This window comes from Chionomys nivalis, chromosome 11 (assembly GCF_950005125.1).
Source record: "Chionomys nivalis chromosome 11, mChiNiv1.1, whole genome shotgun sequence".
Lineage (NCBI taxonomy): Eukaryota > Metazoa > Chordata > Mammalia > Rodentia > Cricetidae > Chionomys > Chionomys nivalis.
The window spans coordinates 19,550,316-19,834,759 of record NC_080096.1 but is presented as its reverse complement, the minus strand read 5'-3'; the positions used below and the strand labels follow the sequence as shown (position 1 = coordinate 19,834,759).

Here is a 284,444-nt window from a genome sequence, read left to right as displayed (position 1 = left end):
CCTGGTAGCATAAGGATGGGAGGTGTGTGACGTAGACTCCACTTGGTATTTGGCACTCCTGTGCCTTCACCCTAAACCTCGTCTAGGTCCTGTCACCCTAGCAGTTCCAGCCCCCACCCCCTGCCCCTTTCTCCGTGTCAGAAAGTAGACAGATCTCATGGAGTAGCAATAGCCTTCTGCAGCTGTCCTCAGGACTGGGAGCAATGACCTACCTCCCCACCATTCCTTACTCTCCTCCAGGTACAGCTCGGCCTGTTATCCTGACTTCCAAGATGTAGTTTAGGATAGGGGTCCTATCCCACCTCTGAAGTGCCTACCCTGGACTGGAAGCATCAGGGCCTCCAAGGAGGGAGTGGAACGGGCGTGCCCTGTGCGTCCTCACTCAACAGAAGTGTCCAGAACTCACCTGTGACCTGGTATCAAATCTGTAGCTAGTCCCATCTCTTGCCTACCCAGGCTACTCCCCCTGCAAACCCCAGCTTGAATAACTTCTGGGGTTGCCCTTCTAGACCCCATTTGGCAGCCAGAGGTCCCTGTAACACCCACCCCATTAACATAGCGATGCCTGTTTTGTTTTCGAGACAGTTTCTCTGTGTAGTCCTAGTTATCCTAGAACTCACTCTGTAGACCAGGCTGACCTGGAATTCAGATATCCGCCTCCGTCTGCCTCCTGAGTGCTGGCATTAAAGACATGTGCCACCACCGCCCAGCCTGTTTTCTATCTTTGAGCTCCTGGAAGGTAGAAAGCTGATTTGGTTCACCTGGGTTCCCCTGGTGGCCCAGTACGTGGCACATAATAAATGTTTGCTCAGTCAAAAGTTGAGAAAAGCCTGTCTCCTCATGCTCAACCCACACTGTAGACCATCTCCGCCTGGCTCTGACCTCAAGGAAATGCCACATACCTACCAAGTGCTGAAAGTGAGCACCTTTTGGCAGGCACCTCTCTTAAGCGAGGGGTTCTCCCAGGCGGCTTCCTTGGGGAGCTGCTGCGGAGGACCTTGAGGTATGCATGGACGGGGAACAGAACTGGGAGCCCTGGGCTCTCAATCTGGTGTGAGGTAGAGCATTGCTTGGTCTTGAAGAAGTCCCTCCCAAGGCTCCTCACTTTCCAGATGTCTCTGAGGGTTTATGGGGCCCTGTGAGTCTCTGCCACCTGACTCTTGCGGTCACTCAGTACACCTAGTGTAACTATTTGTTTTACAGGCTGGGTGGAGGCTCTGTGTATCTTGTTCACTGCTGTGTCCCCACCTCAGTGACAGACAACCAACCTAAGTGTCTGAAGGTTCTCTGTGGGGAGCAGGTGAGGTCCTGAGTGGACCATGTCACATACCCCCGTGCCTCAGGCCCATGGGAACAGCAAAGAGCCCAGTCTCAGAACACACATTAAAAAGCAGCTGGCCTTTAGCTAGAATCAGTATGCACCGAAACTTCAGGTGTGCTGTGCCGCTGCTTTAGAGCCCGAGGCTCACCCAAGCTCAGCATTTTTGGGTGCCTGTTTCTTTATTCCGGTTGCCAGTTAGGTCACTCCCTAACCCACGCAGGTTGAAGCAGTGCTCAATAAAATGTCCATTACCTAAAACCTATCATTATGTGTCAGGTAACCTATATATTTTATTTATTATCATCAAAGTAATAAAAAGTACAGCACTGGGCAGGCAAAAGCAGGGGAATTCTGTGAGTTTGAGGCCAGCCTGGTCTGTATAGTGAGAGCCTGTCTCAAAAACAAAAGATGGAGAGCGATTGCAAACTCCACCTGACACATGCACCTGCAAACACACAAACATATGCACACATTTGATGTGCAAGGCCCTGGACTCTATACGCATCCCCCACATTTAATCTGCTCAGTATTCCACAAGGTAGTTTCATTTGTTATGCCCGATGCTCAGATGAGGATAAACTGAAAGTTTGAGTCACTTTTCTAACTCCATGCAGCTTGAACGACTTTAGGTCGGAATCCACTATCTAATGCTCCGTCTCCCTGCTTTCTTTCTGTACACTGAGAGTGAGGACACTGCTAACTGAGGGGCACCAAAGGGGTTGTCACTGGCCCAGCACTCACACTGGTAGTATTCAGCTTGGCCACTCTTCAGCACGATAGCCAGCACCAATGTGAGCTGTGGTGTCGCCTCCAAGAAACTCTCAAAGAGCCGCAGCATGCTGATATCCAGAGACAGGAAGTCTGTATAGGCTATGTCACTCTCGGTTGGCAGCTCCTGCTGCAACAAGGACAGCCCCTGCTGCAGCCCGTGCAGGCACCTAGGCAGAACACACAAATAGATGCCCAGCGGGTCAGGTCAGTGTTCTGGAAGTCCCTCCATTTCCGACCACTGAGTGCATGGAGGTGGGCTTCAATCCTAGCTTGTCACTTATCTGCTATGGAACCTCAGGCAAACCACCTAACCTCGCAGAACCTGTTTCCTCATCCTTTAAGTTGGGGACATACAACCGCCATGCTTGCTGGTCAGGCATGGTCCCGAGTTTAACCCAATTAACCAAGGCCCCGTCTTAGAGATGGGAAATGGAATTGAAAAGCAAGCAAGGGGCCTGCGATGGCGTAGCAGTTCATTGCAGCCGCCGCACGAGGTGGTGCACCTCTAACTCCAGCTCCAGGGGATCGGATGCCCTCTCTGGCCTGTCCTTCACACCCATTCGGCTGTACTTGTACTCCCTCGGGCAAATCGTGAACATTCAAAGCCCCCGCCCCACTGCTGGAAGCTCAATATGCAGCTTTGCAAAGATCTGAGGGGAATTAATTCCACAACAGATTCTCCATCCAGTCACCCAAACCAACCCACACCATGAAGCCCTCCCTGCCTTCCATGGTGTGACCCTGACTCCTTGACTTTACTTTCTCCCGTCTCACCCAAGGGCTTATTCATGATTTAAAAAAAAAAGAAGTCACGGGCTGGAGAGATGGCTCAGCGGTTAAGAGCATTGCCTGCTCTTCCAAAGGTCCTGAGTTCAATTCCCAACAACCACATGGTGGCTCACAACCATCTGGAATGAGGTCTGGCGCCCTCTTCTGGCCTGCAGACTTACACACAGACAGAATATTGTATACATAATCAATCAATAAATAAATGTTAAAAGAAAAAAAAAACTCACCAGGCCAGCACTGTGCCAGGAACTGTCCTCACTTGTCACTTTTGGCTGAGCCTGGGTTCTGCCCAGTTCAGGAAAAAAAACACACAATCCACACATTTTCTGTGCCCAGCCCTGGCTGGCTACAGGGATACAATGAGTAAGGCAGGACCCATCTCTGCCTTCTTCATTCCCTGATGGGGAGGCAAATGTTCACAGAAAAGGACAAAATTAAGAAAGAAGGGGAAGGGGGCACTGTCCTGGAAGCTGCTGCCCGGGAAAGGCATGAATTGTGCCAGGACAATTTACGAACATGTGCCTTTATTCTGCTCAGAACACCAGTAGCAACTATTGCCAACCCAGCTAGACACCGAGTAAACTGAGACCAAAGAGGTCAGTGATCACTCAAGGGCCTAGTCACAATAAAAATATAAAAAAGTCACACAAGGTGGTCCACGTCTTTAAAGGCAGGTAGATCTGAGTTTGAAGCCAGCCTGGTCTACAACGCGAGTTCCAGGACAACCAGAGCTACGCAGAGCAACCCTGCCTCGAAAATAAATAAACAAACTAAATTAAAATTAAACTAATAAAAATTAAGAAACACTCTTCTCTTCGGGCCCACATTATTGCAGGGACTTTCTCACTAGACTTGGCTCTGACGGCTGTCAACCCACGTTCCTCTCCTCGGCGGGCCAGGGCACTCACCTGTACAGATAGCCGAGCTGTAGCACATGCAGCAGCGTCAGGAAACGACGCGAGGGCAGCGACTTGTGCAGCTCGGTGGGGTCGGCGGTCAGCCAGACCCAGCTAAAGAGCTGCAGCAGCAGCGAGGCGAGGCCCAGCAGCACCAGTACCAGCGCGGCCCACAGGTAACGGCCACCGAGCACGTACTGGACGACGGCCCACAGGTCGGCGGCCAAGTCCAGCAGGAAAGACAGGGTGCCCACCACGCCCACGACCACGTCCAAGAACAGAGGGGAGCGCAGCGAGACAGGCATGGCCCTCAAGCGAGCCTCGCAACCGCGGGCCTGCCTTCCAGCCCCCTGTCGTCGGGCAGGAAGGGGGCGGGGCAGTCGGGGAGGCGGGGCTGAGGGGCGGGACTTCCCCCTCTCGCCCTGCTCGGGGAGGAGCGAGACGCCCAGACTCCGCCCCCAGCCCACCCTGTCCAGAGCCGGGCTTCTGCTGACTTAGATTTTGGATTTGACGTTCAAGGAGGCGGGAATGGCCGCAAGACTAGAGCCCAGAGCCCCGACCACAGCTGCGATCCCTCACGGTTGCACTGTTGCGAAAACAAACCAGGAAACTTTTTATTTCTCTTAGGTAATATACCAGGAAACTTTTTAAAAAGTACCTAGGGGTTCTGCAGACCACGTGGGCACCCAGCTCAGCCCTTGATCGGGGACTATGTCTAGAGCACAGGATCTCCAGGTTCCTGGTGACTCATTTTACTGCAGCCATCAAATGCATGGAAGTTGATACATATGTATTAAAGGAAATAATGCACAAAGACACGTACCACGGGCATGTTTTGTGGATAAAATGTGAAACTTGAATGAAACGTGGTTCTTTGGGACCTCTCTGGTGAATCCAAATGTCCCATTCTAGTGTACTCTCCGCAGACAGGAGAGACTGATAGCGACGTTCATCCCTCCGTGGGGTGACGCTGCCCAATTTTACCGGGAGAAAGGAGAACCCAGTAAGAGGGTAGGTTGGCAGTGCCTACAGTCAAGGCACCACCGATATGGACAGCAGAGTCAGCATGAGCAGGAAACTGGGCACCAGCTTCGAGCCAAGGCCATGCAAGCAGGTAGCATAAGTGTTGAATGCCACTTGCTGCATGGCACACACATGCTCGGCGCGGCAGATGTCCCCGCAGGTCGAATGGTCATAGCTGACGGAGTTATAGATGTAATAACGTTGCAGCATGTGTTGGTCACTGGCGATGCGGGTCAGAGCCGTATGCATGGAGTCGGTGCCTGCATCCTGCACCTGGTAGGCCTCTGTCAGGCGGTATTCCAGCTCCCAGCGTGGGGTCCCTTGTGTATTCGCCTGACTCAGGTTCAAGAAGTAGGTCACCATGTCCTGGATTAGAGACACGGGGTATGTCAGTAATGACAAGTTGTTCCCTCCTACCCACAACCCAGCCTGTCCCCAGGCTCTTCAGAGCCATTATACCAGCCGCTGTTTGTTACTGAGCTCTCAGCCAGATGTGCCTGGCAGACCAGTGCTTGGTTCTGTGAGGCAACTCCACCTACACCCCTATTCTAAGGAGGTTGTTATGGTTTGAACCGGAAGCGTACACCACAGGCTCATTTTGAATGTTTGTTCTCCAACTGGAAGCACTATTGTGAGTGGCTGTAGAATTTTAGGAAGTAGACTCCAGCTGGCAGAAGCAGGCCTTTGAAGCCAGTTCTGGAGCCACCTCTGCTTCCTGCTCAGTGGCAATGAGGAGTCTCTCTGATTCAAGCCACAGGCCTTCCCTCCCAGGATGGAGTAAAACACTCTGAAACCATGATGTTGGTATCGTGAGCAGTCTTGCAAAAGCAACTTTACCTTCTCAGCGCATACAAGTATTCAGTGACAGGGGTGGGATTAGAACCCAGATTGCTTACCTCCCTATGCCTATGTTTCCTGTCCTGCCAAACTGGCAGGCACAGATCCTCACAGAAGCTCTGACGCTCGGTAAATCTTTACAAAATGAAGGGGAGCAGCCATGGTGGCAGCAGCAGGTGGGGTGTGTGCCTGGCTGGCAGAGGTTAGAGACCTGCGGCTGATAGGGATTTCACATTCAAACTAGACTCTCTAGGACTCGGCAGTGCCTTCAGAACCGGAACACACTTCCCCGTGAAATGTCTGGTTATTACAGACAGGTAATGGGTGGGAACTGAGTGTGCCAGGTACGTGATGTTATTGTACTAAGTCCTCTCTGAACTGTGACTGCCACTGTACAAAGAAAGCAATGGAGTGGCCATGCGGACAACAGGAATCCTCGGGCCTAGGGCCACCGAAATGGATCCCCAGAATCCACATGGAGAAAAGCAAGAACTTTGGTAAGTCATACACACACACACACACACACACACACACACACACACATAATTTTTTTTTCAGTCCTTAGAACAGAGCAGGGGAGATGGCTTAGTGCTTAAGAGTTTTTTAAATTTTATTTTAGTTTTAATTTTGAGAGGTAAACCACTGGGCAGTGGTGTGGGGCATATACACATGTATGCAGGTACCCACAGAGGCCAGAGGACGGTATCAGAGTGTCTGGGACCGGAGCAAGAGGCAGTTGTGAGCTGGCTGATGTGGGTGCCGGGAGCCAAACTCGAGCACATACTGTTAACCACTGAGCCATCCCTCCAACTCCCAAGGCCACTTTCTGCACAACTATGAGGAATTGAGTTTGTATCTTAGTGCACATGTGTGCACACACACACACTTGACAGGTCAGGTATGGAGGCTCACAGCTATAATCCCAGCACTCAGAAGAAGACTGAGGCAGAAAGATTGTATCAGGGCTGGAGAGATGGTTCAGGAGTTAAGAGCAGGGACTGCTCTTCCAGAGGACTGGGGTTCAATTCCCAGTACCCACAGCAGCTCACAACTGTTTATAATTCCAGTTCCAGGGAATCTGACAGCCTCACACAGACAGACATGCAGGAAAAAACACCAAAGCACATTAAATAAATGATTATAATAAAAAGAAGAAAGATTGCTTCAAGTATCTGTCAGCAAATCCTTGTTCCTCAGCCTCTGAAATGCCTGCAGGATCAGATACTTTTCAGCACCCTGAGCTGGGCCACCACCCTCAGGCAGCTGGTGTTTGGTTGGTTGGTTTTTGTTTTTTTGTTTTGCTTTGTTTTATGGTTTTTAGAGACAGGGTTTCTCTATGTATCTCTGGCAGTCCGGGAACTCACTCTGTAGACCAGGCTGGCCTCGAACTCACAGAGATTTGTCGGCCTCTGCCTCCTAAGTGCTGGCATTAAAGGTGTGTGCTACCACCGCCCTCTGGCAGCTGGTATTTTTACTTCCTTACTGTGCTTGTGTCTTGGTCACAGCAGTCTGTTCTTTGCTCAGCAGACAGAGTGATTCTGGGAACGGTGAATCAGAGCAGTTCATACTTCTGTCCCCAGCTCTGTAAATCCAGAGTGCTCTCCATAACCTGGATGTGGCCCGGTGCTTTCCACTTTCCCCTTGTGCTCTCAGGGTCACCCATTCTCCATGGTCTTCCCCTAAAACACCAAGTCCCTTTCCACCCCAGGGCATTTGCCTTGCTGTTCCCTCCATCTTCTTTACAAACCCAGCCGGCTTCCTCAGTTTACACAGAACTCAAAAGCCTTCTTACTTCCCTTGTCCCATCTCTGTAACACAGTCAGCCCACACGCTCCAGAACTGTCAGTCCCTTTACCCTCCCTCCCATCTCTGTCCCTCCCACCCTCTTTCTTTCTTCAGTGTTGGAAGCCAAGCCTAGTGTCTCCTCCACCTTAAGCAAGCACTTTGCCACTGAGCTGTGGCCATTCTCCCCTTCCCTACCCCCCTTTGGAGACAGGATCTTCTTGCTTTGTTATTGTTTATCTAGTCTTGAATTCACTATGTAGTCCAGGCTGGCTTTAAATTTCAGTCCTGTGCCCCAGCCTCCCAAGTGCCTGAGATTACAGTCCTGTGCCAGCAGACCCAGCTACTACCCTGCCTTTCCTGTTGCCCATGTTTAATTTTATTTATTTGTTTACTGTGGTCCTCCTGTAGGAATTTTGGCGAAGGAAAGCAGTTACTCTGTTGTTGTGTTTGTGTCCCGAGCTTTGAACAGGCCTGGCATGCGGCAGGTGTTTAGAACATTTTGCTAAATGAATGAAGCAGTATTTCTTTGTCAATTCAACAATTCCAAAGCCGGGCGGTGGTGGCGCACGCCTTTAATCCCAGCACTTGGGAGGCAGAGGCAGGCGGATCTCTGTGAGTTCGAGACCAGCCTGGTCTACAAGAGCTAGTTCCAGGACAGGCTCCAAAACCACAGAGAAGGGGCTGGAGAGATGGCTCAGTGGTTAAGAGCACTGGCTGCTCTTCCAGAGGTTCTGAGTTCAATTCCCAGCAACCACATGGTGGCTCACAACCATCTGTAATGAGGTCTGGCACCCTCTTCTGACATTCGGGCATACATGGAGGCAGAATCTTGTATACATAATAAATAAATAAATATATCTAAAAAAAAAAAAAAACACAGAGAAACCCTGTCTCGAAAAACCAAAAAAAAAAAACAATTCCAGCACATCTTAGAAGGGAAAGAAGTACTCATGGTGTTAGGGGCTGGGTCCTAGTTGGTGTAAGGTCAGGGGCAATGGGCTCGAGCCCAGACTGTGGAAAGTCTTCCATACCAGCCTAAAGAGAGGCGATTTTAACTTAAGATCTGTAAGTAGCAGCGAGGCAATATGAAGTCAGTACTTTAGGAAGACGAATCCCTCCCGAGTGCGGCAGGAGGAAGAGAACAGTGATCCGGTACAAAGACTTGGGGGAAGAATTGACCTGAGTAGGTGGTAGCTGGCTCCAAAGTTTAACCAGTGTTCCCTTCCAAGGTTCAGCAGTGAGTAGGTAGCAGGAGGGTTAACTAAGGGTTAGGAAAGGCGGTGACACACTCAGGTGCCCACCCCTGGCCCCAGCAGACCCATGCTCCTAACCTGCAGCTTCAGTGTGACTCGATCATACTCAAAAACACGGATGCCCGGATTGTTGGCTCCGTTGACCACTCCAGGTAATGTGGTCTTCCACGGCGTGACTCCAGGCGTGAGGAACATGACGCTTATGGGGGCACCTTCGGGGAAAAAGACAACAGGCTGAAAGGGACTCTGGGAAGAGGAAAGTGGCAAGGGGCCACTTCCTCGAGACGGAGTGAGTACCTGCATCGTCATAGAACATTCGGAAGCTGTCGGTATGGTGGTGCCCAAAGAACTGCCCCGCTATGACACGGTGGTGCTTCTGGACCACCCTTAGGTACTCCTCGTTGAAGCTCTCTCGGAACCAGGCCTTGTCCTGGGTCTTCTCAAAGAACCCTGGGGGCACGTGGCCAATAATGTAGACCTGCAAGGAAAAGGTACTGGGATCAGAGATGCTCTCTCCATTTCCACCTTCGGGAAGCTGCCCATGTCCTCGAGGCAGGTGGACCTCCCTCTGAATGGAACCCCAAAGCACCTCTTCCACAAACCCTTCCTGGTCCTTCGATGGGTGCTCTTGTCATCTCAGAACTGGGGCTGAGCCTCCCTGGCTGTGTGAGAACACTACGTGGTCACGTGCATTTGTGTTTGATGTTCCCCAAGTCACCTGGGCACTTGATCACCAGTACAGAAATGTAGAATGAAGTAGAATTCAGAGCATGTCCTTAGTTAGGAGTGGTGGCGTGCACCTTTAATCTAACCCCAGCACTCGAGAGGCAGAGGCAGCAGGATCTCCGGGAGTTCAAGGCCAGCCTGGTCTACAGAGTGAGAACGTGAACTGTCTTAAAAAGGTAATGTGTGTGAATGAGCTTTGGCGTCAAACTGCAGCTTGGCCACCAGCCAAATGTCATCTCCCCAAGCTTCAAGTTCCTCATTTAGAAGAGTATTCACCTCGGGGAGTGAACTGGCTGGCTTTATGTCTACTTGATACAAGCTATAGAGTCATCAGAGAAGAAGGAGCCTCAGCTGAGGAAAAGCCCCCACAAGATCTAGCTGTAAGGCATTTTCTCATTTAGTTATTAATGGGGAGGGCCCAGCCCATGGTGGTGGTGTCATCTCTGGAGATGGTGGTCCTGGGTTCTATGAGAACTCAGGCTCAGCAAGCCAGGGGAAACAAGTCAGTAAGCAGCTCCCGGTCATGGCCTCTGCATCAGCTCCTGCCTCCAGGATCCTATCCTGTGTGAGTTCCTGCCCTGGCTTCCTTCAGTGATGGACTACAATGTGGAGGTTTAAGCCAAATAAAACCTTTCCTCCCCAACTTGCTCTTCCGTCATGGTGTTCTGTTGCAGCAATAGTAAACCCTGACTAAGACATGGAGTTGCTATGAGATTAAAGGAAGGGTCCGTCTAAAGCACAGCTGTTGCCTGCGGCTGGCATGATGAGCTCCCATCAACAGCAGCCACGAAGTCCTCCTGGGGTGTGCTGGGTGATGCTTCGACCCAGACATGAGCTACTGCGCCAGCCCCTGAGTAGCTGCTGGACACACCTAACATCCGGGCACTTCCTTGGGTATACAGTGTGCACTACTGTGCGTGTGGCAGCATGGAAAGACATCTGAACTCGGAGCAAGGAGCCTGAGGTTCTAGGCTTGGCTCCATTGCTTGTTGTATGATGAGACCGTCACGGCTTCTTGAGGCCCTAAGTGTCTTCACGTGCAGTGGGGTTTCAGGTTCTCAACTCACAAGGCTGCTATGGTTGGAAGAAGCCTCCTCTGGGCTAAGGCTGATACAGGACCCTCTGGGATGCCCGGTGGGAGGGCACAGGAAGAAGCAGGAGTGCTTACCATCTCCCCGTCCCGGGATGCATTGCTCAGCACATCTCCCAGCCACTGGAATTGCTGGCTGGGGTCGGCCATGCCGGCTGTCTGCTCGTTGCTGCTGTAGTACAGATTGGTGTTGAGGACTACAACTCGCCCTGCCCTGCTGGGACCCGGCAACTTCTCAGAATAGAAGGCACCTAGGATGTCACAGCCAGGGATAGCCTGAGGCGGGGGCCTCCGACACCCTGCACCTCACTTTCTGACCTCTTTCCCTTGCACCATCCCTTCCCATAGGAGAGGCATCAAGGGGTGAGATGAAAGATTCTGGAGCTGAGTTCTAATCCTGACTCTATCATTCATTAGCTGTGCAACTTGGCACCTCTGTCTGCGCTCTCAGTATGCCTCATCTGGATAAAGGGCCAACCATGATGCGTAGTCTCTATCCAGATAGGGTTTGACCAACGAGGAGTCCCAGCGGAAGGAGACCAAGGTAAGAGAAGAAAAGTAGGGTCACGGACATTTGGGCTGACAATCTCAACGGAGTGATGTGGCCCCGAGGAACATCTGTCAATGCTCAGAGACACACTTGATGGTCACACTGGAGATGATATCCAGTAGACAGTGTCCAGAGTCAGAGTCACTGCTAAACACCGCACTATTGTGGACCAGAACAGAGAAGGAGTTGCCAGAGAAGGAGCCAGGCCCCCACAGACCTGTAGGTCCCAGGTTCAAGTAAGCCCAAGCTAAATAAAGTTCCTGGAGCTGTCCTAGGAGGCTCCAGCAGGGAGGATAGTGCCTGACACTTGCTGGCTCACGATCTTCTTTGCTGCTCTGATTAGTAGCTCTGGGCCTTGGAATCTGCCCTGGATCCTGTTCTCAACTCCCTTACCAAGCTGTGTGACCTCTGTCTCAGTCTCTTCCTCTGTAAAATGGGGACAAAAATCTGTATCTATTTCAGGGCTTGTTGTGAAAACAAAATTGGAGCAGATCCCACCCGACATAGTTTGTGCCCCTATGGTAACAAGCGTCATTTATACCCTCCTTGAAGACAGCGAAGGATTCGTTGTTAAACCAGGGTCTCCACAGTTCTGCCACCTGATTGTAGATGCTGTTGCTCTCAGCTGGGAACTGGTTTTTAGGGTGAAAGTCATGATTTCCCAGAGCGGCATAGACTTTGGTATCTGAGAGAAAAAGAAGAACTATTAAGAAAATATGTAAGAGTGGTCAGCCCTCTGCAGCAGCCACTGGCCCTCAAAGCCAAAGGGGAAGAGAGATAACACGGGTGAGGAGGGACAGAGATAGGCAGAAAACCACACGAGAGCCGGGCGGTGGTGGCGCACGCCTTTAATCCCAGCACTCGGGAAGCAGAGGCAGGCGGATCTCTGTGAGTTCGAGACCAGCCTGGTCTACAAGAGCTAGTTCCAGGACAGGCTCCAAAACCACAGAGAAACCCTGTCTCGAAGAAAAAAAAAAAGAAGAAGAAGAAAACCACACGAGATAGCATCAGGCTGAGCTTCACTGAGGACTGGGAAGGAAGAGTTGTGAGCTGCCTGGTCCCATTTCCTAGCAGGGAATACCCTGCTCAGAGAGGAGGTCCCTCGGTGGGTAGCAGGGAGAAGCAATTCCTCGTGGTGACCAGTTCCTGTGTTCTTGTCAACTACAGATCATCTTATTCTGGGAGGAGGTGTGTGTGGCTCACCTCAAGAGGCCTTAGAATTTTCACTCGTCCACATAAGTCAACAAATATTCCACGGCACACTTGCCACACGCCCGCCTGGAGCTGGACCCAGGTCCTCAGATCCAGAAGCAGTGCGGTGCAGTAGAAAGGGAATAATTAGGTCTGCTTTGGCTGCCTGCTGTGGGAAGGATAAGAAAGGCTAGGGGCGGGTATGGGGAAATCCCTCCTTGGGGGGGGGCTGTGGATGAGACTAAGATGTTTAGGGGAGCCCAGCAGGCTGCCTCTTTATAAACAGCCTCATGATGGAATTTTATGTGTTAGTGGTGGTAGTGGAGGCTTGGGGTTTTTGTTTTTTGTTTTGCTTTGTTTTTTCTTTCCTTGAGACACATTCTCACTGTGAAGTCCAGGCTGACTTTGAACTCTGGATCCTCCTGCCTCCACCTGAGCGCTAGAATTACAGACCCGCTCAGATCCTCAAGCTCCATTCTGCTTTCAGTCAGTCTCCGCGTCAGGCATGCAGTAGGCGCTTCATAAATATTCAACAGTGAACAACAACAAAGTCTTGGAAAAAGCCAGGCACAGTGATACACACTTAATCCCAGCACTCGGGAGGCAGAGGCAGACAAATCTCTGTGAGTTCGAGGCCAGACTGGTCTACAAAGTGAGTTCCAGGACAGTCAGAGTTACACGGTGAGGCCCAGTCTCAAACAAGACCCCATTTGAACTGAGCCTTGGGGCAGAAGCTTCTAATTCCAGCTGCTCAGGAGGCTGAGGTGAGAGGACTGCAAATTCAAGTCCTCCGGACTACAGACGAGTTCAAGGCCAACCTGTTGAACTTAGCAAAACCTGGCTTCAAAACGGGCTAGGGCATAGTCCTTGGTAGAGCACCTGTCTCGCCTCACAAGCAAAGGGCCCTAGGTTTGGTCCCAGTACCTCAGAAGGAGGCAGACCCACCTGAGAAAAAATATAACCCCCATCACGTGCCTATGAGAAAGGAAAGAATCGCTAACACTGCTCACAGCTACAGTGGGCTAGGTCCCATGTAAGTGAAGGCTGCGTGAAGGTGCGTGAATAAATATTGTTTATTCATTGAGCGTTCCCACTTTCCTAGTAATTATCTGTTTGTCGACGACGTGAACAACCAGGCTATCTTATCTCATCCTCAAACCCGTGGGACAGGCATCATAACTTCCCCTTTTCACAGGAAGAAACCAGGTGCTGGGTGAGCTCGCCTGGCTTATGGAAGAGGAAAATGTGGGGCCTGTTTTGTCGCTCTTTTCCTGGTCTTGCCTTGTACGCCTACGTTCTCAACCTCTCTCCCGAGAGAGGCAAGCCCGATGTGCAACACGAAGGTAGGAAACACAAGGGGAATCAAACTACAGAAGCAAACAGCCCCAGGTGAGCCCTTCCTTCTCTCCACCCCCACCCGACCCCTTCTGCTTCCTTCTGCAGGGCCCGTGCTTGGCAGGAAGCCACTCCACCACTGACCACATTCCTGGCCCCAGCTCCTTTGCAGTGAATTCTTTGAACTCTCTGTGATGCAGCTCACACCTCCAGAATGAGGCCTGTTCTGCTTGGCCCGTGTTTTAATTCTCTCTCACATCTTCCCGTATGGTCTCATTTTAGCATCTCTCAAAATGGGGCATGCCTTCCTCCCATGGCTGTGAGAAAGCACTGTGTCCATCTTTATCGGGCAGCACCTTTGGCTTTTTTTTTCATAGCCATATATCGAATGATTCCCCTTACAGCCAGTGGTATCTTCAACATTGGCAGTTGTAACATATGAGACACAGACTACAAAATCTGTAGTTTTTACACGTGTGTTAAATCATGGTCAATGAAGAGTTTCCTGGTTTTGTTTTTGTGTGTATGTGGTGTTTGCATGTACACGTGTGTGTGGGGGTGCACCCGCCCATGTGGGTGTGGATGGAGGCCTAGGGTGGACAGTGAAATGTCTTCCCAGCCACTTCTCTGCCTTATTTTTGAACTTTCTCATTGCCATCATGGCTATAGGGGCTAACCGGCAAGCCCCCACGCTCTGTCTCTCTGTCCCCCAAGTACTGACCCCAGCGTATGCTGCTGACCCCAGCTTTAATGTCTGTGTAGGGGATCCAAACAGACTGGGGTCTTTATGTCTGAGTGTTTTATATCACCCAGCCCCAGTGAAATACTTTCTTACCCATTATTCCATTTTATTCTGTGTGGACCAGAGGAGAGAGGCTCAGGATTGGGTATGAGCCTGAATCCCGCACTAGAAAGTGACTTCCGAGGTATCAATCCCTAACTGCATTGGGGGTAATAATACCCAGAGCTGGGGGTGGGGTAGATAGCCCATTTGGACTCTCAGTAGCGACCTCTGCTGAAAGATGAACAAGCCTATCGTCATGGAACATGCTGGGCTGAGTTAGATAAGCTGGGCAGAGCCAGGTGTCCCTGCAAACTTTGGTTTATGTCCAGGGAGGAGACTAGGGGAGGAAGAGCAGTGCTCAGATGGGGCCCACACTTGCCTCGTGACCTTGACCAGCTGACTTGATGCCAAGACTCGCATTCCTCATTAGGAGAACTAAGTGGTAACAGCTCCGATCTGTGCTTGGCATGACAGCGCACGTGCTAAAGCCTGCCGAGACCTTAGAGCGGGTCCCGGCACTTAGCACGTGATGTATACAGCTGTTGTTTAGTTTATCATGATTCTGTATGTAGATGGGGGGGCTGAATATGACCTTTAGAAGGAGCAGAAGGAGACAGGGGTAGGCACTTTCTCAGGCTCCCAGTTGGCAGCCTGTTTTGCATGGCCCATTTAAAACCATCTGCAAGGGCCAATAGGTGAGAGACTCAGGCCCTTTTCCCTGTCCTGTACCTCTGGGTTGCTCTCTCCCCGTCCACTCTGCCTGGCTTGACAGGCTTAGGAAGCACTGAGCAAGCAGCATCTCCTAGAGGCCTGAGAGCCAGACGGTCCGCAGACAGCTGATGCCAACGCTAGCATCAGGGCAGGATACAAAGGCCACGTGTGAGCCCGCATGAGCTTGCCCAGGGAGGCTGTGGACACTGGTAGCTGTGAGTCTGGCATCAGACAGAGAAGGGTGCAAGATGGAGCAGTGGCCGGCAACTACTTTAGTGGCCACCCGTGTCTCCACAGGCCAGTGACTGGGAAGGCTGTGCGAAAGGTGAGAAATGCTTGCTGTTGAGTGCCTGAAACCTGGAGCGTGGCCACTACTGTGAAGGTCTGGACTCCAGCCCTCCTGCTGCTGTGTCCCATGCCAGGAGCCACCAGGGGATCAGGGGATACTGACAACCAAACAGTGAGTCCTACCTGGAAAAACTTCCCTGATGAGGTTAGTCAGGCGTTCCACAATTGCCACCACAGCTGCCTCCCCTAGCTGCTCATTGGGGACGTGCGGTGTGTCATCCCTGTTAAACACCAGTGAGACAGTGAGACAGAAAGGGACAGCAGTGCGCCCTGCCCCCACATGACCAAGGAAAGGCAAGCTGGAACACAGTCGAACAGGACAAAAGAATCAATAACAGGGCTGGAGAGATGGCTCAGAGGTTAAGAGCATTGCCTGCTCTTCCAAAGGTCCTGAGTTCAATTCCCAGCAACCACATGGTGGATTACAACCATCTGTAATGAGGTCTGGTGCCCTCTTCTGGCCTTCAGGCAAACACACAGACAGAATATTGTATACATAATAAATATTAAAAAAAAAAAAAGAATCAATAACAGCGGGTACCTAATCGTAGTCACACATACTAAAAAAAAACATCTGCTTTCTACACGTTCTCTTCCAAGAAACTACAGCTGTCTCAGAGATGCGTTTCTAACTGAAGAGCCAAGAAGAAGCCCGGAAATCATCCCATCCGATGCCATTCAGCTTTGTAAGATCCGAGAAGCTTCTAGAAAAATGCTGTACCTGGGGAAGGATCATGGATTTCCCAGGGTCTCCCAGAGGGACTGTGTGTTTCAGAGTGTTGCAGTTTTTTAAAAATATTTTATTTAACTTTACTGTATGTGCACTGGTGTGACGGAGTCAGATCCCCTGGAACTGGGGTTACCAGACAGTTGTGAGCTCCCATGTGGGTGTGTGGGAACCTCACCCCTTATTCTCAAAGGGGGAAGAAGAAATTTCCTAGCAGAATGCTTTCTCAGGAAGATAGTGACCTTCCCCTCTCCCACCCAGGAGATTCCGAGCACAAGGTCACTTAGCTCAGCCCAGCCAGCCACCTGGAACAGGCTGATAAAGATGGCCTAACTCAGAAATAGTGGCCTTGCTCTAAGAACAAGGAGAAAGCTGACTTAACAGAATGGGAGGGAGCAAAAGTCCTTGTACCCATGCCAAAGCATCTTCAAAGATTCTCTTTGTAGTCATGCCTTTAAAAGCTTACCCCACAGAGGAGATACAACTCCTCTCTACCTTGTTGTAATGGGGATGGAGATGAGTTCCAAACATGTTTGTATTATGCTGATTAAACCTTGCTTATTACAGTCTGGGCCTCTCTGGTGGTCTCTCTCTGGGGGTCATAATCTGGGCACAACAGGTGCTGGGAATTGAACCTGGGTCCTCTGGAAGAGCGGCCAGTGCTCTTTAATCACTGAGCCATCTCTTCAATCCCAGAGTGATAGTTTTTTGTTTTTTTGTTTTTTTTTTTGGTTTTTCGAGACAGGGTTTCTCTGTGGTTTTGGAGCCTGTCCTGGAACTAGCTCTTGTAGACCAGGCTGGTCTCGAACTCACAGAGATCCGCCTGCCTCTGCCTCCCGAGTGCTGGGATTAAAGGCGTGCGCCACCACCGCCCGGCCAGAGTGATAGTTTTTAAGGGCCTCTCCTCACAAGTATCAGAGTCTGCCTCTTGCAGCAAGACTCCTGGAAGGAGTTTATCGATTCTGAGGCCCAAGTAACAGAGGACTGTCCAGGCCCTCCTGCGACGCTGCCGCATTCCTTAAGTGTCCTTCCTCTGCCCCTACACAGGGTCCATGGGGTGGTCACCCCCACATCATAGTGAGGGACAGTCAAGAATATTATGGATTTTGGGCTGGAGAGATAACTCACAGGTTCAGAGCACTGGCTGCTCTTCCAGAGCTCCGGAGTTCAATTCTCAGCAACCACACGGTGGCTCACAACCATCTGTAATGAAGTCTGATGCCCTCTTCTGGCATGGAGGTGCAAATGCAGGAGAAACATTATATACATAATAAATCTTAAAAATATATATTATGGATTTCATTCCACTTCAAGAAGTGTCCACTGCGCTGACACTGGAAGAGGGAGCACCACTTCCTGTAGGAAGTCCTTCTCCATCCTGCCACGTTGGGTCAGGTGCCTTGTATAGTTCCCACACCCCCGCAGGTGGCCCTCTCTCTGGTTCCTGGCTCTGCAGTCTCAGTTCCCCCATGTCTGCCCTAGAACAGAACACGTGACAGGCTGATCAGCCAAGCTCTCTGAATCCTGGAGGTTCAGCTGAGATGAGGAGTTGAAAGGACAGAGGAGGCAGAGGGCCCGGCTTGCATGCGACTGTTCTTACCCTGTCCAGAAAATGAAGTCTGGCTTTGGCTCTATCTCCTTCATGGCGTAGATGGAAGAGTTGACAAGGACCCAAGGAGAATCACAGAGGTAGTCACCCCAGGGGCCGGCGTTTGGCACAGGCTGGGAGCCAGCTGAGGGGCACACCTGGAGGGGGTCTTTGGATGCGGTATAGTTGGGGTCCAAATGCAAATCAGAGATGTGCCAGAACCTCCCTGTGGGAAAAGAGAACCTCCCTTAGTGCTCCTCCCTCGGCTGGATGAGGAAGAAGCCCCGAGGTGAAACACAGACCCCTCGGGACACCAGGTTTCAGAGCCCCACTCTGCCCAGCAGAGAACAGGTTCATCCTCTGGCCCATCTGTGACCTTCTGGTGAGGTTCATACCATTCCCTTTCCCAGTACCCAGAGCAGCTGCGCGAGGGCTGGGGCCATGTGATCCTCCGGAGCTGAGCGGTGGCAGCTGACAAGCAGAGGGGAGGACAGTGGGTTAAACATTCAGGCTCCGGACCCACCTAGGAGATGCGAGGCCTTGGGCAAGCTGAGTCACTAGATCTGGACCCTGGCATCTGACCCAGGGGAGAAGGCTGACGTGCAAAAGAGTTGGGAGAGCTAGCAAACCCTGGGGAGTAAGTGTGGACATGAGAGAGGATTGGAGCAGAGGCAGAGAGGGTTAAGTCTGCCGGAGCTCCTCACATGGGCGGCACGCCATGGTGCGGATTTGGGCATCAGCACACTGCCCAGTAGCGTGCTTGTCGAAGTGGTTGCCTGGATTTTGCTCCAAACCAAGGGAAGTTGGTGTAATACAGAGAAAGGAAATAGAAGAAGCAGATGGGGGAGAGTGCGGAGCTGCCATGACCAGTTTCTCTAAGGCAGGACAGGCTTTGAACCCACGATCGGCCTGTGTCAGCCTCCCAGGGGCTAGGGCTACAGGTATGCGCAGCACACTCAGCTCTCGGGGACAGCATATGGGAAGTAGGTCCAGCCCCTGCGCTCAATCCTGTGTTTCTGGCTGAGATAAAAGAGAAACCCCAGGGATTGCCTCACCCTCCACCGCGCTATTTCCTCCTCTGCTTCCTCAAACTCAGAACTGTCAACATTAGCCACAGGAAGCTGGGCCGAGGGTGGGACCAGGACATGAACAGGACACCAAAACAGCCCCAGACTCTCATTCCTAAACCTTTCCTCCCCGGCACTCTTGAGAGCTTGCCTCCCTCTCTTGACCTATGCTTGATTTGGGGAAAGGACCTGAAATTTGCTTATGCCAAGGTATAAATGACTGATTGAGCAAATCATTACCGCTCCCACGTACAGCTGCCCTGCCCACAGCCCTGGGAAGTTTGGATTACTCTTCTCCACTTTCTTGATAAGAAAGCAAAGGTTCAGAGGTCAACAGGCCTGAGACCATGTGGCCAGTGGCAGGAGTCCTATATCTCAGACTCTCTAGAGTCTAGGGAACCTGGTGTCTGTTTTAGATGGGTGTCTTGCTTGACAGTATATGCCTGAATTTTAATTGCCTTACCCAAATGGAGTCTTCGTTTGTACTAGGAGAAGGGATTTAACCTTTCCACACAGATTTCAACCCCTAATAGATTTGAAATTATTCCTGCAGAAACAAAACCCCAAGCCAGAGTAAAGGAATTATGCCCACCATTCTAATCAGCAGGTGGACGAGCTAGAGAGCTTCCCAAGCATCTGCTGGCTCACGCATGTGGCCATGTTTCAGGTACCGCTCTCCAGCCTTGTGCAAATAGATGAACATCTGTCTGATATCCCTAAAGATCCCAGCAGAAGCTACTGTCCTGGCTCAAGGAGGGGCTTTCTCAATCAACCACAGGCACCAGCCAGCTGGTCTCTCTGATATTGGCCACAGTGGGTATTTCTTCAGACCACAAAGTTCTGGCTGGTGACGAGGCGAGGCCAGTTGTCAGATTCTAGTAAAAATGAAACTGTGCCCAGCCTCCCTAGCATTTCTGAGTAGGGTGTGGTGTATGTGTGTGTGGCTGGGAATCAAACTCAGGGCCTAGCGCACGCCAGGCAAATGCTACACTGCTGAGCCATTCCCCTCGCCTTCCCCCACTGCCTTGTTTTGCGAAAACTCTACTTGGTTCTCAGAATGACCTCAGACTCCTTGAGTTCAGGTGAGCCTCCCATTCAGCCTCCCAAGTAGCTGATACAGCAGGTCGGTATCACCACAAAGTGCTTCAAGGAAGGATGCTTTATTTTGGCGGGGGGCAGGGGAGGACGTATTGAGACAGGGTTCTATATGTAGCCCTAGCTGTCCTGAAACTCACTCTGTAGACCTGGCTGGCCTCGAACTCATGGATATCCGCCTGCCTCTGCCTCCCGAGTGCTGAGACTAAAGGTGTGCACCACCACGCCCAGCTGTCATCACCATCTTGATTCCCCCTGCCTGAGCACTCAAGGGTTAGGATTATACAAGCTGCAATAACCAGCCAAACTTAATATCTTATTTCTTTAATAAAATTATTTCTATTACTTATTTATTTTGTTTATGTGTGTGCGCATGTGTGCACATGCCACAGTGCATGGGTAGAGGTCAAAGGTCAACTCTCAAGAGTCTCCTTTCAGTATGTGGATCTCAGGGATCGACCTCTGGCCCTCAGACTCAGAGGCAAATGCCTTTTAACCCACTGAGTCATCTCATCTGCCCCTTATTTACGTGTCTGTGTGCGTGTGCACACGTACATGACAGAGGGTATGGAGAGGCCACAGGACAACTTGCAGAAATCAAGACTCTCCTTTTTACCATGTGAGGCCCAGACTCCCCTCAGGTCATCGGGCTTGACAGTGAGAGCATTTGCCCTCTGAGTCATCTCACTGGTTCCCGGTCAGCTTGTCTAGTACTTTACCATGCATAGGCAAGGCCTCCCTTAGCTATCACATTGAAGAATTGTAAGCTTATACTTTAGTCGTTTCTTTGTATGTGCTTGCGTGACTTCATGTCTACCACATGCATGCAGGAACCCATTGAGACCAGAAGAGGGAGCCAAATCCCCTGGAACTGGAGTTACAAGTGGTTGTGAGCTGCTATATGGGTGCTGGGAATGAAACCCAGGTCTTCTGCAAGAGCAGCAAGTGCTCTTAACCACGGAGCCATCTCTCTCTGCCACCTACCTATCACATTCAACCTCCCCTCTACTATGACCCCATGTTAAGGTCATGAAAGAGGCTCGTGGTCGCACAGGTTTCCAAAGGCAAGACTCAGGACTCAGATTTTCAGGCTCGAAGCAGGAGGTTGTTTTTGAAAGGGGATAAGAGACATTTGGAATTGGGGAGGGGAGGTTGTTTATGAAGCCAGACTCATCCATACAGGCAATGGTGACTTGGACCAGAAACGTCCCTCAGTTTCCTTACTGGTAAAGCAAGAATGAGAATGCCCAGAGAGAAGGGGTGCAGAGGAAAGTTCTCTCCTGCAAAGCCCAGCCAGGAGTAGGTGTGGGAGAAGGGGCTAAGACACCAGCCTTACACACGGTTGATGGTGGCTCACACTTTTAATCCCAGCACTCAGGGAGGCAGGGGCAGGCAGATCTCTGTGAGTTCAAGGCCAGCCTGGTCTACCAAGTTCCAAGACAGCCAGAGAAACCCTGTCTCGAAAAACAAAACAAAAACAAAAAATAAAAAAGGTACCAGTGCCACACGGCCTCTGAAAGTAGACCTTCCCCTTCCCTCCTATTCCCTCTCCTCAGGCCTATTTCCTGCATTGAACACGTTCTCTGAGAGCCCTCTGCAATCCTAGCTGCTCTCTGATTCCACAGCCTGTCTGTCATCATGTGTAAACCACAGCACAAAGCGCACTGGCCCAACTTCACTCCTTTGCTCTTGGTACTCTGCAATAATCTAACGTGCTTCATGGGTCGTAAGATGGCCCAGCAGGTAGATACTTGCTGCTAACCCTGCAAAACCTGAGTTTGATCCTGGAGATGCACAAGGCGGAGGGAGAGAACTGACTTGTGCAAGTTGCCCTCTGGCCTCCACATGTGCATCCTGACACAGCTCAACTGTGCACGCACACACAGACACACACACACACACACACAAAATAAATCTATTTTTTTTCTCAAGACAGGTTCTTACTATGTAGCTCTGGCTGTCCTGGAACTCACTCCGTAGACCAGGCTGGCCTCAAACTCACAGAGATCTGCCTGTCTCTGCCTCCCTGAGTGCTGGGATTAAAAATGTGCTTAAGTACTTCAATTGTAATTCCTTCTCTAAAAACTAAGACGTAGGGTCCTCTGCTAAAACAAACATTTCCTGTTCCTGTTCTAACTATACAACCACCCCTCAAAACTGCTCCCCAGTTAGGTGTATCCATCCTGTCTTATAGGTGAGGAAGCTACCATGCTCCTCGGCCAGTGCTAATCAGTCCTCCCTCAGCCCTGATGCAGCCTTCAGGGACATCCCCCGATTTTGCTCATTCACAGGGGTGAGACTTGCCCTTCTGTGTCATCTGATGCAGGGGGATGAGTGGAGTGCTGCACCAGCTGCGTGGGAGGAAAAGGAGCTACATGCTGGTGTCGTGACGGATAGCACCCCAGGTCTTGACTAGGAATGGTGGAACCCACAGGAAGGCCCTGAAAACACTTGCAGGTGCCATGGAATTCTTTTGACAAGGTTTCTCTGTGCAGCCCTGGCTGTCCTGGAACTCCCTCTTGTGGATAAATTCCAGACTAATATGGTTTGATGGACCACGATCTCCCAAGAGGTCACCGTGAACACCCCTCAAAAAATTGCTTCACCCAATAAACAGCAGGAAGCAGTTTGGAGAAAACTACACCCATATTCCCAAATATTGTTTATAAGTGTTTGCTTACATACAAAGAGGGATATGCTATACATATGAATAATTTGCATTGGTATGGATCTTGGCTTATTGTTATAACTTTTTTTTTTTTTTTTTTTTTTTTTTGGTTTTCCGAGACAGGGTTTCTCTGTAGCTTTGGAGCCGGTCCTGGAACTCCCTTTGTAGACCAGGCTGGCCTTGAACTCACAGAGATCCGCCTGCGTCTGCCTTCCGAGTGCTTGGATTAAAGGCGTGCGCCACAGCTTATTGTTACAAATTTAAGGTCAATTTTTTTTTTTAACATTTATTTTTATTTTATTTAATACTTATTTATTATGTATACAGAGCATTCCTTCCATGTATGCCTACAGGCCAGAAGAGGGCACCAGACCCCATTACAGATGGTTGTGAGCCACCATATGGTTGCTGGGAATTGAACTCAGGACCTTTGGAAGAGCAGACAATGCTCTTAACCTCTGAGCCATCTCTCCAGCCCCCTAAGGTCAATTTTGTTATACTATGTATATGTATTTCTGATCTTGGTTAAGGTATTGTGTGTGCATCTCATTTAAAAATGTAAAGTATAATTAAAAATATAGGTTAATAGATAATCATCAGTAATAGTCAAGCTTATAGTCATGTTAGTTAGGTTTTCTAGATATGTAATTTAATTAGATAAGTATTCTTCAAATTTTTCAGAGACCTTCAGAATAAGGCATTTAATTGTTTAAGAATTTAGGAATGGGGCTGGAGAGATGGCTCAGTGGTTAAGAGCACTGGTTGCTCTTCCAGAGGTCCTGAGTTCAATTCCCAGCAACCACATGGTGGCTCACAACCATCTGTAATGAGATCTGGCACCCTCTTCTGATGTGTGGGCATACATGGAGGCAGAATGTTGTATACTTAATAAATAAATCTTAAAAAAAAAAAAAGAATTTAGGACTAGGGGCTGGAGAGATGGCTCAGCGGTTAAGAGCAGCGGCTTCTCTTCCAGAGGTCCTGAGTTCAATTCCCAGTAACCATATGGTGGTTCACAACCATCCATGATGAGATCTGGTGCCCTCTTCTGGCCTGCAGGCAGACATGCAGGCAGAACACTGAATACATAATAAATAAACAAACAAACAAATAAATAAATAAATAAATGTTTTTAAAAAAGAATTTAGGACTTTTCATGACAGTGAGATACATCTTCTCCTGGCAGCATCAATTACTTTAAGAGGAAGATGGGCATCTAAGAGGCTCCTTATGGAGTTGGTTAGCCATTTGGCAAGAAACTGCTCTTTCCTGGACTGTTTGATGGTATATTGGGTGAACTAGACACGCAGGACCTGCAGAGAAATGACTGCTAAACTTGCCTAAAGGTGAGACAATCCTTTGGGGTTCCTGGTTCATGAAAGAGTCGGCTAGACATTATGCAGGACACAGAAGAAAGTGACTGACAAACTGCCAATACAAGCCGAACTGTCTTTGAAACTTCCTGCTTCATGGAAAAGTCTGCTGGAATACTATGGGCCTGTAGGCTAAAGATGGATGCCCCAATGGTACAGAAGAACTTTGGGAGATTGTCCAGGCAGCGAGATGTCTCTGTCAATTCTAGAGTTTTGGAAGTTGCTTACAATGCAATTCCTGTTTACTTAGGTAATAAGTCTTTGATGGAGTTGAAGAATAGACAATAATAATATAATTTTCCTTAGTTATGATAAAAGATAAATAGATATAACTAATTCTGCTTAATAACTGTTATATGTAATTTTACTACGTTAAAGTCGAAATCTTCCTTTTTATTTAAAAGAAAAAGGGAGGTGATGTTGGAGGTGTGTGCCATGAATACCATTGGTTGATAAAGAAACTGTTTTGGCCCTATAGCAGAGCTATAGGGGAACAGAGTTAGGCAAAGAAAACTAAACTGAATGCTGGAAGAAAGGAGGTGGAATCAGAGAGAAGCCATGTAGTCCTGCTGGAGACAGACGCCAAAACTTTAGCCCTTTTCCCCTTAGTGGGCTATTTCTGCAGAGCTTCACATTATAAATAGAACACAGGGCCAGGTGGGGGTGGCACACACCTTTAATCCTAGCACTTGGGAGGCAGAGGCAGGCGGATCTCTATGAGTTAGAGGCCAGCCTGATCTACAGAGCAACCCTGTCTCAAGATAGATAGATAGATAGATAGATAGATAGATAGATAGATAGATAGATAGATAGACAGACAGATAGATCAAACACAGCTGGACAGCCTGGGTTTTTGTCCAAGCTCACTAGCCGTGTGACCTTGGGGTAGTCACTTCTCTGACGTTTTTTTCTGTGTAAAATGGGGTTGAAAACATGTCACAAGCTAAGTTGTTGGGAAAGTATTATGCCAAACAAAACAAAAACCATGTGTTCAGGGACTGGAGAGATGGCACAGTGATTAAGAACCCTGGCTGCTCTCATAGAGGACCCTGGTGTAACTCCAAACACCGACAGGGTTGCTCACAACTGTCTTTAACTCCAGCATCAGGTCATCTGATGCCCTCTTCTGGCCTCCACACGGTGGTGGTAGTGGGGAGGCACACGTGTGGTACACAGGCATGCATGCAAGCAACACCCATGCACACAAAACCACTGCATTTCTTCAGCACCGACTGGCACTGCTTTCCTACTCAGCCTGCCTCGGTTTCTGAGAGGTAACTCAACAAGCAGAACTCTCAGCTGGTGGCACACGCTTTAATCCCAGCATTCACGAGACAGAGGCATGTGGATCTCTTTGGAGTAAAAAGTCCAAAGCCAGGCTGATCTACCTGGCAAGTTCCAGGTCAGCTAGGGAGACACAGTGAGACCCTACCTCAAAACAAGACAAAACAGAAGCCTTCAGGGTCACCCTGGAATACTGCGTGCACACATTTTTCTTGCTCACACTGGGTTTTCTCCCTGGCTGTTGCTTCTTCCAAGCTGAGGGACTGTTTATTCCTCGAAGACCTGAATTTCCTTTTCTGTCTTTATTCCTGGCCCCTACATTCGCCCAGGGTTCAGAGACCGACTTCCCGCCGGTGTTTTCGTTTTTTATGTTTTATTTACGCTTATCTATGGGGCCGGCGCACACCGAAGACGACTTTTGGGAATAGAGTCCTCTCCTCCAGCCATGTGGGTCTGGGGAACTGAACTGCGTTTGTCAGTCTTGCTGGCAAGCACCTTTGCCCGGTGAGCCATCTCAGCAGCCCTTAGCCAATGTTTTCGTTTGTGTCTCTGAGTTCCAGGGATGGCCCGCAGTGCCTTGCGCATTCAGACAATCACTGTACCACAGAGCTACACCGGAGCCTCCAATCTGAAGTGTCCTGATGGAGTTAGGGCTTTCCAGTCACCAGCTTCCTCTCAGTGGCTGGCTCTCATAAAGACCCTAAGTCAAGTCAGCGCCCCACTGGCAAAGTCAATGTCACTATTCTGCCCCTGACAGGCTGCTGCTCCGGTTTAAAGTCCGACGGCTCAAGGAGCATTTTTTCTTTTCTTTTCTTTTCTCCTCTCTTTGAAACAGTGTTTCAAGTAACCTAGACTTCCCTTAAACTCTTATCTACCAGCTGAGCTAACACCACACAATAACCTTGCCGGCTGTCTAAGTCTCTTCACTTTAACCTCTAAGCTGCCTTACCATTTTTGGCCTTGTTCTATGAGCCATTCCCAGCAGCCCAGACCCCACCCACAGTTCCTACCTAGTAGGAAACAAAGAGCAGGTTTTCCCCGCAGCCCTACCTAGTTCAGCCCCTGCTGTTCCCCAGGAGGCCAGGAGTATCAGCCACGGGAGAAGCGCCATCCTCCGGACCGGTCCGCTATGGCTCCAGGTGCGTCCGCGCCGCAGGCTCCCAACAACTCGCGGCCAGCCACGTGTCTGAGCAGAACTTCCCGTCTGGCTGTTACCTGTGTTCCAAGTTATCCCAGGCGGCTGACTGCTCTTGCTTTTCCTCCTTTGCCCAGCAGGGCGTGAGCTTGATTGGAGGAGAGATGTACCAGTTAAGCCTGGAGGGAGGGCCTATACGTCTCTGTGGAAACCACATCTATGTTGCAAGATGCTCCGTTTGAGTCTCCCGGCTTTTCGAGAGAAATACAGAAGTACTGGGGGCAAAATGATACGATATTTTCGATTTACTCTTAAAATTATCTGGTAGAATTGGAAGCATTTCCGTTCAGGTAGTCTCCTTAATTTCCAGAAAAGACATGGCAAGTCCCATCTGACCTGACTCATTGTCCTCTCCTTGAAGAACAGCAACAGGAATGAATTCATTGGCTGACTTTGGCTGCCGGAGGACTTTAAATGCTAGCTAGAGAAACGTGAATACGAGAACCTAAACGTAAGCCAAATGTGGTAGTGGTCACCTCTGGTCCCAGCACACTTGATGGCTGGAGGGTTAGCAGGTCAAGGCCAACCACAGCTGCTGATGACTCTGAGGCCAGTCTGACTTTATAACCAACAACACTTAGAGGTCTTCATTGATCATACCGGGAGCTGGGAACTACCAGAAATTGGGCAACGGGGGTGGGGGGTGTGGGGAGGGGGTGTGTGTGGTATTGTCCCCTGCACCTGCCCTTAGGAGGCTGAGGGCTGGACCACCGGAGCAAGGTAACCTGAGAAGCTGGAGGAAGGATGTGACTCAGGGAAGAGGATGAGAAGCTTCTGGGAGGCGACGACAGAAGCTTAACCCCCTTTGGGTTTTCTGTTTTGTTTTGATTATTTTTCCTTGTCATTAGTGGTGGTTTGGGTTTTGTCCTTTTTGTGGTTTATTTATTGATCTTTTGTTTTGTTGTTCCTGTTCTTTGCACCAGGATGAAACCAAGATCCTCACTCACTCAAGCAAGACAAACTCTTGGTCCCACAGCCTCACAGTCCCACCGCCACAGTCAAGCAGCTTGACCTCGGCGAGCAAAGGAGAAAACAGGTTGTGTGCATGTGTGGGGAGGGATGTTAGTGAGGGGGAGGAGCAATGTGTGCCTAGGAGGTGGCATTGCAAGGGAGCTGTGGTGACTGGGGATCTAACAGACTTGGGGCCTGAGGCTGGGAAAGCAGGCAGGGCCAGGCTGTGCTCAGATGTTTGAGCTGAGAGCTTTGGAGAGCCAGGAAGAGAATCAGAGGCAAAACTGGGGCTAGAGACAAGGCTTGGCAGTTAAGAGCACTGGCTGCTTTTGAGAGGACTCAGGTTTGGTTTCTGTCAACAACATGGAGGCTCACGACTGGCTCTAACTCCAGCTCCAGGGAGGGTATCCAGTGCCTGCTCTAGCCTCTGAAGGTACCAAACACACACACAATGCACACCCACACAAGAAGGAAAAACATTCATACACATGATAAATAAAAACAAATCTTTAAGAAAAAAAGGCAGCTGGGCGGTGGTGGCGCACGCCTTTAATCCCAGCACTCGGGAGGCAGAGGCAGGCGGATCTCTGTGAGTTCGAGACCAGCCTGGTCTACAAGAGCTAGTTCCAGGACAGGCTCCAAAACCACAGAGAAACCCTGTCTCGAAAAAAAACCAAAAAAAAAAAAAAAGAAAAGAAAAAAAGGCAGTGCAGTCTGCATCTCAGAACAATGAATACGGTGAGAAAAGCAGAGTCTGAGGCAGAAGCGCTGTCTTCATTCACTTTCTGTTGCTAAACCAGAAGCTCTGAGACTGGGCAGCTTGTAAAGAACAGAAATGTATGGGCTCACAGTCCTAGAAGCTAGGAAGGGTAAAGTCAAGGTGCTCGCGGGTTGTGGGGTCCCTGCAGGTGTCACGGCCTGCAGAGAAACAAACCGCAAAACCACTACTCCCCGGGGGAGGGGAGGGTAGTAAGAACGAAAACTCAGTATAGACTTGGTCAGTCAGACTCGATCAAAACTTCCAGAGAGTCTGATCCCATGGATTAATTTCCTCACATTTCAACACAGCAAAACTTAGGTGGGAAAAGTGTCCACATGACAATTCTCATAACAAAGCTTCAGAGATGGCTACATCAAAATTCCCTTGCAAAATACCGCTGTAGCAAAGTACCTGAGACCTTATCATAGGAATGAGTTCTACCGGGCGGTGGTGGCACATGCGCTAATGCTGTTAATCCCAGCACTGGGGAGGCAGCAGCAGAAAGATCTTTGTAAGTTCGAGGTCAGCCTGGCCTACAGAGTGAGTTCCAGGACAGCCAGGACTACACAGAGAAACCCTGTCTCAAAAAACAAACAAGGAAAAGAATGAGTTCTATTTACTGGGGAACAGTGCTCAGGGCCAAGACCTAGAGAGGAAGGATTTCTTTTTTTTTTTTTTTTTAAGATTTATTTATTTATTATGTATACAACATTCCTTCCGTGTATGCTTGCATTTCAGAAGAGGGCACCAGATCTCATTATAGATGGCTGTGAGCCACCATGTGGTTGCTGGGAATTGAACTCGGGACCTCTGGAAGAGCAGTCAGTGCTCTTAACCTCTGAGCCACCCCTCCAGCCCAAGAGGAAGGATTTCTAATGAGCATAATGATGCTCATAAGGACGGATGGGGTCTACTGATAGAGGACAAAGTGCACGGGGTCTCATTCATATGGATGAGTTCTAGTCACTGAGAGACAAAGTCTGGAATTAGAGCCTAAACAATTCTCGGAGTTTGGGGGACATCCAGGTGAAGGTTGGCTCCCAATAGAATAGCAACCTCCTTCACCCCAGCATCCCAGGTGACCAGGCATCCTTCTTTTCTCCTTTGAAGAAAGCAGCCCCACGTGTTTAACAATTCTGGTTTCTCCAGTGCTTACTCTAGGCTGTGCTTCTAATACTCATGTGTCTGTTGTCTTCTGTACAAGATGGCGCTTTGTTTGCCGGTTCCTCATAGAGCAAAGGTGCTGATCTGACCTCTGGATAAGGGCAAAACCCTCACTTGGCCTCTTCCAAAAAGTCCAGGTTTTCTCTAGGTAGTAGCACAGTCTTAAACTGTAAGCAGTTAACTGGGTTCAGGAAATATTGGATGATGAGCCTGGCGTGGTGGCTAGCACACTAAAAGGATAGAAACTTAGAGAGGGGGTACCTTCAGCAGGCCCTGCCAAGTTAGGCCCCCAAGAAAACACACCACACACAACAGAGTCAGTGCAAGATGTTTGTTGGGAGGGGTGGGGAAGTAAAAGAGCAAAATGCCATCTGGGAATGGGGACATGAGAGAGGCAGACAGACCAGAAAGCAAGACAAACAAGAGCAAGAGGAGAGGACTAGGCCAGATGGACACTTTTAAAGCTGTGCATGTCACACAGCTGATGGTGAGAGGCACCTGGCGGCAGGCGATGATGTAACTAAGTGAGGTGACCATTCGGCTGAGGCAGGCTGGTGCTGTGTAGGGTGCTAACAGACACACATTCAGTCCCAGCACTCAGGAGGCAGAAGTGGGTGTCGCACAAATTCTAATTGGTCTTAATAAAATCTGGAGTCAGATATTAGGGGGTGAAAGCTGAGAGATCGCTTTGCAGTGCAGCCGGCCACTAGAGAGACCTTTTTAAAAATAGGTTGTTCTAGGCCAGCTGGCCGGGGTCTGAAAAAGCATGGGACAAAACCGGTCTCGCTGAACATAACGGACAATGAGGACTACTGAGAACTGAAGAACAATGGCAATGGGTTCTTGATCCTTTTGCACGTAATGGCTTTGTGGGAGCCCAGGTAGTTTGGATGCTCACCTTAATAGACCTGGATGGAGGTGGGTGGTCCTTGGACCTCCCACAGGGCAGGGAAACCTGCTTGCTCTTTGGGCTGAGGAGGGAGGAAGACTTGATTGGGGGAGGGGGGGAATGGGAGGTGGTGGCGGGGAAGAGGCAGAAATCTTTAATAATTTAATTAATTAATTAATTAATAAAAAAAAGAAGAAAAAAGTTAAAAAAAAAATAGGTTGTTCTAGCTGGGCGGTGGTGGCGCACGCCTTTAATCCCAGCACTCGGGAGGCAGAGGCAGGCGGATCTCTGTGAGTTCGAGACCAGCCTGGTCTACAAGAGCTAGTTCCAGGACAGGCTCCAAAACCACAGAGAAACCCTGTCTCGAAAAACCAAAAAAAAAAAAAAAGAAAAAAAGAAAAAAAAATAGGTTGTTCAGTTTAATTTATTTATTTTTGATTTTATGGGAGACAACAGTTTAAAGACTTTGAACTTTTATATACTACTTATTTCGTTTTATGTGCATTGGTGTGAGGGTGCCAGATCCCCTGGAACTGGAGTTACAGGCAGCTTTGAGCTGCCATGTGGAACCTGCGTCCCTCTGTAAGAATAGCCAGTGTTCTTAACCACTGAGTCATCTCTCCAGCCCCTAGGGAGACCTTTTACCTCTACTGAATCCTCAGACCAAAAGGATGATTCTGTCCTCAGACTGCCTGCTCAGACTGCCTGCTCAGACTGCCTGCTCAGACTGCCTGCTTCAGATTGCTCCCTGAGACTACAACTGTCTCCACCGAACCTCAGACTGCATCAGAACTCGTCTCCTCCTGCCTTATATTCTTCTCTCCCCTTCCTGTCTCCACCTCCCTAGTGCTGGGATTAAAGGCATGGGACTCCCAAGTACTAGGATTAAAGGTGTGAGTCACCACTGCCTGGCCTCTAGTGGCTTAGCTCTGCACTCTGATCTTTAGGAAAGCTTTATTTGTTAAAACACAAACAAAATATCACTACAGGCAGGTGGATCTCTATGAGTTCGAGGCCAGCCTGGTTTACAGAGTGAGTTCTAGGATAGTCAGGGCTATGAAGAGAAACTCTGTCTCAAACATGCACACGCACACACACACACACTAAACAAAAAACCATATTTATTTATTATATTTATTGATTATATATTTATAATATTATATAGACAGACAGGTAGATAGAAAAAACCAACAACCCCCTGGGGAGTTCAAAGCTATTCAAGGCTAGTTTCTTCAACATAGAGAGTTTGAAGCCAGCCTGGGCTACAGGAGCTCAGGTCAAAGCAAGGCACAGAATGTAGCTCAGATTGCTTGTCTAACTTGCACAAGGCCCTGGGTACCATCCTTAGCACTGAACATGCAATAAAGAAAGGACAGGAGGCGGGCAGAGGAAAACGACCTTTGTCCCTCGGAATGGTACAAACCTGTCCTGTGAGCAGAGTACCAGCAGGGTTAAATTCTGTCCCCGTTCAGAACCCTGAGTCACCCAGAGGAAGCTGGTATCAGAATAACTACCAAGTCTGAATTTTCTGCCAGGAAAGGAAAGGAGGAGCAGAGCTCAGAGACTGACCCGGACTGAGGGCTGTTGACCTGACCGCAGTCAAGCAACGTGACTGCCCTTTGCATCGGAAGTGATAGAAGGTGTCTAAGGATGCTGAGGTCAGTGCAGAAGGTGACCATGGGACCAGGGACCAAGGAGCGTTGACCATCACTCCAGCCCCCCTTCCCTAAGGTTTTATGTGATTAAGGAAAGGGTGTCATCATCCCAAACAGACACAGGAAGGGCTCAGAATGGCTGTAGGGGAGCAGGGTTTCTGCCCCACCTCAGTGGTAATGGTTTTTCCTGGGCTGGAACCAGCTTTGTCTATGTCTGTGCTGCACTGACCAGAAAGGTAAGTGGATAAAAATCCAAGTGGTTAGGACTTTGCTTTGTTAAGTATGAAACAGCCTTATGATAGAAGACTGGCCTGTACCTTTAGGCCTGGTCCCATAGCCAAGCCAGGCCACACCTCCAGGCAGCCCTCTTTGGGACAGAGAGTTAGGAAGCAGTCCATGCTGTGACTTCATGGCTCTCCTCCATGCCCCCTGTCACGTGAGCTATTCTCAACTAAATGATATGAAACATCCCGGCACCCCTAAAAGGTTTTTAAAAATCAGACCTTTCGGGCCGGGCGGTGGTGGCGCACGCCTTTAATCCCAGCACTTGGGAGGCAGAGGCAGGCGGATCTCTGTGAGTTCGAGACCAGCCTGGTCTACAAGAGCTAGTTCCAGGACAGGCTCCAAAACCACAGAGAAACCCTGTCTCAAAAAACCAAAAAAAAAAAAAAAAAAAAAAAAAAAAAAAAAAATCAGACCTTTCTTTTGTTCTGGGGATCAGTCTGAGACCTTTCAGGGGTTTGGTCTGAAGACGAGTGCTCCCTCTGAAGAGCCTCCTCTGCCCCCAGTCTCTCTAATGGTGTCTCTCTTTCATCCTCAGTCTTTGTTTTTTCCTTTCTGAGACAGGGTTTCTCTGTGTAGCTCTGACTACCCTGGAACTCACTCTGTAGACCAGGCTGGCCTTGAACTCACAGAGCTTGACCTGCCTCTGCCTCTTGAGTACTGGGATTAAAGTCATGCACCACCACTGCCCAGCTTATTCTCACCCTTGGTGTTAGGAAGCCTGCCCTTCCTTAAGGTCGCAGCATGCTTAGATTTCCAGATATCGTGTTGTTCCTGTCTAGCGCTCTGCATCCCGTCTCCCAGCATCACAGCCTTGGGTCCTTTCATTGATGAAGTTCTTCTGAGGGGAGCTGTGTGTCAGCTTTGCCTTGAGACCAAGCTCTTGCTGCCGTTTCCCCCCCTTTTTTTAGCACACACCCTCTTCAAATGACCCCCAGGTACGTGTGTGACTCTTAACAACTGTAATTTTCACAACCCCCGTCACTCTACAGAGAAAACAAGCATGCTTTGGGTAAACTGACAAGAGTCAGATACAGCGGTTTGTGCCTATGATCCCAGCATCGGGGAGGCCAAGGCAAAGGGACAGATGTAGACTGAGAGATAGCCTGGGCTAAAATGCTGATTTCCAGACTGACTTCTAGTAGGGCATGAGCCTGCCTCAAGAAAAAAAGCATCAGCATCAGCTAAGCACTCTCCAGGGTCATTTCCCACCCTTTTTTGCAGCCGCAGAAACTTTACACGTAGACAGCAAACACTTGGTGGCAGCGTCCTTGTGGGAGTGGGTACAAGGCAGCCCTCTAGTGCCAGTGATCTTTGACCCCGTAACCTCTGAGCCTCTGGGAGTCCAGCCTGCAATTATGGTAGATCTAGGGTTCAAGTCCACCGAGAACTTAGTCCAAGAAGGTGAGGAATGAAGTTGCTGAGAGAGGATCTTTAAGAGCTGATATCTGGCCCAGGCAGGCTAACACCCTTCTGTGCTCATCCGGGAAGCTCCACAGCCACTCACTCATTTACCAAATATTCAGTAAGCCGGAAGCAATAAGGAACAGCTGTTAGTTTAGAGCGAGAAGGAGGGAGACTCACAGGGCCACATATAAAATTGTAACTGGTTGATGCTGCTCTCAGGATCTTGAACTTTTCCTCTAGGTCACGGGGAAGAGACACAAAAGATCTTAGAGCACAGCAGTGAAAAGGTCATAAAATGATTGTTAGGGCCGGGCGGTGGTGGCGCACGCCTTTAATCCCAGCACTTGGGAGGCAGAGGCAGGCGGATCTCTGTGAGTTCGAGACCAGCCTGGTCTACAAGAGCTAGGTCCAGGACAGGCTCCAAAACCACAGAGAACCCTGTCTCGAAAAAAAAAAAAACAAAAAAAAAAAAAAACAAAAAAACAAAAAAATGATTGTTAGGGAGATTGCAGAAATGGCCCCACAATTGAGAGCATTGGCTGTTCTTCCAGTTTTAGTGTTTGGGGACTTTTCTCCGACTCTAGATTGGGGGACAAACGGTCTCTTCCTCTGGCTTTGCTCCCATTTTCAGCTTGTGTTTCTTTTCCTGGGTTGGGGCTTGGAGTGTAGCCATTTGGTGTCTGTGTGAGGGCTACGGATCAGGGATTTTCTGGGGCCTGGGTCTCTTAGGAGTACCTTTGTGTGAGTTCTATTTTTCTTTTTAGACAGATTCAATCTAGCGTGGCCCAGAGTGGCCTTGAGTCCTTGGATTAAAGGTGTGTGCCACCACTCCCTGGCCTCTAGTGGCTTAGCTCTGCACTCTGATCTTCAGACAAGCTTTATTTATTAAAACACAAACTATCACTTTAGGGGGATTGATCCCAGGACCTCATATGATTCTGAAGGCACCTGAACTCATGCATATACCCACAAAGGGTGATGTGGGATTCCCCTATGTCTGCTATGAATATGTTTTATTAGCATTGGTTAATAAAGAAGCTGCTGGGGGGGGGGGAGGCTGGAGAGATGGCTCAGCGGTTAAGAGCATTGCCTGCTCTTCCAAAGGTTCTGAGTTTAATTACCATAACCGCATGGTGGCTCACAACCATCTGTAATGAGATCTGGTGCCCTCTTCTGGCCTGCAGGCATACATGCAGACAGAATACTGAGAATATTGTATACATAATAAATAAATAAATCTTAAAAAAAGAAAGAAAGAAGCTGCTTGAGCCTATAACAATGCAGAAGAGAGCAAGGCGGGAATTCCAATCAGAGGTAGAGGGAAAAATCGGCAGAGTCAGACACCATGTAGCCACAGAAGGAGAAAGATGCTAGCTGCCAGCCAGAACCTTACCAGTAAACCATGAACCTCATGGACAAATACAAAATAATAGAAATAGGTTAATTTAAAATGTAAGAGTTAGCTAGGAATACGCTAGAGTCATTGGCCAAGCAGTGTTCCAATTAATATAATTTCTGTGTAATTATTTTGTGTCTGGGCAACCGGGAATAAACAAGCAGCCTCCTCCTGCAAGTTTCTCTTGTAGGTTTTAGACCAAGGTGTACGAATCATAAGATGAATAGTTAAGTCATGGGGAACAATGATTGCTGATTAGATTGGGAAGGAGACAGAGCTGGGGAGAAAAGGCAGGGCATCTTTGGATCTTCTCAAATGTGGCCACTGGAGGGCTGGAGAGAACTGCTTGCTCTTCCAAAGGTCCTGAGTTCAATTCTCAGCAACCACATGGTGGCTCACAACCATCTGTAATGAGATCTGGCGCCCTTTTCTGGCCTGCAGGCATACATGCAAGCAGAACACTGTATACACAATAAATAAATACATCTTTTTAAAAAATATGTGGCCACTGTTAGTATCCTGGCACCCCTTGGGGACTTGGACACACTCACCCTCTGAGTATGGCAAGCAGATCCTAATTTGTACAAAGGTGCAAAGGTCACTTTAAGAGACAAGCTCTGTCCAATACAGATCTCTCTCTTCCCTCCAAAGCAAGCAGGTCTCAGCTTCTCTCACCCTCTCCCCTCCTCTTGCTCTTTTCTCTCTCTCTCTCTCCTCCCTGTCTGTCCCTGTCCCTCCCATTTTCTCTTCCCTTCCCATTCCCTTTATTTCAAATAAACATCACACCCAAGCTCTCTCTGCGTGGCGTATTCTGCCACCAACCATGGTTCTCACCTGATCCATCAAGGTCCCAACTCAGGCCATATCTAAACAGCCACAAGATTTCTTTCATTTTTTTTTCTCTCTCTCTTTTCTTTCTTTCTTTCTTTCTTTCTTTCTTTCTTTCTTTCTTTCTTTCTTTCTTTCTTTCTTTTTCTTTCTTTCCTTTTTTCCAAGATAGGGTTTCTCTGTATAACCCTGACTGTCCTGGAACTCACTCAGAGATCCGCCTGCCTCTGCCTCCCAAGTGCTGGGATCATAGGTGTGCACCACTGCCACCCAGCCTTTAAAACACACTTCTGTATGATGTGTGTGCATGTGCGCACGCAGAGGATAACTTTTGGAAGCTGTGAGGGACCAGACAGACTCCATTTTAACATTAGAAGCTATCTTATTACAAAGTCAAAATAAATGCATTCCTGATTTTCGTAAAACTTAAATTTTACCAGGTCTTGACCGATTTTCTGGAATTTGATGTGTTCCATACCCTATATCCTGATAAGTTGTTCTGCCAAATAATTTTGGAATGTTCAGCCAAGTTCCCACATAACCAAAATTCCTCTGAAAGCTCCCTACTCTTGCAGTTTTGGGGGCTATATAAACCTCACCTTCTCCTTCGTTCGATGCTATTTTCTCAAACCCCTTTTTAGGGAGATATCCCTGTATAACAGAAAATAATACTTGTTTAATCTTGCTGGCCTCCATGAGGTTTCTTACAGGTTCAATGGAGATGATCATGTGGTTCTACAATAAAGGTTTCATTTTATTTATTGATTGTTTTTTCGAGACAGGGTTTCTCTGTAGGACAGTCCTGTCCTGGAACTCATTCTGTAGACCAGACTGGCCCCGAATTCACTGAGATCCACCTGCCTCTGCCTCCTGAGTGCTGGGATTAAAGGTGTGTGCCCCACCTTACTTAAAATCCCAGCTTACTTAAAATTTTTGACCCAGGGTTTCACTGTGTAGCCCTGCCTATCGTGGAGTTCACTACTCAGAACAGGCTGAACTTGAACCCATAGCGATCCTCTCGCTCCAACTTCCTGAGAGCTGAGGTTAAATCGCCGCACGTGGCGAATTTCATATCTTATAGAAAATAAGCAAGTCCAGGAGGTCCTGTGAGGCTGGTACTACGAGTCTCGGAGGTGTGCAAATGGCGTGTCACAACGGAGCGCCGAGGTCAAAAGCATGGCTTTCTCCGCGGCATCTAAAACTCAGCTTCGCCTGGAAACTGGCAGTTTGGCGGGAATACAAGGTTAAAGAACATAGGAAGTGACGTAAGCCGTCGCGTACTTGACAAGATAGTGTTTATACGCCCCGGAATTAGTGTTTGATTGGTTGGCATCTTGAAATACTGGCCTATCAGTGTTGCCCTCAGTAAAGATGGCCGCTTAGGCTTCCATCCCTTTTCGGGGCAGTGCGTTTTTCCTGAAGCATGACCCTGATACCGGAAAATACGGAAGAGTCGTGAGTCCTGATTGGCTGAAACGAGACTGTGTCTTGAGCGCTGATTGGCTCGCTCTTCGCGGGAAGGAGTTTGTGGCGCCAGTGTAGAGTAGATACAACGCCGCCACGCCGGAGCGGCGGACAGTCCGGTGGTCGCCGAGCCCCCTGACCAGCGTGTCTTGGTTCTCCTTCTCGGGAAAACCGCGACCAGGATGTGGAATAGTAATGGCGGCCGTGCGGGGAGCTGCGCGTGGTGGGGGGCCAGGACCGCGGCAAGAGACCCGGGGGTGGGGCTCGGGGGTCGGGGAAGGCGGTCGTTGTGGCCGCGGTGGGGGACGCGGCGGGAGGGAGGCGGCGGCTCGGCGCGCCGACGCTAATGACTGTCGTTCGCTAGCAGGCGGCTTCGACAGCTTCGGCGGCTCCAGCTATGGCGGAGCGGGCGGCTACACGCAGTCCCCCGGCGGCTTCGGCTCGCCCACGGCGTCGCAGGCCGAGAAGAAGTCGGTAGGTGGAGAGGCCGCCCCGTGGTCCTTCACTTCCTCCCGGTCTCGGGGACGGACGGTCTTCTGTCGGGGCGGATTGGCGCGCTCACACTTGTCTGCCCGGCCCTGCCACTCGGAAGGACGCTTTAGCAGCTAAATGACCCTGTCGTCCACCCAGGGGTCACGGTTGGGGCCACCAAATCCCCGTTTGGCAAGAGTCCCCTATGTTCTCGACAGCTTTTGGGTTCTTCCCTGTTGCTCGCTAACAGGAAGAACAAGAGGTCTTTAATCTGCTGTGCTTTCTTGCCTTGTACGTATTCCTTGTATGAGACCGAGAGTTTGGGGAGTTGATTGTTTTGAGGTAGGCTCACAGTGATGCTTTGACTGTCCTGGAACTCACAGATCCCCCTGCCTCTGACTCTGGTGCTGGGATCAAAGGCGGGTGCCACCAGGCTCGTTCTAACTATTTGCCCTTTAACTGAAGTTTTTTTTTTTTTTTTTTTTTTTTTTTTTAATTTTAGTTTTGAGGTGGGGGTGTAACTTCTGCCCGGGCTGGCTTTGAACCTATAGGGCTGGGGTGATCTTCCTGCCCTTCTGCCTCAGCTTCCCAGATGCCTGGAAAACATCCAGTCTTTATGTTTCTGTTGCTTGAAATTGCCAGCAAACTTTTGTTTGTTTGTTTGGGATCCCAAAAGGGCATTCATTTCATTCTGTAATGTGTCAGGATGAGGTTTGTTATTACATTAGTGCTTCTGCTAAGTTAGAAGTGATGTCGGGTTGAAAACATGTCATTTGTGATTGCTATTTTTTTTTTTTTTTTTTTTTTTGAGACAAGTTTTCACTAACTAGCGGTGGGTGGCCTGGAACGTCCTGTATGGACCATGAATTTGTGGCGATCCTATGACCTCTGTCTCCTGAGTGCTGGGATTACAGGTGTATGCCATTACGCTCAATCACTATTTTTTAAATTTGCTTATATATTTTTTCTGCAGTTCAAACTGGCTTTGTACTCTCTAGGTAGCTGATGGCCTGCCTGCTCTTCCCAGGTGTTGAGAATCCACACTGTAGTTCTGTGGATTCTCGGGGCTTCGTGCATGCTAGAGCACGCTACTTCCTGAGCCGCATCTCCAGGTCCTCTCCCTTCCATGTCTCTGTCTTCCTTCTGGCCGTATTAGAAAAATGCTACACCACTGGGGTCAATCTTACATTTTTATTTACTTGCTTGCGTTTTTACTTATCTATTATTTTGGAGGGACTGGAAAGATAGTTCAGTGATTAAAGGCACTGGCTGCTCTTCCAGGGAACCTGGGTTTGATTTTGACATTGTTTTAGCCTCCTCAAGACGTTAGACTTGCACATGTGGGCAAACACCATACATTGTATTCGCCGTCCAAGTGATTGGAAGTGTAGGCATGTGATACCACTCAGGTCACTTCACACCAGTGATGGGCAGAACGACAGTTACATCATTGCGTGTACACCTTTCTTTAATCTCAGAACTTGGGAGGCAGAGGCAGGTGGAGCTCTTGAGTTTGAGGCCAGCCTGGTCTATACAGAAACCCTATCTCAAAAAATGTTACATTGCTGGTAGCCTGCTCCGAGAGGTGATTTGAGTGCCTTCATTAAATGCTCTTTTGCCCCTTCTCCCTTACTCTGCTGCTCTTTCCTTTAAAGATGGACAGCATGGATAATCTCACCCTGTTTCTACAGAGACTGACATCTGTTTTATCAGGAAACCTAGGGCATCACCTAAGTTCTATTTCTGTTTGTCATTTCTCGGGCCTTTTCACAAAACTCTGTCACCTCGGTGATACCCTGAATAGCTTGCTATATCTGGGATGTGCTTCTTCTGCCCCCACCCCCAGCCCCCAAGGTTTCTGTAGCCTGGAACTCACTCTGTAGACCAGACTGGCCTTGAACTCTTCAAAGTTTGTTCTGAAGGTAGGCTATCCTATGTTGTCCTGCCTCTAATCTGACCTTTTCTTTGTGAGCCCATAGTATACAAACATCTCTACACCTGGAGTTCTGGCGTCAGATCAGAATGGATTTGATTTAAAAGTGGCACTACTTTGAATCTTAGCACTTCAGAGGCAGGGGAATTAAATGCAGTATTTGTTAATATTTTGATCTTGATCCCTGAGGTAAGGAGACTTTAAGTTTTGGAAGTTCAGTGTTGTATACTCAAAGTGCTTGGCACTTAGCAAATATTAACTGAACGTTGTTATCACCAAGGCTGACTTTACGTATTTTTCTCCTTTTCAGAGAGCCCGGGTCCAGCACATAGTGCCCTGTACCATATCTCAGCTGCTATCTGCTACCCTGACTGATGAAGTGTTCAAGATTGGGAATGTGGAGATTTCACAGGTATTTTACATTGTGTGGAAGAAACACTTAGTGTTGAGAAGGTAAGGGGTTGGAAAGATGTCCAAGCATGAGGACCAGAGATCACATCCCAGTATCTGTGTAGAAAGCCATGCTGTTACTTTTGTGCCTCTCGCTATAGAACTGTGGGGTCAGAAAAGAGGCTCCCTGGGACATGCTGGCTCCAGGTACTGGCTCCAGGTTCAGTAAGAGGCCTGTCTCTGGGGAAGAGAGCCAGCAGTGCTAGACCTAAGCACTCATCCTTGGCAGTCACTGCACAGCTGTCTGCTCACTTGTACGTGCACCACACTCCCGTGCATTCACACAAGGAAAAAGAAGAGTTGGGCGGTGGTGCACACCTTTAGTCGCAGAACTCAGGATGCAGAGGCAGGGGGATCTCTGAGTTGGAGGCCAGCCTGATCTACAAAGCGAGTTCCAGGATAGCAAGAGCTGTTACACAGAGAAACTTGTCTCAAAAAACCAACAACAGCAACAGAAAGAAAAAGAAATAACACTTGCTAAATTTAAAAGTATATAGCCAGTGAGTGATTAAAAGTGCTTGCGTTCTTTGCAGTCTGATGACCTCAGTCAGTCTTCAGATCCTGCATTGGAAAAACATCCTCTGACATCTGTATCGTGTCACACGTAACCCAATAGTAAAAACTATATTTTTTCTAAAAGGTATTTTTTGCTTTTTTGAGACAGGGTTTCATCTGTGTAACAGCCCTGGCTGTCCTGGAACTCAACTTTGTAGACCAGGCTGGCCTCCAGCTTCCCTAGTGCCGGGATTAAAGACATGAATTACCACACTTAATGCAGCCTCTCCCCCCAATTTATTTTTTTAAGGATGTGTTTGTTTATTTTCTTTGCATGTATATCAGAAGAGGGTGCTATAACTTATTACAGATGGTTGTGAACTCGGGACCTCTGGAAGAGCAACAGCTCTTAACCCCTGAGCTATCTTTGCATGGTCCTCAGCCAGCTTTTCTTATATTATCCCGTCTATCTTTTGCCTTTGGGTTTTTACCTTTTATTATTTTTGTGTGTCTTTTCTTTCCTTATTCTATGTCTGGCTGTGTAGCTGGGTGGCTGGCCTTCTTTCCTACCCCTTGACCTTTTCTTCCCAGATTTCTCCAATCTGTCCTCTGCCGGCCCTGCCTAGCCTTTCTCCCGCCTTGACTGTTCAGCTCTATTAGGCCGATCAGGTGTAACACAATTCACAAGAGCTAAACAAATGCAACGTGAGGTAATGCACTACATCTTTGTATAATTAAATAAATGTTCTACATGATATGCAAATGTAACACGTCTTAATATTCTATAACAAGCCTTGATCACTCTTAGGTAAATAAATAAGAATAAGTAAACTTTTGTACTGGGCACGGCGCCTCACACCTGTAAGCTCAGCACTCAAGAGCAGGCAGGACATTTGCCACAAATGTGAGGCCAGCCAGGTCCTTCAAACAAGTTCAGGGCTACATAGTGAGACTATCTCCATTTTTTTTTTCCTAATTGTATTTATATGTACATCTTGCTTTGGCTTCCAGAACAATCAAACCTGCTTGTTTTCTTTTTCTAATGTAGGTCACGATTGTGGGAATAATCAGAAACGCAGAGAAAGCTCCCACCAATATTGTTTACAAAGTAGATGACATGACTGCCGCGCCCATGGATGTTCGCCAGTGGGTGGACACAGATGTGAGTCTTATCTCGCACTAAGTGGGGCTCCTGAGACTTTGGATCTTCAGCTCTTTCAGTTTAACCTTTTGAAGGATTTTCTTAGTGTGAAAATACATTAGCAAGACACTGACGGTAAAAAAAAAAAATCCCCAAAATGAGAACTTAATAGATTTGACCATAAAAATTTAAAACCACCTAAAATACTGTGAAAGATTTAAAGGCAAGTGACAGAAGACAGTTGAAAGTAAATTCTCTGAGAAAAAAAAAATTCTCTTGGTTATCACTGTCCCCGACATCTAGAACAGTGCCTGTCACAGTGGGCCCTCAATAAATACTGTTTAAATGAATGGGAAGCATGCTGGGACTATTGAAACAGTTTAGTAAAAAGCTCTGCAAACTAAAACAAGTAGGTACACCTTGGAAAAATGAGCAAAGAAAGATACACAGGCCATTTATAATAAAAGACCAGATAGAAATGCAGTAATGATACAGGTCAGACTTAGTTATATTGGAAATGAGTGACAGTTTCTAATTTGGGTGAGAGTAGCCCTGGCCTAGTGTTTGTGACATGTAGAAAATAATCATTTCTTGACTGGCCATTTTTTCTAGCAAGGAAATGGCTACGGTATAATTGTGATAATATGAGTATGAACTGGTGTACTTTACCAAAGCTCACCCTGTACTGAAATCTTCAGTTAAGGGGGGTGGGTGTGGAGAGATGGCGCAGAGGTTAAGAGCACTGGGGATGCTTTTCCAGAGGGCCTGAGTTCAATTCCCAGCAACCACGTGGTGGCTCGCAATTATCTGTAATGAGATATGGTGCCCTCTTCTGGCATGCAGGTAGAGCACTATATACATGATAAATAAATTAAAAGAAAAAAAACTTGGCTGGGAATGGTGATACAAGCCTCTACTTCCAGCACTTGGGAGGCAGGGGGCGTGGACTCTGAGTTCAAGGCCAGGCTGATCCTACAGAGCTAGTTTAGGACAGCTGTGGCTACACAAAGAAACCTCTTTGTCTCGAAAAACCAAAAAAGGTGGGGGAAGGGTTGACCTCCAAATCCACTTCCAGGGATTTACATTAAGGGAACAGAGATGTGTACTAAGATCTAGTTGAAGTGTATTGACCAGGTAATTGTAATGACTCAGCAGTTGAGAACATTGGTTGCTCTTCCAAAGGACCTGAGTTCAATTCCCAGAATCCACACGGCAGCTCACAGCTATCTGTAACTCCAGTTCTAGTAGATTTGACACTCTTCTCTGGCCTCCATTGCCATCAAAAACAGACGTACTCGTATACCCATAACCCAGAAAATTAAGGGGGGAAAAGTATTGACCAAGGACCGGTAAGATGGCTCAGCAAGCCACATGATAGAAAAGGAAACCTACTTCCACATGTCTTCTGACCTAAGGCACATATGCATGCATATACATACACACAAATGATTAAAACCTGTTGACCAGCCTTTTGCTTTGGCTCATACCTCTTATACTCCAATAAGTAAGCTAAATTCCAATAACTAAGCTGTAAGTTCTAGGCCATTCTGTGTTACGTAGTTCCAGGACACCTGCACTACATTTAAAGGACCCAGTCACACTCACCTTGATTAAACAGTAACAAAAGGACTGGAAGTTCTGTCTTCCGTACCAAACAAGCTGGGCATGGCGGCATAGGCCTGTGTTCTAGAACTTGGAAGATAGAGACAAGATCAGAAGTTGAAAGTCATCCTTGGTTATGTATTAAGTTTGAAGACAAACCTGTGTTACGTGAGGCCCTATTAAAAAATTAAAAGTAGCCATGCGACAGTGGTGCACATCTTTTTCCTAGCACTTGGGAGGCATAGACAGGCTGATATCTGAGTTTGAGGCCAGTCTGGTCTACAGAGCAAGTTCCAGGACAGACTCCAAAGCTATAGAGAAGCTCTGTTGCAAAACAAAATAAAAAATTAAAAGTAATTTTAAAACAATAATCATATGTTTATATTTTTATCTGCTAGGATGCCAGTGGTGAGAACACAGTGGTTCCTCCAGAAACGTACGTGAAAGTGGCTGGCCACCTCAGGTCTTTCCAGGTAAAGTCAAATGGTAGCTTTGGAGGTTGGGGTATGACTTAGATGAAGACCTGAGTTTGCATCCTTATAACCAAAGTAAAGCCAGAGTCACAAGACTTGGTAATGCACACCTGTAACCTGGAGGGGGGCCCGGAGACAGTTTGTGGAAAGCTCACAGACAGGCTGGCTTGACAGAATAGAGCCTGTCTTAAGGTAGAAGGCTAGACCAACACTCAAGATTGTCTTCTAATTTCCACATGTGAGCTGTGGCATGTAAATGTCTGTAGATACACGAATATACCCATCTTTAGATTTTAAAAAAATGGGGTTTAAGATGTTTTCACGAAGCAGGGCACTGTGGCACAGACCCTTAAACCCCAGCACTTGGAAAGTAGACGCAAGCAGATTCAAGGCCATCTTGGTCCTAGATAGTGAGTTCCAGTGTTAATAGTAAGACCTGGCCTCAAAAAAAAAAAAAAAGACTTTACTGCCAGGTGGTGGTAACAATCTTTAATCCCAGCACTCAGGAGGCAGAGGCAGTCAGGTCTCTGAGTTCAAGGCCAGCATGTTCCTCAGAGTGAGTTCCAGGACAGCTAGGACTGTTAAACACAGAGAAACCCTGTCTCAAAAAAGCGGGGGGGGGGGGGGAGACTTTTTATTTATTTTTTCTTTTTGGTTTTTCGAGACAGGGTTTCTCTGTGGCTTTGGAGCCTGTCCTGGAACTAGCTCTTGTAGACCAGGCTGGTCTCGAACTCACAGAGATTCACCTGCCTCTGCCTCCCAAGTACTGGGATTTAAGTGTATAACAGACGTTTTCCCAAAACTTTCAGTTTTTCAAATATAATCAAGGAAAAAGCCAGTGGCTTGCCCAGAAAGTTAGTTGACTATTTTTGTCTTTTGCTTGCATTTTCCTCTTTAATAGAACAAAAAGAGCCTGGTGGCCTTTAAGATCATTCCCCTGGAAGACATGAATGAGTTCACTGCACATATTCTGGAGGTGGTCAATGCACATATGATACTCAGCAAATCTAACAACCAGGTAAGAGCTGCAATCAACTTTTTCCCTTTTTTGGGAAAGCAAACTTTTAAGATTTATATTTATTTATATGTGCTTATGTAAACGTATGTGGTGTGTGAGGGTACCTTCAGAGGCCAGAAGAGAATGTGGGATCCCCTAGAAGTAGGGTTGTAAGCAAATGTGTGCCACCTGACAATCGGGTCCTCTGGAAGAGCCTTTTCTCCAGTCCCATGGATGGCTATTCTGTTCTGGCTTTTATTTTGTTGACATTTAGAATATTGAAACACCACAACCATCACCACCACCATAACCTCCCCCCCCAAAAAAAAAAAAAAAAAAAAAAAACATTTCTTAGGTCCTCAGGACATTTTCTTCCTGAGCTTTGCCAATTTTTTTTTTTTTTTTTGGTTTTTCGAGACAGGGTTTCTCTGTGGCTTTGGAGCCTGTCCTGGAACTAGCTCTTGTAGACCAGGCTGGTCTCGAACTCACAGAGATTCACTTGCCTCTGCCTCCCAAGTGCGCCACCACCGCCCGGCCCCAATTTTATTTTTTTTAAGTCTAAATGAAACACTAATGAGTGTTCTTCAGAGTTTCGTGTTCTTTCTCATCCAGTACCAAGAAGGCTGATTGAAAATTCCCAAGCCAGGCAACATTTTGCTTCTAGGCTGTAAATTATAAAAGCACCTCAACAGTGGACATTTAATGATCGTTTGTTGACAGGGGAATCTGCTAATGCTTTAAACCTTACAGGATAGATTTGCCCCTGTCATTCAGGACAGTAGATGAACACTTACAGAGTGTACCGTTCATCAGGCACTGCGGAGATGAAGGCACGTGTATTAGGAAAAGCAGTTGCTATTACAGTTGGGGATGGGTCAAAAGCTGAAGCCAAGTGATTGGCTAGTTGTCTCTTGGTTATGGTGCTTAAGGACATGAATTTGACCCCAAGAACTGTAGGGGAAGAGCAGAACATGGACTAATGAAGTGGCTTGGTGGGTAAAGGCAAATGGCCAACCTGTTTGATCCCTGCACCCACATGATTAAAGGAGAGAACTGTTCTCTGCGTTCCACATACGTGTCGTGGCATGCATTCGTATATATACCACATACACACATAGTTTTTTGTTTTTTTTTTTAAGTTTGTCTGTTTAGCAGGACATGGTGGCATGTGCTTGTAATCCCAATGCTGAGAGGCAAAAACAGGAGGGTGTCTGGGAGCTTAATGGCCAACCAGCCTAGCCTACTTGTCAAGTTCTAGCCAGTGAGAGACCCTACTCAAAAGTGAGGAATGGCGGTCAAGGTGTCCTCTGGCCTCTAGATACACACGCTAAAAGCCAAGAAGGAAGCAAATGACTAACGTGGCTTGGTCAGTGCAGTGTAGCACAGCATGGTGACAGACACGGGCCTGTCATCCTAGCATGTGAGAAGTTGATCCAGGTGGATCTCAAATGAGTGAGAGGTGAGTATGTGCTGTGTAGACTGGGGGAGAAACAGCTGGAAAAGTACAGCTTTTGACTGCTTACTAGCTGTTAAGTCCCGCGTTCTTGGTCTGAGTGTATTGTATCATTTTTATAGGCAGAAAGAGCCACTTCAAGTTTCCAAGTAAGAAGGACATGATTAGAGGGGCTTGTGGGTTGTGGTAATGGAAGGATTGATTAGAGTTGTGAGGAGTGAGGGGGGGTCTATCTGATGGTAGAAATTAATAATTATGCAAAGAGAAAGACTGGAGACTCAAAGATGGATTAGTTCTGCTAATGGGGCTGCTACTTGAGGTGAATTATAATGACAAGCGGCCTTAGAGAGGAAGGAAAGAATTTAATCCATAAATCTCTGATAACCTAGGTGGCTACCTGTAGTGAAGATTTGTGGCCCAGAAAAGGATCTGGGGTGGAATCCTGAGGGGATTTTGTTAGCCTGTGGAGATAAGACAAGTGAATGGTACTGGGAAGGTACAGTCTGAGTGCGAAGCCTGGTAGAGATACATTTGAAGGGAGTGGTCAGCACTGCTGCTGCTGAGAGGTCAGGTGCTGTGAAGACTGAAGGACTTGAGCCGACGTCATTGCTGGCTTTGGTAGGATTCCATTCAGAGGAGTATTTGAGTTAATCCCAGTAGTGGTAGGCAGAGGAAGGAGTTACTAAAAAGAGGATGGAGCAACTGCCCTTTTTCTTCATGGTGTTGCGAATTGAAACCACAGCCTTCTCCACATTAGGCAAGGCCTCTGGCAGGGATCTGCACCTGCAGGCAAGCCTGTGTTCTTTTGTCTTCCCATGGTGTTTCATAATAAATGCTTGCTTGAGTGGTTCCCAGTGAAATCATTATAGCTTGAGCATGAACTCACAAAGCCAGAAGTATCCTTTTCAGGGGAGAGGGGACATGTGCTTCAAGACTTTCATCTCTGCGTTTTCCTTGTTACAGCCCATATAAACAGTTGCTAGGAAAACTGATTAAATTGTTTCTTGCTGTTTATTAGCAAGTTATTTGAAGTAGATTTTACTTGGTGCCTTTTCTAATGTTCTAAACTTGTTCTTAATTCAGCTCTCAGCTGGGAGACCATCTATCAGCAACTCAGGAATGGGTGAGCCAGGAAACTTCAGTGGGAATAACTTCATGCCAGCAAATGGCCTCACTGTGGTCCAAAACCAGGTAAGATGCCTGTTTCTCATGTAAAACACAGACCTATATTTTGTTACTTCCTAAATGATATAAGTTATCTTGGTGCCTATTTCATACCAACCCCTCTTAATGCATGTGCGTGAGTGTGCGTGAGTGCACATGGCCTGATACTGGTGGAGGCTTCAAACCCAGGTTCGCTGCAAGTGATCCTCCTGAGCCATCCCTCTAGCCCCTCCTTTTGCTTCTCTAGGGACTCGGGTTAACTTAAATAAACTGATCCAGAGCAGTTGCTAAAGTCTTTATTTGAACTGTTAGGTACTGAATTTGATCAAGGCTTGCCCAAGACCAGAAGGATTGAATTTTCAGGATCTCAGAAATCAGCTCCAGCACATGCCTGTAGCCTCAATCAAGTAAGTATTGTTGTCTATGACCTAGAGGTCCAGAGTTGTAACTGTCTCTGTTCACAGTTCCCTGATAATGAGAAGTCGGTGTAAAAGATGATCGGTGGTGCTCACCTGTGATCTCTGCACTTGGAGGGTACAAGCGGGAGGATCAGGAGTTCAGAGCCAACCTGGACTCTGTGAGACACACAGCAAAAGAAAAAAGGGAAGTTGACCAGCTGTGCAGAGATTTCAGAAGGACTCGCAGGTGGCACTGTTGCGCCGCCTGCTGATTTGTTCTGATTGGAAGGCATTGGGCAGTCCTTACACCTTTGACCTGATTTCTGTTTAGGCACCAGACGCCTGATTCCATTGCAGTGAACTGAGATGGACTATCTAAGTAGATGGTACTCACGTGTCTTGAGTTCAAGGCCAGCCTGGTCTATATAGCAAGTTCCAGGACAACCATGATTGCTTAAAGAGACCCTGTCTCAAAACGAAACATAAGCCCATTTAATAATTGTAGGCTTTACTGGTACGCGCCTTTACTCTCAGCACTCAGGAGGCATGGGAAGTGGATCTCTGTGAGTTTGAGGCTAACCTGATCTACAGACCAAATTCCAGGACAGCCAGAAATGTTTATTACACAGAGAAACCCTGTCCTGGGGGTGTGGTGTGGTGGTAGGTCTAGATAGAAAAGAAATGCCCAGGTCAGTTTCCCATCCCTGTGCTGTAAAGTGATAGATAGTGCCCGTCTCAGAGCACTGGTGGTGCGGTCCAGGATCACTGTCTGTGATGCCCTGAGGATTTGGAGGACTCACACTCTGAGTACTCTTCCTTTTCTGCTTCTCTGCTGCTGCCCACAGGCAGAGCAAAAAGCATTTCAGTATGGGATTCTGGGGTCTGAATCCAGGGAAGGGAGCCTCAAGACCCTGTGTACAGTAGGGATTTTATGTGCAGACTGAATATGGCTTCGGGTTCTTGTGTGGGCTAAAAACTTGAGACCAGGATCTGAGGCAGCGCTGGTAGCCCTTGTCTGCATGGATAATCTCAGTCCTGGGGTTTAATTGACTTCTCTGTAAAAGACTTCCATGAACAAAATTAATAATTCTTAATTAAGATAAGAAATGCAAAAACAAGTGATGTTTTCTGAAGCATGAGTAATAAAAACTCAAGAGACAGCCAGGCGGTGGTGGCGCACGCCTTTAATCCCAGCACTTGGGAGGCAGAGGTAGGCGGATCTCTGTGAGTTCGAGACCAGCCTGGTCTACAAGAGCTAGTTCCAGGACAGGCTCCAAAGCCACAGAGAAACCCTGTCTCGAAAAAGCAAAAAAAAAAAAAAAAAACTCAAGAGACAGATATTGGGGTTCAACATGAAGACCAGAAAAGCAAAACAACCAGCCACTGTCTCTTACCTCAATGTCAGTCAGAAGATGGCGATCTTGCCTCCGGGAATCTCAAACTGAGGTTCTCTAGAGCTAGGAGTAAGAGCGTGTACCACTACTGCTGTTTTTTTACAGCAAGCTAGTGTGACTGCTGGGATTAAAGGTGTGTGTCATTGCCTGGCCAGCGTGACTGTTTTACTTTCCTGGTCCTCAGGCAAGCTTTATTTATTAAAATACAAATGAAATGCCTCTACAGTTTGCTTGTTGAGCTATATTCAAAAGGCGCTGGTTTTAATGTGGGGGCTCTCCTTTTTTTTTCCTTCTAGGCAAGCAGTGGATTTTCTATGCAATGAGGGGCACATTTATTCTACTGTGGATGATGATCACTTTAAATCTACAGACGCAGAGTAACTGGAGCTCATTGGGTACCTGAACTATTTCCAGCTGGACCTGTTTCTCTATCATCTGTTGTCTGCAGCTCTGCAGTTTTGGCCAGTGGCTTCTAGGACAGAAGTTTCACAGAGAAGGTCTCGTCTGATGTCCTCGTGAAACTTCCTGCTGTTCTGTTTTGTTGTTTGATGTTTAGAGGCTCAAAAGGAGATAGACAGTTGAGAAGGAAGTAAACCAGGGTGGGATTTCTTAACAGAAATTCCAGGTAAGCTAGTCAGGACTCCAGGCTGGATGGGCGGGATTGAAAGAGAAACACAACCCAGAGAGCAGGGCAGAACTACATCATGCTTGGGAGCTTCTGTTCTTGAAAGGCTTCCTGTTGAGGTGATGAATGATACTAGGGCCAGAGGCTATAAAAAGAACCCACTACCTTCTGCCTATTTTTGCTTCCCACTTTGGGTCTATCGTGTTACTTTCAAAATTGCACTTTCCTTCCCCTTGTCTTGCCCACAGCTGAAAGTAGGTTTAAGTGAGCATGAGGTTCTAGCGAGGCGGCCTCACCAGAGGGCAGAGAGGAAGAGATGTTACTGCATTGTTTGTAATATAAATGTCCATATGTTTAATAAAACAGTTTGATTGTAATAGCTTTTGAGATGTTGCTGTTTTTTCACATTGACTTACTGTGGAAGTCAGGACAACTTGCTGGAGTTTGTTTTCTCTTCCTACAGCGTACAGAGTCAGTCAGCTTCCGCTGTGTATCAGGGATCCAATGCAGATCGCCAGACTTATTTTCTCAGGGGTTTCTTGTAGATGGGCAAAGTATGTGGCCTTGCCATGAAGGATTGTGAATAGGCCTTGGGCTAGAGTTACAGCTGACAGTAGTGGAACACTTGCCTGCTATCCACAAGGCTGGCTCAGCCCATGGCAGCACTGAAGAATGGGACCCCTAAAGTTGGTGCTGACAGTGTGTGGTCGTGTACTGAGTTAGCTGCTGTAAAACTTCACGAAAGCTCTTCTTGTAGTAGAGACTGAGCTCACAGAGGTCAAAGGTAAATGATGTGGATGGAACTAACTGGGGATGGAGTTCATAATGTGGAGCACTGCTAAATGAGCTCTCAGCCTGGTTGCTGAGAGTAAACCTCTGGCTGTTTGCTAGATGGCGCTTCCCTCTGGAGAGCCACGCCTGTAGGTAAAGGCCAGCTAAGCCGAACAAGAAAAAACAAAACATGTTCCAGTGTGGGGTGTATGTTAGGATACTTTCACATAGTTCCAATTTCTTTGTTTACCAGGGTGGGTCTTTCCATAGAATTCAAATGACAACTTAGCAATTGAATGGCTTGTTTCAGGAGGCAGATGGGTCTCTTGAGTTCTGAGGCCAGTTTGGTCTACATACCAGGTCCTAGGCAGCCAGGACTACATAGTGAGAACTGACCTCAAAGAGGACGGGTTAGGGAGACAGAAGGCTCAGGAATAAAGAGCACCTGCTGTTTTTCCATGGGGGCCTGAGTTCAGTTCCAAGCACCTGTGTCAGGCAGCTCACAACTGTCTTAATTCCAGTTCTAGGGGATCCAGTGCCTCTGGCACCTGCATTTGCTTGTGTGCACATGTGTGCATGCACACACATACACGTCAATGTGTTTATTAGATCCCAAACTTGGTTAGGTACTAGCAATAGGAGAGATGAACATCAGGAGGCTTGCAGTGGATTGCCCTGACTCCTGGTCATTTGATGGCTCTCAGTGATCACATGATTACTAAGCACTGGGAGTCTGAGGCAGAGCACAGACAGGAGAGTGCTATAGAATTCCAGCCTCCGGAATGTTGCGCTGTATAGGTAGAAGAGCTTGTGTTTGGGAGTCCAATACAAGGTATTCAGTACATTGGAACGCCAATATGACCCATGCTCTTAGAAACTACCAGTGTCGCCGGGTGGTGGTGGCGCACGCCTTTAATCCCAGCACTCGGGAGGCAGAGGCAGGCGGATCTCTGTGAGTTCGAGACCAGCCTGGTCTACAAGAGCTAGTTCCAGGACAGGCTCCAAAACCACAGAGAAACCCTGTCTCGAAAAACCCAAAAAAAAGAGAAACTACCAGTGTCAGTTGTTCAACCTCTCAGGAAAAATTTTAGAACTGCAGGTGGGAAATGGGGCGTCATGAAAATAACATTTTAGGGGCTGGAGAGATGGCTCAGTGGTTAAGAGCATTGCCTGCTTTTCCAAAGGTCCTGAGTTCAATTCCCAGCAACCACATGGTGGCTCACAACCATCTGTAATGAGGTCTGGTGCCCTCTTCTGGCCTGCAGACATACACACAGACAGAATATTGTATACATAATAAATAAATAAATATTTAAAAAAAGAAAGAAAGAAAAATAACATTTTACTAAGCTTAACTAGAGAAAGGCCAATCTAAGAATTAGTATTTAATGTGGATTAATGGTTTCATTTTAGTGCAGTTAATGGGGCTGGTGAGATGGCTCAGAGGATAAGAGCACTGACTGCTCTTCCAGAGGTCCCGAGTTCAATTCCCAGCATCCATATGGTGGCTCACAACCATCTGTAATGAGATCTGGTGTCCTCTTCTGGCCCACAGGGATACATGTAGGCAGAATATTGTATATATAATAAATAAAATTAAAAATATGTAGTTGGGAGAAACTTCACTGAGCCATCTCTCTGGTCCCTCTATCTTTGAAAAGTAGCTCTCTTAGTTCCACTAACAGATTTTTATTTATTTATTTATTTATTTATTTATTTATTTATTATGTATACAATATTCTGTGTGTATGTCTGCAGGCCAGAAGAGGGCACCAGACCTCCCTACAGATGGTTGTGGGCCACCATGTGGTTGCTGGGAATTGAACTCAGGACCTCTGGAAGAGCAGGCAGTGCTCTTAACCACTGAGCCATCTCTCCAGCCCCCACTAACAGATTTTGATAACTTAAGTTCTACCTAAGATTTTGTTCTTGGAAGCAAATTATCATATTTATTTGAACAAGCCCATTTACCATGTGCTGATCATGAGCTGGAATCTATAAACATGAGAATATTGTCTGTCCCCAGACACAGAGCCTGGACACAGATGTGGCACAGCAGACAAAGGAGGTGGCAAACACTGGGTGGGGCAATGATGACTTGAGTTCCCTTTACCAGAAGGCAGAGAGTGCTGAAGCTGGTGGCTTTTGATTCTTCTCTGAGCCTAGTTGTGGAACAACTGTTGAGCACAGGAGTGAACAGAACTTAAATGGCTTCTCTGAACATCAAAACTCTAAGACTGAGAACTTCACATGCAACCTCTGGGACCAGGCAGAGGCAGGAATCTGGAACTCAATGGTGATCATGTAATTGGACGTTTCCTGTCCCAACTGCCCAGTCCCAAAGAAACACACAGAAGCTTATATGAAAGCCGGGTGGTGGTGGCACATGCCTTTAATCCCAGCACTCGGGAGGCAGAGGCAGGTGGATCTCTGGGAGTTCGAGGCCAGCCTGGTCTACAAGAGCTAGTTCCGGGACGGGCACCAAAGCTACAGAGAAACCCTGTCTTGAAAAACAAAAACAAAAACAAAAACAAAACAAAAAAAAGAAGCTTATATGAATTATAAATGCTTGGCCAATAGTTCAGGCTTATTACTAACTAGCTCTTACATTTTAAGTAAACCCATATTCCTTATTTACACTCTGCCATATGGCAGTACCTTCATTAGCATGGGACTTTCATCTGCTCCCTCTGTGTCTGGCTGGTGACACCTGACTCTGCCCTTCTCCCATCATCCTTAGTTGCCCCACCTATACTTTCTGCCTGGCTACTGGCCAATCAGCATTTTATTAATCAATGAGAGCAATGCATATTTAGGGTGTACAGAAGGATTGATTATTCCACAGCAAGGCGGGAATAGTGTCTGTCCCATTTCAAATCCATGCCCATCTGAGTGAGTCTGCCCCAGGTCTCCAAAGAGTTAGCTGGTATCCCAGCTTCCTGTGCAGCAGTGGCTGGGAAGTGTGGTTTCCCCAGCACTTCGATGACTTTCTGAAAGGGCTCAAATTTCTTCATAGTCGTGGTCATCCATATCTGGGTCAGGAAGGGGAGGTGGCATGGTAGGATATTTGCCAAGCATGCTCGGGGATTTGGGTTTCATGCCCAGCGCTGAAGAAGAAAAGAAAGTCTGGGTTATTCAGAATCTTTGTCTTTAGGCAGGTTCCTTCCCCTCTTCAGCTTCCTCAGGAAAGGGCTTAGCCTAACTCTACAGCCTAGACACCACTGTTCATTTTCCTTGAACCCTGCTGTCATTTTGTTTTGCCGTCCCTGTTTGTCATAGGAGGACACTATCTGGGACAGGACTCATTGCTAGGGTGTGGAGTCTAGGAAGAAAGACCAGAGGCCTTCCTACCTGAGCCACTCCATACAAGCTTGGCTCTCTCTCAAACTAGGACCACAATAGGGTCCCCTGGCAGAGCCAGCAGAGGCGGGAGAGGAGCTTGATGGGCCAAAGGACTCACCTGAATTCTTTGTTTGCGTTTTGGACTTAAGGTCTTTCTTGTGGACAGGAATCTTGCTGTACAGATTTGACTTGTCCTTGGGGAGGTCTTCCAAGGTCTTTGCCTTGGGTTCAGACTGTGGGTAGGATTGCCGTCGTTCTATAACTTGAGACTGAGCAGGAAAACAAGACAAAAACAATCCAAAAAAACTAGAAATCAGAAAGGGTCCAAGAATCAGCAGTCAAGCCCATGAGATGGAGTTTCCTGACAGTGCCACGGGCTCTGGCCACTGGCTCTGCTTTGCTGAGCCTGGCTTCTCATGGACAGGATCGCCTCGTGAGAATCCTCAGGACTTATCTTTTTAACCTCCACCGCCACATGACTACATGATAATAAATTCAGGCTTCCTGAGGTCTCAAAACAGTATGCTTGTTGAGTTCACAAAGCATGCTTTGGATAGGTCACTCAGGCAGAGAGTCAGGGCCAGTTCAAACCCAGCCCTGTCATCTTCCTAGCTCTATGAGCTCGGGTGGCTTGCCTGTTACCTCAGCTGTAAAGAGAATGTTGAGGGGTGTACAGGGGAGGGGTACTGTGAGAACAGGTGCAGTCAGCTACCAAGTAAATATGCTATAGACAAACAGGAAATGGTTATCGCAAGGGCTTGTGGGTGAAGTCTTCCTGGGTTTACCACTAAGAAAGGTGCTCAGAGGGGTGGCGTGAGCCTGCATCCCCAGTCTTCCATCTTTGATTCCCCTTGGTTCATTCAACAGTGTCTACCAGCCTTGGAGATACGGAACTTCGGCTCTCTGCCCCCTCTACCCTGCCCAGCTCTCTTTAGGCAGAGAGACTACAGTACAGTGGGCTGGAAAATGACATGTCTCCAAGCTATGGACACAGCAGGAAGGTGACAAAGAGAACGGAGCCAGCTATCCCCAAGCCTGAAGGAGGAGTAATGATAACGGCCTTGGGTCTAGTATAGGTCTAGTTTGGGTCACCTCAACTCTGTGGCCCATACTAGACCCATGGTCAACCCAGAGCCCTTCTTCTGTGGTTGGAGTTGGGAGTACAAAGTGGTGGTGGGAGGTTGGCCCAGGAAGGCCAGCCAGACTGATTTCCAGACCGGAATCAATTCATGAAGGACCCTGATGCCATGTGGAACCACTGAAGGTTTCAACACTGTGACCATCAGGCAACCAGAGAAAGATTTAGGATCTATGCTGGTTAGTTTTGGCTGTCAATTTGACACAACCTAGAATTACCTGGGAAGAGAGTCTTGATGAGGAATTATCTAGATCACGTTGGCCCGTGGGTATGTTCTATGGGGGATTTTCTTGACTACCCACCAGGGTTAGACAACAAAGTCCACTGTGGGTGACACCATTCCCTATGTTGGACTCTAAACTGTATGAAAAAGAAAGCAAGAAAGCTAGCAGGCCATATGCATGCATTGGATTCTTTCCCTCTTGACTGGACATGGTATGGCCAGCTGTCTCAAGCCCGGCTCTGTGACGTCCCTGCAGTGAAAGGCTATCGCCTAGAATTGTGAACTAAAACCTTACCCCTCTAAGTTACTTTTGGTTCAGGCATTTGATCACAGCCACAGAAAACAAGCAAGGACAGGAGCCATCCTAAGAGCTATTGAAAAAAGATGATGCTCTACTTGGGAGTGGTGCAAGGTGACAGGGAAAGGACCAGGAACTCAGGGCCAGAATGTCCAACCTCGGGGGCATGTCTCAACCCTCATTTTTGCAATCATAAAATACTGATAATAAGACCAACTCCAGGATTATGAGGCCTGACTGGGAATAACTGGTACAAAGAATAGAACTTAATGAGCTGCAAGTTCAGTACATTTGAAGAGAATCACGGCAGGCAGAAAGCAAGGAAGGGACCCAGGGTGAGCACCACAGCCACCCCCCTTTAGGGTCTGTGCTTACCGTCACGTCGTCCTCCTGGCAGCTCTGTATGCTCTGCTTCTGCTCACTCATACCCTTGCTCTTTGGGGGCCTGGGTGGGGGAGCTTGGCTCTTAGAGGCTGGCAGCTTCCGGAGACGGTAGTAGAAGGCTTCTGATAGTTCCTCCACCCTAGTGACAGAAAGTGGCCTAGCCACCTGGCCTGGCTGCCCCTCAACCTCCGCCACGGTCAGGTCCAGCCACCGGGGAGGGATTTCAAAGCACATTTCTGGCTGGGAGTCCAGGCCTACCACCAAAAAGGGTTCTGTGAGCTTCTCTTCCAGCCGCAGGCCGGGGAAGGAGACCAGAGGGTCAGTGGGGTGCCGGGCGTCCTTGGCCACCACCTTGACCTCACAGGGCAAGGAGAACTGGGCGGTGAGATCCGCCAGGCTGTAGCGCCGCCCATCATTCACCTCCTCCACGAAGCCACCAGAGAGGTAGAGGGGTAGCAGAATCTGTTCTCTGTGCTCCATCTCCTCTTCCTCCAAGTCCTCCTCTTCCTCCCCGACTTCCTCACTCAGTCGCTGGCATATCAAGACATCTATGTCCTGACCCTGGGTTCCACAGACCTGGCCTTGCCTCAGCACCTCCAGCCGATCGCCCACAGCCAGGAAAGAAAATTCAGGATTCTCCTCTTCGTTCCCATCACAGTCTTTTGTGGCCACCACCCGGAGGGGTTGGCCTGGCTGGAGAGCCCCCAAAATGTCATAGGCCGTGAGGAATTCCCTTGGCCTCCGCCTCAGCTTGCCCTGGTAGGCCCCAGAGAGAATAAAGTATCTGGGAACCTTTCGGCTCTTGCTTGAGGCCACAACCTGCCAGGCTGGTGAGGCCGGCCCATAGATGTAGAGCCTCTGGCCTTTGCGTAGGGAGCCCACCCACGGACTGAGGAAGATGGGTGGGCCCTCAGGAACCTCCAGGATCTCTGTGGACATGGGATAGGGGCCTTCCTGGGCCAGGACCTCGCTCAGCAGCAGTGGCTTGATGAAGTGGATGTTCTGGGAGGAGGCGGTGACATCCTCCACCTCCACCTCCAGGGTGGATGGGATCTTGACGAGGGTGCGGCGCACTGCGGGGAGAAGGGCAGGCGGTTCAGGGGTGCAGCATAGCATCCTGTGTTGGCTTCCACCCCAGCTTTGAGTCCTGTTTCATCATTTCTTTCCCACAATCACTTTCCTACTATACTAGATTTTTTGTTTTGTTTTGTTTTTTGAGATAATCTCTTTTCAATTTCTTTTTATTTCTTTTTTTTTTTTTTGGTTTTTCGAGACAGGGTTTCTCTGGTTTTGGAGCCTGTCCTGGAACTAGCTCTTGTAGACTAGGCTGGTCTCGAACTCACAGAGATCCGCCTACCTCTGCCTCCCAAGTGCTGGGATTAAAGGCGTGCGCCACCACCGCCCGGCTGGTGACGCCACTTTAACCAGGGCTGGCACAGTTTCTTGGGAATTTTATGACTTTGCTGGGCTGCATCCACCCCTTAGTAGGTCCTGTCTAAAATGGAGTTCTTTCTCAAACTGGAGTTTGTTCTGCTCCTTCATCTACCAGTCAAACGGATGTGTATGAGTGTGTGACTGTGTGTGTGTGTGACTGTGTGTGTGTGAGTGTGTGATTGTATGTGTGCGTGTGCGCGCGCGCGACTGTGTGAGTGTGAGTGCGTGCATGTGTGTGAGTGTGTGTGCGTGTGTGAGTGTGTATGTGTGTGATTGTGTGTGTGTGCGTGTGTGTGTGTGCCGAAGGGAACATGGAGGTCAGAGGACAATTTTCACAGCAAATTCTTTTATGCACTGAGCTACCTTGCTGCCCCCTTTTAATTAGTCAGTTGTTTCGTTTTTCAGTTTTGAGACAGCACCTCCGCAGCGCTGGCTAGTGTGGAGCCTAATGTTGGCCGACCCTGTACAGCATGTGGGGCCTTGGGTGTGTTTATCCTATTTTCTGTCTCTTCTTATACCACATTTCCCATCTCGTTGGGCATCTGTATTCTGTGACATGGCGGACATTGGATGAGCCAGCGGGAGCCCCCAGACTGTGCACAGAGTTGGCGGTAACTTTGCACTGTGCAGCTCCCCGCCATTCCGCTCCCCACTGCCCAGGGAACTCACTGTGCATCACGGCTTGCAACATATACTGGGGCCTCAGGATCACAGAGCGCCAGGGTAGGCTGGGGCAGGTAAACATGAGGTCCTTCATAGCTGGGTCCTGCAGGATTTGGAGCAGGGTTTGTGGGGCACCAGGCTTGCATCTGCAGAAGGGTCCCTTCTGGGAAAGGGGCAGATAGAGGATGACCTCCTGGGTCTTTGAGTCCTGGACACAGCGTGCATAGCGGGTCCCATGGTGTACTTCCACAGCCTCAAGCCTGAAGAGTTGGTCCACAGGCACCACTCCGGCCTCGGTGACAATTCTTTCAGTTGATTTGAAGTAAATGGGCCACAGTGTGGGGCTCGGGGGCACAGCAGAGGTGAGCTCCTCCAGGGTCCTGTAGCTCTGCAGGCTGCTGAGTGTACTGAAGAGGCCTACAGGAGTCAGCAGAGAGGGGAAGAATGGGGAGATGGGCAGGCCATGGCTGGGGCAGGCTCTGCAGGCAACCCAGCCAGCATCCCTCCTGGGGCTGAATCTGGACATCTAGACCAAAAGTCTGTGGATGGAGGCTGGAGGACAGTGTGTGAATAGATAATCAGGAACAGGAATGACACACAGATGTCACGAGAGACACAGAAGAGAGTAAGGACACATTCTCTAACACACACACACACACACACCTCCCTTGCCTCCCACTTTTCCGACCTCTCTCTGTCTCCAACTTGGCCAACCTATCCCTTTTCCCTCCAGACACCTCCCCTGTAGCTGCAAGCCCACACATCCGGTCTGCCTCCCCATCCCGAGGCATCACCATTGTCTCTTTCCCCCAAATTAGAGCCCCAGGAGCTACCGGTCCAGCTGCTCTCTGACACCCACCCCTCAGTTAGTCTGCCAGGACCACCCACCACTCCTGCGGTCCCCAGACATCCTGCCACCAGGCTGGTACATCACCCGACTTCTGGGAACAGCTGTTTTCTGTCCCAGTCTCACCACCCAAATCTAATTAAGAAAATATCACGGAGTCTGGACTGAATGACATGCTACAGGAATACTGGTCCTGGACACGGATGTAGTTCCGTGACCGAGTGCTTGCTTAGCATGTGAGAGGCCCTGAGCTAAACCCCAGTGCTAAAAATATGTGTTGGCCTGGATTCTTAAAGCATGCCTTTAATGCCTGTTCTCAGGAGGCAGAAGCCGGTGGATCTCTGTGAGTTCAAGACCAGCCTGGTCTACATAGCCAATAGCTAGGATGACATAGTGAGACCCTGTCTCAAAAAAAATGACCATATAGCCTAGTGTGGTGGCGCACACCTTTAATTCCAGCACTCAGGAGGCAGAGGCAGGCGGATCTCTGTGAGTTCAAGGCCAGCCTGGTCTACAGAGTGAGTTCCAGGACAGTCAGGGCTATACAGAGAGACCCTGTCTCAAAAAGTAAAGTAAAATAAAATAAAATAGAAAGAAAGGGAAAGGAAAGGAAGGAAGGAAAAGAAAGAAAGATAGAAAGAGAAAGAAAGAAAATAGAAAGAAAGAAAGTAGAAAGAAAATAGAAAGAAAGAGCCCTCAAACCACAGGAGAGTCATCATTTGAATCTCTGCGAAGCCCTAGGCTCCTCAGCACTTTCATAAGAGAAAGTGTGTCGGTCAGTCCAACCCAGAGGATCCACTTCTGCCCACCTCCCGCCACTGCTGTAAGCGTGTGTGTACGTGCCTGTGTGTGTCTTCAGGATGCACCTGCTCAGTGCCAGCCCCTCCTCTACTCTATATATACGCGTGTGACCTCCCCACATCAAGTCCAAGGGCTCATAATAGAGAAGGAAGCTGAGGCCAGTGGCATCATGGTTTCCACCCAGGCTGCTCCCAGCCACAGACAGCACACCTCCTGTTCCATTACAATGAACCCCTTGGGAATTACTTTTTCTGCTTGCTTGGCTGACTTGCTTGCTTTTGAGGCAGGGTCTCATGGATCTCAGGCTGGCCTTGAAATTCAGAGATTTTTACTTTTTAAAAAAAAAAATGAAAAAAGGGTACATTTGGGGCTGGAGAGACGACTCAGAGGTTAAGAGCACTGGCTGCTTTTCCAGAGGTCCTGTATTCAATTCCCAGCAACTACATTTGTGGCTACAACCATCTGTAATGAGATCTGGCGCCCTCTTCTGGCGGGCGGGCATACATGGAGGCAGAATGTTGAATACAAAATAAATCTCTCTCTCTCTCTCTCTCTCTCTCTCTCTCTCTCTCTCTCTCTCTCTCTCTCTCTCTCTCTCTCTCTCTCTCTTTTGGTTTTTCGAGACAGGGTTTCTCTGTGGCTTTGGAGCCTGTCCTGGAACTAGCTCTGTAGACCAGGCTGGTCTCGAACTCACAGAGATCCGCCTGCCGCTGCCTCCCGAGTGCTGGGATTAAAGGCGTGCACCACCATCGCCCGGCTTTTTTTTTTTTTTTTTAAGGGTACATTTAAGCCTTTAGTCCCAACACTCAGGAGGCAAAGGGAGGTAGATCACTGTGACTTTGAGGCCAGTCTGATCTACGTGGGAGTTCCAGGCCAACCAGGGTTATGCAGTGAGACTTTGTCTCAAAACAAATGAAATAAAGAAACCACCTGTACCTCGTATATGTATGCACGCGTGTGCACGCTACAGCACCTGTGTGGAGGTCCGACGAGGCCTCCTCGTAGGAGACACTCTCTCCTCCTACCAGGCAGGTTCCGGGAATTGAACTCGAATCACCAGTCTTGGCAGCAAGCGTCGGCTGCTGATCGTCTCCCAGGCATGACACCTCCTTCTGCTCCTCCGCTGTCTAAATTCTGGGATTACAGGCATGTGCCACCATACCACAGCTGGTTTACATAGTGCTGGGATAGGACCCAGGACTTCATGTACCACGTCTCGTGCATCCTACACTGACTCGATATGTAGCTAAGGTTGGCCTCGAACTCCTGCTGGGCAACCTCTGCCTCCCCTGTGCTAGAATCCAGGCCTGTGCCGCCACACCTGTTTCCCTTGGGATTTCTTAGGCACCGAATGGTCACATGCCACACTCCCTTATCAGGGGACCACCTCTTGCTCCTGGATTTGCAGATCTTGGAGGCCAGCCCCCAGCCCCCCCCCGCCCTGAGTTGGTGCCTGCTTCATGGACCCTTACCCTCTCTCCCTGCCACCCCAGAAGGGCCTGGCTCATCCTGAGTCTACACACCCAGCTCCCCAGAGGGCCTGGCACACATTGATGTCGGTTGATATCTGATGAAGATGTGTGAGCAAACAGAGACCAAACCCTGGAGGTCTGGACGCAGACGTGATGAGAAGAGGGCAGGGCCGTGCCAGGCGCAGGGCACCCTCAAGGATGCCCCCTGAATGCGTCCCTGGCCTTGCAGCTATGGAACAACAGACACGCCATTCTGCTATGCAAAGCCAGAGGGGCGGAAATGCTGGGTGTGGCAAACCCACCCACAAGTGGCTGAAGAAAGGCCTAGTGGATGCCAGGGCAGGTGAGGAGGCAGAGGTGCATGCCTTACCTGAGAAGTTGGGGTTGAGCTCCAAGGCCTGACCCGTCTCTGAGTTTTCACAGACCACCTTCTGGAGGTGAACATGGGTGACCTTGATCAGGTCCCCTGTGGAGAGGCAACACTCATTCCCAGAAAGCTCATAGACAGAACCTGTGGGGACACAGACTTGGTTTATATTTCTGGCCAAGGATGAGCCCTGGGTGGTGTGTGACCTGTTCCTTAAACTCTGCTTGGTTGTTCCTACTGCCTTGAGTGTCTCTCTCTCTCTCTCTTTCAAAGTTCTGGGGACTGAACCCGGGGTTCCATGCATACATAAGTACTCTACCCCCAACTGCAGTCTCAGTTTTCTTCCTTGTCTTTCCCTGCTAAAGGGCACCTGGCTCAGCAGGCCATCCTCAGACAGCTTACCCCGTCTACATGGGCCATGGGAGGCAGCCCTCATGGTACCCGCCCTTTCTCCCAATTCAAGCCTCCTAATGTGAGTGTGATCAGCGCTGGTCCATTTTCAACATCACTGCAGCCTCTGAGGGTGTGTTCTACCACTGAAGCAGTAAACAACCCTGTGAACCCCAACGCCCTTTGACAGTTACAAAATCAGGCTCAGGGTAGCGAGGCCCTAGGTAGATACAGAGGGCCAGGTGGGTACCTCGTTCTTCCAGCACGATGCTTTCGACTTCAGATGAGTGAGTTGCATGCTTGCTTGCTTTAATTAATTATTAATTAATTAATTTATTTATTTATTATGGAAACAGGCTCTCCCGTAGCTCATGTTTGCCTGGAACTCTCTATATCAAGGATGACGTGGAACTTTTGACCCTCCTGCCTCTGCCTCCCGAGTATTTGAAGGACAGGTGGTGTGCCACCATGCCAAGTTCTTCGCAGCACTAGGAATCAAATCAAGGGGTTCACGCACAATAGGTGAGCGCCCTACCGACTGAGCCATGTCCCCAGCCCAGATGAACTGCTTTCAACCTTTTGGTTTGTTTCAGTCACGTTCATCTTGAGTACATTCCACAGCATGGGTGTAGAAATCAGGGCCACTCTTGGGAGCCAGTTCTCTCTTTCCACCATGCGAGAGCAGCAGATTGAATTCAGGCTGGTAGGGCTGGCAGTGACCACCCCCGCCCCCCACACCAGCCAGCTCACCAGCCCAGTGAGTTCCTCTTAGAGAACAATGAAGAGGCTGAGGTTCTGAGCACCTCCAAGTTCAGCAGCCCACTTGCCTGATGCAAAGGTTTAACGCCCTGGAGAACACTGTAGGATGGAAGATACACCCGAAAGCGCTCACAGAGCAGCATGTGCAGGGTCCCCATCCACCTGGCAGGCCATGGGAAACTACGGGTGCCAAGGCCTTGAGGCCACCTGACAGCCCTTCTCCCAGGACAGCCCCAGCAGGGCTGCTCACATGGCCGTGAGAAGCTGGTGCGAACCTCACCAAAACGCCCTCAGCAAAACACCCACAGCTGTCACAACGTCAGGGCGTGGACCTTCCGGCAGAGGACACTATATATACCTGGTCCTGCGTTAGCTGCGGAGTTATATATACCTGGCGCTACATGAACCGCTGCTGATGCTTCACTGCCCTGAAGATGCATGACTGCCCTTAGGGGAACAGGGGCCAGCAACTTCCCTCAGCTACATAAATAGTGAGAGAGCAGTTTCTCTTTCCTAAAAATGACGGCTCAGAGAAGGGGTGTCAGCTCCTCCAAATGGTCCGTAAAGAGGAAGACCAAGAACTTGGCTAAATAGGGAGTTCTAGGCCAGCGTGGGGTACAGGAAACCCTCGCTCAAAAATATCAAAAAGGGGCCAGCAAGAGATTGGCAGGAAAAGACTTTCATCCCCAAGTCCCACATGGTGGAAGAGAATTGACTCCCGAAAGTTGCCCTCTGACCTTCACAAGCAAACTGCGGCATGCACATGCTCCTTACACACAATAAATACATAAATAAATGAGAAAACATGTTCCCAAGGTCTGCTGTGACAAAATCCGTCTGTAGCCACACCATTCAGGAAACTTAAGCAGGAGAAGTCTGAGTTACACAGGAAGAGCTTGTCTTAAACCAGAACAAGGACGAAGACTGTTAGCTCGTGCTAGATACCGCCTACGATATACAACTGGGTTCCATGTCCAACATCACGGGAACGTGGAATTGGGAGGGAAGGGCAGCAGTAGAACCTGGGGTGTTACGTCCAGGTATTTACCTCCAAACCTGGGATTCCTAACCACGTGGTCGGCTCCTCCACCACACTACCCTGCCCTGCCCCTGCGGCCATCTACCGACCATGTAATCTTGCTTATGTACCCACGACCTGTGACATGTCTCCAGTCACATCACCCCAACTTGTGTCACTTGCCACCACTTCCCAGGGCAGACCAAATGAGGAAACTCAAGTATTGTGTCAGAGGTGAGTAAAGGACACTGGGAGGATGTTCCGGGTTGGGGAAAGGACAAACAGACCCCAGACGACAGCTTCAGGACCCATCAGATTCCAGGGGACCTGAGGGACCCACTGTGAAGTCTACAATCCACTTGGCCATCAGAACACTTTGCTGGCAGCTGCTGTGGCAGACCCAGGTCCCCTCACTCTGGAGAGCAGAATGAAGTAGGCTTGTTCTACCTGCATCCCGGCATCCCCTCCACTCTCTGCTCTGTCTCCCTCTTTTCACTGAGGGCTACGGTTCCTCCCTCCACAGAACAGCCAAGCAAGTCTCTGTCCAGGGCATCCCTTCTCCTCCTCCCACTACCCAAGTGGTCAGTCCCCGGCCACTTGCTGTTTTGAGCCATAACTGGTGACTGTGTCCCTGACATGCCCGTCTCTTCTCTGCTGTGAACTAGGAAAGTTGTGGGCAAGAAGCAGGTGTGCAAGGCAAAGCAGGAAGGCTTCCTGGAGGAAGGACCATTCAAGCTGAGAAATAAAATTATCCGACCATCGAGTGGGCAGAGGGCCAGAGAGACAGAAGGCTAGGAGCGCAGAGCCCACTGGGAGGGCTGATCTGGTGCTTATAGGAACTGGGATGTGTCTCAATGGTTGGAGCTCAGAGCACAGGGTTGATCCCTGCAGAAAGGGAGAGAAGATGAGAAAAGGGGGAAAGGGGGGGAAGGAGAGAGAAGAAAAAGGAGCAACAGCAAGTCAGGTATGGCAATTGCATTCAGAGGCAAAAGGATCCCTGCAAGTTTGAGGCCAGCTTGGGATATGACACAAAATCTCCTCTCTCTCTCTCTCTCTCTCTCTCTCTCTCTCAAAAAATAAAAAGTAAAAATAAAGTTAAAAATTAAAAAAGCAAGTCTGGCAGTCTAGCATAGTGGATCAGTGATCTCTATTTACTTATTTATCTATCGTTATAATTGTTCTTGTTGTTTGAGACAGAATTTCCTAGGTTGTTCAGGTTGTCCTTGCCTCGCTGCCACCCAGTTCCTGCGCTACCTCACCCACGGGACAAAAACCGAGGTGCAGGGAGATGGTTTTTGGTGTGAACTCATAAAGCTTGGGCAAGAGGCAGCGTCGGAATTCAAACCCCAACTTCCTCAGGGTCTCACTCTGTACCAGACTGACCTGGAACTCACTAGACAGGCCAGTAGTCTCAAACTCGTGCCAATTCTCCTGACTCAGCTCCTCAGTGTTGGGATTACAGACATGATCCACCATGCCTGGCTGCTTTCCCCCAGGGCCCGTTTACCCTCAAAGTAGACTCCGGAGCAGACCCGCAGCACGCGCGGAAGGGAGGCGGGGTCCAGGCGGCTCGCGAAGTCCTGCAGGGGCACCGGCACCGGCTCCATGGTCGTAGGGCTGGCGCTCAGACGAGACCGCAGCTCGCAGTGGAAAGCCCGGAGGCCACGCCCAGCATAGGCCACGCCCCTGCGGCCACGCCCCGCAAGCCTTGTTTGTAGTTGCCCAGCTGTGTTCACTAACACAGCCCTGGGAATTCTTAGGTAAGGACTTAATCCCCTTGACGTTGCTCCTCATCCCTAAAATTGAATCCTTTCTTAGTTAAAGTTTCTACTGTTGTGATAAAACGCCATGACCAAAAGCCACTTGGAGAGGACAGGGTTGATTTCAGTTTACAGATCTGGGATCGCACTCCATCAGGAGCTGCAACTCTGGCCGGAGGCTGAGATTGATACAGAGACCATAAAGGAACACAATATACTGGCCTGCTTGCTTCTAATGGCTTCCTCAGCTCACTCTCTCTTTCCTCTCTCCCTCCGTCCCCCTCTTTTTGAGTCAGGGTTTCTCTGTCATGGAACTCACTCTGTAGACCAGGCTGGCCCTGAACTCACAGAGCAGAACTTACCTCCTCTGTATCCAGAGCGCCTAGATTAAAGGTGAGCGCCACCATCAGCTCAACTTGCTTTCTTATGCATCTCAGGACCACCTGCCTGGGGTCCCCACTACCCCCACCCTACAGCCTGGACTCACCCACGTCAATCATAAGTCCAAACAATGCACCACAAACAGGCAATCTGATGGAGGTGTGTCCTCAAGTGAGGATTCTAGGTAACTCTAGCTTGGGTCAAGTTGACAAAAAAATCACCCCGACAATCCCTACTTTGGTCTCATGGTGCATATCTAAATTCAAGACTTGATAATTTGATACCCAGAAGACTTAGGTGTGTGTGTGTGTGTGTGTGCGCGCGCGCGCGTGTGTGGTGTGGTGTGAGTGTGTGTGGTATGGTGTGATGTGGTGAGGTATATGTGTGTGCTGTGGTGTGTGGGTGTAGTGTGTGGTATGTATGTGGTATGTCCGTGTGTGTGTGGTATGTGCATATGTATGGTGTGTGCATGTATGTGGTATGATGTGTGTTTGCGTAATGTTTGTGTGATATAGTATGAGTGTGGGTGGGGTGTGTGTGTGTGTGGTGTGTGTGCATGTGTGTGTCTGTGTGTGGTGTGGTGTCTGTGTAGTGTAGTATGTCGGTGTGGTGTGTGTGTGCTGTGGTATGTGCATGCATGTGTGTGTGTGTCTCCCGAAGCACAAATTGTACTCAAACTTACTCTGTAACTGAGGATGACCTGAACTTCGGCTCTTCCTGCCTCTATATCCCAGTGTGTGTAGTCACCACGCTCACTTTGTTGGGTACTAAAGCTCAAAGCCCAGGCTTCTTGCCTTTGAGACAAGCAGTCTACCAAGTGAGCTGCATCCTCTACCTTGTTTTGGGTTGTTAGGCAGGTTTCATGTAGCCCAGGCTGACCTTGAGCTCACTGTGTACCCAAGAATGGCTCCTTTGAGCACCTGCCGCTCTTGCTGCCTCCTCCTCCCCGGTTCTGGGATAACAGGTGGATAAAAACAGTCCCAGCTGTGATGCGCCCAGATCTCTCCCCCACCGCACACCGAGTCCAAACAGGGTGCTGCAGCACCTCGTGTAGTTTGTGGTGTCGCAGGAGGGGTACACTCTTACGCTTGGGTCTGAGGAAGAAGATATATAGCCCTGCCCACCCTGGGTAGCCTGCAGTCCTCTGCCTGGACCCTTCTAGTGATACAGAGCTGAAACCTACCTCCCTAGGACACCCATAGCCTCAGCACTTGGGAGGACAGGAGCGCAGGTCATCCTGGGTTACAAAGCTCAAAGCCGGTATAGACAGACAACACGAGACCCTATGTCAAAAACGAAACAAGACACAATTTCTCCTAACACCCACCTCCTGTTTTAGGAAATAAGATGGGATGGGAACTGACTTCCCTGTGGTTGAAAATGTGCAAATGGAGAAACAGAAGAGCTCATGCAGCTTCTGGAAGCCCTGGCGGTGAGAGGCTAGCTACTGTCTCTTAACTGTTTTCCATAATGGCTTGGATCTTTTCATATTAACAGGCAGATACTGTGAAAAGCCTCTCAACAAAGATCATGGTGGTGGGGAGGATCATCAGGAAAGGATGGAGGAAGGAAGGGTCGAGGAGGAGAGGTGGAATGGGAAGATGAGAGGAGTGCGGGGAGAGGAGGGGGGAGAGGGAGGGAGGGGATGAGGGGAAGAGAGGAGAGGACAGGAGGAAAGGAAGGGAGGGGGACAGAAGGAGAGCAGGGGAGGAGAGGGGGAGGGGAAGGGGAAAAGAAGAGAGGGGGAGGAGAGAGTGAAGGGGAGGGAAGGAGGAGAAGAGGACAGGAGAGAGGAGAGGAGGAGGTCACAGAAAGGAAGAGGGAGGGAGGCTCCTGCAGGTTGAGGGAGGCTTTAGAGGATGGTGACACTGAGGACCACGGGACTCCTGGAGGCTTTTCTTACCTCTTCTGTTTTTAGATTCTTTTTATTTTTTATTTCTTTTTTTTTTATCATTTTGTATTTTGTTTTATTATTTTTGAGATGGAGTTTGTAGCTCAGGCTGTTCTGAACCATGATGAGCCACGATCTCCTGCCTCAGTCTTCCAAGTGTTAGTATTACAGGTATGTAACTACCACATTCAGCTTTACTTTAAAAAAAAAAAATTCATAGGCTAGAATGATGGCCCAGTGGTTAAAAGCACTAGCTTCTCTTCCAGAGGACCCAGGTTCAGGTCCAAGCAGCCACATGGCAGTTTACACCTGTCAGTAATTCTAGTTCCAGGGGTTCAGACATGCATGCACCTATGCACATAAAATAAAAATAAATTCTTTTTTTTTTTAAAACATTTTTTTTAATATTTATTTATTATGTGTTCAATATTCTGTCTGTGTGTATGTCAGCAGCCAGAAGAGGGCACCAGACCTCATTACAGATGGTTGTGAGCCACCATGTGGTTGCTGGGAATTGAACTCAGGACCTTTGGAAGAGCAGGCAATGCTCTTAACCACTGAGCCATCTCTCCAGCCCAAATAAATTCTATCTAGATTTACTTATATTATTTTATGTATTTTGCCATCATGCGTGGCTTGTGCCAGGTGTGTGTCTGGTGCCCACAGAGGTCAGAAGAGGGTGTCAGATCCCCTGGAACTGGAGTCACAGGCAATTGTGAGCCACCATGTAGGAGCTAAGAGCCCAACCTGGGTCCTCTGTAAGAACAGCAAGTGCTCTTAACCACTGAGCCATCTTTCCAGCACTCCCTCCCACTGTTTGTACAAAAGCAGAAGCAGGCTTTGTTAGTAATTACCACAGAAAAACGAGAAAGAGAAGTGAGAGAAAGCCCCAAGAATGAGAGATTTCCAGGTTTAAAGAATTCTTCTTGGGGGGCTGGAGAGATGGCTCAGTGGTAAGAGTGGTAAGGTCCTGAGTTCAATTCCCGGCAATCACATGGTGGCTCACAACCATCTGTAATGAGGTCTGGTGCCCTCTTCTGGCCTGCAGGCATACACAGAATACTGAGAATATTGTATACATAATAAGTAAATAAATTTAAAAAAAAAAAAAGAATTCTTCTTGGAGAGCTGGAGAGATGGCTCAGCGGTTAAGAGCACTGACTGCTCTTCCAGAGGAACCGGACTCAGTTCCCAGCACCTACATTGCAGCTCACAACTGTCTGTAACTCCAGTCCCAGGGGATCTGGCATCAACTTTGCAGACAAAACAGCAATGCACATGAAATATGTTTTAATCTCTAAATGCTGGAATTAATGTTTTGTGCTACCATGCAGTGGTGGCACACTCCTTTAATCCTAGCACTTGGGAAGCAAAGGCAGGTGGATCTCTATAAATTCGAGGCCAGCCTGGTCTACAGAGCTAGTTCCAGGACAGCTAGGGCTGTTACACAGAGAAACCCTGTTTTGGAGGGAGGGGAATAAAATAAAATAAAATAAAATAACGTCTTATGCCACCACTGCCAGGCTAAGACACTGTCTCTCAAAACAAACACAAAGTTCTTTTTGAGGTTCTTGGAATTAAACCCAGAGTTTGGGCCAGGTGGTGGTAGAGTATGCCTTTAAACCCAGTACTTGGGAGGCAGAGTCAGGCAGATCTTTGTGAGTTCAAGGCCAGCCTGGTCTACAAGAGTTAGTTCCAGGACAGGCACCAAAGCAACCCAGAGAAACCCTGTCTCAAAAAAGAAAATGAAAACAAACAAACAAAAAACAAGAACAAACAAACCAACCCAGAGTCTCACACATAGCAGCGAAGCTGGGATATGGTTCGGAGGTGGAATGCTCGCTCGCTTAGCATGAATGAGATCTTGAGTCTGCTCTCCAGTACTCCAAAAAGAAAGAACAAAAGCTGCAGGTAAGTCACCATCGAGTCTACTTGCTTTTTGCCCGTTTAAAAAAGCACCGTGATTCGAGGCTGGAGAGACGGCTCAGCAGTTAAGTGTGTGTATACAGTTCTTGGACAGAGGAAGCAATTTCTGTCCCCAGCACCCATGCTAATGCCTCAGAATTGTCTGTGACTCCAACTCCAGGGAGCCTGACACTCTCTTCTGACCAATACACTCGTGTGCAAGTACACATGTGCACGCACACACACTCACAGACCCATACACATATGCGTGATTTAGAAATGACTCCTTTTGGATACTACCAGTGTCAGAAGCATAAAGAACACTTTCGCCGGTGAAGGGTGGCCATGATGGATCACTCCCTGCACACCAACCGCCTTTCCTATCGCCATCCTAGGAGATTCCCTGACTTTCCTCAGTCTTCACGTTTCGCTGCTATCTGAAGAAACTCTGCTCTTTTGCAAAATGTCCTTTTGTTAATCAGCCACCGTAATGATGGTAAATAGCAGTTGGGTATTTGAGCTGAGAGGGCCAGGCAGGCACTCCTCAGGACTGGGGGCGGGGCCTGGACCCGGGCGGGCGGGAGGGGGGCAGAGCTGGAACTCAAAGCGAAACTCTGACTCCTCTGGGTCTGAGAAAGTGGGTAAGAGTGCAGAGGGATCTTCTTTTCCTTCCCTGTTTTGGTGGTACCTAGATGGAGCCCAGAGCTCTGTACCCTCACCAGTCCAGAGGCCCCCTAGCACCTGTCATCCCCTGACTGGAACAGGATGAAGCCACAACCCTGCTCGCTATGGCAGATGCTTCTGTCAGGAAGAGACTGCACCCCTGCAGGCTGCCAGTACCCGACAGGGGCTTCATTCAGGGAAAGGGGTCAAATTTCATTTCTCTACCAACCCCAAACCTTCCTGTCATTTCTGAGGTTCAGGGAGGCAGCTGTGGCTTGTGGAACTCTCACCCCTTATTCTCAAAGGGGCGAGAAGAAATCTCCTAGCAGAATGCTTTCCCAGGAAGATAGTGGCCTTCCCCTCCCCCACCAGGGAGATTCCAAGCACAAGGTCACTTAGCTCAGCCCAGCCAGCTGCCTGGTGCAGGCTGAAGATGGCCTAACTCAGGAACAAGAAAAAAGCTGGCCAGGCGGTGGTGGCGCATGCCTGGTCTACAGAGTGAGTTCTAGGACAGGCTCCAAAGCTACAGAGAAACCCTGTCTCAAAAAACCAAAAAAATAAGTAATCAAGTAAATAACAACTTTTGAGGTTGAAAAGAAGATTCTGTGAGAAAAACCCTTGTTATTAGGCAAGCCTGGAAACCTGGGTATAGTCCCTGGAGCCCACATAAGGCGGAAGGTGAGAATGAACTCTACGAAGTTGTCCTCTGACCTCCACATGCCGTCATAACAAATAAAGATTGCTATTTGTTTGTAAAGATACCTCCTGAGCGAGCGAGTGGCAGCACACACCTTTAATCTCAGCCTCCTGAAGGCTGGGGAAGGTGTGTTTGTTCAAGTCAGTCTGGGCTGCAGAGTAAAAACCCAATTTAAAACAACAGCCGGGCAGTGGTGGCACACACCTTTAATCCCAGCACTCAGGAGGCAGAGGCAGGTGGATCTCTGTGAGTTCGAGGCCAGCCTGGTCTACAAAGTGAGTTCCAGGACAACCAGGGCTACACAGAGAAACCATGCCTGGGAAAAACCACAGAAACAGATAACAACAAAGAACTGACTCAGCAATTCCCTCTGAGTAGATGCCCAAAAGAATTGAGAACAGGGACCTGTGGAGATGGTTCAGTGATGGAAGAGCATTTGCTGCTCTTGCAGGGTGTAAGGGTCTGAGAATTTCTGTGGAAGACCCCAGACTCAGATAGTAGTCAAAGACAAAGAGCATTTATCCCAGCGTCCGGGGTCACCCGCAGGTTCTTTTAAACATAGCTAGGGAGTTGGAGGAATGGTGATGCCAATTCTAACGTGACTGGTTAAACAGGCAGCAGTTACATTAACACATTTTTAATTTTTGTTTTTCCATATTTGGGCATACTTGGGCAAGTCCGGACCTGTTCCAGGAGGGTGACGAGAACTGTCCTTTTTCACTCATTGCTTTGAGAGAGCATGGGGCTGACTCAGGCCTTGCCTGTGCTCTCTCCCTTGTCCTGGTTGTTGGGGTTTGTTGATTAATAGCCCTTTGTTTGTGAAAGTGAAATGTAGACCCCACTTGTAAAATGGAGGAAGTTTAGACAACCCTCAGAGAACCTGGTTTCAGATCCCAGCACCCACATCAGCACCCACATGGTGATTCCCAGTTCTAGGAGATCTGATGTCCTCATCCGGTACCAGGAACATATATGGTACAGTTTCATACAGTACAACACAAACATACAGGCAAAACACCGTGCACAGAATAATCGAATAAATAAATCTAAAACAAAAGAACAGAAAGAGTTGCTTTATACACCACGTTCACAGTAGCCAGAGGGAGGAGTCACGTGATGGTGGATGAGCCAATTACAAAATATAGACTTTACATAAGGGGGGGGGGAATCAAATCTGTTAAAAGGGGGACATGGGCTGTAGCCACAGATAACTAGCGTGGGACTCCACTCATGTGGAACCTCCCGTGGTCAGAGTCACAGAAACAGAAGGCAGGGTTAAGATAAGCAGAGGCTGAGGCTGTAATGGGGTGGAGCCCTGCTCAATGAGGAAGAATTTCAGTTGCGCAAGACCAGAAAGTTCTAGAGATGTATTGCATGAATATGAATAGTTTTATACTTCCCTGTTGCAGGGAATAGTTTAGCTGGGGTGTTTTGAAGCCCTGAGTTTACTCTTCAGCTCTGAAAAAAAAATTGTAAATTTTGTTATGCATATTTTGCCATACTATTTATTTATTTAATTATTTTTGCAACCTAAAAGTATTTAATAAAACTATATAAAAGTCTGGGGAAGGCCTGGTGTGGTGGTCATATCTTTAATCTCAGCACTCAGGAGACAGAAATTGAAGGCAACTCTGTCTACACCACCTTGTCTACACCACCTGTCTACACCACCTGTCTACACCACCTGTCTACACCACCTGTCTACACTACTTCATCTACACACGGCCCGTTCCAGGTTAGTCAGCTAGGGTTACATAGTGAAACAGAGCCTCAAGAAACAAACAAAAAGAAAAGAAAAGAAAAGAAAAGAAAAAAGAAAAGATGTGACCCGTGCTGCTCAGTGGTTAAGAGCACTAAGTGGTTAAAAGTGATTGAGCATTTGCTTTGCTGAGGACTCGGGTTCAGTTCCCAGCACTCACCGTGGGTGGTTCACAACTGCTCAGAACTCCAGCCCCGGGGATCTGGTGCCCTCTTCTGGTCTCTGTAGCTACCTGACATGTGTGCATACATACACACACTTTTGTAAAATCTCTTTTCACCTTTATTTTATGTGTATGGGTCTTTTGCCTGTGTGTTGTTTGTGCACCATGTGCTTGCAGTACCTTTGGAGGCCAGAAGAGGGTGTTGGATCCTGGGACAGGAGTTACATATGGTTGTGGTTTTTTGGGGGTTTTTGTTTTTCTCAAGACAGGGTTTCTCTGTGTAGCCCTGGCTGTCCTGGAACTTGCTCTGTAGAACAGACTGTTCTCTAACTCAGATCTGCCTGCCTCTGCCTCCCGAGTGCTGGGATTAAAGGTGTGCATTATCATGTTCAGTGTTTTTTTGTTCTTTTTAAATGGGCAGAGGTTGTTGAAGAGATGATCCTTCAGTTAAGAGCGCTTTTGCTTTTTGCAGAGGCCCCAGGTTTGCCTCCTAGCATATGGTGACTCACAGCTACATTTAACCTCATGCCGGCCCCTTGGGTGGATTGTCTCCTGGGGTAGTCTGCTCTCCCCTCTCTGCCCTTCTGTCAGCCTTGAAACAGTTGCTGAGTGATCAACACCACTAAACACCTAAAAGCAGTTCGGGTGACCTCTAAACGGGACTAACAGACCACTGGGCCGCCCCACTCATGCTCTTCCTGCCACTCCAGACGATGTTTTAGAACTGAAACAGCTGCACTGAGACCTTCTAGGCTTCAGTTAACCTCTGTGTCTCAACAACCCTCCAAAGGACTTCAGAGGACGCTGGGATCAGTGTCAGCTCCCGGACAGCTACAGTGCGGGATCGGTGTCCTCCACAGACGCCGCTGCTTCCACACCAACCAACCCCAGCTGGTTCAAGATGGAGCCTGGAGACCAGGACCACCAAAGAGTCAACCACAAGCCTCCTCCTGTGTATGGGCTTCTGGTTCCTCCCCTGGATTGCTCTTTCCTCATTGTTATCCCCATACTTACATCTATAAATGGCTTACTTATTGAACGTCACCCTATACCCAAACAAAATATTCCATGCGAACTCTCCTTGGGCTGGCAAGACAGCTTAGTGGATAAGGTTTGCCAACCTGAGTTTGATTCCTGGGTCCTTACATGGAAAAAGGAGGGTGCAGATTCCTGCAATTTGTCTTCCGCACGCATGTTGTATCTTCCATGTGCACACATGCACAAAATAAATGTCAGAAAGTTTCTGTGTATATAAATGTGTGCACCTCATTATGCCTTGTGCCCAAAGAGTCTAGAAAACCCCATGGGACCCGAGTTACAGATGGTTGTAAGCCACGATGCTTTAAATCGAACCCAGAACCTCTGAAAGAGTAACCAATGCTCTTAACCACTGAACCATCTCTCCAGTCCTTAAATTCTTTTTAGGACAGGCGTGGTAGCACACATCTTTAATCTCAGCATTTGGGAGGCAGAGGCAGGTGGATCTCTGAGTTGTTGCCTGGGCTACAGAGTGAGTTCCAGGACAGACTCCAAAAATATACAGAGAAACCCTGTCTCAAAAAAACAAACGAACAACAACAACAAAAAAATTCTTTTTAAAGAAATAGCTTCCTTGCAGGTATGTACCTATGGTCCAAGTGCTTGCAAAGATTGCTTGAATTCAAATTTTTTCTTTGATTTATGTTATCAGCTTGGCATTGTGGCAAACACCTTTAGTCCCAGCACTCAGGAGGCAGAGGCAGGTGGATCTCTTCACCGGTTTGAAGCCAGGCTAGGCTACATAACAAGTTCCAGGACAGTCAGAGTTATGTAGAGAGATCCCAACTCAAAACAAAACAAAACGCCAGGCGGTGGTGGCGCACGCCTTTAATCCCAGCACTTAGGAGGCAGAGGCAGGCGGATCTCTGTGCGTTCGAGACCAGCCTGGTCTACAGAGCTAGTTCCAGGACAGGCTCCAAAACCACAGAGAAACCCTGTCTCGAAAAACCAAAAAAAAAACCAAAAAAACAAAAAAACAAAACAACCAACCAGCCAAATCAACAACATTGTTTAGTGTGTGTGTGTGTGTTTTTGGGTATGTGCATGTAAGTACAGGGGCTCACAGAAGCTAAAGGTTTTTTTTGTTTGTTTTGTTTTTTTTCATCTGTAATTGCAGGCTGCTTGATTTAGATGCTGGGAACCAAACTTAAATCCTCTGCAAGAACAGTATAGGGGGGCCGGAGAGATGGCTCAGTGGTTAAGAGCATTGCCTGCTCTTCCAAAGGTCCTGAGTTCAATTCCTGGCAACCACATGGTGGCTCACAACCATCTGTAATGACGTCTGGTGCCCTCTTGTGGCCTGCAGACACACGGACAGACAGAATATTGTATAAATAATAAAGAAAGAAAGAAAGAAAGAAAGAAAGAAAGAAAGAAAGAAAGAAAGAAAGAAAGAAAGAAAGAAAGAACAGTATAGGGTCTTAACATTGACTCATGGCTCCAGTCCCAAATCTAGAAACTTGAGGCCAGCCTGCGCATCAGATTGAGATAATGTCTGAAAAAAACAAAAACAAAAACAAAAAGTCTCCTTAATTAGAATATGAAGTTCCTATTTCTTGCTCTCACTCAGAGGCGGGGGTAGGGTGGGAGGATTTTGGAGAAGCAAAGGAAAAGGAAATGCCCTCCCAGCTCTTCTGGAAAGGTGATCTCCAGGCGGTCTAGGTGCCCTGTTTTCCCCGGGAATTCACACCAGCCCTAACTGGTCACCTTTCCATCCTCTCAGACCTGATTTAAGCATCACATTCTGCCTTCCACCAGCACATACCCCTTTTTGGCCCTGTGCAGTATGACCCCTCTCCCAGGGTCTCCACAGTCAGCTGCGGCTTCGCTTCCCGCTCTTCTGTAAGCTCCTGAGGCCTGGACTCTTTGCTTTACTCTTAGACCTGCAGAGCCAGGTGTTTTCTGAGTACTGGGGAGAAGATTCTGGAATGTAAGGTCTGTCACTCCTACATCCTGCACCACTCTGTCCCCTGAGGCTTGAGTGTGACTCTCTTGAGGGCAGAGTGATGTTACTTGGGGCATCTAGAGCCCGAGTGCCTGTCCTGTCTCCACCCAACTATAGTTGGAGACTTTTCTCTGTCCTGTCCTACTGGTACCCACAGCTGCTTATCAAATAATCATACAGAGGCATAACTGTTATATAATTATAATTGTTTGGCCGGTGTCTCTGTGGAACCCTCACCCCTTATTCTCAAAGGGGCGAGAAGAAATTTCCTATCAGAATGTTTTCCCAGGAAGATAGTGGCCTTCTCCTCTCTCACCTAGGAGATTCCGAGCACAAGGTCACTTAGCTCAGCCCAGCCAGCCACCTGGTACAGGCCGATAAAGATGGCCTAACTCAAGAACAGTGGCCTTGGGACTGGAGAGATGGCTCAGTGGTTGAGAGCATTGCGGGCTCTTCCTAAGGTCCTGAGTCCAATTCCCAGCAACCACATGGTGGCTCACAACCATCTGTAATGAGATCTGATGCCCTTTTCTGGCCTGCAGGCATACACGCAGACAGAATATTGTATACATAATAAATAAATATATATATATATATATATATATATATATTTTTTTTTTTTTTTTTTGGGTTTTCGAGACAGGGTTTCTCTGTGGTTTTGGAGCCTGTCCTGGAACTAGCTCTTGTAGACCAGGCTGGTCTCGAACTCACAGAGATCCGCCTGCCTCTGCCTCCCAAGTGCTGGGATTAAAGGCGTGCGTGCGCCACCACCGCCCGGCTAAATAAATAAATATTAAAAAAAAAAAAAGAACAGTGGCCTTGCTCTAAGAACAAGGAAAAAGCTAACATAACAGAATGAGAGGGAGCAAAAGTCCTTGCACCCGCACCAAAGCAGCCTCAAAGATTCTCTTTATAGTTATGCCTTAAAAAAGCTTACCCCACAGAGGAGATACAACTCCTCTCTCTACCTCACTACAACGGGGATGGAGATGAGTTCCAAACATGTTTGTATTATGCTGATTAAACCTTTCTTATTACAGTCTGGGCCTCTCTGGTGGTCTCTCTCTCTCTCTCTGGGGGTCGTAATCTGGGCACAACAGTCTCAGGCTTATTGCTGGCTAGCTCTTACATTTAATTAACTCATTTCTAATCATCTGTGTGTCATCATGTGACTTCATGACGTTATCTGTTCTCTAATTCATCTAGAGAACTAGTTCATGCTCCGGTGCTTCTTCCCAGGCCCTGCCCCTCTTCACCTCTATCTCTGCTTGGATTTCCTGCCTAGCTATATTCTGCCCTGCCATAGGCCCAAGCAGCTTTATTTATCAACCAATAAAAGCAACATATACTCATAGCATACAGAAGGACATCCCACAACACCCAGCCCTTCCCCAGGGTTCCAAGTAAAGCTTAGGTTTAGGGACAGCCGCTGTTTCCTCTCGGCCTCAGTTTCCCCAGCAGCAAACAAGAAGGACTGAAGCTGAAAATCAAGGCCCCTTTCTTCCTGTCCTTTAGGAACTCCCAGTATCCGCGAAGGTGCAGCAAAACCCCCCAAAGGAGGCCACTCCATGAGTGGGAAGTTCAGAGCTGCCAGGGGCAGAGAAAGGAGCAAAAAAGAAAAAAGGTATGGGAATCCTTGCCAGTTGAAAGGGAACAGGCTGCGATGGGAGAACCTGTGCAGAGGAACCGCCTGGAAGTTAGAGTAGAGTGGGAGCTTTGCAGGCCACAAGAGCCAGGAGGCTAGCGTGGGAGCGCCGATATGTTACAGGTAGGCACTAGTAGGTGTGTTCCCCATTTGCCCGAGTTAGGGGAAGACAGAGGAAGTGGTGGTTCTTTCTGACAGACAGACGTTGAAGAATGGCTGGTGTAAGATTTGTCTTTCGACAGTAGCCATCGTCTACCCTGCCAGCATCCACCCTGAGCTGATCCAGACTGTCATGCCAGTGGGACTGTCATTTTGAGGTTTAGGGGAGAGCACTTTATTTTTTATTTTTTTTTAAATATTTATTTATTATGTATACAATATTCTTTCTGTGTGTATGCCTGAAGGCCTGAAGAGGGCACCAGACCTCATTATAGATGAGGTTGTGAGCCACCATGTGGTTGCTGGGAATTGAACTCAGGACCTTTGGAAGAGCAGACAATGCTCTTAACCACTGAGCCATCTCTCCAGCCCCCGGGGAGAGCACTTTAGACAACACCCAGTACCAGGGTCCAGCTCAGATGTCCTCTCTTCCTCACAGGAGGGTCTGTACCAATCAGCTTAAGCCTGAGGACCACACACATTTGAACCTTCCCTTAGTGGCTCATTTTATTCCTAGCAATTCTTAGAAATCCTGCTTGACAGGATATGATAACCTGGAAGAGGCCACACAGGATTCAGCAGGTTCTAGATGCGCCTGGGTGTATGAAAGCCCCTGGCCAAGTTCCCCTTTCCTGCAACTCTTCTCTATTTCCTGACTACTCTTACTTCCCCCAAAGGCTCAAGTTTTGTCGAAACCAACCTTAGTTTGTCTGTTTGTCCTTCAGCATGTCCAGGGTCACTGGGATCATGAGACCCTGTGGATGGCGCAGGTGAAAGGCCTCCTGTTATCGCCAAAGGAAACTCCAATTCCCTAAACTCCAAAAGGCAGTCTAGTGAGCTCAACCTGAACTGTAGGACAATTTCTGGCAGTTAGATAAAAGCCAGCATTCCTCAGGAACTTATGAAACTGATTCCCGTCCACCAAAAGGACTCATTTCCCTTACCTCTGGCAGAGGGACATATGGCTACCTGGTGGTACCTATCAGCATATCAGAGCCTATGCTGGCTTCCAGGTTCCCTCAGTATCAGTATCAAAAATACCTGTTACACATTGTGAAGTCCATGCTGGCATCCTAACCCTCCTCACCTCCTTCCATTTGGAGGCCCCAGCGAGATCAAGGCCCAAACCCAAACTTAGAAATTCGGAAGATACAGAGGCAGGCGGATCTCTGTGAGTTCGAGACCAGCCTGGTTTACAAGAGCTAGTTCCAGGACAGGCTCCAAAGCCACAGAGAAACCCTGTCTCGAAAAACCAAAAAAATAAAAAATAAAAAAAATAAAAAAAAAGAAATTCGGAAGATAGCTCTTTCCCATCTTGCAAGATGGCGGGTGAAAAAGCCAAGAAACCTGATACAAAAGAGAAGAAACCTGCAGCCAAGAAGGGTGGCGGTGATGCCCCTGCCGCTGGTGCAGCCAAAAAGGGTAACCCTAAGGCTAAAAAGCTCAAGAAAGGGAAGCCCCATTGCAGCCGAAATCCAGTCCTTGTTAGTGGAATTGGCAGGTACTCCCGATCTGCTATGTATCCCAGAAAGGCCATGTACAAAAGGAAATACACAGCTGCAAAAACCAAGGTTGAAAAGAAGAAGAAAAAGGAAAAGGTCCTTGCCACTGTCACAAAACCAGTTGGTGGTGACAAGAATGGTGGTACCCGGGTGGTTAAGCTTCGAAAAATGCCCAGGAATTATCCTACCGAAGATGTGCCTCAGAAGCTGCTGAGCCATGGCGAAAAGCCCTTCAGTCAGCACGTGAGACGCCTGCGCGCCAGCATCGCTCCTGGGACTGTCCTCAGCATCCTTACTGGGCGCCACAGGGGCAAGAGAGTGGTTTTCCTGAAGCAACTGGGCAGTGGTTTACTGCTTGTGACAGGACCTTGCCCTCAACAGAATTCCTTTGAGAAGAACACATCAGAAGTTTGTCATAGCCACCTCTACAAAAGTTGATATCAGCACGGTTAAAATCCCCAAACACCTGACTGATGCTTACTTCAAGAAAAAGCAGCTGCGTAAGCCCAGGCATCAGGAGGGCGAGATCTTTGACACAGAGAAGGAGAAATACGAGATTACAGAGCAGCGCAAGGCTGATCAGAAAGCGGTGGACTCGCAGATTCTGCCAAAGATCAAAGCTGTTCCTCAGCTGCAGGGCTACCTGCGCTCTCAGTTCTCTCTGACGAACGGGATGTATTCTCAGAAACTGGTTTTCTAAATTGCTGACGACCTAATTAAACAGCTTTATGTGTCAAAAAAAAAAAAAAAGCCGGGCGGTGGTGGCGCACGCCTTTAATCCCAGCACTCAGGAGGCAGAGGCAGGCGGATCTCTGTGAGTTCAAGGCCAGCCTGGTCTACAGAGCTAGTTCCAGGACAGGCTCCAAAGCTACAGAGAAACCCTGTCTCGAAAAACCAAAAACCAAAACAAACCAAAACAAAAAACCAAAAAAAAAAAAACCAAAAACAAACAAACAAACAAAACATAAGAAAGAAAGAAAGAAAGAAAGAAAGAAAGAAAGAAAGAAAGAAAGAAAGAAAGAAAGAAAGAAAGAAAGAAAGAAGAAATTAGGAAGCTGGGCCCTTCTCTCTGGTCCCCCAGGACTGAACAGCTGCTCTCCAGGTATGCTCACCTTGAAGACATCCTAAGGCCCTGAGCATGCCTTTGATTCAGTAGAGGGAAACAGTGAGTTCCTTTTTTCTCTCTTTTTATGGAGGCCTCCTTTGGTAAGTTATAAAAACTTTTTGTTGTTGGTTTTTTGTTTTGTTTTGGTTTTTGAGACAGGCTTTCTCTGTGCCACTTTGGAGACTATCCTGGAACTCGCTCTGTAGATCAGGCTGACCTTGACTCACAGAAATCCCCCTGCCTCTGCCTCCCTGTGCTGTGATTAAAGCTGTGTGCGCCATCACTGGCCAGCTGAAACTTTAAACTCTTTCTGTGATGTCTGGTTCTGTGGGATCCCATTCTGAGAATGTGGTGATGGAGGTCTGACAAGCTCCAACATTCCTCCATCCAGAGCAACAAGAAAGATATCTCAAGGCCCATCTGGTTATTTCTGGTTATTTGGAAATTCAGCCAGAGCCACCAGTACTTTTCCTGACCCATGTTTAGACCCTGGTGATGCTGGGAGCCAGGAAATTGGAGAGGCCCTGCACCCGAGCATCCATTGGTAGGGTTTCAATGCCTAGGCTGTACAACAGGGCCAAGAAGCCATGAGGACTGTGTGTTCTGTGATACCAGGGGCCAAGGGACTGGATAGGTCCAACACAGAACATGGGGCATTACCTGGATCTGAGACCGAAGTCTGAGAGGCCCAGCCTAACTCAACTGGGGAAGCCAAACACTTAGGAAGCCTCTGGTGGGTTCCGAATGCCTGGGTTGTGCAAGGAAGCAGTTGAGAAAAAGTCTCCTATGGGTTTTTTTGTTTGTTTGTTTGTTTGTTTGTTTTTTGGTTTTTCAAGACAGGGTTTCTCTGTGGCTTCGGAGCCTGTCCTGGAACTAGCTCTTGTAGACCAGGCTGGTCTCGAACTCACAGAGATCTACCTGCCTCTGCCTCCCAAGTGCTGGGATTAAAGGCGTGCGCCACCACCGCCTGGCCTCTCCTATGGGTTTTTTGTTTTGTTTTTGCTTTTTTTTTAATAAAATTTTTAAATATTTATTTATTTATTATGTATACAATATTCTGTCTGTATGTCTGCAGGCCAGAAGAGGGCACCAGACCTCATTCCAGATGGTTGTGAGCCACCATGTGGTTGCCGGGAATTGAACTCAGGACCTTTGGAAGAGCAGGCAATGCTCTTAGCCCCTGAGCCACCTCTCCAGCCCTGTTTTTGCTTTTTTGAGACAGGATTTCTCTGTGTAACCTTGGCTGTCCTGGAACTCACAGAAATCTGCCTGCCTCTGCCTCCTAGTGCTGGGATTAAAGGCGTGTGTCACCACTCTCCTGCTCTTATTTGTTTTAAAAAAAAAAAAAAAAAAAAAAAAAAAAACTTCTTTGGTCAAACTGGTGAACCTCTGAATGACCTCAAATGTTGTCATTGTTCCTGTTCCTTTGGTTTCATTTTCAATGTCTTAGTCTCTGGTATGTGCTGTGTTCTGACTTTTGGGTTCGTGTTTGCTATCTTCTTTCCTTGTAGGAAGCAGTTACAGAGGAGAATATGGCATTTCCTTATTCTCAGGAAGAGCTGGGCTATTAGATCAGAAGGAAACGCCCTGGTAAAGGGGACAAATGGCTGCCTCTAGTACCTATTGGTGTGATGAGATTATATGACCTTAAAAGTTTTGTTCTTTCCATGCTAATCAAATGGACATAATTTATAAACAGGCCATGCATCTTTTGATGAACTGTGACCTTTGTCCACCTCTGCCCCTCAGATAAAGAATGCTAAGACCTTATCAAAGATTTGACAGGGACACAAAAGTCAAGCAGGGAAATGATGCACCAGCCTGCCCCCAGTTTAGGTTTAAAGGCCATCTTATAGTAAAGACAAAACAGGCTCATTCCTGTTTATGATTAAACCTTTGTTTCTCAAGGATTGCACTATGTCCCACCTGAACTACAAATGGCTCTGTACTGCCTGGCTCGGAGAACAGCAACCATGTCTTTGTTTCAAAAGTTGTTATACCCATCTCACAACCCTACTTTTATCTCAAAAGGTTGCTAGGACTACTTGTTGCTATGGCTACCTTGTTCTGACCACATTGCAATCACGCCTTTGTTTCAGAAGATCGTTATGATTAACACGTTCTGTTTATGTTCTGCTCCTGTAACTCCTCCTGGTTTATCTGCCAAATCACCAATTTGGAAACCCCCTACCCCTGAGCTATAAAAACCTTGTCTTCCTCATGTTGAAGGCTGACCTCTCGAATCCCGCCTTAGGGAGAAGCAGCCCGTGTACATGAAAAAAATTGCTTTAATTGCTTGCTGTAATTAATTTGGCCATGATGGTTTGGCTGCTGGTTTTTCTTCTTCCATTATTGGGATTAACACTCTCCCCTAACCTTGCAGCTCACAGGCTTCTCTCGCCGGCTATTCATTCTCCTTATAACCCTGCCATTCTCCTGTGTTCACCCACTCTGTGCTCTGCTCTGGCTTCACTGTTTTCTCTATGCTATTCTCCCTGCTGCCGCAGATAGCCCTGGCCATGGCAGTCTGTTGGCCACATTCAGTCTCTTTCTTTCTTCCTTTCCTCCTTTCTTTTTTCTCCCTTTCTTCCTTCCTTTTTTCCCTCCCTCCCTCCCTCCCTCCCTCTTTCTTTCTTTCTTTCTTTCTTTCTTTCTTTCTTTCTTTTTTTTTTTTTTGGTTTTTCGAGACAGAGTTTCTCTGTGTAACCTTGGCTGTCCTGGAACTCACTCTGTAGAACAGGCTGGCCTCGAACTCACAGAGATCCTCTTGCCTCTGCCTCTCAAGTGCTGGGGATTAAAGGTACGTGCCACCAACCACCCAGCCAGTCTATTTCTTTCTCTCTCTGCTCTGGACTCTTCTAGATGCCTCTGTCTGTTCTCTAGCTCATAACTATAACAAAAATCTTTCCCTTAAACCTACCAAGGAGCGTTCATGTTGTCAGTGTGTAAGCTGTTATACACTATCAAGCTGGACTCTGGCTGCTCTTTCTGGCTGGGAGGAAGGGTAGTTCGCAGCTGCCTGTTGATGATGTAGGACCTAAGGACCAACAGAAGGGGAAGGAGAAGGAGAATCCCTCCACCCCGGCAGGTCTTGTTTAGTACCCAAAGTGTAGTTCCCGGGGAAACAGTTGTCACAATAGACAGGACAGTTTCAGTGTGGAAGGTCACTCAGGGCTTTTCTGCTGCAGCCTGAGGACCAGAGAAGGCTGGTTAGAAGAAGTACCAGGACAGCAGCAGAGGGTGCGGGGGCAGCCAGTGGTAGGCAGAGTGTGGTCTTTGTCTTAAGAAGTTTGGGGGTGAGCCCCATTTTGACTCAAGTGAGAGACAGTGGGAAGCACATGAAGTTTTAAACAGACTTTGGTCCTGTGAGGACAGTGGCTCGGCAAGCAGAGAGGGGCAGGATGGAGGCTGGGAAAGTGGTCAGAGGCACCACAGAGGACCAACTTGGGGGTGGGGCAGATGGGAGAGGCATTGGGGAGGGAGGAAGCCCTGGGTCTGAGTTAGGGGCTCACCTCCTGTCCAGGCTGCCTTGGTCTGAGGGCAGGATGCTTGGGGCTGTTGTGACAGACACTTCTGCCTGCTTTGCCTACCCACAGTGCCCCTCTCTACAGCCCTGATGTGAGCATGTGACAGTGACCAGTGTCTTGGGCTCCCATTGGTGACTATTCATTGCGGGTCCACTTCTGTGCATCAAAGAGTAACGGGGTCTGAATCATCCAGAGGACCTGGATTTCCGGAGTGGTCACCATCTGCTCTGTGCCTCCGCCCACTTTTGGCTCTCTTAACAAGCCCGGGACAGAGATATTCCAGGAGACAAGTGAGCCTGGGAAGAGGGAGTGGCTTGAGCCTGGGAGCTGTAGGAGACAACCATTGACCCACACAGCCAGAGAGCAGAGATGCAACTGGTGTATAGTGGGGAGTCATGTGATGGAGGGGTGAGGGGTGGGCTTGGGGACAAAGACTCTCCTTGTCCCTGAACCCTGAGCCTCTGGCTGTGACTTCACTTTACGCCAGTCAGGGTCCACCTCTCCCTTAGTTTTAGCTTCTCTGTGCCCATCTGCAAGCCTGTGTCTCCAGCCTGACATTGGACTCCTGGTCTATGCACCTCAATCTCAGCACCCTCTCTACAGGCTGCTCTTTAGGTACTCTCCTCTGAGTGAATGGCACCTCTGAACCCAGTGTCTGGACCAGTGACCCCATGTCAGCTCTGAACACAGTGTCTGGACCAGTGACCTGCATGTCAGCTCTGAACACAGTGTCTGGACCAGTGACCCCATGTCAGCTCTGAACACAGTGTCTGGACCAGTGACCCCATGTCATCTCTGAACACACAGTGTCTGGACCAGTGACCCCCATGTCATCTCTGAACAGTGTCTGGCCCCACATGCCCTGGACTCTCCTCCGCCAATAAGAGCTAGCCAATAAGAGGTTAAAACTAATGGGCCAAGCAGTGTTTAAAAGAATACAGTTTCCGTGTAATCGTTTCAGGTATAAGGCTAGCTGGGTGGCGGGACGCAGCCCCGCTGCTCCTCACACTACAGTTGCAGAGGCCGGAAGTGCCAGATCCCCTAAGATGTAGTCATAGGCAGTTGTGAGCTGCCTGGTATGAATGATGAAAATCAAATTCAGATCTCTTGACTGCTGAATCATCTCTCCAGCCCTCTTCTCCTGAGGTTTTGACACAGTTTCTCCCTGAACTAGGCCTCGCTGTTTGAGCTGCGCCCCGAGATCTACCTGTCTACATCACGAGGCATTGGGACCATAACTGTGTATTACCACCCCTGGATTTTGGCATGGGCGCTGGGGATTTGAACTCAGGTCCTTGTGCCTGTATGGTAAGCACTTTACCCACTAGTCCACTTCCTAGCTCAAGGCACATGTTATGAATTCTGGAATAGTTTCTTGCTTCCCTGGGCCGTAAGCTCATGGGCACTTTTCACACTTGCGCCTGGACAATCTCTAACTGCTCTTTACGTCCCAGCCTCAGCTGGAGTCAGCAGCATGCCTGGAGTCCCACTTACTTAGAGGTCATTTGAAACCAGGTGTTTGAAGCCCGTTTAGGTAATACAATAAAACTGTACCTACGAAATAACAAACCCCAGCCGTGAATGGCAGTCTTTCTCCAAGGAAGCCGTCTTCACAACCAGGCTAGTTGTGAGGTATTCACCAGAGACGAATGCTTGAACATGGGTTTAAATCAGTAGAAAGAGTGTGGCGCACGCCTTTAACCCCAGCACATGGGAGGCAGAGGCAGGTGGGTCTCCATGAGTTGGAGGCCAGCCTGATCTACATAGTAAGTTCCAGGACAGCTGGGGCTACACAGAAATCCTGTCTCAGAAAACAAAAAAAGAAAGAGTTTATTAGCTGGCTGCCAACTACACTGGGTGTTCAGGGTTCCAGTGTGGCTCTGAGCTTCTCTCAGGGTGAGCTTTAAAGCACAAAAACCATGTCCTGAGTTGACATCCTTCAGTTAACAAGAACAGCTAGTCAGAAGCAGTGCTACAAAAGCCAAAAAGCAAGGTTAGTACATTTAGAGACGTTCCCAGAACTGAGTCTGGTGGATTAGGTGTTTATTTTCACTTTTATTTATTTATTTATTTATTTATTTATTTATTTATTTATTTATTTTTGGTTTTTTTGAGACAGGGTTTCTCTGTGGTTTTGGAGTCTGTCCTGGAACTAGCTCTTGTAGACCAGGCTGGTCTCGAACTCACAGAGATCCGCCTGCCTCTGCCTCCCAAGTGCTGGGATTAAAGGCGTGCGCCACCACCGCCCGGCTCTTATTTTCACTTTTAGCAGGTGGTGCTGTCTACGTGTTGAGTTTGCTTGGATGGCACTTCCATTATGGAGCCAGCTGTGCTAAGGTCTCAGGGCCTACTAAGGTCTGGGGCCTGTTACACTGCCAAATGGTTTCTCTTCAGCTGGAGACATCTCATGCGGGTGCCTGGAGATGGGGGCTGCTTCTCTCTATGACTCTTGGAGTCAGGAAGGGCCACCTTGACATAGCCACAGGGCACAGGATGGAGCTTGGCTTTGAGTGTTGGAGAGCTAGCTGGATCCAGATAACCACAGGAGGGTGAATGGGAGGGAGAAACAGGAGACAGGGAGGTGACAGGAGAAGTCACTGAGGTAGATGAGAGACCTTCAGAGCACTTTCAGCAGAGACCCGACCATGACCGACTGAGGTCACAGTGAGACTAGAGCAGATGCCCTAGGGAATGGAGAAAAGTCCAGGAGGGCACAGTGGGGCAGAGGAGCGGGCAGGAACCGAGGCAGCACTGAGGCATAGTCACGCTATTTCTGCTTTGTTTTCCTACACTGTCAGAATAATACTGTCCCCTGTGGTTTGTTTGTTTTTCTTTCTTTTTTAGAATTTATTTATTTATTATGTGTACAACATTCTGCTTCCCTCACACCAGAAGAGGGCACCAGATCTCATTACAGATGGTTGTGAGCCACCATGTGGTTGCTGGGAATTGAACTCAGGATCTCTGGAAGAGCAGTCAGTGCTCTTAACCTCTGAGCCATCTCTCCAGCCCCCGGTTTGTTTATTTGTCAAGACAGGGTTTCTCTGTGTAGCCCTGGCTGTTCCAAAACTCACCCAGGCTGTCCTCAAACTTAGAGATCCTCCTGCCTCTGCCTGCCTCCTGAGGGATTTTAAGCATGTGCCACCACTGCTCATTCCCCCCTTTTTTTTTTTTTTTTTTTTTTGAGACAGGGTTTCATGTAGCCCAGGCTGGCCTTGAACATGTTTTTTTTTTTTTTGGTTTTTCGAGACAGGGTTTCTCTGTAGCTTTGGAGCCTGTCCTGGAACTCCCTTTGTAGACCAGGCTGGCCTCGAACTCACAGAGATCCGCCTGACTCTGCCTCCCGAGTGCTGGGATTAAAGGCGTGCGCCACCACCGCCCGGCCTTGAACATGTTTTATAGCCCAGGATGGCTTTGAACTCCTGAATCTCCTACCCTCATCCCCCAAATGCTAGCATTAAAGGTGCATGCTGCCATTCCCACTTTATGTGGTGTCGGGAAATGGAGCTTCATACCTACTAGACAACCTCTCTGGCAACTGGCCTACATTTCCAGGCTCCCAAGGACAGCGATGCCGCCGTGAGTGTGACCAGAAGAGAGGCGGGCGAGCAGGACATCAGCATTACCAGATGTCAACGGCAAACAGGGGTGGACAGGATCCACAGAGCTGCAGCAGGGGAAGGTGTGGCGAGGAAATGGCGAGAGCTTCTTCTGAAGGCCATTTCTCAGATCTTACCGGCCCTCCTGTCAGTAGCCTTGTCCCCAGCGAAAGACATCCCCAACCCATGCCTGGCTTAAGTGTGGATTCAGTACTTGGAGCTTCATCTACCACCAAAAGGCCCAGAGATAGAGACAGGGACAGGCAATTGGTAAGGAAAAGAATCAGAAAAGGGGCTGGAGAGATGGTTCAGCAGTTAAGAGCACTTCCGCTCTTCTGAAGGATGTGTGTGGTTCCCAAGGTTCACTTTAGGTCAGCTCATAACTCCAGCTCCAAGGAATCGATGGCCCTCTTCTGCCGGTACTGCACACAGGTGCAGCGCCTTTTCATTTGTATTTTAATAAAGCTTGCCTGAAAATCAGAAAAGTAAAACAGCCACACTGGCCAGTCTTAAGACCAGGCAACAACAACACACACCTTTAATCCCAGTAGCCACACTAGTTTGCCATAGAAACCAGGCGGTGGTGTGCGCCTTTAATCCCAGAACTAAAGAGGATTATAAAACGGGAGGAGATAGCGTCATCTGAGATCCCTCATTCTGAGATTCCTGGAGGCAGAATCATCATTTCGAATTGGGGTAGAGGTAAGAGCCAGGGGCTGGCTGTTTTACTTTTCTTTTTTTTAAAATAATTATTTTATTTTTAGATTTATTTATTATATATAGTATTCTGCCCATATGTATCCCTGCAGGCCAGAAGAAGGCACCAGATCTCATTATAGATGGTTGTGAGCCACCATGTGGTTGCTGGGAATTGAACTCAGGACCTCTGGAAGAGCAGCCAGTGCTCTTAACTGCTGAGCCATCTCTCCAGCCCCGTTTTGCTTTTCTGGCCTTCAGGTTGAACCCCAATATTTCTGTCTCTGGGTTTTTATTAATCGTGCTTCATTCCTCCACTATACTCATAATTAAAACTCTAATCTTTCTTAGAAATTTGGAAGGGAACAAAATTCTGAGTCTGCCCCGTCCTGGGAACAGGGAGGGGGTGGCAGCAGCCAGGAACGGCCCTGTGTTGTGGTACCTCCTCGGTCTGTGTGCACTACTAAGCTTCGTGGTTTCCATCTGGAAAGTGGACACGCTGCCATCCTCCTCCTCCTCCTGAGCCAAGAACGTGCTCGGCAGGGTGTGCAACAATGAGTCCCCTTTGTCCCTATGTCCCTGCCCACCCCGCATGGAGGAACCTCACTGCTCGCAGAACAGTTCCAAGGGTGAACACAGGGCCCCTCCTGGTGGTGAAAGCAGGTACTGCATCCCTTCCCATCCGCTGCACCCTACCACTGCTTCTGCAGAGTGAAGTGGTCCTTCCTCCACTTCTTGATGACGGCAAATGTATCCCTCTTTGGAAGGTTTCGCAACTCTCTCTACTTTGTCCCCTCCCCCTTTGCCAGATAGAATTCGAAATAATCTCAAAATTTGGATTTCTGCCTGCATTTTCTAGACAGACAGACATGGGAGATCTAGAACATCTATCTGCCTGTCCCCTACTTGGGAAACTCGCAGAGGCCAGGACCAGTCTCACCTGTTTCCAGGGCGCTACTCTAGCTCTAGTCAGGCCCCACCTCAACTCTCCCCAAGGATGCTCTCCTGGGTGAGGAGATACGTGTACATCTTCTTCTGGATTTTCCAAAATATGAATTAAAAATTTTTGAGACTAGATCTCACTAGCTTCGGGGGACCTAGAGCACATATTATGTAGAGGAGCTGACCTTGAGTTTTTTAAGAGTTCTGCCTCCCAGGTCTGGCCTTAATGTTTTTGTATTTGTGTGTGTGTGTATATTTGTGTGTGTGTGTGCACATGTGCCCATGTGTGCCAAATGCTTTTAGCTCCGTATGCATGTGGAGGCCGGAGGACAACTGTGTGCAGTGGCTTTTGGGATGAACTCACACACAAAGCTTGGAAGGAAGTGCCTTTACCCAGTGAGCCATCTCCAGGGTCTTTTGTCTTATACGGGGTTTCTCTGGGCAGCCCTGGCTATTCTTGAACTCATTCTGTAGATCAGGCTGCACCTTGAACTCAAACTCAGAGATTCACGTGCCTCTGTCTCCCAAGGGCTGGGATTAAAGGTGTGTGGCACCACCGTCTGTTTTGTTTTTAAGGAAGTCTTGCTGTGTAGCCCAGGTTGGCCTGGAACTTGAAATCCTCCTCTATCATACAGGTGTGAACAACCATTTACAGGTGAATTTTTTAAGTGTGTGTGTGTGTGTATGAACTCTTTTCAGTGCTTTCAAATTCCCCAACAAGTTTCTTGTTTGATGGCTTTCTTACAGTGATTTCTCCACCTGGAAAACCTTGGTCCACACTTCTGGGTGTCACCTCCACCCTATCTCACCCCAAGGCACTTTGACCACCTAGGTCTTTCTTGATGAGGGCCCACTGACCTCATGTAGTCCTCTATCAAAGTCCTCCCATTTAGACAGTGCAGCAGTGTGGCCATTTCTTTCAAGGTCTCACCTTTCCCAGGCTAGGCCTTAAACTCATTATGAAGCTGACAGTAGCCTGGAACTCATGATCCTCCTGCCTCCACTTCGCAAGTACTGGAATTACAGGCATGAACCATTACACACAACTGCTTTGTTCAGTACCTTTTGTGGATGTGTACACCCTATGTGTGTATCCTTGTGGATGTGTGCACCCGTGTGTGTATCCCTGTGGATGTGTGCACCCCTGTGTGTGTATCTCTGTGGATGTGTGCACCCCTGTGTATCCCCGTGGATGTGTGCACCCCTGTGTGTGTATCCCTGTGGATGTGTGCACCCCTGTGTGTGTATCCCTGTGGATGCGTGCACCCGTGTGTGTATCCCTGTGCACCCCTGTGCACCCGTGTGTGTATCCCTGTGGATGTGTGCACCCCTGTGTGTGTATCCCTGTGGATGTGTGCACCCCTGTGTGTGTATCCCTGTGGATGTGTGCACCCCTGTGTGTGTATCCCTGTGGATGTGTGCACCCGTGTGTGTATCCCTGTGGATGTGTGCACCCCTGTGTGTTTCCCTGTGGATGTGTGCACCTGTGTGTGTGTATCCCTGTGGATGTGTGCACCCGTGTATCCCTGTGTACCCTATGTGTGTCCGTGTGGATGTGTGCAGTGTTGACCTTGAGTCAGCTCCCTGAGGCAATCTCACTAACCCTCGAAGTTTTGGATTTGGCTAGACTGGCTAGCTAATGAATCTGGGGATCTGTCTCTGGCCCCCACATCCCTGTCCCCATGTTAGGGGTTATATACCTATGCCATGAAGTGTGGTTCTTGGGGTGCTAGGGACTTGAACTCAGGCTCATGTACTTATGTGCCATGCACTTTACCGAGACACCCCCTATTTTGTTGCTTCTGTTGAGACGGTGGGTTTCTCTGTGTAGTCCTATTCTGGAACTTGCTCTACAGACCAGGCCTCGAACTCTAGAATCCCACAGCTTCTGCCTCCTGAGTTCCAGGATTAAAGGTGTATGCTACCACTTCCTCTACTGGACATTTTAAAACTTCAAAACAGGAGAAACTGAGACACCAGCAGGCATAATGGAGTGATGACAGACAACTTAGATCCATCCATCCCTTCGTGTCCCTTGTCCAGGCAGCCATGTAAACCTGTGCTTGGAATTTCACAGACAACTTACCTCTGAGCCCAACTCTCCTTAGGAGAGAAAGCCCCACAGCATGCAGGAAGGGCCTCAGGGGATGACTAGTCATTAGACTCTGAAAAGTATCACGAGATGAGGACTCACCTGCACAGACTGGAGACATCTGCCTTCTGCACTATGGTTTCATCTATCTCTACTCCTTCGTGGCTGCTTCTGCTGTAAGCTCAATCCTCTTAACCGGGGGTTATGTTGCTGAGGTTTGAGTTGCCCAGGCAGGCCCTGAACTCATTTCGCAGCCACGGATGACTCTGAGTCCCTGGTCCTACCGTCCTTGCTTCCCAAATGCTGAGTTAACCTGTGTGACTGGAATTTGGTCCCTTCCTAGAAAGCCCTGTCTCTGCAGTGAAGGAGACTCCAGGACACAGGACACACCAGCCTTAAGCTTTGCCCACACCCCTTGCTTGGAAGTACCTGTTCTATGTTCTGACCAAGGGCAGCAGGCACCTCTTCAACCCTGAACCCTTGGGTCTCAGTCTGGGGGTTACAATCTCTAATGAGAATTTTCACATTCTTTGGGGGCTACTTTTATTTGTGGTAATTACAGGGGGCAGAGCACCAACTCCCAGGACAACAGTCATGCCGCCTGACAAGTGTCTCCCGGCAACAAGACTCAAGACCACCCAAATGACAAAAGTTACATTTAATTTACAATGTAATAAAGGTTACAGGTAAAAAGCTACACTTAAAGCAGAAAAGGCCCTATTACACAAATGTACAAATCTGTACAAAGCTCATACAATGGTTCCTACCTTGTCTCCTGTTAGCCAGGTCTAGCCTGGAGCTCTGAATAACCAGAACGCTCCACTTGGGAAGGGGGATTTCAGGGGGGAGCCTCCAAACCAAGAGCTGGGCACTGTCCTCCTGATCCAAACCTGGCCCTTGCAAAGTACAGTCTTTTCCTGTTCATCGTGAGCCACCCTAACTGGTCATATTCTTAAGAAACTGCCTCATGGCACACACAAAAGTTGATGTCACAGGAGGGCAGCACAGGAACTAAATGCCAACTAGCAAGTGGAGTGTTCCTAGTGGACAAGGAAAACAGGTCAAGTCCAACAATACCGTAAAAACCCATAAACCTGTGCCCATGACACTGGCCACAGACAAAGGGAACTCAATGGTCTCACTCCAGCAGGAAGGACAGAGGAGAAAGGCCTAACTACTGGACCTCAAAACCATGGACCTAAGAGAACACTTGAGTTTACACCTTGGTTTAATAAATGAACAATGCCAACCAACCTGGGATCCATGGCAACCATTTTGCTACCTGGGACTCACGGGGGAAATGAATTTAAATGAGGCTACCGCCTCCTCCACAGCTCTGGATTCCACCTGGCCGTGTGTGCTGAAAACGGCCCTAGGTGGAGGTGGAGGGAGAGCACCAGGGCAGTCTGCTTAGGGCCTGGGGAGCCTTTCTCCACACTTCCGTGTTCTGACTCAGGTCTCTAACTGGCACTTCAGCCCCACCCCTAGTCTCAATATTACGAATTAGGGGCCCAGGAGACTTTCTGAAAGACGATACCGCACACACAGAAAGTTTCCTCCCTAGTTCATTAGCCCCTTTGCCAGCCTCCACCCATCCCACCCATCCCACCCGCTCCATAGCCAAAAATATCAAATCAGTAAGGAAGGTGTGGGCTTCTTGCCAGGCCAAGCCTCCTTTGCGTATTTCTTCTTCTTGGGTTCGTTTACAGCTTCAGGGTTATAGACTGCAGGGTTTGGTGTGGGGTTTATGGTCACTGCTGACGGCACAACAGGAGTCAAGTCCACATCAGGGGCGAGGTTCGGGTATGGCATGGGCAAGCCACCGATGAGTGCTGTCCCATGGATGCCATGAGGTTGGGAGCCTGTTTCATTATGTGTGGGGGGCAGGCCCCCGTATAGTCCTCCACTGAAGGCAAAGTTCTGTATGCGCCTGCTTCCTGTCTCCTCCAGGCCCAGGGAGCCAGAGCCCTCCATCCGTTTCTTCTGTAGTTTGTCATAGGAGAGGGTAAAAACAGAAAGGAGATATGAGGTGAAGCCCTAATTTCTTTCCATTCTAGCCTTAGAAAGCTAACACTTGGGGAAAGTTCCACTTTGTGGTCCATTGTTCCTGAACTCTCTCTCAGGGTCTGATGCCAGCTAAGCAATGGCTCTTTTTATGTCTTTTGAGACAAGTGTCTCTCTTACACAGTCCTGGAACATTTTTTTTTTGGGGGGGGGGGGACAGGGTTTCTCTGTGTAGCTTTGACTGTCCTAGAACTCACTCTGGAGACCAGGCTAGCCTCAAACTTAAGAGATCCACCTGCCTCTGCCTTCCAAGTGCTGAAATTAAATGCGTGCATCACCACTACCAGCTAACAATGCCATACAGCAATGCTTGGTTGTCCAAATCAAGCTGAGAGAGAGGACACTGCTGTGTTACCAAAGCCACCTTTACCTTCAGCTCTAGGGAACCCCACACCTGCGACTTCCAAGGGTGCACACCCACTAATGTGCACATTCCCACACAGATACATACACACAACTCACAATAAAATGAGCAAATGACCACCTCGTTTTGGTTTTTCAACAAAGGGTTTCTCTGTGTAGTCTTGGCTCCCCTGGAACTCACTTTATAAAACAAGCTGGCCTCAAACTCACAGAGATCCACCTGCCTCTGCCTCCCACGTGCCAGGGTTAAAAGTGTGTACTACCAGAATTGACTAGGACCATTCTTTATTTGAAGGGCAAAACCCATCCTCTCTTAGGTTGATGTTAAGTAAGAAATTAAAGTGATAATTCGCTTATTTTGGGGACAGGGGACATAAGAAGTGCTACAGAGGCTCACTGTTACCATATAGCAGAGCCTGTTCACAGTCACCCTGCTAATCAGTTCTAACTCCAACTAGGGCTGGTTTACTTCTCCTCAGGCAACGTGGTCTCTGCACCAAGGAAGACACCATGTTCACTCAACTGGCACCATGTACTTACTATATATAGCTTTGAACTTCTGGACTAAAGCAATCCTCCTGCCTCAGCCTTCTAACTAGATGGGAACAACAAGCATTCACCACCCAGTTAGGTGCCCCCTTTTTTCTTTTGTTTGTTTGCTTTGTTTTTACAAGACAGGGTTTCTCTGTGTAGCTCTAGCTGTCTTGGAACTCATTCTAGACCAGGTTGGCTGCAAACTTAAGAAATCTAGCTGGTTAATCCCAGCACTTGGGAGGCAGAGGCAGGCGGATCTCTGTGAGTTCGAGACCAGCCTGGTCTACAAGAGCTAGTTCCAGGACAGGCTCCAAAACCACAGAGAAACCCTGTCTCGAAAAACCCAAAAAAAAAAAAAAAAAAAAAAAAAAAAGAAATCTAGCTGGGCGGTGGTGGCGCACGCCTTTAATCCCAGCACTTGGGAGGTAGAGGCAGGTGGATCTCTGTGAGTTCGAGACCAGCCTGGTCTACAAGAGCTAGTTCCAGGACAGGCTCCAAAACCACAGAGAAACCCTGTCTCGAAAAACCAAAAAAAAAAAAAAAAAGAAATCTAGCTGGGCGGTGGTGGCACACACCTTTAATCCCAGCACTCGGGAGGCAGAGGCAGGTGGATCTCATTGAGTTTGAGACCAGCCTGGTCTACAAGAGCTAGTTCCAGGACAGGCTCCAAAGCTACAGAGAAACCCTGTCTCGAAGAAAAACCAAAAAAAAAAAAAAAAGAAAAAAAGAAAAAAAGAAATCTACCCGCCTACATTTTGAGTGCTGGGATTAAAGGTGCGCACCATCACACCTGCCTGGCCTTGGGTGCCCAATTTTTAAATAGTTCAAGGGTAATCAAATTTGTGTCAAGAATGTGTGTGGTTCACTAGGGACCTAGAGCCAAGGGGAGAAGACTAGTTTTAAAGGGTTGGGGAGCACCCTATCTCAAATGAGGTGGTGGTCAAACACTCACATCTGGGTGTCAAAACTCAAACTACAAATACAAACTGTTGGAATAACAGACACGCATGCATTACACCACAGTAACACCGACACAGAGGCACCTGCTGGCTTTGTATGGTAACAGAGCATACGGAAAGATGGAGAGAGGAGCTCAGGAGAGTGGCAGGGTTACAGCATCCTGCAGAGAACGCTGCATACTCTACCCTATCACACTGCACCACTTATGTGAAACAGTTGCCCTGTCCAGGACTCTTGCTTGTTGTACCTAAAAATTTATTTATTAAGCCAGGTGGTGGTAGCAGCACACCTTTACTCCCAGCACTCAGGAGGTAGAGTTCCAGGACAACCAGGGCTGCAGAGAAACCCTGTCTCGTATCCCCTCCCCACATAAAGTGCACATGTGTACGTTTGTCACAATACACGTGTGGGAGCAGAGGACACCCTGCAGGAGCCAGTCCTCTCCTACCCTGTGGACACTGGGGTTTGAACTCAGGTCAGCAGGCTCGGTGTCAAGGACCTTTATCCACAGGCTATCTTGTCAGCTGTTTTGATAAAGAACCTAAATGGAGCCAGGCTGGTGTTGAATTTGATTATGCAGTTGAGATAACTATGAACTTTTTATTTTATTTATTTATTTATTTATTAAATATTTATTATGTATACAATATTCTGTCTGTGTGTATGCCTGCAGGCCAGAAGAGGGCACCAGACCTCATTACAGATGGTTGTGAGCCACCATATGGTTGCTGGGAATTGAACTCAGGACCTTTGGAAGAGCAGGCAATGCTCTTAACCGCTGAGCCATCTCTCCAGCCCAACTTTTAACTTTTTAAAAAAGTTTTCAAGACAAGGTTTCTCTGTATAGACCAGGCTGTCCTTGAACTCAGAGATCCACCTGCCTCTGCCTCCTGAGTGTTGGAATTAAAGGCACGTGTTGTTATTGTCCAGCGACTTTGAACTCTTGCTCATCCTGCCTCCACTTCCCAAGCTCTGCAATGATAGGCACCATCAAGTCCCATTCCTAGAGTTTTGCTATTATTAACTTAAAGATGAAGCAGGAACTCTGACATAACTTGTCAATTTACTTTAATGTAAATGGGTTCCACAAGTGTGGATTTAAAAAACTACATGGAAGACATTTGGGGAAAAGAAATCATCTCTCCTGGGAATATGTAGTCTTTTTTCCCTTTTTGGCTCATTATTACTCATACAATAAAGTGTAACAACAATTTATTTTTGTACTGCTGGATTGAGCCTAAATGCTCTACCATTATGCTATTCCTCTAGTCTAGCCTAACAGCTCTTACCATGTAGTACGTATTAAGAGCAATTTAGCTAGACGGTGGTAGTGCACGTCTTTAATCTCAACACTCAGGAGGCAGAGGCAGGCAGATCTCACTGAGTTTGAGGCCAGCCTGGTCTACAGAGTGAGTTCCAGGACAGGGTATGAAAAACCCTGTCTCGAAAACAGAGTAACTTAGATATTTAAAGTGTGAAGAGCTGGGAACGGTGCCAGTCAGAGCTCCACCCTCAGCACCAGAGCATGCAGAGAAGAAGTGTGTAGGAACCAGCAGATAACACATTTTCTGTACCTGATTTGGGCACCTGTGGATGCGGGCACCTGGCTGAGAGTGTGAGTAGTCTAGGGGTCAAAGACAACTGCCTTCTAAAGACTGAACAGCTCAAGCCTCCTTCAGCAATGCTGACAGCTTCTTGCCAGCACTTTGGGCACCTATGTAGCAGGTATTTTGCAGGGCAAGGGGCAATGTGTATTCTTTAGGCAGTTCTACCACCAACGAGCTCAACATGCTGAGAATGAGGGCATTTTGGTAAGCTCTACCTCTCCATTCCTAAACACACTGATCTGCAAACCTAACCTGAGATCTAGACAGGGTCCTCAATTTGTGCCACTCCTGTGCATAACGTAAGGTCGTGGCTGGGGTTGAAGAGAGAGCTCAGTAGCTATGAGCACCTGTTGCTTTTGAAAAGGACCCAGGTTCAATTTCCAGCACCAACATGACAGCTCAAATCATCCGGAACAACAGTTCCAAGGGACCAGACAGTCAGTCTCTTCTGACATCTGAAGGCATCAGGCACACACATCATACAATACATACAAATTCATGTAGGCAAACATTTATATACATAAAAACAGTAAATATATAAATCTTTAAACCACATCAATGTTTCTCTTTCACCTTGAGCAAGCAGAGAAGACAAAAGGAAGGTAGAGCCACCTGCCTGCTGAGGGAAGATGACTACCCTCCCAGAGAAAACTGTTCGCACACTATTCTGGCTGGCCACCTCAAGTCCTTGTAGGGGGACTCCAGGATTTCTGAGACACAGGGTGAGGGTCTCCCTGAAAATGGGAGGAGGAGGGCTGGAGAGATGGCTTAGCAACTGAGAGCACTGGCTGCTCTTGTTGAGGGCCCAGGTTCAGTTCCCAGCATTAATATAACAGCTCACAACTGTCTTTAACTCTAGTTCCAGGGAATCCAATGCTCCCTCAGGCTTTCTAGGGCACCAGGCATGCATGTGGTATATATAAAAGAAAAATAGAGGTTTTTTTTTTGTTTGGTTGGTTTTTTTTTTGGTTTTTCGAGACAGGGTTTCTCTATGGTTTTGGAGCCTGTCCTGAAACTAGTTCTTGTAGACCAGGCTGGTCTCGAACTCACAGAGATCCGCCTGCCTCTGCCTCCCGAGTGCTGGGATTAAAGGCGTGCGCCACCACCGCCCGGCCAGAGATTTTTTTTAAAGGGAGAGTAGCACCAGATGTTTTAAAATTACACAGATAAGCAATCATCTATATAGGACAGTCCCTCCCCCCTTTTCTCTTCCTTTTTTTTTGGGGGGGGGGGTATTGTTGTAGTGCTGGGGACCAGTCAGGACTCTGCTAAGTACATGTATACAACAGAGTTCCATCCTGAAGGTGGTTCTGAGCCCAGACTATCTAGTATTTAAAACACTCTCAATAGGTGTTTCCTACCTTGACTGGGACCACTGCAGTCTGCACCATGTTTCGGAAGCGACCGACAGAGGGATCCACATCCTCTGCAAAAGGATATGAGAGCAGGGTTGGAAGAGAAAAGGATTCTGTACACCAAACCATCAGCTTGTTCAAACGGGAAAATACAGCTAAGCTAATACTAAGTACTAACACATTAAGCACGCTAATACTAACGTGTTAAGTCTTCCCAACACCCCATGAGGCAGGGACTGCTAAACCACCTTGAGTAGGTAAGAAACAGACCAAGGTTTGGAAGAGACAATGCACTAGGCCGGTCCGGTTGCCCGAGACGGGAGGGGCCAGGACTTGAATCCAAGCAACCAGAACCAGGCCTGTGTGATGCACTGTCTTCCCAGAAGTTTTTTTCTTTCCTTTTCTATATATTTCTCTTTTGAGGGCAGATAAAACAGCAGACCATTTTAGTAAAAAATGTAATGACAAGTGGCCATAACCACGTATGCTGCCATGTCTGTTCACCAGCAAAGAAACAGGTTTAGGAGTTCCCAACTCTCACTAGAGGGTCTGAGCAGCCTGTCAAAGCAGTTCTTTTTCTTGGCTTAAGACATACCCCACTACCCTACAGAGCTTCTGGACTCACTCAAGAGAGGTACGGAACCCACTTTCAGTCACTCTTTAGCCTCAAGCACTGGCTACCACACAGAGAAGAGTATGGTACTACCCTGCCTTTGAAGAATTCATAGTACCAAACCACAGGCTACAACACATCACAGATGGATCTCTCTGAGTTCAAGGCTGGCCTACATACACTTCCAAGCCAGCTGGGGCTACATAGTGATACCCCGTCTGAAAATGGAAAACTCTGGATTTTCAGTTTTGTATAAGTGTGGATAAGTGTATGAGTGCATGTGTTCATGGAGTACAGAAGACAACGTCAGATCCCTGGAGCTGGAGACACAGGTGGTTTGGAGTTGCCAAAAAATAGGTGCTACGAATGGAACCTGGGTCCTCTGCTGAGTCATCGCTCCAGCCCCAACACCAAAGTGTCAAGTACTCTCCAAGCAGAGAGGTGGCTGGGCTGCTCCACAATGAATATAAAGGTCGCATCACCAAAGGCTAAGTGAGTAGAAGAAAGCACATAAAAACTTTAAGCCACCATCAGCTTAATATCATCACAGAAAAGGAGTGCTGTTTCTCAGGTGCCGTCACCTTAACCCTTTAACACATGACATTAAGTCAGGCACTGTGGCACACACACTCAGAAAGCAGACGCAGGAGAAATCAGCAATTCAGCACTGAGTTTGGTTACATGAGATTCTGTCAGGGGCGTGAAACGAGAAATAGTTCAGTCAAAATTAAGATCACTGGCTAGAGCACCCAGACTGCATTCCTAGCACCTACATGGCGATTCATAACATAGTCCAGCTGCACAGTCCTTTCCCTGGCTACTGCAGGCATGCATGTGGTACAGACACATTTGCTGGCAAAACACCCATACACATATATAAATTAACATATACATTAAATATATAAATAAAAAGCTATCCCAATCCAAATTAAAATAAAGAAAACAAGGGAACTGGAGGGATGGCTCAGTGATTTAAGAACATTTGCTGCTGGGCTGAGAGATGGGTCAGAGGTTAAGAGCACTGCCTGCTCTTCCAGAAGTTCTGAGTTCAATTCCCAGCACCCACATGGTGGCTCACAAGCATCTGTAATGAGATCTGGTGCCCTCTTCTGGTCTGGTGGCATACATGCAGACTGTATACATAATAAATAAATCTTAAAAAAAAAAAAAATACAAATGGTCTTTAAAAAAAAAAAAAAAGCCGGGTGGTGGTGGCGCACACCTTTAATCCCAGCACTTGGGAGGCAGAGGCAGGCAGATCTCTGTGAGTTCGAGGCCAGCCTGGTCTACAAAGGGAGTTCCAGGACAGGCTCCAAAGCTACAGAGAAACCCTGTCTCAAAAACAAAACAAAAAAAAGAATATTTGCTGCTCTTGAAGAGGATACGGGTTCATTTCCTAGTACCTACATCAGGTAGCTCACAACCACTTTAACTCAAATTCCAGGAGATCCAATGCCCTCTTCTGGCTTCTGCAGGTACACGGCACACATACAGCACATCTGTGTGCATATATATATGTACACATGCGTGAGAGTGCACACATACGCACACACCAAAGCCAAAACCCTGCCATGGTGGTATGTGAGCTAAGTAGCCTAGATTAATCAGTTTCTAGGTTGGTGAGAACAAACTCCTCGGGGCTGGAGAGATGCCTCAGTAAGCAGGTAAGCACTATGATGCCTTGCCTAACTAACACACTGCGTGGTAAGGCTCCATGGTGCTGATTTCTGACTTCTTTTCTCAAGCTAGCCTAGAACATACAGCACTTTGGTTTCCGTCCCTGGACTGAAAACTATGAGGACCCCTGTGCAAGCTTCTCAGATTGGACATCTAGTCTGCCTGAGCATTTCCTTTAACACCACTGCTCTGGGAAGGATCCACTCCATGCACTATCAACACATACCTGCCACTGGACAGATGCCCCAGATTCGTCACACGTCCCCCTCTCCTAAAGGCTTTTCATTTAAGCACCTATGTATGCATTAATGTATGTATCTCTCTGTGTGCATAAGTGTGTGTCTATGGAAGTCTTTTCTTCTAATACAGAGATTCTGGTGACCAAACTCAAATGCAAATGCCTTTACCTGGCAAGCTATTTTACAGACGTAGGATTTCTTTTAATTGTTTTTATGGTTTTTTTTTGTTTGCTTGTTTTTTTCTAAACTAGCTTTGGAGCCTGTCCTGGAACTCACTCTGTAGACCAGGCTGGACTTGAGCTCACAGAGATCCGCATGCTGCCTGGTTGTCTTTCTAAACATAACCCACAGGCTCTGGTTTTGTCCTGCTGGAGCTGGGCTTCCCTTTGTTCCCTTATAGCCCCAGCATCCAGAGGATTCTACAAATGACTGAGAACCAGGACTGCACAAGGGTGACGGTCCTAACCTGCTCTTACTGCAATTCTAAATTGCACTTGATTAGTCCCAATATACCTTGAACCCAGGCTGTTCTAATTGAAGGAAAACCCCCTAAGTCACTGGTCATTCCTGGCCCCACACCCCACCATGGGCTGTCAGTGGAACAGAGGTCCCATTTAAATAACTGATATTTTGAACTTGAATGTAGAACTTGTAAGTCATTCTCTCAGCACCTGAACACACTATGCATGTGCTGCCACTCGGTGCCACCCACCTATCAGTCACCTGAAATGCAACAAATGCTCAAAAAATGAGCAGTGACCCAACAAACTGGCAAACTTAGGAGTCTGTGGTGGTCTGAATAAAAATTGTTCCCCATAGGCCCACAGGGAGTGGCACTATTAGGAAGTGTGGCCTTGTTGGAGTAGGGGTCACTAGGGGGTGGGCTCTAAAAAGCTCAAGCCTGGTCAGTGTGTCACTGTCATTTCCTGCTGCTTATGGTGAAGATGTAGAACTCTCAGCTACCTCTCCAGCACCCACCATGTCTGCCTGCATTCTTGGCATGCTTCCTGCTATGGCTGTAAGGGAGGAAGCCTCTGAACTGTAAGCCAGCCCCAGTTAAATGTTTTCCTTTATAAGGGTTGCCCTGCCATGGTGTCTCTCTGCACAGCAAAAGAATCCTAAGGCAGCACCCTTCCCTACAAACTGATGCTCTCACCTTGCTGTCATCTCCACAAAGACTGTAGGGGACAGAGAGGAGTTTCTAATGGAAGTCATGGTGGCAAGATGGCACTCCAACCTTAGAGCTACCAAACCCATTCAGAACCGGAGACAAGAATGCTGTTTTGAGTGAAGGTACCAAAAGCCATACCTCACTTAAACCTTCATGTACCATGACATACTGGGTGAGTAGAGTATGAGCTTGTTTATATACTATACAGTTCATAGCCGATCCTTTAGCCCCGTCTTTTACATGGTAACTAGATAATGCCTGAATGTCCAGAGTACTGCGCTAGTGAACTGTAGAGACCATCTCTCCTCAGTAGAGCACCTTCTAGCTAATTTCAGTCAGGAACATCCCCAATGGCCCATAGACTGTGCTTGCTACTGAGACCTTAACCTTTCCATCAAAAGAAACTAGGGGGCTGCTGGAGAGATGGCTCAGCAGTTAAGAGGTTGGCTGGTTACTCTTTCCAAAGGACCTGGGTTCAATTCCCAATTCCCAGAACTCACATGGCCGCTCATAACTGCCTATAACTTCAATTTCAGGGAATACGACACCTTCACACAGACATACATGCAGGCAAATCATGAATGCACATGAAATAAAATAATTACTAAACAAAGAAATTAGAGAGCACTCTTACCTGGGTTGATGATCTCATCATCTTCACTGAAAGTCACCCGTGAGTTCTTCCTCTTCCTCTTTGGTCTCTGAATGTCCAGATTTCCCTCCTCAATAGTGAGAGTTGAAATCCGTTTGTTGTGGGCAGTGTTGAACTCTGTCAGGTTCTAAGCCAAGGTTCACACAGGAAAGGCTAGAATTAGCACATAGGGAGTTTTGCAGAGAAAATACTAAATAAAAGGCGATAAAGCATCTGGGGCTGCCACTGACCTCCCAAGGCCAGCAAGACTGCCTTCTGCTCTCAGAGGATTCACACTGTCCTAATTACAACTATTAATAGAGAACACGGAACATCCTCACTGACCATGGGAGAGTGCCATTTAAACGGGGGGGAAAGGCTGTGATGGTACAGGGTGCCTCTGAAATGAGGTATGGTGGTTTACTTTCCTGGTCTTGACGGAGCGCTACCATGACTTCATGCCAAGAATTAAAAGAAATTTCCTTGGGAGGAATACTAAGATTTATTTTAAAGTAAACAGAGAAAAAAGACAACTAAACCTCAGTAGCTTCTTCTTTACAATCACGCTCCTCTTCTGTGTGTGTGGTGGGGGACAGGGACACAGAAAGACAAGATCTATATATTCTAGGTTGTTCTCAAACTTCAAACAATCCTCCTGCCTCACCTCTGTGTGATGAAGTGCTGAAATCACAAGAATGAGTCATCATACCTGACTTTCTTCGTTAAAATTCTTAAGAACACTGGCAGTGCATTTAATTTTTGGCATTAACATCTTGCCAGTCTTCTTCCTGCAACTGGCCTCAGCTCTACTGACAATTACCTGTCCATCGATCTCATGACTAATTTGACCTTAGCACTGCTTCCTGCTTCTTTTCACTTCACTGGACTTACTCTAACCTGTACTGCAGCCTGAGGTATTTCAAAAATTCACAGAGGACCTAACACACTGAACTGAAAGACAGAAACACACAAGAGCCTGGAGGGGAACAGACAAGAGTGACTAGCAAGCACCAAGGCCCCAAGATATGAGGCTACTTCATAAGAAAATGACTTCTCCATTGTTATTTCCCACTGTTTTTCTTCTGGAAGCTGGGAAGCTTCTGTAATGTATAGGAACAGTAAATGTACAGGGCCGGTTAAAACAGTATTTGTACCAGGCAGTGGTGGCGCACACCTTTAATCCCAGCACTCGGGAGACAGAGACAGGCGGATCTCTGTGAGTTCGAGGCCAGCCTGGTCTACAAGAGCTAGTTCCAGGACAGACTCCAAAGCTACAGAGAAACCCTGTCTCGAAAAACCAAAACCAACCAAACAAAAAAACCCCATGTGAACAGGCAAAACACACCACTATAGTAACAGACACAAGAAATCACAAATTCCTGGGGTCAGTCTCTTGAAAACAGGCTGGAGATACAGATGGTTGCAGAGTGCTTAGCATGCACCCGGCCCCGAGCTTAATCCCCAGCACCAAAATAAAGTGAAAGATTGAAAGAAGAAAATTTTTATCACTTTGAAATTAAATTTTATAAAATGCTTGGCCATATAGGCATCCTTAACTATAAAAACAAAAATAGCCTCATCTTTAATTTTTTAAATTTATTTTATTGTTTATCTTTATTTTATGTATGTGGATGTTTTACCTGTATGCATGTCTATGCACCACATGCGTGCCCACAACTCTGCAACTGGAGTTACAGATGTTGTTAGACACCATGTGGGTGCTGAGAATCAACCAGGATCCTCTGGAACAATAAACAGCCTGTGAACTTAACCACTGAGCCATCTCTCCAGTCCAAAAGCAATCTAGTTCTTAAAGATTCCTGAGCTGTCTGGTCAGTACAAAAAGGGCCAAATGAACGCAAGTGTTGGCTTTGCTGAGCTAGTGTTGTTCAACAGAACTCTCTGTGATGACAGAGATTACAGTCTTCCATGTGTATACAACGTGTGTTTGTGTGTACATTCAAGGACTTCCCACGGATAGCAAAATATGCAGATTCTCAGGGGTCTACGAAGGCTCCCACAAACTTTCTACCAACTCTAGATCATACTTAATGAGACCCTTCAACTTTGTATAAAGTTATGTTGTTTACAGACTCATGACAGAGTTGACTGAATTCTAAACATGTTACCCAAAGGTATGTGAAGACAGAATACATGAAATGTGGTTAGCAACTACTGCACTGGACAATGTAGCTCTATGCAGGCATAAGAACAGAGAAAGCAGGGGCTGCAGATATAGCTAAGCAATTAAGAGCACTGTCTACTCTTCCAGAAGGCCTGTGTTGGATTCCTAGCACTCACATGGTAGCTCACATGGTAGCTCTGTAATTCCAGTTCCCGGGGAGCCAACTCCATATTCTGAACTCAGTGGTATGAACATGTGCAGGGAACCTGGCCACAGCTGGTCAAAAGCACTGTCAAGGGCTCACGACCACACTGAAAGAACCTCCTGCTACTGTCATTCTGAATTAGGAAGAATGGCTACACACTGCAAAAACAAGGGTCCCAAAGACAAAAAATAACAAGGAATTACATCAAGCTCGGTCTCCTCTTCTGGAAGTCCCAGCAAGCCCTTGAGCTCATCATCCTCTCCACCCATCTTCTCGTCTCCTTTAACAGCTGATGGCAACGTCTGAGGCTTCTCTCGCAGAGTGTATGCCCTTGTGGATGCACCAAATGAGACCGTGGAGTCAATGGGAATCTGTTGAGGCTTGTGAGGTTCCAACCGAATGTGACCCAAGAAAGTGCCATGAGCTGGGAATAACCACATCAGAAACGTAAGGAGAGAAGGAAAAAGCAGCTAGTGTTCTCAAAGGAAAGCATCATCTTTGACTTTCTTAGGAAGTCAGCCCACCACTGACCTACCACCTGGGTACTTTTTTTTTTTTTAAGTTTATTTCTTTTTATTTTATATGTGTTGGTGATTTGCCTGTGTGTATGTCTATGTGAGGGTGTTCTGTCCCCTGGAACTAGAGTTACAGACACTTGGTAGCTGTCATGTGGGTGGTGGGAATTGAATCCACATCCTCTGGAAGAAAAGCCAGGGCTCTTAATTGCTGAGCCATCTCTCCAGCCCCCAGCCCTTGGTTTTTGAGACAGGGTCTCACTATGTAGTTAGGGCTGGGTTTCAACTTACTATGTAGTCAGTTTGGACTCAAGTGAATTATGTCAACCAAACTGACTTTGAATTCATAATTCTCCTGCCTCATCGAGTGCTGGGAACATAGACATGTGCCACTATGACTGCAGAAAGAAAACCTTTTCAAGATGAAAAAGTCATTGGGTTCACTCCATCCTGTCCTGGGTTAGGAAGCTCTGACTCTCTTCAGTGGATCTCTCACACACCTTTAAATCTGTTCATCTCCACAACGAACACCACTGCCTGGTCTCTGATGCCAGAAAGGCTGGCTCCATTCTGGGTCCAATCTAGCAGAAGCCATGCTCAAGGCACGAGGCAAGCACTGGTGTGATCTGCCCTCTCTGGCTACAACTCTAAGAACATGAAAACTGGTGGCATCGTGAGCTTTCCCCCAGCACAGGAGAGGAGCCAAATCCTACCAGAGTCTGAATTTTTCCATGGCAGCACTCTACATGCTATGAAATGGAAAGAAAAGATAAGGCCGGGCGGTGGTGGCGCACGCCTTTAATCCCAGCACTTGGGAGGCAGAGGCAGGCGGATCTCTGTGAGTTCGAGACCAGCCTGGTCTACAAGAGCTAGTTCCAGGACGGGCTCCAAAACCACAGAGAAACCCTGTCTCGAAAAACCAAAAAAAAAAAAAAAAAAAAAAAAAAGAAAAGATAAGTACTTCTAAGACAAAGCTCATGGAGTCCTTATGTAAGGAGACTGGGGAGATGTTTGTCTGTGGGTGCTCGGGTCAATCTGATGAGCAGAGAAGTACAACTTTGCACATGTTATTCTATTTATCATGGCAAACAAGCAGACTTTAGCAGTCTACATCATCCAGTCTCAACTGCATCTCTGTAGACTATTTAAAGCAAAGCTTAAAATCTTATTAATTACAGTATAATTATGAAATTAAAATTGTTTTAATTCAGTTAAAGCAAAGTATACCTGGGATAAAGAACCTATTGTAAATAATAAAGGTTGCTCAAAACAAGTATTTTGTAAACATACTACACTGCTGCATACCAGTGACATTATTCATGATTTCAGCTTCAACTGATCAGAATTCACCATAGTCTCACAAGTACTTGAACATCAATATTCTGAGTTCCTTCATGCCATTTTTATTTTCTCCACTATCTTTTCTCCTTAGTCAATGATTTAAAAAAAAAAAAAAATAAGAGAATCTCAAAAATAAAGAAGAGCTGGTTTTAAAAAAAATGTTTCCCAGCCCAAGACCTGGAACAGCATTTCAGTCCCCATAGGGAGTGGGGAAGGGGCGAGCACTTACTGCTATTGAGATCTATCAAGAAAACTCTCTTCAGGTGCTTGTGGTAAACCAGGGCCGCGTGGACTCGAGAGCAAGACTGGTGATCGATGGTGAAGTCACACAAATCAGGGTTTCTCCCAAATAAGTAATATTTCTTCTCATCAATAATCAGTTTCTAAATAAATATGAAATTGCATTATTACTTCCGTCTTACTGCAACTAAGTTTAGCAGAAACTTCCAAACATCTAAGTGAAGTGTCTTGAATAGGTAAAACTTCCAGCAGTTGAGAAAAGCATCTCCCATTGTTAATTCTAGGGTCTCATAAGATCAGTGCAGGGGCTTTCCCACACAAGCTTCTGACCATCATAAGATCCAAACTGGGAACATCTTCCACAGGCACACGCGCTCCAAACTGGCCAGCATGCATTCTTCTCTCTCTTTTAGCTAATATAAAAACATACTGACTAGGCAGTGGTGGCACACACCTTTAATCCCATCATTTGGGAGGCAGAGGCAGTGAGACTGAGGCTAGTCTGATCTACAAAGAGTTTCAGGACAGCTAGGACAGTTACAGAGAGATTCTCTGTCTTGAAAACCAAACCAAACCAAACCAAAAAAACCCAAAATAAAACACCCAAAGGTTCAGTGGTTAAGAGTACTGGTTGTTCTTCCAGAGAATCTGGGTTCAATTCTCAGCACCCACATGGCAGCCTACAACCGCCTGTAACTCCAGGGGATCCCACATCTTCACAAAGACACTTGCAGGCAAAAGACCATTGCACGAAAAATAAAAATAAATAAGTCATTAAAAAAAAAAAAAAACAACCAGAAAACATATTATTCCATTAGTTCATTCTGGCCCCCGGGGACATTATTCACCCACCGATTGCCACTGAAATTCCAAACGATAGGCTTCTTCCCCAAGGTAAGGGACTCATTCAAGTTCAGCAAAAATGTCTTCAGGGCAGGACTGCCAGCTGAAGAATAGGGATCTGGGCTTTTGAGCAGCAAAAATGTCTTTAAATACTTCTTTCAAGTCAGTGGCACAAACTTACCTCAAGAATGTTCTATGAGCCAGGCGGTGGTGGCACATACCATTAATCCCAGTACTCAAGAGCAGAGGCAGGTGGATCTCTGTGAGTTCAAGGGCAGCCTGATCAACTGAGTGAGTTTCAGGACAGCTAAAGGTACAGAGAAAGCCTGTCTCGAACCCTGCACCCCTATGCTTTCTGTACAGGCCCACCTCTTGCACTCAAAGCGTTTACTAGGCTAAGACTTTTTGACGGAGGATTACATTTCATCTTGCCAGACACAATTCTCCACAGTATAGAACTGGTATGAAAACAAAACAAACAAAAACTGTTCTTAATTCTATTAGATGTAAGTGGTCTCTCCCTGTGAGATAAGAATTCTTGTATCCATCTTCTTTTTCAAATGTAACTCTGGGGACTGAAGAGATGGCTCAGTGATTAAGAGTAGTGACCGCTCTTCCAGAGGTGATGTGGGATTTCCCTCTGTATGCTGTGATTACCAATAATGAATAAAGAAACTGCTTTGGACCTATAGCAGGGCAGAAATTAGCTACGTGGGGGGAAAAAAAAAACTAAGCTGAATGCTGGGAGAAAGAAGGGCAGAATCAGAGAAGCCCCCTGCCCCCACAGACAGACACTGGGAACTTTACCTGGTAAGCCACAGCCACATGGCAATATACAGATTAATAGAAATGGGTTAAATTAATATAAGAGTTAGTCAATAAGAAGCTAGAGCTAATGGGCCAAGCAGTGATTTAATTAATACAGTTTCTGTGTGATTATTTCTGGTCTAGGCTAGCTGGGTGGCCAGGAACCAACAAGCAACCTTTCTTCAACACAGAGGACCTAGGTTCAATTCCCAGCAACCACATGGCAGCTCATAGCTGGCTCTAACTCCAGTTCCAGAGGACCCAACACCCTCACAAAGGCATACATGCAGTTAAAACACTAATGCTCATAAAATAAAAATAAGTCTCTATATAGACTAGGCTAGCCTCAGACTCAGAGAGATCTCCTTGCCTTTATCTCCTAAGAATTGGGATTAAAGGTTTAAGACACCATACGTTGCTAAAACAAGAATTTTACTAAGGGCCAGAGTGATAGCTGAATGTCTTTAACACCAGCACTCAGGAAGCAGACAGGGGAGATCTCAAGAGTTGGAGGCCAGCCTGGACTATATAGTAAGCTCCAGTACAGCCAAGGTCATTATATAGTAAAACCCTGTTTCAAAGGAGTAGAAATAAATAGGGTTGAAAAGATGACACAGGGGTTAAGAACACTGGCTGCTTTTACAGAAGACCCAGATTTGGATGCCCAGAACCCACATGATGGCTCCTAACTCTTAACTCCACTTCCAGGGAACGTGACTTCTGGCCTCCACAGGCATCAGGCACGCACACAATGCACATAAATGTAGGCAAAATACTCACATACATACAGCACAAATACCTTTTCCCTTAAAAAAAGATAGTTTGATCAGTAAATGAGTCGGAAGGGCAGAAAAAGGAAGTGCATCCTCTGAGCTGAATCACACTCTACGGAAAGTTCAACTACTGTTGCAACTACAGTCGCAGAATGAAGGGCACAGGAATTACTATTGATGCATTCTTATTTCTAGCCTGACATTAGTGGTCTAGTAATCTAGAATGAGCACTGGATGACCATCATTTAATATGCTGTCTTTTTCATTTAAATACAAGGTCTCATTACGTTCTGAAGCATTCCACCCTATATTCCTAAAATCTCCGAGATGCCAGGAATGGTAATACCTATTACCTTAAAACTTCAAGCCAGGCAATGTGGGGTACACTTTTAATCCCAGCACCTGGGAGGCAGAGACAGGGGGATCCCCAAGTATGAGGCCAGCCTGGTCTACAGAGTTAGTTCTAGGTTAGTCAGGGCCACACAGAGAAACCCTGTATCAGAAAACAAAAAGAACTTCAGAGGTTAAGGCAAGTTCAAGGTCAGCCTAGGCCCTATTCTCATTCTCTCTCTCTCCACCCCCACAACAAAACAAACCTGAGAAAAGCCAGCAGAAAAGCTTAGAAGAGATGCACAGTGAAGTAGAAAGCCAGAAACCAAGATTATCTATTCACCCTTGACTAAGCCCTTGAACTCACAGTAGGTAATGACCCAGGAAGGGGTCTCACCATTCAGGACATATACATTACTGTCCCCACATCTCACGCAAAAAAGACTTCTGGCATCGTTAGCAGCAACAACTGCTATGCTCTCACCTGTTATATGTTTTATAACGTATGATTGGTGACGACAATCCCCTAGGGTTGACATCCTTTCCATTCTAGAGATGCAATATTGAGACATACCAACCCCCTTACATTTAAAAAAATAAGATAAAATAAAATAAAGAAGCTGGAGAGACAGCTCAGTGATTAAGAGCACTGGCTGCTCTTCCAGAGGACTGGGGTTCAATTCCCAGCACCTACAGGGCAGCTCACAGCTGTCAGTAACTCCAGCGTCCAATACCCTCATACAGGCATACATGCAGGCAAAACACCAATGAAATAAAAAATATACAATAAAAAATAAATTATTAAAAGTAAAATAAATAAAATTCAAATCTACTTAATTTTACAGTTTATTATTTTTTCTTTCCTTTTTAAAAAAAACAAGATTTCATATATTCCAGGCTGGCCTCAAACTTGCTATATAATTCAGAATGATCTTGGGTTGGAGAGATGGCTCAGTGGTTAAGAGCATTGCCTGCTCTTCCAAAGGTCCTGAGTTCAATTCCTGGCAACCACATGGTGGCTCACAACCATCTGTAATGAGGTCTGGTGCCCTCTTCTGGCCTGCAGACATACACACAGACAGAATATTGTATACATAATAAATAAATATATTTAAAAAAATTCAGAATGATCTTGAACTTCTGACCCTCCTGCATCTACCTCCTAGGTGCTAAGATTACATACATATACCACAAACCCACTTAAATTTGAGCATTTAAAAATGCCAGCCATGGTGGTAAATGCCTTCATTTCTAGGTAGAGGCAAGTCTCTGCGAGTTTCAGGCCAGAGCTACATAGTGGAACCCACCCTAAAGAAAGGTTATTTTTACTTTATGAGTTTGTGTGCAACATATGTCATGTGTGCAGGTGGAAGCCAGAAGAGGGCATTCATCCCTTAGATACAGATAGATTTATAGGTGGTTGCAAGCTGCCCAACCTTAATATAAGGAATTGAACTCAAGTCCTTTGAAACGACAGAGATCTCAATGGCTTGAGCCACCTCTCCAGATCCCAGTTTGAGCATTTAAAACCTAACCTCTACATTATATAATTTCCTTAATCCATTAGTATTAAAGTATAAACCAGCTATGAATGTTTTAAGAGTAAATAAAGCTGGGAGGAAGGCAGAGAGGCAAGCGGATCCTTGTGAGTTCAAGGCCAAGCCTGGTCTACAGAATGAGTTCCAGGACAGCTAGGGCTACACAGAGAAACCCTGTCTCAAAAATTTTCTTTTTCTTTAACCAGTTACTCAGTTTTTCCCAAGCTTAGCTTATGATTCAGTCAATTCAATCTTAGATCTGTGGGTCACCTCTGGACAATTCCACCCAGCAGTGCCCACATGCTGCTGCTACTATGGGGCCCCAGATTTGGTAATGGCCAGCTTGACAATCAGTCACCCCACTGCTACATTTTAAAACACAGATTAAAGTGCGTTGTGATCGTAACCCCAGTGGAGCATGATTAATAAAAACCCAGAGACAGAAATATTGGGGTTCAACCTGAAGGTCAGAAAAGCAAAACAGCCAGCCCCTGGCTCTTACCTTTACTTCAGTCCGAAAATGGCAATCCTGCCTCCAGGAATCTCAGAATGAGACTGTGTGAGAGCTGTCTCCTCCCATCCTCTCTAGTGCTGGGATTAAAGGCTTGCACCACTACCACAGGGTTTCTATGGCATGTTAGTATGGCTACTGGGATTAAAGGTGTGTGCCACCACTACCTGGTCTGTAAGGCTGACCAGTGCAGCTGTTTTATTCTCTGCATTTCAGGCAAGCTTTATTTATTAAAATACAAATGAAACATCACTACATCCCAGCATTAAGAAAGTAGAGGCAGGAGGATCACAAGAAATCAAAGGTCAGCCTGGTCTACATAGTGAGTTCCAGGAAAGTCATGGGGTAACTCCTGGGACTTTGACTCAAAACCACATACACGCTGCCCCCTCCAGAAAAAAAGTTACTATTAAGACAATGGAAGCCTGGTATAGTGGCTCCTGCCTAAACTCCCTGCGCTTTGGAGGCTGAGACAGGAGGACTACTATAGATTCAAGGTCTGCCTGGGCTACATAGTAAGTTCTAGGACTGCCTAAAAGACCCTATCTCAAAATGGTGATTGAGGAATGCACTCATTATTCAGAGGCAGAGGCAGAACTCTGTGAGTGTGAGGCTAGCCTGATCTACATAGTGAGTTACAAATGTAATGGAGAGTTCTGAAACTTTAACACCGTCTTCTAAGGTAGCATTTATGAAGGCCGAATCTCACTGTATTTCTCACTCATATTTTTATGTATGAAGATTGTGTCCTCATTAACTTGTCTGCTAATAAACCAGTGTTCACAGTGGGTTACAAGCAATGATTCTAGGCTGCAAAAGACATTAGAGATTGAGCTGGGGGGGGTTCTCATATTACAGGCACACATTCACAATCAATAGCATACCAACCACAGAAATGTTAAAAGGGAATATTAATAAAAAACACTTCTTATAATTAAGAAAGTATGTTAAAAAGTGACTCAATCATGCAATGCTCTTGCTGTAATTTTTGCCTAGCTATGGCTGACCACTATCCAGATGTGCCTCTGAGTTATAACTCAGAGTGTGTCTTTACACACTGGGCCTAAAAGACTCATGGCTTTTACTTTAATATCGCACTTCTTCAACCCAACTATCACGATATATCACAAGCCTTGAAACAAGACTAGGATATAGATAGCTCGGTTAGTATCAAGTGCTGATCAAATCTAAATCCTTAAAATAAATACACCTAGGCTAAGGGGTACAGCTGAGCAGTAGAACACTAGCCCAGAATGCACGAGACCCTTGTTTCATCACTAACTAGCTTGGCAAAATAAATAAATACACACACACACACACACACACACACACACACACACACACACACACCCCTCAGGCCTATTCTTTTAATTGCTACCTATGGATTATAATTTCACAATAGTGTGGAACTCAGCACATGTAGAACTGAAAGATAAGAACAATACCAGCAGATGGAGACCAATAATCATAGGGTGTTGAATAAGGTAAAGGCGCTTTGAAAGACTTATTTATTATGTAAATAGTGTTCTGCCTGCATGTATGTCTGCATGCGTGAATTGGGCACCTTATCTAGCTACAGATGGTTGTGAACCACCGTGTGGACTTCTGGAAGAACCTCTGACGGTTAACCTCTGACCATCCCTCCAGTCCCTTGCATGCTTATTCTTATTGCAAACTAAAGATTTACTGAGTTTTAGTAACAAAATAAATCTTATCTTTTAATTTATTATTATTTCTCTGTTTCTGTGTATACTGCAGGAAACAGGCAGTGTAGGAGGTCAGAGGATAACTCTGTGTGGCTGGTTCTTTTCTTCCACATTTAGATGAGTTCCAGGGATCCAACTCCAGCCGCTGGGCTTGTATAGCAAGCCTTTTACATGTTGAGACAGCTCTCCAGCACACAAAGCAGATTTCTATGTCTTCAAATTTCACACTAGTCTACATAGCAACAAAATTTTTTCCTATGGAACCACCTGGAGTAAAAGAGGTTTCCAGATATTTTTAATTAAACTAGTTCCTAGAATATCTATTTGAGATGCCCCCTTCCATGAAAGATCTTTTCCATAAAAGAACTCAAAGGGGCTGTAGGAAACAGGCCATTTCTCCTGTTATGCCACCCACCCCACTCCTAAGACTCCTCACTTTTCAAGCTAGCATCTGTATGTTTATTATATACACCAAGAAAAAAAGAATTACATTTAGAGCTGGGCGGTGGTGGCACATGCCTTTAATCACAGCACTTGGGAGGCAGAGGCAGGTGGAACTCTGTGAGTTCGAGCCAACCTGGTCTACGAGAGCTAGTTCCAGGACAGGCTCCAAAGCTACAGAGAAACCCTGCCTGGGGAGGGCGGGGGGGAGAATTACTTTTAATAACAGAGTTTTGAAACTAATGTCTAATTATGAAACCAGTGGACTTACCTCTCTTTCTTGGTACATAACTATATATGTTAACACAATAAGCCTGATATGATGACTCACACAATCCCAGCACTTGGGAGACTGGGGTAGGACTGACTACCTAAGACTCTGAAACTGGCCAGGTTACACAGTGAGTTCCAGGCCAGTATGGGCTATAGGAGTGGAACTTTATCTCAAATACTGAAGAATAACATCCTAGTCCTTGAGAAGCAGAGGCAGGTGGATCTCTGTAAGTTCCAGGTCATCCAGGGCTACATAGTGAGGTCTTGTCTCAACACCAATAAAACAACAAAACCCTAATACAACCTAACAGCTAATCATTGCACTTTAGAGTTTGGTGTGATAGAGACTCTAAAAAACCTGTGCAGAAGCTGTAATTCCAACAAAAATTTCCTTTATAGTGTTTAACTATAATTTTATTTATGTGTCTGTGTGTATATGTGTGTGTAGAGAAAGAGAGATTGATTCTGTCGCTCTCGTTTTTTTTACCAGTCAGGGACCCAATGTATAGTCCTTCAACTCCCAGAGACCTGCTTCTTTTGCCTCCCGAGTGCGGAGATTAAAGGTTTCTGCCAGCGTACTTTGTTTCTACCCTTAGTTTTAAACGAACAGATTTCAGTTCCATTTCATTTTCTTTTTTGACAAGTGCCCTACCTAACCATACCATCCCAAAGGAACTAACCCTTAATCTCATAGAAGCAGCTTCAATTTTAAACTCAATTTATATCATAAATTTCCTCAGTTATTGTAAACTATGTATCCCAGTTTGTCTGGGCCCCGTAGGCCCATGGCCTGTTAAAAGCTATCTCCATTTGCAAGGTGAGAGAAATAATGAAACACTGAGTGTCGTGGGAGAGGAGAGTGTTGAGTGCTGGAGGCGGGGTCTAAAAAGGTTGTTCAAACGTTAGACAGCCACTCTATTACAGACACACTCCCAGTCCCATGAGCTTTTAACAGGGGGACCAAAGAACAAACCAAAAAAAAAAAAAAAAAAAAAAAAAAAGCAAACAAACAAACCAAGCTGGTGTGGTGGCACACACTTTTAATCATAGCACTGGGCGGCGGGGACAGGCAAATCTCTGTGAGTTCAAGGCCAGCCTGGTCTACATAGGGAGCTCCAGGATAGCCAGGACTACAGAAAGACCCTATCTTAAAACAAACAAAAAACCTTAAAAAACAAAAACAAAGAAGAAAATAGCATTGCTGAAAACAAGCAAAGGAGAAGGGTGGGAAAGTGAGTCACTGGTGAAAACTTCTAGAACGGGGGTGTATCTCAATACCTCGATTAGCTTGTCTCCTTTCACTACATCCAGATGCAAGCCAGGTGGGGGCTTGCCTGCCCTGGAAAAGAAGAGGAAAAAGAAGCATTTTTCAGGATGAGTCCATAAATGCCTTTTACAGTCCCTACCCCATTCAACATCGTGGCTTTCCTGCCAGCCTATAATTAGCTCGTGTTCGAACAGAAGTGTCACGTACTTCACTGTGAGATCTTCTTTCTACCTTTGACACTTTCTTCCCAAGTGATTCAATTGTTCCAGAGGAGATTTTGGTGGATATGAATTTAGAGCAGATCCCCTCCCCCAAAAAAAAATCGCTGCATTTTAACACTGGCTATGCACTTCAGAGAGAAAGCAGCTCAGGGTATAAGTATGTTTCTTCACCTAGAGAGGTTTCTTCTTTTTGCTTGTTTTTTTGAGGCAGGGTCTCATATATCCCAGGCCAGCCTCAAACCCTAGTGGGTTTGTATCTGAGAATGACCTTGACCATCTGAGCCTCCTACCTTCACCTTCTCTGTGCTGGGATTAGGGCATACACCACTATGCCTGGTTTAACCTGGGGTTTTACTCTAAGATTTACTACTCCTGACAGAACATGAAGACAGAGTACACCAGGTGTTTTGCTGGGTACAGAAGCACACATCTGAATTCCCATCAGGAGGATCACTCTAAGTTCAAGGCCATCCTAGTTTATATAGCAAGTTCCAGACCAGCCAGGATCTTGCCCCCAAATAAACAAATGTTAAACCAACCAAACAATAATAAAAATTAATTTGGGGACTGATCGATATTAGTCTCACCACAAAACTAAGCAGAATCTATTGCCCCACGAACTCTTGAGACCAAATCTGATGTGTAATTGGGAACTAGGGCAAATCAAACTCATGCCCCCTAAATCAAGTATCTTGAACAGGTCTTTCTACAAAAACACAATTAACCAAACTTTTCTCTATACTTCGCTTTATCATCCAAAGGGGATGTGTGCATGTCAAGTCACCTGACAATTAATGACAGGTGATCTCAAAGAGTCTCTTTCTATTTGGCTGGCCCAAATTTGAAATCAGTGCAGCCAAGGATCAGTGTGGATAAAGAATTTGTAGGCTGAAGCAAATGGATTCTTTTTTTTTTTCAAAGCTTAAAGAAATCCAGAAAACAGCCAAACATTCATTTGCTTCCAGGGCCCTTACAATTGCACAGAAGAAACATACCGTGTCTGTCTAATTGAAGATTCCACAGTCATCTCACGGTTCTGCTCCAACATTTTATGGCACTAGCTGAAAGGGCAGTGCATTGGACAAAAGCCCATTTTGTTCGAGAAACAGGTTACAATGAACGTTAAAGCCAAAATGTATTTTCTGGATATCCTATGATGTGCGTGACTCGGGCCTAGGAGCTGAGAAGGACGCGTGGGTTTTGCCCTTGAAGGTCTCAATGTAACAGAAGACCGACAAGTAACATGTTAACAACCGCGAGGAGCCGCAACAGCAGAAAGGGCTCTAACTCGGAGGCATCCTCGTGCAAAGCAATGCGTATTTATCCATCCTGCACCCTACTCAAAGCTTAAACCACCTTACTACTCCTATCAACTTCCCGAGGGATGAAAAGGATGTATTCCAGCAACTCCTGGTGGTGTCTTTTGTACCGAGCTTCGTGCTGGTCTGGTCACCGAGAACAAGGGGATAGTTCCGCGCCATCCCTGCCCTCGGGGAACTCCCAGTCCGCGGGAGGAGGGTCAGCACCGCCTTGAGGATGCAGCAGCCACGGAGGGATGCAGCACCAGGTCGGGCCCGGGTAGGGAAGCCTGCTCGTGCGCGCCCGGGACGTTCACCACGGGGCCCAGGTATGATGCTCCCGGAGAGCACCAGGCTCTCAATGAGGAGTTGGGGCAAGTTAGGGGCCAAGGCCTGAAGCACCTCGGCGAGCGGCTGATCTCCCAAGGGCTGCCTCAAGTGAACGCCTTCGAGCCCCCCAACCTCGGGCTTCTTCGAAGCCTGGGCCCCGGTTCCTCCACACGTCGCCCGGCCACTCGCAGCGGACAGTTTTCCCTCAATCATTCCAGGCTCCTTTGGAGCCGTTCGTTTCGTCTCAGAAAAAAAAAAGAAAGAAACAAAAAAAAAAAAAACCCAACCTCCCTTCCTGCCCCGGTTAGCCCACGCCAGGCCGCTCCATCCCCAGCAGCACAGGCACTCACCAAGTCGGGCAGTCGAACAGCGGGAGGCTGGAGCCGGAGTTCGCGGCTGCCGCCATCTTGCGTCTCCCCCTCCCATTTGGCGGGCCCGAAGCACGCCGGGAAACTGGGAGGCCGAAAGGGAAGAGGCGGCCTCCCAGCAGCCTGTGCGCACGCACGCACGCACGCACTCACGCACAACGCAAGCGCGCTCTCGGGGGCGCCTCTGGTGGTGATTTTTATTTTGAAGTGTGCGCCCTGTGCTGTGTTCTCTTTGGTCTCTGGGTCTGAAGCGGCTTGTCAGTTTCCCGCCCGCTTCTCCCCCAAAAGCTCTTGAGCTCTGTAATCTGCATTAACTCCCAGCACCCAGCCTTTCGCGCTTCCAAAAGCTAGAGATAAGCAAGTGATCGCTAGAGAGAGAAGTGATTGCTCATTCCGTTTTTGTTCCAGTCCTCCTCCGGAAAGCTGCATCCGAAAGCCGCATCCTTACTCATTTGTCCTTTCTCATCCAAGTCCGGAGTGTTATAGCTCAATGGTAAGAATGCTCAACATGCACGAAAGAGGTCACTGGTTCATTCTCCAGCACCAGTAGTTTCTGAGGCTTGAGGGCATCATTAGGTTACTAGGAGTCTGTCAGAGATCATGTAGGCTGTTTATGAAAACTTTGGACAAACTGCAGCCAGTCGCAGTCCCAAACAGGAGAAGGCGTTCAAAGTTTCACTGGGCATAGGTCAAATGGTTAATAAAAGCCACTTAGGATTTTTCTACTTGGGTCATAGTGACTATACTGTACAAGGAAGCATTAGTGTTGCCATCTTCCTCTAAGCCCCTGCCTTGCTGTTTGTAATGGCTTTGTCTTTTGAGTGCTAACGGAAAGTATATATTTCATATGACCGTCTCACATGGTATTCCCAATATTCAAGATGCATTGATTCCAGGAGAGGCTGAGTGCGCTATCCAGCTTCACGCTAAAACAAGGATGGGATTCAAACCTGAGTCTACATAAAGTCAAAGGCCAGGCTGTCACTATTCTCATGGGTTCCTCACAGACATACATTGCTAGTATGCAGCTGATGTCCCTTTTACACTTCCGCAGAAACCTGGCATGATGACCTGGCAGTTTTCTTCTTTAGGAAACAAATTGTGGAAGGGTGTGGTAGCACATGTCTGGAGCTACAGACAATTATGATCTGCCATGTTGGTGCTAGGAACCCAAACCTGGGTTGAATGCAAGATCAACAAGTACTCTTACCTGTGGAGACATCTCTCCAAGCTCTACAAAATAAAACACTTCTGAATGTGGTTAGCTCAGTGGCCGGGTGCTTGACCAGCTTGTGCAAGGCATCCAGAGCACCACAGACGTATACAAAGATACTTTTGTCTGACAATTTGTGTGAGCTTTTGGGTTCTGAATCTCCTTTCAACATGAGGTAGTGTTGAGGTCATTTCTAGCTATCAGCAACTGAACAAAAATCTTAGCTAACGTTCAACTTCCAACTTCTTAACCTGAGTGTGGTCTATCTACTGTCATTCACAAGAAACCTAAGAGGTGTGTTCTTAGCCTTATGATTCTGAACTGCACTGTCATGTCCCCATCCCTGACACAGCTTCAGGTGTCAGCACTTTACAGTTAACAAGGCCCTTGCAAAGCAAAACGCTCTTTGTTTGGGTGTCAGTGGTGTCAGGGTAGACCAGCAAACTGGGGACAGCAATACAGCTAACCTTATCAAGCAGCTCCAGGGGATCCAATACCCTCTTCTGGCCTTCATTTGTACACACACATGTGGCGTACACAGACACAAACATCCACATAAATAAAATCTTGAAACATCTTTGGTATAATCAAATGCAGACAACAAAAAGTTGTGTGGCTAGACATTATAGGCAGGAAGCTTCCTTAGCAGGTGACAGAGAAAAAGGGCACGAGATGTTGTGAAGGAAACGATGCCAATTTCAGTGGAAGCAACCAGTTCTCCAGGTGTGCCTGAGGGCAAGCACTCTGAAGCAGTGGTGAGCAGGACAGTTCCTCTCCGCGGTGCACAGGCTATATGAACTGTTTAAGGGTGGTTTGAAGTGTGAGCACTCAAGATGACCACCCTTACAAGCAGTCTGATCATGGGCAGGTTAACTTTGTCTCAGCTTCTTGAGTCATTAAGAGTGCACACGGGTTGGGACAATGGCTCAGCAGATAAATGTGTTTGCTTCCAACCTTGACAACCCAAGCTCAGTTCCTAGAATCGCATAGGGGGAAGAGAGAACAGACACCTGCAAGTTGTTCTCTGACTCTTACAGGTGTTCTGAGAAAGGCCATACCTTTACCAAATAAAGTAATAAAAAAATTTTGGGGAGGTCTAGCAATGGCTCAGCCACAAAGAGCAATTGTTGCTCATGAAGAAGACCTGGGTTTGATTCCCAGCACCTACACTGCAGGTCATAATCATTTGGAACTCCAATTCAAGGAGATCCAACTGCCTCTTCTAAAACTCCCCAGCACCAGGCATGTAGTACATAGACAAGCATGTGGGTAAATTCCCATAAACATAAAATAAAAACAAATAAAAAAACCCAAAAGGGCTCAATAAATCTCCCAGATGGCTTTATAAATATAATACATTAAGTATAAAAGAATCCAGCATAGTAGTTTGCTGGCACTAAAGACTCAAATATGAATGACATCCACATGCAAAGCACTTTAAGCCTTTAAATTCCTGTATCAGGTCCATTCCTGCCTTGGACCTTGTGGGGAATGTCTATTTTTATTTTGCCAATTGAAACAAGTGAGTTACAAACGAACCTGCCATCTAACATCACCTTTTCCTGCTAGCACTTGGGGCTGAACTCGGGGCTTTACATATGTTGAACAAGCTCTCTGCCACTGGGCTGCAGTCAAAGCTCCATCTTCTCATTTTAATGATATTTAAATACCCCCTTTTAAAAATTGGTTTTGTAGCAGAGAGGCTTCAATCCAGAACCCAGGCCCTAGTGCATGACATGTATGAAGTCCCAGGTTTTTTCCCCAGTATCACCAAAACATGTGCATGGTGGTTGAAGAGATAGTTCCGTCAGTAAAGCACTTGCCTTGCAAGCCTGAGGACCTAAGTTTTTAGGTCCTCAAAACCCAGGTAAAAAGCCAGAATTGCTAATTTCAGGGGTGGAGCATAGGAAGCAGAGACAGGCAAATCCATGCGAGTTCATTCGTCAGCTAGTCTCACCTACTTCACAAAATAAGTTTGCAAGAGACCCTGTCTCAAACAAAAGATGACAGACGCCTGAGGAACATCACTCAAGCTTCTCCCACGGTCCCTACAGGTATGTACATAACTCTACATACATGCACATACACACATGCACATGCACTTCCCTCCCACACATGAAACATTTGGAAAGGACATTTTTTATATACAATTAAAATATGAAACCAAACCTCACCAAACCGTTAATCTCATTTCTCCATATTTGGTTTTCCGAGACAGGGTTTCTCTGTAGTTTTGGAGCCTGTCCTGGAACTAGCTCTGTAGACCAGGCTGGCCTCGAGCTCACAGAGATCCGTCTGCCTCTGCCTCTTGAGTGCTGGATTAAAGGCGTGCGCCACCACCGCCCGGCTCTTCACGGGTCTCTAACCATAGTCCACCTCTAACTCTTGCGTCATCACCAGTCTACTCCTCTTGCCACAGCAGACTTCCCAGCGAGCGTCTATCTGCTAAGCTGTTCTGCCAGTTCACAAATTTATTTTTTCCTTTCTTGCTTTTAGACATGACCTCAGTATGTTGACCAGGCTGGCCTCAAACCTAAGAGATCACCCGTCTCTAGCTCACAAGTGCTGTGATTAATACCATCTTAAGTTTATTCTTTAAAAAGTAAATGCTCAGCCGGGTGGTGGTGGCGCACGCCTTTAATCCCAGCACTTGGGAGGCAGAGGCAGGCGGATCTCTGTGAGTTCGAGACCAGCCTGGTCTACAAGAGCTAGTTCCAGGACAGGCTCCAAAACCACAGAGAAACCCTGTCTCGAAAAAAAAAAAAAAAAGTAAATGCTCAATCAGAGAGAGGGCTCAGTGGCAGTTTGCAGAGGACCAGAATTTGGTTCCTAGCACCCACATGGTGGCTCGCAACAGTCTATAACTCCAGTTCCAGGGGATCTGATGCCCTCTTCTGACCTCCTTGGGCACCCGACACACATAAGGTACACAGACACACATGTAAATCAAACATTCATACACACATACCAAAAACAAAACAAAACAAAAAAACCTTCTAAATTCTACCCTAGCTAGATGGAGATTTTAAAGTAATTGTACCCTGTGATGCTAGGAAGTAATATTGGAAAGAACCCTTTGGAGGCGAGGGCTGTACTATTCATGTCTGGAAACACAGGATAGAAAGCAGGTGATGCCCATCCCTAGGACGCAGGATAGACTGGGATGCGACTTGAGCTGTATAGTCTGCACTAAGTGACCAAAAGCAGAAGCTTCGTTCCCACGACTAGGGCAGTTTCTGAAGGGAAAATAAAAGACAAACAAAATAGTGGAATGCGAGGGGCTCAGTGATTTATTTTGCACAGACTGAATGGTAATTTAGCTTCTTTTCCTTCCTTAAAAAAACAAAACACACACATACACACACACACTGACAAAACAAAAACAAAAGCAGGGTCTTTCTATGTAGCCCTGCTGTATTGGCCAGCATGGCCTTGAATTCATGGCCATCCATCTGCCTCTGTGTCCTAGCATTCATTTCCTATATTACCATGCCTGCCTGGTAACTTCACTTTGATGTCTCTGCCCAATGATACATAGCAATACAAGTTTATCACAGACTGCACACTGAGTGGTTGGCACTCTCCAAAGTCTTATGTGCATGTGGGTATGCACACATGGACACATATGCCTGCACCCCTGCTCTGAAAGCACCAGTCTAATATTTATCAAATTCTTATTGTGAAACATTACCAATGGGTGGCCAGAATACTTTTATTTACTCCATGTAGCACTAAGAGACTACTAGAGGGGCTGAAAAGTTGGCTCAGCAGTTAAGTGTGTTTTCTGCTTACGCAGAGAATCAAGGTTCAGTTCCTAGCACCCATATGGTGGCTCACAATCGTCTGTAACATCAGTTCCAGAGATCTGACCCTTGCTCTAAACTCTAAGGGTACCAGCATGCACATGGTACACAGCCATACATGCAGGCAAAACATTCATATACATAAGATAACATTTATTTTTCTTTTTAAGAAAGTGTCAGACAGAGTACCCAGCAATCCTAGAACATTCCAATTTCAATACAGGAAGCTGAATAGGAAGTGCAAAATGGAAAGGAATACAGGAATAAATCTATAAATTGTATGTTTAGACTATACATCTGTTGTCTTAGGGATTTTAGAGTAAAAAAGAAGACTGGACTGATCACTCAGTCCCCACCCAAGCCCACATCCAGTGCTTTGAATTGGCCTACCCCAACATCTACCCCATCTATGACCTGTTGAAACTCGTGAAGAGACTTGTCCTGTGGAACCATAGCCACAGGATCTCCATGACTCTGGGCAACGGCAGGATATCTGAGAGGACTTTAGGTGGGGGTCCAGTGTTGATGGTGTACCAAAAGCCAGAGGGCTTGAACCAGACCAACAACTCATTACAATGAACATTTGCAAGTAAAGCTGTTTGGACAAAAGGGTCAATAGCATGCCACATCACAGCTCTTGATGCCACTAAGATGAACAAAGATGGAGAGACAGGAAAGACAGAGGAGTGAAGTATTTTATTGTTGCTGTTTGTTTTGAATTTATTTTATCTTTTAATTTTCTTTTGGGTGGGGGACACTGTAAGTGTGACGAGTAGATATGTAGGGAATAGGAAAGGAGTGGGTTTGGGGGGTGTTGTAAAATTCCCAAAGAATCAATAAATAATTACGTTTTTTAAAAAAAGAGCAGTTGAGAAAACATGGGGCTTATGGGCTAAGCGATGTGTCTAAATACCGTCAGCAAGTTACTGGTGGGGAATTCTTTCCCGCCCCACTCTAGTTTTGGACTTGCAAACAATGGTTCTCTCCCTGGCTACACACAGTATACATGTGGAGCTTTAACAGATTCCTGTGTCTAGGAAATATACCAAACTAATGAAAGCAGAATCTCTGGGAGGGGGACCACAGCTTCGCCACCCTTTAACCATGGTGCCTCCAGAGATCATCAGGCACAAAGCAGGATTCTAGGAACAGGTTTATTAGAGCTTCTTGACAACTGCCACAAACTCTAGAGCAAGTTCCTATTTGTTCCCATGGCCATCATGATAACCATCACTCAGTAGATGACACGGTATTGTGGAATTACAGCCATTTCATTGTTCCCAATAGTTTGCCACAAGAGATCTCTTTTTTTATTTTTTGGGCTGTCACAAATGATGTATCCAAGACCAGACTTGAGAACAGGGGCTTCTCTGCAGCTGCCATGTGGGTCACTGGTTATGCAGACAGCAGTCTTCTCTTCCTCTCCCTCTCTTTCTTACACAGAGCCTGATCTCAAACCTTCTAGGTACCCCAGCCTGGCCTTGAACTCATAACCTTCCTGTCTTGTCCCCTCGGGTTCTTGGATTAGAAGTATGTGCAAACCACAGTTTGTTCTCTGTCCTGGTTTTCAAAGAAAGGCAGCAATGCCTGTTCCACTGCTGAGCCAATCCTTACCTGTTCTCTGGTCTCTTGCTGGGCTGTGTTCTCATGGCAGCATATTACCTACATCATTAGGACGTTAACTCAAAAAATAACTACAAACGCTTTTAAATGTTTATTTGTATGAAGTAGGCAGGATGGTGCAAAAGTGCAAAGAAACTTACGCATTTGGGCCCTTATTTCCCTACTGGTCACATTAGTGTAGTAACATTAAGAGGAATAGAGGAAATGAACATAAATATACCGACAGTAGCCAAGTCCTCCAATGCACTGAAGGATGAGCTGACGTTTTCAGCCTCGATTCACATTTATCTGAATGCCTAAACCAATTACACTCTCTCTACTGTTCTAGGCCTGTGAAAAAGGGCAGTGGACAACATTTATATTTCAAGACAGCAACCTTTTATTAAAACTGTTTTTGTCTAAAACTATGCAGAGTTTGATCTCTTGTTCATAAATTAGGCTAAGTCTAACATAACTAAACCAGTATTATTTACAAAAATGAACCTTTTCTTTGCTTTATCAGTAGGTTCACAGACCTAAGTTTTAAACCCCACTTTAGTCTGAATTTTAAAATCTTGCCATCAAAGCCAGGTAACCCTTACCAGGCTTGGGTCAGTCTCTGACAGCAGCATTTATCACTCACCGGAATGTAAGCCACAAGTGAACGACAGGACAGAGTCATTCCAAACAATTCCCATCGGCTGCCAAAATCATGCTGTGCCTAATTCTCCCTTTCTGTGCAGACAGGCGGAAGAGGGCCAGACTGCTTATAACAGTGTTAATGAAACGAATCTTTTTACAACTGGAGTGGGTGACTTAGTGTGCAGGAATGAACTCTGTAAATGACACCAGCAGACAATGAAGTCAATTTAACTTAAACCCAGACTTTCATCCGCGCCCTGGCAATGGGCCCACTCTGACAGACAGGATCTTTCCATTTCATCTGCAGTCACAGGTGCAGGGTTCTTATTCCCCAGTTACACATAGTGCCAAAATCTTGCAAAACAGAGATCAGATCCCCCCGGAAACTCAAATCAAAATGTTAAATAAAAATTGCTGGCATATTGTACGGTTTCTCAGATCTCAATAGGCTAGCTCCAGAAGGAAATTTATCTCAAGATGCTCATAAAAAGGTAAAATTTGTATATGTACAAAAAAAAAACAATATTATAAGACTGTAGTGTCACCTGTCAAAAAGAACATCCACAATGGAACTGTCAATAAACACTTGGGGTACAGGGCAATCAAAATACAAGAGAAAGGAAACGACACATAGTTAATTCCTTATCTGAGAAATCAATAGGATGTATGTATAAATTGATAAATACTGTCTCCATGGGTCACTAATTCCAAGGACTAGTTAGTAGTTAGTTTCTAGCTAAATTATCACAGGACACTCTGGTTCACGCTCTCTTCTGTGGTCAGTTTGTTCTGGCAAGATTCCCTCGAGCACTTGCTCTTGAAAACAACTCAGCAGGAGAAGGCTCTGAGGCAAGCACACCTCACTTAGAAGCAAACCAGATAACCACTCCCAAGACTGTAAGAATTACTGACAGGACAAGCACGAGGATACACATCTTCTTGCGAGATTTTTTCTGAGGAAAGAAATATTTAAAGACACTCATGAAACAAGGAAAAATTTTTATACCTAAGATTCCAAGAGTGCATCGCAATCTGCCTCCTTGAATTCATAATAACATTTTCCTATTTCCCTGCTGGGACTGAACCCAGGTCCTTGTACACACTAGGTATGTACGTGCTCTTCTACCGAGCCACATCCCCAGCCTATAATTAACTCTTACCATGCACAAATGTGCAAACATCTTCCAAACCCCAAGCCATCAGTTCTCAGCAGTAGTACAAGTTAAATTGTTCGCACACACAATTTCGTAGAGGAGCTACACCCTATTCTCGGTGTCATTGCTGATCTGCCTTGTCTCTCACTGGCTAGCTTGCTCCTAGATCCCCCTCTACCATCCATGGCTGGAATTACAAGGGTCTGAGGATTTGAAAGTCAGGACCACTGAGCCTTCTCCCTAGGCCCTGAGTATTATAATAACTACTTTACACCTATCACAAATAGTATGTTCACTGTAAAACATACAGGCAGTAGAAAAAAAGATTTTTTTTTCTTTAGATAAGACTGTTAACATGATTCTATTTCTTTCTGTTCTCTGGTGTTTTGTTTGTTTTTGAGATAGGGTCTTACTATGTAGGCTTGGCTGGCTGGAGCTCTCTCTACAAGCTATGTTAGCTTAATCTACAGAGATCTACTGCCTCTGCCTCTTGATGCTGGGTTAAAGGCTTGTGTTCCTTCTGCTTGCTCATCCATGCACACTGTTGGTTTGTTATAACTGGATCATACCATACGTTTGAAGTTTTTCTCATTTAACATTTAGCACAAACTCTCCTTTTCTGCTATAGCCTCACTAACCTCTCTTAATTCCCACATAACACAACACTGAGTAGAAGTGATTACTCAATTACTGCTGTAAACTAAAGTTATCGCTTTTCAAGGAAATATTATTACAAAACACAACTTCCTCAAGCATATTAACAGATAAAATACAGCTGCCCCAGAATAGTCCAGGAATACAGAAATGACTAAAATGCAAGCTACTTTTAAAGAGCCATGCAACGCCAGATGAGAGAGAATAAGGACTTCCTTTTCCATAACTAAAACCTGAGTTGCAGACTCCGAGAAAGAGCTGGGTGCAGTGTCACATGACTTTAACCGCAGCACTTGGGAAGCTGAAGCAGGAGGATCTCTGCAAGTTCCAGGCCAGTCAGGACTACACAGTGAGACCCTAACTCATAAAACAAACAAGCAAACAAAAAACCCAAAATGATTCATGAAGTCCTAAAGACGGAAGAATCCCCTTCATGGTTAAGCCTGTTTACAAAGAGCTGCCGCAGTTGATTCTAAGCCATCCATGCTCGGAGTCAGCAGTCAGCGTAAGGTGTCTCTGAAGCTCCACTTTCCCTGTAGCTCTTACTCCCCCAACAACAGCCCAGATGTTTACGATATAAGATTAGCATCATGCTAGATTTAGGCATCAAGCTAACTCATGAGACTGATTTTGCATTCACACAACTTCTGTATAAGTTATTCAAGCTTTGATAGTGTTGGTGCAAAGATAAATACTAAAAATGGGACTGGGGCTGCAAATTATGACTGCCTGCCTCCAGCTTAAACCCAGGCAAAGGGCTGCAACTGCCTGCAGTGTGTCAACACAGCCTAGTTGTTCAGTGAGTCTACAGCACAGAGGGACTTTCTTGGGTATTGACTTTTACCTGATAATAAGCAGCTCTTTGCAGCTGATCAGTGGCTCTTTCCACATGCACCTCTGAGCTTTCCACATTGGCTTCTATGCTATCTGTAAAAAATACAGTGCACATTTCAGCACATTCAGAAATTTCAATACTGCAAACAAAACAATTCCCTTCTTTTTTTAAATGTATGCAGGTGTTTTATCTGCATGTGCTGTGTGCATGTCTGGAGCCTGGAAGAGGGCCTGAACCCCTTAGAACTGAACTTACAGATGAGCGTGAGCTGCTGTGTGGGTGCTGGGCACAAACCTGAGTCCTCTGGCAGAGCAGCTACTGCTCTTAGCTGCTGCGCCGTCTCTCCAGCCCCTCGGAATAGATTTTGATGCCAAGATCTTAGTTTCATCGCTACCACCCAATCATGAAATTAAAATTTACTTCTTTTCATTTACTTTTTTGAGATAGGCTCTCATGTAGCCTAAGATGGCCTCAACAGTCTCAGCAATATGTCACGCAGCTGGCGCTGGCCTTGAAGTCCTGACCCTCCACCTGAGTGCTGAGGTTACATGTAACTTGATAAGAGAACATCCCCATTCTTCATAAATACTGAAATATTTAATAGCAAGAGGTTACTAAGAATGTGATTCACCTATACAGCGTTCAAGAAAAAAAGCCTTCTATGTGGGTAGGAGAACATGCACACACACATTTATGCATCTCTACACATGGCTGGGGGTAGGGGGACATGCACACACACACATTTATGCATCTCTACACATGGCTGGGGGACATCACTAAGGAAGTGGAGCAAAATGCTATTAACCAAGCCGGGCGGTGGTGGCGCACGCCTTTAATCCCAGCACTTGGGAGGCAGAGGCAGGCGGATCTCTATGAGTTCGAGACCAGCCTGGTCTATAAGAGCTAGTTCCAGGACAGGCTCCAAAACCACAGAGAAACCCTGTCTCGAAAAACCAAAAAAAAAAAAAAAAAAAAAAAAAATGCTATTAACCAGGAAAATTCTGGGTAGGGATATAAAAGATTTCTTGTATTATTTTTATTTTGCAGCTTTTGTAAACTTGAGATTATGTCCACATTAAAAAGCTTTTAAAAGTTACTAACCCCGCTGGGTGGTGGTGCACACCTTTAATCCCAGCACTCGGGAGGCAGAGGCAGGTAGATCTTTGTGAGTTTGAGGCTAGCCTGCTCTACAGAGTGAGTTCCAGGACAGGCTCCAAAGTTACAGAGAAACTCTGCCTCAAAAGTTGCTAACCCCATAATCCTGCAAGAGTTTGGAGCTAAAAGCTGGGGTGCTGACAGATCTTTGACCTCTACAGTTAACTCTATAAGAAAATGAATTCAGTAACCTTAAAAAAGAGAGAGAGAGAGATTACTAAATTTTAAGTCCATAGGTGACCCATCTTATTGACCTTTGTACTCACCCCAAGGTTAGAGGTATTAATTAGTACGTACCTATCAGGTCACCTTGGTCATGGATCATCATGGCTAAATCTTTAAATATCTGATTGACATCCAAAATGTCAGCCTAAGGAAGACAAAAAAAAAAAAAAATTAACTCACATTAAGCAACATGCTAGAAGATTTCTTTCCTTTCCTTCCCTAAAGATTAACGTATCAATGTGTTTTACAGCTTTCCTACTAACAGAAAACTCTATTGCTGCTTAATACTATAGAACAGATGGCATGAGACCCACCCATCCAGCAATATTAATTGCACACGTTACCTGAGAACTAGTAAGATCCTACACTGGGTCAAGCCTAACTGGAGTGCTGAAGTGGACACAATCTCAGTGTGACAGCTCTGCGCGGAGCACGCCAATGTCATGGCCACTAGGGCTTTGGACTAGAGAACTCAAATGGCTTCTATAGGACTGTGCTGCCTGGGGAACATGTGGAAGACAAACAGTCCAGGAGCTGGTTTCCCGCAGGGCTGACGCTGGGTCTATGTGAGGAACTACAGGATGTCATTTAGATGGTGGCGAACGGCTGGTAAGGTGACAGGACGACATCGTTTGCAGGCCTGCTGTTCTGACTGAGAGTCTAATGGCAAGTCAGCTTGGTGGTCTACACTGCACACTTTCCCTGGCTGTGCTGGAAATAAGATTCTCCAGTCAGGTTTTTGCTTACTCACAGGTAATAAGCCATGGCCTGCCACACGTCAGACAGAAGAGCAATGGATTAGCCTGTTAAGAGTATGCTAACTGCGATGGTTTGAATAAGCACTGTCCCAGTTGGTGGACTATTTGGGAAGGATTAGGAGGTGTTTCACTGGGGGGTGACCTTTGAAGTTCCAAAAGTCCACACCAGGCCCAGTCTCGCTCTCTCTTTGCCTCCAACTCGTGGATCAGATGTAAGCGCTCAGCTGCTGCCACAACGCCATGCCTCCCTGCCTATTGCCATACTCCCGCCATGATGCTTATCGACTCACCATTTGACACTGTAAGCAAGCACCAATTAAATGCTTTCTTTTAGGGCCTGGAGAGAAAGATCAGCAGTAAAGAGCACTTGCTCCTGCAGAGGACCCAGGTTCAGTTCCCAGCACACACATGGCAGCTCACAACCACCCAGAACTCTAATCCCGGGGATCTGACCTCTTCTTCTGATCCCTAAGAGCACTCATAAACATAAAAAGTAAACTAAATTTTAAAAATTTAAAAGTTTAAACCACATCTCCTAATCCTTCCTACACATTCCAACAACAGACAATACGCTTTCAAACCACCACTCCTTAGGAGCATACCTTTAACAGCATTTAAGAAAAATATTTTTATATGTTGCCTTGATCATGATGGAGTTCAAGGATTCAAGAGAGTTCTACAGAACTCTCCTCAACACCACATCAAAAATGGCTCCAACTGTGACCCACTGAAGTGACAAGAGCTATACTTGGAACTGGAATTCATCCTCTTTCCTTCCTTCCTTCCTTCCTTCCTTCCTTCCTTCCTTCCTTCCTTCCTTCCTTCCTCCCTCCCTCCCTCCCTCCCTCCCTCCCTCCCTCCCTCCCTCCCTCCTTCCCTCTCTCCTCCCGCACTGGTGTTTTGCCTGCATGCATGTATGAGGGTGTCAGGTACACTGGAACTGGAGTTACAGACAGTTGTAAGCTGCCATGTAGGTGCTGGGAATTGAATTTGGGTCCTCTGGAAAAACGATCAGTGTTTGTAACCACTGAGCCATCTCTTCAGCCTCAGAATTGGACTCCATAATGTAAAAAAACAGAGCAAGAGCTTTGGCCCGCCTTTCTGCTGGGCCATTCAGACCACAGGAAGGAGTGTCCCACAGAACCCTGGTTAACCGAAAGACTGCTGCAGAGACGGGGAAAGTTCCAGGAAGTGACACAGTATTGTCTGCCTTGCTGTTTTCTATGTATGTGTCTCTCTTGGAGACCATGCACGAAGTGAAGTTTGAGGAAGCATCAAGTGCTCCTGAGAGCCCAGGCCAGCAGCACACAGCAGTAGTTCAATTTTGATAATATAAAGTACACAAAGACTCAATCCAGCTCTTTTCATACTAATCCAGCAAAAAATCTCCAAACATCTGCAGATACTCAAGCCAAACAAAAGCCACACCCTGCCTCTTACCTCCAGTTGCCGAATCGCCGTCTCCCTCTCTTTAATAAGTTCCAGGTCTTGTTCAGTGATGGCTGCCTCATCCTCCTGGCTCTGCATCTGGTTCCACTCCTCATGGCTACAGAGAGACAAGTACTCTAGTTGGTTCCTTCTCTCTAAGGTACGAGGAAACATAACTACATCTCTGCTGACAGCAGGACCTAGACAGACATTACCCAGGAGCCAACTCTTCTGCTAGCAATGCAAAATCCCTGAGGGCCATATTTCCTCTCCAGAGACAAGGATGCGATACAAAATAAAATAAAATTGCCACAGAATTATGGAGGATAGGCCTCCTTGCCTTTCCCACTTAGGGGCATTTTTTGCAGTCTTGCTAGGACTTACTAGATGAGGGAAGTATCCAGAGGTTTAAACTCGAAGTGCACTGACCTAGCTCTCCAGGGCACGCCCAGAGCACAAGCTGTGTCCAGGGGCAGTAAATTAATGGAGGAAAAGTGGAAGACAGTAGACTCTGCCATCAAACAGGGTTTCGGCAACTCACCTGTGAGGAGCACATCTGGCTCCTAGGAAGTTCCTTGAAACTCTTTTAGGACAGACTCTGCTTCACAGAAAACCAAACTAAAGGCTAATAGAAATGTTTGCAACTTGATTTTTTCAGGTACTTAGAAGAAAAGTATGCTACTTATTAAAAATTACTTGGAAAATTCAATATTATATAGTTTCTGACTCTTTAAAAAGTATCATTATGGTCTGGAGAGATGACTCAGTGGTTAAGAGCCCCGGCTGCTCTTCCAGAGGACATAGGTTCAATTCCCAGCACTCACATGGCAGCTCACAAATGTCTGTAAAAGTAACTACACTTCCAAGAGATCCAACGCTCTCATGCACAATACATACAGACAAAACACCAAGGCACATAAAATAAAAATAAAATAAGTTTTAAAAAATCATTATATGTATAGGCTGTGTGTGGTGGTACATGCCTTCAATTCCAGAACTCAGGAGGTAGAGACAGGAGGATCTCCTTGATTTAAGGGCCAGCCTGGTTTGCAAAGCGAGCTTCAGGTCAGTCAGGGCTACACACAGTAACCTGTCCCCAAAAATCGGGGGGATTACATAGACTCACTATGTAGACCATAGTCTTGAACCCAGAGACCTGCCTGTCTTGGCCTCCCCAGGGGCATGTGCCACCATGCCCAGTACATTTGTTTTAATTTGTGCTTGCGCATGCATGTACAAGCCAGTGGAGGTCAGGGGACAATCTCTAGGACTCAGTTCTTTCCTTCTACCATGAGACATCCAGGCTGCCAGCCTTGGCAGCATGTGCATTTGCCCACTGAGCCATCTTTCTAGCCCTTGTGCATTTTTTCAACAATACGGATAAATCATACTTCACCTATATAATATATAAAGCCTGTTCTTCACCCACAGTGTAGTGGGAGAGATTAATACATATGTGACAAGCCACTTCAGTTCCAAATTAACGGATATGGTATACATAGTGAGTTCCTATGTAATCCTTTTCCCTATTTTTGGAGACAGATCACTATATAGCCCTGGCTAGCCTGAAGCTTACTTCAGGTACTCCAAGGAAGCCAGGAGAGGGCAAGAGTTCTCCTGGCACTGATGGTTGCAAAGAGTTGTGAGCCACCATGTAGGTTCCAGGGATTGAACCCCAGTGTTCTGGAAGACAGCCAGTGCTCTTAACTGCTCAGCTGTCTCTGCAGCTCCAATATTCAGCTGTTTTTTACTTTACTTTTTTTTTGTCTGCATGTATGTATGTATACCATGTGCGTACACGCGGGTAGCTAGAAGATAGCATTGGGCCGGGCAGTGGTGGCGCACGCCTTTAATCCCAGCACTCGGGAGGCAGAGGCAGGCGGATCTCTGGGAGTTCGAGGCCTGTCTGGTCTACAAGAGCTAGTTCCAGGAATTAAAAAAAAAAGAAGATAGCATTGGATCCCCTGGAACTGGACTACAGACAGTTGTCAGCCTCTATATGAGTACTGGGAACTAAACCCTGGTCCTCTGTTCTTAACCGCTGAGTGGTCTCTCTAACTCTTATCTATTTACTCATTTACTTACTTGAGTGTCAAGCGCTGTAGTGTAGGCTATCCTCCAACTCTCTTGGTCCTCCTGCCTCATCCCTAAAGTGCTGGGGTTATAGGAATACATTACTGTACCTGGCTCAACTCCCTGACTTTTTTTTTTTAGGCAGAAGAGGGCACCAGATCTCATTACAGGTGGTTGTGAGCCACCATGTGGTTGCTGGGAATTGAACTCAGGGCCTCTGAAAGAGCAGCCAGAGCTCTTAACTGCTGAGCCATCTCTCCAGCCCCTCCCTGACCTTTTTAACTTTTTAATTTAATTTAATTTTGAGACAGGGTCTCACTGTGTAACCCTAGCTGTCCTGGAACTCACTCTGTAGACCAGGCTGGCCTCAAACTCACAGAGATCCGCGTGCCTCTGCCTCCTAAATGCTGGGATTAAAGGTGTTATGCGCCATTATGCGCAGCTCTGATTATTTTAAAAAGTGAAAACAGTCACAAAGAGGCCGGAGAGAGATGGCTCAACTGTCAAGAGCACTGGTTGCTTGTGTTGAGGACCAGGTTTGACTCAGCACCTACATGGTAGCTCACAACCATCTGAAACTCCAGTTCCAAGGAATCTGAAGCTCTCTTCTGGCCTCTATAGTTACCAGGCATTCACAAGGTGCATAAAATTACATGCAAGCGATAGCCCCATAAACATAAGAAAATGATAATAATAATAGGTACAAAGGTGTGGACTGGCAGTAACTACCCAGCAGGCTGGATGAATGATTCTTTACCTGTCAAATGAGACGAGCTGCTCTTCTCTTTGCCTGTCTTCCGCCTAGAAAGCAGATGGCATTATTGCTGCTGTTATCCAAAACCATGCCAGAGACACACAAAACACGGGGAGCCTTAGCTATACGACCAAAGAGTGACATCCCTCCACTCTAACAGCATCTATAAGATAACAAAGGACTCTGAAAATCTGTCGGGTCTTGAGTAGGAAATGGATGCATGCAAGTCTGCCTCAGTGCAGACCCATGGACAAAGCATTCTGCTGGTGACTCTCATTTGGTACAGAATGAAAAGGGCCAGTGGTTGGAAAGGGAAAACACCTGGGGGAGACTCTGGGCTTGCAACGGCCTTCTCTTGGGAATGAACTCACAGAAAGACGAGATCCAGCTCTTGCTCGAGCGATACTTTCTTTCTCCTTCTCAGACACCCTTCTCTGCACGGCCTGGAAATTGTTCAAGGCTGACGAGAAGTCATTCATGAGACGCTCCTTCTGAAGTCTCTGCTGGCGCTGAAGAAATCAAGCAAGAACTTGAAATTTCAAACAAACTTGGAATCACTTGGTTTTAATACCCATGAAAAACACAATTATACATCTAAGAGATTTCAAAGTATAAAAATTATTACAAAATAGGCTCTTCCTTAAGTTAGTAAACTTGCTTCTTCCTAACCCAAATCCCGGGTTAACCCTATGGACCGGGTCAAAGCACACTGATGAACCTGAGAACAGGTGTCATTGATCTCGTAACTTAAAAGGAACTGCAGTTTGGAATACTTGTTGCCTGGAGAATCTAAAGGCCTTTGCGCTCAGACTGGACTAAAGGGACTATTTTTGTGAAACTCTACTCCTTTATACTGAGTTACTAGCTTTCCTGGAAACCATCGCTATTTTCTTTTACAGCTTTTCTTTCTGAGTTTCAAATTTTTCAAGAACTTAAAAACCACCTCATTTACCCTCAGGCGACCTTCACTAAGCGTACTTATATCTCTCAAAATGTACAAATAAAGAGGCCTGGCTGGGCTAGACCTGGACAGGGAACAGCGTCCCAGTCTTGCCCCACGGTACAAGGACACAGAAAGTCGTGGCAGTGACACGGTGCTGGGGTTAAAGGTGTGCACCCGCGAGCCTGACTTAAATAATATATTTTTATGGTTTTTTTTTTTTTTTTTTGGTTTTTCGAGACAGGATTTCTCTGTGGCATTGGAGCCTGTCCTGGAACTAGCTCTTGTAGACCAGGCAATAATATATTTTTAAAATAGCTTATTTTCCCACATCATAATGGTAGAAAATAGCAAAACTTTTTTTTTTTTTTTTTTTTTTTTTAAAAGGTAGTTTGGTTGGATCCAAAGCTGTATAAATAAGAGAAGCTAAGACTGGAAAAGCAGGAAAGACTAACTAGTCAGTTCCAAATGTCAACCAAGTGCATTCAGGAGTCACCTCTAAGGAACAGAGCAATGGCAACTGAGCAGGGAACACAACCTATTAACTTGGAGAAATTAGACTGTGATGACAGCTGGAATAGGAAGAATAAAAAACTTACTGCAACAATCTAGGTTTAATGGGTAGGAGGATATAATGGCAGTAACTGGATCACAAAGAGGAATTTAAGAAACATTATGACTTAGTATCTAGAGATGGAGGAAGAGGGGTAAAATCAAGAATGACTCAGATTTCAAACCTGAGAAAGCGATGGCAACACTTGAAAGCAAGTTTAGGTGAGGATTTTTTTCTTCTTTCTGGGATTTTAATCTTTGCATTAAAAACAGTATAACCAGCACAGTGGCCCACACCTTTAACCCCAGCACTTGGGAGGCAGAGACAGGTGAACCTCTGTGAGTGCAAGGCCAGTCTGGTCTACAAAGTGAATTCCAGGTCAACCAGAGTTACATAGTGAGACTTTGTCTCAAACAAACAAACAAACAAACAAACAAACAAACAAACAAGTGTCCCACCCCACCCCCAAAATTCTGTGAGCTGTAATCCCAGTACTCAGGAGACACAGGTGGGAGGACTGCTGTAAGAAGGGACGGAATATCACCCCCAGCCTTACCACCTAAAATTACTGAAGCCAGGGATGATGGTGCATGCCTTTGATCCCAGCACTCAGGAGGAAAAGGCAAGAGGATCTCTGTGAGTTCAAGGCCAGCCTGGTCTACACAATGAGTACTCAGGACTACACAGAGAGACCAATAAACAAACAAACAAATAAAAACTCACTGGGTCAAACACAGAGCCTTATACATACCAAGCAAGCACCCTACCACTAAGTTACCCTCAGTGCCAAAACACTATTTTTAAGATATATCATAAATACCTTCTGCTTTACTATACTCTATAATTATAAACTTTATTATTACATACATTTTATGAACTTGTTTTTAGTACATTTTATGTAAACATTAGTTCTACTGTTGCCAGTTTTAAATCATTATAAATAAAGCTAAAGTGAGTCCCATTGTAATGGTAATTTATACTTGACTCTAAAACTGACACATGGGGGCTGGAGAGATGGCTCAGTGGTTAAGAGCATTGCCTGCTCTTCCAATGGTCCTAGCCGGGCGGTGGTGGCACACGCCTTTAATCCCAGCACTTGGGAGGCAGAGGTAGGTGGATCTCTGGGAGTTCGAGGCCAGCCTGGTCTACAAGAGCTAGTTCCAGAACAGGCACCAAAGCTACAGAGAAACCCTGTCTCGAAAAACCAAAAAAAACAAAAAACAAAAAAAAAACAAAGGTCCTGAGTTCAATTCCCAGCAACCAGGTGGTGGCTCACAACCATCTGTAATAAGGTCTGGTGCCCTCTTCTGGCCTTCGGCATACACACAGACAGAATATTGTATACATAATAAATAATAAGTAAATATTTTTTAAAAAAAACTGACACATCTTTTTCCTCTTCAGAATTTTTTTCCCTTAGGGATTAGATCAAAAGGCACATTTTTTTTTCTTCCTGTGCTAGGGATAGAACCAAAGACCATGCACATGCCAGCTAAGTGCTCCACCACTGAGCTATATGCACCCAGTCCTTGCGTGTAAACTATTTCTATGATGATAGGTAGAGCCAATCAACTCATCTGCTAGGTTTGAATGAGGAATTCAGAAGACCACTATCACCACACTTTACAGGGAGGAAGTATATTCAAGAGGAGATGCCAAGGGTTGGAGATACAGCTCAGTGGTTGATCAGATATCTAGTATACACAAGGCTTTGGATTCCATTCCCAGTACCACAAATAAGTTGGAGACAACAGAAGAGGTATTGGCAACAACAGCTGGCAATACAATCAAATGCCTGAAGGCTTTGGAGCTAAATTTGGGGAACTATCTGGGTGCCACAATTACAAAAGGTAGTACTGAAGTCTGTAAGTGAGGCTCCTGAGGAAGACCGAACGGGGTGAAGAAATCAGGGTCAACAGCAGAACTCTGGAGTGTGCCAGCTTCGAGGATGGAACAGTGAAGAAGGCTGAAACTCATCGTGGGCACCATTAGAGTTGGGGGACAGAACTAAAGAGTATCATGGAAGAGCAGGTTTCAGAAGAGACAGGGTGAGAGAGAGGACCAGAGAAAACAAAAAAGCCAGGTGCTCTTAGAAGCCAGCAATGGGGAGGCAGAGATGAAGGATTGCCACAAATTTTAGAGCAAATGGGCTACAAAGTGAAATACTGACTTGAAAGAAGGGAGTTCAAAAACAAAAAACAAAACAAAACAAACCCAAACCAGGAGCTGACCACTGATAGAAAGTGGGTATATGGGCTAGCATATAGGACACTGGGGAAAAGATGAGTGATGGGGCCGAGCCAGAGTAGATATGTAAAAGACAAAGAGAAGTCAGCACAACAGGAGAGAAATGGAATTGTATTTCACTGAGGAGAGCATGTTTGCAGCTCTATTTTGTATTCTTAATGATTCAGGCTAATGGAAGGGAGTAACAGCATTCATAATCCAAAACTATATTTGTCTTTGGCTCTGGAACACATTAGCTGAAGTTTTTGGTAGCAGACCTAACTTTCTATTTATATATATTTTTTAAATATTTATTTATTTATTATGTATACAATATTCTGTCTGTGTGTATGCCTGCTGGCCAGAAGAGGGCACCAGACCCATTACAGATGGCTGTGAGCCACCATGTGGTTGCTGGGAATTGAACTCAGGACCTTTGCAAGAACAGGCAATGCTCTTAACCACTGAGCTATCCCTCCAGCCCTTCTATTTATATTTTTCTGGAGTACTTATAATACTCTGACTGCACTAAGCCTTGAGTACTTATAATACTCCGCCTGCACTAAGCCTTCAGACTCCTTTTGCATTACTATGAAAGCGATCAGCGCTGGCAGATTTGTACTTCTTCAGTGCACAGCTGGAGAAGGAAAGGGATGATTTGGAAGCAAGCTGGAGAAGCTGGAAGGAAGGGAGACAGGCCTATCATTGAAGTATAAGTAAACAGAGATGACCAGAAGACATTTGTGTGATATTTTCATTGTGTTCTGACTAATAAAGCTTTCTTGGAGTCAGAGGGCAGAGCCAGTCACTACTTAACCATAGAGGTTTGGAGGACTGAAGGTAGATAGCATGTAGGAAGTGGTAAGGTGGGGCTGAGAAAAAAATCTCAGCCTTTTTGGATGGAGAAACTGAAGAAGTAGAAGCAACTGGGCTGCTCCCCGGCTTCTCTAATCTTTCAGGTTTTTACCCCAATTTCTGACTCCTGATTTTTTATTGATAAGATTAATTAGATTTATGCTTCAGACACTCACTAGGATGCCCCAGTAATGCTGGGGATCAAACCCAAGGCTACACACAGGCACTGTATGCAAGCACTCAACTACAGAACATCTCCAGCAGAATAGAGAATTCTTCCCCGAGCATTCCTTTATCCTGAGACCTATGGGTGATGTTTGGTGAGATACAGAAGTAACTGCAAAATCTGAAAGATGCTTAATTAGAAATATAGATACGAGACACAAAACAAACTAAGGACCCTGCAAGCGTAGCTGATACCAAACCCCAGGGAGATGCAAACACTGAGATTCTTCTTTGGCAAAATACATTGTAGTATGTTATCAATAACAGCAGTAGCCGGGCGGTGGTGGCGCACGCTTTTAATCCCAGCACTTGGGAGGCAGAGGTAGGCGGATCTCTGTGAGTTCGAGACCAGCCTGGTCTACAAGAGCTAGTTCCAGGACAGGCTCCAAAGCCACAGAGAAACCCTGTCTCGAAAAACCAAAAAAAAAAAAAAAAAAAAAAAAAAAAAAAAAAAAAAACAGCAGTAGCCAGCACACACTAAGGACATGCTGAATGCCAGGCACCCTGCTACACCTCATACATACATTATTGCCACAAGAGTCATGCTGCCTCTCTGTACAGGTAGTGTAGTAGCTTTAATGGTCATTGTTACACAACCTATAATTACTTGGAAAAAGAGTCTCAATGAGGGATTGTTTGCACTGGGTTGGCTGTCAGCATGTCTATGGGAGACTAGTGCAGGAGGATCCAGCCCACTGTAGGCAGCACCATTCCCCAGGCAGGAGATCATGAACTGTGTAATAGCGGTGAAACGGAGCTGAGCGCAGCATGCGGGAAAGAACAAGCACGCATGCACTCATTTCTCTCTCCTCTGACCGTGGATGAGATGCGGCTAGCTGCTTCAGGCAAGCTTCCTCTAGGCTGCTTTTTGTTGTAGTATTCTATCACGTCAACAGAAAAGAAACTATGGCATGCGGTAAGGAAATCACGGTTCAAAACAAAAGCCCTTCCAGCTTTTGTTCCACACACTACTACTCTATCGGAGCAAAGTCCTTTTCTATCAACAAACAAAACAGAAAATACCAACCTGCTCTGACGCAGACAAGGGTAGGGGCAAGGACCCTAATTCCTTCAGCAACTCATTTGTCTCCTTGGCGAGCTGATTTGTGGAGTGCTGCAACTGTTGCCTGAGAGAGAAAAGACAGGAGTCAGGGTGCCGTAGCTTCCTGAGAGCTCTGTCTACTACTATTCCTTTGCTCGGGGCCCCCAGGGAAGGAGCGAAGGGCCATTCAAACAGGTGCTTCAATGCCTGTGCTCACAAACCCACTTCAAGGCCTTCCCCATTACTGAAGCAGTTCCACTGAGCAGAAAGATGCTCAATGATACCTGCTGGAGGAAGCACAGATAAGGAATCTCAGCGTTCGGGTGTGAAAAGTGTGACAGTATTCTGATACAAACATAGGAGTAATCACTACCTACACCCAAACCTAACGGCTTTAACACACTAAGCTCACTTAAAATCCCCACTGATTTCTCAGGAGCTCTGCATCGTCAGTACCTACACAGTCCACGGACTAGGGCTACCGGTTAGATGAAACATGCACCTAGAAAAAAATTCCAAAGATCTATTTCCAAGCTCTTGCTTAAAAGCTGATTCTTTTGCAGGTTTATCCTTAGATTCCCTCCCTTGTTATGCCTGACTTTCTAGCTCTTCCCTCCAAAACATAGCCCTATGCCATTTAGAGCACTTGCCTCTTGTGCAAGATACTGGGCTCAATCTCTAGCACCATAAAAAGTAACAACCAAAAACCACCCAGAGAGAAGCTGGGTGCTGGGCACAGTGGCCTTCACCACTAGTCCTAGCTCCTCTGAGGCAGGTACAGGAGGAACATTTCAGTCCAACAGTTTGAGGCCAGCCTCTGCAACATAGTGGGATGGGGGGATGGATGGAAGGAAAAAGAAATTCAAGAGGGAAGAACATGAAATGTAAAAGTGATACTATAGAAATAAAAAATAAATAAAAAGTTCTTCCCATCATCTGGCCATTCCTATGAAGGTTTTAAGAGGTGACAGAGAAGCCGGGTGGTGGTGGCGCGCGCCTTTAATCCCAGCACTCGGGAGGCAGAGGCAGGCGGATCTCTGTGAGTTCGAGACCAGCCTGGTCTACAAGAGCTAGTTCCAGGACAGGCTCCAAAACCACAGAGAAACCCTGTCTCGAAAAACCAAAAAAAAAAAAAAAGAGAGGTGACAGAGAAGCCACATGCTATAGTCTACACTCATGTTGAAATCCTAGCCTCCAGTGATGATATTAGGAGGTAGGACTAGAAAGGGATGAGCTTGTATGGGCCTTTCGTGAACGGATTAATGCCTCCTACGAGGCACCAGAGAACTGCCGGCCTTATCACTTCCACCAAGTGAGGACATAATGAGAAAGCATTAGTCGCCTAGCACAGGGCACACTCATTTAATCCCAGCACTCAGGTGGCAGAGGCAGGTGGATCTCCAGGACACTAGCCTGATCTACACAGTAAGTTCTTGATCTACACAGTAAGTTCCTGATCTACACAGTAAGTTCCTGATCTACACAGTAAGTTCCTGATCTACACAGTAAGTTCCTGATCTACACAGTAAGTTCCTGATCTACACAGTAAGTTCCTGATCTACACAGTAAGTTCCTGATCTACACAGTAAGTTCCTGATCTACACAGTAAGTTCCTGATCTACACAGTAAGTTCCTGATCTACACAGTAAGTTCCTGATCTACACAGTAAGTTCCTGATCTACACAGTAAGTTCCTGATCTACACAGTAAGTTCCTGATCTACACAGTAAGTTCCTGATCTACACAGTAAGTTCCTGATCTACACAGGGCAGCTGGGGCTAATAGCGAGACCATTTCAAAAGGATAACAAAACTAAATGTTATCTGTGAAAAAGAGGGCCCTCATTAGACACCGTATCTGCCAGAGTCTTGATCTTCAACCCCTCAGCCTGGAGAACTATGAGAGAAACAAATTTTGCTTGTTTCTGAACTATTTTGTCTATGATCTATTACTGTAGCAGCCTTACTGACTAGGCCAGCACATCATCTTTTTCAGTGCAAGCAGACATCTAGGATTAGAAAACAAGAGAGACAACAGAAGGAGTCCATCAGAAGCCAGACCGTCCCAGAAACACTAGCATATGCAGACATGTCACCTCTCCCTAGAATAGCATCCTGTGATAGCAGTCACTCACTCCCTCACCTCATAACATCGAGAGGAAACAAACAAGGCTGCTCAGCAGACTTTAAAGAGTCTGGTGATGCGCTCCTTTAATCCCAGCACTAAGGAGGCAAAGGGAGGCGGATCTCTGTTGAGTTTGAGGCTAGTCTGAGATCTTGTCTTGGGGGGAGTGCGAGGGGCATGTATGCATCTGTGTGTGTATGTGTGTGTGTATATATATATACTTGTACACACATGCACATATATACATATATATACACACACACATGCACACACACACATATACAAGAATGCCAGAACTTTAAAAAAAATAACATTTTATTTGTTTATTGTGTGTGTGCATGTGCATGTGTGCATGTGCACGTGGGTACAGGTGTGCCAAGATGCATGTGGGACACGATGACATTAGAAAACAACTCTCCAGAGTTAAAGAGTTCTCCTTCCACTATGTAAGTAACAATCAAACTCAGATCCCAGGCTTGATGGCAAGCTCTTTTCTTTACTTGCTGAACCATCCTGTTGGCCCTAAAGAATAAAAGTTTTACTTTATTATTTTATATGGGTGACTTGCCTGCATGTATACCCCTGTACTACAAGCAAGCAGTGCCCACAGAGGCCAGAAGAGAGAGCTGGATCCTGTGGAAATGAAGCTATAGACAGTTGTCAGCCACAATGTCAGTGCTGGGAACTGAACCCTGTCCTCTGAAAGAGCAACCAGTGTTCTTAACCACGGAGCCATCTCTCCAGCTCCAAGACTAGAAGCAAACATAAAGTCAAGAAAAATGTGATTTTTAAAGAATCCAGTTTCCCCACCAGACCATTTCTTTTCTCTTGCATGGTTCCTCGCCATCACTGAGAATGAACTTGTTTCATTAGAGCTGGAAATCACCTAGACTGAAATCGTCAGGAGTCTTGTGTCAACAGGAGGGTCATCAACACAGGGACACGATGTGGCTCCTTGAAACAACTCAAGAGTGGAGGACTTCCTTCTCTAACTCCCTAAGTAACTCTGCGAACTGACCAAGGGGAGAAAAGACGCAGTTCAAGGCAGGAGAAATCTGGATCCATTCATACACTTTGGTCCCCTCTTCCAGACTCAACCATTACCACCTGACCCACTGCCTCCTATTCTGACCTCACAGACCTGAAGTGGGCAGACACTATGTCCTCAAAGGCCTGCACAAAACTCAGGCTTGTTGGGAAACTACTCACAAATTTTCCTGGAGCTTGCTTGAGTCTTGCTTAGTTCCAAGTTGGCTCATCAAATTCTTTATCTGAGCAGCTAGAAAGAAGGGAGGAAATTTTTTTTAAAAAAATAAACACATTCATCATGAGCATCCTACTTCTCAGAGCACTGGTCGCCCCATAGCCCACATGCACGCAACTAACAGGAACCAGGTTAAGACCAGAACCCTGACAGACACGATCCTCCAGAGTGCTTCCCAGGAGCACCCTTCTCCTCCTGAGTATGACACTAAGCAGAGGTGGTTTGGTTTGTTGTCTCCAAAGAACTGATCAATTCTTCTCAATGTCCCATGACACTAAATGTTCAACCCCCTTAGGACTGGGAAAGCAGTGGATTGGAAGTGCATGTACCCAAAGCCCGGGGTTCCATCCCAGTAGCACAAGAAAGAGAAGGAAACACTCACTACCTCTGAAAGAGCCTCAGAGCTACAGCAATCTGCAACGCCTTCTGACTTGTTTTTTTGAGACAGTCTCAAACTGCAGCCTAGGCTGGCCGCAAGCTTTCTATCTTCCTGCCTTAACAGCCTATGAGTCAGACTCCTGATGATTTTGTCTAGTTGGATTTCCAACCATAAATAAAGAAAAATGATTTGCAGTAATCCAAAGGGATCATGAGGTAGAGAATACATGGTCTGGTGGGAGGACTCCTGATTCTTTTTTTTTTTCAAAAATCACATTTTTCTTGACATTCCAAGTGTGAGTCACTACAGCAGCCTGCAACAAGCAATTTTAATCCATGGGGCTGGGGATGCAGTTTACTTGGTAGGGAGCTTGTCTAACTTGTATGAAGTCCTGGGTTCAATCCTCAGCACCGCATTTAAAAAAAAAAAAAAAAAAAAAAAAACCAAGCCAAGAGTGGTGCATGACTTTAAGTTCAGAGGTACCCAAGGGTATGTAGGAAGTTCAAAGCCAGTCTGGAATACATCAGATCCTGTCTCAAAAACAACAACAATGAAAATGTATCTAACAATACAAACTAGCTTTTAAAAAAAAACAGAAAATGTTTCTAAGAAAGACAATGAACGTTTATTTTAGCAGCAGGTGAACACTTATTAAGTTCTTCTAGTGTCAATACTTGATCAAGTTGTGTACACACCCTCTAACTTCTATAGCAATGGTCTGAAATAGATATACAAGGCAGGCAATACACATATCTTATCTGTGCACACACAGTAAGTGACACTGTAAATTATTCAATCCCAGACACATAGACTCCAATGGAGAGCATTCTTTCCTAGATGGCATCACAGTCAAATACACAGTTTTGCTCAGCCCCTTCCTTTTCCTAGGTATCTGGTAGCCTGGGAATGCTCATGTTTTAATCCTCCACATCCAATCTCCTGACCTGGCCCAGGCCTAGCAAGAGGGCCTGTGTCAGTACTGGTCTGCAGAAACCTTACTGTTCCTGTCCCTCACTATTCTCTGCAAGAGACAGAGCCCTTGATTTCTTCTTGCCTTGCTTTCTATTTTCTTTCTTTGGTTGTCACGGAAGGTCAGGGAAGATTTACTAAGTTGGAGGATAGTTGCATGTTGTGTGTGTATGTGTAGTGTGTGTGTCTGTCTGTCTCCTTGGGAACCCAGGACCTTGCACATGCTAACTCACGCTATCTAAAGAACAGAACTTATTAACTGACTACTCTTGTTGGTTCATGTGAAGTAGTGTTTACAACTAATTTTGTTTGGTTGGTTTTTCAAGACGGTTTCTCTGGTAGCTCTGGCTATCCTGGAATTCATTCTGTATACCAGGCTGCCTTGAACTCGAGATTCACCTGCCTCTGCCTCCTAAATGTCGGGATTAAAGGCATGCACTACCACGCCAGCTGGTGTTTACAATTGATTGATCACAGATGCCTGGGACGGAACTTACGCAAATTAATAGAAATGGGATAATTTAAAATATAAGAATTTTCCGGGAGCCGGGCGGTGGTGGCGCACGCCTTTAATCCTAGCACTCGGGAGGCAGAGGCAGGCGGATCTCTGTGAGTTCGAGGCCAGCCTGGTCTACAAGAGCTAGTTCCAGGACAGACTCCAAAACCACAGAGAAACCCTGTCTCGAAACCCCTCCCCCCCAAAAAAAGAATTATCCAGAAATATGCTTAAGCTATTGACCTAACAGTATTGCAAATAATATGGTTTCTGAGTGATTATTTCAGGTCCAGGAGGCTGGGAAGGAACGAGCACCCTCTGCCAACAAACGCTCAAAAGTAGACAACCACTGACTTGTTCATCCAGAGGACAGCACCTACTCCACACTGTCCTATACCCCAGACAGCACTTACTTCAGGAAGTTTAAGTTCTCAAGGGTGGATAAAAAACACACATCAGGAGGTGAGATTCCTACCAAAACAAATAAATTCTAGTGAAGGGGAAGGAGTAGGCAAGGGGAAGTCACTCACACCTGCTGGCCGGATAAGCAGACAATGACCACAGATCTAAAAAAAAAAAAAAAAAAAAAAAAAAAAAAAATGCAAGAGGAAGCAAGACACCTATGGAGAAAAGGTATTCCAGGCAAAGAGAGTAACTAGGGCAAAGTCCTCAAAACAAGAGCCAGTGGTGTGATATGGCCAGAGCTGAGTGAGCAAGAGATAAAAGTGTTCGCCAAAGAGGTAGTGGGAAGCCAGGTTATGGAGGACCTTGTGCAATTATGATGAGATTTTAATTAAATGGCAAGCCCCTGATGGGTTATAAACAGCATGCCGTAACCAGAATGCAAATGCAGGGCTGGTTCCGATGGCTGTACGCTTTGAGTCACACAGAGTGGCTCTCAAAGAGCTGACTCCTAAAGGAAACAGAATGCAGTCACACAGGGTTGGTCTGGATTTTCTAGGGTTCCACTTTGCCCTACCCTGCTTATCTGACAGTGCCCTAACCTAACTCCAGATAGGCTGGTGTCCTTGCTCTAACCTGCTCCCCTCCCCAGTGCCCTCCCATTTCCGGGACTATGCCTCTGTCCTCACTGGAGACAGCAGAGTACCAGGCCCTCGGTGGGTACAAGCGAGTCGGTCACTTCCCTTCAAATTTATGGCATTCACATTAAGATGGAAGATGTGAATTAAGGTAAATCAGGACTAAGGAGACTTGGCCAATAACCAGATGTGGAGAACTTGGCATGGTGCTTTGTTCTGCTGGCCCTTTCTCACCACTTCAGGTTATATCCAGATTTAACTAATTTTTATTACTTACTATGTGTGTAGAGTTTCACTTTTTCTCATTAAATCTTATAGTTTGCTCTACTTAGCTAAGACTGGCTTCCATACATAACTGAGGACGACTTTGAACTTCTGATCTTCCTGTCTCCACGTGGAATGCTGGGTCCTCACGGGCATGGGCCACCATGTCCAAGTTTTTGTGTTGCCAAAGATTAAACCTGAGGACCTGCGTATATGGGGCAAGTACTGTGCCAGCTGAGTTACACCCTCAACCCTCCCATTAGACATTGCTACTATTGATGACTAAATAATCTCCAAAGTCAGCAGCAGTGAAACAGCTTTAGTCCCAGAAGGATGGTGGATAACCATGGAATTTGTCTGCAACCCAAATATGTGGCTCAGAGATGGAGTACCTGTGCTTTGCTTATTCGAGAGTTTCTCTGTGTAACCTTGGCTGTCCTAGAACTCACTCTGTAGACCAGGTTAGCCTTGAACTCCGAGATCCACCTGCCTCTGCCTTCCAAGTGCTGGGATTAAAGGTATGCGAGACCACCCAGCCCTGTGACTTTCTCAGTCTTGTCAAATGCAAGGTACAAGCTGGGCATATTAGCACAAGCTTAATCTCAGGAGGCAGTGTGTTGGAAGGTGAGCCTGGTCTACAGAATGAGTTCCAGGCCAGCCAAGGTCACACAATCAAGACTGTCTCAGAAAAACAAATAAGTAAATAAAACTAAACAAAAAGTGGAGCAGCTGAGCACGGCGCACACACTTGTGCTGTGAGAGCCAGCACTCAGAGGGTGGGGAGGAGCTGAACCTCAAGGCCAATTTGGACTACAGAGTGAGATTCTGTTTAGAAAGCCGCTGCCGGACAGAGGTGCCGCACACCCTTAACCCTAGCACTCCATAGGCAGAGGCAGACAGATCTCTGAGTTCAAGGCTAGTCTCACCTACTATGCAGTTCCAGGGCAGCTAGGGCTACACGGAGAAAGTGGGGGAGGGGTAAACTGAGAATATCTAAAAGTGTATCAAAGTATGTAACTAGGTTTTCATTACTTATCAAAACATTAAATACTTTTAAGGAAGCTGTGGAGATTTCACAGACTCTGGAAAAAGCCAATAACTAGTTGCTTTCTGTGTACTTTCAGATGACATAGAACTTTTCTTCCCATCTAGACTTTTCTGATTTCCTTTGTTGAAATCATCTGGACTTCCAAGTTAAGAAGTTTGGGGAAGGAGGGCTGGGAACTTGGGAGTCACTTGCTTAGTAAGCACCGGAATGAATGTAAGCCTTCGTTGGCTCTGTCTGTATTTCTGAACACTAAGATATCTTCCTACAAGTTTCCATCCAGACGCATCAGATGTCCTAAAATCCAAACCATGATGGTGACAGGGTCTTCCACTTCCCAGACCAGGCAGAGTTGTTCTTGCAGACTGCCCTCTGTGAGCACAGCATGAGGAACCGTGACTAGTGACTAGTGACCACTGGTCCACATAGTTGACACCCAAGAGCTGCAGCCCTCCCAAAACTTAAAGCACAAAACAGGAATGTTTACACATACATTTATTTTCATTTAAGTGTGCTTAAAATATCAAAATGATACATTTTGAAAGTATTTTTAATCAAAATGAATTCAATCTAAAAGAATCCTTTGTCCATTTGGTTAACATGAACAATCCTTTTCTTTGAAAACTTTAAAAAATTTTTTTATGTAAATGGGTATTTCGCCTGCATGTATGTCTGCACATCACGTGTGCTTGGTGCCTGAGGAAGCCAGAAGAGGGCATCAGTCTCCTTGAACTGAAGTCCAGGGTCAGCCACCATGTGAGCTGTGGAAATTGAGCCCACGTCCTCTAGAAGGGCAGCAAGTGCTCTTATGCCCTGAGCTAACTCTCGAGACATGAGCACTCCTTTTCTAAGAACTCTAGCAAATGAAAGTTTTGTTTTGGGGGGAGGTGGGGTGAGCAGAATGGTGTGGGAATGTCTGGGTCAGAGGACAACCTTGGGTGTCATTCCTCAGGGGCCACAAACCTTGGCTGGCCCTTGATCTCAAAGGCTCCATCTGCCTCGGTCTCCCTGGCACTTGAAGTAGCACATCTGGGTTCTGGAGACCAAACAGAGACGTTGAAATAAGCTAGCTCTTTACCCCTCTGTGAGATGTTACTTCTAGGAATGTGGTTCAGTGGTCGGATGCTTCCCTGCCATGCACTTGTATAGCCTTGAGCTCAGTCCCCAGCACATGAAGTAGGTAGACATTTATAACATTTATAATATGATTTTGCATGTGTAGACTGGCTGGGAGTGAGCCAAGGATCTTACTGGCTGGGCATGTGCTCTACCACTGAGCTACACACCCAGCCTTTGTTAAAATACTATGGATAAGGGTTGGATTGATGGCTCAGTAGGATATAGCATTTGCTGCTCTTCAGAGGACCCAAGCTCAGTTCTCAGCACCTACATGGCAGCTCACAGCTGTCTATAACTCCAGTTATAGGCACCCAGTACCCTGCCCTTCTTGGTCTCTTTAGGCACCAGGCGTGCACATAGCACACACACATACAGACAAATGCTCATACACGTAAAATAAATAAATAAAAAATACTTTAGATAAAGACAATTAGTACCTCCTATGAAATGTTACCTAATACTAGAAACTATGTTTATGCCAAATATAAAGGCATACCCTTCTGTTTTGTGTAAACATTTTATAATTTTATAACAACGCCCAGGTCTAGCATGGTAACACAAGTCTGTCATCCCAACACTTGGGACACAAAGCAGAAGGATCAGTTAAAGGTCAATCTCAGATATCTATACAGTTTTGGGGAAAAAGAAACCACTAGACCTTAACCTCTCCTATCTCTGACTTCTCATTTTTAAAAGTGTGCCCTGGCAAAAATTCTTTAAGAAACAAGGGCTGGAGAGATGGCTCAGAGGTTAAGAGCACTGACTGCTCTTCCAGAAGACCCAGGTTCAATTCCCAGGACCCACATGGCAGCTCAGACCTGTCTGAAACTCCAGGGTCTAACACCCTCACACAAAATATACATTCAGGCAAAACAATGATACGAATAATAACTAATTTTAAAAAAAGAAACAAGGGCTGGAGAGATGGCTCAGTCGTTAAAGGCTAGGCTCACAACCAAAAATATAAAAAAAGAAACAAAAAAGAATATGAAGTAAATCAATTTATATTATCGCTAACATCAACACCAAGAATTATTCTAATTTGAATACTCCTGATGTATTTTTTAGCAGATATCAGCAGAATCTAAATGTCCCCATGAACCACAATCCAAATCTATTTAATCATATTGAAAGCAACTTCCCATCATAGATGGGACAAAATTTCTTTTTTTTTTTTTTTTTTTTTTTTTTTCGAGACAGGGTTTCTCTGTAGCTTTGGTGCCTGTTCCGGAACTAGCTCTTGTAGACCAGGCTGGCCTCGAACTCCCAGAGATCCGCCTGCCTTTGCCTCCCGAGTGCTGGGATTAAAGGCGTGCGCCACCACCGCCCAGTGACAAAATTCTTATTTGAGACAATTTAATGTTCTAAATCAATATACTAAAAAATATTCAGCTGTTAAAGACTAGGCTCACAACCAAAAAATAAAAAAAATAATAAAAAACTCAGAAGATGGAGAGATGACTCAACAGTTACGAGCATTTGTTTTTGGGTTTTCTTGTTATGTTTTTTTGTTTTGTTTTGTTTAGTTTTTCAAAACAGGGTTTCTCTGTAGCTTTTGGGGCCTGTCCTGGAACTTATTCTGTAGACCAGGTTGGCCTCAAACTCACAGAGATCCACCTACCTCTGCCTCCCAAGTGCTGGGATAAAAAGTGTAAGCCATCACTGCAGGGCACATCTGTTGTTCTTGCAGAGGACCTGGATTAGATTCCTAGCACACATGTAAGCTTATAACCATCTGTAACTCTGATTCCAGGGGACCCTGACTCCCCTCTTCTAACCTATGAGTCATACACACAGGTGAACACTCATAAATAAACATATTAAATGAAAAAAACATTACTTATACTACAACATAAAACAAGGCCAGGTGTGATGTCACAAGTGTTTAATCCCAGCACTCAAGAGGCAGAGGCAGGCAGAACTCTATCCAGACCAACCAAGAAACATAGTGAAATCCTGTTTCATTTTTAAAAATAAATAAATAGAAAATAAAACAAAAGAAATCCACAAACTCAAAACCTATGAAAAGGCTTTTGTACTGGTTATGACAGTGAAGCCAACTCAGGCTCTATGCACAAAATGAGGCTTATCCTCTGACGTCACAGAGGCAGTAAAAACTACCTATCACACCAACACACACATTTATTAGGACTGAGCTACACCCTCAACCCTCCTTATAGAGAAAGGGTCTTTAAAAATGGAACAAGTTATTTATTCTCAGACGAGCTACAAACTCCTGATCCTCCAGCCTCAGCTCCTTGAAGGCTGAGATTTACCTTTTACAGAAACAGCTTGTCATGAGCGGTGGCGCACCTACAATTTTAGCACTTGAGAGGCAGAGACAAGAAAATCAGAGGTTAAAGGCTAGCCTAGGCTACACGAGACCTTGTATCACCGCTACCCCACACAAACCAACCAACCAACCAAAAATCCAGTCACTAAACTAAACAGTAAATCTCTGAGGGGTGAGTGGAGAACTACGGTTGGAATGTAAAATGAAATTATAAATAAATAAATAAATAAATAGGAAGAAAGTAAACATCTAAACTAAACTAAAAATTAGTACTGACAGCTACAGGCATAATATTCCATTTCATTAAGGAATGACATGTTGTTAAGACTTCCTCTTGTTTGTAAGATAGGCTCTTGATATGTAGTCCTGCATAGCCTGGAACTAGCTCTGTAGCCCAGGCTGGCCTTGAAACTCAATGTGGTGATCCTCCGGACTCTGCCCCTCAAGTGACAGAACTGCACGTGTGGACCACTACGTCCAGCAAGACTGCCAATGTCTGATTCTTGGTTCCGCCACTCCCTAGCTGAGTGGTCGAGAGGAAATGACCACAGTCTTCAGTCCCTGCTTTCTCCACCAAGAGAAGCTTCATGTGGCTGATGTGGGGTGAGATAACAGAGGCTAACTTTAGAATACTGATTGGCACATAAAAACACTCAACTAAGGATTGCTATTAATATCAAACTCAAGACCAAGAAAAATGTACTTAGCAATGATAAAAATCAATTAAGTACATATTGAATGCCAACACACCCACTGCTGAGCCAGGCACTGTCTACAGAGAAATGTATAATGCATGGTCCTTCATCCCACAGAAGTAGTATTGCTCTAGTGACAAGGTCAAAAAGCTTGGCTTAGTTAAGGAATACAGACTACAAGTAGATATTAAACTGTGAGGGAAAACTGCTTGTTATGTTTAAGGAAAAGGAACCAAATGACAACAAACATATTAGTATTCACTAGGTGGAGAGCAGGTACTGTTTGTCATCTTGAGACAGGGTCTCATGTAGCCAGACTGCACTCACACTTGCTAAGCAGCTGAGGTTGGCCTTGAACTCCTGACTCCAAGGGTGAGGATTACAGATGCCCACTTTGTAGGAGACACTGGTTTAGTACTTTACATGGTTATCTCAGTCAGTCCTCAAACCCCATGAAATAAATAAGACCATGAGTGAGGAAACCACTTACAAAAGTGGTAAGAAGCCAAGGGAAAATCCAAACTTAGTTCACAACATTTAAATACTCAAGGGTTTCTTAGTTTTTCAGTAAACAAAACAGAGCCTGACATGGTGGCACACCCCTTTATTCCCACCACTTGGGAACAGATCTCTGAGTTCCAGGCCAGCCAGAGTTACATACCCTGCCTCAAAAAAAAAAAAAAAAAAAAAAAAAAAGGGTCAGGCAGTCAGGCCCCGTGCCTTTAATCCTAGCACTCAGGAGGCAGAGGCAGGTCAATCTCTGAGTTTAAGGCCAGCCTGTTCCACAGAGCAGGTACCAGGACAACCAGGGCTACAAAAAGAAATTGTCTTGAAAAAAACAAAACAAAACAAAACAAAAAAGCATGTCAGAGTTGAGGTCGGTGCCTCTATCTATAATCCTCGTGCTCAGGAAGCTGACGCTGGAAGACGTCCAGGAGAATGGCAGGAGCTACAAAGTGACAGGCGACCTCTAATAATAACAATGACTTGTTTTTACAATTTCTCTTTTTAATATTTAACTATATGATTATTCTCCTACATGTATGACTGTGTACCATCTGTGTGCTTGGTGGCTGTGGGCGCTGGGAACTGGACCCGGGCCCTCTATAAGAACAACAAGTGCTCTTAACCAATGAGGCATCTTTCCAGCCCCGATTTTAATAATTTTCTTTAAAAAGTTTAGGCATGCATAAATAAATAAATAGATAATAAACAAACAAAAAAACAAATAAGTAAAGTTCAGGCTGAGTGTAGTGGTGCATGACTTTAGTCCCAGCACTGGGGAGTGTCTGTGAGTTCCAGGCCAGCCTGATCTACACAGACATTAACTTAAAACAAATAAATAAAAGAAATCAGCCACATAAGGAAAGAAATGCTGTTCTTCGAGAGTTGACTGTAAAGCTCTTTGGGTTTTTTCCTACCTTTGCCTCAGAAACATCTGTCTTGACCCTTCAGAGGAGGTGGAGTCAGGATTCTCCCCCTACACCCAGCATGTACTGTAGACCTGCCCGTGCTGGGCGGCCATCCTGAGCTGCACCTTTATCCCCCCATGCAGGCTGTCCTGTTTTAGGCTGATGTGCTCCACAACCCCAAACTCAAATCTGTGGTTGAACAGTTCAGAAAAAGAGGAACAGCCACTCTCAGGTTTCCATGCATGGGCAAGTGGGTATGTGCCTTTGAGCGCCCATTCTCAGAGAGTGCTTGGGTGTGTTGACCGTGACTTTCACCTACATTCAGGAAGCTTCAAGATTCTTTGTGGCCCGATCCCTGCCTACCTCTCTGACTTCTTTTCTTACTTTGCTCCCTCTCTTTAACCCAGCCACACCTGCCTCCTTGCTAGTCTTTGTCACATCAAAGTCCTTGGATTTGCCCTCAGCACACACTGCTCACAGCGCCCCCTCCAATGTGGCATCTGCTCACGCCAACATCGTCTCCTCAGAGGCCGTCCTCACCAGCTTACCACCCATCCCTTCTCCCTTCTCCGCTCTTTCTTTCCTCCAAGCACCTGCTACTACTCGATATTATTTATATGCACACACACGGATGCACGCAAGCATCCACACAGCACCGGCAGCACCTCACTCTCTGCTCCATCGCCAATCAACAGCAGCACTCAAAGAATGCTTGCTGGGCCCTGAATGAACGAACCCATCATATGTTTCCGACTGCGGCAATTAGTAGAAAAATAGAATGAATAAGTCATGTTTCCTACCTCAAACAATCTAACACTCTAGCAGGGAAGAGGAACATATTACAAGAAAAGAATCCACAGCTTCAGGGTGCACACACACAACACACACACAATCTGCTGTGCAATTTTTAACCTTTCTCAGTCCGTTTCCTAACCCATAGGCTAGGGATATTTGTAATTATTTCGCAGGATTGTCATGAATTAAGATATCATATGTATCTTCCGGGTGGTAGTGACACATGCCTTTCATCTCAGCACTCAGGAGGCAGAGGAAGGCAAATCTCTGAGTTCAAGGCCAGCCTGGTCTGCAGAGTGAGTTCCAGAACAGCTAGGGTTACTCAGAGAAACTCCGTCTTGAAAAAAAAAGAAAAAAAAAAGATATCACATGCAAAGTACTTTTCATGCTGACTAGTACACTACGTACTTAAACAGTAGCTAGTAACATATTAATTGTTGACTGTAATGATCCCCTTGAGTCCAATGCCTAATCAACAGCTAAATCAGTGTCTACCACACCATTTCTATTCCCCTCCCCCCCACACACACACCTTTTTTTGTTGTTTGGTTTTTTTTTTTGTTTTTTTTTTTTTTGTTTTTTTTTTTGGTTTTTCGAGACAGGGTTTCTCTGTGGTTTTGGAGCCTGTCCTGGAACTAGCTCTTGTAGACCAGGCTGGTCTCGAACTCACAGAGATCCGCCTGCCTCTGCCTCCCAAGTGCTGGGATTAAAGGCGTGCGCCACCACCGCCCGGCTGTTGTTTGGTTTTAAGACTTACTCTATAGCTCAGGCTGGCCTTGAACTCAGGGAAACCATCTTGCCTCAGCTTCCTAAGAGCTGGGATTACAGGCCTGACTCATCACACCTAAGTTTTGGCTTTTCCCTGTTCCCCCTTCCCTCTCTCCCTTTTTCCTTTTGAAAAGGGTCTCACTATGTGGCCCAGGCTTGTCTTGAACTCACACGATACAGTTTAGATGTGCCTCTAAGTCATGGCAATCCTCCTGTCTCACCCTCTCAAATGCTATAAGTATGTACCACTATGCACAGCTTCAAATCTAATTTAAGTAAACACAAATTTGCTGTTAAAAGAATCTATGCCAGGGCTGGAGAGATGGCTCAGAGGTTAAGAGCACTGACTGTTCTTTCACAGGTCCTGAGTTCAATTCCCAGCAACCACATGGTGGCTCACAACCATCTGTAATGAGATCTGGCGCCCTCCTCTGGCATGTGGGCATACATGGAGGGAGAATGTTGTATGCATAATAAATAAATCTTAAAAAAAAAAAAAGAATCTATGCCAGTTCCTATGCCTACTACTCAGTTCAATACTCAAATACAGAATATTCCACAGAAAGACATTTAAATTAGGTTTAGTCTTTATGAGAAAACTTCAGTTTTGAAACAAATTTTCTTTCTTTTTTTTCTTTTTTTGATTTGTTTTTTGTTTGTTTTTCAAGACAAGGTTTCTCTGTGAAGCCCCGGCTGACCTGCAACTCACTCTGTAGACCAGGCTGGCTTTGAACTCAGATCTGCTTGCCTCTGCCTCCTGAGTGTTGAGATTAAAGGGTATACCCACTACCACCTGGCACAAAATTTTCTTTGACAGTTTTTTATTTATTCTTATTGTTTGTACGCTATATGGAACATACATACAAACTAATGGAAACACACACATTGTGCATGTAAGGGAAGAGTGTGTGGAGGTCAGAGTACAACTTTGCCCCTTCCACCTTTCCATCGGCTCTGGGACACAAAGCAGGCCATAAGGCTCACACAGCAAGCACCTACCCCTGAGCCTTCTTGTCTGCCCCTTCAACCGGGATTTGCTGATCTAACCTGTAGTACGCCTCCTTGACAAAAGGGAACTGGAACACCAAGTACTACATTTTTCTAATGATCGATCACATTATGTGTTTCTAATATCTGGGTTTAACAAGCCGAATATTCTTCCTACCTCCAAACACCCAGTCCTAACCCTTCCCACTGAAACCCCACCTCTCAAATTCTACAATTTACATTTAGATCTAAAAGCAAAGGGACAAGCCTGAAACAGAGTGAGTTCCAGGACAGCCAGAGCTACAGAGAAATTCTGTCTCAAAAACAAAATAAAATAAAAGCAGAGCGATAGCTTATGCTTTAAAGTTTAGGACATAACTGTAATTTAGAACTGACCCTACCTATTAACAGTGTATAGCTAAACTCACAAAAACACAGTAATAACACGGATGGTTGTCACCATTTTTTAAAGCAAAAGCAGCTTCTGTTTTGTTTACGAGGCTCTAGGCCGATTCTGAGTCCCCTGAGACAGCCTGTATTTGTCTCTCAGCTACAACCTTAGGCTCTGATCGTGCAGAATGAGGTTCAAGGAAAGCAGGGACTCAGTAAGCACTTGGAGCCAAGCGTCTCTGTGTACCATCTGAGACAGAAAATGAAATCCTCAAGCTCAAAATTTTAAAAACTTCTTTGCTACAAAAGACAACGTGAATTAAAAATGTTCCCGGTGCATCCTCTGTAATAAAACAGGAGTCCTCCCACCCCTTAAATACCAGTCATTGACTCTGATTTCCAAATTAATTACAGGAAGCACAGTGTATTAAACACACGCAATCGCCACTTCCCTGAATTGAAAGTTGCTGATGTCTGACGACCCGACCGCTGAGCAGAATAGGAACCCAAAGTCTCAACCAGCAAGCAAGCCCTGATCCAAACTGTGGAAAGCGAGGTGGGTGGGGAGGTGGCGATGACAGGAAAAATTCAGCTGACCACTGCGCCAAGTCAAGACTGTTGTTCACAGTCCTGGAGATGACACACGCTCCCTCCCACCCTCGGGCTGTCAAGTCAGCTCTGTTGACCCAACACGGTGAACTCACAACGCTCAAGATAGGGGTGTGGACCTGAAGGGCCCGAGCCTGACCCACCCGAGGAAGCAGCTCGCCGCCTGGAGTGGAGGCTCACGGCTGTGGCCTTGGCTGCCGCCGGGACCGGGCTCCGCGTCTTGGCAACCTCACCCAGGCCTGTCCCTCTGGTCGCCACCCCCCCCCCCAGCTGGGTCCCCTCGCTCACTGGCTTGACTGATCCGCTGGATGTTGCCACTGCACGTCTGGATGATGCTGTTGAAGTCCCGGAGCTGGGGCCCCGAGGGCCCGGGATTCCGATACATGTCTAAGGGACCGTAGGACATGACAAGGAGCAGAGACCGGGTCGCGCTTCACGGCGCTCCTACCGGAAGCTGCCACTAGCCGGGCCCCGCAGCTGAGAAAACCGGGAAGAGAAAGGGCGGGGGTAAGGAGCCACGACTGCGTGCGCACTGACCCCGCCCACTGACGGTGCGCACGCGCAAACTCTGCCCTTGGTGCGCGTGCGCTGCTGTCATTTGAGAGTTTTTCAAACTGCTTGCAACGAACGTCCTCGCCGCAGGACCGAACTTCTCCAGCTGCGCAGCTAGCAGCCTGCAGACGGCTCGCCCTATGCTCTGCCGTGTGCCGGCCTCCAACATGCCGATTCGCACCCTACTGCTCGGTGCGGCACTGCCGCTCGGCCACCCTGCAAAACTTTGCTTTTCCAACCCATGTCAAAACCGAGGTGAATGTATGAGCGTGGGATTGGACCCGTACAAATGCGATTGTAGCCGGACAGGATTCTATGTTGAAAACTGTTCAACACCTACATTCTCTGACGAGAATAAAGTTACTGCTGAAGCCTACCGCCAGCACGGTGTACTCCATGCTCACTCACTTCAAGGGATTCTGGAACGTTATCAATAGCATTCCCTTCCTGCGGAATTCAGTCAAGAGATACGTGTTGCCAACCAGATCGCATTTAATTGACAGCCCACCCACTTACAAGGTACACACCGCACCTACAAAACTGGGAAGCCTTAATCCCAGCACTCGGGAGGCAGAGGCAGGCGGATCTCCGTGAATTCGAGACCAGCCTGGTCTACAAGAGCTAGTTCCAGGACAGGCTCCAAAACCACAGAGAAACCCTGTCTCGAAAAACCAAAAAAAAAAAAAAAAAAACTGGGAAGCCTTTTCCACCTCTCTTACTACACCAGAGCCCCTCCTCCTCTAGCAGATGCCTGCCCAACTCCCAAGGTGCGAAAAGGGAAAAGGGCTTCCTAATTCAAAAGGTTCTGGGAAAAGTTCTAAGAAGAAAGTTCACCCCTGGTTCCCAGAGCATGAATATGATGTTTACATTTTTCGCCTAGCACTTCACCCACCGCTATTTCAATACAGACCAGCAATGAAGACCGCCGTTCACCAGAGGACTGCACAAAGAAGGAACACCCAGAGTGGGTTGATGAGCGGCTCTCCAGAAAAGCAGGTTCATACTGATGGGAGAGACCCTCAAGATTGTGATTGAACAGCCCTTGAGTGGCATTACTTCAAACTGAAGTTTGACCCGGCTTTTCAATCAACGGTTCCAGTATCAGATCCGCATCGCTGTTGAGTTCTAACACACTCTGTCTTTGGCATCCTCTGTTGCCGACACTTTTCTAATTAAAGACCAGAGGTATACCTTTGATCAGTCGCTCTACAACGACTCTATTACTCATAGAGCATGGACTGAACCAGTTCACTGACTTGTTCACCTTGCTATCTGCTGGCAGGGTTCCCATCAGTAGGAATGTCCCACTCAGTAGAACAAGCCACCACAAACCTCAATAAACCACAGCAGACAGGTGAAATACCAAACTGTGAACGGGCACGCAAACGCTTCTTCCTGAAGCCCGACAAATCATCTCAAGAACTCGGGAGAGAAAGACACTGCTGAGTTGAAAGCTCATATATGGTGACATTGATGCCATGGAGCTATTGCCCTACTGATAGAAAAACTTAGTTCAGATGCTGTTTCGGGGTGAGAAAGTTGGGACATAGAATATTGATCACTTTGAGGTTTGATTGGAAACCCAAACACTAAGCTAACTCTCTCACTGCTTCCCTAAACCCATTCCCAGGGGAGATGGCTCAGCAAGCAAAGGCACGTGCTGGCAAGCCTGAAGACCCGAGTTCAAGCCCAAGGATCCCCATAGTAGAACGAGACAGCCGGCAAATTGTCCTCTGGCCTCCTGTACCTGTTGTGGCAAGCAACACACACACACACACACACACACACACACACAAATATAATTAGTTTCTAAATGTTTTTTAAAACCTCATTTCCCGGGGCTGGAGAGATGGCTCAGAGGTTAAGAGCACTTGCTGCTCTTCCAGAGGGAATGAAAATGATATTTATGCCCTGGCAATGCGGAGGCATGCGTGGGCAGCCCGTGTATGGCGGTTCTGTTGAACTTGTCCATATCGGTTTCGTGCTCTAAATTGATGAGGACTTCCAGGTCACTTCCTCAAGAGGGCACCAGATCTCACTAATTACAGATGATTGTGAGTCACTGTGTGCTTGCTGGAAATTGAACTCAGAACCTTTGGGAAAGCAGGCAGTGCTCTTAACTGCTGAGATATCACTCCAGGAATTGAGTTCAATTCCCAGCACCCAGATGGTGGCTCACAAACATCTATAATGAGATCTGGTGCCCTCCATGCCAGCAGCACATTGTATGCATAATAAATAAATTTAAAAAAAATATATAATCCCATTTTACAGAATTCATTATCTGTCGAAGTTCCTAAGAGTCTTCTTGTTTCTATCAAACATGTAGTCTTGGCTGGCCTGGAACTACTTATGTAGACCAGGCTGTCCTCAAACTCATAGATCTCTACTTGCCACTGCCTCCTAGATCCCAAACAAGAATTTCTTAGCTAATTCCTGAAGATTTGAGCACTCTGGAATCTAGCTGCAAAACGATTTCTTAGAATGTTGCATTTTGTGGGCGTGTGGCAAAAGGGAAACATGGACGGGACGGGACGTTGCACTGGAGGGCTACTGATGGCCATGAAGGGAGCTGTAGCTGCCTGCATCCTACACCCCAGCAACCCCAGCATTCATAACTAGGGATAAGCCTCTCTGTGTGATTTATTTGGGGGCTGGGTGGTGGACCCCCCAAAAGGAAAAAAGAGTAAAACATCACTCAAAACTGGTTGTTAAAACTCTAATAAAATCTGCCGGGTGGTGGTGGCGCACGCCTTTAATCCCAGCACCGGGAGGCAGAAGCAGGCGGATCTCTGTGAGTTCGAGACCAGACTGGTCTACAAGAGCTAGTTCCAGGACAGGCTCCAAAACCACAGAGAAACCCTGACTCAAAAAAAAAAAAACAACAACAACAAAAAAAAAATCCTCTAATAAAATCTGGATATGGTGGAATGTGCCTTTAATACCCCAGCACTTGGGAGGCAGAGGCAGGTAGAGCTCTGTGGGTTCAAGGCCAAGGCAAAGTGTGTACATAGCAAGTTCTGGGCCATTCAGGAATATACAGTGAGACCCTTTCTCAAAAAAAAAAAAAAACATAGTAAGGGCTCACTGGGCGAGAGCCCTTGCGCTGCAGGGATGAAAACCTGAGTTTGAATACCAGTAGCACCCAGGTAAAAAGCTGAACACAGAGGCTGGAGAGATGGCCTAGCAGTCAAGAGTGAGGTCCTTGGGTTCAATTGGTTCCCAGCACCCATTTGGTGGTTCATAACCACCCGTAACTCTAGTTACCAGGCACACACATAGTACACATACATACATGGAGGCAAAACCCTCATATATGTAAAATAAATAAGTCTTAAAAAAAAGGGGGGGGGCGGGCGATGGTGGCGCACGCCTTTAATCCAGGCACTCGGGAGGCAGAGGCAGGCTGATCTCTGTGAGTTCGAGACCAGCCTGGTCTACAAGAGCTAGTTCCAGGACAGGCTCCAAAGCCACAGAGAAACCCTGTCTTGAAAAAGAAAAAAAAAACAAAAAAACAAAAAAAAAGGGAAGGGACTGGAGAGATGGCTCAGAGGTTAAGAGCATTGCCTGCTCTTCCAAAGGTCCTGAGTTCAATTCCCAGCAACCACATGGTGGCTCACAACCATCAGTAATGAGATCTGGCGCCCTCTTCTGGCCTGCAGGCATACATGCAGACAGAACACTGTAAAAAAAATAAATCTTAAAAAAAAAAAAAAAAAAGCCGGGCGGTGGTGGCGCACGCCTTTAATCCCAGCACTCGGGAGGCAGAGGCAGGCGGATCTCTGTGAGTTCGAGGCCAGCCTGGTCTACAAAGGGAGTTCCAGGACAGGCTCCAAAGCTACAGAGAAACAAAAAAAAAAAAAAAAAAAAAGGAAAGAAAAAAAAAACCTAGCTGGGCAGTGATGGCATATGCTTTTAATCCCAGCACTCTGGAGGCAGAGGCAGGCGGATCTCTATAAGTTTGAGGCTAGCCTGATCTACAGAGCAAGTTCCAGGACAGTCAGGGCTACACAAAGAAACCTTGTCTCAAAAGAAAATAAAAGAAAGAAAGAAAAAGCTGGACATAGATGCACATGCCTGTAACCAATCAATGAGGAGCAGATACATATAGGTCCCCAGAATTCACTACTCAGCCAGCCTAGGCAAAGAGGAGAGATTCCAGTTCAGCTAGAGAGCCTGCCTCAAGGCATTAGCGCAGAGAACAAGAGAAAAAATCCTCCATCCTCTGAATGTGCACACTCATGCTCAGTCACCTGTATATTTATGTGCACACACCATTCACACACACAGCACAACACAAAGAAAAACATCTAATAGTCCTTATGATTCATAGTTTTATGTCAAAATCTGTGGTTTATTGCACAGCTTTAATGCATTAGAGATTCCTAACATAAGGCACTGAAATGTATCAGTTTGAATGCATTAATAATAAACTTAAAGTCCCCAATAATAGACTGATGTCACATTAAGGACAGAACTGAAACTCTTCCTTCCCCTTTGTATCATTTAACCTAGAGCAAGCTGAGGCTGAATTCTCTCCTTTGCTCTCCCTGTCTTCCATTGTCTGTCACAAAGGCCTTCTGCTCTGTATTTACCAGACAGCACAGAGAGCAGGGGGCAAGGAATGAGGGACACCTTACAGAAATCTTTAACCGGGTTTTACAAGGGATTAAGTCCCTGACTCCAGCTGACCCCAGCTGACCAGATAACAAACACTATCAAGCGCTCACGGTAGATAGTCATTTTCTAAGGCCACTTTCAGCCAGTTTTTTATTCCCAGCTACTGATTATCATAACACACATGCATTACTCTAGGCTGGAGGCATGGGGAAGTACATAATTTAAGACTGTGGCTATGCATTAGCTTAGGCTGTAAAAGATGATTACATGGAAAATCCACGACAAACAAGGTTGGCTCTTTGTTCTGTTAGGGAGAGGTTAAAAATATAGGCTGAAAACACCCAGGCTAACAAGTCTTTTTAAAATTATTGTTATTGTTGTTTTTTTGAGACAGATTCTCACTATGTAGGTCTGGATGTCTTGGAACTCACTGTGTAGACCAGGCTAGTCTGAAACTCACAGAGATCCACCTGCCTCTGCCTCCCGAGTGCTGTTGTTATGGCAAAACAAAACAAAACAAAAACCCCTCCATTTCATGCTAGACATCCACCTAGGTAACCATTAGCCATTTACCTCTAACTCCAGTCCCTGGAAAGTAAGTTCCCAGTAACCTGACTCCGTGACCCCGCCTACCTACCCAGAAATGTACAGCATGACCATCTCCTTGTTCTGGTTTCACTAACTGCTTTTTGGTTTCTGTAACCTGCTTACAAAGACATTCAGGTTGCCTTGACCACCTAATCTTGGCAGAGCTAAATAGCTCTTGGCTTGTTTGTGCAGATATGCAAGGTCTACTTGGGGTTTTCCCCTTTCAAAAGTCTTCCCTCACCCCCTTTGCACAGCAGTCTCAAGTCTACCTCAGAAATTGTGGTTCTACTAGCAGTAATCAATAAATCTTTGAATTATAATTGGATTGAGTCTATGGTCTTTTCCCAGGGGTCAGGAATTCCAAAACACTGGGATCCAAGGCACGTACCACTGTGACCAGCAACACTGTTAAAGTTTTTGGTTGTCTTTGTTGTTGTTATTTTTGTTTTGTTTTGTTTTTTGTTTTTTCGAGACAGGGTTTCTCTGTGGCTTTGGAGCCTGTCCCGGAACTAGCTCTTGTAGACCAGGCTGCCATTGAACTCCCAGAGATCTGCCTGCCTCTGGCTCCCAAGTGCTGGGATTAAAGGCGTGCACCACCACTACCCGGCTATTTTTGGTTTTTTGAGACAGAGTTTCTTCCCACCCACCCCACTCCACCTCACCTCCACCCCAAGTCAGGGTTTCTCTGTGAAACAGTCCTGGCTGTCCTGGAACTCACTCTGTAGACCAGGCTGACCTCAAACTCACAGGAATCCCTGTGCCTCTGCCTCCCAATTGCTGGAATTAAAGACTTGCGCCACCACCACCCAGCAAGACTGGGTTTCTCTATGTTGCCTTGGCTCTACTGGAACTCACTCTGTAGACCAGGCTGGTGTCAAACTCAGAGATCAGCCTGCCTCTGCCTCCTGAGTGCTGGGACTAAAGGAGTGTACCACCACCGCCTGGCTACTCTTAAATCCTAAGTGTGTTTTAACTTTGGCGGTGTAGTCTAGTGAAAGTTCCAGTCTCTTAGAATGAAAGAAATATTTTCATCATACTGCATTGCTACAGAAAATTTTAGTAAGTTTCATTTTTCTTTTTTAATTTTCATGTGTGTATGGATGGTGTGCATATGTGTGTACGCATGGTTGCAAGTGTGTGGGTGCACATGTGTATTCCTGCATGTGGAGGTCCAAAGCTGATGTCAGGAGTCCGCCTCAGCCATTCTTCCACCTTATTCACGGAGGCAGTCTCTTCGTCAAACCCAGAACTTCCTGTTGACAACCTCTGTCTCCATGGTCACAGGCTGAAATCACAGGTGGATGGGCCACCATGCTCAGAAGCCTGATGGGGAACCTCCTTTAGCCAATGGCCTTTGAGAGGCTGGACCAGGTTGGGCGTGGCCTTGAGTACCAAAAACCCTTTGGACTCATCACCACACCTGGCTGTTGGATTCGGTTCCTGTTCTTTGTTGTGATCTGTGCATTCTTCTTTAATAAAGAACACCTTATTATAACCTATTCGGAGCTAGTGTGGGATTATTTAATTTGTGTTCCCCTTCCTCTGAGGCGTTCCTCTTCATCTGGAGCCCAACATGGGGCCAACTATATCCACATAAAACCTGGAAAAGCTTAGAAAGGAACTCTAGACACAAAACAACAGAGTTAAGCATGGGCTTCTTGGTATCCAGCATTATTTTTTTCCCCAGATGGGCTCTGTTTGCTGGGGGTGAACACAAGTATCACAGCTCCTATAAGAGATATCTTCCTGATTCAGTGGTAGCAGAAACAAAACAAAACAAAACAAATAAACAAAAACCATGCAGTTTCAAAATGGTGGCTTCCTGGTTCAGGCTAGTTGCACGAATGAATAGCTCTGACTCTTTCAAGAGGCCAAGCACTTAAATGGAATCTGTGAGCAGCGTGTTACAAATTGCTTAATGGTGACACAGATTCGTTGCAATGCTCGAGCTGGGGCAATATGTGTAGCCTCAGAGGCAGTGAACATGCATGAACTGAGCTGCAGAGTTGGTCTAGCCATGCCCGCTTAGATTTTTTTTTTTTTAAGAGAAGCATTCCTGGTCAAAAAATAATTACAGATACACACACAATAAAGACAAATCCAGATGGAAAAGACCTCTAAATGGGTCACAGTGTTGGAAAAATGTACGTAGGCTTGGGAGAGAGAAGAAAAAGAGTATAGAGAGTTATAAAAAGAAGTAAATTGTTTAAAAATAATAATAAAACAAAGCCTTTAAAGAGACAGTACAGACAGTCATAGATTAAAGGAGTAAAGGAAAATAAGCTGCATAAAGATGGAAAATACACAGAGAGTCTGGATTATGTATATGATTATGTTTTCTTTGAATTTTTTGACTGTGAATGAGCTAAGTTCAGAGAGATATTTCATTGTATGGGCTGTTAAGATAAACCAACATGTATACTTTAAAGGTATCTTGATTCAAACTTTGGGTCTAAGGATATGTTGCTTTGTAAAAGAAGTTCTCCTTTTGTTTCTACAGAAGATGGGAACCTGTGGATTCTTTCCAGGATAATATGGTTTGATGGGCCAAGATTCTCCGTAAAACCCCCAAAACACTTCACCCAACAAAAAGCAGGAAGCAGTTTTGAGAAAACTACGCCCAAATTCCCTAAATGATTGTTTATAAATGTTTGTTTACATTTAAAGGGGGCTATGCTTTGCATTGCTACGGATCTTGGTTTATAGCTACAAATTTAAGGTCAATTTTGTTGTATGTATATTTCTGCTCTTGATTAAGGTATTGTGTTAGTGCAGATCATTTAAAAATGTAATGCATAAGCCAGGCAGTGGGGGCCCAAAGAAAAATCTCTCTACAAGTATGACTAGTAGAACACTACTTATTGACTTATTGAGATTTTAATGTGAAATCTTAATTAGTGTGTTTTAAAATTTTTATGTTTTGCCGGGCAGTGGTGGCACACGCCTTTAATCCCAGCACTCGGGAGGCAGAGGCAGGCGGATCTCTGTGAGTTCGAGACCAGCCTGGTCTACAAGAGCTAGTTCCAGGACATGCTCCAAAACCACAGAAAAACCCTGTCTCGAAAAACCAAAAAATAAATAAATAAAATAAAATTTTTATGTTTTAAAAATCTATTGTTATTCTAAATAATGTGTATATATGTGTCTGTCTGTCTGTCTATCTATCTGTGGGTATGTGCACCTGAGCACAGCTGCCCTCAGAGTCCAGAAGAGGGCATCAGATCCCCTGGAGCTGGAGTTACCAGCAGTGTGAGTTGTACAACGTGGGTGCTGTCCTCTGCAAGAGTAATACTGCTCTTACCACTGAATTATCTCCCCAGTCCCATATATGTGTTTACATTCATAATTGTATGGTGCACCACTTGAAATATTATATCTAATTCTTTTGGAATGATAAAAGTGTAAGAAGATTAAACAAATTCTGTTTCCGAGCCAGGTCATTTCTTGAAATATATAAATTTACCTCAATAAACTATTAACCTGTGGTTTTGTTTTACTTATTTTTATTTCATGTACATTGGTGTTTTGCCTGCATGCATGTCTGTGTGAGGGTGTCAGATCTCCTGAAACTGGAGTCACAGACAGTTATGAGCCGCCATGTGGGTGCTGGGAGTTGAACTAGAGTTGAGCACTGAGCCATCTCTCCAGCCCCTGTGTACTCTTTTTTTTTTTTTTTTTTTTTTTTGGTTGGTTTTTCGAGACAGGGTTTCTCTGTGGTTTTGGAGCCTGTCCTGGAACTAGCTCTTGTATACCAGGCTGGTCTCGAACTCACAGAGATCCGCCTGCCTCTGCCTCCCGAGTGCTGGGATTAAAGGCGTGTGCCACCACCGCCCGGCCCCTGTGTACTCTTTTGTGGGGGTCGGGGAGAATGTTTGCGATTTGAGACAAGGTCTCACTCTGCTCAGGCTGACATCACATCCTCCACAATCCTCCTGCCTCAGCCTCCCCAGGGAAGAGATTACAGATGCCCCCAAGCCTAGATAATTTTACTGTGTGTGTGTATGTTTCTGTGCGGTATGTGTGCATAAGTGTGCACACTCATGTGGAGGACAGTCCTTCAATGTCACTCCTCCAGTGCTGATCATCTTGATTTCTCTAGTGTGTGTGTGTGTGTGTGTGCATGCGTGCATGTGTGTGTATGTTTGTGAACTCACATGCGCATGTGTGTGAGTGTGGAGACTAGAGATTGACATTATGTCTCTTCTTCAGTCACTCTCTACCTATTTTGGGACAGGGTCTCTCACTGAACCTGGAGCCACCAACTCAGGCTAAACTAGCTGGCCAGTGAACCCCAGGGACCCTGTCTGCCAGCACTGAGATTACAGGTAAGTGGGCCATACCTTTTCTTTATGTGGACGCTGGGGATCCCAATTCAGGTCTTCATGCTTGAGCAGTGACTTAACAACACAACGGAGATCTCCCTAGCCTCTTTGCAATTTGTTCTGAGTCAGGAATTTTCATCAATGACCTGGAACTTGCTGCTCATCAATCACGCTGGATAGTCTGCCTGGTCAGCCCAGGGATCTGCCTGTCTCTGCCTCCCCAACTCTAGGATTGGAAGTGTGTGCTCGTTACTCCTGGCTTTTTAGTACACCTGGCTTTTGTTGTTGCTGTTGTTTTTGGTTTTTTCCCCGAGACAGGGTTTCCCTGTGTAGCCCTGTCACCTGGCTTTTTAAAGGAGGGCGCTAAGGCTCAAACTCCAGCCCTCATACTTGCAAGGCAAACACTTTACCAACTGAACTATTTTCCCACCCGGGCCTAACTTTATCATTCCTTAAGAGCTTTTTAGACACTGAGCATTGGAAACACATTTTACATTCACAATCAGCGATCTCCAAGACAGTGTGCACCTGATGAAGACTACCAGCCGTCTGAGAAAGGTACCTTCACTGACTAGATGTTGCAAGGGAAACCATACCCTAGAGGAACCATGGGCTATGTCACCAGACACCAGATGAAGGGAAGTTTGTGGGGGCAGAGAAACAGCCTTGGGCTTCACCTCTGTTTCAGCTTGGTTTCTGCAGTACTGAGGATTAGTCCTTAGGGTGAGCCTGCCAGGTGAGCACTGAGCCACGTCTCCCAGCCAGAAGCTGCGTTTTGATCGCTTCAGAGCGCATGGGGCTGTGTAAAGGGATTATCAGCAGGCCTGAGTTATCAAGAGGGCTCAGGATCCTGTTTCCTTGGAAACCACCACGTGAAGATAGATGTGGGATGCTGTCGTTGGAAACCTTATCTGGAGCTCTGCACCTGTTTTAGACACTAGGACATTCCCCTGTGTCCAAATACCCATACCTTTCAGTAAATGGTAAAACGTGCCATTCGTACAGACATCCCAAACAGCAAAACTCCTTACAATCTGGGACTCTAGAGAGTAAGATCTCCCGGCATTAGTCCTTTTGTTAATTAACAAAAACCAATCTTCCCAGGATTCCCTTAAGAAAGATTTGCCTCTTTGTACAGATAAGAGAATTGGCGTGCTCTGAGATTCTAGGTGCTTGCTCAGGGTCCCGCAGCTGTTGAGTGGCAGCCAGGATTCATATGTCCTCTGTAGCCCAGGAGTACAACCCCTGCCCAAAAGATGCATGCATGTGATCTTAAGCCAGTTGTGCTCACAGCAGCATCTTCTCGGACTAAGCAGCATCTCTCAGTACCTTGTTTTATTGACTTAGATGGGCTTTGCAACGGAATGCATAGAGAAAGTGTTCAGAGTTCAATGTGTCGCGTTGCTCACTGATGTAAATACCAGACGACCCGAGACAGAATCCTCATCACCCGGGAAAGTTTCGGCTTATGTTCCTTTCAACCAATTGTCCTCCACCACCAGATGTCACTTTCGGATTTTTATAGCTTCGTGTTGCCATTTTTGTAATACATCTGGTGGCTCACTCCAGGCAGTTTCTTTTCTATTTTGACAATTGGGTTTTTTGGTTTACTTTTTTTTTTTAATATTTATTTATTTATTTGTGACGTATACAATATTCTGTCTGTGTGTATGTCTGCAGGCCAGAAGAGGGCACCAGACCTCATTACAGATGGTTGTGAGCCACCATGTGGTTGCCGGGAATTGAACTCAGGACCTTTGGAAGAGCACGCAATGCTCTTAACCACTGAGCCATCTCTCCAGCCCGGTTTACGTTTTTTTGTTGTTTTGAGACAGCATCTCTCTATGTAGCCCTGAAATTTGCTATGCAGACAAGGCTCAAGGATGGCTTCAAACGCAGAGATCTGCAAGCTTCTACTTCCCGAGTGCTGGGTGTGCCACCACAGCCGGATCTGTTTGGACACTCTTTCACTGTTATTTGTTGAGAAAAAACACTTGTGATTTTATATTCGGCCTAGTGAGCATTCATTAATAGCAAATCAGTAGCCAGGGCTATGGTAGAGCTCAGTGGTAGAATATGGAAGAAGAGGGAGGGAGGTCAGGAGAGAGAGCAGGGAAGACAGCAAACTTTCAGGGAAGATGAACTACAAAATCTTGAAAAAGAGAAAAAAATGTAAGTTTGGGTGTGGGTGTGGCAGTGCCTGACTTTAACCCAGCACTGAGGAGCAGAGGCAGGCGGGTCTCGGTGAGTTCGAGGTCAGTCTGGTCTACAGAGTGAATTTTCAAGACAGGCTCCAAAAACCAAAATAAATATATATTTTTTAAAAAGAGACAGCTGGGCAGTGGTGGTACATGCCTTTAATCCCAGCACTTGGGAGGCAGAGGCAGGCGGATCTCTGTGAGTTCAAGGCCAGCGTGGTCTACAAGAGCTAGTTCTAGGACAGGCTCCAAAGCTACAGAGAAACTGTCTCAATGAAAAAAAAAAAAAAGAGAGAGAGAGACAATATTTTTTATGCCCAATGAGGACTGAGAGTTTCCAATAGGTCCAAGGGGAGAACAGTTATAATTATTTGAAAAATTAATTGGCTATAAAGAATTAGCTAAAATAAAAAAAAAAACAGAAAGTAAAGTTCTGTTTTGTTAGATTTTATTTTATTTTTCCCTTGAGACAGGGTTTCTCTGTATAGCCCTGGCTGTCCTAGAACCTGCTCTGTAGACCAGGCTGGCCTCGAACTCAGAGATCCGCCTACCTCTGCCTCCTGAGTGCTGGGATTAAAGACATGCACCACCACATCCGGTTTAGATTATAACTTTTTTTTTTTTGGTTTTTTCGAGACAGGGTTTCTCTGTGGTTTTGGAGCCTGTCCTGGAACTAGCTCTTGTAGACCAGGCTGGTCTCGAACTCACAGAGATCCGCCTGCCTCTGCCTCCCAAGTGCAGGGATTAAAGGCGTGCGCCACCACCGCCCGGCTAGATTATAACTTTTAACAGGAAGGTTGAACTGTAATTCGTATTTTTCTTTTTTTGAGTCAGGTCTCATTATATAGTCCTGGTTATCCTAGAACTTGTAATGTAGACCAGCCTGACCTCAAACTTACCAGCCTCTGCTGGGTTATAGGCGTGTACCATCATGCCAGGCTGAAAGTCTCAGTGTGAAGCCCAGAGTAACTTCAAATTTCACCTAGTCATGTCTCTGACTCCCAAGAGCTGGGATTACAGGCACGAGCCACCTAGTTCAGATGGTGGTAAAAATTTAACTTACCGGAAGCAAAAAAGTGGCCAGAGCTGGAGCTGTGTCTTGATGGTAGAGCGGTGGCCTGGGAAACACAAAGCCCAGTGCGGAGGAGACAGAGAAAGGTTCATTCTAAGGTGTCCATCACCTTCCCTCTCAAGTAACAAAAAGAGGCGGGGCTGGAGAGCTGGCTCAGTGTTAGACCATTGGCTGCACTCCCAGAGACCCAGGTTCCAGTCTCAGCACCACAGGGCCTGTAATTCCAATTCTGGGGGATCTGATGCCCTCTTCTGGCCTCTCTAAGCACCACACATGCCTGTAGCACACAGATATACAGGCAGGCCAAGCATCTATATACATTAAATGATTTTTTAAAAAAGAAATAGAAGATAGGGTGTGGTGGCAAGCAGACACGGGGGACCTCAGAGTTCCAAACCAGCCAGGGCTATACAGCGGGACCCTGAACAGAAAGTATTGCTTCCTAGGAAGCACGGATACTGACAGCTTACACCACGGCTCGGACGCTGGGTAGAGCACGGGCTTACGGTTTCCATGAATGCTACTTCATCCTCACTACAACCTTAAGACAGAGACAAGAGCCTGGCAGCGATGCTGCACTCCAGGAGGCAGAGGTGCCCTCAGAGGTCAGATGATGGGGTCAGGTCCCCTGGGCTGGAATTATAGATGATTGTGAACTATCATATGGGTACTGGGAACTGAACCTGGGCCCTCTGGAAGAGTAGCCTGTGCTCTTAACCAGTGAGCCATCTCTCCACCTCAACCCTAGTGATTCTTGCTCCTGGGGTGAACATGTGGGTTTTCCCTTCCCCCTGATGGAATGTTGGTAATTCTGCCTCTGTAACCATTAGGATGGTGGAGAAATTAGGGAACCGTCTTGTCTGAAGGCAGGACATAAAATACACTGCAGCTTCTGCCTTGCTCTTGGGTCTGTTTTAGTTCCAGAAGCTACTCCGTGTGACAGATTCTAAGATCGTCATAACAGCTCCCATCCCGCATGCATTTCTACTGTCATTAAACCAGGAGGAAAGATCTGTGTCCTCTCCTTGAGTCTGCACGGGTTTCTGACTACTTTAACGAGTATACAGTGGCCATGAGGGCATGTGACCTCTAGAGCAGGTAACAGAACACAGCTACTGCCTTATTCACGATAACATTGCTGCTTGGGGTCTCAATATACGGCCTAAGTCTGATTACCTTGAGGCCACTATGCCAGGGAAGGCTACATTACATAGAAGGGACCCAAGTGACCCAAGTGACCGGTTAGAACTCTTCCGGTTCCACTCACACAGCCCAAGTACAGCACTGAGGTGGCCAACTCCAGCCCCATGATATTTCAGTCTTCCTAGCTGAGAACCTAGCTATGGAACAGAAACTAATTCTTGTCCTTGCCCTATTGAAATTATCCAACAGAGCCTGTAGGCATTTGACAACTGTTGAGTCATTAAAATCTGGCCATTTGTCTCACAGTAATGGTAATAAGAACCCCGTTACTCCTGACAGGTTTCAAATTCCCCATTAGTTTACAAACAGGAAAATCTATCTTTAGGGTACCAGGGAGACAGGATAGTCTACAGGTGAATCAGAAAGATATAAACACATGGGCCAGGAGCAGCTCAGTGGTGCACTGTTGGCCTCACCTGAGCAGCCCTGGGTTCCACCCCCAGCACAGAAAACAAAAAACAGGTGAGCGCAAGGGAGGGAGAGGAGAAAGGGGAGGAAGACAGAACCCAGCAACTGAGTCAAAATATTGATCTGAGTCAATATGAATTTTATTAACACACATTTGCCAAAGTCTGTACAAACCAAAACATTCCTGTGTTTTAAAATGTCCATTATTACAAACATACAAAGAAACGGAAGGTGTTACCAAAAGTTACTCAATTTTATGGTAAAATGCTGTCATGATTTAAAAAAAAATCAACATTTCAAGACTGAGGTTTCCCTTTTACCTTTCAGGAGCTCATGATAGTTTAGAAAATGTGTAGGTTTGCTGAATATTAAATGCTAAGACCTTAAAAAAAGATTTAGTATAAAACTAAATAAGCGTCTGTATACTGTCACACTTCACAGCCACAATCTCTCAGTCTGATGTTTTAAGAAACCACGACTGTCGTTCTTTTCTACCATCTTTCCCCAGCCAGCACAAACGCATCTGAAAACACTGTATGACAGACAGTAGTCATCTCTGCTTACAAGATTCTCCTTCAGAAAGGGACCAAGTGACTCGCTCAGCAGTTCTCCCGCACTCCCTACCCAGTGACATAACAACACTCCTTCAAGTCTCCTCCCGGAGGAGACAACCCTCATGCCCCTCATGTCCGCAGCTGTCCATCTGTGAGAATGCAATCGCAATCTACAGAGCACCTGCGGGGAACAGCGAACTCCACTGCCCAACGCTGGGGATGCGGGACAAGTGTTACCTGTCTTCATGATCCATTCTGACTCCAGCACCACCTGCACTGATCCCAGGACTGGTTTTGGGTCATGGCACACACTACCCTCTCCCTTCCTGCCGTCCTGCTGTGTGAAGATGGGAGAAGAGCACACTCAGGGAGGCCCAGCTACTCCCTGGAGTACTTGTTTTCTAACATCGTCATTAAGAAGGGGGGGGGGCGCAGAGGATGGGGCGAGAGGAAGGGAGGTGCAGTGAGATTCTCCCCATCCACACAGCCCACGTCTAAGCAGCCCTGCTGACCCCGGAAACACTCAAGTTCAAATCTTATCCCACTTGAATCTGCTCATGGTAAATAAAATTAAAAAAAAAATGTTCTGTTAACAGCCTGGTATGACAGCTGACACAAGCAAAAAACAGGTATGTTTTTAAAAAAGAAGTGGCAGTGTGGGAATTTGAAATTATGTAAAAGGAGAAGGAGGGGTAGATAGAGGAGGGAGTGTCCAGTATAACCTGGACAACCGTTCTTTCTGCCCTTACTTAAAGACAGACTGGTCAGTTCTCTGCACCCTTAAGCATCTCCTCAAATGCTCTTCCACAGAGTCCTCCGAAGGCACTTAGCTCCACACTTAGCCTCCAGCATTACCTTAGCATTGGAACTCCAAGGTAACGAGAAAGAAAAGATCGGATTCTTTTACTAAAAACTAGCAAACGAGACTGCATTATTTTTCTTTTTTTTCAAAGAGGCATTGCTTTTACAAGAACTAACTAGGCTACCATCATTCCTTTATCAAGAAAAGGTTTCCTTTTTAAAAAATAAATAAAACTCTGTCTATACATAGTACAAAGGTCATACATAATATACCTGGAAAAACCCAAGAGTATACCCTGAAGCAAAGGCTTATTGGCGAGAGAAAGCTCTCCCTGCACGAAGTCTCAAGGTGGCAGTTTTCAAGGCTCGGGGGTGGCAGTGGTGCACAGTGACGACAGACTACTTGCGCGTGAGGATGGCAGGTGTAACGGTGGACAGAAACTCTGCACAGAACACCGAGCAGTGACCACTATAGAAACAGAGAGGGAGGAGCACAGGGGAGCAGAGGAGGAGGAGGAGGTCTGAAACCCCAACCGCTGAGCATGCAGTCGTAACAGCACAAACCAGGTGTTTCCACTCAGCCCGCTACATTCGCACAAAGAAGGGTGACGGTAGGAAAATAGATTCTGTAAGAAAGCACAGTTCCCAGAGAACAGCCGGGTGGCCAACCCTGACCCAGGAGCAGCGGCTGTTGTTGTGGGAGCCTTCTCATGGTCTTCATGGAGACGTCATGGTGCCTGACTTCTCAGACTTCTTGCTCTTGGACAAAGCAGCTGCCTGTTTCAGAAGCTCTCGGTTTTTGGCCTAAAAACAATAAAAATAAAAAGTCAGTGCAAGAGGAGTTTTCACAGGCTAGTTGGTACATGGCTTCTGTGCAGAGTGAATTTAATGGGCAATAATAACAACAGGAAGGGCAGCTGTCTGTGTAGACGTAAAGGAGGGAACACTACGAGGCAGACACTGGTCCAGAGAGGAGAAATCAACAGCAAGTTCTGGGGCCTGACACCTGGCTAAGTAAAACAGTTTCCGGTAGAAGTGCACTGGTGAGCTTGAGCCCTTGGGACTACTGCACAAAAAGATGGTGTGTGCAACACGACCAACCAGGAAGCTTTAATGAGCAAGATAGGGAGATCTGTAATTCAGACATCTGGACTCACATCTGGTGAATTAAAAAAATAAAAAAAGCACCGGGCGGTGGTAGCGCACGCCTTTAATACCAGCACTCGGGAGGCAGAGGCAGGTGGATCACTGTGAGGTCGAGACCAGCCTGGTCTACAAGAGCTAGTTCCAGGACAGGAACCAAAAGCTACGGAGAAACCCTGTCTCGAAAAATCAAAAAATAAATAAATAAATAAATAAATAAATAAATAAATAAATAAATAAAAATAATAAAATAAAAAAGCATATTTTAAAATTTCGGTTCTTGTCAGGCAGTGGTGGCGCACGCCTTTAATCCCAGCACTTGGGAGGCAGAGGCAGGCGGATCTCTGTGAGTTCGAGACCAGCCTGGTCTACAAGAGCTAGTTTCAGGACAGGCTCCAAAACCACAGAGAAACCCTGTCTCGAAAAAACAAAAACAAAAACAAACAAACAAAAAAAAACAAATAAAATTTCAGTTCTTGAGAGAAAAAGATGAAAACACAGGGCTGGAGAGATGGCTCAGAGGCTAAGAGCACTGGCTGCTCTTCCAGAGGAACTGGGTTCAATTTTCAGCAACCATATAGTGGCTCACAGCCATCTACAATGAGATCTGGTGTCCTGTTCTGGCCTGCGGGCAAACATGCAGACAGAACACAGTATACATAATAAAAAATAAATCTTTTAAAAATAAAAAGATGAAAGCACACCCAATTTAAATAAAAAATGAAAGCTGTCTGAAGGGGTTCTGTGTATTCTGTAAACACTCAGAGCGAAAGCCATCTAAGGGATGGTTATCAACAGTCCTGAGCACACTGCTCCCCGCTCACTCACCTGCAATTGCTCTGTGACTTCTTTGTGGGTTTTCTCCATTTGGTTCATTTTGGCCCGAGTCTGAGACTCCTGATACTGAAAATCAGCCTTCAGCTCCGTAATCTGAAGGAAAAAGTCCGAGTGACTTAAACTCCTTGATAATGGTGAATGTTCTGGTACCAGAGATCTAAAAAGACAGTCTTCCAACTTACTGAAGCCCACTTCCATCAACGGCCACACGGCATTCTTTTTCCTTAAGGCTTCTCTGAGGATCCCCAAACTCCTGAGCTCACTACCTTTCTCCCTTCCCTCTTCCTTGCCCTCTCCCCTCCAATCTCTCTCTCCTTTCTTCCTTTTTGGGTTTTGTCACCCAGGCTATCTTCAAAGTCCTAGGGTCAAGAATTCTCCTGTCTCAGTCTCCCAAGTGGCTATGGTTACAGCTGCACACCACCCACCGCCCCCCCCTAGTGCGGAAGGCAACCTTGAGTTCAAGGCCGGTCTAGGCTTAAGTAGTGAGACTATCTCAAAAACAAATAAAACAAACATACACCCAAACAACAACAGCAAAAACTTTTAGATACTTAAACTACTAATCCTTTGAAGATTTGATTCTCCAACAACAGAAGTAAAAGCTGACAGGGTTTGAGAGGAGATGAGAGTAATGATTGCTTTCAATTCCAAAATAAATGGTTTTATTATTTTATTCAATCTTCACTTATTATTTCAAAATTTTTTATTCTATTATTATTTGTGCATGATATGTGTGTGCACAAAAGTCACACAGCACACATGGAGTCAGGGAACAACTATGTGGCATTGACTCTCCTTTCACCTACAGATGGATTCCAGGGATCCAGTTCAGGTTGTCAGGCTTTGGAAGCCAGCACTGTACCAACTGAGCCACCTCACTGTACCTATTGTTTTGTTTATTAAAAGATTTGTAAGTTACACTTGCTTATCTATTTACATGTGAGGGTCTGTATACAACAGCGTGCGTGCAGTGGTCAGAGAGGGAGTCAGTTTTATCTACCATGTAGATCCTGGGGATCAAATTCAGACCACTGGGTTTGAAGGCAATCACCTGTACCCGCCGAGTCATCTAACTGGCCCTATTTGTTTTAAAAATTAACTCAGACTGTGTCTGATCTTTATAGCAGCCTGAGGTTTAAAAGGTTAAGTATGCCATGAGGACCAGCAGTGTTAATGTGGTGCTGATCTCCAACTCCAGACTCCTGCCTACTGGTTTAGAGGAGGGCAGCTAACAGTGATTAGTGAGCTGAGTGGAGACAAAATAACAGGCATGGAAGCAGAACAATATGGATAAAGGCACAAAGATACGCCACCAAGGGCTGTTATTTCAAGGGCTGACGACTTTACAGTCTCAGCAGACAGGACTACAGAGAGGCAGGCACAACGCAGGGAGATGGTGTCCTAACCAGGCAGTGTGATTTTCATCCTGGAAGGTACAGGACACAAGAGCTATATGGCAGAGTGGAAAAGATACAGGTACTGGGGGCTGAGGTGAAGTGTGTCTAACGTGCACAAGGTCTTAGGATCCCCCCACCCCCACAGCCAAATGCATGAAAACACAGGAACTTCTATAAAATTTAAACCATGCATGGTGGTACATGCCTGTAATCACAGAACTGGGAAACAGAAGATCAGAAGTTCAAAGTCACCCTGAGCAGCACATGAACTCAAGCCCAGCCTGGACTATATATGTATGTAATCCTAGCATGTATCTAGAATCCCAGTACTTGAGAAGCAAAAGCAGGACTGCCACAAGTTCAAGGATAGTTTGGTCTCTAGGGCAAGTTCCAGGAAGTGACGACTGTACGGCAGGACAAGGGTCAGGGAGGTGGCTCTGTAAGTACAAATCAGCAGTTTCAATCTGTGGGCTGAGACCCCATTGGCAAACCTCTATCTCCAAAAATATTTACATCACGATTCATACTATTAGGTGTTTGTTTTGTTTTGGATACAGGTTTTCTCTATGTAACCCTGACTGTCCTGGAACTTGCTCTGTAGATCAGGCTGGTCTTGAACTCAAGAGATCCCCTGCCTCTGCCTCTGGAGTGCTGAGATTAAAGGAGTGTAACAACACCATCCAGCTACATAACACAGTTAACAAGTAGCAACAAAAATAATCTTATGGTTGAGGGTCACTACAACACGTGAACCATATTAAGGGGTCGCAGCATTAGGAAGGTTGAGAACCACTGGTATAAGAAGCTAGCCACCAAACCCAAAAACCTGGGTGCTATTCCCAGGATCCACCTAGTAGGATAGAAAGAGGATTCAAGTTATCCTGACCTCCACATTTATGCGCACATACCTCGCCTGCCTCAACATGCACACATACACAGAAAAAAAAATTTATGATAAATGAAAAAAAACAAAAACAAGGGCTAGAGAGATAGCCCAGCGGTTAAGAGCACTTGTTGCTTTTGAAGAGGATACAGGTTTGATTCCCAGCACTCACAAGGTGGCCCACAACCATCTCTAACTCCAATTCCAGAGGACTGACGCCCTCTTCTGGACTCTGTGGGCACTGCATGCACATGGTGTACAGACACACATACAACACCCATACACATAAATAAGCTCTGCTTCCTGGCTACAGGTACACTGGGATGGCCTCACCTCCTGCCAGGTCTTCCCTGCATAGACAATCCCTCCAACTACAGGCAAAAGTAAACTCTTCTTCCCTTTAAAACACAAGACAACACAGCTAGGCGATAGTAGTGCACACCTTTAATCCACCCAGGAGGCAGATGCAGGCAGCTGAGTTCAATCCATCCTGGTCTATAAAATCACCACCACCACCACCAACAACAACAAAAAAAACGTGGCTGGGTTGTAGTGTGTAGTGGCACATGCCTTTAATCCCAGCCTGGTCTACAGAGTGAGTTCTGGGACAGCCAGAGATACACAGAGAAACCATATCTTGGAAAAAAAACAAAAACAAAACAACAATAACAACAACAACAACAAAAACATGCAAAAGGCCAGTGAGTTGACTCAGCGGGAAAAAGCACTTGTTTGGTTCTCATCATCCACATGGTGGCTCACAACCAGCTGTAACTCCGGATGCAGTGGTTCTAATGTCATCATCTGACCTCCAAGGATGCCATGCACACTGTGGTGTACATATGCACATGCAGGCAAATACTCATACACTTAAGAAATAAATCTAAGATGGGCATTGATGGTACACGTCTTTAATCCCATCGCTCAGGAGGTAGGGCAGGCAGAACTCTGAGTTTGAGGACAGTCTGGTCTATAGAGTGTGTTCCAGGCTAGGGCAAAAAATTACAAAATTTAAAAAGTATATTGAGATGGCAACCTTCTATGACAGCTCACACTACGTACTATGTTAGCTAAGAATGTAGCTCAGTGGCACAGCATTTCCTAACACACACAGGACCCTGGGTTTCGTACCCAGGAACCTGCCCCCTCCTCACCACCCATATGTGTGCACGTGTGAGCACACACACACAGAGTGTACTGTTATATGCTCTTTGCTGGAGACTGAACTCTGGTCTGTCTGGTGCACACTAGACAAGTACTTCGCGGCTGAACTACGACCTCGGTCTCACGTCATTTTCACATCCTGATGTTGGTTTCATTAGCCAATGTCCTGTCTGAGAAGCAGGAGTTCCTTGGAAATGCTGAAAAAATCAGATTTTTGAACCCCTTGGCTGAGGTGGCTGGCCAACCTAATGCCATCCCAAGTCAACTTGGCAAACAGACATCTTCTCAGAGGATCCCAAGCTGACCACAGACTCTCTGTTAAGCCACCAATGGTAAGTACCCAACAGAGAGGAAGCATCATACCCATCCCATGGACCTTCATTTTGTCAATCTCTGGCCTGAAAGGCTTCAGTGACATCATACCTTCTTCTCTTTCTCTAAGATCATCTGATCCTTCTGATGCAGCATCTTCTTCAGAGTGGCCACCTCTTCCTTCAGCTGGGCAATGATAACGAAGTGGTCAGTGCCAGGAGAATCCAGAGCCAGGTCTGGGGAAAAGCTGGGTGGAAAATGGAGACAGAAATTCCATAACTTGAATGGAAAACTTTTCTCTACTTAAGAACATACACCAGGCCAGGCGGTGGTGGTGTACGCCTTTAATCCCAGCACTTGGGAGGCAGAGGCAGGTGGATCTCTGTGAGTTCGAGGCCAGCCTGGTCTAGAAGAGCTAGTTCTAGGACAGGCTCCAAAAAGCTACAGAGAAACCCTGTCTCGAAAATTTAAAAGAAAAAAAAAAAAAGAACATACACCAGGTCACCTGATGGTGAACTTGGGGGCTTCAGTAACTATCTAAATTCCCACCAAAAAAGCACATTGCTCTGTCCACATCAGATTCACCAGGATCTGCTGGACTTGAACTAAACACAAGAAAAGTAGTCATCAGAAAATGATGCCAACCCAAACCACAACCCCACAACCTCTCATACGTGGGACCAACAGAATGCAACATCCTAAAAGTCATATACTACATCATTCATATACTACTTCAGGTTCACTGAAGGTCTCTGGGATTTCTGGTGATACAGCCAAGCTTGTGATTAGAGAACTTTTCCTAGAGTTCTGGATAGACTATCAATTATGAGCACATGCCCAGCCCTAAGTCCTGTGATGGGTTTCAGCGCCTAAGAAACTGAAACACCAGCTGGCTGGGGCTGGCGCATGCCTTTACTCCTAGCACTCAGGAGCCAGAGGCAGGTGGATCTCTGAGTTTGAGGCCAGACTAGGCTATATAGTAAATTTCAGGACAGTTGGAACCATAGTATGAGACCTGGTTTCAAACAACAACAAAAAGAATTTGAGATGGGCAGTGGTGGTGCACGCCTTTAATCCCAGCACTCGGGAGGCAGAGGCAGGCAGAGGCAGGCAGATCTCTGTGTGTTCAAGGCCAGTGTGGTCTACGCGAGCTAGTTCCAGGACAGCTAGAACTGTTACTCGGAGAAACCCTGCCTTAGAAGAAGAAGAAAAAAAAAGAATGTGTTGTGTAGTGGAAAAGGGGTCAAAGGTGAAACTCCAGTCACAGCACATGCTTCCTACAACTCTCCACTTTGTCAACACCGGTGATGCTCACGTCCTTTTAGCAGACCCTCCCACTTTCTCCCATTACAGGGAATCCGTAAGGCCCTGAAATTCTGCCCATGCAAAATCTTTTCTTGATGAGGATCCAAAGTTTTCAGTTGTATCAAAGGTACCTCAGAAAACAAGCAATCACTGCCAAATGGTCACTTCCTGTGTTTCTCCAAGGAACCCTCAAAGGAAGTTCTTTACTTTCTTGACAATCTTTAAAGCAACACACAAATCTGGACACCAATCTCAATCCTCTGCCAACAGAGCAACAACTCACAGCCCCCTTGCATTTGCTCCTTCCTGAGTCTTACGTGGCAGCTAACATGCAGCACTGGAAGAACCCCAACAACCTTTCTACTGCATATGCCCCTCACAGCTGGCAAGTCAGATACTCCTGTGCAGGGGCTGCAGGACACCAACCACTGACCCCAGCCTCACCCTCACCCTGCCCACATGAAGCATCTGAACAGAGCACTGGAGGAAGACCAGACTGATGAATGTGCACAAGGGCAAGTGAGGGACGAGCAAGAGCCAATGCAAAATAACAAAATAGGGATTCAGGATAAGGGCCCATCAGTCTTCTCCAAGTTCAGTTCCGGACATTTCCTTGCATCCCCACAGAGCCTATTTAAATTCATAACTCTAGCAAGGAAGGGCAGAGTACTTGCTGACCTAGGGTAACTTTTCATTGTCTCCAAAGCCCCGAAAGCTCAGCTCCGCTCTACCTGCTTCTTAGGGAATTATCTCTGTTGTTGCTGTTGGCACTGCTGGGGATTGAAGCTAGGGCCTCATGCACACCCTACATTAGGGCCCGATCCTCTGAGTCTAGCTCCCGTCTTACTCAAGGCAGAAAGCTAGTCCCTCCAAATCCCTCCACACACAGGGAATTTACTGCTGCTCCAGGATGTTTCCTGCCTTTTCTGAAAGCTTTTAGCACAAGAACAGGTTCTCGTTTGCAGGGAGATAGGAGATTCAAGGCCAGCTAGTGCTGAACAGCAAAGCCCACCCTCAAGACAAACAACTCTTTTCCTGGTTGAATCAAAACAGGGTTGTGGTAACAAAGCAAAGGCCACAGGAAGCCCAATATTGCAGGCACTGCTCAAAGGCAGAGGATAAACTGAAATTTAAAGGGTTCTTTGGAAATGACAAACTGTAGATGCCTGGCTGCCAACCACTGCTAAGTTGATTCTGGACCACCTAGGAGCACTTAGCAGTATGGCAAGAGTGACAGGTCTGTTTTCTCAGGGAAGGAACGCTGTCTGACTCATGCTCCTCAAATAACAAAGTCTGGGTCACAATTTTAACTATGGATTACAAAATACAGAGTGGGGGCTGCGACTTTTGTAGACTACTGGAAAACAATTAAGTACACCTTCTGGGTATCAAAACATCAAAGAAAGCTAAGATAATGTGTTCTGTCTACAACATGAAAAGCCAAGGGACAATGAGGCGGGGCACAGTGGTGCACACTATTAATGCAGGCAGATCCCTGGGTGCTAAGCTAAGAAAGTTCCAGGACTGCTTCTTAAATATTTGGCAAAGACCAGGTATAGCAATATTCTTATCAATTTAACAGAAAGTTCCAGTTCAGCCAGGTCTATATGAGAGACAGAGAGAGAATGTTAATCAACATGCCTCAATATTAAATAAGAGAATATTATGGCAATATAAGATCACCATAGAACTGTCATGAAGCAACATACATACAGAAGGCATAAAGAATAAAATTTAAAAAGCAAAAGCATAAATTAAAAAAATTAGTGCTAGAGATTGAAACTAAAGGCCTTATGCTAAGGAAGCACTCAGCAGTTACTCAAAAGCTGCTCCCATCCTGAGTATATGAGTATAAGTCATACGTCAGGGCTAGGGGGATGTACCTCAGCAGATAGTACTTGTCCAGCACGCACAGGCTCTGTGCTGGATCCCTAGTAATACATAAACCTGGCAAAAGTGGTTCATGCTTGTAATCCCAGTACTCAGGAGGTAGAGAAGAGAACAATCAGAAGTTCAAGGTCATCCTCTACTACACAGAGAATGAGACCAGCCTGGGATACAGGAGACCCTCTCTTATTTATACACATACACATTTATATACTCCCCCATTTATACAGATACACATATTCTCTCTCTCTCTGTCTCTATCTCTCTCTTTCTCTCTCTATACACACACACACATATATGAAGTGCTTGCTTTGGCAGCACATATACTAAAATTGGAACAATACAAAGACCAAGCCGGGCGGTGGTGGCGCACGCCTTTAATCCCAGCACTCGGGAGGCAGAGGCAGGTGAATCTCTGTGAGTTCGAGACCAGCCTGGTCTACAGAGCTAGTTCCAGGACAGGCTCCTAAACCACAGAGAAACCCTGTCTCGAAAAACCAAAAAAAAAAACAAAAAAACAAAAAAAAACAAAGACCAGCATAGCTGCTTTGTAAGGATGACAAGTAAATTCCTGAAGCATTTCATAGTTATAAATAAAGTATTGTTAGAATATTTAAGAAGTATCTTTAATCCCAGCACGCAGGAGGCGAGGCAGAGGCAGGCGGATCTCTGTGAGTTCGAGACCAGCCTGGTCTACAAGAGCTAGTTCCAGGACAGGCTCCAAAGCTACAGAGAAACCCTGTCTCGAAAAACCAAAAAAAAAAAAAAAAAAAGAAGTATCAAAATTTATAGAAATGCCTCTTTTGTTACTGTTTTTTGAAGCACTGTTTTACGTACTCCAGACTGATTTGAGTTCCCTATGTAGTTGAGGATGACCTTGAACTCTTGATTCTCCTGCCTCCACCTCCTGAGTGCTGGGGTGACAGGTGGGTGACACCAGCCCAGCTTTAGAATGCTTTTTCCAAAACAAAGAAAAAGATCAGGAAAAACCCCACAAAAAGTAAAAAGGATAACAAAATATAACTTATGCTGTGTCATGGATGCTTAAAAGAAATGCAAACAAGTAGACTAAATTATTAAGAGCACTAATAATGTAGGAACATACAAAAGAAATCTGTTTATGGATGAACATTTCTGTGGCAGCAGAAATAATTACTACATTTTCAAATTATAGGATAAACATGGTGGCACATCCTGTAATCAGTGAGCTGCCTCAAGTCTGAGGACCAAAACTGCACAGGGAGACTATCGCTAACCCTCCCCTCCCTACACAGATAAAATAAAAACAAGAACTTTTTAAATTAGTATGAGGTTAGGGATACAGCCCAGTGGTAGAGCACTTTCCTAAGAGGTGGGAAGTCCTAGTACAATTCCCAGAATCACATACACACAAAAACAGTACGGGAAAATGATCTTTTAATGTCTTCTCTGGAAGGCATAAAAAAGACCAAGTATCTAGGCAAGGAGGCAAGGACTAGCATCATCCCGCTGAGCAAAACCATCCTTACTTGTGGCCGGATGTGATTCAACAATCTGTAGGGCCAGTCTAGGTTTTAGTTTGGTGCCTCTAAGGCAACAGACAGGCTGGCGGCAACACCTCCAGACAAACAAGCTGGCAAGAGGTAAAACCGCTAAAGACTGGGCTGGCAGAACTGCACCTATGAACAAGCTTCCTGGGACCATTAGCACAGCCTGGGGATAAGTAAGCAGATGGGAATGGTGGGTCTGGAAGTACAGTGTTGGGCTTTAGTGGCCTACTTCCTAGTGGTTCAAAAACTCCTTCCTTGAAGCAGTTTTCACAGGATCATGCAAAGATGATGGGCATATCTGTTTTCTTCAAAACAGCCCAACTAGGTGCTCAAAAGAATGCAGAAAGTTGGCCTGCTTGGTTCTTTCCCACATACAACCTGAAAAACATAGGCATTTCCAGAAGACTCAAGAAGTTGAAAACCAATTAAACTTATGTCAACAGGCACTACCTTGGTAGGAGCTGAAATCAAGTAAATAAAAATGCAACAGGGGAGAGGAGATCCACAGACAATTTACACTCTGTGAGATAAAGCAACAGCCACCCTGATAAGGCCCTCCCTTCCGCTGCTGGGAGAGAGAGCGGCAAAGGCGAGTTCTCAGAATGAAGAAGATTCCAAGGACTTTGGGCAAGTGTCAGGTGATCTCACTTCAGGATGCCTGGGCCTGGAGGAACAGGAAAATGGATGGCTCCAAGACTCTGTTGGGAAGCAGCCCACTGCACCAACACAGACGGGCTCTGGGTATTAGGACAAAGCAGCTCATGAGAGGAAGCATCGCTGAGAAGGAGAAAGGAAAGCGAGCAATGAAAATATGCATTTAGGCAGGCCAAAAAACGAAACAAAACCATTGAACTGTCTCTTACTCTGTCTGTCCCAGCATCTGTATGGGAAGGCTCTGAAGAAGCGTATAGCATCCTGCAGACATGCAGCCCTGCCTTCAACCCCACCTCTGCTCTCTCTCTAACCAACTCTTCCTGGAGGCTACAGGCACAGACCACACAGAAAAACATTCACCTCCTCACTTCTTAGACTTTCTTAACAGACTGAAGAATTTAACTACAGTTAATCTAGTTACTAGTTCTAAATAGGTATTTTTTATTTTTGAACTGGGCTTCACTATGTAGCCCTGGCTGACCTTTAACTCACAGAGATCTATCTGCCTCTACCTCCCAAGTGCTGGGATTACAAGGTCTGCCATCACACCCAACTATCCTGTTCTGTGGCCTGGCCTTGAACTCAAGATCACCTATCTGACTCAACCTCAGTTCCGAGGCTACAGCAGGGGCCAGCAAGCCTACTGCATTCTTATATTCAGTTGATAAACAGCTCTCAGTAGCGCTGATCTACAGCTATCAAGTGACTAGCACAGCATCCATAAAAGGTCCACTCAGGACCCGGGCTAGCTCCGAGGTACACCCTCAAGTGTAGTCAAGAACTATGTATGCATTTCAAGTGCATGTACTCAAACTCCATCTGGCTCACCTGTCTCCGTTAGCTGTGATTGACTCAAACTTGGATTTTTTCTTTGGGATTTCATTTTGAATTGAAGATGTAGAAAGTGTTTTCTGGCTTTTGATGGCAAAAAGAGAGAGACACACATTAGAAATCAAAGATTAATAAAACACTCCAAGGAAAGTCTGTCAAATGGACCAACAGTGTTCTGGGCAACAGCTTATTATCTGATTAGTAAAACCTACCAAGGTGCTTTATAGGATGCCTGGATGCATGAATAGCCAGCTTCCACAGGATCAAAAACCATTTTGACCTTAATGTAAGTAAGTACTGCCTGACTGATTAATAGGCATGAAAACAGAGCTTCTCAAACTGTAAGGAGAATGTCTCTGGTTTAGAGAGCCTTTTCCATCTCCATCCCCATGCAGCTTCCATCCCGTAGCTCTGGGAAGTACAGACAAGCTAGGCTCTGGCCTAGCCAAGGACATCCAGCAGGGAAACTGTAACAAGAGCCAAGCGGGCACATTTGAACCCCTAGCCTTCCTAATCACATCTCTATGAACTCACTCGGGACCTCAGTGCCACCATAAAACTAGCTTTAAGACTAGTACAGTCACCCAAAACTGGCTGTAACATCAGAGCTGGGAGTATGCAGCTGGCACGAAAGCCCTTTATATTGACAGATGTCCCAATGGCACACCCAAGGGTGTTCCACGCTTTTTTAAAAAATAATTTTATCTTGTGTGGGTATTTTGTCTGCACTGTACATCTGCACATTGTGTACATGACTAGTGTCTTCAAAGGCCAGAAGAGGACATAGATCTCCTATAACTAGAGCTGCAGATGGCTGGGAGCCACCATGCAGGTGCTGGGAATTGATTCCAGATCCTCTGGAAGATCAATGAGTGCTATTGACTGCTGAGCCACCTCCCCAGTCACTAGACCTCTTATTACTTGACCTCTCCTCAGTATGTGATTCCAGAGACTGCTCTATCCTAGGAACTCTTGATCACTCAGACTTCCTATTTCGGGGATGTCTTCTTCCTGATTCTTGAATACCGAATGCTTCCAACTTCTGCTCTCAGGGTCTCCTCTGAGTTCTACCATCCAAACACACAGTCCTAATGGGATGGCCTCCATTAGAGTCACGATGCAGATTCCAGACACTATGTGACATCCGACTGAATTAAGCTCGACTGAGGCTGCAGGACCCTTGATGTAAAATCATCTCCACGCTTAGTAATTTTTTTTTTAAATGAGTTACTACTGGCTTGTGTCTGAATCTTCTCAGATCCAGGCTCAGCAGCTATAAACAATTTTGCTACAAGCATTTCAAAAACTGAACTTTTTTTCTCCCCTTCCTGGTTTTATGCTCCATCTGTTCATCCCCATGAGAAACCAGAGAACTATCCTTTACTCACCCGGCAACTGCCTATATGTATTTACTGACCCACATATCTAAGTTTCTGATAATCTTCACTCCAAAGAACTTTGTCTGTCTCTCAATGCAGTGCCTCAGGGTGGTTCTTTGTATGTGTGTAGTAGGGGTGAGGGTGGGAGAAGCTGGGGTATGTGAAGATGAGACAGGGTTTCATGTAGCTCAGCTGGCCTAGAACTCCCTATTTATCTGTGACTAGCCTAGAACTCCCTAGGTAGCTGTGGCTGGACTAGAACTCCCTATATAGCTCAGATTGTTCTTGAACTCCTGATTTTTCTGCTTCTACCTCCAGAATGCTGTGATTACAGGCATGCACCACCACCTCCAGGCTGAGATGGAAGTTCCTGTTCTTAGCTTATCTATACTTGCATAAAGAGAGCAGCCCCAATGGGAAGAGCTGGAAACCCAAGGCCTTACAAACATTAGGCAAACACTACACTGAGTTATATTCTCAGTCCTTGGTTCCTTTTTTCTCTACTAGTCAGGGTAATTACTGCCAATACAAGCTAGGTCTTTCCCTTGCACAGGCCCCTCGGTGGCTGCCCACAAGCCCGACTATGTGTGCAGAGTCCTTTGCTCCTCCTCCAGTTTCCTACAACACAAATGGGCTGATGTTTTCCGGGGCTCTGTGTGACCTCATGCCCTGTGGTCCTCTGAGCGCTAGTCCCTCTCCTAGGACGCCTCGCCTTGCCGTTATCTGGAAGTACAATCCACCCAGGGGCAGTTACAGCAAGCTCTCCCCAAGCCAGCCTTCCTACCTTCCTGATCTAGATGAGTTTTCAAGGTGGTGCCCATTGCATTAGACTGTGATGATGTGATTATAAGTCTGTCTTCTCTACCAGAAGGCACACTACTGAGAGCAGCATGGCTTTTATTCATCTCTGTATTCCCAGCAGAGGCCCCGGCCCACGAGAGTACTTAATAATGCCTAGTGAACAAACAACCCATAATGACAGCAATAACAAAAACCAGCTAAAACCCACTGAATACTGTCATTAGAAAACAAACTGCTATTCATGTACTGCGTAATTTACCTTCACAACAACCCCATGAGGTAACACTAGCCTCTTTCTCATTGTCCATGAGAAAATTTGCTAGAGGCAGGATTAAACCTACGCCCTTGTTCTCATCATTGTACACACTCTAAATGGAAGCTTCAGCCATCAACAAAAGGACATCTTTCAACTGGCTCCCATCCTGACAAAATCTAGAATACCTATCAACTATTTGTCCAAATATATATTTAAAATGCTCTCTCTAGCCAGAAAATAAAACATCCAATCCCCAAGGGATTATGCATGATTAAAGTTGAGAATTCCACTTACAAGTTCTACACACCTTAAAGACATGATACAGAAACCTCCCCGTATGTCAAAGGCTGATAGCAAGAGGAAACTTCTGAGGCAGCACCCTCCTTGATGGCCTGAGGAGTGAGGCACTTGGACTGCTGGCCCCTGCAGTCCTCTCATGGACCTGGGGTTACCTGTTGTAATGGCTGCCACCACTCAAGCGGCTGTACTGCTCCTTCTCCTGATGGCCGGCTCGAGAAGAGCTGCTCAGGTGTTTCCTCTGTTCTTTGGTCTTCTGAAGGACACGCTTGTAGGACAGCGTACACAGCCAGCACAGCAGCTTCCCATCTACCTGAAAGACGAGACAAAATGAAGAGGAGGTGAGATCAGTGCTTAACCCTGAGCACTAAGACCATGAGGACTGGCAATAGAATCACTTCAGCTAATCTCCAGTCCTGCTGCTTGCAAGCTGGGTGAGCCTGGAGCAAGTCACAGGATTTAGTGACGATGTACATAAACCACTTAATATGGTGCCATACACGTAAAAATTGATTGCTTTATAGTGTATGACCAGAAGCAGAGGCAGGTAGATCTCTGAGTGTGACACCTGCCTGGACTGTAGAATGAGCTCCAGGACAGCCAGGGCTACTCCACAGAGAAACTTCTTTTCTTTTGAGACAGGCTCTTACCAAGTATCCTTGGCTCTCCTGGAACTCACTAGTAGTCCACAGAGATCTGTCTGACTCTTTCAAGGGCTGGGATTAAAGACATGTGCCATCACACCTGGGCCAATGTCTTAAATGTTTTAGGATTATCTTCTGTGTATGGGTGTTCTGCCCAAGTGTGTGTTTGTACACCACTCGAATGTCTGCTGTTTCTGGAGTGCAGAAGGGTGCATCTAACTCCTGGAACTGAGTACACATGGTTAAGAGCTGTCGCATGGGCTCTGGGACCTGAATCCAGGTCTGTAAGGGTAACCCAAGCCAGCTCCACAGTCCCAACAACTTTGCTTTTAAACTCTAATTTTAAACTCTAACTCTGCTTTAAGGGGAATATCCAATACAGGTGTGGTGGCTCATAAGCTTGAGGTCAGCCTGGGCTACAAACTGAGTTAGTTCCAAGCCAGGAACTAAGTTAAGATCTTGTTTCAAAAGAAAACAAAGGGCTGGAGAGAATGGCTCAGAGGTTAAGAGCACTGACTGCTCTTCAAGAGGACCCAGGTTCAATTCCCAGCACCCACATGGCAGCTCACAACTGTCTATAACTCCAGTTCCAGGGAATCTGACACCTTCAAACCAATGCACATAAAATAAAGTTAAATAAATTAAAAAAAAAGAAAACAAAAACATGTCAAAAGCCGGGCGGTGGTGGCGCATGCCTTTAATCCCAGCACTTGGGAGGCAGAAGCAGGCGGATCTCTGTGAGTTCGAGACCAGCCTGGTCTACAAGAGCTAGTTCCAGGACAGGCTCCAAAATCACAGAGAAACCCTGTCTCGAAAAACCAAAAAAAAAAAAAAAATTCAAGGCCGTGGTGGTGCATGCCTTTGCTGCCAGCACTCAGGAGGCAGAAGCAAGTGGATCTCTAAATTTGAGGTCAGCCTGGTCTACACAGTGAGTTCCAGGACAGCAAGGCTATGTAGAGAAATCCTCTCATGGAAAAAAATAAAATAAAATAAAAATAAATGAAACAAACAAAAAGAATTTTATCTAGACTACAGGCAACTAAAGAATGCTGAGAGTCTTTCCCTGGGATGAGTCCCCTAACTGGTTATCCAATACCAAGTGGTCAGTTCTGAAATCATATACATACAAATAGCACTAAGTGGGCTGAGCAGGTTGCACTTACATGTTTATGTGTTCATAAGTATGTAGGCTACAACAACAAAGAAGAAGAGGGCCTAAAATTTGAGAGAAAAGAGAGCAGGAAATATGGGAGAGGTTGAGGGGAGGGATATAATTATATTTTAGTTTAAATATTTTGTCTGGTTTTCTCTGAGACAGAATTTCTCTATGTAGCCCAGGGTGGCCTCAAACACAGATGTCTGCCTTTGCCTCCCAAATGCTGAAATCAAAGGTGTGTGCCACCACTGCCTAGCCTTATTTAAAATATTTTAAAATAAAAATAAAATTTGATTTAAAAAAATAATTTTATCTCAGTGTGGTTACACATGCTTATAATCCCAGCACTCAGGAGATGCAGGCAAGGGGACCAGGGGTTCAGGCCAATCTTAGTACATAGTGAGTCCAAAGCTAGCTGGGCTACATGAAACTTTATCTCAAAAAACAAAAGAAAGTCAAGTGTGGTGGTACAATCTTTTAACATTAGCACTCAGAAGGCAGAAGCAGGCAGACAGCTGTTGCAAGGAGAGGGTCCCCTATTTGTCCTATTCTGTCCCACTACCCCCACCTACCTAAGTTCTGCCCTATCAGGCCCAAAGCAGTTTCTTTATTTATTAACCAATAAAAGCAACACATGAACAGAAGAACCTCCTATACCAGATAGCTATGTGTTCAAGGCCAGCCTGAGCTACAGAGTTCCAGGTCATCTGGGGCTACATAGTGAAAGCCTGTCTCAAACAAACAAAACAAAAGTTATTTTCTGTAACTACCTCACTCAGTCTCCCTGTTTCTCTGCTGTAGCTGTTATTCCCCAAGGAAAAGATAAATAAATGGTCACATAAAGAGAATCACTTGTCCAAGATCATTCAGCTAGACCCAGGAAAGAGAAGGACTCAGGTCTAGCATACTGCAAAGCCCAAATTGTCCCCTATCCCTGGAGATGAACAGAACACTATTATTTTTCTTTACTTTTATTTATGGGTATGGGTGTTTTGTCTATGTTTATGCACCATTTGTGTGTGGTGCATTCAGAGGCCGAAGGCAGCCTTGGATTCTCTGGGACTAGAGTTTAAGAGGCTGTTGTGAACTGCCGTGTGGGCGCTAGGACTCAAACCTGGATCCTCTGGATGAGCAGCCAGTGCTCTTGACCACTGAGCCATCTCTGCAGCCCAGGGAAGCACACTACTAAAGGTATCTCCTAATTTTACTAATACAGCTTTTCCAAAATCTTGCTTATGGAAAGGTGTCCCAGCTGGCAGACAGGAATATTCTCATTAATGAAAGTTATTTCCTTCTACTATAAATTAATAAATATGGTTATAAAGAGTCAATCTTGAGAGCACAGACACCTCTGGGCATTGACAGAGTTTCAGGATTATAATATACTCATTCCTAAGTGTTTCCTTACAACCTCCTTACTATGTCTAGGTCACTAGAACTGCAACAGAGAAAAAAGATAGATAAAGAGTTCACAACCTAACGGGGAGAGAAACATGAAATATAGAAGATAATTTTTCTTTTCCTTTTTTTTTTTTGGTTTTTCGAGACAGGGTTTCTCTGTAGCTTTGGAGCCTGTCCTGGAACTCCCTTTGTGGACCAGGCTGGCCTCGAACTCACAGAGATCCGCCTGCCTCTGCCTCCCGAGTGCTGGGATTAAAGGCATGCGCCACCACCGCCCAGCTAGAAGATAATTTTTCATAACGTCACATTTTGAAGAAAATAAAGCAGTGATATGAATTGTAACCAATGAAATTAAAGATTGTCTCTGGCATGTGCTGTGGTGTACCTCTGTAATCCAGCACTTAGGGAGGCAGAGGCAAGAGGATCAGGAATCCAAATTCTTCCTCAGCTACACAGGGAGTACAAAGCCAGCCTGGGCTATATGAGACCCTGTCTCACCTCCTCTTCTTCCCGAAAAGTCTCTGTAAAGAGGTGTCATCCAAATTAAGACAAAGAAACCAATTAAAACACTCTGGGAAAGGCTGCATAAAGCCAAGAATTGCCAGCACAAAGGCAGAGAGAAGAAAACCAGATGCCTGGAGACTGAAAGGTGGGTCACAGGTGAGAGGAGAGCGCAGAATGAAACCGAGTGCTGGGTAAGACCTCGCAAGCATGGAAGTTTTGATTTAAATGGAAGCCACAGCCAGGTGGTAGTGGCGCTCGCCTTTAAATCCTAGCACTTGGGAGGCAGAGACAGGCTGATCTCTGTGAATTCGAGGCCTGTATGATTTACGAGTGAGTTCCAGGACAGTCATAGCTACATAGAGAAACCCTGTCTCGAAAAAAATGAAAGAAAAAATAAAAAAGGAAATGGAAGCCCCCAGAAGGTTTCAAGTATAGAGAGAACAGTATGATCAAACTCCAATCCATTTTGATCCATCAAGACACTGCAACTCCACATCTATGCGATGTCATCTTGTGATGGTTAACATCAACAGAGAAACATCTGGAGCTATATAGTAATACTGGCACCATCATTTCACTCATGCTATAATCTCTACTTTTTTAAGACTTACCTAGACTTTTGCCAATTACCACTTACATGTAATATCACTCACTATAATTTGAATCATTTTAAAATTTTATTACATTATTATTTATCCAAGGGAGGTGGCTTGTTTATGCATGTGGAGTTCAGAGGACAACTTACAGAAGTCAGTGTTCACTTTCCACCATGTGTGTTCTGGAGATGAACTCAGGTCATCAGGCATGGTAGCAGGAACCTTTATCCACTGAGCAATCTCCCAGGCCCTAATCTGAATTCTTAAGAAGTGTTAGGGAAAGATGGGCGGTGGTGGTACACATCTTTAATCCCAACACCTCTGAGGCAGAGGCAGGGGGAATCTCTGAGTTTGAGGCCAGCCTGGTCTACAAAGCAAGTTCCAGGACAGCCAGGCCTACACAGAGAAACCTGTCTTGAAAAAAAAAAAGTAAATAAACACAAAATGTTAGGGGCCAGCAAGACTGCTGAGCAGATAAAGGCGCCTGCTGCCAAACCTGGTGGCCTAGATCAATAGCGGGAAAGCATATGGTAAGAGAGAACCAACTCCTACAAGCTGCCCTCTAACTCCACAGGTGTGCCTGTGGGACAAGGGTGGGCACACACATGAACACAGAAGTAAATATATAAAATGTAATTGTAATGGGAAGAAATGGACAGAGCATGGTGGCACACACCTTAATCTCAACAGTCAAGGCCAACCTGGACTATACAGTGAGTTCCAGGCTAACCACATGCATAGAGACCTTGTCTTAAAAATCAAAAGGGAAGATGGACTGAAGAGATGGCTCAGTGGGTAAGAGTACTGTTATTCTTGTAGAGAACCCAGACTTGATTCCAGCATGCACATGGTGACCTGCAACCCCACCTGGCTCCAGGTACAAGGATATGATGATGCCCACTCCTGACCCTGTCCAGCACCAAGCACACATGTGATATGCACATATACAGCAAGTTCAATGGGTAAGGCACTTGGCACCAAGCCTGTCCACCTGAGTTTGATCCCTGAAACCCACATGGTGGAAGGAGAGAGCTTATCCACCGCCCACCTCCCCACACACACATGCATACACTGTGGCAACATCCCTCTCAGACACACAATAAATACATGTAACAAAAAAATTATTTACAGAAATGCTAAAATATATTGGTCTAGATTTGATAAAGAAAACAGTCTAACCCCCCAAGGTCAACAACAGAAGCAGAACAGGAACTCAAAATTTTGCCTACCTGATTTGACACAATATAATTTAAAAAAAAGAAAACCCAGCAATTTACCTTCTTTCGATCATCTTTCCTGTCAAACGCACACTGCTGCTTGCACTGTTCACAAGAGTATGGAGGTCCATACTTCTTCTCTGAATTCGTGCAGCGCTGGCATTTATTGCCAATAAACGCTGCAATTATGTTGCAATACTGACAAGGCTTAGGCTTAAAAGAGGGAAAAAATATCAAGTAAGTATGTCATAAAATACCGGCCCATTTTTTACAGCAGCAATTCCCACACTGTAGCCCATGACACATGGTAAACATGTATTCCAAACACCATGCATCTGCCCCTACAGTGTTTAAATGAAGCCCAATTCTCAGCATCATAAAAAAATAACCCCCATAGGATTACCGATTTTATTTATTTATTTGTTTGTTTGTTTGGGGGGTTTTAGCTTTGGAGCCTGTCCTGGAACTAGCTCTTGTAGACCAGGTTGGCCTCGAACTCAGAGATCCGCCTGCCTCTGCCTCCCGAGTGCTGGGATTAAAGGTGTGCACCACTATGGCAATTATTTATTTAAAAAAAAAGTAACAAATAATCAAAGCTCATAAGTGTCCATGAAGAAACTTAAACAAAAAAATCCTTAGAACATAGTTGAGTTTGAAGCCAGCTTGGGACTCATGAGACACTGTCTCAGAAAAACAGGCCAAACATGGAGGTAAACACCTTTAATCCCAGCTCTTGGGAGGCAGAAACAGGTGGATCTCTATGATTTTGAGGCCAGCTTGTCTACAGAGTGAGTTCTAGGACAGCCAGAGCCAGACAGTGACACCCTGATGCAAATCAACAAAAAAACAGTTGAAGAGACAGCTCAATGGGCAAAGCTTGCCAGTCCCAGAACTAACAAAGGTGGAGGAGAACTCCTTCCACAAAGCTGTCCTCTGACCTTCACATGTGCCCTATGTCAACACACCATGACTCAGGAAGGAAGGCGGGAAAGACAGGAGGAGGGAGAGAGAAGGGAAGGAAAAAAAGGAAAGTCAAGTGTTTTATATATATATGGGAATGGAGTTACACATGGTTGTATTCTTCACCACTGAGTCATGGCTCCAGCCTGGAAGGCTGAGTTCTGAGAGATCTCAGTACTCACTCCTGTTGAGATTTTGGTTCAAAAAAATCCTACTCGGGGGCTGGATAGATGGCTCAGCGGTTAAGAGCATTGCCTGCTCTTCCAAAGGTCCTGAGTTCAATTCCCAGCAACCACATGGTGGCCCACAACCATCTGTAATGAGGTCTGGTGCCCTCTTCTGCCTTCAGGCATACACGCAGACAGAATATTGTATACATAATAAATAAATAAATATTAAAAAAAAAAATCCTACTCATCGGCCGGGCAGTGGTGGTGCACGCCTTTAATCCCAGCACTTGGGAGGCAGAGGCAGGTGGATCTCTGTGAGTTCGAGACCAGCCTGGTCTACAAGAGCTAGTTCCAGGACAGGCTCCAAAACCACAGAGAAACCCTGTCTCGAAAAAAGCAAAAAAAAAAAAAAAAAAAAAAAAAATCCTACTCACCGTTCCATACAGCTGCACATTCTGAGCACACTTCTTGCATATTGTATTGGTTTTACTGTTAATGAAAACAATGAAACAAGACTTCTCTTAGAACATCTGAAAACTATTCTGTTGAAGTTCAAAGAATTTGTCATTGCTAAGGTGCCGGGGTTAGGGGATGTATACTCTGGACATTTGATAAACTAATGATGAAACCCTAGTTCAAAGAGAGAATGAGTTACCTCAGATTATTTCCCTCCCCGGCCCCGCCTCCACCCGTCTGGTATTTTACTCATATAGCCCGTACTGGCTTCAAACTCGTTATGTGACTGAGAACAGCTTTACCTTCCTATATGCTAGAACTACAGGTGTGAGGTCACCGTGCCAGATTTAACTATGACACCCTTTAAGCATCCTTAAGCAAAACTATCATGGATGGAAAAGGCCCTCAAAGTATGTTGTTAAACTGAAACGAAATACCAGAAAGGAAGTTCATTCTCTCCACTTCAGATAAGTAGCTGAAGTTTAAGGTGAGGAATAAAATGTGTGTCTGGGTATGAACTTGAGATCACAGTCTCCTTTGCAAGGAAGAATGTGCAAACCATACATGGGGAAATAGATGCTATGGACAAATACTTTTTTTTTTTTTTTTTTGGTTTTTCGAGACAGGGTTTCTCTGTGGTTTTGGAGCCTGTCCTGGAACTAGCTCTTGTAGACCACGCTGGTCTCGAACTCACAGAGATCCGCCTGCCTCTGCCTCCCGAGTGCTGGGATAAAAGGCGTGCGCCACCACCGCCCGGCTATGGACAAATACTTAGTGTCTGTGATTTCCCTTATTAGGCACTAATCAAATAAATACTTCCTTTGCTTTGTGAAGATCTAAAGGTCATGATAGGACCAAAATGCCTGAACTAAGCAATCTGCCTACAGAAGCTCCATCTTCAAATAAAGCCAAATCAGTCAATGTGGTGGCACACGCCTTTAATCCCAATACTCAGAATCAGAGGCCAGCATAGCAAGTTCCAGGCCAGCCAGAGCTACACAGTACATCACACACAGCCTAGCCCTTTACACCTACCATTCCTATAGAGGGGGCCATCAAGCTGAAAAGGAGAACAACAAGGTGGGCATGGTGGCACACATCTTTAAGCCCAGAGCTTGGGAAGCACGGGCAGATGTATCTTTGAATTTGAGACCAGCCTGGTTTACAAAGCTAGTTCTAGGGTAGTCAGAGCTACACAGAGAAACCCGTTTTAAAAGGAAAGAGAGAGAGAGAGAGAGAGAGAGAGAGAGAGAGAGAGAGAGAGAGAGGGAGAGGGAGAAGGAGGGAGAGGGTGGGAGGGAGAGGGAGAGAGAGGAAAAAAACAAAAAGAAAAACTAAATACCGCAGAGTCAAGAACATTTAAACTGAATTGAAACTCAGGACATGGTGGTGTGGGTCTGTAGCCCCAGTGCCTGTATGGACACAGCTGACAGAGCACTTGCCTACACATGGAAGGCCCTGAGCTTGATCCCAAGCACTCCAAAAAAAAAAAAAAAAAAAAGAAAGAAAGAACGAAAGAAAGAAAGAAAGAAAGAAAGAGATTTAACTGTAGTTTTATGGAGGGAAGTACCTTTTTGTGTTTACCAGAATATACTTCTTTTGTTCTTATTTTTTGAGACAGGGTTTCTCTCTGTAACAGTCCTGGCCGTCCTGGAACTCATTCTGTAGACCAGGCTGGACTTGAACTCACAGAGATCCACCTGCCTCTGCATCCCAAGTGCTGGGATTAAAGGTGTGCGCCACCACTGCCCAGCTTGTTGGTTTTTTTGCACAGGTCTTACTATGTAGCTTTGATGGTTGGCCTGCAGCTCATTATGCAAACCAGTGCTGCAACTAAAGGACTGCTAGTATTTTATTGTATGCATGTGTGTATGTGTGGTGGGGGTGGTTGCTGTTTTTGTGAGACAGGGTCTCTCTCTCTTTCTCTCTCTCTCTGAGAGCTGGGATTAAAGTGTGTGTTCAACCAGCCTGCTCAAATGTTTAAAGTCATGTCATTCATCTTTCAGATCCTTGATCATCTTATATGTGGTGTTTATCTGAGACAAGGTCTCATCAGTCCCTGGGATTACAGATTTGATCATTTTACACATCGTGTTTATCTGAGACGAGGTCTCACCAGTCCCTGGGATTATACACCTGCACCATCAAGGGTTCTGCTCCCCACTTATTTTACAAAGTGGCAAAAAACTGCACTCATGAAATAAAGATCCAAACAAACAATGGGTTATAGGAGATGACATGCATGTTATATGTACCCATTAATATACAGCAAACTACCTAGTCTGTGTATAATGCAACTGACTACAAATCTATATGTTCTAGCCGGCACCGTGGTGAATACCTTTGATGTCAGCACTATGGAGGCAGAGGTAAGTGAATCTCTGGGACTGGAGAGATGGTTCTGGTTAGAACCACTTTTGCTGCTTTTAGAGGACCCACGTTCAGTTTTCAGTGCCCATGTAAGGTAGGTCACTGCCACCTTTAAGTTCAGCTTCAGGGGCATCTACCAGAACCTGCACTCACAAACACATTTAACAACAAAAATGAAACTTTAAAAAAAAAAAAAGAAGAAACTATTACTACTCTTGTCTACATAGTAAGATCCCACCCAAAAACAAACAAAAGAGTTGCTACAATTAACTACAGCCCTATGTGTACATGAAATTTAAGCAGAAACTTTACAAAATCAGTCTATTTATATTTATTTATTTGTTTGTTTGCTGGTTTGTTTCTTGAGATGGGGCTTTTCTTTGTAGCCCTGACCATCCTGGAACTCACTCTGTAGACCAGGCTGGCTTTTAACTGGAAGATCCACCTGCTTCTGCATCCTGAGTACTGGGATTAAAGACCTATGCCACTATGCTTGGCATATATATATTTTTTAATGTTACTATGCTTTGAAATGTGTGTTCTGGCCAGGCAATGGTGGCACACACCTTTAGTCCCAACCCTAGAAAGGCTGAAGGTGAGAACTGCCTCAAACTGAAAGCTAGCCTGGACTACGGTCTTAAAAAAATCAAAAAACAAAACAGCAAGGAAAAGAAAACCTCCTTGGTGGACACCCAGAACCCTACCTCTCCTGCTGGTACTCAGTCCTGCAGTAGGTGCACTTCACAACAGGGTGTGCAATCCGGCATTCCTGAAACGAAAGGAGGTGATCATTGGAAAAGGCAGTGGGGAGCGGAAAGAGGCTTTGGGAGGAAGCAGAGCCCGGGCCACTATGCTTGAAGTGAGTCATTTTCCTCCTCTGTCATATCTGCATCACGTCCCTGCTGTTGGTGTGGGGCAGGAATTGTATGGACGACTCATAAACTGTAAAACTAATACATGCATGAATAAGCTCCAGACTGGTAATGAGACTCTAGATTCCAGCGCTAGCTATCTGCCATTGTGGGATACCAACGAGGACTTGGGAAATGAAGGAGACAGAATAAAGCCGTTTTGTTTATAGAACTTCCTTTTAAAAAAAAAAAATCAGTCTTAGACTCAGCTTGGTGGCGCAGGCCTTTAATCCCAGCATTTGGGATGCAGAGGCAGGCAGATCTCTGAGTTCCAGGACAGCCAGGGCTTCAAGGGAGACCCTGTCTTGGAAACCAACAAAAAGAAAATTTTAAATCGTAGTTTTTACTGAAGCACTATCTTCCAGACACAGTAAACACGAATAGCTGAAGGAAAGAGGAAAAAAATGTGAGCATATTTTTCGTTTTCTTTTTTTTGGTGAGCTACACACATCAGACATTCTGAAATATCAGAGAATTCGTCAACGGCCACTTCACACGGGCTTGGTGACTTAACTGTTAGAGCAGTTGAACAGACTAAGTGGGATGAAGGAACAAATAAAAACGCTGGCGTGTCAGGGGTTAAAAAATGGTTAGGGCAAGGCAGAAGGCTACCAACTAGGTGCTAAAAAGTCATCTGATTCGTGGGTTCCAAGGCTACGTTGGAGAACTTTTTTCATTTTCCCTAATAAAGCCTTGCCACCTCCAACTTTGAGATTGGCTGAAAAGTGCCCATAAGTGTCCGAGTTCGAAACGTTCCTCACAGGCAGCACCCGACTCCGGGGTTCAATCTCAGGCGGGGCAGGGGGGTCCCTGAGCCCTCATTCTGTACCCAGGGCGATCACAGCAGGATAAAAGGCGGTCGAAGGGGGATCTAGCCGGGGGGCCAGTCGGAGACAAACAAGAGACTCTCCGTCCCCTCCCGCGACCTCACCGGGTCCGAGAAGAAAACCCCGCCGTTGCTAAGCACCGGGACACGCCGCTGCCAGGGCCTGGATTCGACCCCGGGCTCCCCCACGTGCCCCGCAATCCCCGACCAGCCGGGCGCCGTTCCCCGGCGAAGCGGGCCGGCCACACCCTGCCCGAGGGGACCCCGGCGGGCGTCCTCGCAGGACCGAGAATTCCGAGCCGCGCCCGGAGCGTCCCCAGCTCCCGGCCGCCGCCCCAGCCCGCGCACCTTGCACAGCTGCTGCCCCTGAGACAGCGCCTCGAAGGGGAAGCGCTGGTGGCACTTGGTGCAGGCGTAGAGCGCCGCCATGTCCGGCCCGGACCGTGTTCACCGCCGCCCCGCCCGCCGGCCCGCCGCTTTATCTGACAGTCTCAGGCACAACCTGGCGGCGGCTGCCGGCCGCGGGCTGCGGAGGGCGGGCGGGCGAGGGCGGGCCGACGGCGCGGGGGCGGGTTCTCCGGGGCTGGGTGGCCGTTCGCTGGTTCGCCTGGACGTCGATCAAGCGGGAGGGGGCGGAACGTGGCGTTCCCGACGGCTCTGATTCAGTCTAGCTTGGACTACGCCACTATGACGCTCGGGGCCGCGATTATGTAAAGCGCAGTCACGCGGGGGCGCCGCCTGAAGAGAGCGTCTTCCGACCGGGGAAATCGCGGAAGCTCTCTGGCTCCGCCCACTTTGCCGCTGTGGGCCCGCCTTCGCCCCGCCTCTTCTGGGCCGCGGGCGCATCCAGGCTTCTCGCGATACTCCGCGGAGCTGTGATGTTTTGGGTTGCCATGGAGCTTCCTGCTAGGTGAAAAAGGGCAGGATGGGGGCGATAGTGCTGTGAGGTCGGATTCGAACTCCGAGGCTACACTAAGCTTGAACCAGAAGGGCAGCTAAGAAGGAAACTCTATCCTCGGAGCAGGCGGGTTTGCTCAGCCCTCTAAGAGGGAAAACAGGATAATTAAGATGAGTGTCGTCTATGGGCTGGAGAGATGGCGCCAAGTGACTGCTACTCTTACAGATGAGTTTGGTTCCCAGCACCACATCTGGTGGCTCAAAACGCCTGTAACTCCTGCAGCAGGGGTTCCCGATGCCTCTGACCTCTACGGGCGCCTAAACTCGCGTGCATTTACAGATCGTCACACACTAAATAAAAAGTAACAGAAAGAAGACTTTGAGTCATGTAAACATGGCCTTCATTCTTACACAGCATATGCTTGTCCAGTGTGCCAGCCTGTGTTCCTGTTGCCTCGAATTCTAGCTCCAGATCTCCAACTGTCGGACCATTTTACAATTGTCCACCGTTTTCGTTAGACTGTACCTTACTTACATGGTATTCCTGGCAATGTCCGTTTGGGTCATCTCTCTCTCTCCCACACTTACTGCAGAGTTAACTGATCTATCCACTCACCACTGCCTAGCATGTGTGAGACTTTGGGTTTGGTTTGATAGAAAGAAAAAGGGGTAGGGCATTGAAAGAGAGAGGAAGGAAAAAAAAGAAAATATTGCTAGTCACTCATACAATAAACCTTTCTAAAGATATATGTTTGTATGTATTTGGTTTTTCAAGACAGGTTTCACTGTGTAGCCTTGGCTGTCCTGGAAATCACTCTCTAGACAAGGCTGGACTCCAGCTCAGTTCTACCTACCTCTACCTCCTGAATACTGAAATTAAAGGCACGTGCCATCACTGCTCAGACAGTTATTTTTATTCTGAATTAATTATATGTGTGTCGGTATGTGCACGTGAGTGCAGTGCCTGTCGAGGCCAGATGGATTCCCCTGGAGCTAGAGTTACAGGCAGTTGTAAGCTGCCTGACATGGGTGCTTGTGACCTGAACTAGTGTCCTTGCAAGAACTGTATGCACTCTTAACCGCTGAGCTATCACTCTGGTACCTCACTGAATAAGTGTTTACTGAGTGTTTACTATGACGGTTCTGACTGAGGCACCCAGTCAATGAAACAGACGTGATTGTCGTGCAGTGCTGGTACAGGCCTTTAATTCCAGCACTCGGGAGGCAGAGGCAGGTAGATCTCTGAGTTCGAAACCAGCCTGGTCTACAAAGTGAGTACAATGAAGAAAGAGAAAAGACCTATCTGTGCCTTAATGGAGAAGAGAGAGAGAAAAGATACCTGAAGAACTGGCAGGGAACAGATTACAGTACGGATTTTGATCATAGTGGAACATGCAAAAGACAATGGGAAAGAAGTTATTGGCAGGTTTTAAGCAAGTAAGTAAGGTGATTGAGTTTATCTTCTTGAAAGATTTATGTGAGGGACTGCAGAGATGTCTCAGTCAGTGAGGAGCACTTGTGACTCTCACAGAGGACCCAGCACATTCGGGATGTTGGAACCATCCATAAGGCCCAGATCCAGGGCAGTCAACAGGTATAGAAGTGGTACATGCATATGCATGCAGGCAGGCAAAGCATTCATATGTAAGTAAAAGTAAGCCTGAAATTATTTTAATGATTTATCTGAGACAGGGGCAGGATCAATACAGGTTTGAGGCTGCTCTGGTCTACATAGCTAATTCCAGGCCAGTGGGAGCTAACAAACAAAACCACAACAGATTAAAGGCATAGCTATGTTGGTAAAGTGTTTGTACAGCATCCTTGATGCCCTGGGTTCCAATCTATACCCTGAATAAACTGGGTATAGTGGTGCACACCTGTAATCCCAGAACTCAGGAGGAGGTAAGAGAATCAGAAGCTCAAGGTGATCCTCTTTACACAGTGAATTCCAGGTTAGTTTGGCTTCCGCGCTACCTTGTCTGGCAACGGGAAGAGAACAATTGCCCCAGGCTGGAGTAAATGCCTAGCCATCATTTTAGGAGTCTCTTGCAGTTATCTAGGTTAAAGGTGATGGTTTAAAAGTTACAGTGGAGAAAAGTAAAGGATTCAAGACATAGGTGGTGCTAGAATCAGCAGGATGTAAAGTGAATTCCATTTGGGAGGGGGTGAGGGAAGGGAAGATGTAACTGTAACGGTGAATATGCCCATCTGTGCGTGCTGTGGTGCTTGTGGCAAAGGGGAGATTAGAAAGGTGGCTCTCAGTGCCAAAACCAAAAAGCATTTTGGCATGTTCAGCTCTAGATCCACACGGAACATTCACGGGGAGACATCATCTAGTTAGTAGATTCCTTTCTTTTAAGATTTTATTTATTTTGTATGCCTATGAGTGGCTTACATGTATGTAGATGCATCGTGAATGTGCCTGGTCCCCAAGGAGTCCAGAAGAGGATCCCCTGGAACTACAGTGATCTGTGAGCCTCCTCATGGGTGCTCAGAACTGAAGCCGAGTCCTCTGCTAGACGACAGTACTCTTAACTGCTGAGCCATCTCTCCAGCTCCAGGTCATGGGCTCTTAAATCTCTGAGAAATGTGAGATAAAGATGGAAGGGGTTATTTATTTCTTCACAGCTGGGGACCAAGCCTAAGGTCTTGTACTCAGGAGACTCTCAGTCCCTTTAGTACACTCCCCAGCCAGGAAGATAGCTCTGTGTGTGTGTTTTGAACCAGGGTCTCATGTATTATGTATTCCAGGCTCACCTCAAACTCTCTATGACACAGATGACCTCTGAGTCAAGCAGTAATGGCGCACACGTTTAGTCCCAGCACCTAGTAAGCAGAGGCAAGTGAATCTCAGTGAGTCAAGGCTAGCCTGGTCTACAAAGCAAGTTCCAGGACAGCCAGAGCTAAACAGTGAAACCCTATCTCAAAACAACAACAACAAAAGATGATATCTGATTCCTCTCTCTCTCTCTCTTTCTTTCTTTTTGGTTTTTTTTTTTTAAATATTTATTTATTTATTATGTATACAATAGTCTGTCTGTGTATATGCCTGCAGGCCAGAAGAGGGCACCAGACCTCATTACAGATGGTTGTGAGCCACCATGTGGTTGCTGGGAATTGAACTCAGGACCTTTGGAAGAGCAGGCAATGCTCTTAACCTCTGAGCCATCTCTCCAGCCCCCTTGGTTTTTTAAGACAGGGTTTCCTCTGTGTAGTTTTGGAGCCTGTCCTGGAACTAACTCTGTAGACCAGGCTGGCCTCAAACTCACAGAGATATGCCTGACTCTGCCTCCTGAGTGCTGGGATTCAAGGCTTACGCCGCTATGACCTGGCTTTCTGCCTCTATAGCTTCTAAATACTGAGACCACAGGCCTTAGTTACCATGCTCAGTTTATATGGTGCTGGGGATCAAACCCAGGGCTTCATGCCTGTTAGGCAAGCATTCTTCCACTGAGCTACCTTTCCAGTCTTTGTTTTCATTTTTGTTTTGCCTGTGTTTGGGTATTTTGCTTGCTTGTATGCATGTCTATGTTTGCCTGGTGCCCTTGGTGACCAGAAGAGGATGTTGGCTCCCCTGAAGTTACAGACAGTTGTGAGCCACCACATGCATGCTGGAACTCAAACCTAGGACCTTTGTAAGCAACAAGACCTCTGAACTACTCAGCCATCCCTAGCCCCTGAAAGATAGTTTTGTGGGGATTATCAATCTGCATGTGAAATTTAATGTCCTGAGCCTGAATATGACCTTGAAAGGCCTTTTGTGGGGCAAAAATAACCCCATCCAAAAGTAAGAGGTTCAGCTAGAGAGGAGACACCCACAGAGGAGCCATGAATAAGAAGATGCAAAAAGGGGCTGGAGAGATGGCTCAGTGGTTAAGAGCACTGGCTGCTCTTCCAATTCCCAGCACCCACATGGCAGCTCACAACTGTCTGTAACTCCAGTTCCAGGGCATCTGACACCCTCACACCAATGCACATACGTTAAGAAGAAGCAGGAAGAGAGGGTAGTTGGTCTTACAGAGTCCAGGAGGCACTGGACCCTGCCTCAGAACAACAAAACAAAAGTCAGACACCAGCCAAACTTGCTAACGGCTACTTGGAGGCTGCACAGAGACAGTGGCTGATGTTTCCCGGCCTGGCCTGTGTTTGCTAAATGTCTACACTGCCAAAGCTTGTCCTCACCCATGATGTCTTCCTTTGTGTCTTATTTTGTCTTGAGACTGGGACTCCCTATGCTCTGGCTGACCTGGAACTCACTCTGTAGACCAGGCTGGCCTCTAAATCACAGAGATCCGCCTGCCTCCTCCTCCTCTTCCTTTGTGGTGGGACCAAAGGCTAGCACCACCATGCCCAGCCTCTCTGTGTCTTTAGCAACAATGGCTGGGTGTAATTAGAGGAAACTCCCCCAGGAGTCAGAGGTGCTTGGATCCTTGTAAGTGGGGGAATAGCCTGGCTACACAGCAAGTTCCTGGTATCAGAATAGATGCTCCAGCTATAGAGGGGATCAGCCACCCTTACATACTATCTGGCACCTTCCTTAATCTGCTAAACTCAGAAGCCCCTCCCCTCTAAAGTGTATAAAAGTATGGGATTCTCGGTGCTCTATGGTTTGCTTTTAGATCTCCTGCACCCCTCCCACCACCCAGGTTCTCCAGCCCAAGGTGGGACATTACTAAATGATGTTTTGTCTCAACTCCATCTCATTGCATCTCTCTTTCGAACCTGGGAAAAATCAGAATTACTTAATGGCCCAAACCATCCAAGACTACATTGTTGTATGATGTTTACTCTTTTGGCTTATTTAGGGGCCCACCACCCAGATCCCAGATCTGGCTTATTCTTTGTTGTGGATGTCTGGCCTTAGCTTGGCTTGTTTCTTGTCTGCTTTTCTTAAATTATCTCAACTACCTTTTCCCTCTGGGCTTTTTTCTTTTTTTACTTCTGTATATATTTTGTCTTCTTCCTCTGTGACTGACTGGGTAGCTGGGTGGCTGACCCCTGATGTCCTCCTCTCCTTGTTCTCTTGCTCCTCACTGGCCTTGTTTCTCCTTCTATTTATCCTGCCAGCCCCGCCTACCCTTGCTTCTGCCTCGCTATTGGCCGTTCATCTCTTTATTAGAACCATCAGGTATTTTAGACAGGCACAGTAACAGCTTCACAGAGTTAAACAAATGCAGCATAAACAAAAGTCACACACCTGAAAATAATATTCCGCAACATTTCCCCTTTTCTCTTTCTAAACAAAAATGAAAAGTTTTAACTTTAACATAGTAAAACTGTACACAATAATAACAATTATCAAATAAAAATTACATTCATAATGTACTGAATTTTAATTCATTTGTGTCTGGTAAATTTATAGAAAATACTCTATTATCTTTCCTATCTTAGTAAATTCAAAATTTTATACCTAACTTACCTTCTATCATACCTAAGAAAACCTGCAGTTATAACTATATAGTCTTTAACTCCATCAAAGGCACCAGAAGGATATAATATTATTTAAATAAACAAAAAGTGCATTGCAAATGACTTCCAAAAACTCTATAAATGACAGAGACATTTATAGACAATCACCCTAAGTTCCTTTGCAGCATTGGGGTATCCATCTTCAGCCTACAGACCCATAGTATCTGGCAGACTTTTCAATGAAGCAGAAAATTTGAAAGACTGTCTTGCCTATATTGGCTGACTGTCAATTTCCTTTGTGCCCTGTAGAATGTCTGGCAGCTTCTTTTGTGAAGCAGGAACCCTGAAGGACCATCCCACCCTATTTTGGCAAAGTTTAGCAGTCACTTTCCTGTGGGTCCAGCATGTCCAATTTATACAACATATTGTCAATCAGTCCAAGCAAGAGCAGTTTCTTGCACAAATGGCTAATCTTGCCACAATGAAAGCAAACTCCATAAGGAGTTTCTTTAATGCCCATGTCTTCTCTGAAGTAAATTGGTGCTGCCAGGAACAGATATGTCTTGTTGCCATGAAAAATTTTAACAAAACATTTTAAATGTCATATTTTATAGGTCTTTGAAATATTTGAAGACTTGGCCAGGCAGTGGTGGTGCACGCCTTTAATCCCAGCACTTGGGAGGCAGAGGCAGGCAGATCTGGTCTACAAGAGCTAGTTCCAGGACAGCTAGGACTGTTACACAGGGAAACCCTGTCTCGAAAAACCAAAAAAAAAAAAAAAAAAAAAAAAAAAAAAAAAGACATCCACAAAATAACCAAAAGCCTCCTACAACCTAACTCTTGGGAATGTGAACATTGTTTTCTCTAGACTGTTTCCTGGTGAAACTTTAAGGTCCCTGAGAAAATGACCAGGCCCTGGGAAGACCAGTTAGAACCCTTGTTGATAGATATCGCCTGTCAAGTTTCAGGAGGTCTCCCCTGATCAAACTAGATCTAAATCAACCTGCAACAAATCCATAACCTCTTGTTTCCTGTGGGAAAAAAAAAGCAAAACTTTCTCCAAAGTGTTTTTTATTTCCATCTGATAAATACATTTTTAAGCTTTTTTAAAGTCCAGGCATTCTTAAAGCATACGGGCTGGTTTGTTTTTATGGTGCCTCTTTCAAGCTTAGGTCTCTTACAGCTGCCCGTTGTTTTTTAGCAATCAAAAAATTTGAAATCAACACGATACTATACAGGATCCAGACTCCCTGTGTGTTTTTCATCTTTACATGGCTTTTTTTAACCATTACTTTTACTGTCTCTTTAAAGACTTATTATTTTTAATCTATTTCTTTCTTTTTATGACTGCCTATACCCTTTTTTCTTTCTTTTTTTAAGCTTATACACGTTGTAAAACACACTGGAACCTGTTTAGAGTTTTTTTTTCTTTCTTTTTTCTTCTCTTTTCTTTTTTTTTTTTTTTTTTTTTTGTCTGGACCTCTTTTACTGCGTCTTTTAGCCTCTTTTGACTGTCCTAGCAAACGTTAGACTGTTAAGCTACACCTGGATCCTCCCTGTGCTCTAGCAGCTGACTACGCCCACTCAGGTCAGGTTGTGAAAGCGGAGCCCAAAGCTTACAGCCAGGAACTGCATTTAACCTTTTTTATTTTTTCTTTCTTTCTTTTTAAATGCAGACCAGGTTGGCCTTACGGAGTCACAGAGATCCACCTGCCTCTTCTCCAGAGTACTGGGATTAAAGGCGTGCGCCACCACCGCCTGGCAGTCAGAACTTCTGAAAGATTGCTTAGTAAATGAACAAATGTCACGAGCCTGAGCCCGTGGGCCCCAGGATGAAAGGAGAGAACCGATTTCCGCCAGTCGCCCTGACCTGCACATACTCTGCCCCTCCCCCACCCTGAACACCCCGTCTTAAATATATGTCTAAGAAAATTTATTTTCGTGTCTGTCTGGTTGTTGCCTCTTTCTCTGTGTGGTCCCAGCCACCCCAGGGTGTGTCCTCCCTGGAAGGGTCTTGCGCTCACGTCCTTCTAGGCTCTGGCTCACGAGGCTGCCTGCTCTACTACCCAGCTGAGAACTTGGCCCAACTGCCTCTCAAAGATACCTTGAGCTGCCCCGAGAACCAACCAATTCTCTCTGGTCAGTCACAGGGAAAAGGAAAGATTCAGAAGCTGGGCCAGCTTGTCAGGCAAGGGACAAAGATACCATCTCCCACAGAGTCATACTCTGGTGACATTTGCCCTGCTCCATATCGTCCCAGTGGAGGACCAAAGGTACAGAAAAGGTTTCTGTGAAGCCGCCACGAGTCCCACCTAAATCCCATGTGACCTCTTGGATCAGGGGTCAAAGATGGCTCCTCTGCCAAAGTCTGTGGACTTCTGTGAGCCACTGACAAGGAGAGAAGCAGACTGAGGACATAGCTCAGCGCCTTGCCTGCCTGACGCGCAAACGGCCCCGGGTTTAATCCCCACTACTGCCTACCCTCCAGATTTAAAACGAACCCTGGTAAATTGAGGGACATGTGAAGCCCTGGGCTATCCTCAGCGCCAAGAGTGCACGCGCAGACACACACACACACACACACACACACACACACGCACGCACGCACGCACGCACGCACGCGCAGAGATAACTGGCTTCTATAGCTTGAATTCTCAGTCCACAACCCAACAAAAAAACTTTCTCTTTCTTTTTTTTTTTTTTTTTTTTTTTTTTTGGTTTTTCGAGATAGGGTTTCTCTGTGGCTTTGGAGCCTGTCCTGGAACTAGCTCTTGTAGACCAGGCTGGTCTCGAACTCACAGAGATCCGCCTACCTCTGCCTCCCAAGTGCTGGGATTAAAGGCGTGCGCCACCACCGCCCGGCTAAAAATGATCTGTATTTTAAAGGTCAGTCTGGCATGGAGCCGGAGAGATGGCTCAGAGGTTAAAAACGCTGGCTGCTCTTCCAGAGGACCTGGGTTTGGTTTCCAGCACCTACACTGGGTGGCTCATGACCATGTGGGAAAACAGCTTCAGGAGATCTGAGAATCTCTTCTCGCCTCTTTGGGCACAAGACACACATGTGATGAGCATAGACAGGTGCAAGCACTCGTACACATAAAATAAATGGAGCACAACTCTCATTCTGGGGCTGAAGAGTCGGCTCAGAGGGTAAAAGTGACTGGTGCCTACGTATAATCTGAGCTCAGTCTCCAGGACGCAGGTGGAAAGCTGGATGCAATGGCACGCATCTGTAACCCCAGCACTTCTACCGGGAGGTGGGAGGTGGAGGCAGAAGAATGGGTTGGTGCCTGCCTAGTCCTAGGACTTCCAGAGTCCTGCGACGGTGACGGAGGAGACCAGCCATGCAGGAGACAGTCTTAAATCACGAAATCTGGGAGTGAGACTGTGTGCTTGGGAAATTGCTTTGGAATTTTACTTATAAGAAAAATGTTGCCGGGCGGTGGTGGCGCACGCCTTTAATCCCAGCACTAGGGAGGCAGAGGCAGGTGGATCTCTGTGAGTTGGAGACCAGCCTGTTCTACAGAGCTAGTTCCAGGACAGGCTCCAAAGCCACAGAGAAACCCTGTCTCGAAAAACCAAAAAAAAAAAAAAAAAGAAAGAAAAATGTTTTCTTTTGCAGATCTGATCAGTGATTACAAGGAACTCCTTGGTTGAGGTTCTTTCTGCATTCACATGTCGAAGGTTAACCTGATGCTTGACTTTGGGGTCCTGTAACTGTATGCGATTTGACAAAGTTTTGTCTGTATTGGGGTTCAACCAGTGCCTAGGGGTTCAACTAGTGTATTATGGGTTCAACTTTTGTCAGTGCTAGGCAAGCACTTCCACCTAGCTATTCTCAGTCTGGTAAATACATGTCATATATATATATATATATATATATATATATATGTATATATATATATTTATATTTAAGAGAAAACTTTGCCAGAAAGTAATTGCCTAAGCTATACAAGACCTTGCTCCTTTCCCCAGGACCATGTAAACCACAAATGGTACTTGCTTGTGTGTAATCACTGACAGACCACATCACAGACTCAAGGCTGGCATGGGCTACAGAATTTATCTCTAGTCTATGAATATGATATGCCTGACAAACCTGATGTTAACATTCATGTGAGTTAAAGCAAAATTGTGACTGTAAAAAAAAGGGGGGGGGGAGTTGGAAGCTCTCGGGCCAGAAAGCCTGGAATATGCTAAAAAACAGGAGAGCCTGCCTCAACAATGGAAGGCTGAGGACTTTCCTGCTGTCTGCAGACACACAGATGAACCCATGGAACTGGAGTTACAATGAGTAATGGTGGTTACAGTGTTGCTGATGTGGGTGCTGGGGATTGAACTCGGGTCCTTTGCAAGATCAGCAAATGCTCTTTACTGTTGAGCCTTCTCTCCAGCCCCTTAAAACATTTTAATATGCTAGGCAGTGGTGGCACACATCTTTAATCCCAGGACTTGGGAGGCAAAGACAGGTGGATCTCCATGAGTTCAAGGACAGCCTGCTTTACAGAGCTAGTTTCAGAACAGCCAGAGCTGTTATACAGAGAAACTCTGTCTCAAAAAAACAAAAAAATGGGACTGGAGAAATGGCTCAGTAGTTAAGAGCACTGACTGCTCTGCCAGAATATTGGGGTTCAATTCCCAGCACCCACAGGGCACCTCACAACTATCTGTAATTCCAGTTCCAGAGGCTCTGATACCCTCACACAGACATGCATGCAGGCAAAACACCAATGAACGTAAAAATAAAATCATCTTAAAAAAACAAATGAAAGCAACAAACAAACATTTTAATAATTCACGTATATGTGTGTGTGCACGTGTGTGTGTGTTTTCAAGCACACGTGCATGCTACAGCATGTATGTGAAGTTCAGAGGTCAATCTGCAGGGGTCAGGTAGGGTTGATTTAACTCAGGCCAGCGTTGAGAACCCTTACCCACTGAGCCACGGGTGAATACCGTTCCATTACTGTTGATGTTCGAGTTGTTTCTGCTTATCTTAGTCCACTTTATGCTGCTACAACAAACTACCTAAGACTGAGAAGTTTATTAAAGAAAAACCCAGAAATGTAATAAATGAAACTCAAATTTAGGTAAAAAAAAAAACGGATTTTTTTTTAAAATTTTTTTTCTCATTTTTTTTATTCTTTTTTAATTAAAATTTCCAACTGCTCCCCGTTTCCCATTTCCCTCCCCCTCCTCCCACATATTGCCCACTCCCCCAGCTCCCCTCCCCCTATCCCCACTCCTCTTCTCCTCCCCCCAGTCCATTCCCCCTCCCTCTTGATACTGAAGAGCAGTCCAAATTCCCTGCCCTACAGGAAGACCAAGGTCCTCCCACTTCTATCTAAGTCCAGGAAGGTGAGCATCCAAACAGGCTAAGCTCCCACAAAGCCAGTTCATGTATTAGGATCGAAACCTAGTGCCATTGTCCTTGGCTTCTCATCAGCCTTCATTGTCTGCCATGTTCAGAGAGTCCAGGTTCAATCCATGCTTATTTAGTCCCAGTCCAGCTGGCCTTGGAGAGCTCCCAATAGATCGGTTCCCTGGATTTTTTTTTAAGATTTAGTTATTTATTATGTATACAACATTCCTTCCATGTATGCTTGCATGCCAGAAGAGGGCTTCAGATCTCATTATAGATGGCTGTGAGTCACCATGTGGTTGCTGGGAATTGAACTCAGGACCTCTGGAAGAGCAGTCAGTGCTCTTAACCCCTGAGCCATCTCTCCAGCCCCGAAACCGGATTTTTTAAATTATAAAAATTTCCTTGGAATTATAATGTGTTATCTTCTCCTTTTGGGGGGGGAAAGATTTTATTATAAAGAAAAACTCCATCCCAGATTATATAAATCACATCCAATACTGATAAAGTCATTGACTTTGTATTTATCTCATAATGAAACGGGAAAAAAAGGTAGGTTTTCTGATAATTACCAATTAATGGAAACATAATGAAAATTGTGTTTGAAATAGATTTTGCAATTATAATTTCTCAAAGTAAGAGAAAAAACAAGCAAACAAGCAGAAATTTAGCTGGGGGTGGTGGTGTACATCTTTAATCCTAGCACTTGGGAGGCAGAGGCGGGTGAATCTCTGAGTTTGAGGCCTGCCTGGTCTACAGAGTGAGTTCCAGGGCAGCCAGGGCTACATAGAGAAACCACGTCTCGAAAAGCCATAAACAAAACAAAACAAAACAAAACAAACAGAGAAAGAGAAATCAGTTTCACCAAAGGCGAAGCGTTGGCAGCTTTGGTTCTCTCATCAGGGCTGTACCCCTTGCTGCTGCATTCTCCAGAGAGGAGGCATACTGTGTCAACATACAGCAGAAGAAGCCTCTTTCTTAAATCAGCTGAAGAGAAGGGAGCCCTCAGGGAAACGTGATAGCCTCTTAACCTTGACCCATCTTAACACTAGCTCCTGGGTGGTGGTTTTAATACCTCACTTTTGGTAGGAACACATTTGACGATAGCGCCACCTTCTGGTGATTATGAGGAATGCTGCTATGTTGTGTTTATGGCCAGACTGTAGAGCTCTGACTGGCCTGAAACATGCTGTGTAGACTGGCCTCAAACTCACAGAGATCCGCTTGATCCACTTGCCTCTGCCTCCTGAGTGCGAGTCACCACACCCAACCTTCTATTTTTTAAAAATACAAACGTTTCTTGAATTTGTGGGTCTTCCCTGGGCAAGGGCCATTAGAATCTTCTCTATGCTGTCCTGGAACTGTGTTGACCGGGCTGTCCCCAAACTCACAGAGTTTCGCCTGCCTCTCGAGAGCTGGGATTAAAGGTGTGCGCCGCCAATCTCTCTTCTTCCTTCCTTTCTTTCTTCCTTTCTTTCTTTCTTTATTGTTTGTTTGTTTTTTTTTTTTTTTGTTTTTTTTTTTTTTTGAGACAGGGTTTCTCTGTACCTTTGGAGCCTGTCCTGGAACTAGCTCTTGTAGACCAGGCTGGCCTTGAACTCACAGAGATCCGCCTGTGAGTGCTGGGATTAAAGGCTCCCAATAAATTCTTTCTTCCGTCCTTTGTTAGTTTTTGAGAAGAGTACTTTCTGAACCTGGAGCTCCACGGTTAGTCCAGACTGACTGGCCAGTGAGTCCCAGGGGCCTTCCTGTCTCTGACCCAGCACCCGCAGTGTGGGGTTGCAGATATGCCACCACGCCCAGCTTTTCACATGGGCACTGAGGATCCGAGCTCATGACATTGTGCTTGCAAAACAAGCGCTTTACTCACAGAGCTCCCATTCACCTGCCACACTGTAAGTGAGTGCCCAAGTCAGTCCCTAGACTAAAGCAGAATTGGGTTTGTTTGTTGTGCTGTTTGTTTGAGATAGGATCTTACAACAGTTGGCCTAAATTTATTCTGGAGCCCAGGCTATCCTCAAACTCTCGGCAATCCTCCTGTTTCAGCCCTCCTAGTGTCGGGATTATAGACAAGAACCACATATTTGGCTCCAGCTAAGTACAGATACCTCTCAGTCCAAGGCCTCAGCATCCGGGTTTGGTGCCTTGGCGCTGAGCACCACAGCTGTCTCAAGCCTCACCAGGAGTCGAGTGTTAGAATGTTGTCAAGATCTCCATTAAGCCTGTGATAATGGGGATTGAAGCCACTCCAACACTGGAGTGTGACCCAACTAAACCTGTAAGGCTCTGGTTTCCCTAGCAACCATCCAGCGGAATGAGTTAACAGTCCCAAAGTGCAGACTTTTGCTACCTAAAGACTGTAGCTTCCAGGAAGAATTCAGCTACACCTTTCTGCTCAGGGTCTGCTACCTAGGGAACCCAAGCTGATGTTTAACATCAAAAGATACCTTCAGGGTGTGATTTGAGGGTTGTGAAAAGCAACTTGGAAGCAAACAAGGACCTGACTACCGATGGTAGGAATGAGAATAGCCTTGGCCTTCAGTGGGCATCCCCCCCTTTCCAAGACAGGGTCTCTCTGTGTAGCCCTGGTTGTCCTGGAACCCTCTCTGTAGACCAGGCTGGCCTCAAACTCACAGATCCACCTGCCTCTACCTCCCAAATGCTAGGAGTAAGGACTTGCACCACCACCCAGCCAGGCATCCCAATTATTGAATTTCTTGCTGATAAAGGATCTAAGGGACAGTGTCACAGAGGACTCTGGATAGACTTCCTCTTCAGTCCTCCATTTCCAAGGCCACGTTTTAGTAGGGAATGAACAGTACCCTGAGGTCAGGGATAAGGATCCTGACATTGTCAAACCTAAGTCTCTAGGCTCCTGGTTTCCAGGTGGCAGGGGCAGCTCCTCCCCTATTTCCAGGGAAAAGCAGTTTCTTCTAACCCAGAGTACAATGGTCTTGCGCAAAGCAGGGGCCATTTGTCTTTCTTCAGATCTATGTCTGTTACACTCAGATAACTGGGGTCCTAGCAACTCGTGAGTGGAGCAGATTAGGACCTGACCTGGAAAAGTCAGCTGCAGGTCGAGGGCTCAGAAGAGGTAGCTGGTCGTCTTGGGGACTTGGATGTGGTGGTGAGATGACAGGAGCAGTCAGGACTCATGATAAGACTAAGATAAGGTCTGGGGGACTGCACCTAGTGGGGCCTCTCTTTAGTGACTTAATATTCTTGCAAACATTCTTGCAAAGAAGCCTAGTGCAACTTTCTGTACTGCCAGCTCTCAAATAACAACACAAAGACTTATTATTAATTATGCTTTCTCTGAATCTGGCTGGTGACTCTGCTTTTTTTCTTCTCCAAGTCCTCTCTGTCCCCAGAAGTCCCCCTAACTTTTTCCTGTCTAGTTATTGGCCACTCAGATTTTTATTAAATCAATCACAGTAGCACATCTTCACACAGCGTAAAGGAATATTCTGAAATGTTTTCCCCTTTTTGTCTAAATAAAAAGGGAAGGTTTTAACTCTAACATAATAAAACTATAAACAATAAGAACAATTATCAGAGCCAGGCGGTGGCACCTTTAATCCCAGCACTTAGGATGCAAAGACAAGTGGATCTCTGTGAGTTCGAGGTCATCCTGGTCTACAGAGTGAGTTCCAGGACAGGCTCCAAAGTCACAGAGAAACCCTGTCTTGAACAACAAAAAAAAAATATATATATATTATATATAATACAGTATATATAAACATATATATAATACAGTATAACAAAAAAAACCTTAAATTTGTATCAATATACAAAAATACCTTTAACAAACAAACAAACAAAGAACAATTATCAGGTAAGAATTACGTTCACAATGTCCAGTCCATTTGTATTTGACATATTCAGAAAAAATACTCTATTATCTATCCTATCTTTGTGAGTCCAAAGTTTTGTACCTAATTAGCTTTCTATCTTAAATAAGGATAACTATATAATCTTCAACCTGAGAAGAATGGAATATTACCCAAGTTATCAGGAAGTACAGAGCAAGTGACTTCCAAAACTGAGAAATGACAGAGACATCCGAGTGCCTGTACAGTCCTTTGCAACACTGGGATATCCACCTTTGGCCTATGTGCCTAAAATATCTAACAGACTTTTCTCTGAAGCAGGAATTTTGGAGGACTGTTTTACCTTGTCTTGGAAAAATTTGATAGTCACCTTCTTTTGTGTCCTGCTTATACAATTGGGATAGCATACCATCAACAGTCAAGAAAAGTGTATTTTCTTTGCCCAATGACTAATTTTGCCACAAATAAAGCAAACTCCTTATGGAGGTTCTTCAGTGCCAGACATCCTCTTATGAAGTAAACAGATGCTGCCAGAAACAGATGTATATCACTGTCAAGAAAGTCTTATGTTATTAAAGCATTAAAATGCCATATTCTATAGGTCTCTGAAGTGTTTGAAGACCATCTATTTAAATTATGACTCTGATGGATCTTGTAAACATATCTAACACGACTATATGTTTGATTGTAATAGATGACTACTAACCTTTATTTCTTAATATCCTAAATCTCTTTTAAGGACTAGAACTTTACATATTTAAATGAGCTACATAGGTATGATACCTTAAAAAAGAAATAGAAAAATATAATACAGTATAACAAAAAAAACCCTTAAATTTGTATCAATATACAAAAATACCTTTAACAAAAGTAGAAACACGGGCAGTGGTGGCGCACGCCTTTAATCCCAGCACTTGGGAGGCAGAGGCAGGCGGATCTCTGAGTTCGAGGCCAGCCTGGTCTACAAGAGCTAGTTCCGGGACAGGCACCAAAGCTACAGAGAAACCCTGCCTCGAAAAACCAAAAAAAAAAAAAAAAAAAAAACAAAAAAACAAAAAAACAAAAAAAAAACAAAAGTAGAAACATATATACAATATACAATGTAACAAAAATAGCCTTAAATTTATATCAATATATAAAAGTATCTTTTACAAAAGTAGAAACATGTATACAATATTTCAAAATAACCTTAAATTTGTATCAATATATAAAAATCCATACCACTATAAAATATTTGAGGCTGGTAGTTGCTTTTTTAGTTTGAAAGTAGATACAATAATCTACCCTTTCATCCTATCATTCCTATATTCCTTCTTTTCAGAATGAGATCCCTGAATCTAATTTCCTTTGCTTAGTTTCCTCCCTGACTATGACCAATAACAACTTGTGACCAATTCCCTTAAATAATGACAAACATCCATCAAACGACCAAAAACCACCCACTCCACTTCTTGAGAATGTGGATGCCATGTTCTTAAAATTACTTCCCACTGTCTTGGAGCAACAGCATCTTTAGGGAACCTGAGAAAATTGAGATAATGGTCAAGTCCTGAGAGAGAGAGAGCTGTATCATTTGTTGTCCAGTCTATGTACAATGGAAAAGTGCAGGACTTATGTGATGTCTGTGAGGCTGGACCATCTCAGCTCGCAGCTTTGAAGATGTTCCGGGTGCAGAATTTTGGAGAAACTGCAACAGATACATTCTGAGAGGCTAGATCACCTGAGCTACTTGTCTTTATTGGTATCTGGTCCTTTTCTCTGAAAACACACAAACTATTTATTTATTTATTTGTTATATATACAATATTCTGTCTACATATATGCCTGCAGGCCAGAAGAGGGCACCAGACCTCATTACAGATGGTTGTGAGCCACAACGTGGTTGCTGGGAATTGAACTCAGGACCTTTGGAAGAACAGGCAATGCTCTTAACCACTGAGCCATCTCTCCAGCCTGCACACACAAACTTTTAAAGGTAGCATATACAAGTATGGAATGTGTGGTGTGTGCAAGTCAGATAAAGATTTTTTGTTGTTGTTGTTTTATGTTTGAGCAGGTAAAAGGCATCTGTCAACTTTATAAGTTTGTTTGGACTGTTTAACTAAACCGTGATGTAAATCATGTCTCATCCAGTCTCTGAGTTGTTTCCATGTCGTGGGATCAGCTTATACGTCACCTGTCTTGTAACCTTTCTTGGCTTTTCCCCTTGTGTCTGTAGCCCTGGCTGTCCTGGAACTCACACTGTAGACCAGGCTGACCTCAAACTCAGAGGTCCACCTAATTCTGCCTCCTGAGTGCTGGGATTAAAGGCATATGATACCATGCCTGACTGTTGACAGAATTTTTAAAAACATTTATTTTAATTTATGTGTGTGAAGGGACCATGTCCATGTATGAGTGTAGGGATTCACAGAGGCTAAAAGAGGGTGTCAGACCCCCTGGAGCTAGAGTTGCAGGCAGTTGTGATTCACCTGATACGGGTGGTGGGACTTGAACTTGAGTCCTGTGCAAGACTGGTATGTGCTCTTCACCTTGAGACCTCTCTCCAGCCCAGGAGACACAATGCTTACATTCTCTTTCTCCCACATTTTATTGCGTGCCCTGCAAGGTGACAATTATGAGTGGTACCTATGTCAAGAGAGGGCTGCCTGAGAGGTTCAGACCATGAAACAGGCCTTTGGGATTTTAAGATCCTGTGGGTAGGAGCTTTCTTGGGGTCTTTATTGGGGTAACAATTCTGTGGGAAGTCTCTGAAAGCTAAGTAGGGGATCTGCCCAGGGACTCCTGGGGCTGTGAAGCACAGCCATGCTCACTGCAGCCCATTTGGACAAAGGGGGCAGATGTGTCACTGGGCCCCAGCTATGACTAAGCATCTATGGTTACATGCCAGATAGGTACACATGCAAGCTAGATGTCACCAGACAGGCACTGCTGCATTCTGTTTGATGGCAGTGGCACATTCCACAACTGGCCAATCAGGTCCAGAGGGCATGAGTAAAATGAAAGGTCAGGAGGCTCAGGCTCCCTAGCATCTGTATGGATTTGACAACTCATCTCTGACTGGCCCTTGTGGCTTCATGGAGGTTTCTGATGAAGGAGGGGAAGAGTGGTATAAGCAGAGACTGCTCGGCTGCCCAGACCCAAATAATCACACAGAAACTATATTAATTCCAACAGTGTCTGGTCAATGGTTCATGTATATCCCTAGCTAGCTCTTACTTCTTAAATTAACCCATTTCTATTAATCTGTGTATCACCATGAGGTTGTGGCCTACCAGTAAGGTTCCAACGGTGTCTTTCTCCTTCAGCAGCTACGTGGCATCTCCTTGACTCCGCCTACTCTCTCTCTATATCTCTGTTTAGATTTCCCACCTGGCTTTACTCTGCCAAGCCATTGGCCAAAACAGCTTTATTCATCAACCAATAAAAGCAACGCATATACAGAAGGACATCCCACATCAGAGTTGAATCCAGTTCATGGGTAAGACAGATGGGCCTGGGTCACTCTAGCCTGTGAGAGTCCCGTCGCACTGGCCAGAGGCTTTGTGCTGGGAAACTGCACAGCCAGTCCCACCTGTGGGCGCCAGCTAACCTCTATGTTTTATGCCTCAGGCTTTGCAATAGGCTTTGTCAAGAATAACAATGGAGATGATGATGGGGCTGTGCATGGGCTGGAAAATAGGCTCTGTCTTATGGAAGCTGATCTAGCAACCACCAATTTAAAAAAAAAAAAAAAAAAAAAAAACATGCCACACACCGTGCCCCTGTGTTGGCACTCTGTGCGCTGGCACCCAGTTCATGAGCTTCGGGCAAGGGGGCTGGAGGTTAAAATACACAGACACACATAGACAGAGAGAGAGAGAGACACGGGTCATCCTTGAATTCCCCAAGAATGCCCCCTTTATTGTGTTCAGGGGCAGATTATATAGAGATAGCCACGCCCCAGCCAAACCCACCAGAAACTACTCTCCTGCCATCAGGAACTCCTGAAGGTCTCATGCTCAGAGCAGCTGTAGGCACTCAGATCAGGGGATTACAAGAAATTCAGGATCTGGGGTCTCACTGTTCCCAACAAAAACAACCTTCCAGCGGCTGGCAGACACACAGTCTGGATGCTCAGAGACACAGCCAGCCACCTGGGGGCATGGTGCTTACATCAGACCCTTTCTACTTTGGGGTCAGCAATAATTCTCACTTTCAGGAATTGTTATGTTCGCCAAAAAATTACCGCAGTGCTTCTGTAAGTAGCACCACCCAAAGGCTTTCAAGAAAGCTCTGTCTGAACCAGAGAGATAGCTCAGTGCACAGAAGCATTTGCCACCAAGCCTGGTTCCCAAGTTCGATCCCCAGAACCACTATGATGAAAGAAACTAGACTTGGTGGTGCACATCTATAATCTCAACAGGAAGGAAGTGAAGGCAGGAGGAGCAGAAGTTCAAGGTCATCCTCAGCTACAAAAGGAGCTCAAGGTCAGCCTGGTGTGAGTCTCTGCCCCGCTGAGTAGATAAACACTTAAATAATGTTTCATTTATTCATTAAAGCCAGGGACCCATTTCAGGGGAAATATATGCATATACATATGTGTGTGCGTGATATGTATATGAATGTGACGATGGACATATGCACACGGGCTTGCCATTTTTACCAGACACCTATCACTCAGAAGCAGTCAGCCTGCGAGAACAATGGAAGGGAGTGACTTCATTTCCAAAGCTTTCCAGGGTTTGTAAACAGCCTGTATACTTCATGAGACCATTGTGGAACAGGAAAGCCCTCCTATACACCGAGCACTCCACTCCACGCAGGCCCTGTCATGCAGCAAGTGTTCAATAAAGGTTTTTAGTGTTAACTGGGGCAGCTTTTGAAAGATCTCTGTGCCCTAAGGGAAGCTGCTGGTCAGCGCCACTAAGCCCGACAGGGCGGTGGCTCCCACAGTGGCGTGACAGGCTTTGAATACTCTTGGCTGTTCCCAAGGTCCCTGGCTTGAATTACAATCTTCTGCCAGCAGGCAGGGCACAGATGCTGGGAGAGAGGAGACTAGAAAACTCTGCACCATGCAGGAAATGGAAACTCTGGTGGGGATTGGCTGCCTGGGGCAGGGTGGAGGGGATCCAACATGATTATAAAAAGCCAGCCTTCAGCCAGCCAGAAAGTAGCTTCCTCCTGCTGCACCCATCTATCAGCAGGCTCTGGGCAGCAGCACGGCTTTTCTTCTCTCTTCCAAGGTAAAAGCAGGAGGCAGGAAGTGTGGGTGCAAAGCTGCCCCCCCCCCTCAAGCTGCCTGCCTGTAAGCCTGAATGCCTATTAGGAAGGCAGAAGAAACCTTGGGTTCCTTTCATGCCCCGGGCTGTGACTAATACGAAGGTAGGGCTTTTAGCAGATGGAATGGAAAGCCGGGAGCCACAAACCCTAGCTCAGGGACGTCATTTCAGCTCTCCGAACCCTATCTCTTCACTTCAGCTTGGTTACTTCCTCTGTAAGACAGAAAAGGGCTAGTTAGGGTGATTGCTGCCACACCTGACAGCCTGCGTTCAGTTGACACCCAGAGCACACATGGTGAACAGAAACTCCACTCCTGCAAATTGGCCTCGAACCTCCATCTATGCGCTGTATGCGCCGTGGCGCACGCTCCCCTTCACACTCCAAAATAAATAAATATCACCTTGAGGACAGACAAAGCCATCTGAAAAGGCTGTCGCAAGTGTGGCCACAGGCAGCAGTGAGTTGTGGGTTTAAACCCTGGCTCTTCACCGTATTTGCTGTGAAGCCTTGAACTATTACTATCTCCAAGCCCCAGTTTTCTTATCCGTAATGCGTGGTTGGTAACAATGGCACCCATGTCATGGGTTTTTATTTATTTTATTCATTTGTTTATTAGATTTATTTCATTTTATGTGTATGAGTGTTTTACCTGCATGCATATATATTATATATGTGTGTGCCATGTGTGTGGTCGGTGCCTGAGGCGGTCAGAAGAGGGGGTTGGATCTCCTGGAGCTGGAGTTACAAACGGTTGTGAGCCACCATATAGGTGCTGGGAATTGAACCTCCATCCTCTGCAAGAGCAGCCAGGGCTCTTAACCAATGAGCTCTCTCTCCAGCCCCCATTATTTCTTACTGCTGCTGTCGCCGCCGCCGCCGCCAACATCGTCATCATTATCATAAGGTCTCACTTTCTAGTCCAGGCTGACCTGGAAGTCACTACGTAGTCTAAACTGTCCCGGAACTCTCAGTAATCTCCCTGCCTCTTAAGTGTAGAGATGACAGGCATAAGCTATCCAACCCAGCTAACGTTTTTCTGTATGTAACTGCGCGTCCACCAGGTGGAGCAGAACTTAAAGGACAGAGGCAGGGTTCTAGTCTCAGTTTACCATAACATCCGGCTTTCTTTTCCTCCTCCTCCTCCTCTCCCTCCTCCTTTTTTTTTTTTTTTAACCAGCCCACCATCAAATTGGAAGGAGAAACAATAGATAAAAAAGGGTCTGAAGGCCCCAAGTCTCTCCCCCACCCATTTTGCTGTCCTAGAGCAAGGTCCGTGAGAGGCGCCACCGTGCGGCAAAAGGAGGTATCGTTCTTTTTTTTTTTAATATTTATTTATTTATGATGTATACAATATTCTGTCTGTGTGTATGTATGCAGGCCAGAAGAGGGCACCAGACCTCATTACAGATGGTTGTGAGCCACCATGTGGTTGCCGGGAATTGAACTCAGGACGTTTGGAAGAGCAGGCAATGCTCTTAACCACTGAGCCATCTCTCCAGCCCCCAGGAGGTATCGTTCTTGTACTATCTGCCTCTTCAAGTGGATAACGGGAGGTAGGTGAGGATCCGTAGGGATGGGAGGACAGCAGGTCAAAGAAGGCGAGTTCCAGGCCAGCCAGGGCAGCATGACGAGCCGCTTTATAATAGATCCCTATTATAGAGACTCCGACGTATTTCTGCAGTGGGCAGGATTATTACTTACAAGAGGCAGTGCAGTTAGCCAGGGTCCCAGGAAAGAATTCCTGCTTGGCCAGTCCCAATGCTTTTTACTATGGCAATTCCCTTACTGAATCGTCACTTGCCGATGAAGTCTCATGGCCACCAAGAGGAGCAGCCTCCTCAAGCAGAGCCCCTGGGGAAAGTCCCTTTCCTTTTATGATCTGCCTCCAGATCGGAGCAACCCAACCCCATAGCTCTAGAAGCATTTGGGTGCCCTAGACACCAAGTAGGTGACCCCTGCTTTCCTCCAACACCCATGCTTTCGGCTTTGTTGGTGCCCCTTCAAGCGGAAAAAGAAACACAGAGAGCTCAGACGACAGTGCTTCGGGGTTCTGGAGCGCTGGGGTACACGGAAGAGGGGGTCAGAGGGTGCAGACTTCAGGCACTTGCGGCCCTCATCCTGTTCCTTCCTTCTGTGCTGTCCCAGCTCGGGGCTCGGGGCTGGGACTCACAGGCATCCGTGTTATAGTTTGGTTTTACTTAAGTTCTTGAAGCCACTCAGAACCAGCAGCAGCATTCAAACCCAGTGAGTATCATTCAGAACTCCTGCTTTTAGTGCCGAGTGGAGCCATTGGCCAAGTCACACCAAGCCTTAGTGTCCTCATCTGACAATGGGGATGGCCACTCTCAGCTTAGCTGGGCATAGCAGCCCACGGTTGCAATCCTAGCTAGCTCTTGGAAGCAGAAGCAAATGGATTTCTGTGAGTTCAAGGCCAGCCTTGCCTACATAGTGGCCAGGGCTACACAGTGAGACACTGCCTTAAAAACAAACAAGATAACGCTGAAAGGGAAGATGGAGGTGCCTTGGCTGGGATTGGAGTGGACAAAGCTGCAAATGCCCTGGTTATGTGAGATGGTGACCTCCGGCACAGCACAGGACTGTGACGATATGAAATGATGCCGTGCTTTTGCACCCCCAGCACCACACAAGGGGATTCCCCACAGAGGCAGCTGTCACTAGCATTCATTATTAATAACATGTTTTAGGAAGGTCAGGCATGGTGGCACACACCTTTAATTCCAGCACTTGGGAGGCAGAGGCAGGCAAATCTCTGTGAGTTTGAGGCCAGTCAGTCAGAGCTACACAGAGAAACCCTGTTTTGAAAAACTAAAATGATAAAATAATAATAACAACAACTACAACATGCATTAGGGATGGGGGTAGCTCAGAGGTAGAAGATTTGCCTAGAATGTGCATCTATCTGATGGTGGCGGTGGTGATGGAAGTGGTAGAGGTGGTGGTGGTGGAGGTGATGGAGGTGGTGGTGGAGGTGGTGGTGGTGAAGGTGATGGAGGTGGTGGTGGAGGTGGTGGAGGTGAAGGTGATGGAGGTGGTGGTGGAGGTGGTGGTGGTGGAGGTGGTGGTGGAGGTGGTGGTGGCAGTGGTGGTGGTGGAGGTGGTGGAGGTGGTGGTGGAGGAGGTGGTGGTGGTGGAGGTGGTGGTGGAGGAGGTGGTGGTGGTGGAGGTGGTGGTGGAGGTGGTGGTAATGGAGGTGATGGAGGTGGTGGAGGTGGTAGTGCATGGCATTTTGTTGCAGACATAAAGCCAGGAAACCACTGGTTTTATTGCATAGTCTCTCACACCATCTCAGCTTTGGAATGGAAGCAAGGGACAAACGAGATTCACTTCACAGAAGCTCCCTCTCTGAGCCTTGACTTCTCCATCTGGATTTCAGAGGCTTGGTTTTTTTTACTGTTTTTTGTTTGTTTGTTTGTTTGTTTTTGGTTTTTCGAGACAGGGTTTCTCTGTGGTTTTGGAGCCTGTCCTGGAACTAGCTCTTGTAGACCAGGCTGGTCTCGAACTCACAGAGATTCACCTGCCTCTGCCTCCCAAGTGCTGGGATAAAAGGCGTGCGCCACCACCGCCCGGCCTTTTTACTGATTTTTCAACATTTGAATTCCCAGCCTGTTCCAGGGCCCCAGAGAGGCAGCATCCTCTGGCTACACTGTTTCCAAGCACCTTGCAAACAAAGGAGGTGGTGATAAGAGAGAGGACTATGGGAGGCTCCTAAGAACGCTCTCCTCTGTCCCTGCCCTCCCTCTTCCAGCTTCAGTCCAGAACTTTCTCTATAGCTCTCCACAGTGACCTAGATGAGAGACTCTGTGTCCTATATGTTCTGTGAATCATCCATGTGATGAGAAGCCCTGGAAGACCTGGTTGGGGCTGCCTCAGCCACACGCCCCCACCCTCATTTTCTTCTCAAGTCGACCACAGTTCTGGAACAAAACCAGCTGATTTTGTTTCTAGTCCAGAGCACAAGCTGTTCTCTGCCTGGAGTGGCCTTCTAAGTTCACCTGCCTACAGAAAACCCTTCCTTTCTGTTCCGAGATAGCGCCTCCCCTGAGATTCCTCCTCAGCACTGCCCTCCTACACTGTTAGGCAGCAGCGCTCCTGTCCAGGGTCCTGGAGGTGAGGAGCCGAGCTCAGGGACTTCATACTGCCTTAGGCAGAGGCGGGATAATACAGGTCTCCAATCTCTGAGTCATTTTGGTGACTCCACTGGATGGAGTATACAAACTGCCGTGTGTGTGTGTGTGTGTGTGTGTGTGTGTGTGTGTGTGTACATGCACAAGAAGTTACTTTGTGAAGGGTTGGCAAGGCCTCCCTCACAGAGTTCAGGGGCTAAGGAGAAGGTTTGTGTACAGAGCCCTCAGACCTTTTGAGTGGTGATGGGAAGGGAAGCATTGTCCAAGCGCTGCTGGGTGGATTTATTTAATGTTTGTCTGTTGGGGAGGACTGTCCAGGGACATCTCAGTGCCCAGACCAAGGCAGGAGAAGGTCAAAAAGACCTGATAAATCAAATGGCAACAGCAAATCCAGGCACCGTGATGCATGTCTGTAATCTCAGTCCTTGGAAGGCCGAGGCAGGAAGATCCTGAGTTCAAGGCTAGTCTAAACTACATACCAAGACTGTCTCCAAAATTACAGCAAAAATAACCAAGAGGGTTGGGGCACGGTTTCCAACCCTAAAGAGTAAGAGCCAGGTTATGGTTTTCATCTGACTGGGCACACCGTTGAGTGGGCTCAGTTTTTGCCAAGTCTGCTGGGAAGAACTGGACCCCAGAAGAAGGCTATCTGTGAATGGCAGAGAGTGCGTCCCCAAGAACTATGATTTCAAGATGTCTGGAACCCTAGGACAGTACTAGTGAGGAGGGACTTGAAGCCAGGTGCCCTCAGGCCTCCTCCACCCACTGCCTCTCATGGTTCCTGTCTCCTACCTGCCTTGCTTGCTCCTGCCTTCATTCCAGGGCCACCTCTGCAGATGGTGACTATTTGCCACCACTGACTCGTCCCCAGAGAGGCAGGCCTGGCAGATGTATACGAGGCAGAGGCACAGCACAGAAAGGCTCACGCATAGGACCTGGCATGCAGCAAGCACTCAGTAAATGTCAGCTGCCACCTCGGTAAGGGAGTGCGGGAAATAAACGAAATAGCCAAGGAATGACTGGGGGTTAGAAAATCTAACTGTGGGGCGGTGGTGGCGCACGCCTTTAATCCCAGCACTTGGGAGGCAGAGGTAGGCGGATCTCTGTGAGTTCGAGACCAGCCTGGTCTACAAGAGCTAGTTCCAGGACAGGCTCCAAAGCCACAGAGAAACCCTGTCTCGAAAAAACCAAAAAAAAAAAAAAAAAAAAAAAGATAAACAAGAAAATCTAACTGTGGAGCCAGCTTTGCTCTTAGGTGGTCAGGGCTCTTCCTTTCTCCCAGAGATGGGCATCAACTTGGTCCCCTCCCTCCTGGAGCGCCCCCTATCCACTTATTCCCTTGGACATCATCAAAGAGAGATTGACAGTTCTGCTCTTATAAGTCTAATTTTGAAAATTATATATATAAATATATATATATGTGTGTGTGTGTGTGTATTTTGTTTTTTCAAGACAGGGTTTCTTTGTGTAGCCCTGGCTGTCCTGGAACTAGCTTTGTAGACCAGTCTGACCTCAAACTCACAGAGATCCACCTGCCTCTGCCTCCCGAGTACCAGGATTAAAGGCGTGTGCCACCAATGCCTGGCTATAATTAATAATTTTTTTAAAGATTTATTTTGTTTTGTTTTATGTGTGTGGGTGTTTTTGCCTGCATGTATGTATGTCTGTACACCATGTGTGTGTCTAGTGGCTAAGGAGGCTGGAAGAGTGTGGCAGGTCCCCTGGAACTGGGGTTACAGACAACTGGAAGCTGCCATATGGTTTCTAGGAACTGAACCCAGCTCCGCCGGAAGCACAGCCAGTGCTCTTGACCTCTGAGGCCCCTCTCCAGTCTCATAATTAATTAGTTTTTGAGACAGAGTCTTGCTATGTATCCCAGGCTGGTTACAAACCCTTGGGCCTCCCGAGAATTAGGGCTGCTGGTATATGTCCCCAGTTGTCTAAATCCTGGGTCCCAGCAAAATCCTCTGGCTGAATTACACTGAAAATGGCCGACCCATTCTTCACCTCACAGTATTCTCCCAGAATGCAACTTAATTCCTCACCTTCATCCCACAGGCATTTACTGAGCAATCAATCTATGCCAGGCACTGTGCCAGGTTCTGAAGACCCCACAGCAAGCGAGACCCGCTTCCTTCCTACTGTAGTTCACAAAGACTCCATGAGGCTTCCTCTCCCTTCCCCCTCACCTCTTTCTCACCCCCGTTTCGTTTCCACCCCGAACCCTTGTCAGTCTTCACAGACTTCAGTCATTGCACGGTACCAGACAGCCTGACGACACCCAGCAGGAGGGGCATGTGACATCTAAGGACTTTTAGACTTCTCTCTGGAAGCAGCCTTCAGACAGACCCACAGCTGAGTCCTGGCCCAGCTGCAGGGTCGGGGCGTTACTTGCGTTCTTGAGTCCCAATTCCCCTTTTTATAAAAGCAGGTGGGCTTCTTCTGCTAATGTGGTTGGGGTTTTGTTGTTTTTAAATAAGATTTAAATTTTTTTTAATTTTTATTTTTAAGTGTGTGTGTGTGTGCAGTTCAGAAAAGGGTGTTCGATCCCCTGGAACTAAGGTTACAGGCGGTTGTTGGCCCCTGATGCGGGTGCTAAGAACCTGACCGGTCCTCCGGAAGAGCGGAAAGCTCTTGTGACAGAAGAGTCACCTCTCCAGACCCCTGGGCTTCCTCTTCTAGTGTCTTCCGAGCCCGAAGCACACATGCAGTAACCCCTGGCCTTCTCAGATCCTCGTGCCTCGGAGTGGAGTTTATTTTTGGGAAAAGCCACCTTGTAGTGCCAACTTTGGTGACTAAAGTGGTGACGGTTCTGGGCAAGGCCATGTTTGGTCACAAACGGGGGTGACGAGCAGAGGGTGCTCTTTGCTCTGGAACCACATCTTACCATGAGCCCCAAATTAGACTCTACAGGCTCTGGACTCAATCCCAAGCATGAAAAAATAAAATAAAATCTGACCCCATTTTCTGACTGCCTTGCTGTAATACAATGCCAAGCTCCTCTCCGGACCTGTTTCCTACTCTGTTAAATGGGGTCGGAGGAGTCTCATCTAGACCAAGGATACCCTTCCCAAGCGCTGACTTTAGAGGGGGTATCTTTGTTATCTTAAAGATTTAGAAACGGTGTGTGTCCACGGAGGCCGGAAGAGGGAGGAACTGGAGTCGCAGGTCATCGTGAATCACTGAGTCACTAAGCGGAACCTCCGTCTTCTGGAAGAGCAGCAACTGCTGAGCCAGCGCTCCAACCTATTGGCTTTTTTTTCCCATTGAGTCAAGAGCTTGCTGGGCTGTCCAGGCTGGCCTTGAACTTCTCGGCTCAACAATTCAACTTCAGCCTCCTTGGGCGCTAAACTACAGGCACACTATTTCAGCTCTCTTAGAGGAGTCCCGATCACTCATGAAGTCCCTTCATCTAGGAGTTTCCTTAGTCTTTAAGGGCCTTCCAGGCCACAGCAATCTGCCCCTCAAAAGGCTCCCACAATTTCGTGGTGCTGTATGCGAACATAACCACCAGGTGGCAGTATAGCCCCGGGCTAGACTCCGCTCAGCCCTCAGTATCCTTGGCTGCTCCGCAATTACTAAAAGCCTTCCCCGGGGCAGTCTCCACCACAGTCTTCCTGGAATGAACGGACACGACCGCTCCTCTGTAGCAGGAACCCAGGACGCTGGAGCGATCATCCTCAAGATTTCTGAAGGACCTACTTCCTGCACTCCCTTCCAAACCCCCAGTCCCACAGTTCAGGACCCTCTGCCATCAGGTCTATCTTTCAGGTCCACAGTCTATGCCCTAGACAGAGCCATATGCATTTAAAAGAAAAAGAGCGGAACACGCCACACAGGCTTCTTGGCTGCAGTTAGAGGGAGATGCTAGGAACCGGGCGTCGCTAGGCCGGCCTGGAAAGGGGCCTGGACCAGCAGCAGCTGGAGGTTGCTGAAGCAGAAGAGGCCTGTGGCTTCCTGTGAAGAACTGAGGAGCCACTTCCTTCAAGCAGATGGCTGGGGGGAGGGGTGGAAGACTAGGAAACTCAGGCCTCCTGGTTAGGAGAGAAAAGGGTCCCAGAAAAGCACGTGAAGAGGCTGGGCAGAGCGTTTTCTTGACTTTCAGCCTTTGCCATCTCCAAAGGTAGTCAGACAGGCAAGACAAACTGTCATTCATGTGAAGCCTTGCCCGATACCTGCTACAGAGACGTCGGGGGAGGAAACAGGTCTGCTCACCCAGACAGCAAGTCCAAGCACCTAGCCACAAAGTATCCAGATTTCAATGCCCTCAGAAACTCCGACGGAGAAACCCAGCCCCAAATACTTGGCCTCAAAGCCCCGACTGACTCCCAGTTCCCAGCTGCAAGAACAACCTTGCAAATGGATGATATAGTGCCCTGTCAGAGGCCAGGGGAGGGGGCGGTCTGGATGGAATTCAGAAGTTCTTTATCTGTATGAACAAATCTTTATCTGTATATGAACACATGGTCCCAGAAGATTGGCCCCAATCATTCTCCTAGGTTCTGTCTACTGGACTGACTCGCCCCTGTAGCCAACACCAAGGAAATGCCCGTCCAGTCATGTAAATAGCCACACGCACCCAAACTGGGGCACGTTCACTGCCTTTGTTCTCCACATACAGCTTGTTTGTCCAGGGTTGTGTCTTACCTCATCCTCTCGTACTTCAGTCACGGAGAAGCCAACTTACCTAACAAGGTCAGGACCGTGTACTCAGCTGGAATCTCCCTTGTCTAGCTCCTGGGGAGGTCAGAAGTCCATCCCCTCCTTCCACGGTGTGAGACCTGGGGATGGAACTCAGGTCAGCAGGCTTGGCAGCAGCTGTCTTTATCCGCTGAGCCATCCTGCCTGCCCGAGCAGAGCATGAACTCTTGATGAGCCAGTGGGGCTCACCTTTTAGCACCCACAGCGGCCAGGAACACCCCAGGTTCTGAGCTGCAGAAAGAGCTGAGTGTCTTCACTGAGCAATGAGTCCATAGCTGTTCTCTAGGGACCTCCCACCCCAAGCCAGTGCAGACAGGGGCCCAGGTCACATTCCTTTCCACAGCCTTGTTTCTCACTGCTGTGGTGACAGCAGTCTCCACGTCCCTCTGTACCTGGAACCATTGGGGGCATCAAATGTATTGGTATCTGTGCCTTACTAGAGGGATTGTTGTCTATTTGGCTTTGGGTTCAGCTTGGGCTTGGACAGACAAAGCAGTCAGTGTGCAGACAGGTGGTCAGCCTTGTTTTTGCCATATCCCAAGCCTCTAACCTCAGAACCTGTCTCCAAATCCACACATTCAGCATCTCACACATGGCCACGCTTACAGCAGAGGTTCTCAACCTGTGGGTCATGTCCTCCTTGGCAAACCTCTGTCTCCCAAAACAAATATTTACATTACGATCCATACAAGAGCAAAATTACAGTTATGAGGTAGCGACAAAACAAAAATAATTTTATGATTGGGAGGGTCACCACAAACCAAGGAACTGTACTAAGGGCCACAGCGTTAGGAAGGTTGAGAATCACTGTGTTACAGCAATGCTTTTTCTTTTAGTTTTTCAAAACAGAGTTTCTCCGTGGCTTTGGAGCCTGTCCTGGAACTTGCTCTGTAGACCAGACTGTCCTTGAACTCACAGAGATCTGCCTGCCTCCCTCTCCTGGGTACTGGGATTAAAGGCACATGCCACCACCGCCCGGCTTGGATATTCTTAGGAGTCCCAGTTTACAGGTGAGGACATCAAAGTGCAGAGAGGGGAAGGAACTTTCCTAAAGCAGATAGCCAGCACTGACCCCAGAAGGCCTCCCTAGAACAGGTCCTTGTGACTAAAGGGGGCTCCCTAAGTCTCGCTCAGTGCCTGGTGACAGTAGCTTCCCTCTGACTTACCCACCCTCGCCATCCACCCATCTACAGGTCACCCTGCAGACTGTGTCTTCTAATTATATATTATTATTGTTGTTTTCAAGGGCAGGGGATAAAACCCAGCATCTTGTCTGTGCTAGATATGCCTGCTGCCACAGCCAACCTGAGTCCTAGTGTTTTTAAAATCTATTCCAACCATATGTCTGCCCTGTCATCTTGCTAACCTCAAGCATGGAAGATAACTTGAAAGGTCTTCCGACTGGGTCCCCAGTATCTGTTCAATCATGAGAGAAAGATCTGGATGGATGTAACGGTATACCTCTGCAAACCCAGCACTCAGGAGCCTAAGACGGCAGAGTTCAGGGTTCAGAGTTTGAAGCCAGAGTGGACTACACAGTGCAACCTTGTATCAAAAAAAAAAAAAAAAAAAAAAGATGAAAGTAAAAGCCAGGAGCTGGGTAGGTGACTCAGCCAGTAAAGTGTTTTGCCACACAAAGATGAGAACGTGAGCTGGATTTCCCAGAACCCGTGTAAAACGGCCCAGAGTGACATCATGTACCTGTAATCACAGGACTGGGAAGGCAGACACAGAACCCCGGGGCTTGATGGCCAACTGGGCTCCTGGCCAGATGCCCTGTCTCAAAAATTAAGGCGGAGAGTGATTGAGGAGGGCGCCCAGTGTCACCCTCTGGCCTCCTCATGCATTTCTGGCATTTCTGTGTACACAGGCATGCACACACACAGAGCCGGGCCTGGTGATTCCAGCCAGCAATCCCAGTAAGTGGAGGCTGAAGCAAGAAGATCACAAGTTCAAGGTCTGCCTGAGCTAGATTGAGACCCTCTCTTAAACAAAGAAAAGTAAAATAAAATTAAAAAGCTGGAGGTCGAGCTCTTGTCCCGTGCAGGGCCCCGGATTCAACCTCCGTGCTCTGAAGAAATACAGCCGGGAGCCTGTTGCTTGGCTTACATTTCTCAGAGAAGTTCTTTTCCATTTTATTTTATTTTTGAGACAGGGTCTCACTATTTCACCCTGCCTGACCCAGAGCTCTCTACATAGCTAAATCTGACTTTGAACACAGCGATCCACCTGCCTCTGCCTCCCAAGTGCTTGGATTAAAGGCATGGGCCACCATATCTGACCTAGGGCAGTTATTGTTTTAAACTTATTTTTGTTATTCTATTTATTTATGTATTTATTCATTTTTATGTATATGGGTGTTTTGCCTGCATGTATGTGTACCACATCTGTGCTTGGTATCCTTGGGGTCCAGGAGAGGGCACCAGATCCCCAAGACTGGAGTTACAGATAGTTGTGAGCTAACTCAGGGTGTGTATGCTGGGAATGGAGCCTGGATCCTTTGGAAGAGCATCCAGTGCTCTTAACGGTTGAGTCATGTCTCCAGGCCCTATTTGTTATTCTTTTTCTTTTATTTCTCTCTTTTTTTGGAGGGGGGTGTGGGGAGGGGTTTCGGGACAGGGTTTCTCTATGTAACCTTGGCTGTCCTGGAACTCGCTCTGTAGACCAGGCTGGCCTCGAACTCACAGAGTTTCACCTGCCTGAAGTGCTGCGATTGAAGGCGTGTGCTACCAACACCTGGCTGTGTTATTCTTAGCTATGCATATGCTTGTACGGTATTCTTAATTATATGTATGTTTATGAGTATATTGTGTATCTGTTGTGGGGGGGTGGGAATCAAACTCAGGTACTCTGCAAGAGCAGTGCATATGAGTCATCTCTCCAGCCCCTGGCAATTAGGATGTGCGTGATTCACATGGGAATTTTCACCCTTTGGAAGCTCACAGCGATAGTCCCACCAGGGCTCTCTTCAGGCAAGGCGTAGCTTCAGGGGCTACCAGAGTGACGTCAGGTCAGGGGCGTGGCCGGAAAGAACCTTTGCTTCCTGATTGGAGAGTGCGGAACAGCTTCGTTAAGCTCATCGCCGTGGCAGTGGACCGGGTGTGGCGAAGTGTCACGGCAGAGGGCTTCCTTGAACGCCCCAGCATCTCCAGGGGACAGGGTCAGACAGCAGCAGGGGAAGTGACAGCTGGGAGGACGAGCGCTGCGGTGGAACCGCTCCCTGCAGCAGACAGGGCAGAGGGTGTGACCAAGTCTCAGCCGCTCATCCAGGGCAACTATTTCGAGGACTCTGATCTCAATGAGGAAAGTCCCAGAGGCAGCCATACCTATCCCCTCATCCCCTTTTACACGTTTCTCCTCGCCCCCAACCCCAAACTCAGAGTTAAAGTCGCTGCGAGAGCAGAAGACCGCAGGCTGGGTCACCCTCACTTTGTCACGCTGAACAAGAGTCCTGCCTTCAGGTCCTGTTTGCTTGTCTGTACTGGGTTGATTGAAAGGATGCCAGAAGCTCCCAGAATCCCAAGGCAGGAGGAGGCTGGCGGGGAGTTTGAGGCGAGCCTGACCCTATCTGAAAGGCAAACAAACAACAACGAAAACTAAAACCAACCAACCAAACAAACAAACAAACAAACAACAGGACTGGGGCTGTAGTTCAGTTAATAGAAACATGAGACCCTCCCTGGGCTGTATCCCAGCAATGCATAAAACGTGGTGGTGTCGTGGTGCTCACCTGTAATGTCAGATTCCGGTACTCCAGGAGGATTGGAAGTTCAAAGTATTCTGGGGCTACATAGCAAATCTGAGCCTGAGATGCTTGGGATCCTGAGTTTTTGTTGTTGTTTGTTTCTTTAAAAAGACCCATTTTCAAGATTTGTATATTGAGTTGCTTCACAGATGGATACATTAGTTTCTCCCCTGACCTTGCTCACACCACTGATTTGCCTGTGGCAGAGCAGTTTTGGTTCAGCTCTGAGAACCACCCACCTCTATAGGATGAGAAGACGGTCAGGTCCTGGGAGCTGAGACCTATTGAGTCACTGAGTCAACAGTGAGCTGAGACCAGAGCCGCATCTGGGTGTGGTCTGGTGTGGGAAGCACACACTCACCCCTTCATGGAGACTACTCTCATCTTTCTCCACAAGCTCCCCAAACCCCATCTTTACCCCTCTGGCCTTGCCACTTGATTTCACTGTGGTTCCTCTGGCAAACGAGTTTCCCAATCTTCCTGTGAGAGCACTAATGTTTTCGTGCGAAAGAGGCTTGGGCTCCCCAAAGGGATTTGTGATGTCACTGTGTGATGGCCACTGTGTGATGGCCACTACGTGACGCCACTGTGTGATGGCCACTACGTGATGCTTTGTTTTTGTTTGGTCAGAGAATACTGGAGACTGAACTTGGCCCTCCCCCATCCTTCCTCAGAGGTTCTTTGAGATACTAGGGTCAGTTTTAGAGACCTCCAAGAGCACTGTAGGGCAGTTTTTTCCCATGTTCCAACTGAGAGTGGGTCATTTCTCTATATGAAAATCCTTTGCGGCTCCCTGTTGGCATAACAAGACCCAAAAGGCTGTGTCCTGGGTCTCTACTTCTAGTCAAGCCTCCCCCTCCCCCCCTCCCACAACCAGGCTCTAGCCAAAGTGAGCTCCTCACCTCTTCCCTCTCCCTGAGATTTTGGTTGCTTATTTCTCTGTGTGCCCTGTCGTACATTGGCTCCCCTCTTCTGGGACAGTCCTCCCTGCTTCACCCCTGTGCCTTTCTCCAAGCTTACCCTTGAGCATGTAGGGTATGGGTCCCTGGTCCCCTGAGGACTAGGAAGTGACTCGACCTTCCCCCTTCTTGCAGCCTCCCCTCTAGCCATGCTGAACTTGTAGCTCCTTGAAAATGCCTGGTAGTTTCCAGGCTCTGGGCTTTAGTCTGTTCTTCAGACCTGAACACCCTTCCCTTCCTTTATCCTACACAACTCGGATGATTGCGAAAGATCCTCTGGGACCACCAATCCTGGTGTGTGCCTGTTTAAGCCCAGGGCTTCATATGTGCTGGGGAAGCTCCACCAACCAAGCCCCGCCCCTTTCTCAACTGGTACTTTTCCTTCAGATCTTAGAAGTCACATCCTCTAGGGCTGGATGTGGAGCCGCACGCCTTTAATCCCAGTACTCTGTGAGCTCCAGGTCAGCCAGGGCTACATAGAAAGACCCTGTTTCAAAGAAAAAAAAAAAAGAGGCATTGTTGGGGGAAGAGGGAGAGGCACCATGTCCCATTCCTGCCAAATGCGGCACTTTTTCTTCATACTTTTTCTTTCTTTCTCCCCCCCATTTATTTATTTATTTATTTATTTATTTATTTATTTATTTATTTATTTATTTATTTATGCCTTTCTCAAGTCAGGGTTTCTCTGTGTAGCTCCAGCTGTCTGAGAACTCGCTCTGTAGACCAGGCTGGCCTCACATTCACAGAGATCCCCCTGCCTCTGCCTCTTGAGTTCTGAGACTCTTCTTTCTTCTCTTAGGACAGGGTTTTGTTTGTGACTAGCCTGGTCTGAAACTCACCGTGTAGACGAGGATGTTCTGGTGCTTGCAATTGTCCTTCTGCCTCTGTCTCTGGAGTACTGAGACCGCATTGTCCCCTATTTGAACTTATTGGCATCCTTTAATGGTTTTCTCTTATTTAAATATGAGTCACAGGAAGGTAAGGGTGCCCTGTTGCTGTATCCTCCTGTGATAATTATTATAGGATCTGACACAAAGTCAGTTCTCAGTAGGAATTTATTGGATGAATGAGTGATTTCTACTTGGTATTTCTTTAGGTCAGTAAGCCCACTATTTGAAAAAAAGTACTTGAAACTTTTTTTATTCTCAAAAAGTTTTTCTGAAGCAGGGTTTTTACTTTGTAGCCTTGGCTGGTCTGGGACTGAATACGTAGACCAGGCTGGCCTCGAACTCACAGAGATCAGTCTGCCTCTGCCCTGTTGGGAGTGCTGGAATTAAAGGAGTGCACCGATACTATGGCCCATTCTATTTTTATCATTTTAAAAACTATAGGTATACGTTTGCGGATGGTGTTGCAGGTCGAAGGCTTTGGATCCCCGGAGGTGGAACCACAAGCAGTATGGGCTACTGGACGTGGGTTCTTGGTGTGGAACTCAGGTGCCCTGCAAAAGCAGTACAGTACCTGCTCCTAACCACTAAGCCCCCTCTCCACCCCTGAGCCCACTACTTTCAAAGAAGCTCACTCCCATTTGTCAGGGGGAAGGTCTCTAATTCCTGTTCACTCCAGCCAGGTGAACAAGAGATTCCCTGTTGCTGAGGTCCAAAGGAAGCCAGTGCTTGTCTGACCCATTTTGTTGGCCCCCTTTTCTGTGTGTTTAACTGTGTCTGTGTGGGCATGTGCGCATGTGTGTTTATGGATGTGTACATGTGTATTTGTAGTCTTTCATAGACCAGAGGTCAACGTCAAGGGTTTCTTCCACCCCTCCCCACATTGCATTTTCAAAACAGGCTCTTTCACTGAACCCAGAGTTCACCTTTCAGGCTAGACAAGGTAGCTAATAAGATCCCCAGGGACATGCCTGTCCCTGCCCCTGCAGCACCAGGGTCACAAGTAAGCCCCAACCCAGATTTCTGACCTGCTGCTTTCACCCCCTGCTGGGATGACAGGCATGTGCCACCACAATGGTTTTATGTGGCACTGGGGACCAAACCCAGGGCTTCGTGCACACTAGACATGCCCTCTACCAATTGAATTACATTTCCAGGTCTCCTTGCTTCTTTTGTGTGTGTGTGTGTGTGTGTGTGTGTGTGTGTGTGTACAAATAGGGATCTTACTGTGTAACCCAGGCTGGCCCCAAATTCATCATCCTCCTGTCTTAGCTTCCTGAATTGCAAGTGTGTACCTCTCCCCGGACTCAGATCTGGTTGGCAGTCACAGCTTTTCAGTTGTCTGGGGCATCTTGAGCCTGGGTACAGAAGAGATTCTTTTGGGTTTTGCCCCCTTTGCTTTTATAGCCTTTACAATGGCATTCTCGAGCACTCATGCATTTCCCCTGCTTCCCTTTCCTCCTCCTTCATGGTCACGGGGCTTCTAGCGCCTGAGAAGTGCCCGACACAGAGGCTGAGGAAGGGAAGATCCCAGAAGCAGCTTCCTCAGCTCCCCTCTCCCCACAAATCCAGCCCATCACCCTCCCAGTTGCCACCGCAGCAGCAGCGAGAGTCATCCTGAGGAGAGAGAGGTCAGAACTTATAGCGGTCACCACCAACTGTCCTCCTGGCTCCTGGTGTCTGAAGAAAAACCAGTGTCCTTGCTGTGACCTACAAGCCTTGGCCACTACCTCACTGGCCTCCATCCCTAGACAGTGCCCCCCCCCACCAAGCCGAAACCGCTGTTTGCAAGCTGTTTGCAGGCTCTTGCCTGGGGCTTTTACTTCTGCCCTCCGCCCCCCTCCTGACTGGCTTCCCCGGGGAACCACAGGGCATCCTTCCCACTTCGATGTCTCCCCTTGCTGTCTGAGAGTTTCCTCTCCAGCAGCCTCTGGCTCCTCCTCAGCCTCCCGGCCCCTTCACCTGCTCTATTATCGCTTCTCTGCAGAGCGACCAAATGGCATGCAATTACTTGTTTGTTCTCTGTTCGCCTACTGGACTGTAAGGCCCAGGAGAGTTCAGGAGGGAGGGAGAGAGGGAGAGAGAGGTGGAGGGGAAGAGAATATGAATTAAGGAAAGGAAGGAAGGGAGGGGAGGAGGGAAGGGAAGAGGGAAGGTAGAGTAGATGATCAGGGTGTGATGGCTGTAATCCCAACACTTGAGGGCTGAAGACAAGCGGTCAGGTGTTCAGAAATCAACCTTGGCCCTCCTCCAGCCTGGGCTGTGTGAGACCCAGTCTGAGATTCGGGGGCTAAGGGAGGGGCGGCAAACCAGGCATGGCCTATAATCCCTGCTCTCTGGAGGCTGGGGAATGCTGTGGCTACTGGGATATCAGAACTAGCAAGAGTCTGATCCCCGCCACTTCAACAACAACAACAGCAAAAAGTTATTAGGGGAAGTCAACACTAACCTTTGTTTGTTTGTTTTCGAGACAGGGTTTCTCTGTGTAGCCCTGGCTGTCCTGGAACTAGCTCTTGTAGACCAGGTTGGCCTCAAACTCACAGAGATCCACCTGCCTCTGCCTCCCAAGTGCTGGGATTAAAGGAATGTGGCACCACCACCTGGCTAACACTAATTTTATCACTGCTAGAAAACTCTAACCCTAATCCTAACCCTAATGAGTTTGTGGGTGAGGCCCTGGGTTCAATCCCAAGCACACAGACAAAAACCTCAGCAACTGGAACAAGCGTGTGAGGGTCCAGGAAGAGACCCAGAGACCAATGGACTGGAATAGAAAGTCTGGAAATAGAGTGGAGCGCACATGGCATCCGGGAGTTGAGAAAGGTGTCCTGTGCAAGTGGACAGGGAGTCTTTAATCCATGTGGCTGGGATAGCCAGGTGGCCAGCTGGGGGGCAAAAAATAGATCTGTGCTCTGAGAGAACACCAGGATGAACCCCAAAGGATCAAAGATTCAAATGCTAGAAAAACCCAAAATAAAACCATAAAAGTGGAGAGGAAAACTCGGGGAGGATTTATAATCTCATAGTGGAAAAAGTCTTCCGATGACCGAAAAAACACAGTCAGGGGGAAAAAAAAAGATTGATAAAAAGCAACACATAAAAACCCAAAACTCCTGCATGGGAAAACACTATAAATCAAGTCATAAGATGAATGGCAATCAGGGAGAGAGGGTGCATTGACGGCTTGGATCACAAAAGGCTGCTTTGCTAATTTATAATGAGTTCTTGGAAACTGAGGAGAATGACCAGCAGCCTGGTAGAAACCCAGGCCCAGTCTGCAGCCTGATGGTTCCCAGAAGAGCAGACACAGGCAGTTTTGCACATGGAAGCAGTGCCCGCCTGGCTGGCAGGCACAAAGCCCAGGCTGGGTTCAATCCCCATCACCATATAAATACAGTGGTGCACACCCCTAAACCACAGAGTGAGTGTAAGACCGGCTTGGAATCCCTGAGAATCTGTCTCAAAACAAAGAAAGGCCGGTGCTGGAGACATGGCTCAGGGGTTAACAGCAAGGGCACCCATTGCCAGACTCACTGCTATCTGTAACAGCAGATCTGACGCCCCCTTCTGGCTTTTATGGGCAGTGCACACAGGGCACTTCTACATGCTTGCAAGTAGCAAGCAAAAAAAAAAAAAGACTATTTTTTTTTGTTAAAAAGAGAAGCAAGGTCTCAAAAAACCAAAAAAAAAAAAAAAAAAAAGAGAGAGAGAAGCAAGTCCTGTCATTCGTGTGTACATAAATTGGCAAAAGCTTGAACAGGGCATTTAGGCAGAATCCATCAAAATTACAAAATGTCCAAATATCCCTATTTCTGGGAATTTTTATCCTTCAGATTTTCTTGAGTGAGAAGGGACAGAGGGAGGAAAATGTTCTCCACCATACTACCAGCAAAGGCACCATGAAAAGACTGGGAATGGCCCACATGTCTGTCTGGAAGAGGATGGGGTTCACAGAGCACAGGCTGCCCAGGCAGGGGAATACTTTAAACTGACCAAAAAGAATAAGGAAGATGGCCAGGTGGTGGTGGTGTACACCTTTAATCCCAGCATTCGGGAGGCAGAGGCAGGTAGATCTCTGTGAGTTCAGGCCAGCCTGGTCTACAGAGCTAGTTCCAAGACAGGGCTGTTACCCAAGAGAAACCCTGTCTCAAAAAACCAACCCCTGCCCCCCAAAAGAGAACGAGGAAGATGGATACGGTGGCATATGCATGTAACCCCACAACTTGAGATGCTGCAACTGCAACAGCCAGAGCTACAGAGAGAAATTCCTCTTGCCCTCTAAAAGGGGGTTGCCTAGAATGGAGTTTAGTGATAGAACATTTGCCTAGTGCGTGCAAGGCCCTGATTTCAATTCAAACATTAATAAATAAATAAAGTGAATGAGACCCATACGTCCCCATGGTGGGGGGAGGATGTAGTTTAGTTGGTGGAGAGCTTGCCTAGAGTGGACAAAGCCTTGGATTCGGCTCTTAGCGCCACATAAAACCAGGGGTGGTGGCCCGCCTCTGTAATCCCAACACCCAGAAGTACAGGTAGGAAGAACAGAAGTTCAAGGTCATCTGTGGGCTAAATATTGCGTTCAAGGCCAAAACGAAGTCATAAATCTCATTACACTCCTTAGAAGCTCCCGGGTGGCTTCCTATCACCGTCACAGCAAAAATTCAATATCTTTACCGTGGCTCTCAAGCTCGCCAGCATTGGCATCTATCTCCCTCACCAGCTGTTAGCTCATTGTGCCCTTTCCCAGTCTCACCTAGGGATCCCCACACTCCAGGGCCTTTGCACCGGCTCCCTCACCCGCCTTTGGTCCCTGCTCGCTCTCTAGGGGAGGCCTTCATTCACCCAAGTGTTTGTTTTCCTAAGAACAGCTAGCTGATGCTGTCCAGCCCCGACCCCCGCTTTCCTTTCTTCAAAGCGCGCACCTCCCTCGACAGTGGTATCTGTCCATTGTCTCCTCCCACAGCTATGGCCCAGGAGGGTTCACAGCTGGAGCCATCACCCCCAGCAGAACCTCACACTATTCTGCTGCTGAGAAGCCAAGACACCATCTGCAAAGCTCAGCACGGTGCTGGCCTGCTGTAGAGGTTCTGTAAATGTGACTCCCCTGGGACACTATCACCCTCTCTTCACCCCTCTTTACCCAGGAATGCCTCTCACGTGACCACACAGGCTCCTTCTCTGGGGTGCCCCCCTCTCTCTCCCAGCTCTGCTCGCTCCTTTCCAAGTGACCTTCACATTTGGCTGTTGACCTAAGGGTGTGACATGTCTCCTCCAGGAGACAAAGGCTCCCCTGTGCAGGAACTGTGGGAACTGGGCCGCACCTCCCCGGCTCCCTCCTTTCCCAGAGCTCTGCCTAGGGAGCTGTCTACAGGGACCACTATGCCATTTCCTGACGACTCCGGTGAGGAATTCCCCTGCCGCCTAGTTCCTCTCTTGTCAGTAAGTCCCTTCTGCCATCTAACTGGAATCACTTCTGCAAGCGTAAAGCATTAATTTCCTCTTTGTTTCCGGAGGGCTTCTCAGAGAAACTGGGCCAGGGGCTTTTCATGTGTCAAATTTTGTTGGCTGTCAGGGGCTGGGAAGTGGCTCCTTACCAGAAAGCCTCCAACCTGGGCTCTCAGGCAGAGGAAGAGTAGCTTCCTAGTGTTTTCTGCTGTTTTCCTTGCAGTGCTGGGGACAGACCTCAGGGCACTGGACTTGCTAAGAGGGCTCTTTACCAGTCCCTCCTCCACCCATGCATTAAGTGAAAAGAGACCGTGAGAGAGGCACCGACTCTGTGTAGTCCACAGCATCTCTCTCAGATAAGAACAGTGCAGACATGTGTATGTCTGTGCGCGCGTGCATACGTGTGTGTGTGTGTGTGTGTGTGTACGTGTACATGCGTGTGCACTCTGCCCTTACCTGGCCCCTCATGTGTGTCATCTCACTTCATCGTGGAGCCCATGTTGTTAACACATGCATTTCACAGATGAGGAACCTGAAGCTTGCAGACTTTGCGTGACTAGTTCAAGGTCCCACTGCCAGAAGGAAGACCGAGGGTGTGTCTAGGGGCCTACCAGAGGTAGAAAGCCTCGGCCTGTGTTTCACACTGTTGCTAGCTGTGATCTGAGCAAGCCTCCATGGCTCTGCAGCCAAAAAAGGAGCGAATGCAGCACAGCCAACAGCAGCTGCAGGATTTGGCGCATTGACACAGGCACTTGTCAAAGGGGGTCCAACGCCACCTATAGCTGGCATACACCTCTTCCCCCATGTCACCCCAACATCTTTCCTAGCACAGACCGAGTACTCCTGGCCACAGATCTCACAGGGTGCAGAAAACCTCGGAGGCCTTGGGAGCAAATAGGCAACTTTAGCCCCAAAAAGGCTCCAGTATTCAAGAGCTGCACCAACCCAATCAGCACGAGAGACTAGCTGGGTGTGATGATACACTTCCGTAATCCCAGCACCTCGGCGACTGAGGCAGGAGGATTGTCAGTTTGAGACTAGCCTGGGCTATGTGACAAGATGCTTTTTCAACCATAAAAAAAAAAAAATCAGGAGAGTCTTCACAGACTACTAGGGGACCTCAGGGAGGCTCCCTACTTCTGTAGGAGTTCCATTCCTGGAGGAGAGCTCCTGGAGAAGAGACATCTGACCACACAGATAAAAGGTTGGCTAGGGCAGCTTGTACCTAAAAGCCCCAGAGCTCAGAGAAGATACTCCCACACAGGGTCTTAGAGACCAACAGCAGTTTTGGCCCCCAAGGCTGTGGTCACAGCGAATCCCTATTGTCTATGCTGAAGGACTGCTATGGCTGGACCAGCCCTGACCTGTCCTGGGGGACAAGAGAAAATGCACTATTGGCTTTCCAAAGACCTCTCGAATCCCCAGATCTTTGCAAGCTCAGAGTTGAGGGAGGGACCTTTTGGCAGAAGCTTGAAGGTCACACATACCACCCACTCCTATTTGCACACCTCAAAGTTCCTTCCTTCCCTAGAGAAGACTCTTTTTTTTTCTTTTCTTTTTTTTCCTTTCTTTCTTTCTTTCTTTCTTTCTTTCTTTCTTTCTTTCTTTCTTTCTTTCTTTCTTTCTTTCTTCTTTCTTTCTGAAACAGGGTTTCTTTGTCCTGGAACTTACTCTGTAGACCAGGCTGGCCTTGAACTCAGAGAGATCCACCTGCCTCTTCTAGAGAAGATTCTAACAGTCACCAAAATATCCCTTCTCCTTCTGAAGTAGTTCAGGTTCCCCTGGACAGATTCAACCTTCCTCATGGTATCCTGGCCTCCCTCTGAAATCCTCTCAGGTTCTCTCGGACTTCTCCAAATATCCAAAACCTTCTGAGATAACCCAGTCTCAGTGGAATTCTTTTTTTTTTTTTTTTCAGAAAGACATTACATTTATTTATTGGGTACAGATGCAGGTGGGTGAACATCCTCTCATCCCAGCATGCATGGGGAGGTGAGAGGGCAACTTTCAGGAGTTGGTTCTCTCCTCCCACCATGCAAAGCTTAGTGGTGAGTGCCTCTTTACCTGCTGAGCAGCCACCTCACCGACCCATTCTGAGGAATTCCTTAGAGGCAGCTGTATGATAATCCAGTGATTTCGGATGACCTCCAGTCCCTAAGAGCATCCTCCTATCTGTTAAACTCTAGCCTCGCCAGAGTGTGCTGTGCCCTTATTGTGCCAGTCTGGACCCTGCTGGAATTCACCAGTCCTCCTGGCCTCCTGCACATGGCATTGAGAGAGTAAACATCCTGGTGGGAGGAAGTTGGGCAAAGGTCATGACGGGCTTCCTTACAGCCAGGCAGCCCCACAGAACTTGCCAAAATCCACAGGGAACAGAAATATGATAGCGGTTACCAAGTGTAGGGGGCTGCCTGCTTTGGACCTGCCAGGACAGCATGTCACGAGCTCCGTGGGTTGCGTCAGCCCTGTAGGTACAGTCCCAACACTGGCCCAGGTTCCCTAGTGTGTGCCTTTGAGACAGCATGAGTCTTGATTTAAAAAGAAAGCTGCTAGAAACCAGATGTGCTGGCTCATGTTAGCAATCCTTGCACGCAGGAGGCTCTGACAGTAGTGGAGTTATGAGTTGGGGACAACCTAGGTTATACAATGCTAAGCCAGCGTAGGCTAGAGAGTAACACCCTGTCTTTAAAAAACAAAACAGATGCTCACCTTCCTGGACCTAGATAGAAGTGGGAGGACCTTGGTCTTCCCTGGACTGCTCTTCAGTATCGAGAGGGAGGGGGAATGGAGTAGGGGAAGGAGAAGAGGAGTGGGGATAGGGGGAGGGGAGTGGGGGGAGGGGGCAATATGTGGGAGGAGGGGGAGGGAAATGGGAAATGGGGAGGAGGCAGAAATTTTAATTAAAAAACCAAAAAAAAAAAAGAATAAAATAAAAAAAAAAAACCTAAACAGCTAGGAGCTGGAGAGATGGCTCAGTGGTTAAGAGAGATGGATCACTCAGTGGCTGCTCTTCCAGAGGACCCAGGTTCAATTCCCATTACCCCACTCGCTGTTCACAACTGTCTGTAACTCCAGTTCCAGGGGATTTGACAGCCTCACACAGACATACATGCAGGCAAAACACCAATGCACAGGAAATAATAAATAAAGAAATAAAACAAAATAGCAGGGCATAGTGGCACATGTCTTTAATCCCAGCACTTGGGAGGCAGAGGCAGGCTGAGCTTTGTGAGTTCAAGACCAACCTGGTCTATATAGTGAGTTTCAGGAGAGTCAGAGTTTTATATATATAGTGAGACCCTATTTCAAAGAAACGAAAAACAAATAAACAAAACAGAAAAATCTCTGTGTACCTTTCCATAAGTGGCATGGGAAGCCAATAAGAAGAGCTCACAGGAGCTGGATCTGGTGTCTCAGCCTGTAACCCCAGCACTCAAGAGGCCGTAAAGCCAGCATGAACTGTATAGCAAGACCCTGTCTCAGAAAATGAAAAAAAGGGAGGGGGGTTAGGAAAGGGAGAAAATACTACCTGCCTAGAATTGCTGAGCTTGGGCACAAAAGGCCAGAGCCCAGCAGGTGGGTAAGGCTTGTCCGTAGAATCACCATGGAGACCCATCTTCTGCCCATCGATGGGGGGCAGCCCCTGTGTCGGCTCACCATGTCACCTCCTGACACCAACTACCCTGCTGCTAAGCTGTGCTGATGACTGCGGATTTGCTCCCAAGATGAAAGCTGGCCTGTTCAAGCTGCTGCATCTGGCCAGAGCTCTGCTGTCTGGAGCTCCCCACGCACGTGTCATCGCTGGCATTGGAGTCCCTAAGAGAAAAATCACCCATAGACCACCTGCTCTTTGTCCTTCAGCATCCCCCCTAGAGGTAGAGAACATGTGTGTGTACACATGTTGTACGTGCATATGTGATATGTATGTATACCTGTGTTGTATGTGCATATGTGTGTGTATATGTATGTGTGTTGATTAGCTTTGGTTTGGTTCCCTTTGAGACAGGATCTCACCATGTAGCTGGCCTGCAACTTGCAAGGTCTCCTAGACTGGCCTCAAATCCAGAGACCTGCTCCAAGTGTTCAGTTTTTCTAGTTTGTTTGTTGTGTTATTTTGGCTTTTTTTTTTTTTTTTTTTTTTTTTTTTTTTTTTTGGTTTTTCGAGGCAGGGTTTCTCTGTAGCTTTGGTGCCTGTCCTGGAACTAGCTCTTGTAGACCAGGCTGGCCTCGAACTCAGAGATCTGCCTGCCTCTGCCTCCCAAGTGCTGGGATTAAAGGTGTGCGCCACCACCGCCCGGCTTATTTTGGCTTTTTTTATGTGTTTTTGCCTCACTGTGTAGTTCTGGCTGACCTGGATTGTTGGAGGAGGATGCTTGTTTCGTTCCCAGCTGCTTAGCCCCAAAGTAATCACACAGAAACTGTATTAATTAAATCACTGCTTGGCCCATTAGCTAGCTTCTTATTGGCTAACTCTTACATCTTAATTTAACCCATTTCTATAAATCTGTGTATCGACACGTGACTGTGGCTTACCCGCTAACGTTCCAGCATCTGTTGGGAGGGTGCTATATGGCTTCTCTCTGACTCTGCCTTCTTCTTCCCAGCATTCAGTTTAGTTTTCGCTGACTACCTAAGTTCTGCCCTATCAACAGGCCCAAAGCAGCTTCTTTATTAACCAGTGATATTCACAGCATACAGAGGGGAATCCTACATCACTGGATCTCACTATGTAAATCAGGATGGTCTTGAACTCACAGAGATCCTCCTACCTCTGTTTCCCACATGCTGGGATTATGCACATTCATCACCATACCAGTCCTTACTGTTTTGTTTTGTTTTTTCCCCAAAGAACTCAATTCAAGGTTCACATGTCACACGCAGTACCAACTCCATCTTATGACACAAGACTGTCACCCTGCACGCGTGTGTGTGTATGTGTGTTCATGGGTGTAATATGGGTACATACATGCTACAGTGCATAGGTAGGGGTCAGAGAACAACCTGGGCTTGTCACCTCAGGTGGCGGCCTCACTTTCCACCTTGTCTAAGATAGAATCTCCTGCTTTTCTTGCCCTGTGCATCAGGCTAACAAGGTTCTCAAGCTTCTAGGGATTCCCATCCCCACCCCCGCCACCTCACCATAGCAATGCAAGACAGGGTTTCTCTGTGTAGGCTTTGAACCCAGAGATCTGCCTGCCTCTGCCTCCTGAGTGCTGGGATTAAAGGCATGTGCCATCAGGCTGGCCTTTTTAAACTCACTATGTAGCCAAAGATCAACAACTACTTTTTTAAAAAATGTTTTTCTTGATTATTTATTATGTATACAGTATTCTGCCTGCATGTACACCTGCAGGCCAGAAGAGGGCATCAGATCTCATTACGGATGGATGTGAGCCACCATGTGGTTTCTGGGAATTGAACTCAGGACCTTCAGAAGCACAGTTAGTGATCTTAACCTCCGAGCCATCTCTCAAACCCCCAAACAACTACTTTTTATTTAATGTGAATTGATGTTTTGTCCACATCTGCATGAGGGTGTTAGATTCCCTGGAACTGGAGTTACAGACAGTTGTGGGCTGCCATGTGGGTGCTGGGAACCGAACCTGGGTCCTCTGGAAGAGCAGTTAATGCTCTTAACTGCCAAGTCATCTCTCCAGCCACCCCCCCCATTCCAACTACCTTTTAAAGTGTGCTGGCAATGGTCTCCAGACTGCAGACAGGTCCCTCACAATGTTGGTTACTTCAGTCCTCTCTTGAAATTGGAAGTGGTGTGAAGCAGAGCTTGGGCTTGTTTCTATAAAGGACCAGAATATAAATATTTTTGGTTTTGCTGGCCATCCGGTCTTGGTTGCAGCTCCTCAGCTCTGTCATGGTAACATGAAAAGCTGCCGTGAGCAACACATAAATGGAGCCTGGCCGCGTTCCCAACTTTGTTTATGCACAGTGCAATTTGGTTTTAACTTAATTTTCAAATCCCCTGAAATATTATTCTTTCTTTTTTTTTTTTTTGTCTTTTTTTTAAGTCATTTAAAAACGTAAAATTCCTTTGTTAAGGAACCACTGAGATGGCTCAGCAGGTATAGGTACTTGTCGGCCCTCAGCACCTGAGTTCCATTTATTAGACATGCATGGTTGAAGGAGAGCCCTGGCTTCCTCAAACTGTCCCCTGACCTAGGCCATCCCCAAACAAACAAATTAATTAGTATAATGAGAAACTTAAAATATATCTGCAGGTCCAGGGAATTGAACAGGAGCATCTTTTGAACCCAGCCTGAGCAACATAAAATTAACCTGTCTGTCTCTGAACTTAGCTCGCTGGCTACACAGAGTCAGGCGGAAGAGCATAGTTGGCTCAATCATGTGATTTTTACCCAGCGTCTGTGCCGGTAAAGAACACTTCCAGGCCAGACAGGCAGGCAGTGCTGACCTACACTTTTGATTCCAGCCCTTGGGAGAAAGAGGCAGGCAGAGCGTTGTGAGTTCAAGGCTGGCTTGGTCTAAAGACAGGACAGTAAAGGCTACACAAAGAAGCCCTGTCTCCTCGAAAAACAAACAAAAAACAAAAACAACAAAAAGAAAGAATGTTTTGCTTCCCAGTGACGTATATCCTTTCCAGTGACCAGCAGCTGCTGGCCACCAGTGCAGCATCTTGGTCAGCCCTATCCGGGGCGGAAAGAGGGGACCCACTCTTGGCCCACACCGTGGTGTCCACTCACACCCTCACACTGTGTGAGCAGGCTGCTCTTTAAAAGTCGCCACCACCCTTGGTGGTTTTAGCACCTTCCCCCACTCATGTGCTGAAGCCTCCCTCCCTCCCCAGTGCGAGTGACAATATTTCGAAAGAGGACCTTCCCAGGAACAATTAGAGTTTAAATGAAGTCATCAGGATAGAACCTTAACCTAAACCTAAAGGATTAAGGATTAGGGCATTTACCAGGCATTTACCAGGCAAGACCCCAGAGGGCTTGCTATCGCCTGACCATGTGACCTTTGACCACGTGCACCACCCCTGCTGGGCCTTCACCTGGGCCTTGGAGACCCCTGAGCTGTAAGAAGGCTCATTGTGTAGTCGGTTTCCTCATAGCCAAAACGACTAAGAGGGCATCATTGGCAAGTCTTTTTGTATGCTTATTTGTTCTTCGCCTTTTTTATTTGGTTTTTTTGAGATAGGGTTTCACTATGTAGCCCTAGAGCTCACTCAGTAGACCTGGCTGGCCCCAAACTCACAGAGATCCACCTATCTCTGCCTCCCAAGTGCTGGGGTTAAAGGCATGTGCCACTGCCGCCAGGCTATGTTCTTCACTATTTTAAAATATCCTTTTATAAAGTTTGGTGTGTGTTTGTGTATGTGTGTATATATACGCTGCTAGAATCAGTTCTCTCCTTCCATTATGTGTGTCCTGGGGGTTGAATTTGGGTCACCAGGCTTGGTGACAGGCACCTTTATCCACTGAGCCATCTCATCAGCCCTGGTTTTTTTGTTTTGTTTTGTTTGCTGTTAGCTTTTGAGAAAGGACCAAGCATAGACTCACAATCATCCCAATTTAGCCTCCCAAATGCTAGAGTTACAAACACAAATCAGCGTGCCTGGTAACAACTTTTTTTTTGCTTGTTTGAAGAGTCTTGTATAGGCTAGCCTCTAACTTGCTAAGTAGCTGAGCTGGCCTTGAACTCCTGATCCCTTTTCTGCTGCTGTTGGTTTTTGTTGTTTTTTATAAAGATTTATTTATTATGTACACAGTGTTCTGCCTGCATGTACAGAAGAAGGCGCCAGATCTCATTACAGATGGTTGTGAGTCACCATGTGATTGCTGGGAATTGAACTCAGGGCCTATGGAAGAGCAGCAAGTGCTCTTTACCTGTGAGCCACCTCTCCATCCTGCTGTTGTTGTTTTTCAAGACAGGTTTTCTCTGTAGCTTTGGAGCCTATCCTGGAACTCACTCTGTAGACCGCCTCAAATTCAGCGATCTGCCTGTCTCTGTCTCCCACTCCCAAGTGCGGGGATTAAGCGTGTGCCACCACTGCATGACTCTTTTATTCTTTTCTAATTTTTCTTAAACAACAAAAAAACATTCTGGAGACTGGGCAGCCTCCAAATATGGAGTCTCCAGCTACGGTTCATGCTACAGTCTCTTCTTTGGGCCTCTTGACAGTCAGTGTCCTGGCCTGGCCTCCATGGTATTTTTCTCCAAAGAACTTTTCTTCATCCATAAAAAAATGGACCATGGTTCCTCAACAAAATACAACATAAAAGTCAGAGTATGTGTAGAAGGAGCAGCGGGCTGTGCTCCTGCTGCCCGGCTCCTGGCCATCTGGCTAGCTTATTCCCCGAAATAATAACACACAAATTGTATTCTTTTAAACACTGCCTAACCCATCAGTTCTAGCCTCTTTTTAGCTAACTCTCACATCTTGATTAACCCATTTCTAATAATCTGTGTGGCACCACAAGGTGGTGGCTTACTGGGAAAGATTCTAGACTACATCCATCTCGGGTCGAAGAATCATGGCGTCTGCCTCACTTCCCTTCTTCCCAGCATTCTGTTCTGTCTACTCCACCCACCTATGTTCTGACCTATCAGGCCAAGCAGTTTCTTTCTTAATTAACCAATGAAAGCAACACATAGAAAGAAGACCCACCTATATCAAGTATGGGCCAGCAAGATGACTCTGTGGCATGCCACTTTGTGGCCAGGTTTGACGATCTGAGTCCCATTTCAGGGACCCCACCCCCCATGCTAGAAGTAGAGAACCAACTCTTAAAAATTTCCCTCTGGCAGGAGGTGGTGGCACACTCCTTTAATCCCAGCACTAGGGAGGCAGAGGCAGACGGATCTCTGAATTTATGGCCAGCCTGTACTCCAGAAAGAGTTCTAGTACAGCCAGGGCTACATGGAGAAACCCTGTCTCAAAAAGACGGGGGTGGGGAAGAGGCTTGTATCCAGAATATACAGCCAGGCAGTGGTGGTGCACACCTTTAATCCCAGCATTTGGGAGGATCTCTGAGTTCGAGGCCAGTCTGGTCTACAGAACAAGTTCCAGGGTAGCCAGAGCTAACAGAGAAACCCTGTCTTGGAAAACAACTATGGGGCTGGAGAGATGGTTCCGAAATTAAGAGCACTGGCTGCTCTTCCAGAGGTCCCGAGTTTAATTCCCAGCAACTGCATGGTGGCTCACAACCATCGGTAATGAGCTCTGTATGTCCTGCAGGCATACACACATGTAGGCAGAACACGGTATACATAATAAACAGATAAATAAATTTTCAAAAAAGAAAATAGCCCTCCGACCTTCATACTCGCACTCTCCCCTGCTACAAATAAATAAGCAGGAACCCAAGAGATCAGAGGTGACTTGGAAGATAAAGGCATTTGAGGCCAAGCCTGACACCTGGATCCAATCCCTGGAACCCACATGGTGAAGTAGAGAAATGATTCTTTTAAGAGTGAGTTACACATACACACACACACCCCACATTTGTGCACTGGTGCAAAAAAAAATAGATATATAGAAATACAAAACCAAATGAGTATGACTTTAGGTTTCCCTTGGGAAGCAGATTCTAGAACATGTTTCTAGCCTGGGAGGTTAGGTCTGTGATAGGGAGAGATGGTTGGTGCAGGAGAAGGCATGTAGAAGGTCTGAGCCCCCCCCCCCCCCGGAAGGTTAAGTGTGGTGCAAGTTCGCTTTACGGTGTCTCTCTGGCCAGGCCCAGGTAGCTTACTCCTGAAGTCATGCAGTCATGGCCCTGGTCTTACAGTCTGTGGCTTCTCCTCCTCCTCAGGGAAGGTGGGTGCTTGGGTCCTTGTAGGATGGGCTTCAAGGCAAGCCCTGGATCTTCGGGACTTTGCCAAGAGAACTACAGGATGTAGCATGAATTCTAATTGGTTTTCATAATTAAAACCTGGAGTCGGATATTAGGGGGGTAAAAGCTGAAAGATCAGAGAAGCAGAGCAGCCAGCCACTAGTTCTTACCTCTGTGAAATTCTCAGACCAAATAGAGTATCCTCAGACTGAATGCCGTCTCTATGAAACCTCGGACTGAATCCTGAATCCTGTATCCTGTTTCCTCCTGCCTTAGATTCCTCTCTCTGCCTGGCCGTATCCCTTCCACTCTCCATCTCCCTGGTGCTGGGATTAAAGGTGTGGGCTACCACCTCCTGGCTCTATTTCTCTTTTAGACTGATTGGGTCTCAGGTAGCCCAGGGTGGCCTTGAACTCAGAGATTAAAAGTGTGTGTCACTATTGCCTGACCTCTGCGGCTTACTAGTGTGGCTAGCTCCACACTCTGATCTTCAAGCTAGCTTTTTTTGTTAAGGCACAAACAAATCGTCCACGTGCTGAGCGGTGGTGGCTCACACCTTTAGGAAGGCAGAGGCAGGCGGATCTCTGTGAGTTCAAGGCCAGCCTGGACTATAGAGCAAGTTCCAGGACAGGCTCCAAAGCTACGCAGGGAAACCCTGTCTTGAAAAACCAAAAAGAAAAAGAAAAAAAAAAAAAGAGAGAGAAAAAAAAGAAAGAAAAGAAAAAGAAATTGCCACAACAAGACTAATGACAAGGAACCCAAGCTGACTAAAAACGGAAGTAGCAACAGGAGATGGAGGACAGGAGGCAGGCAGGCTGGCTTTGACTTTTGCTTTTGGTATCAGCTTTTGGAAATGTTTTAAAGGAACGTGAACATAGGGCGGTGAGGCACTCAGACTTGATGGGAGAAGTAGCAACCACAACAGACTCATCCTGAGGCTTCTTGGACCCGAGCTTTGTTCTATGCTATAAGACTGTGATAGATTCCACCCCAGAGCCCTAGCCCAGCACGGAGCGCGACTCAAGCATCTGAAGTCTGATTGAAGGGATAAGTGAAGGAATGATAGCAAGCACAGCATTGACCGTGTGGCACACACTTGGTGTGGCAGCTATCAGATTTCTCCCAAGGTTTCTGTGAAGTAGGGTCTACTGTGACTTTTGTTTTACAGATGAGGAAATAAGGTGCAGAAAGCAAGCCCAACAGCTTGTCTGAGGGAAACAGAGGGAGGAAGAGGTAGTCTGTCTACCAGGTAGCATGGGTCAGAAGTCTGTGGTCAGGAAGGCTTCTCTGAGGAGGGAGCACGCACAGTAACCAACTGGAAGGAGCCAGTTCCAGACCGGCAGAGTGAAGAGTTCTCCAGCCAAGAGTTAGGAGTGCTCTGTGGGAAGGGGGTGAACATCAGGAGAGGCCCTAGGGGACAACCAGGAGCTGGATTCAGAAGAATTACAGAGGAATCTTGATAGCTGGAAGATTTCCCCCAAAATCGGCATGTGTCTCTCTTTCTCCCTAGTTCCCTTTCTCCCCCTCGTCTCTCTTCTCCCTCCTATCTTTTCCTCATCTTTCTCTCTTCTTTCTCCTTATTTCCCTTCCAAATTGTACCTCTCATCTTCCCTTGTCTTTTTCTCCCCTCCTCTCTTGTCTTCTCTTCCCTTCTCCCCTATTCTCTGCCTTCTCCTGTCCTGTCTCCCCTGCCTCCTTCTCTCTCTTTCTCACTCTCTCTGTCCTCCCTCTTTTCCCACCCCCTCCCCCGAGGTAGACAGGCCAGCTGTGCTCTGGCTGGTCTCCACCCCACAGGACTCCATTGGTCCTCTTGAGTAGCTGGAGTGCAGCTGTGTGACCGTCCCTTTTGTATCTGGGCTCCCTATGGCTGGAATCCCATGGGCCACGCTAAACATTTATTTGTTAATTGAACACATGGACCAATGACCAAAGCCAACTCAGAAGGTGCTCTGTAATGGTGCTCCTGCTACTCAGGCAGGACGAAGCCATTTTCCCAAGTCCCTGAACCTCCGCCAGCTCTCCTTTCCCTTCCTCCTCCTCCTCATCTCAACTCATATTTTTCTGAGAGAAGCATTCCATTTTTAATCCCAAGACAGGGTTACTCTGTAAATCTGGTTATCCTTGAACTCATTTTGTAGCTCAGGCTGGCCTTGAACTCAGAATCCACCACACCCCAGCCAGAGAAGCCTTCTGATCTGCATCTGTCACTTGCTGTCACCGGTTACACCGTGAGACTCTGGAGCTTCTACTTGCTCACACACAGCCCCACACACCCCTGCCTAGCCATAGAAACACACCTGATGTGCCCTAGTTGTTGATTCTAAAACTGGTCATCATACCATTGCCTACCATCAACATAGCCCCACACCCCTCTGGGCAGCCTCGGTGCCTCAAGGCATCCATCACTCCCGCCACGTAGCTCTCCAACCCTCCCTACCATCTCTCTCCCCCAGATGGGGTTTTCCTGGGTTTTCCCTGGATTTTGGTTTATGACTGAAGAGGTAATACTTGGAGGTGAGGAACATCAAGTTTGGGAGGGTTTAGAGAGGGGTTCCTATATATAAAAGACACTATGATTAAGGTCTGTTCCTTTTTCCTAAAACTTCTGTGTGGCTGTGGCCTGATGTGAGCTGATTCTCCAACTCTATTGCCATCCGCCTGTACCTAATCCCTAAAGATAGGGTAGCAGAATATAGTGACAGGTGACAAGATGCACAGTAGATCTGGTGACAGCAGTGTAAGGGTAACAGACTCTGTGAAGTTGGGCCAGACTGGCTTGGCCTAGCTCTGGGCTTTCCCACCTGGAAGATGAGTGGGTAGCAGGGACCTCAGCAATGGCCAAAATCTGTTTCTCACTCTAGTGACTCCGAAGGGGCAGGTGCCTCCAGATGAGGAGCCTGTCCCTTCGGAGGGAACCTTTGGGAAGGAGTTGGGGTGCAGGGACAGGACCGTGAGAGCCCAACCACAGCAACCTTGAAAGGGGGAAAATGGGAGCCAGCGAACCTGGGATCTGGGGGGCCCCTCCTGACTTTGGGCAGCTGGCTTGGGGCTGAGGCGTGACTGTGAATTCTCCTGCCGACGCCTCCTCCGCAGTCACCAAAATAAGAGAAGTCCGAAGCGGCTTCCTCCTCCCTGCCCAGAGTAGGTGGTAGGGACAGAAGCGGGCAGCACCCCAACTTCTCCCCTACGTCGACCCTCCTGGCTGCTGTGGGCTAGGGTTGGCTTGCCCCAGATCGGGTCATCGGCAGCTGGCTCCCCTGGGACCAGGTAGGCGGTCAAACCAGGTGGGGGCAGGCAGGGCAGGTGTTTCCCCGCCCCCTCCCACCCGCCCTCACCCGGGAGGGAAGATTTGGAGGTTAACCTGAACTTTGAGAGCAGAGCAAGTTGAGAGAGGGGACCCCATCCAGAAAAAGAATTGAGGAAAACTAAGGAAGAAACTTGGGCAAGACTGATAAAACTTGGGGAGAAGGCTGAGGGAGTATGGGGAAGTCAGGTCAAAACTTCCTCCCAAAAGCCTAAAGCGGGAAGTGGAGGGAACTTAAGGGGTGAAATTGATAGAATTTGAGAAGCGGGCTGAAGGAGTCGCGGGAAGGCACTGTGGGCTTCTCCAAAGAAGTCTGGAGGCTTTGAGGGTGAGAAAATGAGAAGTTGAGGGGTTTGGGAGGGGGTAGTTGTAGGTGGGAATACTAAGAGGATGGTGACACTGAAGGGACCTGGTCTTTCAGTTCCGAGAAGGAGGTCAAAGAGAGTGGTTTCTGCAGAACGCAGAGTCCAGAGTACAGTTCTGGGGTCTTGGGGTGGCGGGGAGAGTGGCCGCTATGTGAATTCCGCAGAGGTCAGGGGAAGGGGAGCATCTGCAGCCCCAGACCCTCTTGCTGCATCACTGGGGGGCGGGTTCCGGACGCCCTGGGGATTCCTTCTAGACGCTGGAGGCTTGGGTCCGGGTTTCCTGGGGAAGTCCTCACCCTGGGCGCCGACAGACCTCCCTGGGTGCCTCTCCGGCCTATCCGCGGTAGCGGTGTGGGTCTGTGTCGATGTGGGGATCCGGGAATTGCTGGCAGCCCCGACGGAAATCCTGCTTTTGACCGCGAATGCCCGCAGGGGCTGTTTCCATGGCAACACGGGGCAGTGAAGCCAGTTGGCCCTGGGCCTCTGGAGGCTCATGGCTGGCAGCCACCTTTGGTCCTTGCCTTCGTCCCATTTTTAGTCCTTGGTCACGGTGTGTTGCACAACGGAGTGAGAGGATGCCGCCTGGTGTTGAGGGATTTGCTGTCTCAGAGGCCTGAGACAGGAATGGCAAGAATGGTCCCTTAATGACTATGTAGACCACAGGAGAGTTAGGCGGCTTCTCTGGATTCTTGTTTTCCTCATTGGAACTTTGGGGAGAAACTAGCCCTCCCCCAGGCCAAAGCAATGTGCAGTGGCACGTGTCTGCAATAATCCCAGCACTCAGAAAACCAAGATAGGAAGGTTGTCACGGGTTTGAGTCTAACTTGAGCTACATAAGCAGAAGAAAGACAGAGGTGGAGGGGACAGACTGAAGGGGAGGGGTGGGGAAGGGGGGAAAGAAAAGGAGAGGGAAGGGGAGTGGAGGAGAGAAGAGGAGGGAAGGGGAGGGGAGGGAACAGAAAGGGAGGGAAGGAAGGAGAGGAGACATTGGAAGTGGAGGCAGGTGAATCTCTATGAGATCCAGGCCAGCTCGCTCTACATAGTAAGTTCTTTGCCTTCTCAAAACATGGAGGACCCCTGGGCGGTGGTGGCACTGACTTAATGTCAGCATTCGGGAGGCTGAGGCAGGAGGGTCTCTGTGAATTCAGCCTGATCTACAGAGTGAGTTCCAGGACAGCCAAGGCTGTTTACACAGAAAAACCCTGTCTTGGGGTGGGGTTGGGGGGGATGGAGGACCAGAAAGCTTCACTGATAGGGCTTTTGGGGACCAGCACACAATTGGCATCTACTAAATGTCTCTGAATCTGTGGAGGGCTCATTCTGAGGTGGTCAGTATGGCTCAGATTTGTACCCCACACTCCTCACCAGCATGTCGTAGTCTAGAACTTGATGCTGTGTGGTCTTTCCATCTGTGGATGGATGGATTAGGTTAGGGGTCAGAAGTCCAGAGCATCTAGAAATGGCAAAGGAGGTAGCCAAGTTGAGAGCCTGAGTCTACCATCTTTATTAGTTAAGCTTATGTGGACTAGAGAGAGAGAGAGAGAGAAAGAGAGAGAGAGAGAGGAGAGAGAGAGAGAGAGAATGGAGTAGAGCTCATGGCTGCATGAGCAGCTCCTGCTCCCTAGTGTGAACGAGGCTGTGAGAGTGCTCCCCAGTGCTCTCCAGTGCTCCCCCAGTGTCCTGTGGGCTTGAAGTGAATGTGTTCAAGCTTGGGTGCTTATTTGTGGGTGTTCTGGACCTTTCCTGCAGCCCCCCGAGGCTGAAGTAACTAGGAAGGGACCAACCCTGGCAGGGTGGGTCAGGCACTCCAGAGCTGAGGAAGGAAGGAGGAGCCAAAATCCCTTCCACACAGCACATTAGGCTGGTCCATGGCAGAAGAGGGCAGGCTGTCCCCACTCTACTCTCATAGGACTAAGGGGGGCTTCCCATCTGATCACACTGGAATTTATACTCAGTCTCTAGTTCTCACTCGTGGCTGGGAACCCCAAGTTCCAGGCTAGGTAATCCAAAAATTCTTGTTTTAGAAACTGATGGTAATTTCCTGCGATATACGGAACTATTTTTTCTTTTCTTTTTTGAAACAGAATCTCACTATATGACCTTGAGCTCGTAGAGGCCCACCTGTCTCTGCCTCCTGAGTGCTGAGATTAAATGCTTGAATCACTGTATCAGGCTTCTCTCTCTCTCTCTCTCTCTCTCTCTCTCTCTCTCTCTCTCTCTCTCTCTCTCTCTCTCTCTCAGACAGGGTCTCACTGTGTAACACCAACTGGCCTATAACTCATCATGTACACCAGGATGGTCCTGAATTCACAAAGATCCACCTGCCCCAGCCTCCTGAGTGCTGGGATTAAAGGTTCATGCTGCTATGCCCAGCCAGATAGAACCAATCACAAGGGAGGAAAACTCAGATGATGCTCTCAGAACCAGGTGAAGGGAAGAGCTAGGATCATCAGTGATGTACATGTCTAGAATCTGACATGTCAGGACCAGACATGAGTCTCAGGAAAGGATGGTGTAAAATGACAGAAAGTTAATGAGAAGCTGAAGTCCTAGTAAAGTATCAGGGTGTAGTAGGAGGACTGTCGAGGACCATGGAAGCCTCCAGTCAGAGCTCCAAGGCGGTGAGGGATGGCAGTGCCTGCACACCATAGACTTGTATTTGCCCCCCCTCAGCCCAGGTCTGTCCCTACCCCAAGCTCTGAGATGAAACCGGAACTCTTGCAGGATGGTGGTTTCCTGCCACTGCCCAAAGTCTTAGTTCCTTTTTGGTGAAGTCCTCAGGGTTTACTGCGCTTGCTCATCTGGTCCCCCCCGCCCCCCCACCTTCTCTGGGAACTTCTCTTTCTCAGCCCAGGCCAGTCCTACATCTCTGTCCACCTCCCCCAGCCTCAGAGAGACCTTGGCAAAGAGAGCGTGTGTGTGTGTGTGTGTGTGTGTGTGTGTGTGTGAGAGAGAGAGAGAGAGAGAGAGAGAGAGAGAGAGAGAGAGAGAGAGTTCACTGGGTATCTACCCACTATGTGACTGGTGCCTGGGGACCTGGCAGCATCTGATGAGCAGGGACGGCAGCGAGAGACCTGTCTCCCTAAGTCTCAGAGAGATGAACTGACTTCCCAGTCCAGTTGTCACACAGGGACAGAATCTGAACCTCAGCCTGTCTCTGGTTCTCATTCATACCTGGAGGAGGTTGTAGATTCCCCAGTCTACATCATCACCTTGACATGGTTTTGGGAACTATGACCCTTGGGAAAAGATGAGAAACTTGGGGTTGTGTGTCCAGGAACATGGGCGTGTGGGAGACGGGCTTCCTGTAGGGGATTCAGCTGTCAGAAGACAGATTTAGTTGGCCATTGGCCATGTGGGAAGAGTGACATTTACCAGCAAGGGACAGCATGATCCCACCCGTGCTTTGGAGAACCCAGCTGCAATGCCAGGAACAGAACTATGGACTGACTTTCACAGTCGTTTGAATCTCCTGTTGGCCTGTGTGACCTCAGGGATGTGGCTTTTCTGGTATATGCAAGAGGCAGGTGGACCAAGTGCCCCTGGGGCCTCTCTGCTGCTGCGGTTCTCAGCCTGGCTTGGCCACTGCACACTGAGCTAGAGGCTCTTCTCACGGAACCCTCCCAGCTGCTCCGCACAGAGGGCACAGGTGAGAAACGGACGGACGCTCAGACGGACGGACGCTCAGACGTGTTGTTCATTCATCCAAGGCTACAGCCTGCGGAAGAACAGAGCTGGAAGCTGAGCTCAGTCCTAGCCCTGTGGCAGAAAGATCACAGGTTCAAGGGGAGGGTTACTCAGAGAGATCCTGTATGCCTTGGAGGGAGGGAGGCAAGCAGGGAGGGAGGGAGGGAGGGAGGGAGACAGGGAGAGAGGGAAGAAAGAGGGAAAAGACAAGAGAGGGAGAGAGAAAGAAGGGCCTTAGTACACAGGAACAGATACTGAAGTGGGCAGCATTGTGGTTCAGGGTTAGACCTTAGTTGTGATACCCGTAACCTGATTCCACCCTTGATAGGGCTTTTGAACTGATTCCTTTCAACCAGATTGACTTGGAGTGGAGTTCAGCTTAGCGGTAGAGCATGCGACTGACTTGTACAAAGTCCTGGGTTCAAACCCTAGCGCCAGAACATAGCTAGCACCCTTATTCATAAACAAACCAAAGCCCCTGACTTGTCCAGATTGCAGGCAGCCACTTCTCACTCTGCTCTGTTTCTGGTGTTAACAGGCAGTCAAAGTTCACTGTCGACTAGGAAAGACAGTCAGGAAGGATAGGAGATATATTGTCTGTCATCCAACATGGCTCAGAAGTTAATGCAGACAAGTCTGACAAATCTGAGCTTGAAAAAAATCTGAGCTTGATCCATGGAATACATATGTGGAAGAACAGACTCCCACAAGTTGTTCTCTGACCTACACACATGCACACATGTGCACGTGCGGGCACACACATACACATGCATGCGCGCACATGCGTGTGCGCACAGGCACACACCCCAATAAATAATTATAAAAACAAGAAGAAAAGGGAGAGAGAACAGATCACTTTTGCTCCGTACCATAAGTAGGATTTAGACACGCCTGATAAGGGCTGGCCCACAGTGGGCCTTCAGAGAGGTAAGTGTCCTTGCTCCTTCAGAGATTACAGCATAGAACAGCACATAGGGTGGCCAAACTGGTTGATACTGTTCCATTTCCCAAGTACTTAACACTGCTGCACCTCAGTATCCCAATCCAGTAAGGGTTAAAAAATAAAACCTGCCTAGGAGGTCATTAAAGAGATCACATGTAGAGATGTCTTGGCAAGATGCCAGTCACTGTGTAAACATTTAATAAATTAGCACATTTTCACTAATACTTTCTGCCACCCACACTTCTGGAGAGTCCAGGGACTCCCTGAAGAGTTAGTGTTTGGTATGAAAGCACTGAGAAGGAGGGAGCCACCTCTGGTTGTTCTCAGGCCAATGCCTGGGTGGACAGAGCCATCCCTCTTCCTGTCTGTTCTCTTCCCCTCTGTGTGTATGTGTATGTCATGTGTGTGTATGAGTGTACATGTCATGTGTGTATGTGTATACACGTCATGTGTGGGTATGAGTGTACATGTCATGTGGTTATGTGTGTACATGTCATGTGGGTATGTGTGTACATGTCATGTGGGTATGTGTGTACATGTCATGTGTGGGTATGTGTGTACATGTGTCATGTGTGAGTATGGGTGTGTTTGTACATGCACGCAAAGGCCAGTGAGCAATGCTGATGTCTTCTTAAATTGCTCCCTACTTTAATTTAAATGTCTTTGCTTGGTTTTTCAAGACAGGGTTTCTCTGTGTAGCCATGACTGTCCTCAAACTCCCTCTGTAGACCAGACTGGATTTGAACTCACGGAGATCCTCTTGCCTCCTCACAATCCAAGTGTTGGGATTAAGGGTGCGTGCCACCATTGCCTGGCTTAAAATTTTTTAATTTAGCCAGGCGGTGGTGGCGCATGCTTTTAATCCCAGCACTTGGGAGGCAGAGGCAGACGGATCTCTGTGAGTTCAAGGCCAGCCTGGTCTACAAGAGCTAGTTCCAGGACAGGTTTCAAAGCTATAGAGAAACACTGTCTCAAAAAAAAATTAATTTCGAAATATTTTATTTATTTGTTTGTTTGTTTAGATTTTTTTGAGACAGGGTTTCTCTGTGTAACTTGCTTTGTAGACCAAGCTGGCCTTGAACTCAGAGATCCACCTGCCTCACCCTCCCAAGTGCTGGGATTAAAGGTCACCACCACCACCTAGTGCAGGGAAAATTTATAGTATAAGGGGCTGGAGAGATGGCTCATCAGTTAAGAGTACTATCTGTTTCTCTAGAGGACCTGGGTTCAATTTCCACCATCCATATGGCAGCTGACAACTGTCAGTAACTCCAGTTCTAGGAGGTCTGACACCCTCACATACACATACGTGCAGGCAAAACACCAATGCACATTTTAAAATAAATAAATTGTTTTTAAAAGTGACAAAAAAAATATCCGGGCAGTTATAGCACACACCTTTTATCTCAGCATTCAGGAGGCAGAGAGGCAGATCTCTGTAAGTTCAAGGCCAGCCTGGTCTACAAAGCAAGTTTCAGGATAGGCTCCAAAGCTACAGAGAAACTATGCCTCGAAAAAACAAAACATAAAAGTGCTAAACATAATTATAATATGTGTATGGGTGCTTTGTCTTGCAGGGCTGTTTGTGTAACCTGTGCCAGGAACTAGAGTTACAGACTGTTGAGTCACCACGTGGTGCTGAAACTCAGGTCCTCTGGAGGAGCAGCCAATGCCTTTAACCATCTCTCCAATCCCTTTAGACAGGATCTCCCAGTGAACCTAGCAATAGACTAACCATCAAGTCCCAGGGATCATCTCAATTGCCCATGCTGAGATTTCAGCTATATACCACCAGCTTTTACATGGTTGCTAAGGATCGAACTCAAACCCTCAACACTTGTGTGGCAAGCAGTTTATGAACTGAATCATCTCCCTTATCTCCCCCAATCCCTCTATCCCAGATCCCTTCCCCCTAGCTCCCCCCTCCACTCCTCCACCCCCCCCCCGCAGTGATTTGGGGCCTCAAGGTCCTAATTACCCTACCCCAGCCTCGATCTTGCTATCTTCCTGCCTCATCCTCCTGGACGCTAGGATTATGGGAGATACGTTGCTACGCAGGTCTCCTGGTACTCTTTACCTGGAATTTCTGTCTAACGTGTCTCCTCTTGGGTTCTCTCTGGCAGCGATGTGTTGGCTCACTGATGCCGACTCAAGGGAGCTCATTCTCCGCATCCCTTCTTGGGCCCAGCCATCGGGAAGTTGCGCCAGTAGCTTTAAATCAGCCACAGTGGGAATATTTACACCATGGAAATTAGCAAATGCTACAAATCAGGGCTTGGGGCTTTTTGTTGCTGTTGTTTTCCGCCTCTGCTCCCCCCCCCCCCCCCGAAAATCAGTTTGTGAGCGCACTACACTGTCTTTTCATCTTCACGCCTCTGTCTTTCTATTCCTCTCAGTCTCTGCCTCTCCCTGAGAGGCATCTTTCTGCCCATCTTTCCACTGGTGTACACCATCACATTCAGTGTGCCCTACGCTGGGCATTGAACACTCCCTGTCACCATGCCTGAGCCCTTCAGTGGATTCACACCAGAAAGCTAGGTCCACATAGGACCACAGTCCCCTCAAAACCTGGGGTGACAGAGCCCTGCGGGTTGTCCAGTTCTGCCGGCTGGTTACACTGTCAGCCCTGCCAGGACTCAAGCTCAGCCGGATAGAGATTCTACTTGAACCTTCCTCCCAGGCAGGCAGATTATAGGCGTTCCCTTGTTGGGCGGGGGAGGGGGTATATGCCCTAGCAATAGACACTTGGGTGTATTGTAAGTGGTAACATTGTTCCAACTGAGGGCCCCTGGGCTGTGTAAGTTTGTATCCCACAGAGGAGCGCTCTGGGTAGGGCCAAGTCTCCTGGGGAGTGCTGTATACATCCCAGCCAGTCCTACCCAGAACTCCATTGGCGCCCCTAGGATGGATGCCAGGGACTGTAGTGATGCTTCCAATCACTCACCTCTCCTCTTCTTGAAACACCATCAGCTAGACTCGGGGGTGGGGGTGGGGGGGGCTAGGGGGGGCTCTCTCCCCTTCACATCTATCCCCTCACCTCCCTCCCCTACCTGAACCAGCCTGGAATGCTGGGCCCTTTCAGACATACTGGTCCCTCACTCCCTGGGGTTGGGGTATCCTGAGGTGAAGATCTCAAAGCTAAGTGACTAGACGCTGTGTGTGAACAGGTCTCCTGCCATAGCTTGCCTCACAGCTCACGACAAACGCATTACCCCTTCAGCTCAACACATACAGGAGAATGGTTTTGGTGAAGGGTGAGAGGAGCCAGGATGTAGTTTAGGACTCTCAGGTGACTGAAACAACCACCTGAACTATTAGATCCAAGAAGGAAGGCTTCCTGGAAGACATGAGTGTTCTGTGAAGAACAGGGCCTAACTAGAAGAGAAGGAGACACCACGGGAGAACTGGATGGGAGCTGTGACCTTTTGGCTCTCAGTGGAGGACCTGGCTGTCCCTAGGCTGGCCCCACCTTACAAGCCCTGACACTTCTTAGGAAACCAGCTTTCTCCCCAGGCAGTTCCTCTCTGAGTGTTGCAATAGTGGAGTTTTCTGGCAGGGGGTGGGATGGGGGATGGGGTGGGGTGAGGACCCCTTGCTCAATGCCCTTCCTGTGGAGTTGCTCAGAGGACATAGCCACTGGGGACAGTTTGGCTTGTTCCAGGAGCTCTTTAAGAGACCATGGCGGTCCCAGCTTCTCTGACTGGGACCTCTCCCTGATCCTGGGCTGCAGGTAACTGTCACTTTGGTTCTGACACCAGTGGAGAACATAGGCCTGCTCAGTCTTGCCCAATGAGGGCTGGGGCAGGGTTCTAGGGAAAGGCTCCTTTTAGGAGGCCGTGACTGAGGTCCTGCGAGCCCAGTGCGGTTTGACAGTGCTGCCATTTGAAAGATGAGCCTGGGCAGCTACGACTGTGGCACACGCTCACTGGAGAAGCATCCAGGTGTACATGTGCATATATGTGTGTGCACATAGACACACATGTATAGGTACAGATGTGCATGTGTGTTATTGTTCAGAGCTCATTTGAGACTGTGATGGTGTGCAGGGACGCTGGCAAGGACACTCACTCAAGCATACGCGGTGAGCCTGTGTGACCTTGCCTGTGTGTGTCTTTTTGCCACATCTCAGGCGGGACTGAGTGTGCAAGAGTGGGCACAGGCAGTGTGCCCTGTGTGAGGATGGATATGCAAGTGTTCCAGGAGCAGAGGGAGAGAAAACGAAGGTAGAAGTCATGATGGGACAGAGCTCAGGTCTCCCTGCCTTCTGTAGAGGGTAGGATCTGGGTAGCTGGCTGGTAGAAATACTGGCAATACCTTCATCATCTCTCGTTTCCTGTCTCGCCCTCAGGTTTCCAGCACCTTCCAGGGACCATGCATTGGTCCTACTGACCCAGGAGTAGGGACCTGTGGGGTGAGTAGGGTGCAAAGTGTCCTGAGGCTCTCAGGGTCAGGGAACAGGGTGGGGTCGCTTTCCTGGGCCCCACAATGCCTGCCTCACAGCCCCCTCCTCCTACAAGGGCCCTGTTGCTAGGAAACGGATAGAGGAGCCAGAATGAAGCAGCTTGAGAGGCTGGAGGCTGGACTCATGACAGGAAATGGCCTTGATCCTCCTCTGCAGGGAATCTCCAGGTGCAGGCACGCTGCCCTCACACGTTCACGAACATGTGCGGCTTTGCAGATGTGTTATTACAAAACGCACACATACACAGAGGCACATCCATTTCCACAGAGCTGTGGACAGTCACAAGCACACAGACCTGCATACACCCACACACACATACAGATGCACACATAATCACTTGCCTACTAAACTCATATAGACATGCACACATGTGGCCAAATACATGTACAGACATGAACATATTGTGCTTTTTGAGACAAGGTTCATGTATCTCAGGCTCACCTGACACTTAATATGTAACTAAAAATGGCCTTGAATTTCTGATTCTTCTGCTTCCATATCCTAAGTGCTGGAATTATAGGACCACACCACCAGACTAAGTCTATGTAGCACTGGGGATTGGACCCAAGGCTTCATGCATGCTAGGCAAGCACTCTACCAACTGAGCTATGTCCCAAGACCAGCACATTCTTCTACACATATAGACATTCCCCAAGAACTGCATATACACACAACAAACATGTTTAAAGACACGCAAAGACACATAGGGAAAAAGAAACACCATCAAGTAACCACAGAAACATAATGCATCAAAGCAATGGGAGTCAAAAGGGCATAAACCTGAGCCCTGGCAGAGACCGGCGAGATGGCTCAGGAGTTAAGAGCACTGGCTGCTTTTCCACAGGACCCCACTTCAATTCCCAGCAACCACATGGCAGCTCACAACTGTCTGTAACTCCAAGATCTGATACCCTCGCACAGACATACAGGCAAAACACCAATGCGCATAAAATAAAAATAAATAAATTTAAGAAAGAAGAAAAACAACTAGGAGGCAGACCAAAGGTGGCCCTTCCTTAGGAAGACCTCAATTTGTGAGAATGGGCGTGCATCCACACACCGATGCATGCTTAGGGTGGTACACCAGCCAGTCCACCCTCAATTAGGCCTGTCTTCATTCTGCAGCAGGGCACCTGGAATGGGCTGTGTGTTCTGCAAGAAATTGGAACCTGCATCCAAAGAGGATGCGGAAGAGGATGACAGGAACCGTGGGGCTGAAGAACGCTATTACCCTGACCCCACTCAAGGCCTTGGCAGGCCACAGGTCTTCTCTCCTCAGCCCACCAGCCCGGGTTTTCTTGTTAACACGAGGAACATACCAGGTGGGTCTCTAGGACGGCAGACATTTGCGGCCTGGGTTCTGGGAAAAACTAAGGGAAGAGGGGACTCTAGAATTCATTGGAGATGCAGCCCTGTTTTCTAGCCCATGTCAGATAAGTCAGTATGTGTAAATCTACAAATCTACCCCTAGCAGCCCAGTTTGGGTTTTTTCTTTTCTCATCACAGAGGGGCCCCAGTGTGAATTGCAAGTAGAGATTAATTATTTTATTCATGAGTTTCTGGGGTTCGTTCTGTCTTTTTTTTTTTTTTTTTTTGCTTGTTGGCTTTTGGTTTTTGGACAGGGTTTTCTAGTAGCTGTGAAGCCAGTTCTGAAACTCACTCTGTAGACCAGGAGGCTGGCCTCGAACTCACAGAAATCAGTCTGCCTCTGCCTCCTGGGTGCTGGGATTAAAGGTGTGCCCCACTATCATCCGGCCAGAGGCTCTGTCTTAGACACGTAGACACACACACACACACACACACACACTTCTGTCTTCGTAAGTATCACTGTAGAAAGTGAGATGTCTTCTTGGGGAAGAGGAAGAAGGAGCAATTTATGAACATTCAGGGTGAGAAGGGCATGAGATTATTTGTTCTGAACCTAGGGGGCAAGCTGTGAAACCCAAATCAGAAATTGCAGTGTTCCTGAACTCATTTGGGAACCTAGACATTGTATTGGTGGGAGTGCAGGGTCTGGCTGGGGAACTAGATGCCACAGGCGAAACTTCCTTCGTTCCCTATTCTACTCTCTTCTGAGCGCCTCTGATCCTGCAGGGACGGGAGTGACCATGTTCGTTGCCCTGTATGACTATGAGTCCAGGACAGGGGATGACCTTACCTTCACCAAAGGCGAGAAGTTCCACATCCTGAACAACACGTAAGTGACTGGGCTCCCAGAGGGAGGGCGTGGCCTGGGCTGTAAGTGACTGGGCTGCCTAGATGAGGGCGTGGCCTGGGCTGGGAGCAAGTCCCTGGAGAGGAGTAAACTCTGATCCTTGTCTAGAAAGTTCCAGCTTGCAGGGCGTTGGGGGGGGGGCACACAAATAAAAGTCCTGGACGAGGACTGGGATTCTAGCTCACGCTAGAGGACTTGCCTAGCACGTGGGTCTTGGGTTCCAGCTAAAGCACCGCAAACAAAGGACAATAACAAGAAAACACCAAGTGATTGCTCCCTACCGCGCAGGTGAAGGGCTTGTAATACAAGCAGAATACTAAACTTGGTCCCCAGGGTAGTGGTGATTGAGGCAGGCTTCCTATAGATTTTTTTTTTAAACGGAGACTAGAAAAATTAGTAGACAAGGAAGGAAGAGGTGAGAAAAGAGGGAATAAGATTAAACAATTATTTCTAGAAAGCACCAAGTGGTTGCACGTGGGTAAATCCTGATGAATGAGGTGCTGGGCTGGGAGGACGACTCAGCTGGTAGGGGGTGCCTGCCACCGAACCTGACCACATGAGTTTTGACCCCTAAACCCCCACATGGTAGAAGGAGAAGATTGGGCCTACACACACACTAAATACAGATAAAATCTAAAAACTTTTTTAAAAAAAGATGCTGGACAGTGGTGACATATGCCTTTAATCTCATCACTAGGGAGGCAGAAGCAGATGAATCTCTGAGTTAGAGGCCAGGCTGGGCTACAGAAAAAGTTCCAGAATAGTTAAAAAAAAAAAAGAAAGAAAGGAAGAAAGAAAGAAAGAAAGAGAGAGAGAGAGAAAGAGAGAAAGAGAGGAAGGAAGGAAGGAAGGAAGGAAGGAAGGAAGGAAGGAAGGAAGGAAGAAACAAAGAAAGGAAAAAGGGAGGAAAGGAGGGAGGGAGGGAGGGAAGGAGGGCGAGCAGCAGGACAGGGGCTCGGGCTCAGTGATAGAGTGTCGGAACAAGTAAATGTTTGTCAAAGGAGGCATGAAATTGTGTTCAAGAACTATCCAGAGAACAAAAGGCACTTGAGGCAAAAGGCCCTCTGCCTTCCTTCCTGGAGCCTGTCTCACAGTTCCCCAAGGCACTGATCAGCGTGTCCATCCGTTTGACCCTGTTCCCGGCTATAGAGCAAGACTTTGGGTTTGATTCCCAGTGAAGGAGAGGAGGGGAGGAGGAAGAATAAACTTTAGACTAGAAAGCAGAAGTTGAAGAGTAGGCGGTCAGAATCCTTAGGCCATCAAAGCTCTGCGCTAAAACCTGAATTTTATTGGGAAGGAGATCTGTAGCCATGGGGTGTTCCCAGTGGGGAGGGAACCCTGTCAGCATCCGCTCGGTGGAAGGACTAGAGGAAGAAGCCTAGGACCTCTCAAAAAGCCCTTTTCCAGGTGAAAGCAGCCAGGGCCGCTGCAGTGGGTGGAAGAGAGGCAGACTAAAGCTCTCTGAGTGGGGAGGGGGTCAAAGGTGAGGATCGGCAGGGCCACTCTGCAGCTAAGGTGGCCCTGATTGGACCCCCAAGTGCTGCTAACTACCCCGCCTTCTGTGCCGACAGTGAAAGTGACTGGTGGGAGGCTCGGTCCCTGAGTTCCGGACGCACTGGCTACATCCCCAGCAACTACGTGGCTCCTGTGGATTCCATCCAGGCTGAAGAGTGAGTGGAACTGGGGCCAGGCCTTTGGAGAAAACCCTAGTGTCTAACTTCCAAGGCCCTCTCTCTCTTGGTTTTTTGAGATGGGGCTTCTCTGTGTATCAGTCCTGGCTGTCCTGGAAGTCACTAACATCTACCTGCCAAGGCTATCCCTTAGGAGATGACCGCCTCACTCTGATCCTGCCTCCTCCTCTGCAATGTTACTGTAGAGCTGAAAGATGACAGCTGTCTGTGGTAGCATATGCCTTTAATCCCAGCGCTTGGGAGACAGAAGCAGGAGAATCTCTGAGTCTGAAGCCAATCTGGTCTACTGAGTGAGTTTCAGGACCAGGGCAGCCAGGGCTGCATAGAGAAACCCTGTCTTGAAAAAAAAAAAAAAAGAAAAAAAAAAGATGTCAATGATGAGGGGAATCATAGATAATGCCGTATGGTTACTGAGGAGTTTCTGGGTGGTCAAGTTAGAAACTCTATTCTACAAATGAGGAAGCTGGCCAGGTGTGGAGACCCACATCTTTAATCCTAGCATGTGGGAGGGAAAAGCAGGTGGATCTCCCTGAGTTTGAGGTTAGCCTAGTCTACACAGTGAGTTCCATGCCAGTTACATAGTGAGACTTTGTTTCAATTTTTAAAAAAATGAGGAAGCAGAGGTACAGAGAAAATGAATATCCTGCCCAAGTTTTACACAATGTGCCAGCCGGTATTCACCTTGCCTATCTGTAACAATAACATTATGTCAAAATCTATCATCTACCTACCTACCTATCTATCTGCCTATCTATCTATCTATCTATCTATCTATCTATCTATCTATCTATCTATCTATCATCTATCTATCTATCATCTATCTATCTATTATCTATCTATCTATATTAGCATCAAGAATGTAGATGCAAGCCGGGCGGTGGTGGTGCACGCCTTTAATCCCAGCACTGGGAGGCAGAGGCAGGCGGATCTCTGTGAGTTCGAGGCCAGCCTGGTCTACAAGAGCTAGTGCCAGGACAGGCTCCAAAGCTACAGAGAAACCCTGTCTCGAAAAACTAAAAAAAAAAAAAAAAAAAAAAAAAAAAAAAAAAAAAAAAAAAAAAAAAAAAAGAATGTAGATGCAAAGGAAAAGTGTAAAAGAACTTCTAAGAGTAGGGATGCCCAGGGATGCCTGTGTGTGTGAGTTTTCAAACCTATAAGCAATGGGAACTAGAGAGATGGACCAGTGGTCAACAGTGCTTGCCATCTTCCCAGGGTCTGGAGTTTGGTTCCCAGCACCCAAGACAAGCGACTTACAACCCCCCAGCTCTAGGGGATCTGATGCCCTCTTCTGGCGCATGCGCACGCGCGCGCACACACACAGACACACACACACACACACATGCATGCACAGTAAACTCTCACACAGACACATAAATAATAATAATGATAATAAATCTTTTAAAACCTAAAAAGTGGACCTGGGGCACTGGAGATGTACCTCACTTGGTAGAGTGTTTGTCTAGTAGGCATGAGACCTCGAACCTGATTTCCCAGCACCATACAAAAACAACCACAATGGTACTTGTTATAATCCCAAGCTTTGAGAAGTAAAGGCAGGAAAACCAGAAATTCAAGATCATTCTTGATGTAATGAGTTTGAGGCCAGCCTGTAAGAAATGAGATCCTGTCTCAAGCAAAACAAATAGCCCACAAAAACAAAACAGGATCGGGAAAGGTGGTGGCTCAGCAGTTAAGAGCACTGGACCCAGATTCAATTCTAGCATCCGATTGGTGTTTTACAACTACAGCTCCAGTCCCAGGGGATTAGACACCCTCTTCTGGCCTCTGCAGGCACCAGGCAAGTGTGTGGTGCATGGATGGACATACATTCAGGCAAAACACTCACACACATAAAATTAAATTAAGTCTTAAAGAAACTGGCTGGTAGAACTGGGGGACTCTGTTCTGTGGCAGATGTATATTAAGTATGAGAAAGGCTTGCAAGGGACCAATATTTAAAGTTAATTTTATTTTTTATTTTTTTTATTTTTTTTTAAATATTTATTTATTATGTATACAATATTCTGTCTGTATGCTTGACGGCCAGAAGAGGGCGCCAGACCTCTTTACAGATGGTTGTGAGCCACCATGTGGTTGCTGGGAATTGAACTCAGGACCTTTGGAAGAGCAGGCAATGCTCTTAACCACTGAGCCATCTCTCCAGCCCCTAAAGTTAATTTTATTAAGTAGACAGAGAGGGGCTGAAGTGTAGCTTAACACGTGCCAGGCCCTAGATTCCTTCTGTCTTCAGTACTCCCCCACCCACCCAACAAAAAGAGAAAGCTATCCTCATGATGTTAAACAAACAAACAAACAAAAATGACAGAAGAGACTTTGAAGAACTGGGCTGGGCATGATGGCACATGCCTGTAACCCTAGTGTTTGTAGAGAATTAGACAATAGCCTAGGCTACTTGAAACTCTATCTCCAAAAAAACCCAACCCAAAACCAGGATGGGAGTCCTCAGGACTTGGCGACTGGTTTTTGGTTGAACTGTGGGGAGTGAGAGGAATTGGGGATGATCCAGTAGCTTCTGAAGATGCAAGTTAAGTGTGGTGCCAGTTGCTAAAAGGGAGGACAGGGGAGCAGGTGGAGGTACAGGTGGCTTCCACAGGGGAGTGTTGCTTTGAGGTTTGTAGAGAGAAACACCCAGGCGAAGGAAGCTGCCAGAAGCGAGACTGGGCTGTGCTGTGCATGAGATGCACGGGCCTGGCCATGCACAGGGAGTTGGGGGTCTTCATCCCCGAGGGAGGGGCACCTGTTCCTCGTTGTCATCGAGACTCTCATTTGTTCTCTGTAACGCTGGCAGACGGCACACCTGTGCTGGTGGGAACTGGGGCTCACCTGAATAGAGATGACGGTTAAGGCTGCTCAGTAGGATGAAGAGGGAAGGAGAGACAGACAGACAGACAGACAGAGGTCCTAGGACCTGAGGACCCAGCTCTGGGGGTGACACCTTGGACAAGAAAGAGCCCCTGGAGAAGTGAGGAAAGCAGGCCAGGCCAGGCCTGGAGGAAAAATTCTTGAAAACAGCAAAGGGTCTGAGGCTGCCCTCTTCCTTGACAATGGGGTGACCTTCACAAGGAATCACGGGAAGTAAAAACGGAGCCTGACTGCCGAGTCCAGGAAGGAGGGAGGGGCAGAAAGGGGAGGAAATGTGAATCTCAGGGAAGGCAAGGTGAGAAGCCAGGACCAAACGTGCAGAGATGGCTTAGCAGCTAAAGGCCCTTGCTGTCAAGCCTGACGATCTGAGTTTGATCTCCAGAACTCACATGGAGAAAGGAGAAAGCTAACATGCACAGATTTTTCTCTGACCTTCACTCCTCTGTTATGGCATGCATGCATGCATACATGTGCACATGTATGTGCACACACAAAATAAATACACAAAATGCAATACATTCATTGTTAAGAAGAGTAGCGGGTGTGGGGGGGTGGCGCACTCCTTTAATCCCAGCACTCGGGAGGCAGAGACAGGCATATCTCTGTGCATTCGAAGTCAGCCTGGACTACGGAGCGAGTTCCAGTACAGCCAGAGCAGTTACACAGAAAAGCCCTGTCCCAAAAAAACAAAGAAGCAAACAAAAGTATAGGGCTGTAGAGATGGCTCACCTGTTAAGAGCACCAGCTACTCTTCCAGAGGACCAAGGTTCCATTTCTAGCACACGCGTGGTGACTCACAACCCTCATTAATTCCAGTTTAGGGATTCTGATGCCCCCTTCTGGCCTCCGTCTACACTGGCACTCACATGCAGGTTCACATGAAGTAATTAAAAATAAATACATCTTTAAAACACAGCAACAATGTAGGGTCAGAACTTTCCTCTAGGAAGGAGGAAGGTATGTGTGTTTAGAAGTTGATGGGTAGACAGTTTTGGGGGGGTTGTTCATGGGGTAGGTGTGGTTTCTTGAGCAAGGGGGTCATGGACAAGTCCAGAGCATAAGTGGGATGAGGCCGTATTGTGGAGGGAGTGTCAGGAAGCATGAAGAAAGGAGAGGTAACGATGCCAAGGACCAGGGGGTTGGAGTGTATGCTGTGCCCATAGGTTGGGCAGCATGCTGGTGTCTAAAGTGCCCTGTCTTGATTGAGAACACAGGCGTGAGAGTAGGCCACTTAGGTTCCTGTTTTGGAGTCACAGCATGGCCTCAGGCAAGTTGCTCAACCACTAAGTAGTCAGTTCAATTTCCTTGTCTATCTTATGAGTTTAAACATGGTGCCTCCCGCCGACATTATTAGCGGTACATTTATGGGCAAGATCTGTGTCTATCAAGAAAAGAATGCCCAGCCTATTAAGGTTTGGTTTTTACTTTGAAGGTCTTGCTTTGAAGCTTAGGATGCCTCACACTCAGCATGTCATCCTCCTCCGAGCTGACTTTGTTGACCCTTAAGGAAGTTACCAACTTCATAACTGTGGGTGGAAGGAGCTTTGGAAAACCCCAGCAATGAGACTGCTACAGGGTCCTTCAGTCGTTTCTTCTTCTTCTTGTCTGCCCTCCTAGGCACACCATTTGCCAAGGGCTCTTCCTGTCTCCCAGATTTGCCTAGTACCCAGGTACAGGTTGACCACGCCGGAGTTCCTACATGTTCCCATCTCCCTTGATTTGAAAACTCTGTTCCTTTCTATCGAGCCTACGTGGTACAGTTGCTTTAGCAATCAGATGAGATCTTCTAGATAGAGTCCTTTAGAGCATGTGTGTGGTCTCCTCAGTTCCCACCCGCCCCACCCCTATGGTTGGTTCGGGGCTACAGTTCAGTCACCGAAAGCATCAATGGGGAGAAGCATTTGGGGCTAGGGTGGAGGAGGGGTCTGAATGGTCCCCTGGGGTGGTGGGAAAGAACTAGTGTGCATGAGGACTTTAGGCAAAACCACACCAGCTAGCCTGGTGAGCAAGTCAGTTCTCTTCTGAGCCTTGCGTTCCTCCTTTGTTTTGTTTTGTTTTGTTTTTTTTAACAATTTGGTCTTTTCTTTATTTTTTATGTATACAGTGTTCTGCCTGTGTGCATACCTGCACCCCAGAAGAGGGCACCAGATCTCATTACAGATGGTTGTGAGCCACCATGTGGTTGCTGGGAATTGAACTCAGGACCTCCGGAAGAACAGTCAATGTTCTTAACCGCTGAGCCATCTCTCCAGCCCCCGTTCCTCCTTTGTAAAATGGGTTGGGGAGCGTTCTAGCGAGACGAGTTAAGGGCCCCTGTGACAATGGCCATAGGTCATTGATGACCAGCTTCTACCAATTTGGTTGTTTGTTTAAGACAGGGTCTCACTCTGTAGCCTTGGCTGGTTTAGAACATCTGTCTGCCTGTGCCTCCCAAGTCCTGGGATTATACACCTTTTTTAAAGATAAGGTCTCACTGTGGAGGCCCTGGTTGGCCTAGAACTTGCTGTGTAGACCAGGGTGATCTCAAACCAAGAGAGGTGCCTGCCTCTATGTCTTGGTTGCCAGGATTATACCACCACATCAGACATATTCTAATGATTTTAACTAGAGACACCCGTGGGTAGAAAGAATAATTCTGGTCATTTTAGGCATCTGCTACGTGTGCCAAGCACTTTTATGTTTCCCTTTTCTGTGATTCTTATACCACAATGCAGATTCAAACAGCCCATTTCTCAGGTGAGGAAACTGAGGCTTGCAAGGTGACATCCCACGAAGATGAACTGGGGTTCGGAGAGACTGCGCCTGATTTGTCTGCCTCTCCTCACAGGTGGTACTTTGGAAAGATCAGTAGAAAGGATGCAGAGAGGCAGCTTCTCTCACCTGGCAACCCCCAGGGGGCCTTTCTCATCCGGGAAAGTGAAACCACCAAAGGTGCGTTGGGACTCTGTGCCCTCAGCCATTAAGGTCAGCGGGGCAGCGCTTGGGGCAGGGCTAGGGGGCAGAGGTAAAGGGGGCTCTGGGCATTGCCTTTAGGGCCTCTTCCTGCTCTTAGTCTGAGGGACAGAAGGACTAAGTGACCCTTCCCACACAGGTGCCTTCTCCCTGTCCATCCGTGATTGGGACCAGAAGAGAGAGGATCACGTAAAGCATTATAAGATCCGGAAGCTGGACATGGGTGGCTACTACATCACCACGCGGGCCCAGTTCGAAACCGTGCAGGACCTGGTGCGGCACTATATGGGTAAGCTGGTCACCGCGGCCCTGGGTTGCCACAGTGATGGAGAAACAGATGCCTAGAGAAGGAGATGCTCTCCCAGAGCACTGGTTGGGCCAAGTGCGCATGTCTCCAGACCAGCATCCTGCTCTGTGTGGATTCCAAGAAAACTAAGACCCCAGGAGGCGGAGACAAAGTGGTGCCTCCCAATGCCTAAGTAGTTAATTGGCCTAAGCCAGTGGGAACCTTTTTATTTTTTATTTTTTTATTTTTATTTATTTGTTTTTGGTTTTTTGAGACAGGGTTTCTCCGTGAACTAGTCCTGGCTGTCCTGGAACTCACTCTGTAGACCAGGCTAGCCTTGAACTCACAGAGATCCACCTGCCTCTGCCTCCCGAGTGCTGGAATTAAAGGTGTGTGCCACCATCACCTGGCACCAGGGGGAACTTTTAAAAAACTTATATTTTATTTATTTGGGGGGAAGGCTCATGACTGGATGCGTGCCAGAGCATGGGTGTGAAGGTTGGAGGACAACTTGTGGAACGTGGTTCTCTCCTTCAACCAAGCGGGCCCTGGGGATGGAACTCAGGTCGTCAAGTTTGAAGGCAGGCACTGGGCTGCTGAGCCATCTTGCTGGCTCCAGTCTATGGGAACTTTGTGGGGCCTTTGTTGTTCTGTGTGTGTGTGTGTGTGTGTGTGTACACCCTTTGTGGAAGGCAGAGGACAACTTGCAGAAGTCAGCCCTTTCCTTCCACCATATGGGTCTCAGAGATCAAACATGGACAGGTGGTTTGCTAGCAGACATCTCTACCTGCTCACTTACCTTGCTGGCCTTGTTGTATTTCCTAGGCAGAGTCACCATCATAGGCTCTAAACCAATGGTTCTCAACCCTCCTAAGGCTGAGACCCTATAAACAGTTCCTCGTGTATGGTGACCCCAACCATAAAATTATTCCCGTTGCTACTTCATAACTGTAAGCTTGCTATTGTTATGAATCATTATGTAGATATCTGATATGCAAGATGTCTGACATGCGACCCCTGTGAAAGGGTCATTTGCTCCGCCGTGCCCCCCCCCCCCCACTGAAGGGGTTGTGACCCACAGGTTGAGAATTGCCGCTTTTAGCACTGGGTTGCAGAAGCTGGTCTGGTTGTTGTATGCTATTTGGATGCCAGGGACAAGGCAGAAGGAAAGGTCCTCTGGACAGCTGTCATTGCCCAATGATTCTGAACAGGAGACAGGCACCATGGACCTGACCGGATGGAGGATGGGCTGTGGGATTAAGCGATGGTGCTCCACTCAGGACTAAAACCCAAGTATAGAGCCCAGGCAACATCGCGACCCGTGTTTCTGTCTCAACTGGTTAGTCCCAGCATGAGCGCCAGGCAGGAACATTTGCCTCAGAACCTACCTTACTCCATTTCCACCTGTTGGAACTAGGCCTTGTCCTTAAAGACCTTGCTGGAGGCCAACTACTTTTGTTTCTTTGGGGTTTTTTGTTTTTAAATACTGTAGCTAGGCTGACACCAAACCAATTACAATCCTCCTTGCTCCAGCTACTGAGTTCTAGAACTACAGGCATGACCCACCATGTTTTGTTACTTTTTGAGACAGAGTTTATCTGTGGCTTTGGAGTCTGTCCTGGAATGTGCTCTGTATCCCAGGCTGGTCAAGCTCCCAGAGATCCGCCTGTCTCTGCCTCCCGAATGCTGGGACTAAAGGCGTGGGTCACCACCGCGGGCCTGGTTATTTATATGTTTGAGGTTAGATACTGGATTGTGTTAGGATTTCAGGGAGAGTATCATAGCCTCCATCTGTGACCCCTCCCCTCTGCCCTTCCTCCAGAATTCAATGATGGTCTGTGCTACTTGCTCACGGCGCCCTGTACCACCATGAAGCCGCAGACGCTGGGCCTGGCCAAGGATGCCTGGGAGATCAACCGTAGCTCCATAACGCTGGAGCGCAGACTGGGCACCGGCTGCTTTGGAGATGTGTGGCTGGGTAGGAAAGTCTCATCAGGGTCTGGGGGCTGGGACAAGGGGTAGGGCTGCCAGAGAGCCAATCTTGACGAAATGCCGCCGCCGAGCAGGCACGTGGAACTGCAGCACAAAGGTGGCAGTGAAGACCCTGAAGCCCGGCACCATGTCCCCGAAGGCCTTTCTGGAGGAGGCGCAGATCATGAAGTTGCTGAGGCATGACAAGCTGGTGCAGCTGTACGCGGTGGTGTCGGAGGAACCCATTTATATTGTGACAGAGTATATGTGCCACGGTGAGTGGCAGAGTAGGAGGCGGGGCGTGGCGGGGCGTTGGTGGGCGTGGGTGGGGGTGGGTGGGGCCCGGCCACCACCTGTGAAGAAAGTACTGGAAACAGTAGATATACTTCCAGCTAGAGACTGGGGTGCACAAATCCTCCAGAGTGCAAGCATGGGGGCGGGGCCATGTCAGGAGGCGGAGCCTGTGGCAGGGGACCGAGTCTTCGCTTGCCAGAAGGTGATTAGCCAACCAGTGGAATCATATAGCAAAGCAGAACAGGACCTGGGATGAGGGAGGACCTGGGGAGGAGTCTAAGTGGGGTGTGGCCGGTGGGTTCGGGGGTGGAGACAGAACCGGAGGGTCGATCTAGGTGAGAAAACAGGAATGGGAGGCAGGTGAGGCCAGATTGTCAGGATGGGGGCAGGACCATTGTAGAGAAGGCATGTTGGGAGCAGGGGCCTGCTGCTGATTTCTGGCTGCTTCTCCCTAGGTAGCTTGCTGGATTTCCTAAAGGATCGAGGAGGCCAGAACTTGAGGCTGCCCCATCTAGTGGACATGGCCGCCCAGGTAAACTGGGCCAGCAGGCTTCCTCTCCCCGACCTCTATCCTATTACCCTCCGTAAACCCCATGAGTCTTCATACGCGAAAAGCTGCTGCCTAGCCCACCTTGTGAGTTCTGAGACCTGAGGCGGGAAGACGCGATTGAGTCTCCTCAAGTGTGGTGGACTGTGTGGGATGGGGGAAGGGTCCCATCAGGAGAGTGCCTTTTTCAGGCCACTCCCTCACACCCCTCAGGTCCAGTTATGGTGTTGTGAGTCTGTGTTAGCGCCTGCCTCTCACCCACTTCTTTCCTCCTTCCTCGTAGGTAGCCGGTGGCATGGCCTACATGGAGCGGATGAACTACCTCCACAGAGACCTGAGAGCAGCCAACATCCTGGTGGGAGAGCAGCTGGTGTGCAAGATAGCTGACTTCGGGCTGGCGCGCCTCATAGAGGATAATGAATACAACCCCCGCCAAGGTGACCAGCCTCCCCCCATCTCCCTAGAGATCAAAAGTTCTAAGAGGTTGCCACGTACCCCGCATAGTCAGAAACCCTCCCCCTTCCCTGACAATCGGGGACACCCCCATCCTGGTGTAAAGCAAATGTCATCTGAGTTCAAGTCCCGGTTCAAGCATTTGCTACCAGGCGTCTTGAATTACCTAACTTCTGTGGTTTGCCATTTCTGATAAAATGAAAATACTTAGGCAACAATAAGTCAGTAAGTGTGTACCAGTTACTGACTAGGTACCAGGCACTGCTGGAAATCTTCAACAGAAGACAATAGAGTATAATAGTGTCGGGTCTATAGCCACAGCGCCTGTGTGACTCCCAGCCACTTGTTGGTTGTGTGAGCTGGGCATCTTCTTTTCCTCGCTGGTGAGACAAGGTCAATGATAGTGAGGGCTCAATGTGTTAACTATGCAGGTATATTGCCTAAAACAGTACCTGTGCCTGGGGCAGGAGGGGACAGGGGTCTGGAGGTGGGGTGTAACTCAGTAGGAGAATGCTTGCTTAGCGGAAGTGAGGCTGGATTTACTCCCAGCCCCATAAAACCCAAAGTTCTGAACTGTGTTCAGAACTCAGGAAAGGTTAGAGACATTCTAACGTCTTGTTGTGAGAAGTAGAACTGTGTGTGGCAATGCCCAGCACCGTACTAGACACACAGTAGGTGCTGACTACATAGATAGCAGGTCTTTTCTGCTGTACACAGACTTCTATGCCCGGGTCCCCAAAATGCCTAATCCTAAAGTCCTCATTCTCTTTAATCTAGCGGTTTCCATGCCCCCTCCCCCTGCCCCGCTAACCTTGCCTCCTTCCCCAATCTCTCCAGGGACCAAGTTCCCCATCAAGTGGACCGCGCCAGAGGCTGCCCTCTATGGCAGATTCTCTGTCAAGTCAGATGTGTGGTCCTTCGGGATCTTGCTCACTGAACTGATCACCAAGGGCCGAGTTCCTTACCCAGGTGAGCAGGGGCTGGGGGTACTGTCCTGGGGAAGAGCCTCCTCTACCCCTGTTCCTTGCCCTGGCTAACAGAGCTCCACCCCGCAGGCATGAACAACCGGGAAGTGTTGGAACAGGTAGAGCATGGCTACCACATGCCATGCCCTCCAGGCTGCCCAGCATCCCTGTATGACATCATGGAGCAGACCTGGCGCCTGGATCCGGAGGAAAGACCCACCTTTGAGTACCTGCAGTCCTTCCTGGAAGACTATTTTACCTCCACAGAACCACAGTACCAGCCTGGAGACCAGACATAGCCTGGCTGGGTGTCAGTGACCCTCTGGGAATGGCTACTTACCCTTGCCAATCCCCAGGGCTCTCTGACCCCAGGGCCCCCAGTCTTGAACCCTGTAGAGTCTAAGAAGGTCAGAAGCTGTGAAGCCATTTTATAGATGGGGCAAATGGAGGCTGGGAGCTCATCTCTTACCTTCTCTGACCCCAAGCACTCTCTCTTCCCTTCCTACCTATGCCCCACGCAAAAATCTAGGGCGCCCCACTCATTCTGCGCACGAAGCAAATGGATGCTCTTACCTACTCTGACCCCAGGCACCATTTTTCCTGCCCCACTAGGCTCCTACATGCTGTTAGCCTCTTTCTTCCATCTCCTAAAAATACTCACTTTGTCTAGTTATTTATAAAATTGTGTTTCCCTTCCTTCACTTATCTCTTATTCCTGCTTTCTACCTCCTGTCAGCCTGCTCCACTCCAGGCCCGAAGAATTTAATTACTGCTCTTGGTTCTCTTGGATTTCTCCAAGTTACAAGGGCAGGGAACATCTTTGTTTGATTCGCTTCCTGCAGACCGGATGCTCTGGTCCAGGCCCGGGTCTGAGGGAGAGAGCTGGGGAAGGCTCCTGCCTCTCTGCATAATGTGCATGTGTTTATTCTCTGTGTAAACAATAATGATGCGAACATTGAGTCGTGAAACTTCCCTGAGCCATCTTTGGGGAGGGGTGGTAGTCCACAGAAGATGAACTGGCTATTGGGGAGCAGGTGGCGAGGAGTTCCCTTTTGTCTACTAAGTTCAAGGTACCCAGTGCATGAAGCTTCAGAACACCCACAGCCCCACTGCTCATCCACACGTCGGTTTACCATGGGTTGAGAAACAGAGAAATCAGGCAGTTCCTTACCTGATGTCAGTCAGTTCCTCACCCATTGGGATAGTGTCTGACTCAGGTTTTTATTGTTGTGAAGAGACACCATGACTACAGCAATTTTTATAGATGAAAACGTTTGATTGGAGTGGTTCGCTTACACCTCCAGAGGTTCAGTCCATTATCGTCATGGCAGGGAGCATGGCGGCAGGCAGGCAGTTGTGCTGGAGTAGTTTAGCTGAGAGTCCTATATCTTGCAGGCAACAGGAAGTGGACTGAGACACTGGGCTATAGACACTGAGCATGGGAAACCTCAAAGCCCGCCCCCACAGTGACACACTTCCTCCAGCAAGGCCACATCCACTCCAACAAAGCCACACCTCCTTATCGTGCCATTCCCATACAATTATGGGGGCCAATTACATTCAAACCACCACTGACAGCCTCAGGCTTCCCACAGCAGAGGCATGGAGAAGAATAAACAGACCTTCTGTAGCTATCAGGTTGTCCAAATCAGGGCATAGGAGGACCTCATGGAGGTGTTCTTCCCCACCCCAGGGAACTTTTGGAAACCGTTGGAAGTCTCTTTATTTATTATAGTGACTAGGAGGACCTTTTAGCTGGATCAGGAGTTGTGGACTTTTTTTTTTTTTTTTTTTTTGGTTTTTGGAGACATTGTTTCAGATGGATAAATGGCTTCACATGGAATTAAAAACAGGCTTCACTGTGTAACCCTGGCTGTTCTGGAGCTCTGTAGACCAGGCTGGCCTCAAACTCAGAGATCTGCCTGCCTCTGCCTCCCAAGTGCTGGGATTAAAGGCGTGCCACCATGGTCCGGCTCCAGCTACAATCTTTAATACACTTATTCAATAGCAAAGAATGGTCCCACCTCTTAAGTCCTCCTTGGAGAACCTGGCAGCTGACATGTCTCTATTGGGAAACCAGGAGAGCAGGAAGTATGGATTCTCACCTCTCCGGCAATGTTTATTGGCCCTCTGACTTATTCATGGGGTAAAGGAAGAAAGAGTCCAGGAGCTGGGAGCCACTGATGCACTAGGCAGTTACTAAGAGTCGACTCTGGCCAGGCGGTGGTGGCGCACGCCTTTAATCCCAGCACTCGGGAGGCAGAGTCAGGTGGATCTCTGAGTTCGAGGCCAGCCTGGTCTACAAGAGCTAGTTCCAGGACAGGCTACAAAGCAACACAGAGAAACTCTGTCCCAAAAGAACAAAAAAGGAAAAAGAAAAGAAAAGAAAACCAAGGACCAGGGGTTGCATGATATGTCTGGATCACATGGATGCTTGTGACAGAGCTGACTTTACACAAAGCCATGGTCTCTTCACCACACATTGTTACCACTGGGCTTTCAAAAGGGTGTGTATCAGTGTGTGTGTGTGTGTGTGTGCATGCATGCATGTGCGTGTATGTGTGTGTTCTCTAGTTACTAGAAACCCCTGCCATACTGAGGGATCTAAAGGCAAGCAGGCAAGGTGGCATCTACTGAGCGTTCCCTGTGACCGAGTCTGTACCAAGGGTTGTTGGACAGAATCAAAAGATGGAGAAAATCCAGGTGGCTGCTCAGAGACATTGTCACAAGATGGTAGCTTTAGCTCTGCAGACAAACTCTCAGGTAGCAAGGCTTCTCAAGGCCACAGTCTCCTAACCAACCGAATTCCCAGGAGCCTGATGTGCAAGTCAGAAGGTAACATTTCTTTCTTCCGGCCGGCAATGGAGTGAACAGGTAAGGGCACAGCTCCAGAGCTGTAGGTCCTGCTCTGGCTTCTGCCTCCACCGCTAGCTGCCTAGGGGGTTCTACGCATGCTTTTAATTTTGTTAAGGAGGTTCTACACATGCTTTTAATTTTGTTAAGCATAGAATGTTCAGTCCACATCAGCTGTTGGTCACTGTCATTTGCCCAGGTGTCCCGCTAAAGGCATGCTGCCATCCCGATCTCACATAACCTAGGGACACCGGAGGCTGTTCTGATAAACTGAGGCGCTTTGAGGAAAATCATGCCCCCCACCCACTTTTTTGTTTTCTTTGGTTTTGGTTTTTCGAGACAGGATTTCTCTGTGTAACAGTACTACCTGTTCTAGAACTAGCTCTTGTAGACCAGGCTGGCCTCGAACTCACAGAGATCCACCTGCCTCTGTCTCTGGAGTGCTGGGATCAAAGGCATGCGCCACCACCTCACCCTCTCCCCCCCCCCCCCCCGCTTTTGAGATAGGCTTTCTCTATGTTATGCTAGGACCATAGGCATATGCCATCATGCCCTGCCTAAATGAAAATTTTGAAGGTGTCCAGCACCTAAGCTGTGGATCAGGGGCTGGGACCAAGTCTCTGGCTCCCAATTTGGTACTCGGGCTCCCAAGCCCTTTCCTGGAACCAGGATTTTCCTGTCTGCCCCCTGGGGCTCTGCCTGCTGTCTGTGGCCCATGGGGTCTCAGTAAAGGCCCAGCACAAACCATCTGGAGTTCTCCAGGCCCCTCGCCAGCCAGCCGCTCTTCAGCAGACCAGAGCTTCCCTGTGGTTACAGGTTCCCCAGCACTCCCTCCAGAGCAACCTTCTTGGCACCCCCACTTTAGTACCGCCTCCTGTTCCCTCCAGATAGAGCACAATGCAATTGATTAGGCCACTGCTCTCTCCGTTTCAATCACATCCTCTCGCCCTGCCTCCCCGAGATTACAGGGGGGTCACCTTGATTGCAGCGTGCACCGTTCACAAAACTCTCCAGTCATTTACAAAGCTGTCTCTCGCCTCATTCACTCCCCCACCTGGCTCTTCTCCTCCGCGATGTGTAGATTTTACTGGCTTAGGACTTGGAGGGCAATTTTATTTCCAAGTTCGTGCTGGGGGAGGGCACCTAATTGACTGAGGCAGGGTGTTTCACTTGCATGGTCTAATTTGATCCTCGCCACGAGGCTCTGCAGTGATGTGAGGTTATAACCAGTTACAAAAATAAAGGAAACGAAGGCTCCGACCCTCACCCAAGGTCAAACAGTGACGCGGTGGAGGCTGGGTCTGAACTCTCAAGACTCCTGCATCCCACTGTCACATCCATTTGATAGAGTTGCATGGCAAAACCTAATAGTGATCCAGGGAGGCCACCCGAGTGTCTCTATGCACACTGCCGATTGCACTCAATTGGTACTAGAGAGATGGTTCAGTGGTTAAGAGTGCTTGCTGCTCTTGTAGAGGGTCTGGGTTCAATTCCCAGCATCCATATCTAGAGGCTCACAACTCCCTGGAGCTCCAGTTTCAAGGGATCAATGCCCTCTGGCACCCGCACTCACATGTACACATTAACTCATGCAGGTACACACACACACACACACACACGTAAGTAAATAATTTACATATACACATAAGTAAATAAAAGCCCCAACCTAGTCATTTGTTAATTTCATATCCACCTGTTTTTTGTATTATTTTGTTTGTAGCTTTTGATGGGTTTAGTTCTCTTTGTTGTTGCTGTTTTTGAGATACACATGGTCTATGTAGTCCAGGCTGGCCTTGAACTCAAAAATTTTCCTGTTGCTGATTCTCAGATGCTGGAATTACAGGCAGCTGCCACCCTGTTTGGCCAATTTGCATTCATTTGGTGTTTTCTCCATTAGGCTGCTCTTATCCAGAAGGCATGACAGTAAGCAATTTCAACACACGGCAGCAAGGCCAGTGTCGATGCCCTGGGAGATTTCTTGGAACATGCGAAATAAATTGGCCTGATGAAGTAACCAGAGGATAAGGTAATCCTGGTTGAAAGAATAACATGTGCAAAGGCCCAGAGGTGTGGCAGAGGGAGGCTCATTCCGACAAACACAAATCACTACAGATGAGAAGGTTGAGGGTGTAGATGCACCCGGCAGAAGGATGGCAGATCAGAAGACCTGAACGAAATCACCTGGGAGTTCGGGACACATTAGAGAAGCCCTTCCTGAGACCCATTGCCCTAGACTGGGCTGAATGACCCCTCTGTCCACTCCTGTAGGTGCTTCCCTGGTACAGCTGGGAAACTTCTCTCTATCCCACCCACCCCACACACATGGCCAGGATGGCCCTGCATGTGATGCTTGCCCCCCACCTAGTGGAAACTCTGAGAACTACATCGAAAAAATGATTTTTGCGAGGTGGGATGGTGGGGGGTGCCAGATCCCAGTTCCCATTCTCAAGGTACATAAAGTTTAGCGGTAACAGGGTTGAGAGGACAGATAGAGAAAATGACATCTAGGCTGTGTTGGCAAACAGGGGAGGATCCACACTCAACTGGACAGGAATTTTTCTTTTCCTTTTTCCCAAGACAGGCTTTCACTATGCAGGCCTGTCCCAGAACTCACTATGTAGACCAGGATGGCCTCGAACCCACTGACATCCACCTTCCTCTGACTCACGAATGCTGGGATTAAAGGTGTGCGTCACTATGCTAGGCTTGGGCAGGACCTTTTTCAGTGGAGAGAAGTAAGCAAAACCAGCCAGGTGGAGTGCTTTATGTCCAGCACTCTGAGACAGAGGCAAGCCACTTTCTGTGAGTTCAAGGCCAACCTGGAACTACAAAAGCTACATAGTGAGACCATGTAAAAACAGCAACCAAACAAAAACCAAAGTCAAAGAACTGGGGCTGGAGATATGGCTCAGCAGCTAAGAGCATGCTCTTCCTGAGGACCATGGTTCAATTCCTGGCACCCACACGGCGGCTCACAAGCAAGGTTATTCCAGATCTGGAGCTCTCTTCTGACTTCCAGGTCACTAGGCATGCACACGGTACACACATAGACAGGCGACTCATACACATTAAATTTTTTGAAATGCAGGTGAAAAGTGGGGGGGTGACTAGGCATGGTGATGCAGTCTGGCACTTGAGGATTGTGAATTTGAGGTGAACATGAGCGACATATGGAGAGACTTTGTTTCATATACGAAGAGATTAGAGAAGAAAGGGAGTGGGGAGGGGTAGCCTGCTGCAGCAAGCCTGCGATTTCAGCCCTTGGGAGGCGAGGCGGAGGCAGGAGAATTGAGAATTCAAGATCCTCCACAGCTACACCGTGAGTTAGTTTCAGGTCCGTTTGGGCTATTTGAAACTCTGTATCAAAGTACCCCACTCAAAAACATTTCTCATTCTTTTTTAAAGAAGCAAGAGACAGAATTAAGTGAACCCAGAGGTAGGATATCAAAACTGCTGGGAAGAATATTGCCTACTTTAGGCAGGGTTGACGGGAGGGGAACTCCACTCTCCAGGGCTAGCAGCTAGAAAGGAAGATGGTGAGTTAGCTAGGTTCTGGTCAACCTTAAACTTGGCTGGGATTCTAACCCTCGGGTGACAGGAAGCCAAAGAAGAGTTTTGTGGCTTTTTATTTTATGTGTGTATATGTGTGTATTTGAATGTGTACACATACACGTGGTGTCTGTGAATGCCAAAGGCATGCCACCCCCTGGAGCTGAAGTCACAGATGGTGGTGGACTGCCCAAGGTGGGCAGGTGCTAGGAATCAAACTGGTCCTCAGAAGAACAACTGTAAATCCAGAAGGCATTCCCCTAACCCCCTGTTTTGTTTTTGAAACAGGGTCTCATACTACAGGTCAGGTTAGCTTGGAACTATGTAGTCCAGGTTAACCTTAGATTCACCTCCAACCTCCTGAGTGCCGGGGTACAGGCATAAACCACTGTGTTGAAGCCGGGCGGTGGTGGCGCACGCCTTTAATCCCATTACTCGGGAGGCAGAGGCAGGTGGATCTCTGGGAGTTCGAGGCCAGCCTGGTCTACAAGAGCTAGTTCCAGGACAGGCTCCAAAACCACAGAGAAACCCTGTCTCGAAAAACCAAAAAACAACAACAACAACAAAACCCACTGTGTTGAGCCCCTGGAGGGTTTTGAGCGTGGGAGTAAACAAGGCCAAATCCCCTGGTGACCTGTGTGGGGTTGACAGGAGACAAGGCCAGAGGATACCCATTGTGAACACACAACACCACACCAGGTCACGCTCATAGGACACACAGCTCTGACCAGGCCTGTGAACCCAGCATATGATAAACTAGATAATACCTGCAGACTTATCAGTGGTGTCCCAGCTAAGCACTCACAGACAGTAACGTGCTGACCGCTGACCTACAGTTAGAGAGATAACTGAAAGCAAAAGAAGGACAGATATTTACCCCTAGACATGGAGAGAGCCAGGACCTTGCACACCCTGATGGGCACAGGAATTTACACACATGCAGTGTAGCTGTCAAGGGCCCTACCCTGCCCCCCTCTGTCTTCTCCAGGTCCCTCACCACCTCTGGCAGGAACAAAGCTGACCTTTGCCCTGTGGCCTCTGGCCTCTCCTCCCACACCCCCTGCCCCAGAGGGAGGAGCTGTTTGAAGTCTGGGCTGCAGCTGGGGTTTCCTGTTGCCTGGAGGAATGTGGGAGGACTTACACAGGGGAGGGGAGAGGGCTCGGCTCAGAAGGAGGGCTAATGGGGGGCCTGGGGGCCTGAGTCTCCACTTTGAGGGTGGCTTCCTGCTCCCCTGATCTCCTGGGCCCCATTCAAAGGAGGAGGAAAGTGGGGACCTAACGGCTCCAGTCCAATGGACCTCTTGTTCTTGGATCTGCTGTTCAGTGGTTCAGGAAAGTTCAGGAGAGCTTGTTAGGTTTCAGTTTCTTCTTGTATGGACTAGGCTGAATTACTGTCTTGCAATCCGGATCTCCACTGGAGAAACCCAAGAACCTCTATACTCAGAGAGAGGGCACCCACCCCTTTTTCCCTTTCCATAAATCCCAGGGACTTGACAATCATTGCCATTCTTTTTATGACTCAATAGTTTCTCCTGTACCTTGACAGTTTTCAAATCATGTTTTTTTTAAACAGAGAGTCTCCTGTAGTCCAGGTCAGCCTTGTATATCTGTTTAGCTGAAGATGACCTTGAACTTCTGATCTTCCGGCTCCCACCTCCCCTGTGCTGGGATTATAGGCATATTCCACTATTCCCAGTGTAGTTTGCAAACCACTTTGACTTCTAGATGTTAGGTTACTCTCAACCTATTTTACTCATGGAGAACCTGAGCCTCCGACAAGAACACATAACAACAAGATCAGGTGTGCCTGGGTCCCAGTTTACAGGGCCTCTACAACCTCAGATCCCCATAGCTTTATCTGGACTTTCAGCAATATTTCCTGGGGATCGAATATACCAGGTTTTCATCTGTTGAAACAAACGTGCTTGGAGGAAGCTGAGCCCTGAAAGAGATGAAGACTCTTGGAGACAACTCTTTTCAGCTTGATGCAGTTCACTGACGCAGATATGTAGATTGGACACTAGGTGGCAGCAGCATCCCACAGAATATTTCATGTGTGGCGTTTG

The 284,444-nt window shown here is 47.0% G+C and overlaps 8 protein-coding genes, 1 non-coding gene and 2 pseudogenes across 15 annotated transcripts in view; 4 read left to right on the top strand and 7 right to left on the bottom strand.

Moving 5' to 3' along the window:
- Positions 1-4,127, bottom strand: part of Xkr8 (XK related 8) — a 6,126-nt gene extending 1,999 nt beyond the window's left edge. The window contains exons 1-2 of the mRNA XM_057784603.1: positions 3,790-4,127; positions 2,063-2,259 (exon numbers count right to left, since the gene is read on the bottom strand). Of these exons, the coding sequence (XP_057640586.1) occupies positions 2,063-2,259; positions 3,790-4,082 (490 nt within the window). The 5' untranslated portion in view covers positions 4,083-4,127. The remainder of the gene's footprint in view (positions 1-2,062; positions 2,260-3,789) is intronic.
- Positions 4,128-4,557: 430 nt separating this feature from the next.
- Positions 4,558-26,466, bottom strand: Smpdl3b (sphingomyelin phosphodiesterase acid like 3B). The gene is made up of 8 exons (XM_057784751.1): positions 26,263-26,466; positions 17,738-17,951; positions 15,534-15,631; positions 11,583-11,726; positions 10,570-10,742; positions 8,973-9,153; positions 8,754-8,887; positions 4,558-5,166 (listed from the first exon to the last, which is right to left on the bottom strand). The coding sequence occupies exons 1-8, from the start codon at positions 26,321-26,323 to the stop codon at positions 4,810-4,812; spliced, it is 1,362 nt and encodes a 453-aa protein (XP_057640734.1). The 5' UTR covers positions 26,324-26,466; the 3' UTR covers positions 4,558-4,809.
- Positions 26,467-37,268: 10,802 nt separating this feature from the next.
- On the top strand, positions 37,269-50,165 carry Rpa2 (replication protein A2). Of its 3 annotated transcripts, none has more exons than XM_057784409.1 (9): positions 37,269-37,395; positions 37,571-37,677; positions 39,918-40,019; positions 41,601-41,714; positions 43,694-43,768; positions 44,670-44,786; positions 47,302-47,409; positions 47,695-47,789; positions 49,471-50,165. In XM_057784409.1, exons 1-9 carry the CDS (start codon positions 37,386-37,388, stop codon positions 49,553-49,555), a joined length of 813 nt encoding a protein of 270 aa, XP_057640392.1. In that variant the 5' UTR covers positions 37,269-37,385; the 3' UTR covers positions 49,556-50,165. The 3 variants fall into 3 exon arrangements, with proteins under 3 accessions (XP_057640392.1, XP_057640391.1, XP_057640393.1); XM_057784408.1 differs by having other exon boundaries at positions 37,568-37,677; XM_057784410.1 differs by lacking the exons at positions 37,269-37,395; positions 37,571-37,677; positions 39,918-40,019 and adding an exon at positions 41,195-41,262.
- Positions 50,166-53,131: 2,966 nt separating this feature from the next.
- Positions 53,132-65,330, bottom strand: Themis2 (thymocyte selection associated family member 2). Its single transcript, XM_057784624.1, has 6 exons — positions 65,214-65,330; positions 61,543-61,683; positions 58,059-58,469; positions 55,947-57,028; positions 54,031-54,181; positions 53,132-53,677 (listed from the first exon to the last, which is right to left on the bottom strand). Exons 1-6 carry the CDS (start codon positions 65,311-65,313, stop codon positions 53,571-53,573), a joined length of 1,992 nt encoding a protein of 663 aa, XP_057640607.1. The 5' UTR covers positions 65,314-65,330; the 3' UTR covers positions 53,132-53,570.
- A 13,704-nt stretch (positions 65,331-79,034) lies between these two features.
- On the top strand, positions 79,035-79,914 carry LOC130884133 (60S ribosomal protein L6-like; annotated as a pseudogene).
- Positions 79,915-92,788: 12,874 nt separating this feature from the next.
- Positions 92,789-117,625, bottom strand: Ppp1r8 (protein phosphatase 1 regulatory subunit 8). Its single transcript, XM_057785043.1, has 7 exons — positions 117,504-117,625; positions 115,316-115,376; positions 106,805-106,958; positions 104,923-105,143; positions 102,393-102,537; positions 98,065-98,129; positions 92,789-93,158 (listed from the first exon to the last, which is right to left on the bottom strand). Exons 1-7 carry the CDS (start codon positions 117,557-117,559, stop codon positions 92,805-92,807), a joined length of 1,056 nt encoding a protein of 351 aa, XP_057641026.1. The 5' UTR covers positions 117,560-117,625; the 3' UTR covers positions 92,789-92,804.
- Positions 112,633-112,797, bottom strand: LOC130884528 (small Cajal body-specific RNA 1). Its single transcript, XR_009058054.1, has one exon. It is a non-coding gene; the product is annotated as a small Cajal body-specific RNA 1 (non-coding RNA).
- Positions 117,626-122,743: 5,118 nt separating the features above from the next.
- Stx12 (syntaxin 12) lies at positions 122,744-156,822 on the bottom strand. The gene is made up of 9 exons (XM_057785032.1): positions 156,595-156,822; positions 142,991-143,060; positions 139,644-139,743; positions 134,189-134,326; positions 133,821-133,864; positions 131,003-131,108; positions 128,877-128,949; positions 127,434-127,516; positions 122,744-125,734 (listed from the first exon to the last, which is right to left on the bottom strand). The coding sequence occupies exons 1-9, from the start codon at positions 156,710-156,712 to the stop codon at positions 125,642-125,644; spliced, it is 825 nt and encodes a 274-aa protein (XP_057641015.1). The 5' UTR covers positions 156,713-156,822; the 3' UTR covers positions 122,744-125,641.
- Positions 156,823-157,025: 203 nt separating this feature from the next.
- LOC130883602 (prostaglandin G/H synthase 2-like) lies at positions 157,026-158,357 on the top strand (annotated as a pseudogene).
- Positions 158,358-171,385: 13,028 nt separating this feature from the next.
- Positions 171,386-199,038, bottom strand: Fam76a (family with sequence similarity 76 member A). Of its 3 annotated transcripts, XM_057784417.1 has the most exons (10): positions 198,859-199,038; positions 197,478-197,542; positions 194,382-194,436; positions 192,878-193,030; positions 187,455-187,612; positions 184,564-184,650; positions 183,730-183,858; positions 178,472-178,607; positions 174,596-174,697; positions 171,386-173,428 (listed from the first exon to the last, which is right to left on the bottom strand). In XM_057784417.1, the coding sequence occupies exons 1-10, from the start codon at positions 198,937-198,939 to the stop codon at positions 173,342-173,344; spliced, it is 1,053 nt and encodes a 350-aa protein (XP_057640400.1). In that variant the 5' UTR covers positions 198,940-199,038; the 3' UTR covers positions 171,386-173,341. The 3 variants fall into 3 exon arrangements, with proteins under 3 accessions (XP_057640400.1, XP_057640401.1, XP_057640403.1); XM_057784418.1 differs by lacking the exon at positions 183,730-183,858; XM_057784420.1 differs by lacking the exons at positions 183,730-183,858; positions 184,564-184,650.
- Positions 199,039-252,104: 53,066 nt separating this feature from the next.
- Positions 252,105-277,683, top strand: Fgr (FGR proto-oncogene, Src family tyrosine kinase). 3 transcript variants are annotated; one of them, XM_057783900.1, is made up of 13 exons: positions 252,105-252,225; positions 261,606-261,668; positions 262,845-263,041; positions 263,814-263,916; positions 265,506-265,604; positions 271,336-271,439; positions 271,600-271,749; positions 273,569-273,724; positions 273,813-273,992; positions 274,467-274,543; positions 274,842-274,995; positions 275,849-275,980; positions 276,067-277,683. In XM_057783900.1, the coding sequence occupies exons 3-13, from the start codon at positions 262,858-262,860 to the stop codon at positions 276,273-276,275; spliced, it is 1,548 nt and encodes a 515-aa protein (XP_057639883.1). In that variant the 5' UTR covers positions 252,105-252,225; positions 261,606-261,668; positions 262,845-262,857; the 3' UTR covers positions 276,276-277,683. The 3 variants fall into 3 exon arrangements, with proteins under 3 accessions (XP_057639883.1, XP_057639884.1, XP_057639885.1); XM_057783901.1 differs by lacking the exon at positions 252,105-252,225 and adding an exon at positions 252,534-252,590; XM_057783902.1 differs by lacking the exon at positions 252,105-252,225 and adding an exon at positions 260,939-260,987.
- The last annotated feature ends 6,761 nt before the right edge of the window (positions 277,684-284,444 follow it).

Bases quoted from the DNA above. Each gene is read 5' to 3' on its own strand.
- Fgr (XM_057783900.1), top strand. From the start codon at position 262,858: ATGGGCTGTGTGTTCTGCAAGAAATTGGAACCTGCATCCAAAGAGGAT. The intron at 263,042-263,813 runs GTGGGTCTCTAG...CTGATCCTGCAG, and splicing joins TAACACGAGGAACATACCAG to GGACGGGAGTGACCATGTTC. The intron at 273,993-274,466 runs GTGAGTGGCAGA...GCTTCTCCCTAG, and splicing joins GACAGAGTATATGTGCCACG to GTAGCTTGCTGGATTTCCTA.
- Smpdl3b (XM_057784751.1), bottom strand. From the start codon at position 26,323: ATGGCGCTTCTCCCGTGGCTGATACTCCTGGCCTCCTGGGGAACAGCA. The intron at 8,888-8,972 runs GTACTCACTCCG...TTTTCCCCGAAG, and splicing joins AATGTTCTATGACGATGCAG to GTGCCCCCATAAGCGTCATG. The intron at 5,167-8,753 runs GTTAGGAGCATG...TCTCTAATCCAG, and splicing joins GAGTCACACTGAAGCTGCAG to GACATGGTGACCTACTTCTT.
- Stx12 (XM_057785032.1), bottom strand. From the start codon at position 156,712: ATGTCCTACGGTCCCTTAGACATGTATCGGAATCCCGGGCCCTCGGGG. The intron at 134,327-139,643 runs GTTGGTATTTTC...TGATTTCTTCAG, and splicing joins CCTTGTCTGCGTCAGAGCAG to CGCCAGCAGAGACTTCAGAA. The intron at 125,735-127,433 runs GTAAAAGTCAAT...TTCTTTCCTCAG, and splicing joins AAAGAGCTGCTTATTATCAG to AAAAAATCTCGCAAGAAGAT.
- Themis2 (XM_057784624.1), bottom strand. From the start codon at position 65,313: ATGGAGCCGGTGCCGGTGCCCCTGCAGGACTTCGCGAGCCGCCTGGAC. The intron at 61,684-65,213 runs GTAAACGGGCCC...GTGTCCCCACAG, and splicing joins CTCCGGAGTCTACTTTGAGG to GTTCTGTCTATGAGCTTTCT. The intron at 53,678-54,030 runs GTGAGTCCTTTG...TTTCTTCTTCAG, and splicing joins AACGCAAACAAAGAATTCAG to CGCTGGGCATGAAACCCAAA.
- Ppp1r8 (XM_057785043.1), bottom strand. From the start codon at position 117,559: ATGGCGGCAGCCGCGAACTCCGGCTCCAGCCTCCCGCTGTTCGACTGC. The intron at 106,959-115,315 runs GTATTGAGATAC...ATATTTATTTAG, and splicing joins AAGGAGACAAGCTAATCGAG to AAACTGATTATTGATGAGAA. The intron at 105,144-106,804 runs GTAAGTGCTCGC...GGTTATTCCCAG, and splicing joins CTTGATAGATCTCAATAGCA to CTCATGGCACTTTCTTGGGT.
- Fam76a (XM_057784417.1), bottom strand. From the start codon at position 198,939: ATGGCGGCGCTCTACGCCTGCACCAAGTGCCACCAGCGCTTCCCCTTC. The intron at 194,437-197,477 runs GTAGGGTTCTGG...TTTCATTAACAG, and splicing joins ACTGAGTACCAGCAGGAGAG to TAAAACCAATACAATATGCA. The intron at 174,698-178,471 runs GTATGATGTCAC...TTTTTCCTTCAG, and splicing joins TCTTAGAGAAAGAGAAGAAG to ATTACGGAGCTGAAGGCTGA.
- Rpa2 (XM_057784408.1), top strand. The intron at 40,020-41,600 runs GTATTTTACATT...TTTCTAATGTAG, and splicing joins GGAATGTGGAGATTTCACAG to GTCACGATTGTGGGAATAAT. The intron at 47,790-49,470 runs GTAAGTATTGTT...TTTTCCTTCTAG, and splicing joins ATGCCTGTAGCCTCAATCAA to GCAAGCAGTGGATTTTCTAT.